The sequence below is a fragment of the Alligator mississippiensis genome, chromosome 7, assembly GCF_030867095.1.
Source record: "Alligator mississippiensis isolate rAllMis1 chromosome 7, rAllMis1, whole genome shotgun sequence".
Classification (NCBI taxonomy): domain Eukaryota; kingdom Metazoa; phylum Chordata; order Crocodylia; family Alligatoridae; genus Alligator; species Alligator mississippiensis.
This window is the reverse complement of record NC_081830.1, coordinates 59,982,414-60,270,771: the sequence shown is the minus strand read 5'-3', so window position 1 is coordinate 60,270,771 and position 288,358 is coordinate 59,982,414. Positions and strand designations below refer to the sequence as shown.

The window sequence follows — 288,358 nt, the reverse complement described above, 5'->3', positions numbered from 1 at the left end:
GGCAGGAATAGAGGAGCTCCGCCTGCCTGATCATTTGCCCTCCCAGGACAGGGACAAGCTTCTTGCAGCACTCTAGGAGTTTGAGATGGTGTTCTCCAACAAAACAGGTAAAACGAACTTGGCGGTACACTCCATAGACACGGGCATCCATCACACTGTCCAATCCAGACTATACGCAGTTAATGCAAAGGTGATTCAAGAAATAAAGTGGGAGCATGAAAAGATGAGAGAGTTAGGGGTAATTCAGCATCCAATGAGTCCCTGGGCCAGCCTGGTAGTACTCATCCAGAAGCAGGATGGGACCATCTGGTTCTGTGTGAACTACAGGAAGCTGAATCCTATTACCACCCCTGACGCTTACCCCATGCCCAGGACAGACTCTTTGCTTGATCACCTGGGCCCAGCCAAGGTCATCTCTACTCTCAATCTGTCCAAAGGATTCTGGAAAATGGCACTGGATTCGAATGCCATAGCCAAGTCTGCATTTACCACACCTGTGGGACTATATGAATTTACAGTGTTACCGTTTGGAATGTGCAATTCTCCTGCATCTTTTCAAAGACTGATTAATAACCTGTTACAATGATTTGAGCAGTTTGTCATGGCTTTTTATTCATGACATCACCATTTTCAGTCAGGACTTTGAATCACACCTGATTCATCTGACCACCGTGTTAGGTAAGATCAAGCAAGCTGGTCTTACCTTAAAAGCCCAAAAGTGCCAGTTGGCACTATCTGAAGTGGTGTATTTGGGACATTGTGTGTGTGTAGGTCAGACTGCTCCCTTGTGAGACAAGTTCAAGGCCATTGGAGACTGGCTACCCCCACAAACCAAGAAGCAAGTTAGAGCCCTCCTTGGTCTGGCTGGATACTACAGTTTGTAGAAAAGTTTGTCCCTGGATTTGGAGAGACGGCAGCTCCCCTACATGAGCTGACCAAGAAGGGAAGCCCTGATCTAGTGGTCTGGAAGCAGGGGTGTCAGGAAGCGTTTGACACCCTAAAGGCTGCCCTGATCAAACAACCAATTCTGAAGGCACTGGTCCATGATAAACCCTTCTACATACCCACTGATGCCTCCAACTCAGGACTAGGAGCTGTACTCTTACAAGAGCACAAAGAGACACAACACCCTGTGATTTACTTAAACTGGAAGTTAACCCCTCCTGTCATTTATTGAGAAGGAGTTTTTGGCAGTTGTCTGGGTGCTGAACAGGCTGAGTCCCTATCTGTGGGGGCAGCAGTTCACCATCCTATTGGACCATGCCCCACTTCAATGGTTGCAAACCATGCAGAATACCAATGCCAAGCTTCAACCATGTGCTTGTCAGCTTCAAGAGTTCAACTTCACCATTGACCATATCATGGGAAGCCAGGCCAACCTGAGAGAGCTCTGGCATGGGAGCTCCCCAATGTATTTTGATCTTCTATGTGTATTGTTGTTATGACCAGTCTTATGTGTTGTATGATCTATCTTGAGGTGCATCTTCCAGACAAAACACACTCATACCCACAGCTCTGTGAAGCCATGTGCCTGAGCTTTTAAGGGGGGGGGGGGGGGGGGAGAAGTGTGGCAGAATGCCATCTCTGTCTCTCCCCAAACTCTGCTATCAGGCAGATGCCTAATCTGACAATTTGGTTATTATAGTCACTGCAGAGGGCAGACACCCCTGGCCCTATCAGCTTCAGGTAACCCTGAGCTATAACCTGAGCTGGATGCATTCCAGGGGAAGGGGGAAGTCTGTTCCCTCTGCCTACATGACTGGCCTCACATGCTTCGGTGGGGGCTTAAACTCCCTATTGTTCTAAGCAATGTCATCATGACTGGGAGGGGGCTCGAGGCCCTGCCAGTCTACCCAGCAACCAGTGATGCGTTTCAAATTGGTTGGCTGGCAGCCAACAGCTGCTGGCTTTCATTAGATCAGGTAAATGAGGTCATAATGTCTATATAAGTAAAGGACTGCCCAGGAAGCAGGGCAGGAGCCATGATGAGAACTTTCAGAGAAGCTGGATCTCCTGAAACTCACTCTCTCTCTCTTGAAACTCATGTTCAATGTACTGCTTGCTTCCAGAGGGAATCTCCATCTGCCTCTGGATGATACTTGTGAGTAAGCTACTTGAGATCTAACTAGATATATAGCTTGCAGTATCTCAGATGCATGATCAAAGGCTACCATGCCACTGTTTGCTCTAAGGTATTTCTCTGATATTGCTCTACCCGGTACCCTATTTCAAACCTACTCCTTGTAACCAATAAAGTTGTCCTCTGTACCTAGCATGGGAGACTTACTGGGAAACAGTCTAGATTATGCCTTGTGGTCCCATTGGTCTGGCTGACTAAGGGAGCCCCCGGCTGACTATTTATGCTTCAGACTGAGGGAAGCACCCCAAGTTCTTGCAGTGGGTCAAGTACCCTCAAGGACTACTAGGCCTGTGTTTCCCAGAGGGCACAGGGCCAGGATCAATCCAGACCCTGGGTGGCAGCGGCATTACCCCCAGGCTTGCAGGTGTGCTCTAGGAAGGGGGTTGGCCAGACATGAGGCACCCCCAGGGAAGCACTTGGAGCCTGGAAGGTGGTCGGGTGCAGTGAGGCGGGTGGCTCAACTCAGGAGCATCCCATACTGGCCCACCACAGACCTAATGAGGTTCCATCAAGCCCTACTTTCCTATTATCCTATGATGAAAGAGATTCTATACAGCAGTCATTTCATAATGATGGTAGTCTTGCCATATCTGCTGAGACCATTATAAGTAAGCAAAATCAAAGATCCAGGATTTCCAAAGAACATCCTAAAACATCCAACAACATCAGATGTAGGGTTGGTGAATCACTTTGGGCTGATTTAATCTTCTCTCTGTCAGAAATAAATCAAAATCTCAACTTGTTTTTAAATGATACTGACCAAAAATAGGCACACATATTGAGGTTGTGAACATTCATGGTTGTTGAAGCTCTCATGATCTCTGTTGCTGTGAAACAGACGTATTTATCACTAAAATCCTGATCCAATTCCAACTTTTGGAAAATTTGCTTTTAACTTATGCCTAATGGCTGACGAGTTGTGTCTTAGTTCCTAGGGGTTACCATGGCTGGCTTCTGATATGATTATATTTCAATCATGGACAAGTTTCATTGGGAGTTGCCTGTGGTTCAGTGTTAGCATCCTTGTCTGCTACGTAGGAGACCTGGGTTTGATTCCCAGACACTTCTACAAATCCAGTTATGGAGGCACCAAATGTCTGAACTCATGCTGGCCTTTGGTTCTGTCTCAGTGGCCTGAGGTGGGAATGGAAGGTCTGGGCAGCCTCTACTCCTCCAAAAGTAATGGCTGCCTAGGTGTGTGCATCAAAGGTCTAGGTAACTTCTCATGCATACACTGTGATCCAGAAGGATCAACAGTTGCCAAACACTTCATTACAGAAACATTTGAGTATGTTTGAAATGAGAGGTGTTCTATACGGATAATATTATTATTGTCACCTGATGAGTAGAAGTCTAAGTTTATATTCTAAAATTATATTTGTAGTTTACCCATTTTTTATCTATACCAATGTAATGTATATCTTCCACATGCCCTATATGATTATCATCTCCTTGTCTTTCCATAAGTAACTCCTTTTAGTGACATAGATAATATTTTATGTTGTGTACTAAAGGGGTTGCGTACTAAAGACAGGAGGTTGTGAACTCTATGCTCATTGTGGACTTGAAATTCAAGATAGAATTGTCACACTAAAAATTTAAAATTAGCTGAAAACCAGTGGATATTTGAAAAATTGTATATGAGCTCTTTCTCTATAGAAAATTGTAGGAAATCCATCCAATTATTTAGATCATTTGGAGTAGTTGTTTTTCAAAGTAAGTAAAATAGATTTTCTACAGAATTATTAAATAGAGTTTATATTTATGCCTCTGAATCACCATAGTTGTCAATCATCTATTAAAGAAAAAATGTTAGGACTTATTCCAAATCTGTTTGCTAAAGATATCAAAAATAAGTTGCAGTTTCTTGTCATTTTGCTGCAAAAAAAATATGAAATTTAAGCAACTTTTACTACATCATGCTTTGAGTTCTGAGATCAGTTTCCAACCCCAAACTCAAAGCAAAGCCCAGGGAATAAATAAAATAAAAACTCATGTTGACCAGAACCGAAGGAAATATTTGCCCAAGCCCCAAAAGCTCTGAGTCTTGCACAGCTCTGATGTCAATGGAGATTTTGAAATGAGGAACTGTCAGAGCTGTAAGAAATAATAATAAATAACAGATCTTGAAAAATAATCTGTGAGGAGCCAAAAGGCCTCTTTGTAATTTATTAAATTTATTGCTAGATTTTGCTAGCAGAAATTTCAAAAATACTTTTCCTCCCACTGAGACTGAAGCTACAGACTCTATATTAGCCCATTCTCTTAGCCATAATCATTATCTTCACAGCTCCAGCAAAACTAAAATTAGCCTAATTGAAGGAGTGACTGGGGTGGCTGTTGTTTTGTTTGCTTTATGAATTTGAAAGGAAATTGATGGAAAAGAAATTGTCCTATTAATTAGCTCTCTTTCATCCAAGAAACTCCAAATTCTTGAGTACAGCTAGGAGTCATGCTTATTGGGCTCCATTTTATTAGATTTTAGTTCCAGATTTTGAATTGCCATTATGTCACCATTTGTTGCTAGTAAATATGTTAGAAGTTATAGGCACTCTGAGCTTACTAGAGCAGCAACATATTAGTTTTTTGATGAAAAATGAAAGGAAGAGAAAAGAAAAAGAAAGCAAGTAAGTAAAATGATTGGTATTTGAACTGAACTACAACTAGATATACTGTGGTATATGTGAAACTGAACTCACCCCTGGCACAAGTATTTGATTTATGGTTAACCAGCTGCATGCAGATCTGGAAAGGGAGGTGTACACAAAATTGGTATATTAAAAGATAAAACAGTTCACTAGCTATAATCCTCCTTCAGAGAAGTATTTTGATATTTAAGCCCAAGTTCTTACAATCACTCCATCTCCATTAGCCACTCTCCACATCATTCCCTTCTGACATACCACATGATGGGACTGGATTGTTTACTAGCCAGAGTCTATTATTCAGGTGTTTCTTTTCCTCCTTGATGGATGGTCCTAGGAAGAGCTGATCCTAATCTGAGAAAGTCCCCATCATCATCACTTACCTTTCATTAGCCCTAAAAGCAGCATTTGGAACAGCCTGGCTCTGGGATGTCAGAGCTCATAGAAAGCTATAGCTAATGAGTTTTTTGCAACAGCAGCCAGCAGTCTCCATCATTTTATACTAACGTCTGAAAGTCTTGGCTAACTTTCCTATAGGGAATTGCTTCTCTGGAGAAATTTGATGGAAAAGTATTTTTCAGAGTCTTGCAAATGTGATTAAATAAGTTCCTAATGAAAACTTTTTTGATCTGGGAAAACAGTGTCATTAAAACAAATTTACTCAGTGTTATTGTAATAGTAATACTCATAAATTCAAATCAGGAGGTTGTATATTTTAATGTTAGACTGTTCTCTTCCATAACAAAGCCTGTAGGATTTTCATAGATTCATAGATTCATAGATGTTAGGGTCGGAAGGGACCTCAATAGGTCATCGAGTCCGACCCCCTGCATAAGCAGGAAAGAGTGCTGGGTCTAGATGACCTCAGCTAGATACTCATCTAACCTCCTCTTGAAGACCCCCAGGGTAGGGGAGAGCACCACCTCCCTTGGGAGCCCGTTCCAGACCTTGGCCACTCGAACTGTGAAGAAGTTCTTCCTAATGTCCAATCTAAATCTGCTCTCTGCTAGCTTGTGGCCATTATTTCTTGTAACCCCCAGGGGCGCCTTGGTGAATAAATACTCACCAATTCCCTTCTGTGCCCCCGTGATAAACTTATAGGCAGCCACAAGGTCGCCTCTCAACCTTCTCTTGCGGAGTCTGAAAAGATCCAGTTTCTCTAGTCTCTCCTCGTAGGGCTTGGTCTGCAGGCCCTTGACCATACGAGTTGCCCTTCTCTGGACCCTCTCCAGGTTATCCGCAAACTTCTTGAAGTGTGGCGCCCAGAATTGCATGCAGTACTCCAACTGCAGTCTGACCAGCGCCCTATAGAGGGGAAGTATCACCTCCTTCGACCTATTCGTCATGCATCTGCTGATGCACGATAAAGTGCCGTTGGCTTTTCTGATGGCTTCGTCACACTGCCGACTCATGTTCATCTTGGAATCCACTAGGACTCCAAGATCCCTTTCCACCTCTGTGCCACCCAGCAGGTCATTCCCTAGGCTGTAGGTGTGCTGGACATTTTTCCTCCCTAGGTGCAGCACTTTGCATTTCTCCTTGTTGAACTGCATCCTGTTGTTTTCTGCCCACTTGTCCAACCTATCCAGGTCTGCCTGCAGCTGTTCCCTGCCCTCTGGCGTGTCCACTTCTCCCCATAGCTTTGTGTCATCTGCAAACTTGGACAGAGTACATTTGACTCCCTTGTCCAAGTCACTGATGAAGACATTAAAGAGTATCGGTCCAAGGACCGAGCCCTGCAGGACCCCACTGCCCACACCCTTCCAGGTTGAGACCGACCCATCCACCACGACTCTTTGGATGCGACCCTCTAGCCAATTCGCCACCCACCGGACTGTGTAGTCATCCACATCACAGCCTCTTAGCTTGTTCACCAGTATGGGGTGGGATACTGTATCGAAGGCCTTCCTGAAGTCTAAGTATACGACATCCACCCCTCCTCCTGTGTCCAAGCGTTTCGTAACCTGGTCATAGAAAGAGACTAGCTTGGTCAGGCACGATCTGCCTGCCACGAACCCGTGCTGGTTTCCCCTCAGCATAATTTGCCCTGCCGGGCTCTCACAAATGTGAGCCTTGATAATTTTTTCAAAGACTTTACCAAGGATGGAGGTGAGACTGACTGGCCTATAGTTGCCCGGGTCCTCCTTCCTCCCCTTTTTGAAAATGGGGACCACGTTAGCCCTTTTCCAGTCCTCCGGGACTTGGCCCGTGCGCCATGAGCGTTCAAATATTCCCACCAGTAGCTCTGCAATGATGTCGGCCAGTGCCTTCAGCACCCTCGGATGGAGCCCATCCGGGCCTGCCGATCTAAAGGCATCCAGTTCTTCCAAATGACTCTGCACCACCTCAGGGTCTACGCATGGAAGTCTGGCGCCTTGCTGCTGCCTCTCTACAACCCCAGTGAGAGACTTGTCGTGCCCCTCGCTTAGGAACACTGAGGCAAAGAACTCGTTGAGGAGTTCAGCCTTGTCCCCCCTGTCTGTCACCAATTGTTTCTGCCCATTTAGCAGCGGTCCTATTCCACCCTGGGCCTTCCTTTTACTCCCTATATATCTAAAAAACAATTTCTTGTTGTCTTTTACTTGGGTTGCCATCTTCAGCTCCATGGTAGCTTTGGCCCGCCTAACTGCCTTCCTACAAGCACGAGCAGAGGAGGTATTTTCATCTTTAGTGATCTCACCTTGTTTCCACTTTTTATGTGCTCCCCTTTTTGTCTCTTAGGCTGCCCTGGATTTCTCTGGTCAGCCATGGAAGCCTCCTGGCCCCTTTCCCTTTTTTGCCTCGCTCAGGGATCGTCTTGCTTTGTGCCCGAAGGATCATTTCCTTAAGGCACAGCCACCCTTCTTGGGCTCCCATCCCTTCAAAACTCATACTCTGCAGTGCTTCTTTGACTAACTGCCTGAGTGCATTGAGATCAGCTTTCCTAAAGTCTAGCACTTTCACCCTACTAGTTACCTTACCCACTCGCCGTCTTATGTTGAATTCTATTATTAGGTGATCACTGTCTCCCAAATGGCTACCGATCTGGAGGTCCCCTATCATGTCATCCCCTGTTGCCAATACCAGATCCAGTATGGCATTCCCCCTAGTGGGACCATGCACCTCCTGTGTCAGGTGGAGGTCCTGTATACAGGTTAGAAACCTGCGTGAGCGATGGGACCTTGCTGTCTGCGTCTCCCAGCAGATGTCCGGGTAGTTTAGGTCCCCCATGACTACCGCCTCTTTAGCTTTTATGGTCTCCGAGAGTTGCCTCAGGAGCCCCGCATCTATTTCTTCCCCTTGGTGTGGGGGTCTGTAGCAGACCCCTACCACCAAATCCCTTTCTCCTTGCCCCCATGTAGCCTAACCCACAATCCTTCTACTTCCTCAACCTTGGATTCTGTCTTGATGAGGGTTGATGTATATTGCTCACTGACATAAAGTGCAACCCCCCCCCCTTTCTTCCCCGACCTGTCCTTTCTATACAATCTATAGCCCTCAATATGTACCACCCAGTCATGGGATGAATCCCACCAGGTCTCTGTTAGCCCCACTAAGTCATAGGTGTTTAGTGCAAGCAGGAGCTCTAATTCATCCTGCTTGTTCCCCTCATCCTGCTTGTTTCATACAGTAAAGCTTGCACAAGCCTTGTGTTGGATGCCTTTGGCTTTCCACTCTTACCATCCTGTCACTGAACAATATTTTAGTGGATGAGATTATTGTTTTCCTTTGCACGTTGGGCCAAACCTGAAGACCTCATTTAGTTTCTATTCATGCCTTAATCCTGCAAAGGATTTAGGCCTATCTGTAATTTTAAGCACATACTAAGTCATATTGAAGTAAGTGAACATCTGTTAAAAATTAACTATGTGCCTCAGTGCTCTACTGAATAGGGATGGACTTAGCTATGTTTAAGTAGTTTATTGAATTAGGTTTCCATCTTTACGCAGGCAAAACTGCCATTGCCTAAACATGTAAGTAAAAGTTCTGAAAGTTCTTTGGAATAGGACTCTTTGTTACAATAGCAATGGTGCTTTTTCATTTGTTCATCCAGGTTTTTTTGGCACAGAAATTGATCAGTGTGTTCCACTGTTTGATAATAACTGTATGGCTTAAAATCATAGGTGGATTAATGAATGGGCCAGCAGGGCACAGGTCCAGGGGCCCCTGCCAGTCAGACCCCCCTCGGGTGCCTGGGTTCCCTTGGGAAATGAGGGGTACCCCCTTGGAAGTGGGCAGCATTCTAGCCTGCAAGGGGTCATGCTTGGGCTTCCAGGAGCGGGACTCAGGGGGCACTGTGCATGGCCTCATGTGGCTGGGAATACAGCCCGGTAGAGTGGAGAGCAGGTAAGTCTAGTGGGGGGAAGGGGCATGGGAGGGCAGTGACGGAGAGAGTGGAACAGTGGCTGGTGCTGGGGGCACTGCTCTGCTAGGATAGTGCATGGGATCTGGGCCTGGGGCAGGAGTGGGACGGAGCCATGATCAGCTCTTCCAAGGCCAGCAGGGGAGCATCTCCCTGCTGCTGTGCACTCCCCCCAGGGAATGCATGGGGGGGGCCATGTGCCCCCCAGATTTGTGCACAGGGTGGATGCGGGCTGCCTGCTGTGGGCTGGGGCTTTCTGCCCTGCTGCTTTTGCCCTGTGGGCCCTGCACCAGCTGCGTGTCCCCTGCCTGCCTGGCAGCTGCAGAACAGTGAGTTGTGCCTCCTGCTGCCAGGCAGGCAGGGGGTGTTCAGCCGGCACAGGACCCTATAGGCAAAGGCATCAGGGCAGAGAGCCCTGAGCCCACAGTGGGCAGCCTGCCTCCACCCTCATCCTGCTTGGCTCTGCCCTGCTCTAGCTGTGGCAGGTAGGAGAGGGCATAGTGAGCAGGGAGGAGAGGCAGGCATGTTCCACCCTATCCCAGTCTGGCTGTGTCCATCTCAGCCCAGCCGTGTCCACTCAGCCTCCCCTGTGGGACACAGAGACCCACCACACCCTTGGCAGTGGCAGCACTGGGAGGGGAAGGGGCTTCTCCACATGCTGGAGTCTATACAGTCATGTTTATAATGGGGTGTGGGGGGCCTTCAGTTTCCTATTTGCCCAGGGCCCTAGTAAATCTTAATCCGCTAATGCTTGAAGTAGCTGATGGTTCAGCTTGCATATGTGTTTTATTTGCAGATTCCACATATCTTGAAAACATAGCTTGTGTCCTTAGCAATTCAGGGTTATTGAATCTTACCGATTGTTTCAGATGGAAAATAATCTCTTATTTTGGCAAACATATATTTAATTCTCACTGCTAGAGCTTACTCCAGTCATAACAATATATCAGCTCAATATTAAGTATGAAATCAGTATTGAATTTTTGCTTTTTTGGTGTTGTGCTCCACAAGGAGATTTTTATGCATGGAAACTGCCTGTAGAAAGAGCTAAAAAAGAGTGAAGTAACTATGATAACTGTTTTTGTCTGTTTTGAAACATTCTTCTTGGAAAAGGTTCATGTACTTACTTTTACATTATTCTTCTGCCAAGAACATTTAAAGGCCAGCTGGGCCAAATTATCAATGCAATTCCAAAGCTGTGTTTTCAAAGATCAATTTTATGTGTAAGTGTGTGTGGGTGTATGTATGTAGAGAAATACTGTGAGTGTTCCTGATAGATACTATTTGAGACCCTTGTTCCACTTGAGTAAGAGGATGACACAAGATATTTGCTTAGGAAAGAGTCTTTGACATCTTCCAGAGAATGTTTTGATAGAATGGCATACATTTGGCTACAATTAGTAAGCCAAACAATTTGCCATTGTTATCTCACTATGTCTGCCCAGACCCTGTAAGGAGCTTTGAAAAACAGCTTTCTCCATATTTTTAGTTAATTGATTGCATGTTCAGTAGGGCTAGAGATTACATTGCTCTGTAAAGCTCCCTATCCTTAAGCTTAGTTTTGTCAAAGAGATTTTACTCTAGGGCCTGTAGTGGAAAGTAAAACAGTAATATTGGTGGGGATAAATATAAAAGGATACTGTAGATGTGGCAAGACTAATATTCCTGTATGTGGGAAAAAGTACTTATCTGGTCCTGCTACTTCCTGGTGCACGGTGTTGCAGCTGAGGGCTGAAAATAATAGCTTAAAGTATATAAATGCCAATGTGAAATACAGATGAATTTTAGCTTAATTTTTGAAATTTTATCCTGCCTGGTTTAGATTTTAAAAAATATATATATTCCTGCTTTACAAGGGAGTATAATTGTTTACCATAAAAATGCACAAATACTTTCCTGCTATGTGACATGTTATTTTGTAATGGTTTTATGTGATATTTTCTGTATAATCTTAGCTCAGAGCCTCTATTATAGTATTCATTTGATTCTTTGTTGCTAAGTGCTTCTCATTATTTTAGAGCTAACATGGAGGGGGACAAGGAGCCTTCCAGTCTTGGTCACTGACTAATTTTTAATCGACCCAAGTTCATTCATAAACACAAGTTTCTTTGTTTGCTAATACATAAGTTGCCTCAGTCAAGTCCCTAGGAAACTCATTCAGTTCCTTTGAATTTTTGAAGGAGAAGTTAATATCGAATCACGTATTTCCTCCCCAAAATATCTTTAAAGGGACCAACCCTAGTAAGAGTGAGAAGGGAGGACAGGCTTTGAAGAGATGCATAAGAAAATAAAGGAAAGATAGGAAACCCCTCCCCAGGCTCAGATACAGAAAGTGCAATGGTTGAAGTAGTCTCAGTAGGCATTTACTTGGTTCTCAGAGAGGTAGGATAGGAAGATTTTTTTCACAGAGCAGTTCCCAGGTCCCTGTCTTTGCCTTGCCCCACCCTACTCCCTTGTTTGCTACTGCACAAGAACCTATGTAGAATGGATATCTGTTTTACAAAAGCAATGTATGCCTAGGCCCCAGCTACTTATAGCTCTGTTGTAATAGTAGAAGTGCAACTTTTATCAGGCCTCTGAGGTGGAAACTGAGGATTGGACCCCAAACCATTACTAAAATAAATGAGTGCAAAAAATACATTTATTTTCATTTTCTCCTCATCGTATCAGTTTATACTCTTTAAAATAGTTTGAATTCAGTGTAGTGGGTGATCAACTTACTTTGTTCATGAGAAGTGGAAGCTGGTAGGAATGTTTGTTCAAGGGGTTAACTTAACCTTGTCTGAAGTTAGAAGAGACACTGGAGGATCAAAAGCTCTTCCAAAATCTCTTATAGAAAAATAATTCCTTAGTTTTACAGGTTTTGGTCAAATTTTTGCCATCTGGTAAGTAATCATTTTATCTCTAATCTTAAATATAATTTATCCATTATTTTACTTCTTTAGATTTATGTAGTAGCCATGTTTGTTAAAGTATTTGACAGCATTGACATCCTTTTCATTGAAATGCTGGACAGTGTGATGAGTCCCAGATGTTAAAACATACGAACAGCCGAGAGAAGGAATAAAATACAAAAGATCCACCATAAAAAGTGGGGAGATAATTCAAGGTGATTTTTTTTTTATTTTAATTTTACAAGATAATCATGTTAATATGTTTAGCAAAGTTTGAAGGAAACAAGTTATGATAATATGATTAATTATGAATATAGTGAAAATGCTTTGTATACTGTATGGAGTGTATTATGCTGTAGACTTTGGTTGAATCACAACTGAAATGTAGATATTCTGTATATTTTTTTCAAATTCTTTTTGTTTATTCATCTTTAAATTTTTGCATGTACAGATTACAACATATGTAGAAAATGTGCACTAATAGCCAAATTTCTCTCTCTGTCTCTGAACTGCCAGGATTTAATGTGTCATTTGGATAATGGTCATGCATGGTTATGTCAGCACATCATGTTTTCTAATGTACTGTAACATGACATGCCAATGTAACCAAGAGTAACACAGTTTCCTAATGACATGTCATGTCTGTGAAATGTAAAAAGGATGTGGCTTGCTGAAAATGAGGATTAAGAATGTAACTTCATTTTTAAGTAAAATCACTCTGAATACAAATTTCTATTTTATCAAAAATTACTTTTAGCAGAGATTATTTTACAGATATTTACAGAAAAAAATTACTAACTCATATCTATACTCAATTTTATATCTTTTTTTATGTGGGATATGTTGATCCTATGACATAAAGCAAGAAACATTCTATCATCTACTTTCAGAAAGATAGGCCTTACTAATCTTTTAATGAAAAGTAAAAGAGAAATATTTCCTCCATTGGCACAGACTAGGAAGTGTTATTGTTAGACTACTAGCTAGACTGAATAGTTGATAGTGTCCAGCATCATAAAAACAGCATCTACCTCTTTAAAAAGAATTGCAGAAAAAACATCCAATTAGGAAATTTCTGGGGCTTTGTAATTCTTGTTCAGGGTCAAAGGAATAGCATAAATTACCCTCCATAGAAGAGAGAGAGGAAATTATTTATTCTCAGCATATTGAGGGTTAAAAAATGAAAGTATCTTATAAATGTACAATATTAGCCTGATTTGCATAAAGTGTATGGATGTGACTTCTGTTACAAATCTTAAATTTTATTCAATGAAGAAAAAATGTAAATGCACCACAATATGACAGTATTTCATGACATTATTTTATTACTATATTCTTTTTACCTTGTTTATCTAGGATGAAGATTTTCAAAAGTACTCAGGATTGGCTTAATTTTGCTCCCTTTGAAGTCATTGGGAGTTTACCACTTGACTTCAATAGCAACAGGAATTAATTAATGTTGTGCATTTTGTAAATCCATTCCAGTACACATGGGAACTTTATAAGGGAGGGAAAAAAGACCAAGATTCCTAGTACCATGGTGCTTAAGTGCTATACATTTTAACTTAAAAAATATATTTAATAGCAACACATATTATTGTAGATTCTCAGGTGTAAAGCTGGCTTCTTTGGTTTACTGCCATCCTTCTGGGTTCTAAGCAACCAGTCAGCTGTATCCCTTTGTCCCATAACATGTTCTATCCATTGTGGATTAGAATGCTTAATCACAGAGTGGGTGAAAAACAAGGCTTAAGAAAAAATAAATCATTTCTATCACTTTTTAAGGCAAAAGTAGGCAAAATCCCAGTTTAGCACAAATCCTAATTTTCCCCTTGTTTACAGGAAGCAAACTTTTGCTTTTATAGAGAAAGGTCACCATTTTCTAAAGAAAACTTGTTCACGGAAAAGGGTGGGAATTTTTCATTTTTCACGGATGAAAGAATGATAATATCATGTCATGGATGTTACTGACAATGACAATTCTACTCCAAAGCTCCACTCAGCATTCTTCATGGGGTAGTTGGATGCAATTTACATACCAAATGATCCAAATATTTAAGGCCAGTTAGTGCTTCCAGCATCACTGTATAGCAGTTTATGCTGCTTGAAGATCTGTCCCCCAACATTTTGCATCATCTTGGGGGATTATTTCCATTCTTCAACTCCTCTCTTATATCTTCATGTATTAGTCAGGATGCCAGAGACTTGCCTGGCTGGCCTGGTAGACTGTGACATCTAACGTCACCACACACATTTTTTGTTAGCTAAAAACAGATTAAAAAATCTCATTGTTTTCCTCAAGGCTTGTAGAATATTTTACACTCTTCTGTTATACCTAAGAAAGGGAAGCTGAAAGTGCAGAAGTGCATGTTTTTCCATGCACGTGGAGAGGTCCATTTCCAGCTGTGTGTCTACCTAGCTTCCATGTGCATCAGCACATTTTGCAAGTATGGTCACGTATGGCACAAGAAATTCAACAGATGCACCTGTACCTTAAATAGTCTAAGAGCTGCACACAACTGAATACCGGACTTATTGTAGTAAGAAGGTGCTACAAACTCTTTCTGTGTGCATGAAGTTTGGCATACTATTTATCTAAGTGTTTGTATAGTGTATTCTATACACCCTAAGTGTTTCATAACAGAAATAACAATATCAAATGTTTATCCCCATTCTTTCCCAGCCAGAAAGAGAAATATGCTAAGTGCAAGTGGAGGGAACTCTTTGAATAAATATTTGTTATTATTTGCTTAAGAAGCAAACTGCAGGGGATGGGGAAAAGAAATTACATTGCCTGATGCTAAGTGACAGAATGTTTTTATTCTGTATATTTGGAAAATGTAATTCCTTTGGTATTGTTTAGGTCAGTGTTGTCAGTGTTATTTGCTGTATTGATTCCAGTTGCTCAAGCCAGTTACAAACTGGAGATCTGAATTTTTCAAATGAAATAATTAGCTTTACTAGTTCATGCTTTTCTTTCCCTCACTTTGCACCTATCTTTCAGTTGGTGTGTCACTTGCTTTTCCTCACTGGAGGCTAGATGAGTCTCCCAAAGTATACTGACAAACTTGAGCTAAAGCATTTTAAAAGTACAGAGATTTTGATTAAATGCATAGTGACTTCTGGCAGGGCATTACATTTAAGTTGAAACTAGGTTCTCAGGTTCTCTTTGTGCAGGGTTTTAGTGGATGGCTTTTCAGTGGTCCCCTTTTGAAGTAAATGGGAAAATGCTTGCCAATAGCCCCACATGTGATGTTGTGCACAGTCTCTGCAGCTGTCTCTGTAATTCTTATGGAGGTGAAAAAGAGATGATTTATCCACTGTACCACCCAGACCTGTAGGTTGTTTTCTTTTGTCTAAGGTCACCTTATATTTGCAGAGCTTTGGAAATTATCATGAATATTTATGATGGCATCAAAAATAGAGCAGCTGCAGTTGTTTTAAACATTTTTAAGAACTAGAAACCAATCCCGACTGTAAAACAAATATATCTGTTACAACTGGGAAAAACTGGAAGAAGCCCTCTGGGCTGCCCCTAACCTGAAAGTAGGAAAACTGTCAGAGACATAATTATGTAATACTAATAATGTACTGTATAGCTAAAAGTTAACACATATGGGAAAAGTCCTAGAGATCATGTAGGAAAATAAATCAGCTTTAATTAAAGTAGAATTTGAAACAGAATGCCATAAAACTTTGTGGATTTTTCCAAAATATATTACTGCAGTGGAGCTGTCTTTTAAAAATTTTATATTCACTTTGATTTGCCTGGAATATCTGTTTTCTGCTTTTAGAAAAAGTAATTTCTTCAGAGCCGAGCAGTTAAAATGTGTGTAATTGAAAAACTGCATGTAAAGATGTGGCTTCAGACTTCTGTAAGATTTTTTTTTTCCAGTAGAATCATGACTTATAATCTGTCGCTTATCAAAGTCTAGCTAGGAAAATACATCAAGAGAAATAAACAGAAGACTGAAATAGCCCACTCAAAATTCGGGTGCTGCTACTGGGCTGATATAAAGGTCTTAATTTGGGGTGCAAAAACATCAAAAAGGTTTGGTGTCATTCAGTCTGAAAAATAATTTTTGTCTCAGATAATGCACGGTACCATGCTAAAGCAAATTGCTTGTGTGAAAGGGAGAACTCTGCATATGGTGGAGATTTGAAAACCATCCAAGTATGGTTATGTAAATACACAAAGATATGGTCTGTTTAGGAGAGTATTGATTCATTTTAGCAATATTTAGTAGCTAGTCCACTGAATTTAGGCCCAGACTCCTGAGAAATTTGTATTTGTTTTGTTTGTTTGTTTTGTTTCTCTGGATCTTCCTAATAATTAGATTAGTATAAGGGAGAGTTACTTACTGGGCATGTCTACACATGCCTTTACACTGACCTATATTTACTGTGCAGTAAGTAGGAATAGGCCTTCATCTACACAAACAGGCATTAAAGTGCATTAACTCTGTGTGTGGACTGACTTGGAACTAAGGTTAATCCCAAGTCAGTCTACACACAGTGTTACTGCACAGTAAGGCATCTACATGTGTTACTGTGTGGTAAGTAATTGGGCATAAATTTGATAGCTGCATGGTGCAGGTATCAAATTTATGCTCAAATTGGCATGTCACCATACTTACTGTGCAGTACGGCATGCACATGTAGACCTGTGCCTGTACTGCGCAGTAATTTCAGTTACTGCACAGTAAATGTGCACATGTAGATGCACCCACACTGTCATTTAACTTACAACAGACATTTTGCTCATGAGATGTATAGGACTTGCATCCTGTAACAAACCACTTCCTTAAGATAGCTCAGAGAGCTAGCTGGTCAGCAGTCTCTTTTCTTCACTGATCAACATTTTTAAGCAGCATATAGTTTGTTGTACTCAATGAGATGAAGAATGAACTAAAATTGTCTTCTGTTGGCCACTATTAGAGGACATGTCACAGATTATCAGTCACTGAGCAGTGTTGGACTGCAATTCAGTAAAGCACCCACACCAGCATGTACGACACCATTGGATGGCATGATGCTAGTTTAAGAGGATAATAACTATGAGTCATTCTTATAATAAGGACCATTTTTAAATGTTAAGGATGATTTGTTTTAATTGAAAGAGAAGAAAAAAACTCCTATGAAGAGCCATAGAGATCCCTCAGGGCTCTCCAAAGTCTTTAGACTATATTTTATAGAAAAGATAGAGAATCAGCAATGAACAGGAGGTTATGGAAACTGTCCTGCTATCAGCTGAGCACGCTATTCTGCTGCAATTAAGGTGCTGACCTCAGTTTAACATAACATGTCCTGATTATCACAGGCAGATTATGGGAGTCTTGTTTTATGGCCTGAAGACTGGCTGGATTTGTATAAACAGAGATTCAGAACAATTACTCTTCCAGCCATTGTTTTTAATCTTCTATACAAGATCCACCCGTTCTGTCAGACAGCAGGATCATACACCACAAATGCAGACAACTGCAGTGACAGCAGCAGGTCTATGGAAGCAGCAACTAATCAAATCAATTGAACTAGAAGTGTGGATCAAATCAAGCCCTCCTGTGTTAGGTCTCCATCACAAAATCTGAAGGAGAAATAAATATTTGATTAAAAAACATCAGTTTAAAATCTTTTAAAAATGTCAGTTGAAGGGAAAAGTTACACTTCAAGAGGCATTCAAAAGAAAAGGATATTTTCAGACTTGATACAGCAGTGGTTTTGTGTCTTCAATGTTTATATAGCAATGCAGCTAGGAATGGTGTTTATCATTGCATTTATTTGAAAAAGCCTGGTGTTTGAATTTGTTAAAGAATTCAAGAGAACTCTTGTCTGTACCATATGACTCTGGGTGATTCTTATTAGGTTTACAGAGAATTGAACTTGAGAAATAGCACCATTAGAGTTCTATACCAAGAGCCAATTCCTGTAGCCTCACTGAGTCCAGCTGCTGATGACTCAGAGAGGAAGTGGCAGAGATTAGGGTGCACAGGGAAAAAATCAGAACAGCACAGAAATAAAGCAAATCAACCAAGCATTACCTTTTGTGCAAAACAGAACAATGACTTTACTATGGCTCAAAATGACCTGCCTTATTCCCCTCATTTGTGCTATTCCTGGTTGGAAAGACCACCAGGAAACATGGGAACCACTGTGGAATACACACTGTAATCCATGGAACATCTCAATTAATATTCCCTCCTGACTACAGCTAGAACAATACATTGCATCAAGCAGTTTAATCTCCGGCAATAATGCCTTTTGTAAGATTGAGAGGTCTTTCCCTTGAATTAGGTTTTAAGCAAGGATTTTGAAAATTAGTTTGGTATTCTATGTATTGTGAAGTGGTGGCACCAGATTTCATAAGCACTAATATATGTCTAGGTAAAATGCCTGGAAACATGCTGGTTGTTATTAGCAGTGTCGCTATCAGTAATTTCTTCCTTGAAAATTTGACCTTGGGTTCCATTTAATACAGACATAATCCTCCAGCATGGTTTGTTAGTAGATATATAACTCAAACTGTACTCAAAGTTTGGAATAATTCAAAAGTTTTAAGTTACAGATACAACAGTAATATATCTTCAACAACAAAAAAGTTAATTTCTAGTTTTTGATTTTAATGGGAAAAATCAACAGGGAAATGTTTTCAATCTCAGTGTAGTTATAAACCAAGTTCTCAATATATATTCTTTTAAATGGTATTTTTAACTAATTGGACTATTGTAAGCTGTTTGGGGCAGGAGACTTGTCCTTTTCTGTGTTTTGAATGTTATGTGTAGTTTGGGTGCTCTGCTGGCTAATAAAACAACACCCAAGAAAATAAGAACATAATTGACTAATTTATACTATTAGTATTATTAGAAAACAAAGTAGCTGTCAAAAAACCTTAACAAATGCTAGCAGCAATATAAGAAATTGTGGGTGCATCTACACATGCCCATATGGCGATGTTGCTACTGTGTCATGCTTTCGTATTTCCTGTTGGAAGTATTAAAGCATGGTGAAGCAGCAGCCTGTACTGCACCATATACCAGGCACATGGTTATTTTTAGCTGCTACTTCGCTGTAGTGGCACGCTATAACAAGGGACTGTACTGCTACAGCAAAATAGCTGCTGGTTCACATGTAGATGCACATGGTCACTATGTCACCATAGTACATTGTTACAGTGAAGTAGTGTCACGTGTAGATGCGTCCTATGTTTAAAATATTTCATTAAATGAACTTCACAAAAGCTTATATAAGCTATATAAGCAATAAGATATCTATCTATCTATCTATCTATCTATCTATCTATCTATCTATCTATCTATCTATCTATCTATCTATCTATCTATCTATTATTTAGTTAGTCTACCAAAGGTGCATATCTACTCTGCCTTCTAAAATATTTGTGTATTATTCCTTTAAAAAGCAATTGATATTTAATTGTTAGCTACAGTCAAGGCGCATTTTTTCCTGTAAATGTTTCCTGTTTAAAATCTGTCATTGATTTTCATTCTAAGAGATGTATTTTACATATATTTGCTTCAGAAATCAATACAAAAGAATTCAGTTAAAGCTCTCCAAATTATTAATTGACTTACTTTCTTCTGATGTTACACTATTGATTGCTATTTGTGGTCAAACAAGTGACTGCAACAATAGTACAAGTATCTTACAGCAGGCTAAGATTTTAAGGGGCCTTAACTGTGCCTCCAATTTCAGGAGGCATTGTCAGTGAGAGAAATAATTCAGCTAGTGATATTTCTACATGGAAAATCACTGATCATTTCAGTTCGATCCCTATGCATCCGTGAATACTGTGGAAATGGAATTTATGCTAACCAATTTAGGGCCAGCTTGAAAAGGCACTTACAGGTGACCTTGGGAATTGCCCTGCGGAGAGATGAGAAATCAGTATTTAGAAGTACCTAAATCTGCAGTATCTTGTGTAACTGTATAAAAATAGAGGGGAACAGGCAATAAACTGAATAAACAGGGGTTGCAGTGAGATCTGTACAACTCTATACCTGGCTTTTTCGGTATGAATTCCATCTCCTGCCATAAAGCCTGTGTATTTAGTAGCACAAGAAATGAAGCAGATAACTCATTCAGAACTCTTTATGTATGTACATTAGTCTCCGATATTTAAATAGGTGCATTTATTCGACCTTATTTACTCTTTTGCATGTATGTGAGAGTGAAAGATGCACAATTTGATTCCTGTCAGAAGTCTTAGAGAAGTATTGTAAAACAAAAATTGCCTTACTCATTCATCAGTGTTCACTGTAAATCACTTATTTCATAGATTTCATAGACATTAGGAGCTGGAAGGGACCTCATGAGATCATCGGGTCCAGGCCCCCCGCCATAGGCAGGAAGTCTGCTGGGATCAAGTGACCCCAGTAAGAAATATATCCACATTATTTTTAAAGAGTCCAGAGTAGGTACTTGCACCACCTCTGCAGGGAGTTTGTTCCAGACCCTGGACACACGCACTGTGAAGAATTATGTTCTTATGTCTAGTCTAAATCATCCTTCCTGGAGTTTATGGCCATCAGACCTTGTTATATGTTGCAGAACTCCTGCTCTCTCCTCCCCATATTAAGATGGTCCAATGTAGAACTGGTTGTCAATACAATAATGCTTAGATAGTTTTAATCTGGACCTTAGAGCACAAGAAAAATACATTAGTACATAAATCTCTACTAATTTACTGGAGATTATGAATCTTTCATCAACATACACATATAATTATGCCATTAATCATGACAATTTCTTTTTACAGCATTCATGTGGATGTAATATGTAATTTGATGGGAATCTTACTGTAATTTAGCATGAATTAATGTCCATTTATTGGAAAGTGCTACCTGCATTGATGTTATTGGGAAAAGAACAAGTGTAGGGCATCTTAAATTACTGTCCTGTTCGCCAGTATAATATTAAGCAACTGCTAAAGAAACTTCATATTTACAAATAAAAGAGCATTATCTTTAAACCAATTCATGGTAGTTCTACTACACCTAAAGCCTATTAAGGAAGGATTTGGGTCATATTCTGTGAATGTGCAAGGTATATGTGCAACAGTACATGGGATGTACTCTTGTACTCTCCTACACAGAGGAAAGGCAGAGAAGGAAGCTAGAATCAACACTGAGACAGCACAAGACACTCTGAAGGACACAGGATGGGTCTAGGCTTAGCTGTAGAATCAAAGCTGGTAACAGATGAGATATATTGTACCTTCCTGTGGAATATAGAAATGGCCAGTTCAATCCTGAAGAACATCATTTTCTAATTGCCTGCAAAGGTAAAACTCATTGCCTCCAGTGATGGAAGAAGCAGTTCCACATACTTGTTTGCTTGCTCACAGTGGCCACTGTCCAGATTACATATTTTGAGGATGCCTGATCTATTGGTTGAAGCATTGGACTGGAACTCAGAGTCCATGACTTCTATTTTCAACTCTGACCCTGATTTGGCACCTCAACTTTCTGTCCCTCCGTTTCTCTATCTATAATATATGAAAGCTTTTTACCTTTTTAAAGGGCTTTGAGATCTATATGTGGAAAGCATGATACAAAAGCTGGAGATTATTTAACATACAGATTTCTTTTCAGGCCATAGAAGAAGTTTCAAAATGGAAGTTTTATCTCTGGCAAACTTGTGCACCATGAATTCACTTCTTACAGACAGACAAAAACTGCTTCGTTACTAAGAAAGTGGGGAAAAAACTTCGGAGTGTAATGAAAGCTTCATTAGGAAAAATGAACTAATCAGTGCTCTCCAAGGAGAAATTCATTCTGTTTAGGAGGCCACAGCCTCTGCTGCTGCACATACTTAATATAATTTATATTATTATTTAAATCACTACATAAATTTTAGACACTTTTAAAAATTGAGTTAATGGACCATACTTTAGTGCTTAGCATCATTTATATCAAGAATTACTGGCTGTTGAGATAATATATTTGAATACAGATGAGCTAACACACACAGGCAAATATCATAACACTTCTTTATGGTGTGGATTTAAAATGCACTCATTGAAATGAACCTTTGGAAAAGTGCTGTTTCACAAATGGATCTCCTTTAAATTGGTTCATCACAAGTGCTTAGAAATGATGTGGATAAATACTGCTGTGTAATGGGTCTGTTCTTTCTACATGCACCTAAAGCCAAAGAGCACAGCAGAATATTGACTCCATCAAGAAAGCTCTCCTTCTCTCAGTTTTGGATGCAAGCTGCATCTGGGCAGGGAGGCTGGACTTGAGGTCTCTTAAAACATTATGAAATGGAAGCATAGAAGCAACAGGAAGCAAAGAATGAGCTGATTCTGGAAGGGAGATGAAGCTAAGGTCTTTTGCTGTTTGTTCAAAGACAGTAGATATATTCTTTTAAATTTTCTTACATGTACTAGGCACTGAGACAGTTCTGCATCATTCCTTCCTTTAGGTTTCTTGTCTTGTGTTCCATTACTGTTGGTGTATGTGAAAGAAATTTTCTAGAAGTCCAGAATATTTCAGAGACCAAGATTCAGGTCAATTTTAGGCTGCAGCTACTGCAAACAAAATGGAACAGAATTTTGGTTAGAGGGAGATAGAGGAGTGATACAGGGTTCAGATTCATATTAACTAAAAGGAGAGGAAAAGGGGATGGTGTCATGTGGTCTGGGGGAGAGGCAATCAGAGACCAATACAACAAGGCACTAGGAGGAAGTGACTTAAGTGTAGGGTAAAGGACATTTAGTTTGTAATTATGCTTCCTTCCATAATATGATAAGTCGGAGAGGAAATGAGTTAAATCCCTGAATGACATGAATTTAGAAGCACAGCTCTGGGATCATTTCTGTATACAGAAATACAGAATAGCACTCTGCAAAGGACCATTGTGAAAAGAGAGAGAATGAAATTCAGACCTGATTAAGTGGGTGCAAGGTCATCGATTTCTCTAAAGTTAAGCTCTCTTATGTCATGGACCATCCCTGAGAGGTTTGTTCACATAAGGGGCCATGCTTTACTTTGGGATGTAGTTAATTGTTCCACAATTGCAAGGAGAGAAGCCCTTCACTTAGATCAACAGTTTATTTTGAAGTGGGTCTTCTTTGAATATACTTATATATAGAAGTAACCAGACATTGGCCTAGGCTGACCATGTCAGTTGTATGGTTTGTATAATAACCAGAAAAAGTGTGTGAGATCCTGACAGGATCCTTTTGGTGTTATCCATGTTATGAATAATAATAAATCAAAATCTCCCTTTGTGGGAAAACTTCACTAAGCAGAGTGTATTTATGATATGGAAGGGATGATGCAAAATTCAGAGGCCCCCCACCCGCCTTTGTACCACCTGCATACACTGGAGGGCTCTCATTTCCCCAGGCAAGGCTGTTGCAAGATCTGGGAAGTTGCATGACCCTCATACTGGACTAAAGCTTTGATGGTACAGTATATATTTATTTTCAGACATGTGCTAATGTTTTACAAATCTCTAGCTTGCTTTAGCACTTGGAATTTCCTAAAGCCATTTCCCTCCTGACATTGGAAGAAAGGATATTCCTTTCAGAACATTTGAAATGAAGTTTGGGTTCAGACATTTGTACTTAACAATAGTTGCCTAAACTGTTACTGTGCCTAGATTGGTAGCTAAAGCCTAAATAATTACCCATGTTGTTAAGCCACCTAGAGGTATTTTATTTTATTTTATTTTTGTATGAGCATCTTTTATTGTCCAGAAAGAGAAATAAATAATATTTGGTTTCAATGAATGCAGAAAATGCTGCCTCAGAAGCTCCTTATACATTACATGTGCATTATTCAGGGTCAGAAACAAAGTGAGCAGATTGCTCACAGCAATCTATTTCCTCCATGTCCTTTATTTTCCAATTCAGAGTGCACCTCCAGATGCCCAGGAGCATGTCCATTATTGAGCATTGTGGTGGAGCCAATAGCACTTTGGCCTCAGTCTTGAAGCAGTAGATTAGAGACAGCAGTAGGCAGACAACTTTTGTCCCAAGGGATTACTAGAAATCTAGAGCTGGAAATAGATGGATTAACTGAAATTTAACCCAATTTCTGATCTATGTTATTGCCTGCTTTCTTTATCTCACAAGGAAAGCTGAGATAAAGAGTGATAGTTACTGATAATGATGGAAGTCCATATTCTACACCAAAGTGATAAACTTCATTCTGGCCCTCATTGTGCCCAGTTGTCTTCAGCTGGATATGAGCTCTAGCCTGCAGCTATTTACACCATGATCAGGCTAGTAATTAGCAAAATGTTTAATATAATATAGAAGCAATTAGGAGGTGATAACATGCAATTAAGATGTGTTTTCAGATTAAAGATTTTATAGTGCTCTCTTTCTTGAAAAGATAAAGTGCCTATCTCAAAATGTCAAACTGCAGTGATTTAATCTGAATTATTTTCAATTAATATGCATGTATTCTTGCGATGTGTTCACCGTTGTTATTGACATTGATAAATTAAGCTCATCCCAGCAGAATTTATCCTTGAGTCGCTCTATATTTCCTGAATGTCAGCTCTTTATTCGTATTTTTTTATGCCTACAAGCTGTGCATGATCTAACTCTTAAGTCCCTTGATTCATCCCTGGGATTACAGTGATGTGTCAGTCTGAGTGGAACAATAATCTGAAAGGGCATTGTTATAAATAGTGTGTTAGAATATAATTGTTTGTCATGTCGTTTCTCCCCTTTAAATCCCTCTGAGTCCTGTTTAAGTAATTTAGACAGCTAGAATGACAAGAGTCTTGAGACTTCACTTATAGAGTTGTCCAACCAGTCTTCAGTCTAGTCTGTCTTTTGAGACTATCTCATCTGCAAAGTAGGAAGTGCAAACAGCAGATGAGTTTCATCTGCACTGTGGATTTGTTATGAGATTTCACACAGGCCATTTATAGAACAATGTAAATGCCACTGAAACTAATTTTGCCCTGACTAGTCAATGAAATTGCCTAGACAATAGGCATTTGGATGATTTTTACCATCAGTAAAAAAAGTGTAAATCCCAAGTCATATTAATGCAGATAGAACAGTTTAATAAAGTATTGCAAATGTTGTAAGGAGAGACACTTTTAAAGATGTTTTGGGTGAATTTTGTAATCACAAAGAGTAAAGATTTGAGGTAAGTAGCAAGTGCTTCTCCCTTTGTAGAACAAGCATGATTGCTTGGGCAGGAAAATTCTTTAACAGAATTATAAATACTAGCAATGCAAAAACAATCTATTGTATCCCTCCTGCCCAACTCCCTGCCAATATAGGATTGTTCCTTCCTATACATTTTCTAATGTTTTGTCCACTTAAGGTTTAAAACTTCCAGGTAATGGGGCATCCCATGGAAGTCTGGTCTACAGTTTAACCACATCCCACATTTCACAAAGATTTTCCTGATATTAAACCAAAAAATTTCCTATCCTAGATATATATCTGTTCATAATTATGCTCCATTTCTTCTAAATTTCTCTTCATCCATGGTGGTAACACTTCAGATATTTGTGTTCATGCCCTATGTCTCTCTTGCTCCTTAGGGCTCTTCTATTTGATTACATTTTATTGTATTTGGGTGCAACTGTGAAAATTCAAGGTAACTGACATGACTGAGCAGTTAATGTCAATCAAGGAAAATTTTATTAGTCATAGTGTTAGCTAACTGTGATTAAAGTATTCTGAGACCAGTGTTTAATCAAGGTGAGCTGACTTAGCTTGTCTTGGTCCACACTTACTAGTCGGTTGTGGTTTCTGTAGTATCAGCTAAGTCTACTCTGCTGTATTATTTGAACACATTTAAGTTTTGTCATGTAGACCAGGGATGTCTAGGATTCAGCCCACTGGCTGGATCTGGCCCACCAAACCCGATCCTTCAGCCCCTGGTGCTGTTCCTGGGTTTGGAGTTGATCCATGTCTTATGTAGCATGCACTGGATTCACCCTGCTCGCAGGACCTGGGATGTGTGCCACACACAGCATCTGCTTTGCCTGGTCTGGGACATACACTGCATGCAGCACCTGCTCCAGCTGGTCCAGGATGCATGCCACAAGTGGCACCTAGTCTGACCAGTCTGGAACCCATACTGCACAGTGTGTTCCCTACCCACAACCTCCCTGGGATGGGCGTCACATGTATCATGGGTCCCGGACTAGCTCTGCAGAGGTGCTGCGTACTGTACAGTCCTGGATCAGCTGGAGCGAGCACCCCATACATTGGATCTGGCTGCAAGGGCTGGGTCTGTAGGCTTAAACCGCTCCATGCTCTACATGGTACTGCTCTGTGTAGTAGCAGGGCTACATTAGTTGCTACCACACAGAAAAGAGATCTAGAAGTCATTGTGGATAGTCTGCTTAAAACATCAGCTTGATGCTCAGCAGCTGTCAAAAAGGCAAACAAAATGTTAGGGATTATTAAGGAGGGAATTATAAGCAAAACTGAAAGTATCACCATGTGCTCCATGGTGTGTCCACACCTTGAATACTGTATCCAGTTGTGGTCCCCACACCTCAAAAAGGATATAAAAGAACTAGAGAAGGTACAGATAAGGGCAACAAAAATCATTAATGGTATGAAAGGGTTTTCAAATGAGGAAAGACTAAAGAGGTTGTTGGGCCTGTTCAGTTTAGAAAAGAGACACTTGAGGAAGGACATGATAAATGTTTACAAAATACTGAAGGGCAAAGAGAAAATAAATAAATTATTATTTTCTCTCTCTCTCAGTACAAGAATTAGGGGTCACAAAGTGAAACTAGTAGGTATTCAGTTTAAGACTAACAAAAGGAAGTTCTTTTTCAGACAATGTGTAATTAAAGTGTTGAACTCATTGCCACCAGATATTGTGGAAGCTGACAGTTTAGCCAGATTCAAAAAAGGATTGGGCAAATTCTTGGAGAAAAGGGAGAGGCATCAGTAGCTATTTTGCATGGGAGTTAGGGATATAATCTGTGAATTAGAACTTCCTATACCTTAAATAAGACTGCAAAGAAGAGAAGAACAGTGGGAAAAAACCCTGGTTGTATCCAGTTCACTGTCCCTTTCAGCATCCACTCTCTGCCCCTGTGTGACACAGGATACTGAGCAAGATAGACCTATGGTCTAACCCAGTAAATGGCAATTTTTATGTTTACAAACCATTTGCCTGGCTCATGGATTGTTCTGAACCACTCATCTTGCCTGTGGGATCAGATGAATTTGACCCCTGATGTAGGCAATCCCTTAGTCATTTCTTAGCCAACCTATACATATTTATTTCAGGCTTTCTTTTTAAATTACTCACCTTGGTCTTCTTTGCTTGTCTCTGAACACTTTCCAATTTTTTGCTATCTTTTTGGGAATGTGGTACTTGGAACTGAATATACCACATTCCAAAAAAGATACTGACAAATTGGAAGGTGTAAGACATAATTGTTATGCCAGCATCAGAAAGAGGTGAACTAATATTTCTCTGTCCAGTGGTGTGACATCATATTTATAGATGATTTAAATAAAGAAAGTAAGTAGAAGGTGATGCCCACTTCCTTTCAAGAGAAGGATTATATATATATTTTTAAAGATTTTGATTAAAAAAATATGCAGAAACGTGTTGATCGCTCATCAGTACTGCAGCCAAATATAAAGTACTGATGAGTGAGCTGCCAAAAGTTTGATGGCTTAGTTTAGCTTGTATCAGCACCAAACGTTTGAATATCATTCTGGCATTATTCAGATGCCTTATGTATCCAGGCTCCTGATTAAGGACCTGATGGTTGCACACAATGAATTCAATACTAATCCTCCCGTTAGCTTCAGTGCCTGCAGAATAGAGCTCTAACTCAGATTGGGGGTGATAAATATAATAATTTTCTTGACACCATTTGGCCCTTTTTAGCCAAGTCTAGGTTCTTAGAGCATTGAAAGACATCTGTGCTCCCATTTGTGGAGTATTTCTAGGTTCCTTGTGCGCTATCAATGTCAATAAGGGTGTATGAGTTGGAGGAACAACTGTGGTGCCTTCAGAGGGTTCAGCAGGAGCAGAAGAAATTATAACATGCAAAGAAAGCTTCCATTACTAATTTCAGTTTTTAATTCCCCATTTTGCATGCTTTTTAAATAAGATATGTGAGTATCTGGACATGCTTACAGAAGTAATGTAACAACTGAGATGGAAAAAATACAGGATGTAGGGGGAAAACAAAGAATAACAGTGCAAGATACAGTCTAATGAATAAATAAACTAGCAATTCAAATGTATTAATGCCACTGGGATGTTAATCAAGAAGGATATTTTTATGCTGGATTTGCTCCTAGCTACAATTATAGGACTATTTGTCCAATATATTAAATATTGTTCTTTACAAACACTTTATCAGTGTCATATACAGTGCTTACTGAATTGTGCCACTCACACATTTAATAACAGATAATCCTTTGAGGAACTATTATGGATTTCTGTGTGATTATGGGAAGGATATCCAGTAGCTACTTTAACTTATATAAACATTCATTTTGCAAAGCTGTGGATTTAATTATATCATTGCCTAGATCTGTTATCAGTTTTAATTTTGCTGTTAATGACTACCCTCTTTTTTTTGACTGAAAATAATGTAAATTACCAAACTTCACTCAAATTGCATGTGTGTGTTTTGTGACTCCTAGATTACCTGCTTCCACCCCTCAATCCCCTGTTAAGAAGTGTTCCATTTAAAATAATGTTATACACTGGGCCAGACTCAGCTGCACTGAGTACAGTGGAAATCAGAATCTGGCCCTATACTTAGTGCATATTCTGTCATAATGGGAAAATGAAACATGTTTCCATATGATCATTAGTGCTAGCTGCTTCAAGAAGACCTGCTAATACTCCTTTTTCTCATGTGTTTGTTTCTTTGTTTCCACATTTATGTAAGGCACATTTAAGAAAAGAGGAAAACAGATTTTTGTAGAGCTACCTTTGAACCCTAGAGTTGCTTTAAAACACTTATTGCATCACTAACAAGCCACAGGTGTATACTACATGAGCGGGTGAAAATGTAATTGAGGGGTATGATGACAGTTAATTGTCCATAATGTATTTATCCCAAGATGCACTTATGCATCTGTTATATATTTAGGTATTTGCTACTAGTAGCTGTGCTGATACTTAAGCAGGGGGGCAACTATATCTAAAAGACAATAAAAAAGGAAAATGCTATCAAGGGGCTCTAAAGTGGTAAGACAAAGAAAGTTAGTCTCTTTCTCTGTCTCTGAAATGAATGGTTCCGTTTATTTCAATGGGTTTTTTTTCCACATACATTAATAGTAAGGTTTGAGTATGAAACGTTTGACTCCTATTTTTAGGGCATGCTGTGGACTGAACTATTTGATTACCTGCTGGTATTTTCATAAATCAGTATTGGGATATTTGCCTTTCTTTAATAGCTTCTCCTCTGTTTTATCTTATAGCAGTTACAAAACAGCTTTGGACAATAGATTAAAGTAGTGTCTGTTTACCAATTGGCACACAGAGAATTTATGTGCAGGAGTAACTCATAATCAGTCTCCCCCTTCCCCCCCACCCCCCAGATGTGCTAAGTAGTCATCTATATTTGTCTGCAATCCAGACATTTAAGATGAAAACAACAAATCATTGTACTCAGATAGAGTTCAATTCAAAATGTAGTGAAACAGCTTGCATGATGAACTGGTGACTAGTCATATTCTGGGCCATTCCTTGTCCTCTGTAAAGGCAATGACATATAGTGCCCATTGCTGTTAGTGATGCAGGACAGGTCCTCTCTAAATAGGATTGCTTCCACTTGAGCTTCTGTAATGATAATAGAAGAGTATTTTTAAATCAAGTTATATAGCTTTACAAGCAGATTTAAACTCTGTTATTAATAGCTGCATTATAGCAGTGGCCAGAATCCTCATTGTACTGTCCAAATATGCTGTCAGATGTAGTACTTGCCTCAAAGGCCTTACAGTTGAAATGGATAAATTGGCAAAGGGGGACAGAAGCGCAGAGACTTAGTCAATATCATAGGGTAGATACAGATGTTACATATATTACACATTAAGTAGACAAAAAGTGTTCTTAAGTTGTAACTGAACAGACATTCACATCTCTGAGAGCACTTTAAATATGGCATATCATGCTGAAAGTTAACCCTCAATGAATGTATACTAACCTAAAGTGCTTTCTGTTAGAGTGCTTTATCAAACATCTGTGCCAGATTCCATTAAGGATTAACTTAGAGCACAATCACTGCTATCCCAGGTGGTATTGTACAGGGCTCCACTCTAGCTTCAGGCAGAACTCATTTGCCCCACCCTTTTGGCTGTCACTAACCCTAGTTAGTTATGGCCTCTGATTCCAGGCCAGTGCACAGCCTTGCTGGGGGGAGAGAGGGGAAGTGGGGTTTCTGTCCTTGTAGCCACCCTGGCCCCACACTGCTCTGCAGTGTGGCTGGTGAGGGCTGTGAGTAAAGAGCTCCAGGGTCTCTCCTGCAGCAGTCCAGGCCAAGCAGGGGTGCACTGCTGCTTGGTGGTGGGGAAGGGAGGGGCTGCAAGATTAGGAGTCTGGGGTCTCTCTTCTCACAGCTGCCCCTGCTGGGCCATGCTGAAGCACAGCCTGGGCAGGAGAGTTATGGGGAAGAAGTCTAGGGTCTCCCTCCCCCCAGCAGCTCCTGATAGTTACCAGCTGGTGAGGAGTGGGTGGGGTTGGGGAGCGGGAACACTTGGGCAGCCTCTTGGAAGGTGTGTAGGAGCACCCCAGCAGCTAGTGCAAGCAGGCCTCAAGCCACCCCCAATGAACAGCGAAAGTCTGTTTGCTTCACTTGCACTCTAACTTATAGCACTTTAAATGAGGTATGATAAAGTGCTTCCAGCAGGGGCTGTATTGTAGCAAACCTGGGAAACCAATCCATATCTTCTGAGTGATGACTCGAATGACATTTAGAGGTTTGCTTTTGGGAACTGGCTTGTAGGTCAAGTAGATATTGCATTAGAATAATAGTCCAGGGGAATGGCATGGGTTAATTGGTTTCAAAAAGCCCGTGTGTAACAAAGTTTCCTTCAAGACCCACTGTGTCTGGAACCAGCAGACACCAGGTCTGAGGCCAATGCAAAAGTGTGCATAAACAAGCTGGGAAACTGAAGACATGTACTACACTGTTCCATAACATGGCCAGATCACAATGCCCAAATGCAGAGTGCTTGCGATTTCCAGTTTTGGTGAACAAACCAAATTAAGACCCCAATAAATGATCAAATTAAGATGTATGCATGTGATGGGTTTGGGAAACAAAGGAACATGCTGACAGAACAGTATATGGACAGTATGATGGCCACAGGGAAACCAATCAATAGTGCCTGGAGATGAAGTCTCATCAGGGGAGAAAAAAGATACAAAAGGAGGGAGATATTTCAGAGCAGCAAAGCGTCCCTAAGTGGGGAACCTGAAGCCACCAGGGACAGATGGGGCACCACCAATCTGTCTCACCCCCTGCACTTGGATGGGTGGGTCTCTGCCCTCAACCTCCAGGCTGCTGACATCTGATGTTCTAGAAAGAAGCACAGGGTAAAGCTTGCATATTGGCCAGATGTACCTTCCCTCTGTGACAGCTCTAGGATTCATAGATATAAAATTGGGGGGAGGGGGGTATTTTGTTTGCCTCGCCTGTATTATTCTTATCTGCTATCACTGTGTATCAATAAAATTTGCCTATTATTGAATGGAGAAGTCGTGGTTGGTCTGAGGGTTTGGGTCTGCCCAGAACAAGTTATCTGAGTCATAAATCCAGTGCCAACACTGAGCGCCAATCCAGGGCCCTATGATGCCACTCACTTGAATGCTGGCTTGTATAATGAACAATTGATTTTACTTACCATAGATCCAGTCCTGCATTGTTGTTTGCATGTGCTGACTAATGTGTCTGTCTGCAAAGAGTCCCTTTAACTTTCATGCTGTTATGCCTGTGTACAGCAGTGCAACCTCATGGATTGTAACACAAGATGAGGGCCTATACAACTGCATTATCTCTAAAGCACACAAATTTATATCAGAAGCTGTTCACTGCATTTGAAATTCGGTAAATATCAGCATCTTAGAAATATCTTAAGTTTTTTAATATTTACATTAACCAGCTACTTGTTTGGAGTGGTCTGATAAAAATGCAGTTGCTGTGGTAATTGTTATATTATGTTCAGAAAGTGCCAAGAATATAATTACTTGCAAAATGACTGCACAGTTCAGCTTTAATCTACATGGCATTGCTGTTTACTAAAAATTAAAAATCCCTGCATAAACAAGAGCCTATTTGGTAGTAGGCTCTTTATTAAACTTTTAACACTATCATTATGTTTATACTATATTAACCAGACACATTTTTTTAATGTCTGCCATTTGTTTAAAAAAAAACCAACCCACCGAAACCTAAAACACCAGAGGATGATTTCCTTAAGAATGTTCTCCCAGGTATGTTCAGAATATTAATTAGGTCCATCTATTTCTGTTGGATAATAACAATGTCCAAGAACTGAATAGAATCTGTGACCTGTGAAAGGACTATTCATATGCTTTAGTCTGCCCTAGCACATTCTTTAACAAGTGAATATAGACTTTTTTCACAGTTATCCTAAATGTTTCAACTGTGTGTTTCATGGTTTGCTTCTTGTGTCTCCAAAACACATGGCCTTTTTTTCTTTTTCTTGTTTTTTTTTTTGGTCTAGTGGGAAGTATTCCATGCTCTTCTCATTTAAATGCTTATGCCTTTATGGTTATTTTTACTACCATACCTATGGGGCTTCTTACTGTATTGCCTGTAACTAAAAAAGATTTTAAAAGAATTATATTTGTTCAGCTTAACTCTTTAGGGCTTACACCGATATCTTAAACAATTAGCAATAATTAAAAAGCATTTATTCAAACTGTATAAAAAATGAATAGATATAATTTAAATACAGTAGTCAGGTTTAAAGATGTACTCATTAGTGTGAGAGGGGATTTTCCCCTTCTCCTTATTTTTATTGAACTTTCAATGTATACTATGAGAACTTGTTTTATATTGCACTATTTTTTAAAATATTTTATTTTGTCAGGTAGCTGCTTGGTGGCTTGTAACTTGTTTGTACTGTCACAGGCAGATTTCTGTGATCATCAGATTCACCAAAACCACCACACAATTGATACAAGTTGGGACCCTAGGTGGTCTGAGCAGAGACTGAAAATTGAATTGACCTGGAGACTTTGCTACCATCTTTGCACGAGATGTGATATCTTCACCCCAGGCACATCAGCAGTACAGAGTGAGAAGTTTGAACAAATACTGACCTTCCCCCACAACAAATACTAGATCTGCAGATGCAAACAAGCAAGGTGAACTAGGATCACACTTGGGCACCTAATAGTTGGCATAGGATCTGTTTGCAAAGTTGTATTTAAATATTCTTAACTCTTGCAGCAGGTATTATGTAGATCCCATTTCGGGGGCGTGGGGGGAGTCACAAGACACTGCATAAGATAGTGTTCTTGAATGTTATGGTATCTGCTGGGGCCACACCTGTGTGGTGTAGCAACTTGTACTACTGAGCAAGGAGCTAAATGGCTGCACACCTTGTACAGTTCCTTCTTACCCACTATGGCAGCAAGGCAGAACTCCACAAGAGTCTTAAGGTGTTAAGACCCATACTCTTGGTCAATGGTAACATTCAGTATCCTTTCTGCCTCAGGGAAAGCTGCATGCAAGATATGTGTTTTCGAGGAATTACAAATCAAGGGATATGGTAACTTAAAACTACAATCATCTATGGTATGGAAGAGATACCCACCTCCAAAGAACCAAAAAAGGTCGTTCTCAGCAAGTATCTGTCTTGGATGATGCTCACCTTGGAGTCCTGCAGCAAATGGAAGGCAAAGACGAAAACATCACTGAATGAAATTCCAGCTACTTTGACACCTATCAACCAACACCATGCCTTTTGTTCTGTATTGTATCACTTTAACACTGCTAGTGTCATGTCAGCAGTTCAGTGTGAGATTCTGTACTTCCCTTAGCACTGATACTTTTGGCATATTAGCATCACAGGCACTGGTGCTCCAAGACAAGGATGAAACCAAAAGACAGTACTAGGTAGATATTGAAATCTGCTCCAAACACCAAGAAGTGCTGCCCATAAGACAGGAGAAGAGACATCATTCCTTTGTGGACAAACTATGTCATTTGTTAAGATAGTGCTATTAAGTCAGCCCAGCTGTCATCAATGAAGACATTGCTGTCAACCACTGCATTGGTAATAGCCTTGAGATGTGCTCAGAGAGCCAGTAAGATCCTCTCTGGCAAGGGATATCATTGAGTTTGGTGTGGTGTACAACATCTGTATGAGAGCCAAACGTTATCATATTGCTTTCCTGCTCCAAGAGTATTTCTCTTCTTCACTGCCACCAGATTTTGACTTCTCTCTAGTATTTCCAATCTACTTCAGCTGATTCTGCTCATTGTTTATTCTGCAAGTTTAACTCCAGAGATTGTGCTTTAGCCAGAACTGTGTTTAAGGCTGGAACATATAGAGTATCCTAGGGAAACATGAGAAAATAGTGGATCATATAAATAGTAAGCACATGTGGATTAAATACTTAGAAATTAGACTGAGGCAAAGATAGTATGACTAATATAAAGAAAAGAAGCACCAAATTAATTTTCTGATGAGACAAGCCATTTTGGATTTAAAAAAAAAAATTGATCTGGCTAAACGGAATCATTTTAGTCTGTTCATTCCACAAGGGGAAATTTTAAGGAGTTTCTCAGGAGATATAACTTTTTGATATCTTGAGTGAATTGTCTTGAAAGAAATCCATTATCATTTCCTGGGTAAAAAGATTCAAGACAAAATTATTCAAATTCTTGGGAACATGATCAAGAAGAAAATTATTTCTGTCTTGAAAGCTGCCTCGTATTGTTCTATTATACTTGACTGCACCCAAGACATTAGTAAAGAAGACCAGATGACAATGATTGTTAGATTTGTTTCTGCAGAAGAAGCAACTGAGGCGAAAGAAGGCAGCATTGAGATCAAAGAATGTTTTGTTGAATTTTTGAACGTGACAGATTCTCTGGGTGATGGAATGACAGAAGCTCTCCTTGAACAGTTTAAAGAAACAGGAATCTCACTCAGTGATTTGAGAGGTCAAAGCTACAACAATGGGGCAGATATGAAAGGCAAACACAGCAGAGGTCAGAAGAGAATTTGGGACTTTAACAAGAGTGATTTTTTTTTTTTGTCCCATGTATTGCACATTCTCTGAATCTTATACTCAGTGATGCCATGACTTGTTGCACTGAGGCTATTGTATTTTTCAATGTGGTTTAAAGGCTTTATACTTTTTTTTGTGGCCATGGCACTGGGATGTGTATGCCAACACGTGACCAGGGAGTTCACAAAACTTTAATGAAGCTAAATGGGGAAGCCAATGTGATGCAATTGCATATTTCAGTACCAAGTTTTAGTAGTCTGTGACACTTTGCTTTAAAGTACCAATGATCACACCTAAAACTAAAATATCTGCAAAAACCAAACTCAAAGTGATGCCAAAATTCTGCCGACAAAATCTGCAATTAATCCTTGTGCAATTGCACTTGGATTTTGGCAAAATATACTCCATAAAGTCAACTTTGCAAGTAAAATGCTTCAAAATGTTGAAGTAAATATTTAAGAAAACTATGCATCAACGTTAGGCTTCAAATGCTTTCCTTATAAACTACCATTCTGATAAGGGATTTAAAATGAAGGAAATGACTGATGAGCTGGAAAATGAAGCTAGTTTACCGGAAGAAAATAACTTAGACTATGAATGAAAAAGAGAATGTTTGATTAAAAGGCCAAAAATGAAGTGTTAAGTAATCCCCACCCCCCAAATTATAACATTATTTTATTCTTATTGTGATTTTGATACCCCGTACAGTAACATGAAGAAAAGTTTTACAACTTGAGGATTGACGTAACCTATTTTTGCCTGATATCTGCAAAACATCAAAGATGCCCTCAAAAATACAATAACCGTACCTTGTTCTAAGCAGTACAAAAAACTAGAACTCTTGGTTCCAAAATGATATCTTTTATTAGACCAACTGGAAAATGGCAAGAAAATTGTCCTTTTCTGCAAGCTTTCAGGAATCAAAGTCCCTTCGTCAGGCTCTGGGAAAAGTGTAGATGGTACAAGATGGTAAAAAGTCCCCATAGGTCAGAAATAAACTTCATTTTTGCACAGAGGGAGCTGAAGATGGAAGTCTGTTCCTCTAGGTCCATGAGAGTGTCTTTGTGAGCTGTGTTGTAGTTGTTATAAGCAGAGCATTAGAAGAAGAACCATCTGGTGAAGAGACATCCTCTGACATAAATACCCTGGATTTTTGCAATGAAAATCAAGCTTTTGGCAGGTGGTTAAAACCTGGAACATACCCAAAAGCTGGGGTTCCATGTAAAAGTAGGCTTTCATCCTTGTTTTCATATATAACTTTTGTACTCAGAATTCTGTTAACCTTGCTTGTAATGTCACAACTGGATGACATAATTTTTCAAATTTATGCTCAAAGAGGCACATGTACACTCTCTCATAATTGCAGTTGGTGAGCCTTGCTTTCATTTCAGTTGAAAGCCTAATTGTAGAGAGTATTGATCTGAAAGATGCTAATCCACCAAATCATGTGTATTAAAGCAAAGAAAGTAAAATTTGCTAATGGTATGAGTTGCTATTCCCAAATGTTTCTAAAAAAGGTTTTAAAGGACTTGTGACATTTAATTTGTGTTCTTCATTTTGTCTCATACTTACATTACTATCACTAAACAAAAGTGGGGAATCTAATTCTCTAAATTTAGAGGAGTTAGGGTAGAGTTAGAGAAGTTAACAGAAGTACTGCAAGTATTCCTGCCTACTGGAGAAGTAGGATAAAACTGGCACAGCACACTTTTGCAAATTGCTTTAGTGTATAAATAATAAATAAAGGCCAGACAAGCAGCTCTGGCAAACTCCAGTCACCATTTAGCTCGTGTATGAACAGGTGTAGAAGCACTATCAGGTGTCTCTGAATAATATTGAGAGCTGTTATTTTTACCCACACCCAGAATCATTGATAGTTGCAGCAAAGCAGAAAAAGTCAAATAGATAAAAAGCATTTCAGGGACAAGGATATCACAAAGTTATGCCTGTCTGGAAGAGCAACTTGCTCGTCCATTTCACTTATATTGTATGTTGGGAACTATTATCTGGTGTTCACCAAGTATGCATTTCTAATATAGAAGATGCTCCCTTCCTATTTTCCTGGCAAAACTATTACAGATTTCTAGGGAAGAATCATAATCACCAAAAATAGCTGTCAGAACACCACAATAGGCACCCACGGACAATTCTGGATCAACTCTGAGACTGATAGTAATACAAAGGGGAGTCCAAGGCACCATGTAAAATTTCTGTTTGAGGGAATAGAGTTTTTCAATTAAAGATGCAATGGATCTATCTACTTCTTAAACGATTCAAGGGCTAACCTGACATCTCTGGGTTTTTATTGTCCTACCTTTAAAGAAAATTCTATACATATATTACCAACAATTGTGATAAGTAAGACTATGCCTGTCATCTGCCTCATCCACTCTTATCCAAGTCTCTCCTCTAGATGGCAGATTTCTTGGGATTATTAAGAATGACACTGGAATTGATCTTTGGAAGTCAGTTTGCCCATCTGCTTTGATCTGATATTAACTTGGAAAAATGTGTCAGACAGTTGATAGTAGCTATCCTATTAATTTGCACACCCTCTCCCTACCACCTTCAGGGACCCTTCTCATGAAAAGGAAGTAGTTTTACTGCTTCATCTAAAGCAGTGATTCTCAACCAGGGTGCCAAACCACCCTTGTTTGCCAGGAGAGCCTTTCAAGGGGGCCACAGGGTGCCACACAATGTTAACACTGTAAGGTCTACAAATATGATTTACAAGATAAACCCAGAGATTCCAAATAGAAATCCACAGTTGTGGTCTTTCTGAGGTTTTTGCAAGAGAAAAACTGCTCTATTATTTTTCTGTAGGCAAAAAGAACAAAAACTAAGAGCTAGGATTTTTCACGGGGTGCCTTGAGTCAAAAAGGTTGAGAAGCACTGATTTAGAGGAATCCCTCAGTAGTACAGGAAAAGAGACCACTACTATTGATATTTCCTTACCCATAGAAAAAAGGGTGTGAGAGAATTTTTGTATTATCTTAGAAGACAGGAGATGTAAGAAATATGCCACATTAAAGTCTACCACTTTAGGCACATGGTTCTCAGGATGCATATTTACATATAACCACCCACTTAATGCACAAAAAGTACTAGTAGCAAATACGTGTTTCTGAGGCAGCACTGTAGAGTAACCCATGTTGAACTGAGCTGCTCGGTAAAGATTCGTGTTGGGGAGACCAGGATTACTGATTACATTTACTATCTTATGCAGCTTCTTCAAATAACCAGTTTGTAGCCTCCTGAGTTCAGTTCTTCAGTCCCTCAACGAATTAGTTAACCCTTCCTGCCCTATTGCATCTCTTTCCATTTTAAACTTCAGCTCCCCACCTAAAAAGCACTTCCTCCTTTGCCAGTTTCCTGTTCCCAAGCTATATCACTACCCTAAGCTTTTCCCACCATGTCCTCAGTGCTGTCTCAGACTTTCATTCTCTTTACCAAGCACATTCCCTCACCATTTCATTCTTTATTCTGCACAAATCCTCTTCCCAGCATTTCATTCTTAACCCTGAGTTAAATACCATATATATAAATACTATACCCCACCACATAATTTAATTGCTAAACTTTCACATGGGATAGTGTGCACAAGCAAGTAATATATGCAGGCCTGAATAGTAGTTATACCGAGTGTGCCAACTATGCTACTGGTTTGTCTTTGTGTTTCCCTTTTTCAAAACTAATCATATAATTATTATATTACTTTATTTTTCCATTTGACATGGAATACACTGTTCCAAGGTATTTTTTAACATTCAAGAGCCATAACTTAATCTTATAGCCAAATAGCCACCCACCTTTCAGCAACTTTATTTTCATTTCGCAGCTATCATAGAAGTTCAGTATTTTGCTAAATAAAGATCCATCTAGCATTCTTAAATCTTCTAATAAAAGACTGTGGACTTTTAAACACCCACTCAGAGTTTCACCGGCTTCTACTGTAGGTGCCAAAGATTGTTCTTCAGTACTTAAACTTAGGTAGTACAAGAGTTTGAAAAAATTAGCTGTGTGTGTGTAAAGTATTAGGCATGCAAATAACTGGTTCAGTGTTCAAAAGTGCTAAGCATCCAATATTTCTTATTGAGTATAAACAGATGATCATAATGAATAACAGATGATCATAAAGAATAACAGCATATTCTCTAGGAAGCTATTCACAGATACCCAGAAGTAGTATACATCTAATACAATTCTTTAATAGGAGGAACGTATCTCCTTTGGTTGTCTATTATATATGCATCAAGTATATAAACATTTGCTTTCACATCATTATTTCCCTTCAAAGAATTCACTTTCATATTTCTCCTGCAACAGATAAGCAGTAGCATGAGACAAGAAAAGATTTTTAGTCTATGGTCAGGTACAGACATTACAGATAAACTGGCTTAAGTGATCAGAAATTGAACCAAACAGAAGTATGGCATACACAGACCAGTCTAAAAATGGCAGAACCCACTCTAACATAGATGTGCACTCATATCTAATTGATTTAGGTTAGATTAGTGAATCAAACTTCTGTACAAGATCCCCTATTGATTCAAGTTAAATCACAGTCCTCTGGCACCCCAGTATCCTTTGTGGCCCCCTGCAATGCTCCCCCCACTTCCAGAGGGAAGTGTGCTAGCACTTGGCCTGCACTCAGCTCCCCTGTCCCCAAAGCTCTCTGAGAGCTGAACCAGCACAGACCCTGCCTCCAGCCCCACCTCCTGCCTCCAGCCATCTGTCAGCTACAAGCAGATAGCAGGGTGGGGGGAAGGGAGGCATCTATGCCCCTTGAACAAGCCCCAGGACCTGGGCATTTGCATCCCTGGGCCTTGCCCCCACATCTGTAGCATAATTGGGATCCTTGCCTGTTACAGCACCCCATCATGAAGCACCCCCAATGCACACACATACCTGACATTAAGCGCAAGAGAACCTCTGCACTTGGGCACAGCCCTATGGAGCTTGGCCCTGGCTCCTGCACACCCAGCTAGGGACCCATATGCCCCTGTGCTTGGGCACAGCCCCATGGAGCCCGACTGTCTCCTGCACACCCAGCCAGGACTCCTGCGCTTAGGTAGTGTACTGTTCACTAGGGCAGTGAGAAGCTTCAGTAGCTGATTCGATTTGGCAGTGATTTAGCCCAATTCGGCAGCTGACTCTCTGAATCTGAATTGAATCTGGAGACCCTTTAATCTCTCTGAATCAAATTGGAATCCTCCAAATTGATTCGGAGAGATTCAGAGAGATTTGATGATTTGGACATAGAAACAGTTTTAAATGTTTTTTTCTACAAACCTCAAGGTACCAGGTGGCTTGTGAAAGCTGAGATGGTGGAGCAGATGGAGCGAGCGCCCAAAGGGAGTGTGTGTGTATATGGGGGGGAGGGGGGTTCCCACCATGTCAGCAGTGGACCTGAAAGTGGACCAGAAGCACTTCCAGTCCACTTCCAGGTCCTCCCAGAGTGGGTGGGGGACCCGTCCCCTGGCTTGGCAACTAGTGTCTCCTGGGTCTGGGGGAGCACCCAGGGTCCCCTGTGGCCGATCGCCAAGCTGGGGAAATCTGGGGGGGCATCCCCCATGTGCTCGGCAGCAGGTCCAAAAGTAGACTGGAAATACTTCCGGTCCACTTCCAGGTTCACCGCCAAGCGCGCAGGGGCCATCCTGCACTCCTGTGGGATGCTCCATCTGCCCTATCATCTTAGCATTCATGAGCCAAGCCTGGTACCTTAAGGTATGTAGAAAAAACATTGAAAGCTGTGTCTAACACCTTTACTGTTCACTACCAATCTAACCTAGGCTGCTTCCAGAAACTATATAACTTAGATCATTTCTGCCTTGGCCTTTCTGAATGTCTATTCTTTGCCATAATCTAATCTGATTTGTTTGTCCAAATTAATTAAATTTTGCGTACTCCCCAATTCTTTCAGAGCTGAAAAGGCAGAAAAAATTGGTGCCAGCTATGAGTTATTTTTAAATAGTTTTAGATCTTTTCTAAAGGCCATGTGCATCAGCCTGGCTCTTCCATTATCTTCATGGATATTATAAAAGCATTATCACTAATTGTAAAAGATTTTTTAAATGAGAATTACAATACAAACAAATAAAAGCTGTGGTTTTAATTGATATTTCTGCCTTATATTTTTAGACACATGATCTTCTTGGAGGCGGTCTTTCTAACCCCACAATCCTCGATAAAAACAGAATTAGGCCCTTGGCCCATACAAACAAAGCCACTTGAGATTTTTAAAGTTGCAAGTTAATATGCATCCAACTGTACTGCTCCTGCCTTGAGCAGGAGGCTGGACTAGATAATCTCATGAGTTCTCTTCCCCCCTCTTCCCCCCATGATCCTATGAGAATGTTATTACAAACTTCTGAATAAAGCAAAAAATTATTTTCATGGCATTGAGCTTTTAAAAATTAATCCCCCCTTTTTAAATAGTACATTCTTTTTTTGGGGGGGGGGGAGGGGGAGGAATTCATATGTATAAACTCTGGAAGCATTCTATTTGCATTTTGCTTGATCCAGACATGGGCTGAGCATAGTTGCTTAAATCCCTGTAATGCTGAAAAAGGCGGCTGTTACTACCTTCTGTTAGACCCAGCAAAACCTGGTTGTTCAGTACCCTTGGGACACAGACAGAAGTACAACTTCCCACTGTAACTCCGAGCACTTTGCAGGAAGTGTTCTGAGTTACAAGGACCCTCCGGACCAAACAAAAATCCACTATTGGTGCAGGGGGAGGGGAACCTAACTGCTGGCTTTGATCTTGTAGCTGGTTTCCCCTAGCAATGGCCCCTCCTCCTTCCCAGCCTGTACTGTTTTCAGAATTAGAGGGGGAAAAGGGAGAAGAGGGATCTTGTTTTAGGGGTTCCCCAGCTGGCATTAGAGGGGGTGGAAGGGAGCCTCCCTGAGGTGGAGGGAGGCTCCTATCCACCCACCCAACCTCCAGTGTAGGCTGAAAAAAACCCATATTGAACTCTCTCTGCTCCCTTTCCCTTTCTCTCTTATTCTGAAAGTGGCAACAGGATGGGAGGCAGAGCAGACAGAAATTGCTAAAGACACTATGTTTTGAAATGTCTTCATCTGAACCCTCATGCAATGAAGGCTCAGATTTTTGTGGAGTCAGGCACTTTTAAAGTGTTTTGCAGCTGTACACTTCTGTTTGGTCACAGCTGTAGAGCTCTTTCAGGGGCCAGATCAGGTGTCACTTCTGTCTGTGCCTGTGTTGAGCTTTATGGACCTGTAGCAGGATGAGGGGATTGGAGAAGTGCCCCACTTGCCCCCTCCTATTGGGGAGTGCCCTGCTTGCACCCTCTCCCTTACCTGCAGTCCAGTGAAAAGCCCTGTTGGCTCACGGCAATGCAAGCAGGCAGAGTACTGAATGCAGCGCCATAAGAAATGCAGCCCAGATGCTGCATGCCAGAAGTCCTGGCCAGGAAACAGCAGCTGCCAGGGAGAGAGGCCTTGGCCAGAAGTGCCTCAGCTGGCACGCTGAGCTCTGGGGAGCCTAGGGCCCTGGATGAAAGGAGTCCCACCCAGAGTCACTTTAGGTAGGCCCTCCTCCCACAGGGGCACATGAGCTGTAGCTGGGAGGTGAGTCCCAATGCTGACTGGCTGGACACACCCTGGGGCAGAGGTAAAAGGATGCCAGAAGTGACAGGAGGGGCCCTTGGATGATGGATGAAGACACACATGCCAGAAGAGGGTGAGAAGCAGCTGGACTAGCCACATTTCTTTATTTTCATATTAGATGGACTGTCAGGAATTCCAGGCATAAGTTCTGGAAGGTAGTGATAAGACACTCCAAGGCTGGTGTGATGATTGAAGGATGACTGATGTGGTGACTGAAGCCTGGGTTCTGTGTGACCAAGAACCATATGGAGGCGTGTGACGGGAGTATAGGGGTGGAGGAGCTCCCAGTCTGGACCCCATAAGGGTCCTGCGAAACAGCATTCCAGAACACAGTGAATCATATAACGCACTGCTCCGACCTGGGTGAGCATCGTCTCTCACTGAGGCAAAATTCTATAACTTCTTCCATCAAGTTATGGTGGGTGAGTGCCTCAGCTGGGAATGGTCCTCCCCAGAAAGGGCAACAGGAGGGACAACAAGGCCAGAGTGCCAGAGATGTTACAAGACCATAGAGTGAAATTCTGGGACAGGGAAGAAGAAGCTTAGTGTTTTATTTTAAAAACTACCTGCATGTTCTAGATCAAATCCTCAGGAGCAACGGTGAAGGGAATTAGCCGTTCAATGCAGCATTGTCAGCAACAGTCCATCAATACTGAATAGGTTATGTATTACATTCTACTCATTGCAATCATTTCTAAATTTTGCCCAAATATACCCCACCTACCATCGGACTCCCATTTTGCATTGTGAATGATATATTTCATGTAAATTGAGGATGGTTAAAAATGACTAGGGTCATGATTCCCACTCAGAAGAAGGATTCAGAAATCCAAATTTCAGGATTGCCTTAGAACAAGGAAGGCTGTAGAGAACACACACATTCAAATGGAAAATTCGATTACAATGATGGGCTGTCTGCTTTGCAGCTTGTGGAAGCCCACCATCAGACACAAAAATGTAAAAACCGGGCAACAGGCAGTGTGGCAGAACAGGGCACTCTGCATTCATTCATAATTAGGTGTTCTATTCTGTTGTCACCAGATGCTGCCACGCACATTACACAACAGAAATGGGATTAGCAGGAATAACAAAACCTGTCAGAGTACAAAACCATGGCCTGGTAGTCCTGACAGCCTTCAAGGCATGCCAGAATATGGAAATCACTCGCCCTTCTTCTCTCTCTCAAAGATAAGCAACAAATTCCTTCTTAAAGTCTTAAAGTCAGGCCACCATGTAGCCAACAGAAAAAGAAGGGGAAGGGGGAGGAAAAGCAAATTTAACATTTTAGGAAGTATAGAATAAAAAAGCCACGCTGGTAATGAACATACTTGTGCCAAGTATTCCATTCTACAAAATACAGAACCATTTGTGCATGCTCAGGGTGTCTGTCTAACCCTATCAAAGTCACTTGGAGTAATAGTAACACTTACCTGGTTATATGATCTTCTGTGGAATAGTATGCATTGGATTTATCTTTATATGTGAGATAAAATGGAGTCTGAATCTCTGAGGAGCTTATGCAATCTGTTTTCACCCTCTTTCTTAGTGTAAATAATCTAAGTTTCATGGTTTTTCATTTCTGAAATGAGTGCTGTCCTTTGAAATGAAGGACACCAGCAAGGTAAACTTCCAGTCGCTTCTTACTCTTTCAACATGGTTTCCTACACTACCTTCATCCCCACTGCTTTTGCTGTAGATGACCAATTCAGCAAAGGTGATAAATGTTACCTTCTTGCATCTCTCTTGACCCTGCAAGTTTTTCAAGATTTCTGCTGGGGATTACATACAGAAGATATATTTCTTCATCTGTGGCACATAAACCATTTTTTTTATTTATTTCAGTCTGCTGAGGAGGCTCATGGAGTAATAGATAAAATGTCAGAAATAATTATGAAAAATACTGATATACACCATGGCAGAGAATTATACCTTTGGTAATGGCTGCTCTCATCATCTACAGTAGGTCCCCTGGTAGATATAAATACAAGCTTTATCACCTTATTTTAGATGATGATGTGTTGAGCCAGTGGTGATGAAAGCTCTGTTTTGAGAACTTCAGTTGGGGGAAAGAAAACATTTATATTAGGAAGCAGAGGTCATAATTTCAAAATAGAGTAAGAAATATAGAAATCTGAAGTCTCTCATAGTTCTAATACAATATCTATTAAATCCCATTCATGAAAATCCTCTCCTTTCTCTTTCAGTCTCAACTTTACTTCTGCTCACTTTTACCTTAAATATCCTTCCTTACTTCACCAGTGCAACTAAACATCTATGTTTAAGATTGCTAATAGCGCAAAAACTGTAGGAGATATTTAACCATATCTTGAATGGCAGCAAGTTGACAATGGCTAAGCTTAACAGATCTGTGTTAACACAGTGTACTCTCTTCACTAATTTGGAGTTACTATTCCAGGGAATTTTGAATGAAACCATGGTAAAACACTGTACGTGCCATAACCACCATGGACTGTTATACATAAAGAAGTCAAAAGGAATTGAGACTCCTGGTGGCTTTTTGATGATGTAGGTAGAAGCTTATGCTTTCCAAGGAAGTTTACCTTTACATCTACTGCTCTAATGGTGATGGAAATTTTGACTGTTCTGATAACATCACTGAAAAACAACCACAAGCTCAAGAAACAAGTAAAAATGCTCACATTTGAATATTTACTTCATCCTCCCTGCCTTAAAGAGCTCAACAAGATGAACAAGTACAAGATTTGATGACAAAAGACAGCAGCTCAGGTAATGTTGGGCGAGGGAATGACTGCCGGTGAACCAGAAGGTAGAAAGGAGTCTTTGACAAGGGTATCTTAAAGGAGAGTTCTGCAAGAGAAAGAGGGCATTGGCAGACAAGAAGACAGGGAGTGGTTCACCCCAGGCCTTGGCATCTGTATAACTGATGGCACTATGGCAAAGGGTAGGAAAGAACATAGAGCAAGAAAGGACGGTAAGAAATAGAACATCTGGCCGAAGACATATTAGGACTGGTCTTATTGGGTACTTGTACTTATTGGGTACTTGCACTACTACCATATAAAGTTACTTAATCATAACATTCCAATGGGGAACTTTTTGAGCTTAATGGTAGAGCAATTTCTGTTCTGAAGAATTGACAATATATGAGGTAGTTTATATTCTGCCTAACACATAGACTGGCTGTACTTACCTTGGTAGGAATGCTTTTGAATCTCTGGCTATTTGATCATTAGGTTTATTTATCTTTGTAAGAGAATCTTTGTTTTAAGTCTTTAAAAATATAATATTTTTTTCTCAAAGAAATGGATTTAAAATAAATTTATAGTTCTAGGAATGCAAAGATCAAAATGAATGACTGCAAGCTCTTTTTACTTTTATTTAATAGGAAAAGATATAAGGGAAGAGGAATTTTATGTATGGCATAAATGCTAAAGTGTTTTTCTCTCTTTCAAAATGCATTAGAAACATGAATAGACTTAGGATGCCAGTTAAAAAGCAGTGATCACTCACTATAAATTATTACTTTTTGTATTTAGGTAGATTTGGAGAACTAGTTAAAGAGGCTGTGGATCAACTTGAACTGTGAGCTGCCTCTCTGCACACTGGAAGATACAAGGAGGCAAGTCTTTACTTATATAAGAATAAGGAGTAAATCACCTCCTACTTTTAAATGATATTTTTATAATATTTTTAACAGCTTCAAGATGTGTTGGACAGCAATGTGATTTAATGATGGTCCCTGATGGTCTAGATCCAAAGATATTAAGATCAGTAGAAAGACTCCCATTAAGTTCAATAAGGTTTGGATCAGGCTAAGTAGGTCATAAAGGCTCATTCTAACTCCTTTTGCAATCTATGAGAGTCTTTTGATGGATGCCAAAACCCTCAGGTTCTTGACGTGAAAATGGGGAAAAATAATGCTTGGTCACCTTTATGAAACTATTCACATCTCAGATAAAAGGCTAGGCAAATCCAAAGCATAATCATAAATATTTTATCCATGACTGTATGGAACTAGAATGTTCATGAACTTCACTTTTCAAAAAGTTATTTAAAAAAAAAGATCTGAACCATGAAAATGCACCCAAATCAATTGTAGTTCAGTCTATGTTCTACTTAACAAAACACCTTTTAATATATGTAAGGGTGGGGAGTTCTGCTCCATCTTGAGAACTGTAGTGTTATTTATATGCAGGCAGAATTGCAGTCCTATCCAGGAGTGTTATGTGTTACATCACCCTCCAATGTACCCCTAAGACAAAATCAAGTTTAAATGAGTTATAATTATAATCCAAAGTTTAAAGAGAATTTCAATGAATACAGCTTTCCAAAATTGTGACCATTATTTCATGAACTTGGATGAATGCTTTCTGCACTATTTTGTTTGGGTTTATTTTTCAACCAACATACTTTTGCTCTTTCATAAAATCTTGTATTAAAAGATGAGAATAATCTAATTTTCTTGTACTTGAATGAAATGTTATTTATCTATTTAGTTTGGCTAAGCAATTGCACAGGGTAGGCTGAATTATTTGTTTATCTGTTAAACTGAGCTATTTTTATGGCATAGCAACAAAACAAAAATCTCTACTACCATGGCTAATTTTATCACCAGTATTCTCAATTAGTAGTACTCCCAATACTTAAAAAATGAATTCCTGTATAATGAATATAAAATGAAACCTATACTGTCCTGATTTAAAGAATGAGTATAAATATAAAAAAATGTTCTACAAATTTTTAAAATACACATTCACTTTATTATTTTATAATAAACTTTGATTCCACTTAACTTTCAGCCTGAGTTCTCATTGGCAATATTTCATTAATAAATCATTAGAGTAACCATTGATCTACTAAGCTATTTAACATAGCACAAATGGCAAGAACTTATTTTAGACTTGAAGCCCCATAATGTCCCTTAATCGTTCAAATATTTTATAATTTCATAATGATATCTTGTTAAACTGTCTCCAACTCCAAAGATGATGTGAAAAGCATTTAGAGGAAAGGCACTGTTGCCTAGTGTTTAAGCACCGAAGCGCTGTTCAGGAAACTTGGGTCTGTTCTTGATTCTGTTTCAATGGCCTGCTGGGTGAGCCAGTCATTCTACCTCTCCAGTTTTTCCACCTGTAAAATGGGGATAATGACACTTACCTTTGGAAAGTGCTTTGTACCATGTAAGAGCTACGGTGGGAGAAGTGTGTGTGTAGGGGTGGGGGGGTGGGGGAGGGATAGTAAATTAGCCATGGCTGATATTTTGGTCTGTACAAATACAGACAGGATATTTTTCCCTGGAAAATATTTGCAGAATGACCGTATTTCTACAATATAAAATCTAGTCATAATAGGAGAGATACAACCTTGTGTACATGGAAAGCATAAGGACCTCTCTGCTACTTAAACCTGAAAGTCTGGCTGCTTTGTGAATCTACATCAGTGATAGCTGCACCCATGAAGCTGAAAATAGGACTAAGACCTAGGCAGACAACAACATCAATGTACAGAGATTATCAGAAAGTGGACCTATCACAGAACATTGCAGAGTGGATAGGGACTTTTAAAGGGCACTTATCATTATTTTTGGAGTTGACACTTTATTATTATTCTCTACTCGCTGGAGAGGCATAGAGGAGGAGTGATTGGAAGCATGGTTCAGCAAAATGTCAGGATGGAATTTCTTTGGTTTTAACCTACTTTTAATTCCCTTGAGGATTATTTCCTAGGCCTTGTCAACCTTAATTCTTCCAGTTTTCTTTGGCAATTTTCCTGTTACTAAGCAGGGATTATCCACATACTTGCTATTTTAGGGGGCCTGTAGACATACTCTTTCACTTTCTAATTAGAATGCTCCAGCATCACCTCATTGTCACGTGTATTAAGCCCCCCAGAAGTTTCAAAATGGCCATGAGGTTGCTTTATCTAAACCTTTTCGAATGAGCTTTAGATAAAGCATCCCGCAGTCATTTTGAAATGCACAGGAGCTTAATACATGTGATGGTGAGCCGTTTTAATTAGAGCAGCTATCTGGGAACTGTTCTAATTAACCCCCACTCCCCACCCACCGATCATGTGTATAGGCAGCCTTAGTTACATATTCCTCTCTTCTCTGTATCTTGGTCACTTTCTTCACCTTGTACTTTTATGCACAGCTCTGCACATATGCTCCTTGTAGGATCTTGTCTATACTGATTGTTGTGTAGCGTTTTGTGTTTTTATAATGGATAACTGTGCTCTCTCATTTCATGTATTAAAAAAAAAACAAACTTAGGCTGTCTCTGCTTTATACAGACCAAAAGAACTAGTAGTATGATTAATTCTTAACAAAAGGTGCATTCAGGTTTTCATGTGATAATTTTTTTTGTAACTGTTGCTAATTGACAGAAATTTAATTTTAGTGACCACCAATCGTAGAAACACTGGGCACATATGAACATGCAATTAACATGACTGAATGAACTCTGGCACAGTTCACTCAAGAGTTATTTCTCCCAGGTGCAGCATTTATACCCATGCCTGGGACCGCAGCACAATGAGCAGGGGTGGTGCAGCCCCTGCTGGCATGGGGGCTGGACATGAGTGTGCTACAGTGTAGGGATCGCTGGCAGCCAGTTCCTGCACTGTAGCACCATTGTGCCCCAGCCTTCCCTACTCTTGTGCGTTGTGATGCTCTAAATAACTCCACCATAGGGTAGTACTTGTGTCAGGCGGTGCTATACTATGATGGAGTTAATTAGTTTACTCTGGCTTAATAGTGCCATAAGTGTAGATGGTGATGCTTTACAACTCCGCAGTAAAGTGCACAAGTAGATGCTCCCACCCTCTCTTAGAAATTAGTTCAAATTTGTTGCTGTGCATTTTTTTAAGAGGATACTTTTATTAAAATTCTAATTTTGCTTCCTGGAGCTGTCCCAATCAATGGACCTGCTTTACTAAGGAGAAGTATACATGTGCATGAATGGTTCCTGGATTGGATTGTAACCTGCTATTAAATTGAGCGGAAAGAAAATAGTAGATCTGGACATACGTTATTCAGATGATCTAATTTTAGTTCAGCCAGCTTGATTTCTTTTAATTTAAGAGTGTTGCTACCCTAATTATGTGTCTTTTTGTTGGTTATTTATTTTTCCTTGTTGGCAATATAATGGATTATGTCCTGGGAAAACATAAATAAATATTTTCTAACAGCAAACAACCATATTTCACTACTTACAGCTTTTCAGATTGTTATCTACAACTATCATTACTGTTCTGTTGCAACCCTCACTTTTTACAGATTGAATGCTTTGCTGTTTGAGCTCTGACCCCAGCAGATATCATATAAAAGGTCCCTGTACTGAAAAGCCTCAGCGCCAGTAGAAGAGTAGAGAATAGTCAATGTTAAACCATGGACAGTTACATACATGATTGTAGTTTCTAAATGATTTAAAGCAAAAAAGATTGTAATTCTTATTACAACACCTATTTAAGGATTAATTAGAATATTTAAGCCAATTTTGTTAAGACAGATGTACTCAATTGCTTAATTGTTTGCAAAATGGAGACCATAGTGACTGAAAAGTTAGACCTGAAATCAGTTATTTTAGAAGTTATGCCTTGCAATTGGATTCTGCATGGGCAGATCTCAGCAAATGTGCAATCTCATCAGCGCCAGTGGATTCTCCAGACAGATCTAATTGTTTCCTTAGAGGTTTAATCTAACTAGATACTCTTAAATAATTCACTTATTTTTAATACAAGAAAAATGTGGGTAATTTAGTCCACATATTTGAACAATGCTTACCATGCAGAACTTCCGTGCAATTACATTTCTTTCTCTTTCCCTCTTGGCATGTGTTACCTACTTATGTATATTTTTTTAGAAACAGTGACCTTGATTTGAAAATATGAGCACAATCAATAAAACACTGAAACTTCAAAGTGCTTTTGTTTATACTTCAATCCTTCCTATCACCTACTGTTTATTGCTCTTATGTCATCAATCCCACTGGAGTTCAAGAAAACTTAGCTGGTTTTCTATAAACTCCCAGAACTATTCTTTTCCCATGTACTCTCATGTCTCTACAACTTCTGATGTAAAACAGATTTTAAATTTGTGTAGATCAGAGGTCAACATGAAAGCCTAAAACAAAACAAAAAAAGATGGCATTCAACTTGTACTTCTGGTTTCTATTACAACTCCCAAACTATCTTACAGTCATATTAAAAATGGTAATGTTATCCTGCACCATATTCTACCTGAAATTAAATAGGTGCTCATTTTAGATAAACTCATATATTGGTGAATTGTACAAAGGAATTGTACCCAATTTTACCTTCATATTAAGAGTCAAACATCTTCTGATGGTACAACCTCTGTATAGATTTTCATTCATTGACTTTGGGGTAAGAACAAAAGCCAGAGTATAGCCCTTTACTTCCATCACTACGCAGTCACTCAATACTCATGCATCTGTTTATTCTTGATAATTGACTTACTGATGTGGTCACCAGTTGGATCAATGGCTTTGTGATCTGGCAGAACTTTCAAAAGTTTCATTATAGTTTCTGCAAGTGTTTTACTGAAGCTAAGCAATATCCTGAAGCATTAATATTTCCATTCCCATTTCTATGATGCAGCAATAAATATAATGGGACAAACTCTGAAATCTTTGCTTAGGTTTAATTCCTCTCTGAAATATGTGGGAGTTGAGTCTTAGCAAGGAACAAGGATTTGGCCCAATATATTGCCCTGTTTTCCAGTATTTAGGTATGTATCAGGCCTACTGCATTTTTAATGCAGAACTGAATCTGTTTAATAAAAGATTAAATTTTCTCTAGTCCTTAGCATTGAAGACTTCTCTCTTCACAGGCAAATGCTTTCATCCTAATCATGTAGAAGTATTTGGCAGAAGAATCACTGAAATTCTACTATGCAAGACGTAAGTCAAATGAGATTTGTGTGCTTTTAAGGGCCCTGCTAATGTGCAGGTAAAGGCGCAATAGGAACTAATGCACAATCCACACCCTCGTGCCTCCTGCCATGCCCCACATTCATGGAAGGAAGCATGATGGTGGGATTGCACATTAGATCCCATCATTACCTATTACTGGTGCGGGGGTGAGAGGAGGGGGAGGGCAGGAACCATGATCCCCAGCTTTCCCTACACTGGCTCTTGTGGCTGCAAACCCCACAGCTGACGGGGCTTGATGGAGCTTGCAGCAGGGGCAGTGTTCTGCCTGCTGCCCCCACTGCAAGCCCTGCAGCCAAAGATGCTGCCCCTTCTGCGAGCCCCCACTGCAAGCCCCACAGCGGGGGAGGCTCACAGAAGGGCAGTGCTCTCCCTGCTGCAAGCCTTGCAGTTGACAAAGCTGCTCAGTTAATGGCGATCTGAGCCACAGGGGAGCACCTGGCCACATGTTCAATTAATAGTGTGATTAGAACAAGTTACAAAATCATTACACCTTTTTTTTGTGGAATGACTTTGTAGCTTATTTTTTTATCACGCCATTAATTGGTTGAACATGTAGCTGGGTCACAACTTAAGGCGTGATTACTTAGTTAATCAGTAGTAGCTGCTAGTTTGTGTGTTTGTGTCCCCATATACACACTTTAGTTGCACTACTGTTTTGGGAATTGTCCATACAGCAGCACACATGGGAACTGGATATGTCAGGGAAGGAGGAAGGTATGTATGGAGAATCTACAGCTTTGTCTCCTGTGACCTCATACCCTGAAGTTTGATATGAGGCCATGGTTTCCCCTGGTTTCCTTATAAGAGACTTGCCTGTGAGAAGGGCTTCAGTTCTTGGACTCTGAGAAGCAGGAAGGAGAGGATAGGTCTGGCATATGAGGTGGATCTGAGGGGTGGAGTGTGCTGGAACAGCCTGATATAAGGATCTCTCTGCAGCCCAATGCCCATGGAAAATCACTTTGGTTTCTATAACTTCATTAGGAATTCTGGTAGTACTTACATGAATACCAAGTACTTTGACAAAGTTTACAAGTTCCCACAAACAGTCCTGCAATCCCCCAGGATTAAAAAAAAGAATGAGTTGGGCCCTGAAAAATCATGAGGCATTTGGCACATTCTGACTCAAATCTAAGGGGACTGTTTCAATTCTGTCTCTGTTTTCTTTCATTAGAGGCATACACCCAAGTGACTGTGTGAAAGCTAGTTATTTTCTGTAGGCCATGACAGAAAATTGCATTCAGTTATTATTTATTTCTTATTTTGCAGAATAATAATACTTTGGATGCTGCTGATTTGCGTTCCCCAAAATCTTTTGGCTTTCTCATTCCTTGCTGCTCTTGATGCTCGGAAGCAACACATCCTGAATATCTGCATAAATCTGCATAAAATCCATTCCATTGCTCACAGTACCAGAAGGTAGCTATCTGCAATTCCTCCACAATGAAACTGTGACGGGAATGTAGACTTTCTGTTCCAGTGTATCTCCACATGGTTGATTATTAGTGGAGGGAATAGCCCTGACAACGCTACACATCTGCAACTTAGACATCAAATCATATGGCAAATTGAGATCAAGCATGAAACTATATTTAGGAGGAGAATAGTCAATAGCAGAGTTTCCAGACCCCCATATCTTTCCTGCAGAGTAGTACAAAGCCATAGGAAGAGCAAAAATTGTTCTCCTCCCCTTATTTCTGTATACAATTATTAGCCTACTTAATATAATATGTAATGATTTGAGCTATGATGAAGAGATCTTGGCTACCATGATTTGGTGCGTCTTTCTAATGACACGTCAACTCCTATATTTAATGAGAAATATCAAAGCAACATGCTCATATAAAGTAATGTTTCTAACCACTGCAATGGCATATTTAGTGAAAGAAATTTCCAAACTCACTCTCTGTCTCTCTCTGTCTCTCTCTAACAAACACACATGGGTTTAGAAACAGTGGATCATAAAGGATCTGTTTCATGTAACTTAGCACAAATTTAATTTTGAAATATTTGTAAATATTCAGTCAATTAGACCACTTGATTGGTTGAAGACAGATTACCCTTTGCTATATAAAGGATTCCATTTCTACTGACCTTTTACCATGAGTAGAAGATATTAATAAATATATAATCACAAAGGCATCTTTAGCCTTCATTAGCTAAATGTCAAGTTTCTTGTAGGGGTGGACAAATTGACTCTCTCCTTTCCATACTGCAAAATAGTTATCCTTATTCCATGCTATCTTGTAAAAAGTATTTTTTTAAATTACCCCATTTCTTAGTGAATTTAACCTAGCTTCTCCATGAATTCCATTTACTACCAGCTGCAGGTCTATTCAAATTTGCAAGATAGAGGCAGAAATCTCTGTTGCCCATAAATAATGTCCTGAAGTACTCCCAAAGTTGTTCTTTTAAAACTTTATCTTTTTAAATACAAGCCCTGCTCATTCAGTTATTAGATTATGCAGCCTTTATACACTATTGTTAACCACAGACATTGCTGTGGCTCTCATACCTGTAGTATGATTGAATTGTTACTAAACCCAGGATTTAAAAATAAACAGAATAATTAAAGTCTGCAGAACTACATATAGGATCTCAAGACTTTTCTGTTTCACTGATCATCACTGCTTTCTTTCTAAAAGGCAAAGTATTTGCTAACTGCAGTTTGCCTGCTGTCCTCAAATAAGTTTCCAGGTTCCCTTTGTCAGAGAAACAGAGAATGCATTGCATGTCTCCACAAAAGTATAGACAGCATGCTCCAAAAGACATAAAATCAAGTCTTGATCCTACAGAGGGATTTGTATGTAGATTTTGTATCCATTCAGCATCCCCAAGCAGGAGTCCTTGGACTTGGATCCTAAGTAGTTTTGATTCCACATTTGGAATTAAAATAATTAATGGTGATCTGTTAAAGAAGCTGCAATCTTGCCAGATAATCACCAGGGCTGGATGCCTTGGTTACTCTCAGGAACATTAAGGTCCACCCATCCCAAATAGATCAATTTGTGGGATGGAGACTGTAATCTCTTCTCATCCAAGCACAGCTGATCTAGTGCTATAGGCTCCAGGTATGCCAGGTAATTCTGACATTTACAGAGAGCTCAGTGGGAAGATGATGAAGGTGGAATTATGAACCAGAATGTAACAATAATATCATCAAAATGTTTGTATATACTACCTGTACATCTAAAATACCTTCGTCTATTGAAAAATTCTATATAGTAGAAAATACTCTATATAAATCTATAGAAGTGAATACATTATGGAAGTCTATGGAAATTTGAAAGCATCCTATAGAATTGTGATCTATAACAGGGATAATATTTTCTATTATATTCTGTTGGATGGTTCAAAAAACTTATTGGGGAAAAAAAACTTATTGGAAAAGTTTTCTAACATATCCCAAAGGACTTTTCCATAAAGACTAATATAGAAGTTGTACATATAAATAGCTCAAATGCAGGATATTAAATCAACTAATAATACTAAACTGAGCCTTTGAAAGAGAGTCCTGAATAAGGAGTGATGCAAAACACTGTGTGTCTCTTCAAAACAGTATGCCCATATGGGGATGCATGGCGCAACCCAGGTGCTATAATTGTGAACATGCTTTTAGAGCGTACAGGTGGTGGAGACTCCTTGTGTCATACCTACATGTGCGCACGAATCCAGAGATCCTCTATGGAGCCTTAGATGTGGGTGAGTCGACTGATATTAGGATGCTCTTAATATTCAGGAAATGCTTGGAAACATTCACATTCAGAAAGATTTGGGTGGCTGTGAGAGCTTCATCTGGATATACGGAATGGCAGCACTACAAAACATCAGTGTCTGAAGGTTGATCCGCTATTGTTCGCTATAGCTGCCAGTGTCCCAAGGAGAGTAAATGCCATCTACCATATTATTCCCTGGATGTCATTTGTCAACACTGCCAGCTGTTTATCAGTAAAAGGAGATATACTGAAAACATGGCTTCCTTCACTAAAAGAGCAAGACATGCTCTTCAGTCAGTAGGCGAGATGATGGTGCCACAGTGAAGGAAAGCAGCAGTAGCAGAGTAAGGGGTACACTGTTAAAAGAGAAGGTCACAGCAGAGATTCGGCTCATTCATTTTTGCAGACAGTGGCTTCAGACTGGTAGCAAATCAGGGCATCCGGTGGTTGGCTGTGCCCTGGGAACAAAGCAAAAAAAATATAGCAAATAAAAGTAATAGTTTATTCTAACTCCTGCTGGAATCAATGGGAATTTTTCCACCGACTTCAGTTACATTCCTATTGAACCCTGAAAGTGTAGATAAAAAAGAAGAGCTGGACAGACTGAAATCTCATCTCCCATAAAACTGTGGTGTTCATTTTGACTAAAAAGAAGAGGCCTGCCTGCTGCAGAGTGGGTTAATGGTCTGTCACTGCATGCAGCATTTTCATAAACACTTAAATGATTTAGCAGCCTAAATCCCATTGAAAGCCAAACATCTGAAGGAAAAATCTGGAAAGGGTAGTGTGAATCAGAGTCTAAATCCAACCACTGATTGAATCTTGGAACAGTCCTTCAAAACCAGATCTGGCATCTGTAGTTCCTAGAAGTTGAATAGTGCCTGACTGATTGTTTAGCAATGTTCAGCTGGCCAAATTTAGTTGCGTTTTGAGATAGTAGCAATTTATATTCAGCCCCCTTTGCTCCTCAGCTACATAACTGGGCATATTAATCCTCTGTGGGAATTTACAGCGCTGATATTATAATGTGCAGTGACTAGCATATGAGATACAAACATGCTATGCAGCATGCACTACATGCAGTTTGCAAGTGGACTGTTAGCACAAAGCATGCAGCATATTAGCTCTCTGATTCAGTAAGGGATGGAGTCCCCCCAAATCTTTTACATGCAAGTCAGGCTTCACATTGCTCACAGGAAAAAATAATTCCTTTATTATAGAGACAAATACCAACATGTTGATGGAAGATAACAGAAATGTACATGCCAGCATAAAAATTAGATATGCAAATATAAAAACGAAGGAAGCTTTTTAAAAAAAAAATGGAACTGATTACACTGTCGCTGATGGAAATTATATGGGCATTTTTCCTTTAGCAGCCCTTTTCAGTATGACAAAAGCAAACTGTCACAAAGGAAAACCACCATCCAGGTACCCAGTGCTTTCCAGTTGCCTTTAGTAGTGGAAGCTTTTTCCAAAACTTTGTAGTTAGCCTAAAAAAGAAGAGGATAGCATTAGAGCATGTTTTCTGTCATGCAGATTTGTGATCCATCCCTCTTCTAGCTGTATCTTCCTCCCTGCTGCAGCATCACCCCCTCTTGTTTCAGTCCCTTCCAGCAGAGAGAATATGTTTATTTTAAACATCTGTTTCTTCATTTTCCAGTGTCAGCTTTAGGTTCAGTTTCCCCCTCAGCCTGTCCTGTGTCCTTTCTAGCTGCACATGCCCATAATTTTGCCAGATATTTAATATAAAAATGATTACCTTGGCTTCCTGCAAGCTCTGCCACTGCTCAGTGCTTGGTTGCTGCTGAAATCAGTGTGCTCAGTGATGATGTTGGCTGTCTCTAAGCTAAAGCATGCAGTTAAAAGCAGCCTCCAGGAGCAGCAGAGAGTGTTAAAGATGCAGACTTCAGCATTATAGATGCATACTACTGGGATCAAAACACTCCTTTTTCTGTTAGTGGGGAGGATCTTCTGTGGTCCTGAGTTGTGTGTTAGAATGAAACAAAGCAAAACAAAAATCCTGTATGTTTCATTAGTCTTCAGAAAATCAAGTTATTAAAATATTCAGCAGCAAATGTACATCTGGAATGTCAGCAGGAATGACACAATTTACCACTTCCTATGCAATGACTATATAGGTATTATTCCCATGCAATTGTAAACTTTTTGGGGCTGGGACTGTCTCTTACAATGTGATTGTGCTGGGGGGGCCCTAGTTTATTACCTCCAGTACAATTAGCCACCATGTCATTGCATTTGCTTGTGCAAATAATTGCTCTTGTAAAGATGACCCTGTGTCCATACAAATCTAACCTTTTTGTGCAAACAGGTGTGAAATGTGTCACCAACTTCCAGATTTACTTGGAGTAAATTGGCTAAAATCCATTTTTTGTGGATGTAATAAACCCAATATGCATGTAGAAAATGAGTGTAAGCCAGACTGCTCATCACTGGCATCTTTTTGTCTGTGGGAGACGGTGGATACTGCAGCCAATGACATAGATGCTTTGCCTTGTCTCTCATGACTGAATAGTCCAATCGAGATTTGCATGATCTATGGCAGTGGTTGCAAATGTATGTGTCAGAGTTGGGTGGTTCGGGAAGTGCTTGCTTCCTACAGACTTTTTTCTCTTCAAGCTGTTGGAGCCAATTCCCATCACGGACTTTAATGTCCTGGTGGAGATGCTGATGCCATTTGTTCTGATCACTAGCCATGGTTTCCCATTGTCCAGGATCAATTCCAAATGCCTTCATATCTCACTTGCATGTGTCTTTGTAGTAAAGCTTAGGGCATCCTGTTCTTGTTTCCTCTGATAGTTCTTCGTATAGCATGTCCTTGGGTATATGTCCATCTTCCAATCTGCTCACAGGCCTTTCCAGTGCAGTCATCTCTGTCCGAGTAGGGCTGTAACACTAGGTAAATTTGCCCTTTGAAGAACCTCTGCATTGGTAACTTTATCTTGCCATCTGATTTTGGGTATGCGGTGTATGAGTGATTATGCACCTCCGTCTTTTGATGGCATTTCCTCCACCAAGGTTTCCACTCCCTTCCTCAGGCACTCATCTGCCAGAAGCCATTGGCACTTCCTGAGGTTGCCAAGTTAATTAACCACTGCCCAGCACCTGGCATTGACCAGTACAGGTGGTACCACTTATGGTCATAGAAGTAGTAGGTTTTCAATCCTGACCTGACAGTATTGTTCAGTGTTATTAAAATGATGGGACTCAAACAAATGATCTTTGCTTTATTCTTTTGATAGTTTATTACTGTAAATATTTCCCCAACAAAGGGAGACTTCACTAATCAGACTTCCAGGATGAAATATATGTCCAAAGAATTCAGACAAGAAATTGGATTTGGTCCTGGCCACGGGTGACGACCTGGTACGGGGTCTGTGGGTACTTGACCACCTGGGCGATAGCGATCATTGTCTGCTGGAATCACCATCCAGCGCAAGGTGGCAAAAGCCTCCAGCAAGGCAGCAGCCCTCGACTTCAGGAGGGCAGACTTTAATGAGGTGAGAAAACTAGTGGGGGACGCACGAGGTCCCAGAGCAGGAGGGAGTTGAGTGTCCAGGAGGAGTGGTCGTTCCTTAAGGAGACGATCCTCCAAGCTCAAAGGGAAATAATCCCTTCATGAATCAAAGGGGGCAAGAAGGCGCAAAGGCCCCCATGGCTCACCAAAAGCATCCGGGAACGTCTCCAAACAAAAAAGGAGGCGTACCCCCATTGGAAGGGAGGGGCCATCACAAGAGAGGGCTATACCTCGGTAGCTCGGGAATGTAGGGGGGTGGTCAGGAAGGCCAAGGCGGAAATGAAGCTGGGACTAGCAACCCAGATCAAGGACAACAAGTCCTTTTTCAAATACATAGGGGGGCAAAAGAAGGTTCCAGGTAATGTGGGGCCTCTGCAGGACACGCTAGGAAATCTGGTCATCTCACCTGACGGTAAAGCTGACATATTCAACAATTTCTTTGCCTCCGTATTTCTGAGGAGGGACCCAGATATCTCCCCCACTGGCACCCCCGAGGGCCCTGTTGGTGGCACACCCAGGCCTAGGGTTAATGAGGACCTTGTCAGGAAACTTCTGGAGGGACTAAATGTATTTAAATCTGCAGATCTTTATGATCTCCACCCCAGAGTGCTGAAGGAACTAGCAGGGATCATTGTGGGACCTCTGGCAGAGCTCTACGAGCAGTCATGGTGCTTGGGCAATGTGCCGGAGGACTGGAAAAGGGCCAATGTGGTCCCCATCTTCAAAAAAGGGAGGAAGGAGGACCCAGGAAACTATAGGCCTGTGAGTCTTACCTCAGTCCTAGGGAAGCTTTTCGAAAGAATTGTCCTGGCACATGTCCAGGAAGGGCCAGCAGGGGAGGTTATGCTCAGGGGCAACCAGCATGGGTTCATTAGGGGCAGGTCTTGTCTAACCAACTTGGTGGCCTTCTATGACCAGGTCACCAAGTCCTTGGATGCAGGTGTCACAGTGGATATAGTCTTTCTGGACTTCAGGAAGGCCTTTGACACGGTCTCTCACCCCATTCTCAGTAAGAAACTAGGAGACAGTGGTGTTGATGCCTACACGGTCAGATGGGTCACTAACTAGCTGGAGGGCTGCACCCAGAGGGTGGTGGTGGATGGGTTTTATTCAACCTGGAAGGATGTGGGCAGTGGGGTTCCCCAGGGCTCGGTCCTTGGGCCTGCACTATTCAACATCTTCATTAGTGACTTGGGCGAGGGGGTAGAAAGCACCCTGTTCAATTTCTCAGATGACACTAAGATGTGGGGTGAAGTGGGTATGCTAGTAGGAAGGAACAGGCTGAAAGCAGATCTAGACAGGTTATAGGGGTGGGCCAACGAGAACAGAATGGGGTTCAACACTGACAAGTGCAGGGTACTGCACCTGGGGAGGAAGAACCAGAGGCACACCTACAGGCTGGGGAACTCCCTTCTCACCAGTGTCAAGACAGAACAGGATCTTGGAGTCATCATTGATGCCACAATGAACATGGGCTGACAAAGTGGAGACGCAGTCAGGAAGGCCAACCATACCTTGTCGTGCATCCACAGATGCATCTCAAGCAGGTCCAAGGAGGTGATCCTCCCCCTCTATGTGACACTGGTCAGGCCGCAGCTGGAGTACTGCATCCAGTTCTGGGTGCCACACTTCAGGAGAGATGTGGCCAATATGGGGAGGGTCCAAAGGAGGGCCACCCACATGATCAGGGGTCAGCAGGGCAGGTCCTACGAGGAGAGGCTGAGGGACCTGAACCTGTTCAGCCTCCAAAAGAGAAGGCTGAGAGGGGATCTAGTTGCAGTCTACAAACTAGTCAAGGTGGACCAGCAGGCATTGGGAGAGTCCCTGTTCCCCTGAGCACTCCCTGGAGTTACAAGAAACAACGGACACAAGCTAGCGGAGGGTAGTTTCAGGCTAGACATTAGGAGGCACTACTTCACTGTCAGGGCGGCTAGGACCTGGAACCAACTTCCAAAAGAAGTGGTGCTGGCTTCTACCCTGGGGGTCTTTAAAAAAAGGCTGGACGAACATCTGGCAGGGGTCGTTTGACCCCAGTACTCTTTCCTGCCACAGCAGGGGTTCGGACTAGATGATCTCTTCAGGTCCCTTCCGACCCTACCAACTATGAAACTGTGAAACTATGATATGGACACTTCTCTGGGAGATGGACTGACATCCTTCCATCAATTCTGGGGAGATATGGAATTGCAGTTCTTGGCAGGCAGCAGGTCTTACTTGAGTTCATCTGGTCCGTGTGCAGGCACCCACTATTTAACTGTATCCACCCAGCTGCTCCAGCTGCACTCCACGTGGGGTTGAATCCCACCCACTCCCTCCAGGGCAGTACGCTTCACTCCCACACCTGCCCCCACACTACCCACACACATCCCCAACACCCCACACAACTCCCCCCACACACCCATACCTTCCACACCCACCCCCACACCCCCTACATATGCCACACCTACCCATCCATACCCAACCACAACTGACATGCTCTCCCACAAACAATATACAAGAGTAAGACTTTATTTTGAGCTATAATACACTTGCCTCTATATACACTGTGCAACCACATGCAAATCAGGACAAAAATATATTTTTAAATACAATTAAAATGTTATAGTAGATGTTTGACTTTTAGTATATGATTTGTTTTTTTTCCAGTTCCAAGATGGCACCCCCCCCCCAATGGAGTGCTTCTGGGAGCAAGGGGAGGGACTTCTGTTGGGATGGCAAAGGTCAGGGGTTAGGATTGGGACTTCTAGTTCCAATATGGCAACCAGAGGTCAGGAGACCTGTCAAGGGACGGAGCTACCCTAGTGGCCCTTGACAGCCCACCAAAACTCATTAAGTGGCCCTCCAGCTAAAATAATTCCCCAGATCTGAGGTAGATGGACTAATTGGGTGATGTCAAATAAACTGTTGGTCATTTTCTCTCTTTTGGTCCCTTGCTCTTCTTGGTAACTCATGCTGTATCTCTCATACGCTTCCCTTCTTCCAGGCCCGTCAGGTAATGGAAGAGTAATCTCTTGCTTCTGTTCTGGCAGCAGCATCTCCTGGTGCAATCCTCCACTCTCCCCAAAGCCAAAATGAGTTCTCATGTTTTCCTGTCATAAAGGCACTGGGTGCAGTGTAATAGAAAGTGTGCGGGCCGGGAGCGGTCTGAGGCCCTCGGGGTTTTTTTTTCGCACGGCAGGCTGTGGCCAGCAGCCTGGACATGCCGGGTCGGGGAAGGCAGGCGGCACGCTAGAATTAGGCACGGAAGCTTGGTGGTTGATTAAAGATTATTTTACTTACACCAAAGATGGTCGCGGTGCAGGCAGGAAAACTTGCTTGAGTTGCAGTTACAGACAGAAAAGAAGAGAGGCGGACTAGAGTTCCTTCCCGTGAACCTTCTAGCCCAATCCAGTTGAAAGCTCTAAACCACGAGCCTGTCGTGTCAACCGAAGAAAGTAACTCGAAGCAAAGAGCTCTGAATACACTCACACAAAGTTTGCTAGGCTCCGTGGAACTTGTGCACAGGGAAGGGTACGTCAAGGGATCAGGCGGCGATGGGGAGAGGCGAGAGGCTGATCAGACCCCTATAGCCTTCTTGAGATACACGCTGGGTCCGATAGGCTCCGCAGCGCTTAGAGATCTTCACGAGATGTGAAGTTCTCCTCCTCCAGATGGTTGTGGAGTCCTCCCTTGCGGGGTTCTCCTCGGAGTTCTCCAACTTGGGCGGAAACCGCTCAAGCCTCTTATATGGCTAGCAGGCCAATCACTAGCCGCCACGTGGGAATAATTTAGAACTGGCCAATAGTGGGACACAAATTTGTATACGAATGGCGGGCACTCCTTGCACCGTGCATTTCTCTTTTGCAACCTAGAAATGCACCCTGCAAAGAAAGCTATGAGTGACGGGAAATAATTTAGCAGTGCCGAAGCACACACAAACAAAAATCACACCCTTGGGTTGTGACAGAAAGAAATAGGATCTCTGCATCCGTGTGTGAAGGCACCAACATTTTCCATTGGTCTATTGTCCAAAATGTTATAGGTAACATTTTTCTTGATCTTTGTAGAGTGTATAAAGAAAGGGTTAAAAAATTCCTCTTTTTTCTATGCCTGGGCAAAGTCCAGAGATTGGAGATGTTCCTGTACTGAGGGAAGGAGAAGGACAGCTGCTTCCATGTATTGTAGCAGGTACCAGTTATCACAGTGGTGTTGGGAGACTGTATCTGGAGCTCTGTTCCACTCCATTCTGCACCCTCCCGCATTGTTGCTACTTGGTGGTGCAGCAAATATATGACTCCAGGATATTGTCGACATTGGAACAGATTGTTTCTCCCAGGGATGGTGCAGCTACAGTGGAAACCTAGTTAGTTTGATCTACTGTGTGTACTGATCTACTGTGTGTACTTCTAGAGTGAATAATCTCGGATGCTTTCATTACTGTACTGTAGATTCAGAATAAACCTGCCTGAAATGTATGGTCAGCGAAGGCACACACAAAAAACAGGAGAATCTTGTTCCAGGTGTATAACATGTTCCTTGTTATCTACTTTCCCAACAAGGAATGGCTTTCAGGAGCTTGGGGATTCTGGAAATAAAGCCTGTACAGAATTAAAATGTAGTGATATAAGTTTGTGCCTCGTACATTAAATAAATAGTCCCTCTGCATCAGAAATACATATATGCATGGTATATGGTAATGCTACAAAGACATATAGACAGGAAGCAGCTTCATGTGTCTCTAGACTCACAAAGCTATTTCAACCATTCCAGAAATGAGATCAGTGATCAAAAATGTTTTCACAGTTGCAAAATAAAATGTGAAGTGTATAGTCCCTGCCTATTTGCAGTTGTTACCCCTTGCCCCCACTGCTGATACTAATGTGTTTGGCTGGAGGGGAAAAAAAGTCTGTTTTACCTTAGTTCTCCAGCTTTAGAAATCTTGGTGGCAAGACCCATGCTATTTTGCACAAGCAAATCAATATTTCACAGGCAACTTATTTGATATTTGACTGTGACTGGCCCACTGCAATCAACCCTTAAAATGTTATGACAAAATATATGTGATGAATTTACTATGTTCCAGAATGACATCCTCAAGCACATTACTCGGTGTTGGGCTGTCTTACCACCTGAACTGGAAGCTGTGTAGCCGTGTCAATGCAACACTATAATTAGGTAATTAGCATATTATGCCTACTTAATTTTACAAATTAGAGGAGTTTCCTATCTGGTATGACTTCCAATATCTGTTATTTTGTCTTTGTGAATTGATTCATACCTGTAATTGACACTGATCTCTCTGCTCCATTCATGACCTGCTCTTAGTGTTAGTATCTGGAAGAATATTTGCCAGGCTAACTTAATATATTATTTGTATTTGTCCCCTATATTGTGGGACTGATGGACACTAGATGCATCTTTCCAAAGCTAGGTGCTTCTTGGGCACAAAGGCTTAGATAAAAAAAAAAATAGTTCCAGGTGGAATTTAAGCTAGGTCCAGCTTATAAGCCTCCCGCTCAACTGTTATCTAACTCTGGACGTGCCTAATGTCACCAGACACTTCCCAAACTTATGCTAAGATTTTTTTCAGGTGTATGAAGTTCTGCCTCTGTACAAGCCTGAAACTGCCCCAGTCTCTGCAATTTAGCACCTGTATCCTGACTAAAGCATTTTGGATCCAAAAATTAGATGTTGCTCTACCTATGTTTCCTGAAAGGCATAATCAGATTTCCATTCTCAGACCATGGTTAATATGCACCGGTCGTTGGGCTCCCTACAAGGTGCAACTGCTCATTTCTTGTAAAACATCATGGTGATTCCCTGCTTTTATATAATAACCTGGGGGTTAGAAGATTTATCCACAAAGTGGAAGACCTGGACTTGCTTCCTTTTTCAAACTGAGGAGTTCAAACTCACATTGCAGCTTCCAGGAGGATGTTCTTTACCACCACATTATAGATTAGTTTGGGTGGTGGCAGCCTCTACCCCTTTTGTTGAAGCTGTGCCACTATGCAGCAAAGAATACAATATTCCTTAGGCCAAAAAGAGGGAGAATGCAAGAGGAACTGTGGTGTTTGACTTCCAGGTTACAGCACTATGGAGGAGTTGGTGCCAGGTTCTGGTCCTTGCTTCCAGGACTGTTTTTGTATATTAAATTCAACAGTCTTTGGATAAAGTACATAATTAATAAATATAGCATTAGGTTACAATCATGCTCCCGCACCAGCTCCATCTTTCTGGCCTCATGAATCCTGCATTCTTTTCTAACAGCGGCACAACTTCAGCTTGATGGCTAGGGGATTCTGCTGGGTACTGCTTGTTGAGGGTTTGTATCTTCTCAAGTTGAGGAGAAAATTGAACCAAGGTTTCCCACTTCTTGGACAAGTTGCCTAACCACTAGCCTGCTGTATGAAAAGTGGGTGGCAGAATCACTAATAGGACTATTATTTCAAAACAAAACAGTGAATCTTGCTTGCTCCTTTTCAAAAGTGGAGGATTGCCTGTTGTGAGGCACCTATGCAATGAGAATGACAGTAGTTTAGAAACACCCTTGAGCTCAGCCATTTCCTTTTGGCTACCTGGAGGCAGTTTTATTCTCCCATCCTATTCCAAGAAGCCTGACTCCCCCCAGACACTGGGTAGGTGCTTAACTCAGGGTCCTGGATTCCATTTCAGGTACTAGGACTTCAAATTTAAATATTTCATCACCTAACCTAACACATCCTTTATCTATCCCAAAGTGTTATCATCTGAGAGTTAAAACTGCACAGGGTCATACACAATCCTGCCTTTTCTGTGTGCTTGAAAAGTCTTTGACACTGTTAGAATGCTTCTAGCAGCCAGGGTACATAAGGATCTGTAAAAAGGATAGGGAAAGAGGGAGGCAAGATGCTTTTACCTCCCACAGAGGCCTGCACAAAGGCCTGAAAGTTTCTGCTCTCAAGGAAGTATAAGGGTTATTGTTCCCTTGTTTCTGCTTCTCATGGCACCTGGTGTTTGGAAGGGTTTGGAATAGTTGCTTGCAGATGACACCAAGCTGGGGGGAGTAGTAGATATACTGGAAGGTAGGGTTAGTATTCAGGGTGACCTTGATAAATTGGAGGATTGGGCGAAAAGAAATCCCATGAGGTTCAACAGGGACAAGTACAAAGTCCTGCATTTAGGACAGAACAATCCCATGCACCAGTACAGGCTGGGGGCTGACTGGCTGGGCAGCAGCTCTGCAGAAAAGGACCTGGGGGTTACAGTGGACAATAAGGTGAATAGGAGCCAACAGTGTGCCCTTGCTGCAAAGAAGGCTAATGGCATACTGGGCTGCATTGGTAGGTGTGTTGCCATCAAGTCAAGGGAAGTGATTATTCCCCTCAATTCAGCACTGTTGAGGCCACATTTGGAGTATTGTGTTCTGTTTTGGGCCCCCGTACTACAGAAAGGATGTGGAGAAATTGGAAAGAATGCAGTGGAGGGCAACAAAAATGGTGAGGGGAATGGGGGACATGATTTATGAGGAAAGACTGAGGTAACTGGGCTTTAGTCTAGAGAAGAGGAGACTGAGAGGGTACTTAATAGTAGGCTTCAACTACCGGGGGGAGGGTTCAAAAAAGAATGGAGCTGGACTGTTTTCAGTAGTGGCAGATGACAAAACAAGGGGCAATGGTCTCAAGTTGCAGCAAGAGAAGTTTAGATTAGATATTAGGAAGAATTTTCTCACTTGGGGGGGAAGTAAAACACTGGAATAGGTTACCCAGAGAGGTGGTGGAAGCTCCATCCTTAGGGGGTTTTAAGACCTGGCTAGACAAAGCTTAGGCTGGGATGATCTAGATGGCATGGTCCTGCTTTGAGCAGGGGGTTGGACTAGATGACCTCCTGGGGTCCCTTCCAACCCTCATTTTCTATGATTCTATGATCTGAGGGGCAAGACTCAATCCTGTATTTATTTCTACCCAGATCTGCAGAATAGGCCAATCATACTGAGGCAAAGCCAGCTGTACTAGGCACACTGATCAGAAAGGATTACCCAGCTGCTGCTACATGGGGCAATATATTTCTGCACCTGCTGTAGTCAGCCCATCCCAGTTTGTAATGATATCATGAATATTAATGAGTTGGGTGTTGAAGCCCTTAGTTGTTTTTTATATCTTCTCAGCCTTTTACCTCAAGTGCAATCTTCAGTGAAGTCTCTTAAGAGTTTTACCTAAGAAAAGACTGAATAGAAAACTGGTAGGGTCTTTTGCATGTAGTCCACTAATTAGGGATAAGACTATAGGAAGACAGCCAGATAGAAGTTGCCTGCAGCATAATGCTTGTCGCCCATCTCTCTCCTGCAGTCATACCTACCAGATACCCCAGCTATACGAAGATGTGGAATATATTTTCCCCTCATAGCATGGGCGATTGGTGCCATGTGAGTCAGGGGGTGTATGTGCCCCCAGTGATCAGTCAGTGACTGGGGGGCCCTCCCATGGCCAATCTCACCGACCAGGGGTGGGAGTCCCCCCATGGCCGATCACACTCACCTGAAAGCAGCTGTGGAGCACCCAGAAGTGGCCACAGCCACTTCTGGGAGCACTGCAGCCACTTCATCCAGTGCTTTATTCCGGCCAGCGATTGCAGGGGATGCACTGGCACTCCCGCTTGCCCCCCCCCATCCATCGCCTAAGCAGGGAATGTGGCCTGACAGGGGGTGCACCAGCACTCTCAGGAGGTGCACGTGAACCCCCATGCACCCTCTACACATCGCCACTGCCTCATAGGCTGCATCTAAATGTGTGTGACTGTGCCACATACCATATGTTCAGCTGTTCTCTGCATTGCAAGGAAGCAGCACGGGAGGCGGGGGGGGGGGGTAGGGTTGACCCCTGGGTATCCAGGGGTCAAAAACACCCATGCAAAAAAAAGAAAAAAAAAGGCGAGAAGCACACATGGGGTACAGCGCGTGGTGCTCAAAACCAGAGCCTGGCTGGCCAGAAATGCACTGTGGCTGCTGGCCAGGCTCTGAACAGCAGGATTGCTGCTGCTGCAGCCCTGGGAGGCCCCCAGGATCCCAGTTAAGGCTGCTGCGGCCAGCCAGTGCTGGCCCCAGCCTCCCCTATCCCACCAGAGGTAATCTGCCATGTGCTAGAGCACATGTGGCACAGGCGTTCCCTGGGGACAACTAGTGGCGGCACAAGATGCACCACTGCTAGTTGTCCCTGGGGAACCAAACATCCACGTGCATCTGGATGCGGCCATAGGTGTTATGTTATTCCTGAATAGTTACAGAATGATTTAAATCCTTAAACATGAGGCTTTCCAGGTTCCCAGATCTTTGCTAATTATTGTAATACTGGGCATTCATATACCTAAAATCCAGCCCCTTTTTTGAATCTTGCTAAACTCTTTGCCTCAGTGAGATCCCGTGGCACTGAGTTCCACAGTCTAAACACCTGATGTGAAAAGAAGCATTTCCTCTTTCCTGCTATTAGCTTTGAATTTGTTACTTTTGAATGGCATTGGAAGTCTCTGTCTTTGGGTTGTGAAACAGGGAGAACAGAAGCTCCTGATCTAATTTTTAAAAACCATTTATGGTTTGTTATACTTTTGTCATTTTCCAGGTGTGGCCATGTTGCCAATACTAGCACGACACTTTAAATAGATATATGAAATGCAGTTTCTTCTGACATCATAATTTACTAGAACATTAGAGGAAACCTTGAACCTACCCACTGGGGCTCTTTGGATCAAGCAAGTCAGTTCAGACCTATTAATCACGCTGGGCTAGGTTCCGAGTGGGACCCCCTGGGCTTGCCTACACATTCTGCGCATTTAGTTTAGTACTTACTTAATGAAGTACTAAACTAAATGCACAGTAACTGCAGTTACTGTGCAGTAGTGCTGGTGCAGTTTTTTTTGTGTGAAGGTTACTGTGCAGTATCTAATTAGCACTATTTTTGATCAGCACGCTACTGCACAGTGTTATTAGGCTACTGTGCAGTAAGCATCTTGTGTAGATGTGCTCCCTGACTACAAAAGCAAGTTATAAAGTTTTATTATGTAAAAGTCAGCTACTGCTACCATTGTGCCCACTCAGTGAGTGAGCCTAAAGGAGGTAATTTATTTTCTGTTAATACAATAAGTAATATGAATGTTTTCCACAAGAACTTCCTGTGGTTATAAGAGATCTTTTTCTGCAGCCCACATTTTTTAATGTTTTTGAGTAAATTGTTCACCTGATACCATTCAAGCCCCAAATACTATAATTCTGGCACTTACTTTTATAAGAAACCCTTTTTTGTTATTATAATACAAAACATATTGCTGGCTGGCTTCCACGTAAAAAGCAGGGGAGCACATAACTTGAGTTACTCGAGCATAAGGTATTTTTATTCAATTGAGCCCTTTAGTTCAGATTAAGATCATGGCTTTTTTAGAGTCTACAAGTTACTTTGAGTTCTTAGTTCAGTGTTGAAAAACTAACATTTCTAGACATGCCTGACAAGTTCAAATAAAAAGTCATTAGTCTCTTCTGAGTTTAAATCTCACTGGAAAGCTGGATATATGTAAACACCTGTCTTCAGAGTATTTACAAGCTTCCAGGAAAATAATACTGCAAATTCATGCAATATAGTAAAAGTATCGTTTATTTTTTGCTCCTTAAAACCTATAAGTTAAATAAACATAATTGTAATGGATTCTGAAGAAGTAGCACATTCCTAATGAAATAAGAATCAGTGGGATAAGGAAAGACTGTACTCATCTTGAAGTTATATGCATATCTTTTTTATTTTATATCCCTTAGCAATAGGGGATGATCGTGTTAATATTGCATGGACTTCTAGTGTTTTGGAAGGCTTTATTTTTTTTTAATGTATGATCACAGTGGGGTTTTACCGGGAAGGAGAAATATTTTATGAAAGTAAATGTATATCTTTACCTTCCATTGTATATAATAACAGTTAATAATAACTAGCACTTATACTTTTCATTTATAGATCCAAAATGGCTTTAAAAGAGGGGTCAGTGTCATTATAAGCAGAGAACTGAAAACTGACCAGGAAGCTCATGAGCTCTAAAATTAATAAACCTTCAAGAGTCTATAATTATTTCCTTCTCTATGACTTTCAATATTTCACCATACTGAAAGTTAATAAGGATAAATATAACATGTTCTGGGGAGTAAGAATCTGTGGAAGGAAATAAACAGACCTGGGATATACTGCATCTAAGTAAACACAAAGGTTGCAAAACCTTCAAACTCAAATATCAAGAGCGCTGCAAATTAATGCTGCACACAATAGACCCTTTGGAAGCTAACTTAATCCACCCCCATGTATCTACATGAGGGCCATGCATAACAATGCATGAGCTGGATTTCCATTAGAGTTTCCTCTGCAGGCTGTCAGTTGTTTGAAGAAATAACAATTTCCTAGGCATGAAAGCTTTTTCAGAATGTTCTCACTGATGTGTAATAAAAGTGACTTTACTTTGTTTTTCCTTTTTCTTTTTTCCCTCCCCCCTGAGATGTGACTTTGGGGAAGAAGGGGATGGACTTAGGCCATAGGCCCCCTACTAGTTTACCTTGCCTGGATTATCAGTGCAGGTGTTAATATAATTGAAGGTGTGGTAGCAGATACAACCCCCTAATAGCTTTTCCTATATGGAGATTACCTAGGTAGAGAATGCCAGAGTACCTGAAGAATAGGCATGTGAGTACCTTATTAACATATCACCATTCAGCGGCAGCTGCATATCTGGAAAAAAAACCCTTTAAAGAGCCTATTCATCTATGTTAATGGGCCCATTGCACAGTACATTGTGTGGGAAATTAAGTCTCTGGCTGTGAACTTCCTGTGCTGTGCAAGCTGCCTTGACTCTTTTTTATTGCTTCAGTGTTATTATCTCCTCCTGGAAATAAAAACAATCATGTTCTCACATTTGAGAAGCCAAAACATTCCAAGATAACAAACTGGTTGAAAGTTTCTTTTGTTTCCCTTATTAAGTGAAAAAATATGTTTTGAAATTAAAGCAAACCCTAAATTAACATCAAAGCCCATCAAATTAGCTGAGCTGTCACAGGCATGACAATGTTGGGGTTTTTTTCCTTCCCCTGTAAAATACACAATTTAAATTGCTTTCCTATTTATTGTTCCTTCCTTGGAATTAATTTTTGCCACAAAATATGTTAATTTATTCAAATGAGACATGATTTTTGAATGTGTAACTGGCAAAAGAACTGCTTTCCTTCTGAAAGACTGAGGTAGAGAATGGCACAGTTTTTTAATAGATATTTACCAAAAGTCTACACTTTTCTTTTCATTGTAGAGTGGTATTAGTTGATGCTCTAAAAGGGTAAATGGCAAAGGTATGAATGGCAAAGAAACCTTGAGTATTGAGAACAGTTGCAGGCTTTATCATGAATATTTACTTCCCACAAGAAAGAAAGCATTATCATCAAATATTGGGGGAAAATTCATCTTTTCTTTATGATCCAAAAGCTGCACATTGCATCATCATCATTAGCATCATTATCTTCATCATGCTGATAAAAGAAAGGACTAATGATCAATACTAACTGATTACAACTCAATTAAGAGGGTTCCTTTCAGTGTAATTTTTTTATCATGCTTCTGACAGTCCTTAAGCATTTTCAAGTTAACTTAATACGTTCCACTATTTAACATGTTTAATGAGCATGCAAGAATATAAGTAAAATTATCATTTAGTGGGTTGTGGGGCTTCCCACATGTTCTCCTTCACTTGGTCAATACTTATATGCACAGAGCAAAAAGAATCTTCTCCACTCTGCTCTCACATCTAGAAAATGATAGTCCTTGAAGTTATTGAGGGGAAAATGTAGTTCTTATGACAAGCAATTATGTTTACCTAAGAAAATACTGTGAAATTAGAAAGTATGATGTATGACATGTCAACGTCAGGCCCATTATCAACCCATAGAAAATGGAAGGAAATCATGAACCTGATTTCATGCTTACAAACTTTCATGTTGTTCATTATCCTTTTATGTCACTTACTTTACATCTGACCCTCTGTTTACCTGCAAGATTTAGACTGTAAACTCTTTGGATCAGGGACTATTTGATATTTTAGGTTCATACAGTGCCTAGCATTAGGGTGTATAGTTGGCAGTGTTGCCATAATACCTATTATTATTAAATATTTAATTGAGATATGACCAATGATAAGGAAAGAGTCAATATTAAATAATGCTTTCAGCAACTAATGAAGCATTTCAATAATTAACTAAAATCAATGTAGATCATTTGAAAGCCTACATTTTGTACAGTTCAGTCTCCATTATGGATGTGCGGGACCTTTGAAATTACAGCTTGCTGAGATTAAATATTGTATATTTTAAGAAAAGTACTTAAAATGAAATTCTTTTCAGTAGCATCAGATCTTTATTTCACAATGTAGGCCTGACTGGAAGCATATACTGGTTTATATTCTGGAGAACTTATTAACATCCTGCATATTTTAAAAAGTCAGAGAAAATTAGAATACAATATGAACAACATGTGACATACTCATTCTTCATTAAACTAATAAGGTTGATGTTGGTAGCATGACTATTAGGGCATAAACAGTACTTTCCTCCACTGCCTTGTTTTTTCTTTCTGCTTTAAATATTTGCCAGTGTACTGCGTGTATCTATCTAGCACGTGGGAAACAATATATTAGATTTATATTTTTTTAAAACAGTGTGCATCTTTTTCTGACTTTGTTAGGCTGGCATTTTGCAAGATTTACAGCACTTTGTTGAGAGTTTATAAATATACAATGAAGGGCCAAACTAAACATCCATGTTTAGTCATTTTTATATAGCAAGTGGGCTGTTGGCATTTCAGGAATCACACAAAGGCCAGTAATTTGGAGGAAAGCAAGGTTTTTTTAAACAGTTCCTGTAAAGATAATTCAGATTAATGGGCCATTTACAGTACTGCTAACATAGTAACTGGCAATGTGCTCTAGGTAATCAGGGTGACATTACTGCCGGCACAAAAATGACATCTCGTCATCAGAAATTTTCTTCATTGGCACCGAAAATGCCAGCCACATCACCTCTGACTGTGGCCACCACATCTATTAACCTTATTGATTTGGAGCCATGCTGTGCCACACTGGAAAGCGGCTCCCTGCTGGAAAGACTCAAGTGGATCAATCTTGAACCATAAAGAAAAAAACTCAATAAAACAACATAGTAAGGACCCCTTACCATTAAGTATTCCTCAAAGTAAAATCACATTGAAACCATCACCATGATGAACTTGTGTTAGTATTCTATGATATCTCAGTATCCAACCTAAAGAAAAACAGCAAAACATGGAGGGGAATGCCTGTTTATCATCAAAGTAATTTGTAATTATTCTTAGGTATTGTTGTCAGTATACATACTAATTTGGTGTTTTTACTATAGTGCATTTATGAAATATGCAAACGAATAAACTATTCCTTAATCCTTAAAAATCCAGTCTCTGTGACTTTTAATTTTGATTGAATGTCTCTGCTATGTCATCTAAGGACAGATGACCTGGCAAAAAAGTTTTCTTTTCTTTGTGAACCATTCAACAATTTCATGTATTTATCAGGCTTTTTTTTTTTTGGGGGGGGGGGGGGGGAGGCTAGGCCCATTGTGATGGTTTTTGAAATTGAAAGAAGCCATCTAACTCCTCTCAGCCCTATACAGTTAACAAATAAACCAACAAAGGCAGCTCCAGAGCTTCATATTTCATGACAAAAGATAGAGCTGATCTACATATACAACAGGACTTCAGCAAAGCCCATTCATATTTAAATGTAACTGGCTCTGGAATGAAAAGTCTATCGTTCATGTTACCATTTCCATTCTGTTTTGTTGGTGTTTGCTTGCAGTCCAATCTGTGTACCAAACATTAGCACGATTACTCATTTCAGTCTACAGAACCTCTGCTTCTGGAGATTTCTTTTGAAAGATACCAGTTAGTCAACCAGGCTTTTGACACAGGAGTTGTACACAATTGCATCTTCATGGTTCCAGAAACTGATTTCACACAAGGAAACTATGGATACATCCAAATGCTTATGTAAGTAATTATTATTTTGTTGAGTAAATCCCATGAAAGCTAATGGGGCTGCTTTTCCTCAGTAAAGATTACTCATATGTGTAGGGATTGTAAATTGATCATTTCTGTTGCTCTATGTGGGCATGTCCAGACAAGCATGGCCGTGTGGTATGCAGCACTGCAAACACATCTGTAGCGCTACATACTGCACAGTCAGGTGTTCTCTGTGCTGTAAGGGCATACTGCCCATGTGTGCGCTGCTCCATTTTTTTTCTGTGGGTTTTTTTGACCCCTAGATATCCAGGGATAAAAAAAATATGTGAAAAAACCCAAAACAACGGAGCAGCACATGCATGAGCAGAGCATGCCACTGAAAAGTGGAGCTGGACCACTTGGAGCCACACTGCAGCTGCCAGCCAGGCTCTGCCTGGTAGGATCACCATTGGTGCAGCCTTGGGAGGCCCCAAGGACCCCGGTAAGGCTGCTGGGGCCAGCACAGTGCCCCGCCCCTGGGATAACTTGCTGCACACCAAAGCATGCGTGGCACAGGCATTCCCCTGGACCAGGTAGGTGTGGTACAAGGTGTGCTGCTGCTACTTGCCCCCCAGGAAACTAAACATCTATGCTCATTTGGACTTGGCTTATGAGGTCAATAGCACTTTTGCCCAAGAGGCTGATCTTAAAACTTTGAGCGCCAAACCTGTGGACAGAAGGTTTAATTTGAATTACTGTTTTGATGTTAATGAACAAAGCAAAGTTCATTAAATACTTCTTGTGCTGTATTCAATTATGCCTAATATATGTATATTTTAGCTAAAGTAATTACTTTGTGAAGTTAGATTTTAAGGAAAGTTTTGGATAAAGCACACAAGGAAAAAAAGCTTTTAGTAACACTGCATTAGAAATATCCAGTGTAACTTGGATAAAGAATAACTTCTCAAAGCCATGTAAAAGTCTGCAAAGTACAATTTTTATTCCTTAGGAAATAACCCTGGGTTTCTAATTAATGTCATGAAATTAAGGCCATTTATCTGAAATACTGAAAAAAGATCTATATATGCTCCAAAGTTCAGTATTTGTCCCTAAGCTCTAACTTGAGATATACTGTATGTGAGTTTAACATGGGACGCACCATATATCAGCTCTATTTAGAGCCCCCAGGCAGGAAGTATGGATAAAAAAAAGAAATCAAAATTACTGTTTTTCTTTACTGAAAGCCCTCCAAGGAATTCATTGGAATGAGTTCTGTCTGCCCATCTAATTGATAATTATTTAATTAGCAATTTATAATGATAATGGGATTTTACCCCCCACCAGTCCATCTTGTCTGTAAGGAAAATATAAGTAGACAACCTTATGTATTACTTTACCACTTTTGGCAGTTGGCACAAGATATTGTGTGCCAGCATTGTAAATCCCTACAGTTAAACCATTAAAGCAATGTATTCATATATTTCCTTTGCCCACAGTGTTTCCTTTTCTCATTACTGTAGGTGACTGGCATTCTAACAATGTGTGTGGGTGCACAATCTTGTTGTGTCACCATGGACAGTTCTAACAGCAGCTTCATTAGTTCTTTATACAACAAAAGCTAGGTTTTTTTCCCTGCCTTCTCTTTCTTTTCCTTAGTTGGCATGCGGGTTGAATTTTTCTTGGACCCCCTGCTTGACTTTTTTTTAGAACTCCTTTTGAACAGTGCAGCAGTGTGAACACTAAGAATTGTAACTGATAGACTGTTTGCAGGAGAACTCATGAAAGTTCTCTTTGTTCACTTCACATCAACCAGGTTTATGCAGACCCTCCCCCACCTCAACCAAACAGGGAAAAGGAAATCCACTTTTAATTATACATTGATGGGAATCACTGTATAGTGAAGCTGCATCAAGTGGAGAATGCCCAGTTTATATTCTTTTATCTTCTTTTATCAGCAATCAAAAGAGGTATTGGTTAAAAAAAATGCATGTGCCAGAACTCCCAAAATATAGATAGGCCTGCCTAATTTAAAGCAATTTAACAACTCTATTTCTATCCCTGATAAACATTTTCAGCAGAGCTGGTGAGGTATTATGTTAGCTTGTACTTGAGGGCTAGATCCCGCAAACCATTATTTATTTGAGTTGAACCATAAAAGATAATGTGTTAGTTAAAAGTGACTCATGTGAGAAGGGCATGGAAAATCAGAAATATTATTTTATAGGAAACCAAAGTGAGATAACCATATAGATCAGTTCTATGAATAAAACAAGGAGATCTGTTGGCATATTAAGAAAAGCGTAAGAAATGTTTGTTACATTGGTTTTTTGCTGTTGCCCAATAAATGAGTGGAAGAATTTTGAGTACATGAAAGACATCTGAACTTATGAATTAAGTCTCTTTTTTCAAATTTTGATTTTTTTTAATATTGAAATTTTCAGAATAACAGTGCTTGATACTGAAGATTTATAGTTGTGCTTTTTAGCACGGGAGAAAAAAGATATATTTTTTGGCTGAGTCCACAATTGATACATAACAAGAAAGATTTTCATCCAGCCTTCCACTACCTGAATTGAACTAACACAATGGACATGTCTACACGTGCATTTAGGCACGCCTAAATTTAATGTGCGTTAGCTTAATGCGCATTAAGGCGATTTAGGCTTGTGTCTACTCGTGCATACATTAATGCCATGTGTGCAGACTGACCACATTAGTCCATACACAGCATTAATATGCCTTAATGTGTCTACATGTGCATTAATGTGCTTTAGCTATTTGTGCCTAAATTTGATACCTGCTTTTGCAGGTATCAAATTTATATGTGAATAGTCTAAAATTGCCATTTTTAAGGTGCATTAAGGGCACACACGTGTAGATACACACCCTTAATGTGCCTTAAATTGGGCTAAAGCACCGTAAATCGGTATGTGTAGATGCACCCAGTATGTGCTAAAACTTGATTCCTTCCTTCACTTCCAACCTTACAAAATACCTGAAGTTTATCCAGTAAAACTCTGAGGAGGCTATAATTGTACCTGAAGATATAGGAAACCAAGTTTTTGTCAGTTCTGGGGGCCCTGAATTTCATGGATGAATACAGAAACATTGAATCCATATTTGTAAGATCATAGGACCTTACCCTGTTCAGCCACATCCTGAGTCAATGGGTCTTTTGAAAAATGCATAAGAAACAACAGTGAATGGAAAGTGCATAAACTGAGAACCCTAACAAACCCCTTTTAAAACAATCATAAGTTTTATGGGAATAACAAGGAAATGAAGAAACTCTATAGCTGAAAACTGACAAAACCTGCATGTTTGCTAGGGAAAATGTTGAAATACCATTTCTAAAATGAAGAAGTTTTATGAAAATAGGTCCTAAATGGAGATTTATAGTGTTCAGAAATTCCAAGAAAAAAATGTTTTAAATCCACTTGCATCCCAGGACAAAGGCTAAAATTACCCAGGATGCATCTGAAAGTATTTCAGTGGAACAGGATTTCAAATGCTCCCCATGAGATGATAGCACAACCGTGGAAACTGAAGCTGTAGCAGTCCACAGGGTAATAATAAAATAGATCTCATGAGATCATCTACTCCAGCTCCCTGTTCAGTGCAGGATCATCCCTAATTTATACCATCCCAGTCTAACCTGCTCCTGAACATTTTCAGGAACCCATTGTCAGAGTCAGAAAATTCTTCCTGATCTCCAATTTAAATTTCCTCTGTTGCAGTTTGAGGCCATTGCTCCTAGTCTGGTCCCTTACAGCAACAGAGAACACGCTATCTCAGGGGCATGCAAAATAGAGCCTGTGGATCAGAAGTGGCTCACCAGGCCATTCTATCTGGTTTAAAAAACTTATTACCAGCCTACAGCTGTCCCTCTGAAAGGGCAATGTGCTGGCATCGAAAGCTTCACATGGGATGTGCAGCACCAAGGACTCAGTTGGAGCCACATGCCACTGCGGGGGCTCTGCCTGAAGTGATCATGAGTGCCCTGAGGGCCTGCTACTGCTGCTGCCAGTGGCAGGGCCAGTGTGGAAGGGTGGGGGTTGTGGCGTGGGGGTCCACACCGACCCACAAACCACACCCCGCAAAAAACCTCTCACATTCCCATATCCACCTCTCCCCCTCACAAACCTCATACCTCCTAAATCTGTCCCCAAGTCCCAGACACAAATCCACACACCCACAACTTCACAACCCGCTGCTACACCCCAACCACACCTCAAACCCCACCCCACACAATATACAAGTGTAGGACTTTATTTTGAATTATTATGGAATCACCTCTATATATACTATGCAAACACACAAAAATCAGGAAAAAAATATTTTTGAAAATGAAATTAAATATGTATAGTAGATGTTTGATTTTTAGTATATGATTTGGTTTTTTTTCCAGTTCCAAGATGACAGTCCCCTTCCCACTTCTGTGGGGAAAAGGGAGGGATGCCTGGTGACAAAGCTCAGGGGTTAGGGAGTGGGATTTCTGGTCCCAAGGAGGTGGGGCACTTGTCAAGAGGTGGGGCTACCCATGTGGCCCTCGACAACTCATGAAAAGTCATTAAGTGACCCTCCAACTGAAATAATTGCCCACCCCTGGTCTAGCTCCTTCCTTTTTATAATTGCCTTTCAGGTATTTGAAGACTGTTATAACATCCCTCTCCCTCTACTTCCCTCCAAGTCTTCACTTCTTCATACTAAATAATCCTAGTTTTTTCAGCATTTCCTCATAAGCCTTTCTTTCCAGGCCCAGGCTCCTAATCATTTTGTCATTCTGAATTGGAGTCTTTCCAATCTATCCACATCTTTCTCGAAGTGTGGGGCCAAAAACTGGACATAGTGCTCAAGGTGAGGCCTCATCAATGCTGAATATAGCAGAAGAAACACTTTCCTTGATTTCAAGAGAGAATCCTGTTAATACACCCCAGTATGTTGTGTTTTTTTTTTTTTCAAGAATGCACTGCTGGCTCATATTCAGCATATGGTTCACTATAACCCATGGTCCTTCTCTGCAGTATTGCAACTTAGCCAATCATTCCCCGGTGTGCATTTGTGCATGCAGTTATTCCATCTGAAGTGCAGGACTTCAAACTTTTTCTTGCTGAATTTCATCTGATTGGTTTTTGGACCATTTCTTCAGTTTATTCAGGTCGTTTTGTAACCTAACCCAACCCCAGTATCTGCAACTCCACCCAACTTTGTGTTATCTACTGATTAGCTAAGAGTCCCACCATGCAACTCATTAATGTTTTGGACAATTGATGGTTATGACAGGAATGAGTGTTATTTTAAAGCTGAGTCACTCAGAAGAGCCTTCAAGTACCACAGATAAGCAATTGATGCATTCCAGGAATTTGGTAAAGGTCCTTTTCACTTGCTGGGAAGAAATAACTCATGGAGAAGATGATGGGAATGGTAAAACAGGGGATTTCTGAGAATGGGAGAAATAGCTTACACATATATAAAGAACTAAGGCCTAATATTGCCTGTTGTATTTCCTTTTCTTTCTTGTTGGGAGGTGTATCCATACTGGATGGCATATCAAAAGCATTTAACACTACTTTCAGGTCTGCTGAAGAACATAAGCCATGAAGGAGGGTGATTTTGTGGTCAAAGTAGCAAAGATGGAATCTAGGGTCATTTTACTGAGTGAAGTGGTAATTTGAGGATTCCTTTACTTAAATGCTTGCAAACACAGTGGGCTGGATTCAGTGACCCATGGGCTGCTTTAAACAATGCCAGTTTCAATTAGTCCCCAAGGGCACTTTTACATGTGCTCCAGCAATGGGGGGAGGGGACAGTGTTTTAATTAGAGTGGCTCCAAGAGCCCATCCCTAAAATCATCAAGCCGTCTGACTACTACACACTGGTTGTGGTCCATGTGAGTACAAATGATGCATCCAAGGGCAAGTTGGATAACATCATGGAGGACTACAGGGCCTTGGGACACCAACTGAAGAAGACAGGAGCCCAGGTGGTATTTTTCTCCATTCTCCCGGTAAGTGGATGGGGTAGGTGTCACGAGGCCTGCACTGATGTGGTTAACCAGTGGCTCCAGAGCCATGAGGCAGGCTTCGTGTTTTTTGACAACGACCCATGTTTTTGTATGGAGAGCATGCTGGGGTATGGGATGGGCTTCACTTCTCCCCTAAGGGCAGACGTATCTTTTCCTCTAGATTGGCTGATCTCATACGGCAGGCTTTAAACTAGCTTCGCCGGGGGAAGGGGACCGCTTCGAGTGGAGAGGATGCTTCACCAGCACACAGGGTGACAAGAGGAAGGGAAGCCTAGGTAAGCATAAACGTCCTGGGAGTACAGGGCCACAACTGTCCTGAGAGTGGGAGGAAGGAACGTGCACCCTCAGGAGTCCTGGGAGTAGGGGGCCACAACTGTCCTGGGAGTGGGAGGGAGGCACGTGCACCCTCAGGAGGCCTCAAATGCCTCTACACTAATGCTCGTATGGGGAGTCAGCAGGAGGAACTGTGCCTCCTGATTGTGAGTAAGAACCCAGACTTAGTAGAGCTCACAGAAACCTGGTGGGACCCTACCTATGACTGGGCGGTGGGCATTTGGGGATACGCCCTATATAGAAGAGACAGAACAGAGAGGAAAGGTGTGGGGGGGGGGGTTGCGCTCTATGTCAAAGAGCACCTCACACATCAAGGATTAGCTTCGGGGTAGAGGAGGGTTGGGCAGAGACACTATGGGTCAAACTACAAAGGGGGCATGGTGAAAGGGACCTTACAGTGGGTGTCTACTACAGACCACCCAACCAGGGGGAAGAGCTGGACCAGGACTTCTCCAGTTAGCTTATGGAGGTGGTTAGGTCAAGGAATGTTATTGTCATGGGTGACCTAAACTACCCAGACATTTGCTAGGAGGAGCAGACAGTCAGGTTTGACTGCTTGCGTAGGTTCCTGGCTGTATTACAGGACCTTCACCTTATCCAGGAAGTGCACAGCCCCACTAGGGGTAACACCTTGTTGGACCTGGTCCTGGCCACGGGGGATGACCTGGTGAGGGGACTGCAGGTCCTTGACCACTTGGGCCATAGCGATCATCACCTGCTGGATTTAACTATCCAACGCAGGGTGTCAAGGGCTTACACCAAAGCTAATGCCCTTGATTTTAGAAGGACCAACTTCAATGAGCTTAGGAGACTAGTGGGGGAGGCACTGAGGGCTCAGAAGGTAGAGACAATGGGAGTCCATTAGGGATGGTCGTACCTTAAATAGGCAATCCTCCAGGCCCAAAGGATAACAATCCCTGAGAGAAGCAAGGTGGGTAAGAGTGCTCAGCAACCCCCTTGGCTCAGCAAGGGCATTCAGCAATGCCTGAGGACTAAAAGGGGGGCATACAACCAGTGGAAGGGAGGAGCTATCACCAAGAAGGAGTACTCCTCCTCAGCCCGGGAGTGTAGGAGGGCTATTAGGAAGGCCAAGGTAGAGATGGAACTCAGGCTAGTGTCTAGGTTTAAGGACAATAAAAAGTCCTTTTTCAAGTACATTGGGAGCAAGAAGAGGGCACCAGGCAATGTAGGGCCCCTGCAAGATGCAAACGGTAAACTTGTGGCTTCGCCAGACAAGAAAGCTGATATTTTTAACAGTTTCTTTGCCTGTTTTCTTGAACAGGGACCAGGACATCCCACCTACCAGAGGTAGGGACAATCTCGGGGATAGCTCTAACAGGCCTTCAGTCAGTGCAGATGTAGTTAGGGATCTTCTGGAAGGGCTAGACATTTTTAAATCTTCAGGTCCAGATGCCCTCCACCCAAGGGTGTTGAGGGAGCTGGCAGGGGTCATTGCGGAGCCCGTGGCCCGGCTGTATGAGCATTCATGGTCATTTGGCCAGGTGCCGGGGGATTGGAAACTGGCTAATGTGGTCCCAATTTTCAAGAAAGGGAGGAGGGAGGACCCAGGTAACTATAGGCTTGTAAGCCTCACCTCAGTGCTTGGGAAGATCTTGGAGAGGATCATCAAGGAGCACATCTGTGGGGGGCCAGCAGGGGATATCATGCTCAGGGGCAATCAGCATGGGTTCATCAAAGGCAGGTCCTGCCTGACCAACCTGGTTGCCTTTTATGACCAGGTGACTAAACCCTTGGATGATGGTGTCACTGTGGATGTAGTCTTTCTAGACTTTAAGAAGCCTTTGACACTGTCTTTCACCCCATCCTCATCAATAAATTTAGTGATTGCGGCATTGATGCCTACACACTTGGATGGGTAAAAAATTGGCTGATGGGGCGCACCCAGAGAGTAGTGGTGGACGGGTTGTACTCAACCTGGCAAGATGAGCAGTGGGGTACCCCAGGGCTCAGTCCTTGGGCCCGCACTGTTTAATATCTTCATCAGCGACTTGGACGAGGGGGTGGAAAGCACGCTGTCCAAGTTTGCTGAGGACACTAAGATGTGGGACAAGGTGGACACACTTGAAGGGAGAGAGAGGCTGCAATTAGATTTAGACAGACTACAAAAGTAGATAGACTACAAAAGTGGGCAGACGAGAATAGGACAGGGTTCAACATAGACAAATGCAGGGTGCTGCACTTTGGGAGAAGGAATCCACAGCATACATACAGGCTGGGGAATTCCCCTCTTGATAGCACAGAGGCATTATTGACTCTAAGATGAACATGAGCCGCCAATGCCAGACCGCAGCCAGCAAGGCCAGCCATACCTTGTCATGCATCCAAAGGTGCATCTCAAGCCGGTCCAGAGAGGTGATACTCCCCCTTTATGAGACTTTGGTCAGGTTGCAGTTGGAGTACTGCGTCCAGTTTTGGGCGCTGCACTTCAAAAGGGATGTGGCCAGCCTGGAGAGGGTTCAGAGGAGGGCCACCCACTTGGTGAGAGGGCAGTAGGACAGGCCCTGTAAGGAGAGACTGAAGGACCTGAACTTGTTCAGCCTCAGCAAGAGGAGGCTGAGGGGGGACCTGGTGGCTGCCTACAAACTCATCAGGGGAGATCAACAGCAAATAGGCAGAGCCCTTTTCTTCCCAGCACCACCTGGGGTGATGAGGAACAATGGTAATAAGCTGATGGAGAATAGGTTTAGGTTAGAGATCAGAAGGCAATATTTTACAGTTAGGGTGATCAAAATCTGGAACCAACTTCCCAGGGAAGTGGTGCTCACCCCTACCTTGGGCAAATTCAAGAGGAGGTTGGACGATCACCTGTCTGGGGTCTTGTGAACCCAGCATTCATTCCTGCCTGTGGCAGGGGGTCAGGCTAGATGATCTGTTCAGGTCCCCCCTGACCCTAGCTACTGTGAAACTATGAAACTATAAAGTGCTGCAGTGTTTCGTGTATCAGCATCCCTGTTCTTAAAAATGGCAGTGGGGGCACTTGAAGTAAAACTTGTTCAATGAGCTTTAGTTCAAGTGCCCTGCCCCTATTTTTAAGTGCAGAGATGCTGATACATGAGACATGGGAGGCTGCTAGAGCACAGTAATTGCCACACTCCAGCAGACTCAACTAATTGAGTCTGCTCTGACACAGCAGCCTCCTCACTTGTGTACAGACACCCCAAGAATCACTGCAGTAGGGAGGTCCTAGCCATGTCCTCCTTCCTTAGTGCCATGCTTCCTACCTGGTGACTGGACAGGTAACTCCATACCACTACAATATCCATCAAGCCAAAATTCCACATCTGGATTTTCCTGGGTAAATTGTCTTTATGGCGGGACTGGCATAGCAAATGCAAAGCACATTTCACAAACATGATAATTGAATCCATTATATTTCCAGGAACCTTGAATACAAAAGCATGCCAATCCAAATAATAAAATGTTATTTTTATTAAATAAGGGGCAGTTTTGTGACCCTTATGCATGCTGTTGAGATCTTACTTATGCATGTAATCAAACATGAGTTATGTTTTCATAATTGGACTCTACACCAAAAATGTTGGAGGTTTAAAGTTCCTTTGATAGTAGGGCTATGCAAAGCTTTGGTTCCTAATTTGATTTGGCAGAGATTTGGTGGCTGAATCTCCAAATCAGAATCAAATCAGGAGACCCTTTAATCTCTCTGAATTGAATTGCAACCCTCTGAATCAATTCAGAAAGATTTGGAAAGATTTGGAGATTCGGACATAGACACGGCTTTTCATGTTTTTTTATGCATACCTCAAGGTAGCAGGCAGCTCATCAGTGCTGCAATGCTGGGGTGGATGGAGCATTCCACAGGGGCATGGGGGGGGGGAGGGGCGGTCCCCAGTGTGCTCTGCAGAAGACTCAGAAGTGGACCAGAAGTACTTCCAGTCCACTTCTGGATTTACCGCCAAGCACGTGAGGGGCAGGGGGGCAGTGCTCCTGTGGGATGCTTCATCTGCCCCAGCATTGCAGCATTCATGTGTGTGCTCCTGGTACCTCAAGGTATGTAGAAAAAACATTTAAAGCTGTCTGTGGCCGAATCACTAATTCTCTGTATCAGCATCGAATCTTCAGATTCGGATTCGGCCAAATTGAATCAGGGACAGTGATCCAAATCTATGAATCAAATCACTATCCCCAAATCAGGCCGAATCTGAATCCAAATCCAAATTGAATACAGCCCATTTCACTGACCTGTATTTGATAGCCATGAGATCTTGAACAGGTGTCTTGAAATTTTACAGCCTTGATCCTGCCCAGGAGATTTCATTGGGGTTCTCCAAATCTATGCAGATGTAAATAAAATCAGAATTTGTTCCATTATAGTTATTTGTTGGACTCTTACTCTGGCTGGCTACAATAAACAGGACGAGAAACATAAATTTATAAAGCCTTTTGACAATGGTATATATGTCTCTTTTCTCAGGTAATCAGATATTAGACACAGTTCAGCAGAACGTCAGGTGTAATTTTCATTATATATTTTCCTTTTCTCCTTACATCAATGAGCAATCTCTTTTTGTTAGTTATGTCAGGCAAACTAATAATTACTGATCTCACAGAACTAGAGCCCTTGCTAAACTTTCAGTTCAGAATTTAGAATACTTGCTTTAACAATGATGTCATTATGTTATCTATTCTTCCAAAAAAACCTCAGAAACCAATATTGGGAATCAGATCCTCAAAAAAAAAAAGTTGGTGGGGAGAGGGCAGGGGAAAGAATCTTTCGTCTTTTCCCTCAGGTATTATAAAAACAACTGATTATGAATGCTAATTTGACTTCCTAGCTTTTAGTAGCACTGCTAAGGTTCTTTTTTCATGGTAAAAAGTCTTTCTTTCTTTCTTTCTGATTTTCTTTCTTTCTTTCGGATCTGATTCCAAAGATTTTATTCACAGTAGTTAACAGGTGTGAATTGGTGTTTGCTAGCATAAATGTCCTGCTGGGTAGCACTTTGTTCATTTCATGCTGCTTCCCTGCTCTATTATGGCAAAACTTACTTTAATATATTTTTTAATGTTTTGTATAGTATATATTTTTAAAGCATACCATGAAATAAAAATGAATATCTACCAGAACAATGCATTCCTATGAACCTGTAACAATTGGACAGATCACTTGATTTCAATGGACTACTTACAGAATAAGGTCCTCACACAACTGACGAAAGGGTGTTAAAATCTAGCCCTCAGTAGGCACATTTTTGTTTCCATCAGCATGTGCCAATTAAAATGATTCTACTTGAATTAAAGAATCAGATACAGATAAAAGATCCATACTAGACTAATCAATACTGAAGAATTCAACTGCTTTTTTTGAACAAATACAGCAGTGACATCCACTCTCCAAAGTATCACAGGGCAATGTTAGCTTGAATTTGATGGCAGTTATTGGTGTGGGTTTTTTCAGCTAAGATGGAATCAACATAATAGCATTCAAAGGCAAGGTTGAGCGTGTGGCAAGCAGATCTGAAGACATTAGAGATATGAAAGAAGTTATAAGAACAGGAGTATCAAAAATGATACTATTTTTCAGAAAGTTGGTATTAAGAGGGAAGGTAAGAGAGGTGAAATTGTGTTTGAAAATGCCCAGGGGTATAACAAAGCTTTTGAGTAGCTTTTCTCCTATTGCTATATGGAAAATAAAAGAGAAAATTAAGAATTTATTTTAAATATTTGTTTAAAGAAATGTTTTAATAATTTAACAACTGGTAATCCCTTTTCTTAAACAAATGCTTCCTGTGTGCCTTACCACATTAACAACTGTAGAGGTTACTCTTCGTTCACTTATACCTGTTGCACACCGTTGTCACCTGTTAGCGTCAGTGGAATTATTAATGATATATACTGAAGTGAGTAGAAGATGAGGCCCTGTGTTTCCAATCCACAATACTTAAATAAATTTTTTATTAAAGAAATCATACAGATGAAAACATTTATGTGGATAGCCAGTATTTTTCTATGTTTCTTTTGCTGGAATTGATGGTGTTTGAATTAACATCATCATTGAGTAATGATTGCTCTTGCCTAAGCTTTGGACAGTTACAATTCAATTCAAGTAACTGTAATAGTAATTGTGATGTAATTTCAACTCTATTTTAAGTATTGTGTAATTTTGAAGATATTGCCATTTAAATTGCAACATTCACATCACAGCCTTTCCCTCTGTTTTCCTGGATTAGAATTGTAATTCTAGTTTTATATTTCCAGACACTGCTGTTTTGTGAATGGCTGTGATGTCATAAATTCAATCATGTGACTTCAGTACAACTGTTCAAAGGCAAGCTTTTGTTCTTCCCAAATGGCCTTTCAAGGTAGCAAACCTAGTAAGAAAACCAAAAAAAAAAGTTATATAGTTACTTAAAGTCTGACCTATTTGAAAGTCTCTGTCAGTAGGTAAGTTTTCCTTTAAGGTATGTAGAAAAAGAAGATGCTGAATAATCTGTGTTGATTTTCATAAGGATTCATTATCGTTGCATTGTGTCATGTGTTTGAGGCTGCATCTTTCATAAGTAACTGGAGCTTTGAAAAGCATTAAAATTGAACCACACAGCCATTCAGATTTGGAGGAGAGCCGATATTGGAGAGTGTGGCTGAGGCTTATGCATAATTTATGAACATGCATACTCCCCACAGTTGCTTCAACCCTCCCCCAAATTTTTACTCCCTTCCTGAAGGAACCCACAGGGCTCTCACTATCCCATAAATTATTGTAAAATTTCTTATAAGTGACCTGGGGTTGGCTGTAGGGGGAGACTGTTAGAAGGGAGATGTTCCCTTTGGAAGTTGGAGTTTATCAAATCTGAACCTCTAGCTAAATCTGCAAAGATTGATCCATTGCCAATTCCTGAGAAGCTAATCTAGAGTTCATGTTACAAGCTCAGGCTTCTCACAGAATTAGAAATAAGGCATATGCTTTGAGCTGGTGATAGCTAAAGTTCAAAGATCTCTATTGATAGAAACTAGATAGATAAGATGTACAGCAGATGGAAATAGAGGAACACTATAGGAAAGTGTTTGCGGAAAGGTTCAGAATATTTTTAACAAAATGTTGTTGTTTTTTATTTTTTTATTGAGGCCTAAATATTTCACATAGAATTCCTGAGTTCACTAAAGGTTTTCAAATTTGAAAGTGAATTCTCCCATCAATGAGAGAGGGAGAAAGGCACTCTTATTGAACACCTGACATTTAAATCTGAGAGGGAACATTTTGAAACCACTCATTTCTCAAAATGAGTCACAACATTTTGTTTTCATTCCCAGTACAAAACAAATCCAACCTGGAAAACTTTGAAAGTTGTTGCAAAATAGATTTGTTTTCCAACCTGCTCTACACACCGTATTGTTTAACTGCAATGTATTTCAATGATTACCAGCATTATAATCTCAATTTTTTTCTCTGTTAAATCAAGCGCACACATTTTCAATTTATTAGTACTGGATAAGTGTCCAACTATGTCTAGAAGCTTTGTAATGTGTAAATTATGTTAGCAAGTTGTAAGAAGAGATATGTGTCCATGAAAGTGAATTACTCACAGATCATAAAGAAACCACCTTTTCAAAATTATTTCGAATTGTCTAATTATCTGCAAAAATGTGGGACTGGTTTTATGCTGTTGAAATTTGTTAATATCTACCAAAAATGCTTTTGGCATTTTTGTATGCACAGCAGGAAAATCAGTATGGAACTGGGATTTGTTGTTAATAAAACTTGAAAAGAATAGCTTAAGGTCTTTGCTGAACTATAAATGGTTTATGCCACTCAATTTTACGTACTGTCCTAGAATAAGAGCATATGGAAAAGACAGAAGGAAAAGCAATTACAGAAAAATTTTAGTTTGGGGTATTGATATTATTAATTAGACATGTGCCATGCTGATTAGAAACCTGAAATACTTCCAAAAAGCAAAAGAAAGCACCCACTAACAATGCAGAAATTTATGTTACCTGTCCAAGGAAATATTTTTCTCTTTTCCCTTAATTGAACAGCATGGCACATTTCAATTAGGTATTACAGCCAGGCACTAGAAACTCAATTCCAACTTCTTCAGATCAGTCGGCTATTTAATACCTATGCAGGTCAGTAAGTGATATACCAGTCTTAAGACATACTTCTGTCTATTTTTGCTTGTGATTACATCTACATGATTGACAGGTAATTAATGACACACTTTTGTTTCTTCTGAAGATTAGAAATATATAGATGTTTTTCTTTTGTTAATTTATAACACAGGTGGATGGGTTACTTGCATTAAACAGTCAACCAATAGATACTACTTTTATATTTATATATTTAGAAGACTACTTCAGGACTTTGTGGCAGACAAAACACTTAGGTAGAAAAATGCCACTGGCCAATACTGAAATCTACCTCATATTATTCATGGGTTGATTTTTTATAACTAGTTTTTCATTCATTATCCAAGTAGATATTTTTATTTAGTTATATCTAGGAATCATAGGGGGTGTCTACATGTCACCCTATGGTGACATAGTGATGTGCTATGTCGCCTTACAGCACACTGTGGTGATAAAGCAATCATGTGTGTCTACATGTGATTGCCAGCTACATTGCCATAGCAGCACACTCCTGGGTATAGTGCACCACTGTAGCAATGTAGTGCTGAAATGTACCCATGTGCCACACAGACAGTGCAGTAACTGCCCATCCTGTACTTCCGCAAGGAAGTACTAAAGCACTGTGCCATAGCAATGGCGACGTATGGCAACATGTAGATGTGCCCATAAGGTAGTTTTATCTGGGGATGGCAAAGAACTAAGAGGTGTGTAGATTTGTTGAGGAACTAATATAAGATAAGAGCCTGATCTGTGTATCTTCAGAACCAGTAGAGAAGAGACAACTTGTCTTCAGAAATTCTTGAGAGAAATTCTCCCACTTCTCAAGCGTTTCCATAAAAGAACATCAATGCACTGGCTGTTGTACACTTTTAAAAATGTGGAACATTGCAGTCTGTCTCTATGCTGGTCTAGCTGATGTAAAAGAGGTCTTTGAGTCATGCCAACACTTACAGTTCGTCTACTTCTCATCTACTTCCAGGCACTTGGCACATGTGGGGACCTAGGTGGAAACAAGATCTGTGCAGACTCTGTGCAAAGTCAAAAGGGAAGGAGAACTACTTAAGCTTCTGCCTATCTTTCATACATACCTTCTTGTAACCTGGCCAGTATGTGGGCCTTGGATCATTGGAGAAAGGGATTGTATGCCAGGTTCTGGTTGACTTATGGAGTAGTACTGATTTTACCTAAGGAAATGGCCTTATAATTCCTCTAACTCCCAGCAAGAAACATGCCTCTCAAAATGATAGTCACCAAGAAAATTGGGTGAAGTAAAGGAACCGCCTAGAGAAAGGCTACTCAAGTAGACTGAAATCTCCAAATAGTTCAGCTTTTGGTTTGTTTTGACAGACAAACTTATGGTAAATGACAAAATTTTTCCACAAAAATGGTTGAGACTTCAACTTTTTTCTTGTTCCACATTAAGACAAGATGAAAAATCAGAGAGATTATCACCTCCACTTGGGTTGCTGGCAAGGGCTCTCTTCTCATCAGTTTAAATACATCTTTGAACTTGGATCTTTCACATTCCAGGGAGCTGCCCTAACCACCAGGCCTGGCTATTCTGGAGTCAGTCTCTCTCTCCCTTTTCATCCAGATTCTGTATCCTGGATTTGCCAAATCTTCCCACTGATTTTTTTTAATTAAAAGTTGTCAGCAGGAATATATCAATGGATTTCTAGGCAGCTCTAGCATTAATCCCAGGTCAGCAGTAGCTAAGGGGTTTCTGAGTCCATGGGTCCTTCAGGAGAAATAATCAGGATCTAATCATTAGCAGTTTGCTCTTTGTCAGGGGAGCTGAGGGAACCCAGAAGCAGGACAGACAGGCCTTTATCTTGATGTCTTGCAGTTTGTACCAAGATGATAAAGATTTAGGGCCTGATTCTGATCCAATACACTTGTGAAGCAGTTGGAGCCCCAGTGGTTTTACACAGTGGAAAATTTGTATAAACAAATTCAGACTGCAGCTTCTAGTCAGGAGGATGTGTGACTAGGTAGTTGCTTAGATCTTTCTAAGAAACAGTAGGCAACGAAACATTTTTCCAGTTATATCTTTTTTTTTCTTAGGGGATGGTTCTTATGGCAGACCAGGGGTGGCCAGCCTGAGGCACACGTGCCACATGCAGCATGGCATGTGGAGCCTCTATGTGTGGCACATGGCAGATTGTAGAGGGAGTATGGAGCATAGCAACACATAAGGCAGGGAACAGAAAACAGAGCAACAGATTGGGTAGGGGAAGAGGATTGGAGTAGCACTTTGGGAGGGTGAGGGGCTTGCATTGTGGTACACTTGCTAAAAAGGTTGGTGCCCACTATGGTAGACAAAACAGTACAGAATGCAAGCAATTTGAGCCTGATAGTTGATGATGTACATATGTCTACCCAGTGCTGATTAGATCAAAAAAAGTTTATGTTTATTTATGTTAATGTCATGCTTTACTTGTAACACATTCAAGGAACCTGCTGAAACCTGAAACATTGTGTCATTCCTTCTATATAACTGTAAGTCAAAAACACCCTGCCTAAGGACAGAAATTACACATAAGCTGGTATAAATGATCAGAAACCAGTTCAAATATGTAACACAACAGAAGTTCAGAGCACATAAACTGCTTTCAAAGTGGCTGAAACCAGTATAAGATAAACCTGTATGGATGTAGCATTAGACTCAACTGCTTTAGGTTAGATCGGTTTATTAAACTTCTGTCCCAGCTTCCCTCCAGATTCAAGGTAACTCACAGTCCCCCAGCATCTCAGGATGTATTGTACTTCCCCACAAGCCATCTCTTGCATGGTGCTCCACCCAACCAGGCAGTGTGCTCCAGTGCCCCCTGGCTTCTGGCCTGGGCCACTGCAGGTATGTGGATGCATTTCCAGAATCAAAAGTGGATGTCTGTTCACTTCTGATTTGTTAAGTTTGTGAAGCTTAGACTAACCTGCAAAGATTGAATCAATTCAGCCTCAGGCTTTTTGACTATCTGTACTTGGCACCTAACCTAAGCACACAAAAATTGGAAGCAAGTAGAGTAGCTGCTTAGAAAGTGAAACAATCAGCTAACAGGTGCACAAATATTTTTAGTTCCTGATACTTTGTTGTACAGCCTTTCATCTGAAAATATTAAAGCACTCAGCAGTCCTTACTGACTGATTTCTACTAGCTATAGAGAGAAACTATCAGTCATAATGGAATTACAGCAGCCTCTGGAAGGCATCAGCTTATAAACAGCATAAAGCAACACTATGATAGCTCAGTATGGCCAATTAAAAATATCTTTACCTAAATGAAACTACAGGGAAAGTAGATGTGCAGAATGAAATTGAACAATTAGACATTAGTTGGAATGAGGAGGGTAACACCATGACTCATGCAAAATGTGGCCTACGATTTTAATGGCAACAATTAAAAGGTCTAATTTTATCTTTTATCCTAAGTGGCACCCAGAGCCTAGCCAGGCACACTGTACTCAGGCATTGCATTAGTCTACCTGAGAGACCCTTTGCAGCCTGTACCATCAAACTGAAGAGAGTAAAAAACTTGTTCCCATGCTCTGTAGATTGGCAAAGACAGATTCACTGTCTTCCAGTACATCTGAGAATGCAGTGGGGAAAGTGTCTATGGGACTAGTGTCACTGGGAGCATCTACATGTGATAGTACATTGCTGTAGGGGCTAAAAATAAGCATGCGCTGCCAGCACAGTGCAGTATGGACTGTTGTTTCAGCTCAGTAAGAACAGCGCCATAGGGGCACACGTAGACATCAGAGCAGGTCACTGCAACATGTAGGAACCTTTTCAAATCAAATCAAATAAGAACATTTTATGAAAAAGCATTTTTCTCTCAATTGACAATTAGTAGTTTTCTGTTATCTACTACTGCTGTCACCTTAACCGTGCAGGTTAATGTCCTGAGAGTTGGAAGACAAAGTGGCATCTACCATCATCACTTACAGCAGCCACTTGGCCTTTCCTATTCAATACTCACCAGGTCCAGCAAAGCTTAACATATAAAGACTGCAAGATCTCAACTTGAGGTGGTCTGGCTAGTAAAGATTTATAGCCAAATCCTAATGTCATCCATAAGCAAACAAGTGAAAGGACAAACTAGGCTAATAATATCCGTTATGGCTGTTTCCTAGGGCCATCTAGATTCATTTCCACTGTAGAGTCTGTTAATCTGCTTATTAATATAATGTCAGTAAAAGTGTTTTAAATTTGCAGTCAATTTCTTTATGCAGGGGCTAAGCTGGGGAAATCAAGAGCTGAAAGTACTGATGCACTTGTAATTGTACTTGGATCCCCACAGCAATAAAGCGGGGTCTTGTTCCTAATGAGTGCTTTGACTGCACAGTGGGAGATAGTAAATTTTGCCACTGAAACCACTGCCATTTTTGCATCAACCGTTCCTGCTCACAAGCCCATTGCCACTTTTGCATTTACTTGCTCATAGGTTGCCAGGTGACAGTTCCTTATGAGAGGCAGGACTACCTGAAAAGGTGGGGAGATAGCACTGCACCTCAGTGACATGGGCCAGGTATAGACATTACACTTTTACCCATATAAGTGATTGGAAACCAGTGTATACCTGTAACAGAAGAGACATTCAGAACACAAAGCTGGTCTGTAACCATAATAGAAAAGAGGTTTGGCACACACAGACTGGCTTAAAAGTGGTGGAACCCGATCTAAAATTTGCACCTCACCCCGACAAAGGGCAAATGTGTGACCTGTTTGCTTGCTACCGATCTAAACTATGCTGCTTACAGAAAACTGCATAACTTAGATTGATTCCACGTCAGGCTTTCTGAATGTCTATACCTAGCCATGATAAACTGTGAAGTGGTAGCATAGACAATGCAGAATTGGTTTAGATCATATCGCTTTGGGGAAAGAGATTCTTCTGAGCTTGGGTTGGAATGGTTTTGAAGAAATCTTTGAAAACTCTTACGTAAATACACCAGGAATGTTGTAATTCTGTCATTATAGCTTTTCAGATATACATTGGAGAAAAGTGGTTATGAATAATGGCAGGATCCAAAGTTATTTCTGGGTCTGATAGCCAATAGATTTCTTCACTAATTAATCAGTGAGCAAGAGGTGATGCTGTTTTTAAACTTGGATGTGATAAACAGTGAAAACAAGGTTAAAAAAAATCCTGATCAATGAAAAAACCTTAGATCAAGCTGATTTAATATAATTATGGAAGGATAAGCAAAAACAAATCAGTAAGTAAGATTTCTTTGATTTCAAGGGTCATACATTGAGAAATTGAGCAAGCTAGTTAGTAGGGCTGTGTGAAGCTTCGGTCCCTGAAGCAATTTGGTGGAGATTCAGCCTGATTCAGTGGCCAGATCTCTGAATCTGAATTGAATCTGAGGACCCTTTAATCTCTCTGAATCAAATTGGAATCCTCTGAATCAATTCAGAGAGATTTGGAAAGATTTGGCAGAAGTGGACCAGAAGCAGGGGGGTCCACTTCTGGGTTCACTGGGGAGTGCTCAGGGCCCCCCCTCCCATGTCTCCCCCAGCTCAGCTACTGGTGCCTCCTGGGTCTGGGGGGGCACCCAGGGTCTCCCTGTGGCTGATCACTGAGCAGGGGGTGCATGGGGGGACCCCCCAGCACACTCTCTGGCAGACTTCTGGTCCACTTCTGGGTTTGCCGCTGAGCATGTGGGTTTCCTCCACTCTCCTGCGGAATGCTGCATCTGCCCCAGCATCACAGATTCATGAGCTGTGCCTGATACCTTGAGGTATGTAGAAAAAACATTTAAAGCTGTGTTTATGTCTGAATCATAGATTCATATATGTTAGGGTCAGAAGGGACCTCAATAGATCATCGAGTCCGACCCCCTGCATAGGCAGGAAAGAGTGCTGGGTCAAGATGACCCCAGCTGGATGCCTATCTAACCTTCTCTTGAAGACCCCCAGGTTAGGGGAGAGCACCACCGCCCTTGGGAGCCCATTCCAGATTTTGGCCACTCTAACTGTGAAGAAGTTCCTCCTAATGCCCAGTCTAAATCTGCTCTCTGCTAGCTTATGGCCATTATTTCTTGTGACCCCCAGGGGTGCCTTGGTGAGTAGAGCCTCACCAATTCCCCTCTGCGCCCCCATGATGAATTTATAGGCAGCCACAAGGTTGCCTCTCAACCTTCTCTTGCGGAGGCTGAAGAGGTCCAGGTGCCCCAGTCTCTCCTCGTAGGGCTTGATCTGCAAGCCCTTAACCATACGTGTGGCCCTTCTCTGGACCCTCTCCGGGTTATCCACATCCCTCTTGAAGTGCGGTGCCCAAAACTGCACGCAGTATTCCAACTGCGGTCTGACCAGTGCCCGATAGAGGGGCAGTATCACCTCCATGGCTCTGTTTGCCATGCATCTGCTGATGCACGATAAAGTGCAGTTAGCTTTTCTGATGACCTCATCACACTGATGACTCATGTTCATCTTGGAGTCCACTAGGACTCCAAGATCCCTTTCTGCTTCTATGCTACCAAGCAAGTCATTTCCTAGGCAGTAGGTGTGCTGGACATTTTTCCTCCCTAGGTGCAGCACTTTGCATTTCTCCTTGTTAAATTGCATTCTATTGTTTTCTGCCCATTTGTCCAACCTGTCTAGGTCTGCCTGTAGTTGTTCCCTGCCCTTCGGTGCATCCACTTCTCCCCACAGTTCTGTATCATCCACAAACTTGGACAGAGTACACTTCACTCCCTTGTCCAAGTCACTGATGCAGACATTGAAGAGGACTGAGCCCTGCGGGACCCCACTGCCCATGTCCTTCCAGGTTGATACCGACCCATCCACCACCACTCTCTGGGTACGACCCTCTAGCCAATTTGCCAACCACTGGACTGTGTAATCATCCAAGTCACAGACTCTTAACTTGTTCACCAATATGAGGTGGGATACCGTATCGAAGGCCTTCCTGAAGTCTAAGTAAACGATGTCAACCCCTACTCCTGCGTCCAGGTGTTTTGTAACCTGGTCATAAAAAGAGACTAGATTAGCCAGACATGATCTACCTGCTACGAACCCATGCTGGTTTCCCTTCAGCATAATTTTTCCTGCCGGGCTCTCGCATATATGAGCCTTAATAATCTTTTCAAAGACTTTGCCAAGGATGGAGGTGAGACTGACTGGCCTATAGTTGCCTGGATCCTCCTTCCTCCCCTTCTTGAAAATGGGCACAACATTGGCCCTTTTCCAGTCCTCTGGGACCTGACCCATGCGCCACGAGTGTTCAAATATTCTTGCCAGTGGTTATGCAATGACATCAGCCAGTGCCTTCAGCACCCTCAGATGGAGCTCATCCGGGCCTGCCGACTTAAATGCATCCAGTTCTTTCAAGTGACTCTGCAACATCTCAGGGTCAACGCTTGCTGTTGTCTCTCTACAATCCCATTGTGAGACTTGTCTTGCCCTTCATTTATGAATCACTGATTCTCTGAATCACCATTGAATCTTCAAATTCGGATTCAGCTGAATCAAATCAGGGACAGTGATCCAAACCAACTAATCAAATCACTGTCCCTGATTCAGATGGAATCTGAATCCAAAACAAATAGGACCCACTTTGCCCACCCCTACTAGTTAGTGAGGGTAGTTGAACTGAAGAGCTCAAAGATTTAAATCTGGATGAGACTTAGAATACATTTAAGTCAAAGGTAAAAAAACTATCTGGAATATTCACCCCAAGGCAGGAAAGAAAGCCTGTAGGAAAACCTCCAGATATTACTGCTTGAATAACCACCTCTACAAAGATAGTAGAAGTAAGTGGAGAGATACAAAAATAGAAAACAGTGCTTGGTAGCAAAGTCAGTTACACCTTGGAGGTCAGGATCTGTAGGGTTAAAGTGAGAATGTCCAAAAATCAGGCTGAATGACAACTTGCAAAGGAAATTAAAATAGATGCTAAGTGATTTGTCAGCCATATAAATCAAAGAAGAATAAGAAAAGAAGAAACAGGGCATGGCACTGAGGATAACTTAAGTAAGCCCAAATCTAGATATGGTCCAAAGACTTTTCCTCTGTTTTCATTAGATAGAATAAATCTGTTTTCAGATAATATAGAACAGAGGACCAAATACAGAATGGATAATGAGGATGAGCATATAGAACTAGAAATTATCCTAGTTGGAAACAAAAGAGCTGCACACATACAAGTCAGGGTGCAGATAATCCCTTTCCCAGGATACTTAAAAAACAGGCACATAGGTTTGATAGCAAGGACTTTTAATCATTCTATTAAATTGCAGTGCTCCAGTATGACTGGAGGACAGCAAATATTGTTTACAGGACAAGAAAATAAATGTGATCTGAGCAATTACTGATCTATTTTTCTGACCACAATAACATACAGTGCTTTAGAACAAAGTTTGATGGAAAGATTGGTAAAGATGTGGAAAATGTAATAAAATCCATCATGGTTTTACCAAATGTTGATCATGCCAGATTAACACAATATCTTTACTAATACAACTAATTTTCTAGATAATGTAAATGCAGTAGATCTAATCTAGATGATCTCCAGTGAACCATTTGGTATGGTACCACATGGGGGAATTATTGGTTAAACTGGAAATGATGACGGCTAGTTCAAGAACTGCAAAGTACATGTGGAGTTGGCTAAAGGAGAGACAACAATGGGTTTGCTAAAAAGACAACTATCTCCTGGGACTCATCTTATTTAATATTTTCATTAATAACCTTAGCACAAAAAGTAGGAGTGTATTAAATTTTCTGGTGACAAAATTGGGAGAGATTGTCATTACAGAGGAGGATTGGCCTATTATACTTCAGGAATTGGATGACTTTGAGGACTAACGTATTAGAAATGGGATGATCAAAGGTCTGGTACACTGGGAGTAGTGGGAGCAAAAAACCTAATCAATGGAGTTAGATAGGTGTATGTAACTAATATGTATGATGTGATGACAGATGATGGGACACAACTCAGGAAGTGCCTTTCTATTACCATCTCTGTGTTCAGGTTAGTGGACCTTTCTTTCTCTTTACTTTGTGTATTATGCTGTAAAGCAAGGGTGTCAAAGATATGGCCTGCAGAGCCCTATCATCCAGCTCACAGTATTGCCTGTGGGTCTTAGACTGGCCCAACATGCATGCAGCATGCACTGGCTCTGGCCAGTGTGCAGGGCCAATCTGGCATGGGTATTACACAGTGTGGGAGCTGGATCTAGCATGTGTGTTGCAACATGTGGAGCCAGTCCAGGGCATCTGCTGTATGTGGTGCCTGCACCAGACCAGCCTCACACACAGATTCTGAGTCTGGTCTGGATCAGGCTTACAGACTGTCCGCTTGTATTGGATCCAGTAAGTACTGCTGGTCTAGTGCAGGTGTCGCATGAAGTGTGCAGCCCAGAGCTTCCCCACACACTGCTGTGGTGCTGAGGCCAGTGTGTGCTGCCTGTGATGGGCAGGGCTAGAGCCAGTGAATACACTTCAAGCAGTATGTAGGATCAGTACAGGGCATGTGCTATATGCAATGCTTGCACTGGATTGCTCCAAGCCCTGGATCTGGCATGTGGAACCAGCCCGTAAGCCCAACCTGACACATTGACCAGCCTCTCATGTGACTGGGTGAGTTTGACATGCAAGATGTTGTAAAAAAAATAAACTCTACCTGTAGCCAGACTTAATACATCACTACATTTTCCTATTATTCTAACTCACTTTTTTTTCTGAGCAGCAAATATCTTACTGACATATTCCTCCTCTTCTCTTAACTACCGGAAGAACAACACCACTTTATTTCTTCAAGTTTGCTAAAGTGTGAACTGTTGGTTGCAAAAAGGCAAAGTACCTACAATTAGGAAAATGCAGATTTAGGGTGAGATTCAACTTTGTATAATTAAAACTAGTTGCACTAAAATAATGGATTCTGATATTGTCTTTTCTTCCTCTTTTATGGAAATCTGTTTGCATTTTTTTCTCATTTTGGAAGCTATACAAGCCATTTCTGCTTCTCAAAATTTTGCCCACAAATACTTGCAAACTACTAGTAGTCACAAACAATTAGGATTACAATTTAATGTTCTATGCTTCCTTCTTATTGTTTTTTGGATTTGGTACTGCAAATGTAATGAAACTGTGACAAACCAATGCTAAAGGGTGCTGCCTCCATTTTGGAAAATAGGACTAGAAACGTCACACAGATTTTTTGTGGAATTTAACTATCTATTTATAATCCTGTGAGAGGCTAGAAGTGCAAAATGAAAAATGACAGTACAAAAAAACCTGAATTTGTATTTTTATTTTTTGCAAATGTTCAGCTGTTTTGAGGTTTGAGCAAAAGTTTTAGAGGGAATTCTTATTTTATGTCCATCTGTTCATGTAGTTTCTGTTCAGGCAAGAATATCTCTTGAAGTGCTGTTGGTTTAGTCAGAATGAAGACTGTAGAATCAGGTGGCCCTTTTTATGAATATTGTGCCAGCAATTAAATGGGAATAAAAGGAGCTGCTTTATCATAACAGGATAATCATTACGAATTGAAATTCTACTTTCTTAGTTTCATGGCAAAGACTGTTATCAAGAAAAATAACAGGCAAAGAAAAAAGTCTTTTGCATGGTGTGACACAACTTAATCACAGGGAATGGGAAATGCTCCAAGGATAGATACTGTATTTGTACTGAAAATCAAAATTGTCAGCTTTTGCCCTTGATGGTGTCTCAAATGGATACTCTCATTACTCTACTCTGAGAACTGCTCTCCACTAGTTCATCTCAAATCTCTTTCTAATCATTATAAATTAGCAACAGAGAGGTAGAAAATCCTCGGCAGCATACTCTGATACCAAGTAAATAATGACAAAACTCATGTTTCTTCAGCGGAGGGACCTTTCTTGACTGTGTGCCAGTAATTAAACAGGATTCACATTACCTGATTGAACAGTCATAATGAGAGAGATTTTGTCATTATTTGCAATGACTACTGAACCTAACCAATATTAAATTATGGTACTAAGTTCATGTCACCAGCAGCTCATTCAGTTGTGTCATGTGCTGTTGTGTTGTGTTTCATCAACTTCAGAGACAAGGATGCAAAGTAATGCAATGTGACACCATGAAACACAATAAGATGTGACATAACACATTAGAAATTTAAAGAATGAAAAGTTTCAGTCAATTCAAGAAATAGGAACTCTATTCAAATTTATTGTGACAAGTTGAAACACTGCAAACACTAAACATTGTTTTCAAACCAGAGGGCACCATTGTGTTTTGACCACCCAAATTGCTTGCAGATACTTCCGTCATCTTTATTTTTAGTTTAGTATGCAGAGGGGTTTTTTTTTTTTCTTCTCTCTCTCTCTCCCTCCCTCTCTCTGTCTCTCTCTCTGGTCTGGCATTAGTATTTAAATATCTAAATTGGCATCTGAATGACTGGAGTGATTGCTGGCAACTTTCATTCCAAACAAAACCATTCCTTGACATTTCAAAAAGATGCATTGCTAACATGCTTCCAAGGATTTTGTAAAAATCCAAGTCTGTGAACACAGGCTTGAAACGGGTGAACAAAAAGCATTTGTGTTAACAGAAAAGAAGTATTTTAGTTCATATCTAGGGTATGCTAATTGAAAATCTAGAATCAGCCTGCTTTCCTGTAGAGTACTAAAATGGATTGGAATATGAAACAAGTCTCTTCAATCTGACTACTCCATACTTTTCTTCCTCACATTTCCACTGTCATCTATTCATATCTGTCTGGTGATATTTAGGTCTGCATTAATGGATTAAAGTCCACATTGATCTCAGTTGGAAAATATGAATCGCTGTTGCTGATCACCCTATGCTATTGCCAAAGCCTTCTCCTTTGCTAGTAAAGTCAGATTCTATTGAAGTCTATCCCAAATAGTCATCTGTATAAACAATGATATGTGATTCTAAACTTCAAGCACATTTTCTGACCAGCTGTACTAACCATTTTTATGTACTTTTTTTTAAGGGCAGTACTACCATGCCGTGAAGTCAGACAATGAAGGGATTAAAATAAGTTCTAAAACCATTTGGGGGGTGGGATGGCTCATTTGATCGGACACTGGCCTTTCATCGCAGAGAAAGTCAGTTCATATCCAGCATCTACTGTTGTGTTCAAAAGTATTTTTTATAGGATGCTTATAAAATGTTTATAGTGAAATAAGTTTGGGATTCTCAATTAACTTAGTTCAGTGAAGATGTATGGGCTCTGTCAGCTAGTGATATTGTATACTTACAAGAGAATTAAGTCCTCTAAAGGAACATTAAAAAAGTATACAGCTTGTATAAGAACATAATAGAATAACTGATTTGTCACTGTTTCTAGCAGTTCCATTTCTATTTCAAACACTAAATTGCAGAGTATAATCCTTTTAAATCAATGAGTGTTTAGAAATCTCTGCAGAGATTTATCTTTTTGTGCACTAAGGAATAAAATCCAATATTCATTGAAATAGCTAAAGAAATAAGCCAATTAAATGGATACATCTTACGTACCAAAAAAGAAGGGGGGAGGGGGGGAGTAGGGAGAACAAAGGAAAATTATGATTCTGGGTCTTTTCCTCAGCTGGGTGTAAATATGCTGTACTCCACTGCCAGATTTCTTGGTGTACAAGATGATGATATATTTTTTTTTTATTGTCCAAATTTGCCTTTGGTGACATCAATGGATTTTATCCACTTACTTTGTTGAACAGGTGGTTACAAAACATAAATGATTTAGCTTTGTAGGCAGCAACTAAGCAAAGTACTTACATCCATGCTTAATATTAAGTCTATGGGTTTTGAATTGGGGTTTAAATACATATAGCAATAACTATTATAAAATGCTTACGTGAAAAATACTCCCTTAAATGTTATGTGACTGTTAAACAACTTTTTACTACATTATCAGCAATAAGGTAATTATTCAGCTAACAGATTATAAATTAGTATTGATTAGACTTGGAACCAAATTATTAAAGGTATCTAAGTGATTCCTGGTTTAAAAATATGTACCTTTTGCTGTGTCATTGCCTCCAAAAGGCATTACTCACAAGCATAAAATCACATGATGCTGAATTTTTAATATAGCCAAAACAACAATTCACAGGAAACCAGCCCTCCCAATTTCTACAGTTATATCTGTGTAGCCAAGTGGCAATTAAATTGGTGTTTGGTGGATTCTGGTACAATTAATCAAAGGGGTTGTTTTTACCAGGATCCTTGTAATTAGGGCTGTGCAAAACAGCACTGTTTCATTTTAACTTTCATTTTGCCATTTCAACAGGACAGTGTTTCGTTTCAAGTTGTGTTTAGTTTCAAAACTGCTGTTCCGTTTCGTTTCATTGAAACTGTTTTGTTGTTTCGACACTGTTTCAACGTTTCACCCATAGACTATAATGGGGAAGCATGAAACTGCCTATAACTTTCATTTTCTGGCAGATTTGGATGAAAAGAGTACAGATGGTAGACCCTTCTGATGGCATGAAGCCTGCTGAGTTTCAAGAAGATAGGTGCAGGGGTTTCTAGGAAACTGTACCACAAAGTCTTGAAAGCAAAACTCATGTAACTTGTAAGTGTGAAGGCACAGGGAGGTGAAAACAGTAGTAATGGTAGTCCCTACTAAGGCCACAAAGCCTGCCAAGTTTCAAGGAGATAGGTGTAGGACAGGCTTGTCCAACATATGACCCGTGGGCCGTCATGCGGCCCGCCAAGCCATTTTCTGAGGCCTGAGGTCCCTCACTCGGGACAGGCAGGTGGGGGAGGGGAAGGGAGCTGCTCACCCCCATGAGGCTGGGCTTGTCATATGAGCTGGATCCCACCACCGCTGCCCCGAAGGCTGCGTGGTGCGGGGCTGCCCCAACCACGCCTGATGGGATGAGCTGGGGACAGCACCTGCTTTTACTTTTCTCCTGCTTGGCCCCTTGCCCTCGGCATCCCGCTCACCTCCGGGGACCTGCTGGGCTCAGCAGCCATGAAGCGAGAATGGGGCACGGCGCCTGGCACAGGCAGTAGACAGGGCAGCCCCGGGGGGGCCTTGGCAGACGGGGTCTTGGTGTGACCTGTGCGGGGTGAGGCGGTGGGGCTGGTGTCTGCCAGACTGCGTGCTCTGGGCTCGCAGCACTGAGGCTGCTGGGGCTACGTGCATGGGTGGTCAGGCACCATGGTGAGTGGGGCCATGTGGGTGGGTGGGTGAGGGGCTGCGGTGCAGTGGCCGCCTCTCTCTGCCCCCCCCTCAGACAGCACCAGCTTGTGGGGCTGCGCTGCTCAGGGGACAGAGATGTGGAGCTATTTATTTCTCCCCTTCAGTCTCTGGGGCAGTAGCTGGGTGGATGCAGAATGGGTCCCTCCTGCCCCTGCCCACTAGCAGCTACCATGAACCTCGCAGTAACAGGCAGGTGCAGTAGGGCTGCACAGGCAGGGTCTCTCTGGCCCAGGACAGAGGGTGTTTGAATATGGCTCACCAGCCCACTGGGTGATAAACAGTTCATGATCTGGCCCCACATTCAAAAAGGTTGGACACCCCTGGTGTAGGGGTTTCTGGGAAACTGCACCTCAAGCTTCTGACTAGCAAAAACTCATGTCACGTGTGTTTGTTAAGACACAGCAGGGTGAAAACTGCAGGCACGGTAGCCCCTGCTGAGACCATGAAGTCTTCCAAGTTTCAAGGAGATAGGTCCAGGGGTTTCAGGGAAACTGCACCTCAAGCTGCTGAAAAACAAAACTCGTGACATGTGTGACTGTGTGTGTGTGTGTGTGTGTTAAGGCTCACCCTCACTGGTGCTGGGGCCGCTGCATGGTAGTGTGCCCCAGTGAGGCCTCATCCTCTCCTACAGCCTCAGTTTGGTCCACCACTTTAAATGACAACAGGCAATAACTAGAGCTGTGCGAAGCTTCAGTCCCTGATTCGATCCAGTGGAGATTCGGCCCGATTCGGTGGCTGAATTTCCAAATCTGAATTGAATCAGAGGACCCTTGACTCTCTCTGAATCAATTTGGAGAGATTTGGAAAGACTCAGAGATTCAGACATAGACACAGCTTTAAATGTTCTTTCTACATACCTCTAGGTACCAGGCAGCTTGTGAACACTGAGATGCTGGGGCGCATGGAGCATCCCACAGGAGCATGGAGGGCTCCACAGCACACTATGCAGCAGTCCCAGAAGTGGACCAGAAACACTTCTGTTCCACTTCTGGATTTGCCAGGGAGTATACTGGAAAGCCCCCCCCACTCCCGACGCACCCCCAGCTGGGCGACTGGTGCCTTCCAGACCACTTTCAGGTTTGCTGCCGAGCACGTGGAGATCCCCCCTGCACTCCTGTGGGACGCTTCATGCACCTCAGCAGCACAGCATTCACCAGCCATGCTGGTACCTCAAGGTATATAGAAGAAACATTTAAAGCTGTGTCTATGTCCGAGTTGCTCATTCTCTGAATCAGCATCAAAGCTTCAGATTCGGATTTGGCTGAATCGAATCAGGGACAGTGATCCGAATCAATGAATCAAATCACTGTCCCTGATTTGGGCCGAATCCAAATCAGAATTGAATAGGGCCCGCTTCCTACACCCCAGTAATAATTTAATAAGCAGCAGACTAGCACCAGCAGCATCTCAGGCAGCCAAACTGTCACAGTCAGTATCAGAGCAGCTCTTCCTCCCTCTTCTCCCTCCCTCTCCTTACTTTCTGTTTCCCTGCAGGCAAGCCCAGCTTCAGCTTCAAAACTTGAAACATTTCAAAACTTTTGAAATATTTTGACTGCCCTCATTTCATTTCAAGGCTGTTTCAAAGCTCTTTGTTTCATTTTGATTTCGCTGTTTTGAAATTTTGCGCAGCCCTACTTGTAATGTTATGAAACATCATAAAATAGTGAATTACTGAAAGCACATCAAAATTGATAGATATTTCATGAACTGATTAAAAGTTGGCATATTAAGAGTATCAAGATCATCATGATAAATAATGATCAATAAGCTTGATCTTGAGATATAATGGGACCTCTAAGATTTTGCCATTCCCAAATTATTGCCTGCCAGTCAGATACACCTACTGTATTCCAAAAGGGAAGAAGACATTTGTTAGACAAACACTTGAGTGGGATGGTTCAATCAGGGATGTTCCTGCCTTGAGCAAGACGGTGGACTAGAGGACCTCATGAGGTTCCTTTTGGCCCCACTTTTTAATGATTCTATGATTTCCTATCAATAAGTCAAAAAAGTAGTCAGTGGAGCATCATGAATCAAATTCAGTTCAGCAGTGAACATAAGATGTCACTATACATATCTGTTACTGAAAGGTTTTAAACTCACCTAGGGCTTTGTAACTGGCTTTTAAAAAGACTCCTTAGCCACTTAGCACAAGAATTTTCCTAGTTCTCACAAGAGTGTGCAAGAGGAGAGATGAAGTTGCTTTCCCCTTATAGTCTGCTGAAAGGCTACACACAATCCATGGTCTAAAGAGAACCCAATGAGAACTGGTTAGGAACGAGGCAAAGCCACGATTCCTTCCCACATGTAGTGGCCTGTAGACCTGGTTGCTGGCACTTTTGGGGGTGATGTGATGGAAAAGGCTAAGTAGGCTGAGTTCAAGCCTGTGGTTCTTGTTGGGAACACTTCAGGGGGAGAGGGAGAGAAAGTGTGAGCAGGTTTTGCTGTAATAATTCTTGTGGATAGTTTGAAAAGCAAGATGCTTATAGGCCCTTTTCACCACATGTCTGTTCTAGCTCATATCCCTCCTCCTGATCTTTGGCATAAGCAGACTTCTTTAAAGGTCTACAAAAACCTGCTTACATTCAATTCACTACCCATTTTTGAGGAACTTAATGATCTCCCCCCTCCCCGCCCCCCCAGCCAAGGCTTAAGTTTAGAAGGCTATTCTGGAGTGTGGGAAAAGAGCTGAATGATGAAAACTTTGACATCAAGGAAAAGTGGATCCAGCAATGGACCACAGTTCAGATTAATACATTTCTTATCATGGACCAACATCTAAACCTCCTTGCTTTGCTAGGTGGAGCTGGATGGTGAACAGGGTTCATACTGAACAAGATAGATGTAACCACCTACTACTTAAATGGAATTTCATTAAAGACCCCAAGTGTGAGTGTGGCAAAATCCAAACTATAGTACACATCATAGAGGAATGTCCTATTTATCCCTTTAATGGTTGTATTGAAGACCTGCACTAGGCTACATACTATGCCTTGCAATAGACATCAAATCTAAAGCTGTCAGTCTAGCCGTATCCCTTAATACTATTATTTATAGGTTGTGTATAGCATGTTCTGTCATGTGGCTGCTGTATTCCATATAAATAAATACATAACTAACTAAATAAATAATTAAATAAATAACTGCAGGGGGATGTTGAAGTCTGGGTGGTATAATAAGGATTGTTTGTTTTGAAGCAGTCTTATGTGCTATTTGGGACATTGGCATTCTGACTTCTTCTCATAGAAAAAGAAAACACACACCACTTTCTGGGAACTGACCAATTTTTTTTTTTTTTAATCTTGGGGTGCTGCAGATCACTGGGAAAGTCAGAGAGAGAGAAAGGCAGGTCTCAAAGCCAGAGGCTTGCCGTTTGTGAAGCCACATCAAGGCTAGCTTCAAGAGGTCCTCTCAGGAGAGGAAGACTGAATAAGGCTGCTTCTTGGGGAGTCCCAAGGCAGAGCTTCATCCTTCCCCCAGCCCAAAGGGGCATTGTTCCCATTATACATATTATAGAATCATAGAAAATTAGGGTTAAAAGGGACCTCAGGAGGTGATCTAGTCAAACCCCCTGCTCAAAGCAGGACCATTCCCAACTAGGTCATACTGACCAAGGCTTTGTCTAGCTGGGTCTTAAAAAGCTCCAAAGATGGAGATTGCACAACCTCTCTGGGTAACCTGTTCCAATGCTTTACTACCCTCCTAATGAGAAAAGTTTTCATAATATCTAATCTAAACTTCCCTTGCTGAAACTTGAGGCCATTGCTCCTTGTTCTGTCATCTGCCACTACTGAGAACAGTTTAAATCCATTCTCTTTGGACCCAGCCTTCAGGTAGTTGAAGGCTGCTATGAAATCCTCTCAGTCTTCTCCAGACTAAAAGCCCAGTTCCTCAGTCTCTCCTTATAAGTCATGTGTCCCAGCCCCCTAACCATTCTCTTTGCCTTCTGCTGGACTCCTTAATTTGCCCACATCCTATCTGTAGTGGGGGGCCCAAAACTGGACACAGTACTCCACATATGGCCTCACCAGTGCCAATAGAAGGGAATAATTACGACCCTTAATCTGCTGGCAACACTCCTACTAATGCAGGCCAGCACCTCTTTAGCCTTCTTGGCAACAAGGGCCCACTGTTGGCTCATATTTGGCTCACATTTAGCTTATTGTCTACTGTAACCTTCAGGTACTTTTTTTTTGCTTAACTGCTGCCTAGCCAGTTGGTACCCAGACTGTGCTGCTATATGAGATTGTTTCATCGTAAGTGCATGGCTTTGCACTTGTCCTTATTGAACCTCATGTGATTTTCATCTGGTCCAATCCTTCAATTTGCCTAGGTCTCTCTGAATCTTAACCTTACCTTCCAGCATGTCTACTACTCCCCCCCAGCTTGGTATCATTTGCACCAAGATGTAATCTTGATGTCATTCTAAATACTTCTACGCTGCACTGAAGAGTTCTTTGAGGCATTATCTTATGCAGAATGCTTCCTTGTACTTCATCTGGGGTGACTTCTCAGTGCCCCTTTCCTATTTGCCATTTGCATCTGGTTAGCCTACCACTTATACTGTAATTAGCAAACTTAGTAGCAAGTAAAACTGTCTGATTTCCATTGCTGAGGTAGTGCATGTTCCCCCATCCATTTAGGTGAAATGAAATGGGAAGTATAGTTCTGCCTTTATGTTCATTTATGTCTTGGCCCTTGGGCCAAGAAGAGTGGAAATTATTATTCCACAGTCCTTCACAGTCATGGATGATTGTCTTTCATGATTGTCTTATCTGTGGATCTGAAGATGGGTGACAAGACCAATTCAGGATTGACAGACTGTGCCACAACTTGGGCACATTCTTCCTTGAGGGTGGGTAGCTCCAGATTCTTGATTTGGCCTGTAATACACTGTTTCTGCCACTCCTGTTTTTCTATCTCCTGCTGTTGTCATTAGATTTCAAAGTACTGAAATCTTGCAGTAGACTCTTTCTCCATTTGGGGCAGTCCTGGGTGATAGTCTCCTAAGAGTTGATGTTGATGTTGCATTTTTTCAAGTTGGCTTTGATGAAGTCCTTGAAATGCTTTCTCTGCCCTTCTTTTGAGTATACATCTTGACTGAGCTGGTAGAATAAAATTTGCTTTGGGAGTCTGGAGTCGGACATCCAGATGATATGCCTGGCCCAGTGAATTTGATGTTGGGTGATCACCGCCTCTCTGCTTGTGGTGTTTGCTTGCAACAAGACACTAATGTTGGTGCATCTATCTTCCCACTTCTGCAGGCAACATTGATGGTACTTCTCTTTGAGGTGTCTCCTGTATGTTGTCCATGTCTCAGCTCTGTACAGTAAGATGGGAATCATATCTTCATGATAAACCATGAGCTTGGTTTCAGATCTGATGTCACGATCTTTGCTTTCCTCAGGCGTCCAAAGGCTGCACTTGCACATTTGAGGTGATGTTGTATTTCTTTATTGATGTCAGCCTTCTACAAGACATGGCTTTTGAAGTATGGGAAATACTCAGTGTTTTCCAGAGTCTTACCATGTATCTGAATTACTGGAGCTGGGGACTGCTCATTAAGAGCTTGTCGGTGGGGGACCTTAGTTTTCTGAATGTTAGGCATCAGTTCCATTCTCTTGTAAGCCTCAGTAAAGACAATGAAAATTTCCTGAATGTTTGCTTCTGAGTGAGCACAGATTACAGTATCATCAATGTACTGGAGCTCAAAAAGATTGAGGTCAGGGTGGTCTTGAGTATCAATTGAGAAGGTCTTCAAAATGCTCCCTCCAATGGATACTGAAGGCCTTTCCTTGATCATGTCTCCTCCATCTTTAGGTGTCAAGAGGGTTGGTCCCTGAGTTCTCAGACCATAGATGGTTTTGGTGATATTATAATTATAATGGTATACTTTATGATGTGGATACCTGTCCACTAAATATAGATAAAGACCATCAACATGTGCCATATGTGTCACCATCAGGATGGTAATGACTTTCAGCCACCAAGGACTTGTCCATAGTTGAACCATTGACCTAGAAGTGAAAGGTTTTGTATATCTCAGTATTCCCCTGAGTCATCCAGTATCTATTAGTTGAGGTTTTGATGAATTGAGTCAGAAAAGAACAAAAAACACTCTGCAGTGACTTAGTCTTGAAACAATCCAGCCTTTATGAATCAAGTATTTGATTCAGATTTTTTTGCAGCATGTTTTCTGAAGCATTAATCCTACCAGCAGTATTTTTTAAATGCAAGTTCATGTATATAGTTGACATAAGAACTATATACCATATCTCTGAGCTGTTGCCAGAGAAGCATTTTTTAAGAATGTGTTTTTTCCTCTAGCTCAATTCCAGGAAGAACTGTCTTTGAATGTCTAAATATAATTTAGCACAAATAAAGCTATTTTTTACATTATGTAGTGAACATTAAACATTTTCCTAGGATTAGCAGCAGATCAAAATTCTGATATTCTGACGCGGTATTCTGAACAAGCTTCTGGAATGTTTGGTAATTCCTGGGCCAGGATAAATACAGAGTAATTCATATAGAATCAGTAGAGCTGCTGGGCTAATAGAAGAATTTAACCCACCATTTTGAATTATACATGCATTATCCCTACACATTTTGCAGTTCTTGACATATAATTGGTTTAAAATAAGTTGCGGGCAGTTTAAGCAATGCTAACATTTCTTGATATGATTTAAGTTGAAAATCAACGGAATGAGGTGAGCCTTTTAGAGGCCTGTGATGAATAAAAACTTCCAAACATGAAATCAGATCTGAAAATGGGAACTCCTTTCCTCCCAGATTTCACAGCTACTAAGTCTTAGAAAACAATGTTAAACTAAGAGTGCTGTTCAAAGGATCTCTTTAATATGTAGCTTTAGGTCTTGCAAGCAACCTTTTGACCTCACACTTATATTAATGCAATCAGGTTATGTGATACTAAATCTACAATTGTCATATTGCAGATTAGATTGTTTTGAAATCACTGCTGTGCATACATTCAAAGTATGTGTAACAGCAGATTATTATCCCCAAAGTTCTAAAGTTATTAAAAAAATGTTTTTACCAACTATACAATTGGTCCAATAAAAGCTATCACCCACAAGAATCCCTCATGGTTACATCTCCCCAGCATTACTAAAAAAAAAAGTTATCATTTTGAAAATCTCAGTTGAGATTTCACATTGTGAATTTAAAGCCTGCAGAAATAATTATAACCACATACATAAAGTTTTCTCTTTAACACGTCAGTAAATGGCATGGGAATGTTGTTTAAATCATTAAACTTTTTGCATTATCATGTTGACTATTGTTCCATAATAAAGAAACAAAGGGAAAAAGAGAATCATGTAATAACTAATCTTTGTCACAGTGTCTAGATTAGAACCATGTTCTCTGCAGAAGTGATAGGCACGTAAGCGTTTCGTATCAGGAGATCTGTCTGGCACTCATCAGGCAGTGTTACTTGATCACAGCTGGATAAAAATGCACACCCAGGGCAAATCTGTAAACACCAGCTTAATCTGCATGGGAAGAGTTACTGTCATCTCCTCCGACAGAAAAAGCCTCCAGGACACATTCCAGCAGTAACAGTCACTTCAGTTTGTTACAAATATTGTCAGATTTCAATGCAGAACCATTATAGATGTCAAAAAGCTACAATTGAAAAAACAAATGTATTTTTTTTAGTATTTTAAGAAAAAGTAGAAAAGCCAGTAGTTTTATCAATGTGACCAAAAAAACCCCTCAAACATTTCTCTATTGCATACAAGTAGCTAACAGGCCATACTTCACAGGGTAATTCACAATCCTTTAGTTATGCCTCTTTTTCAAATGATGACAACTTAAAGCATTGTGATGCATGGAGAAGGCTGTAATTTTCTCAATATTTTGTATGAACTATGTTTCTCTTTCTATAGATTTAAAAACTGTAATTAGGATACTCTGAAATCTGCATTTGCCTTAATATACCCATATTAATTGTTGCATGTTGCAATTACAAGATGTAATTTTTGAGTTATGAGCCTGTTCTCACAGTTTTCCAAAAATGGAAAATAATTTGGATCTTTTCGTCATCATGAAAGTTGTAAACTCAAGGAGACAATAGGCATCAACCCAATCTAGAACATTTGTAAAAAAGTATAGTAATGCAGTTTTAGAAACATATCCGACGTGTATTTTTTTCATGTAAGTAGCACCATTTGTCTTGGAGATGCATAGAGACTTTACATAGGAGTAAAGGAAGGACTTGATTTAGCTACTAAGTGATAGCAATGGGATAGTGTCCTCTGAATGTAATGTGAGCTGGAACAGACCATGTATCCCCAAGCCGAAAGTGAAAATTCTGGTGTAACAGAATCCTTTCCAACCTCACACATCCACACATTCAAAAAAGACCTTCAGTGTTACTAGTTTTCTGTAGTGTATTAAATTGGGAGTTGGGGGAGGAAATATCCCAAGAAAACTAAGTATTGGGGGTTTTCTTTAAAGATTAATGCCAGGACATTTTTCTTAACATTAGTGTCAGTGCTTGCTAGGAAAAATCATCCCATTAAGCAGGTCCTCATAAATAATGCATGAGGTCCAATTTAATGTTAATACCAGGGTAAGACATAAACAGGTGATAGAATTTGTAGGCTGGTGAGATTATTTGTTAATTTTTTAAATAATTTTTTCCTTTAACGTTGAATTGAGAATCTATATGATCTTGTATTTCTAAGTCATTAGCAATGATCTATTTCCTTTTAAGTTCATTAAAGTATAAAGCATCATAGATGCACCAGTAATTTAGGACCTGTACTTGGTAACAGGATTCTTCACTTTCTTGTTGTTCTCTTAGTCCATTGTGAGTATCCAGGAATAATTGTTGAATGTGACAATTAACGTTTTTTTTCCCTTCAAATTAAAAGTTCCATCTTTACAATAATTGCAGTGGTTGAATAATTTATGTCCATTTAAAGGAAATAACAGTTAGCATTGATGTTTATTGAAAAGCTTTCTTTATTCATTACAAAAGGGATGAAAGGATAATGAAAACTGTGTTGGGATTTTGGGTGGGGACGAAGGTGGCTTGTCACTGTGGAACTGTTACTGGGCACGTGGCAATTGTCAGACTTCAAATCACAGCTGAGACTTTAAATTATATTATTACCAGGTGTATTTCAGCAGAGCTAAGAGGCATTGAATAAGTTAGTCAATACTTGGTAACACAGCAAGCCCTAGTACAGCTGGTATAAGAACACTGTTACTGAGAGTCTTCAGACCAGGTCTTTGAAAAACGGATTAGCAGGATTGAGGCTGGCCTGAGCCAACATCCACAGAGCATGTGGACAGGGCATGTGGCAAGAGTTCCCCATCACTTGCCTAAGTACAGGCACAGGTTACAGTTAAAACTCTTGTGTTCCCTAGTTATTGTCATTTCAAAAACCACATGTGGTTAAGAGACAGTGACATGGCCATGTATTCCTCACTGCCTTCTTTTCACACCAGCCAACTACAGAAGACTATGTAATCTGTCAGGGGTGGATCCAGAAGTATTCAGTGTCATGGTTGTACCCCTTTTCTGACCACACTATGGGAGTAGCACCCAGGGATTTGCTTAAGTCCTAAATCAGGTAAGAATTCACACCCGCTGCCCACCTTTCCTTGTCCTCTGTGCTCATTGGTAGCTCCCATACCCTACTTCCCCACCAGCAGCTGCTGCTGTCCCCGCTATCCCCAGCTGACTCAGGAGGAGGAGGAGGAGGTCCAAAGCCATTCCTGCCCTGCTCAAGCTGAGCTACTTGGAGAGTAGGACTCATCTGGCAACAACAACAGTGGCAGGTTGCAAGCAGATGCATTCTCCCTGCCAGCCCAACTCTCTCACCACTGCTGTCCCTGGCTGAGCTCAACTCCCCATACAGCCATTCACTGAAGCCCAGGCTGGAGTTGGGCAGAAGTGGCCAGGTCAGCAACTGCAGGTGTCCCTCCCTGTGCCCAGAGACATAAGAAAAAAGGCTAAGGGTGGAATGGGGGGTGGGACATACTGCTGAGCATGGAGGGCAGGGGGAGGGGTGCCAAGAGAGCGGGGGAAGATTCTTATCTGATTTAGGGACTTAAAAAAGTCCTTGGCTGCTGCTTCCATGGTGTGGTCTGTCTGCCCCAGTTAAGGGAAGTTGGGAGTGGGGTGCAGTCTCCCATGCAGCACTGGTTGCTATACCTACACCCCTTTAAAAATCCTGGATCTGCCTATTTACCTCATACCCAGCAAATGAGTGGCATAGCATCTACTCTTCTCAGATCCTTTGGAAAACATTTGGTCTCACCAAGACAAGAGTATTCTGGTCATTGAAACTGAACCATCATGACAAAGGACTGTCTTTAATGGCAGAATGCTGTCCGAAGAAAATAATGGAAAGATAAATGAAATTATTTTATTGAGGGAGTGGAGCAGAACAGTTTCCTTTTCCTACCTGCTGGAAAAATTGGAGGTTTATTTAGGATTTGCTGACTACCATTAGTTCAGTATTATTATTTAATAATTTTATTAGATACTTAAAAGTCACAGTAGATACCATTCACTTGTATTCACCAATAGTCAGGAGATTTGCCAAGTCATAGTCAAAATAGAATTTTAAATACCTGTGATCTTTGCATCTGTGAAATAAGAGGTAAACTTGTTATGAACATATTTGCTGGAATTGATATTATGGCAGTATCCTTACACAATTTCTTATATTTCTGCAGACTGATGCTTATCTGACTTAAACTAATTTAATACTGGCATCATTTCGTTCTTATTTCTGATTTACAGTGATGTAATGGAGATCAGCATCCATCCTCTAGCACTTATTCTGATACAGGTTTGTAGAAGATTGAATTGTACCAAAATGCCAGTAGGATTTTATTGCTAAAAGAAAATGATGTCATTGGACTTGTGGCCTCTATAGCCAAGATCTGCGAGCTGTCAATCCCAGATGCTCATTCCCATGCAGAAGCTACAGTCTGCATGGTTGAGCTGGTCTAATCCAAAAACCAGAATGTTTCCACCAGTGAGTGATTGGCCTAGAGGCATAAAGTGACAGGATAGTACTTTCAAAATTAATTTACTTAAGTGATGTTGCTGGTCTTTCTAGAGTGGTCACCTCTGTGGGACATTGGTTTTGTAAACTAAATGCACATTTCTCAGTGTATAATAATCACTATCCCCTAAAGCCCCATAGGGTGACATAAATCCACTTTAAAGCAATGCTGCAGTGGAGTGTCTTGGCATATGATAGGTCAGGTTTTTGTGGTAAAGACATTGTCACTACTCCAAGTTTCTTTCTTGGAAACAATACAAGTATATCCAGACTGAAATAAAAAATTGGCTTTTTAAGGAGATCTGTCACAACTACTTGATATCTAGGTTTCTCTGTTAAGCTAGTAAGTAGTAAAGATTTCTACTACTAGCACTTTGTGTGATCATTTAGACCCATGCAAAAAGGGCAAAAACTGACTGTGAAATGCAGCTGATTCAGACACAGCTGAATAAAAACAGAGGGCATGTTTAAAAAGGTAGGCTGAACTTGTGTTCATTTTTTTTTAACAAAGCCCCTCCTGAGCAGTGCATAGAGTCCAGTGGGACAAGGAATGGCTTCAGGCCAATACTAGTGACCCAGGAGAAATCCACAGTATGCCTGGCCTTCAAAAGTTATATGCAGTACCAGCTGGCTGCTGAGAGGGAATGACAGTAGAGACATGGGATTCCTATCTTCAGATTGATCCAGTGCCCCTTGGCTTGGGTTTATCTTACCATCTGAATGCCATCGTTATTACATCTCACTGAAGTCATCTACCTGTCACTTAACACTAGCCAAAAGTTATGACAACGACAGCATCCGCTGCAGCTTCCACTGAACCTCCCAGTGTTCTGAAACACTTGAAAACACCACTGTTTCAGTCAATGTTGTGCTTCCTCTGTTATCTGAACAACAACCTGCTGGGAGCTATAGCATTTCTACACATGTAATGTTCCATACCTCTCACTCACAAACCCTCCAAGAAAAGAGAACACTGGTGGGTGTTTGGGGAGCCCAAAAATTGTTCCCCAGCCAGTGGCAATACAGCAATGAGGGAGGAAACTGGATGACTGGAAAGCTTGTTATCTCCTTCAAATCCATAAATGATGTGTGATGGGGAAGCAATTTTTTTTATTTCCATCCAGACCCCTTTTACTTTTTTATGGACATTTTAGACCTTGAAGAAAGAAGTGAAGAAAGCCTGTTTTAAATAAGATGGGACCATATACCTTCCCTATGATCAACAAAAGGCCTCATGAATGCTTTCCCCCTGTTTCTCTAAGAAAACCCCACCCCTTACCAGGGAAGGATAGCATTCTGATTTTGCACTAATTTCCCGCCTTATAGAAGATCAGCTATGCAGTGCAAATGTTCAAAAGTTGACATGAAAAGATTCACTTGCACATTATTCTACATTTCACACATAGGCAAAACACATATCTATGCATGTGCTCAATTCATGACTTTCCTAAATATCAGATTTCAGGAATGTGTGCCTTTGGAAACAGAGGCATATCTGTATTTTTTACTACATTTTTCTGAGATATTATTCAATACAGATGCCATTCCACCATAAAACTACATGTACTTTGGATTTTTGTGTGGCACCACTTTACATTGTAATGTTACTGACAGTGCCACTTAATTTACCTAGTTGCCTATGGTCTAAGTGTAGGTAATTTACAAACCTTTAACAGTGTTCAGCTTTGCTAAATGGTAGAGAGAACTGCAATTACACTTAAAATGCACTGGTGCTCTGTATGTCAGCAAAAAGCACCTACAAAGACATAATTACAATGTAATTGCCCAGAAGTTCATGAAGTAAACATACATTATTAGAAGGCACTCATCTATTCAATTTCAGTGACATTGCAGCTAACATACTGCATAAAGAGGAAGCCATTTTGTGACTAGTTACTGTAATAAAAGGAGTTAAAATTAAAATGTAGTATAGATAGATATTCTTGACAACATATCAAATCTGACATCAAATATAGAATAGATTACAAGATGCTCCATTTCTAGTGTTAAACATTTTGGTATATCTGAAGATGTACACCAATAAAAAGATCACATTACATTCTGTGCAAAAATGATTCATGCAAATCTTTACTTCATCTTTCCTATTCAAGGAAAATTTCAGGGGCTTGAATTGGTTGTAGATATCAGGTTAAATTTTCAAAAAATAACCTTTGACCTAAGAAAACCTTTATCTCACACCAAATGTAGTTTCTGTTTGATTTCTGACAACCATACTGTAATATAAGAAAAGTGGCATTAACATGATCTGCACACCCACCCCTCATGCATACTATTCTAGGGACAGAAGTAGTGAGTAAAGAACTATGGCATCTGAGACCAAGTATTGCTCATGTCACCAATCCTCTGATCCAAACCCCATTCACACATAAGATAACTCTTCTTCTTATTGCAATGCAGCTTGAGTCACATATATTTAGCAAGAGGCCCCACCAAGTCACCAAGGATATTTAGCATGTGAAATCTGTGGGTTTAGATGGCAAAAGTTATTCCTTGCTTCACCAGTTTAAGCACCTGTGTATTTTACCTGTATATTTAAAAACATGTAATTACTGAATATGCAGAACACTGTACTTTATTTGAATCTGGACACTTGAAGTAATAAATCTCTGTGGAATCAAGTCTTTCTGGACCTGTCTACCTGTCTGTGTATTTATGACACAAGGCAGGGTTTTCATAGACTTGATCCAAGCACCAAGCTCTTTGTCAGGGGATCTTGAGAAAGTTTTCTTATATGGTATTGCAAACCCTTCAAAGTAATACATTCAGAAAAACCTGCTTTTTCCTCTTTGTTTTGTGCCTCATAGACTAGGGACACAACCTATACATTAACCGGTTTAAACCAGTTTCAAAATGGCTGAAACTGGTTTAAGATAAACCTGGTTGAATGTAGTATCAGACTTAACTGATTCAAACCAGTTTATGAAACTTCTGTCCCAGACCCCTTCCTGGTTCAAGTTAAATCAGAGTCCCCCAGCATCCCAGCATGCTTTCCAGCCCTGGGCTGGGCTGTTCTGTCTGCTCCAGCAGAACAGGCTTGAAGGAGAGAGGGAAGGAAGGGACTGCTCCCCCCCCGCCACCAGAGGCACACCCTAGCTGGGATCTGGGGCTAGGGAGGGAGGTTAAACCCCACTTTCCCCAAGTACAGAGCTGCCCTGCTAAATTTACTGTTGGCTGTGACTGGGACTACAAATCCCAGAGGCACCTGGAAGCAGGAAGAAGAAGTGATGAGTAAACCTGAGGATTCCTGCTGCTGTGATTCTGAACTGCAAATCCCAGAGCCCTTGGGGGGCAGCAGGAAAAAGAAGCAAATACACAGCCCATGCCCTCCCCACCCTTCCCTCCCCCACCCCCCAGCCTCTGACCAGACCCACTACAGGCATGTGGCTGCATTCCCTGAATCAAAAGTAAAAGTCTGTTTGCTTCTTTCTCAGTTTGATCTCTGCAGCTTAGATTCATTTGCAAAGACTGAATTGATTCAGCCTTGGGCTTTTTGACTGTCTGTATTTAGCCATGAAGACACACATCTTCCAATCACTGGCCCCAATTTAAAGATTCAAACTATTGCCCTAATACTGTAAAGTTATACAGGTTTCCCTCTATTTATGTGGGTTCTTTATATGCAAATTTACTCTTACGTGATGATCCTTTTTATACCCCAAGTTTGTTATATGCAAGATAAATTCACTTTTATGTGATCGGCATAGTCACGCTCCCCTCTCCCCCAAGTAGGTAATTCAGTGAGTCTGAGAGGGAGGGGAAAGGGCCATGGGGAAGGAGAGGGGTGAGGGGAGGGGAAAGGGCTGTGAGGCTGAGCCCCACATACCCCATCCCCTGCTGCAGCTGCTGTGAGAGTGGCCAATGCCAGCTGCCTGCCGCCATTGGGCTGCACCGTGCTCCAAACCCCCTGAGGCTCCGCTTCTGTGAGATAAATTCACTTTATACGAGGTAAGTCTGTAGGGGAAGGGGTGCAGCACAACCCATGGGCCACTTCCCAGGCTGCAGCAGGGAGCAAAATGTGGGGAACTTTCAGTGGGTGGGGGGACCATGGCTCTTGGTGCTATGTACACCCTGGGAGGGCTGTGGGCTGGGGGGTTGTACCAGGCTTTGTATGGAGAACAAGTGCAGGCTGCCACTAGCAGCACTAGGTTCTTCCTGGTGCTTGGGACTGGCAGCAGCCTGCTCTCATCCCACTGTAGGCTGGGGCTGGCAGCCACTGCAGGCTAGGGCCGGCAGCAACACTGGGCTCTTCCCAGTGTTCAGAGTGGCCACAGTGATGAGGGGGACTGCTGCCACCCCAACATTCGCCATAGCCCCCCCAACCCCAACCTGCTCTCCCACTGCTGCCACGGAGCACCAGGAAGAGTCCAGTACCACCACTGGCCCCAGCCTGCTCTCATCCTACTGCAGGGTTATAATTACATTTATACATTACATTTATATGTATAATTTATATCATAATTACATTATAAACTAGGTCCCCTTTATGAGAATTAGATGTATGTACAGTTTTCTGGCAAAGCATCTACTGCATAAATTGAGGGAAACCTGTATGTACAGAAGGGTATTTGCCACAGTGCACAAGTCTACTGAGGTAAATGGGTGAGCATCTGTACTATTACCCAAAATAACAGAGGGAGTTGCATTTTGAGTTTAGCATTATATTTTAATGCCCTAATTTGAGCAGAACCTATTACTTGGACAGACAGTATTTTTTTCATTCTATTACTTTTGTTATGTTCTGTGCCTTTCTGATCAAAATCAGACTTCAGTTTGAAAGTGAAACAAATCTCTTATGATTCTTGGTAGCAATTCTTTAATGTTTTATTTTTGCTGTGTGACCTTATAAGCAATCTGACATTGTAGGTGCAGAATGGATTATTTGCTTTTAATGTGCTCATAATAATTTTCATTGCCAACTTTTGCAAACAACTTAAAGTCATAGAGTTTTACTTGGGATTCCACTCTGTTGAATATGGTGCTGTGTTTATCTCCAATTCTAGACAAACAAAATTGTGGATTACAAACTTGTTAAGAATTTCCTTTCAGGAAATACTGTTTGATACTGTCTGAGGTACTAGGGTTCAGTCTAAATGGGTTTAATTCCTTGTACCTGCTGTGTAGTTAGATGAGATCAACTAGACAGACTGTTCTCATTGGTTAAAGGTCAGGTCTAGCCTGAAGACACATTGTTTACAGCACATCATGTTCAGAAATACATTTTTCATAGAAGGTATAACCAATTTTCATTAGCCATGATAAACAGTGTACATGCATTTGCTGATATAATTATGTAGGATTATGTTTAATTTCAACAGCCCATATTTTGTGTGTGTGTCTGTGTATATGTATACACAGACACACACACACATATATTTATCTATATATGTATATATATAGATAGATATGAAAATATTGTTATTGGTATAATTTTATCATAATTTTAATAATAAATTAATCATAATTTTACATTGCTTAAATTGATTAAATGCCATTTGTGGACAGCACAGTATTTTTCTTCAGAATTTGCATTCTTGGTCTATAGAGAAATTTAACCCCCACCTCCATCACTTCAAAATGAAAAATGGTCAGGTTTTGTTCTCATTTACATTGCTGTAAATATGGAGAAACTCTACTGGCTTCCTGCACTATATATAATTAGAAGAAATGCCCAAATGGATGAAATGAAAATACTGATGTTATAATTATATGAAGATTGTATGATTCCCAGTTTTAATTATTGTAGGTGCCCAGGATTTAAACTAATCTGTTTAAACATTTATTGGACTATTTTCTGGTTTGCAAAAAAACACTTCATTTTTTAAAATAGGTTTCAGGATGTTCCCTGAAACTGTAGATTTTGTTTTATGTAATTAGGAAGGTTTCATAAAATCTCTATCAATGTCTCTGGGTTCTCCTATGCTGGATTTCTTTATATTTATTAATTTATAATCCCTTTTCTCTCCATCAGGGATGTTTCTGAAAACCCAAGAATGTTAGGCATATTCTTAGAAGAGCGTGATATTCTTATAGGGCCAGGTATGGAAGCTATAACTTAGAGAAAAATACAGTTAAGGAACCCTGGCCCCAGTCTGCAACTGGTGTAAGTTGGTGTAACTCCACTGGAGGATTTTTTTGTTTTCATTTGTTTTTGTAAAGACAGCCAATCAAATTTGATACTGATTTATGGTAGTGTTAGGGTAGTGATATAGCCATGATTCATAGATGCTAGGGTCGGAAGGGACCTCAACAGATCATCGAGTCCAACCCCCTGCATAGGCAGGAAAGAGTGCTGGGTCTAGATGACCCCAGCTAGATGCCTATCTAACCTCCTCTTGAAGACCCCCAGGGTAGGGGAGAGCACCACCTCCCTTGGGAGCCCGTTCCAGACCTTGGCCACTCGAACTGTGAAGAAGTTCTTCCTAATGTCCAATCTAAATCTGCTCTCTGCTAGCTTGTGGCCATTATTTCTTGTAACCCCCAGGGGCGCCTTGGTGAATAAAACCTCACCAATTCCCTTCTGTGCCCCCGTGATGAATTTATAGGCAGCCACAAGGTCGCCCCTCAATCTTCTCTTGCGGAGGCTGAAAAAGTCCAGTTTCTCTAGTCTCTCCTCATAGGGCTTGGTCTGCAGGCCCTTTACCATACAAGTGGCCCTTCTCTGGACCCTCTCCAGGTTATCCGCATCCCTCTTGAAGTGCTGCGCCCAGAATTGCACGCAGTACTCCAACTGTGGTCTGACCAGTGCCCGATAGAGGGGAAGTATCACCTCCTTGGATCTATTCATCATGCATCTGCTGATGCACGATAAAGTGCCATTGGCTTTTCTGATGGCTTCGTCACACTGCCGGCTCATGTTCATCTTGGAGTCCACTAGGACTCCAAGATCCCTTTCCACTTCCGTGTCACCCAGCAGGTCATTTCCTAGGCTGTAGGTGTGCTGGACATTTTTCCTCCCTAGGTGCAGCACTTTGCATTTCTCCTTGTTGAATTGCATTCTGTTGTTTTCTGCCCACTTGTCCAACGTGTCCAGGTCTGCTTGCAGCTGTTTCCTGCCCTCCGGCATGTCCACTTCTCCCCATAGCTTTGTGTCATCTGCAAACTTGGACAGAGTACATTTCACTCCCTTGTCCAAGTCGCTGATGAAGACATTAAAGAGTATCGGTCCAAGGACCGAGCACTGCCGGACCCCACTGCCCACACCCTTCCAGGTCAAAACCGACCCATGATGGTCCAGACTGGTTTATATTATTTGAAGACTGGGGAAATTGTCTTTAAGGATATGTAAAAGCATTACATTTAGATCAGCTTAAACAAGGTTAGATCAATCTAAATGCCCAGTTGTGCAGGCATTTCCAGGGCTTAAATTACCTAAGAAATGGCATGCTGAAGCTAAGTTAGTTTACCTCAGGGGGTATATACATAGACAGCACAGCTCTGGGACTGGGAAAGCCCAGCCACTTGCCTCAGCCCTGGGGCTGTGTTGTTCCTACCCCTATGACCAGCTATTTTTATCCTTCTGACAACCCACTCCTCAGCCTCGGCAGACCCACCAGGTCCCCTTTTCCCGAAACTGCCAATCCCATTCACTGGACCTGCCAGCCCTCTCCCCCAAAGACCCACCATCCCCTGCCCCCACCCTGAGTTACTTATTTTGGATTACCATACAGCTCCGAGCAGCAGCAAACCCCTGCACATGCCATTCCCAGGTTAGGTTTAGGCAGCTTAAAGTAAGGCACCTAAACCAGGTGTGGCAAACACTTGTATGTACCCTAGAAAAGGTAGACGTCTTTATTTATGGATGTATCACATGATTTAGTTCAGTGATTTATACATTGTGAGTGTTTTATAGATTTCTGCACGATATTTTTGCTATGATGGATACTGTACAGAACCACAGATTATATGATTTTCTGTTTAAAATGAGTTTAATATTTGGGGTAAATCTTTTTTCTTTCAGAAGTTGGATATTCAGTGCTTCCAAAATAATTTGTTAATTCTTGTTGAATTTATTAAATTATTTGGACTAAAGCATAAAAGCTGAGAGCCTGACATCCACATCAAATGCTAAACAACTACTCACTTTTGTAATAGCTATCATAGTATTTGTTAATAGGACTGAACACTGGCCTGAGGTATAGGACTAGCTGTCCTTGTTCATAGCTGTAGCAGACCATCTCCTGAAAGGGCATGTGTCATTGTACTGAATATGTCCGTGAAAGTCTGACTGGTAAGCTACCTTAACCATTGTCTTTCCAAATCATAACGAATGTATTAAATGGTACATGAGGATAAGAATATAGTTCTCACTGCATAGCAAGGAACAGACCTCTTTTATTAATATTTACATATTACCTGTCACCATCTGACATTTCACTTGGTGAGAAAAGTGGTCTGTATATTTATCTTCATATGCCATTATTATATATAAGCCCCCAAGCCAAAGTACAAGATTCCATCCTATCACTGTGCCTAGTGATTATCTGCTAGCTATGATGTAAGGTAGATATTATTTGTGTTCTAGGTGTAAATTAATGAAGTTTCATACACTTAAGTAGTAGAAATGGGTTTACTTCCAGTCCTTTGGACTCTCCTCTTACTTCATGTGTCATACCTGTCTCTGCTGCCCATTATGAGGCCTCTGTTCCTGGGAAAGAAGAGGAAGAAAAGCTTGTAGATACCTACAAAGATACTATATAGAGGATCAAAACAGTGATTATAAGGGACACTGGAAATCAGGTTGCAAGCCGAAGAAATAGGATTATAACTCTGACAGAAGCTGCCTCTTATGAAAAGATCTCATATAGGCTTCAAATAATGGTAAGAGATTCTGAACATTTGAGATCTGTTCTTAACAGTTATTAAAATTTAATCCTTTTCCCCCCCTTTTTTTTGTTTCCTAAGCTTTTCTTTTCCATTCTTCTATTTGTGGCATTTTTCTATAATGAGTTGGCCACCTGAAATAAAATCATAGGGCTAGAAGGGACCTTGAAGGTTATCCATTCCACTCCCTGCACAAATACCACTAGTTCACTATTTTGAAACCATCGTCAGATTGGTGCCTAACCAATGTCTTGCTGAAAACCTCCAATGAAGGAGATTACACAGCTTCCCCAGACAGCTTGTTTCTACAGGTCTTACACTTAGGAATATTTTCCTGAGATGTATTCTACTTCTGCTTTGCTGCAGTTTAAACCCATTGCCACATGGCAGAGGAGTAGCTTCTTTATGGTAGCTTTACAAATATTTGAAAACATTTTATGCCTCTGCAATCTCCTTATTCTTTTTAGTATTCTATCATTTAATTTTACTAATAAATAAAAAACATATATGTGTGTATGACCAATTTTTCATTAGCTGAGTGGATCCATGAGAAGAGAGTGAATGTACAAGGATTTTCTCTGTCCGTATCGTGTGCAACACACCTTTGCATTCCTTCTGTTCAAGATTGCTCTGGGAGTGTTCCTTTTATGTCATAGCCTCAAAAGGATCAGGGAGAGTTGTAGGATATATCAGGCCTATTGAAATTGGGTGCAAGTTGGTACGGTTGCTAAGTGACTGGACTTCCTGGAACTACAATCCTTTTCTAAGTATTTTGGTCTAATTCCTTCCTGCCTCAGACATTTGTCAATTTGGTCTATAATGTGTCACAAATATCAGATGCTTATTCCACTTGGTCATGTGTACTGATCAGGGCTATACTTGTGACACCTTTTTTGTTTTGGTTATCAGTGCTTTTCAGAGCTTGAGTAAATGGGTTTCCAGTTATGTTACTCAAATGAGTGCTTATAAAATATCTCTCCAGGGTAAGAATTACCAGTTTTGACCCTAATGTTTCTAGCAAGTGGTGTCATAGGCACAAATGAAGTTATGTTTAGAAGGTCTGAAGGAGATGAAGGTTATTTGAAATATGTTTTAAATTTTGTAGATATTTGTTATATGATAGACAACTGTGGACCCATACAGACATATTAATATCCAAATCCTTCTCATCTTGTGAGGGGTGTTACTAACCAATAGGTTTGCTCATGTGAGGAAGACACGTGGAATTTGGGTGTACATTTCCAAAAATACTATAGGACCATATGGCAGCTGCCACAGTCACACATACAAATCACTGCATGTGAAGGAAATAATATTTAACTATGGCTCTTTTACAGAGTCTGGCAACTTTTAAATATCAAACTAGGGAAAAACTGACAGATTTAAGGGTTGCTTATTCAAATACAATTCAGAAAGAAAAAAGGATTATGCTGATGATGAGTGAGTTATGGATGTTTTGATGATATAATAGATTTGATAGATTTTCTGCTCTTTTATTATGCACAATTCCATGGAGTTTCCAGATGTTTTAAAAGACAATGCAGACCATGGCCCTGAATGATCATTATTTGATTTTTGAGAATGAACTCAAAAAGTATATTTAAGGGGATGACTCAACTGGAACCGCTTCCTGTCAGATGAGGTCACAGGACTCTTGCTTTTTTTTTATTCCCAGCACTATTTATTGCTCTTTGACTAATTATTTCCTGATTTTGCAATGAGTTAATTTGGACTCATAACTACATGTATTGTGAGACAATGTAAGATCAAATACTTGGTAATACTAAAGGACATACAGTATCATTACCAATACACCATATACCAACATCTTGGTCCTTAATTATTCTTGGATCACCTTAAAAAATGTATGTTTCACATCTTTACCAAAATGTAATTTAAATAGCAGGTATCTGTCACTGTCCAAATAAATTAATACTGAGACTTGGATGTTCAACAAGTGGAGACTGTGTCTGATATGGGCAGAAGAGTCCATGTTTGTAGTCTATAGATGTTATTTCTAATGACAAGGAATGGTAAGTTAGTAATTAAGTAAATATTGTAATAAGTATGGCTCTGACATCCACTTAAAGCTTATCACTCCCCAGGGAACAGATGCTTAATTTGGGGCCATGATAATAACAGCCTAATGAACTTCACATCTTGCTGGATGCTTTATAAACTTCAAAGAAAACAAAACAAGAATCTATGAGTAAAAGTACATCCTTAGCTTTTCATTAAACAAAATGAGCATGAGTCAAGGCCCAGCATGGCTTCCAAAGTTAAAGCTACCAGCTACAAAGCAAATGTATGCAGAGAAATGTACAACAAAAGACATAGCTTTTAAACCTCCAGTTGAGTTTCCATAAATGTTACTTACAAAAGCTACCATTCTCTGTGTTAACAAAAAGTTGTGGATATGTTCTTCACTAAATCCTCTTTTCTTGTATAATCCACCTTGTGCACTTTATCTCAAGTGTGTTTTATCTGATCTAATCCTGGGCTCATTCATTCTTAGATAGAAGCAACAGGATTATTTCACACTTAAACTAGGCCCAGCCTTTCTGTGGGTCCGTAAGAGGACACCTGGGTAATGAGAAATTATCTGTGAAACAAAAGGTTAACCAGGTGCTTGGGGAAAATAATGCTTTCAAATGCAACAGCATTTTATGATGCAGATAAAGCATTTTTAATTAAACAAAAGTTCACAGAAGGCATTACATTTTGAAGGACATTACATTTTGAAAGACATATGATGACATACAAGTAAGCTAAGTTAAAGACAATGGACCAAATTCTGTTCTCTGTCATGCTGAAGCAGTGTTGATTTCCTAGAAGCAATTCCAGATTTTAAAGGGTGTAAATTGGTTCAGTATAGTCAAAATAACCTGGTAAAAGAGACCAGTTTATGTTCATTCATCCCTCTTGTATGCATCCCTAGTTTAGTAATTTTTGAAAGAGGGAGAAGAGGCTTTGTTGCTTAGTAAATTAGTTGCAGATTTTGTGTTATTTTATTCTATGTAGTTGTGGGCAAGACAGATCAATAATAATTTTTAAAAATCTAAGCCCCCCTTCCCCTCCCCCCTGAAGCTGTGGGACATGGATTATAGCATGAAGTGAGCTGAGTTTCGCTGGCTTGGCTCAGCAGGAATATTAAATTAAAATATATACTGTATTTACTCAAATAAAAGATGTCCCTGATTGCAAGATGATCCTTCAATAATTAGATTCTATATATGGACAATTTAAATATTTGTTATAATTTTCCAGGTATTGAATCTAAGTATTGGAAGTTTGCCTTGAATTTGTTGTGTCGTTCCCCACTGCTACAGCAAGGAAAATAAATCTGGGGAGTCAGAGAGTCAAGTAGCCCCTTCACTCTCTGCTTCCCCCCATCATTTTCCCCTCTCCGTCCCTTCCCCCTTACTGTCAGACCCTGCTGTCCCAGAGCACATGGAAGTAAAGAGCAATTTGAGAACAATAACCTAGAAATTAAACCTTTCAGAGGAGATGACAAAGGGATTTTGGGACCCTGTCTGGTGATGGTTGCCAGGAATTTAAGGCTGGTGAAGAAACAGAAATCACTGGAAATCATCAGAAAGAAAGGCACAGGTCAGCTGTGGGAATGAAGAGGAAGTAAAAATTTATGCAATGTAGTGCATCAAATATAGCAATCAAATGTAGCAATTTTGGCACTAAGGGGAGGGTGTCAGGCTGGCTCTGGCCCTCCTGATGCTGGTCTGGTACTGCAGTACCTCCAGGCCCAGTATCAGTTCCTCCTTGAGAGAATACCTGCCATTTTTTTAAGGGATGAAAAAAGGAAAAAGGTTCCCATTAGCATTTTTGGCACCAGGGGAGGGTGTTGGAGGTATTGCATTACCTCCAGGCTTAGTGCTCATTCCCTCCTGGGGGAACCATTGCTCATTTTTTAAGGGCCACATACACAAAAAAACCTGGTTCCCATCCACATGTTTGCTCCATATGGGCAATAGATTTTATAGTCATGGCCAGGGTTGACTGTATTTAATCAGCTTCATAGTCAGTTTCCACTGATGAACCCATGTTGCTTTTGGCAGCAGCTTAATGATAGAAAATGTATTTAATGATACTTCCTTATATGCGATTATAGAATGAGGGGCTTTTCCCCCCTTGCCAATTGGGTGAAAAAAACCTCATCTTGAGTTCGAGTAAATACAGTATATAGCCTTTGGCTTTTAGATGCTTAGCTTAGCATTACTAATGTATTGAGGATTCAGGATCACTTCAAATACAATCTCCCTTCTGCTTCCAGTGTCTGCTAGTGCCTTAATACTGAATGTGAGAGCTAAGCTAGCCAAAGCAATGAACCTTTCTGCCTGCTGTGAAGTCTTCCCCTTTTTCTTCATAGAACTGAGAGAGAACAAGTACAGCAGGCACATGCCTATGGGAAAAATTGACACTTTGCATGAGATAGGCTTTCTTTGTAGATCTCCATGTCTGTGCTCATTTGGATTAGTAGGCTACCACTTCACACAGCCAGAAAATGCCATTTGACATGACTTGATAATAGGTCTTCAGACCATTAAGTGCATGTACGATTGCATCTGACTGTGGAAGGGAGCTTCACTGCCTACCTCTTCCTTTTTCATGACCACCAAATGCCAAGAAAAAAGCCATGCAGTTGTTTCTTGGTGTGTACCCAGTGCTGCTTTAATGGTTACTGCATGACTTTTTCATCTTGCATCCTGCATCTAGAATACAAGGGAGTGGCAAGGGTATGTTTTCATGGCCCTGTTTCCTAGCATGATTTGACTTGGTGTGGATGTGTCCCATACAATCTGAGCTGGGAATACAAGACCAATAAGATAAGTTTTGTAAAACAGAGGGCCAGTTCCTTAGCAGACTACTCTCCTTGTCTTTCCTCCTCAGAATCAGTGGGCACGTCTATACAAGATGCTTTACTGTGCAGCAGACTAATTTGCTGCACAGTAAAGCATCACTGTCCACATGTGTGTAGCAATTAGGGTACAGTAGACTAATTTACTATGCTGCTGAATAGTCCCATCAGATACAAATGGTATCCAGCAGCACAGTAAATTATTGTGCTTAAACACACATGAAGACAGTGATGTCAGGATTATTTTACTCTGGCTCAAACTGAGTCAAAGTAAATTCAGTCACATTATTTGCATGTGTAGATACACCCATTATGGACCAATTCTCAGCAGCTGAGGACTTGCCCTATAATGTTGCAGATAATGTTGCTGATGTAGAAAGATCAGAGGACTCTGTTAATCATAGGCTACTCTGTCCATCACCTGGAAGATGGATTTTTTTATTGTTAAATGATTTGTTAATTTTTCAGCTTTCAATTGATAGACATTCTGTCAGTCATTTCAGAGTATCCAAAGTCAAGTTTGGGGGTTGCAAGACAGTAAGAGGTAATAAAGAAGTATTTATTTTTGTAACAGTCAAAGAGGTTCCGTTGAACTTACACTCTAGCAAAATCTTAATGAGAGTCAGCAAAGCTCATACATCAACTCAAACAATTCACTAGAAAAGAAATGAACATTAGCTGGGACACTCCAATGAATACCTCATTGTACAGCATCTGTCAAAAATGTTTGCATTTAGAGGGTAGAAAAATAATATTTAAAAATTACAGTTCTATTGCATAAAGATAAGGTATAGTCTTACCTGGAATACCATGTTCAATTATGGTCCTCCCATCTCAAAAAGCTATATCAGAACTTGAAGGGTGAGGACAGTGATGAGTAACAACAAAAAAAGCATTCAAAGCCTTCTGCATAAGGAAACACATGGGACCTAGAAATAACAGGACACATGACAGAATTAAATACAAAAATGAACAAGACAGGGAAGAAAAATATTGGTCCTGCTGGCCCTCTTTCATAATGCAAGAATAAGAAGACTGAAAGTTGAAACTGATTAGAAAATACCAATTAAACTGAAAGGGAACCAGGATAAAACTAATAATAAACCTGGGGAACTCAATGGCACAAGCTACTGTAAATGTTTAAGACTTAGTAGGATTCTGAAAATGATTATATCATTCATGGATAATCAGACATAGCTACATTGGGTGTTATACAAACCCTGAAGCTTCAAGCACAAGCCAAACAACCATTAAAATTCTTGGAATTAAGAAGAAATGTCTCTTCTTGGTATTACATAACATGTCCTATATAGGTTTTGTTGCAGCAGTTGCTCGGCACTGTTAGAGATAAGATATAAGTTATAAACAAATTATTTGTCTGTTTGAGTATTGAATTCTTGTGGTTCTTTGTATAGGGTAATTACTGTATAGAGATGTATGTGGACTCTGTGCTGGGTTGACTTTTGCTCTTAGAAATAAGGCCCTTATACAGAGCCCTCAACTTCAGCTGATTTCAACAGGAACTGAGTACTCAGCACCTGAGGATGATTAGCATGGGATACACATGTACCTGCACAATGATAAAAAAGAAAGGCTAATGGAGTTGGAAGTGTACTTTGTTTCTATATTTGACAAAAGTACTTTAGCTTTAATATTACAAAATGTACTGCAAAATGCAATGCATGTTTTGTAAAAAAAATAGGGTCCTGGCAATATAAGACTTCACTATGGGATTTCATTGTTGAAGGTAAAACGTTCAGGTACTTCAGAGCACAAGGTTTACATTCTGTTCAATTTTCTTTTAAATTTTATCTAGTGTGACCACAGCTTTTATCAAGACTTCTAAGTTACTTTTGAAAATAGAACTGGAGCTGTACAAATAACATTTCAGGCAAGGAAGGTTAGAGAAGAGACTGGGAAGTGCCTGGAAGGACATTTACTTAGAGCGCTTGGCTGGGATGCAGGAGATGCAGACCAAACCTCCCTCCATGCAAGGTGGACCTAGACCCCAGGTCTCCTGCTCTCTGTGCAAATATCATAGCCACTAAGTTATTGGGGTAAAAGTTACGAGGTCACTACCTTTCCCCTTCCAACAACTTACAGTTGTGGTTTTTCTGTTTATAAAATTTCAGGATTTACCTTCCCTTACCATGCTCAGTGGGCATGCACTGACTTGCATGCAGAGCTGAATTGCAAGCTATAGGCAAGTGCCAAAATCTGCAGTTGTGTGGCTGCTTATGGGCCATTTGGCCACATAAAGAGAAATAAAATTTAGCCCATTCTCTTTAGCACATATGGATTACACCACATGCAGAGTATCCACAGTCTCTACCAGGAGACAATTTAATCAGCTAAATTCCATCTTCAGATGCTTCTGGCCCAGGATCCTGTGGTTAAGTGGAAAGCAATTATATTAATGTGGGAAGGCAGAATTAGACCCTTATATATTCACATTTTCATATTTGTTGAATTCTAACATTAAAATTATCAAATTATCCATAAGGACATTTAGCATTGTGGGACCCTCCTCTGCCTTCTCCCCTGTACCTTTCTACCCACTTTTAATAGAGCAAACTTTGTTCACCATGCTGGTTTTCACATATTTTCCTAGATGTATTGATATCCCAACACATAGCCCAATAAAGGATGATGGATGGGATTAGGGAACAAAATATACTATACATAATGTATATTAAGAACATTAGAGTTCAGTAAACTGTGATTTATAGTGTTCTTAAACACGATTGAACAAAGAGGTGAAAAATGCTCCCTTACCCTCTAGTGATTCCTCTGACTCAAGGTCAATGCATGTTGATTAAGCTATTTAGCGTTCATTGGACCTCAACCAAAAATTTATCAGTGTGCATGTGTGTAGAGAAAAGGTTATATAACACAGTGCAAAGGTTTTCATTTGTTATGCCATCAGCAATTAGTAGAAATGTGAATAACTAATGACATGGGCTTGGTGGGGGAATTAAATTTTAAATTCTTTCATATGTGCTATTTCACTTTCATTTCAAAATATATAACAGTACAATGTTACTAGAAAATTGAATGTTATTAGACTTCAAAGACATCAATTTTTAAAATATATTTAAAAGCCATATTTTTGTTCTTTATAAAAGCTCAGTGTAAAACACAGCAGGTCAATATCTTTTCTTAATGTCAGGGATCAATCCCATAATCTCTAATCATCTGAGTGGATTCATTTACTTAAATTGGACTAGTCACTTAGGTAGAACTACACTCTTAAGAATTAATACCACTTAATTTAGGCATATACAAAATATGTACCCATACAATTATTTATAATTACTTGAACAAGATTTAGGTTCTATTCAGAAATCAGAAATCAATATTTTGCCTGCAGACAGTCTGGCATAGTTATTCAATAAAGATCTTAGCTGAGGTAATATTTCCACACAGAAATGAAAAACTTACTTTCTGTCTAAAAATTTCAAAAATATCTTCACTGAAGGAAGAATTATCCATATTTGTTATCCAATAAAGTCAACAGAAAATATACATATGTTGGCCAAGGGGAAAATATGGCTCTCAATTACTTTCTTTTAATTATTAGACTACCTAAGGCAACTTCTAACATTACTTCTACATTTTAAAATCACTTTTTGTTAGTTGAGTGTAAGATATTGAATATTTTCCTCAGATTTGTGCTTCCATTTTGGAGTTCCTAAAGGGTTCATTTACAGAAGCATCATAGCTAAAGATACAATACTGATATTTTTGACTGACAATACATTTTTGACTGACAGTAAATAAATTGTTATTCATACAGTGCATTTTTTACATATGACACTTATAACTGCCTGGCTTTGAGATTCATGGAATAAAAATTATACGTAAATTCCAAGTGACATATAAATACATATATGATGAATGTATACATAGATATCTCCATTTGCTACATAAATATATGCTGGCCACATACAAGCATACAGTTTCTTATTCTGGCCAGTGGATAGTGGTAAAGTAATTATCTGTGTATATGTACATGTATGAGAGAGTGAGAACAGATGTCCATGATTATATAAGTTATGGTAATTAACAGTACATAAATGAAACAAGTTTGTTTTTGTTGATGTGTCACTTGCACACTGTTCCTCTTGAGCATTGAGATACATCCTGTACATGATAGCCTTATTGTTTACTGTCATAAAAATTCCAGTTTTGTTTTTGAGCAGCCACAGAATGGGATTTGCCAGCTGTCATGGAAAATGTATTCAGTTTCATTTCCACTTAATTTATCTAATCTTAATTCTATTATTATTTTATTATAATTATTTAGCTGCTTGGGGCAACAATCTAAAGTAGAAAAAATAAGCAGTAAGAGTGCCAGATAATTCATAAGTGATCTGAAAGGTTCAACAGAAACAATATCATTATTACACTTTTATTTTTTGAAAGGTTTAATATTGTAGGAGCTCTGTAGCTGCCATAACAGTTAGCAGTACCAGGCTTTTTCCTGAGATTCCTAAGCTATATATATTCACTCTAAATGCAAACAAAGTTCTGAAATATTGTCCAAGTTTAGACAAACTTGTAAAATAAAGGCCTGAGAGATTTCCCTCACTTATGCTGGTATATGGCTGAAATTTGGGAAAGCATTTTAGAACATGCTTAAATCCATCTCTATTCAGCTCACCACCTAATTACTTAAGCTTAATTCTCATTGACTTCAAGTACATGATTAAAGATAAGCATATGGTGAAGTGAATAGCTCTGGACTGGGGAATTGGAGCCTGAGGATATGAACCTTCAAGATGCTGATCACTGGTCATTATCCAAGTAGTGAGTAGTTGTGTAAGTAGTTGTATTAAAATCACAGAACAGTAATGGTTTTACTTTCTCACAGTCAGGAAGCTTGAACATGTCAGTTTCACCCTCCATTACTGCCAGGAGCTTCCTGTTACTCTGAATCCAATGTGAAGGAAAAATTACTTTGGCTGCTTTGCTCCGTCGTCCCATCTATCCACTGTCATAGATACTATCTCCTCTTTGCCACTTATTCTACTCCTCTAGGCTAGGGACACACATTCAAAAAGCCTGAGCCTGAATTTATTCAAACTTTGCAGCTTAGTCTAACCTACCTGGGATGCTGGGGGGACTCTGGTTTAACTTAAACCAGGAAGGGGTCTAGGACAGACATTGCATAAACTGGTTTGACCCAATCAATTAAGTCTGATACTACATTCAACCAGGTTTATCTTAAAACAGTTTCAGAAATTTTGAAACTGGTTTATGTGCACTGAACTTATGTTCTGTTACAGGTTTAAACCAGTTTCCGATTACTTAAACTGGTTTATGTGTAACGTCTGTCCCTAGCCTATTTCTTTTTCCTCTCACTTTTATCCTCCACACTTGAATACTTGGTGACTCCAACTCAGAGGTATAGCTGGATAGTCCTCCACTGTGGGTAGCAGTGGCACATGGGGCAGTAGCAGTGACTGTGTTACTGCTCACGGCAGCATGTTTAGGCTGGCAGTGGTGGTAGCTGCTATTTTTGTGCCCACCCTCAAGTTGGCCCCCAGGGCTAGTGTTCCAGTTGCCCCCCTTAAGTTGCACCACTGACCCGGGGTCTCTTTCTTTTGACCCAGTGACTTCTCTTTCAACTTCCACTCTTGGTTTAAGATCTCTTTTCTCTTTTTCCTTTTTCACTTCCAGTCTTTTATAACAGCATGCTACAAACAGAAATAAAAGCTGTTCAGAACAGGTATTTGGTTAAACCACTGCAAGAGCTACAATCATAATCCACAAAGGGAATAATCAAACCCCACAAACTCAAGATCATTCACTATTAAGAAATAAAACTAATGTACAATTATAATGCTATTGCAGAGGCTTCAGAAAAGAGAAAACATAAAAGCCATATGAGGTTATTAAGTTCAAGTATTCTATTGATCACACAGTCTTGAAAGTTCACCAGGTGTGTAATAATAAATTCTGTAAGGGACCTCAGTGGGCCATCTAGTTTGACCCCCTGTCCCTGGCAGGCAAGAAAAGGGTCACCAAACCTGGGGTCATGTGATCCCAGCCAGGTGCCTGTCCAGTCTCCTCTTGAAGACCCCCAAGGATGGGATGAGCACCACCTCCCTTGGAAGCCCATTCCAGATCCTGGCAAACCTGACCGTGAAGAACTTTTTTGTAATGTCCAGTCTAAACCTACTCTCCAGTAGCTTATGGCCATAGTTCCTTGTTGTATCAGGGGGTGCCTTCTGGGCCAGATCCAGCTCCCAATGAAACCACTGTGAGACTTTGCATTTTGGTCAGTATGTTCTGGAATCTGAATTAACACCTAGCATTTGTCTGGAAAATTAACATTTTTAGGCCACACTTTGAGGAACTGAGGAGAATGTTATGGGGAGAAATGTGCAAGCTGGAGACCCAGCAGAAAGTACAGTGTTACGCAGAAGAGGGCTGGGGAACACTCTAAAGCCAGAGAATCCAGAACTCTGTATTAATTCCAGTGCTTACCATGTGGATCAGCCTTGCCAAGGATGAAAGGAGTATAAGTTTCTCAGTACATATAAGACATCTTATTGAGCAGCTATATGCTTGCTGAAACCTAATTATATGCTGTTATCTATCCTTTCAAATCCTCAGATTTTTTTGTTTTGCAATGTGAACTCAATTTAAATAGAAATAAATATACCTGTATTATTTTATAGAATTATCTATATAAATATTATAAATGTAAAAAATATAATTGAAGTGCATGATCCCACCATAAATTTATAAAATGTATACTTAATGTCTGTAATTTGACTAAATTAGTTTGGTACCCTTCACATCAATTAAATTGAGCATCATATTTATAGTATTTCTAAATATAGGTCAAAGGAATGCAGTAAACAACATGTATATTTCAGCTTGAAATGCATATTTAATTATAAAATAGCATTTGCTATGTACGTTATTATTTTTCATTAGAACAAAATAGGTTGCTCTCCTACTCTGTAACTAAGTTTCCAAAGAGATATATTTATAGCCAGGCTCAGGTGCAAACTCAGGGTTTGCCCACTTCTTTCTGACAGCATACAAGCAGAGTGTGCAAACAGTTGCATGCCCACATATATTTACTTACAGTAAGATACTTAGGTCCAGCATTGGATATGAGTGGTGTTTGAAGTCAATAGGGCTACCATGTGCTTAGGATTATGTACATATTCAAGTGATTTTTCTGTGGGGGATCAGGCTCTAATGGACAATCAGGCCAAGAATCTCTACCTCCCTAGAGGTATGATTTTGAATTTTCTAACTGGTTTCCTGGATGCTAGCTTTGTAGGGAGATAACAGTTGCAAACTGCAAATTAATCATCAGTTTAATTGCATGTCATCCTTTCCTAAATCAGATTAGTTACAAATGATTATCAAATGCTACCTTAAATCCTTAGTTATCGTAAAATACACTAGAGTTTTTATAAACCTTATCTCTGAGGTCCAATAAAAACATAAATCTGCCTGATTATAATGTCCATCAACTCCTCCAGAGTATTATTGGTGAACAGAAAAGATCTTTTCACTGCAAAGGCATCAGCAGGCTTGGAGTTGTACTAGCTTAAAACAGCCACTCTGTGTTTTAGGTTGGGTTTTTAAATATTGTTATTATTATTTTGTTCATTATTAACTTACCATGTAATAGCTTGAGATTTTTTAGATATTTGTGTGCTGAATATTAAACTTAAAAGTATATAACTTTGGTTTTGTACATGTAAGAAGAAATCCTGCTTTTCACCAGCAGCAACTGTAAATCTATCAGACCAGTTACATCCCACATAGACTATGTACAGCTGTTGCAAAAGTTACTGGACTCTTCAAGTTCACCAATGCTCCTCTATAAGCTCTCCATGAGCTAAAGGAGAGAGTTAGTCTAGGAGAGCAATGTGCCCAGGGCCCTGCATACAAGGACCATAGTTTGGCCCTGAGATAGTACATTTAATTTTACTATGAAGCTAGCAGGCAGAAACTCAGTCTGCTAGGATCTCAGCAACTCTTAAGAGTTATTTGGGGTATTGACTCGGTGATTTTTGTTTAGTACAGTAAGCATTTTTATCACTTAAAGATTATACCTCTAAAGAAATATTTATTAGGAATTGAATGACATAAAGCCATGTCAGTTGGGCCCCAGCTTATTTTTTTTAGTCCTTGGGTCTCTGCTACCACAATTAATCTCCTATTCCATAACCATATTAATCTCCTATTCCATAATTACTGAAGCAGACCTCTCCATTTCCTTCTCAATAGCCCATTTCTTGTTTTGAAACCTACAGTAATGGGTGCTTCAGTCATAATGCATATTCTTTCCCCTGAGGGGAAAAATGCCTTAACCCAAAAGCATAAATAAGGTTGCTTATACTTGCCTCAAGTGCCAGAACTTAACCTACCATTATACTGCAGTTATCCAGCTGGCATTTTTTATTTATTAGATTTTTAGTACAGTAAGTGGCAGTATAATCAATGTATTATTGACAAAAGCATTTGGATCACATGCCATTTATTTAATTTACAATGTTGCCTTTTACTTATTCTAGTTCATGCATATACAATGCTACCCTGGGTGCATAAGATATATTATTCAGCAACAAGCATGTAGATTATACAACAAAATACTATAATGTTAAAGTTATGCAACAAGCATGTCTGTAAACTGGTGATCATTAACCTAGCCTCCACTGTAAACTTAACTTAATGCACATGTGTTAGACAGCTATTTGTTAGGTTTGACCATAGCTATATAGACTTTTTAATGGCTTCTAAAGTCATAACACAGGAAGCATTTTATTATAACCTGCAGCGATCATAAATACTAAACCTACAACATTTTTATAACCAGTTATATCAAAGGCAATCTGATTGTCACTCTTTTGTGCATAGGATTCTCCCATTAGTAAGCAGTCTTATATTACAGGCATAAAACACTGTTAAGCATTTTAGCTCTGCCAGACTAGCTGCAGCTGTGTCACATTTGTGTTTCCTTATTTTAATGTGTGCCAGTTATCTAGATTAAAGTTGGAATAGCATAGTACTCCACTAGATGACAGGCTTGGTTTAAAGCCAGATCACTTAGTGATGCTTATCAAACAATTTTCAGCTACATACAGTAGCATTTCAAAAACCTGGGATGAGTCTAAGTTATCTGACATACCATGAGACACCACTTGTTTTTTGGATATTAAGCAGAACATTGGAACACTCAACTCACAGATACATGATGGCTCCTAATTCAGAAGTATGAACAATTTCACTTTTTCTACTTAGTGTAAACTTTGGTGGATTTACACATTTACATTCTTAAGCAATTCTCCCCTTCTAATCATGTGAAGCCTACCATGAATCCCAAGGAGGGTAATGGCCATTGAACTTTTGTGAGCTCTGCTTTGAAAATACATTTTTCTAACCAGAGAGGCAATTAGCCAGGTTAGTCTGAAGTCAGCCAGAAGGTAGGGTGGGGTAGTATCCTGGGTTAAGTACAGATGTTCAGAAAGCCCTTGGCACAAAGTGCTCTAACTATTGCACTTTACTTTAAGTGCTACAAGTTTCAGCATGTTCCAATCAAACAGACATGTGTTGTTCAGTGGTGGAGATGGGGGGGGAGCAGGGGAGAGGCGGGCCTGGTGCCTGCCCACACTGACCAAGGCCAGCAGGCAGGGGGGACTCTTGCTGGAGCAGCTCCCACCAGCCTTGATTGCTGCCAGCTGGAGACTGTCAGCAGTGGCTGAGGAGAGAGAGGGGAAAGAGAGCCTCCCCTGCTGTGTGGACCTAGCCTAGCCTCCCCCTCAGACCCCAGCCAGCAAGCTGTGGGGAGGCCCTCATGGTGTGGCAGGGGCTCCCTTCCTCAAGCTGCAGCCAGTAGCAACAGCATGAGTTCCCTGTGCTGCTTTTTACTGCATCTGGAAGTCTGGCAGTGGGGGGCCAGGGGGGAAGGAGCCCCCACTGCTGGGTGGGCCCCACCAGCCTCCCAGCTTGGGTCTTGGTGGGGGCAGAGCTGGGCCCATGCTGCAGGGGGGACTTCTTTTCCATCCCCCACCACCCGGGTTCCCAGCATAGTTAAAAATGGCACAGGTAACTTGTGCTGCCACTGCTGACTGCAGCTGGGGGAAGGAAGCCTGTGTACCATGTGAACTCAAGCTGACCCCCCCAGCCCCTAAGTCAGCGAGCTGGTGGGGGGCTTGTGGCAGGGGGGCTTCCTTCCCCACCTCTGGCCGCAGTTCCTAGTGCAGTGAAACTCTGCAGCAGCCCTGCTATGTAGCTTCTGGCTGCAGCTACCAGGTTGCTCAGGCTGAGAGGTGGGTGAATGGAGCCACCCTGACATGTGGACCCTACCTGTCTTTCCCATCCCCAAGCCAATAAGCTGGGGGGGGTTCCCATGTGGTGGGGACCCTTTCCATCTTACCCCCCAGCTGCTGCTGACAGTTGACTGGGGAGAGGGGCTGCTTCAGCAGTGGCTGCCAGGAGAGAGACCTGGGTCTCCTTCTACAGCACCATCCCCCCCCGTTAGCCACAGCTTACCACAGGGCTGGGGCAGCTGTAGGGACAAAAAACACCCTTCTTCCAACCCCCCTCCCCACAGCCAGGCTGCTCATGAGACTGAGATCAGAGGCTGTCACTAACTTGGGCCAGTGACAGCTGAGGGACCAGAGCCAGACCGGCATTTGGGAAGAGCAAACAAGCTCTACCTGAAGCTGGAGCAGCCCTGTGCAATGCCACCTAGGATGGTAGTTATATATAATGCTCAGTGGGATCTGGAACAGATAGTCAATAAAGTGTGGTAACAGAAAGCACTTTAGATTAGTACACATCCATCCAGGATTAATTTAGAGTGGGATCCACCATTTTTAAAGTGCTTTATGTGATATAAATATCTGTTCTGTTAAGGCTGTAAAATACTTTCTGCATGCTTAAAGTGCATTAAGTCTTAATGTCTGTACTTAGCTTTAAAAACTAACTGGTTCAGAGAGACATGAGCTTTCATGAAATGCCACAACCTACTTGGTCAAATGGTTTGGTTGGTGGGTCTTTGTCTTGCCTCTTCCTTGCCTTTTTTGAGTTCACAGAACTTCTCTGGGTTCATAGAAAGAGTGATGCTGGTACTCTGTTGAGTGCATAGACTACAGTTGTTCATCACTGTGTACCACACGAGAAAAACTACATGCATCAGCCCTTTCCTACTGTGAACATCCACACATTGCCTGGAGACCATTTGGCCCCAGGCACCTGTTTTAAGCAAGATTATTTTGTGAAATGGAAAATTAAATGAACTAATATTATGGGATGTTAACTTGTAGTAGGGTATGCTGGGAAAATTCAGATCACAAGATTTGTTCTGTTGGTGTTGTTGAAAAGGAATCCAATTACTGGCTGTCATCAGCCATCACACAGTTATTCTGCAAAGAGAAATGAGCCATCCACTGTCTTCAGTACATACCAGTATCACTTGGGTGTCAGCCACGGTTGTTTGCAGTGATCATCTTCTGCCTCTCTCCACTTTAACTAATGCCTGATTCTGTGCTTATGGAGAACAGTGGAAATATTTGTACTGATTTAATGTGCAGGATTAGGCCCATGGGCTGGATTGACTGAAACAAGAGGAAAGAGAGATTTTCTGACTTGAACCCTTAATTATCTGTTTTATGTGTGAATATAGCACCACCTCCCTCTTCACTTTTGTTTATTGAGAGTTAATTTATATAGTTTAGTAGTATTGGTGTTACCCACAATATTAAACCATAATGCCTTTATATCTATTATCATAAAGTATATTTTTCCTGATATAAAGACTGTTTAACTCTGTTCACAAATACATATGAGAAAAATATCCTTTTACATGAAAGGAGAAATAGTCCATGATGAATTTTGATAAACCATAAATAAACAAAACAGCAGGGGACAAAAATGACAACCTGCTCATGGTGCTTCCTGTGAGTAGCTGTAAAGTTAAATTAAAAGTCACTAACAAGGTAATTGGACTTCTGATTTTTCCAATTTTGATCCACTATACTTTCCAATGTTTATATACTAACCAATGGATGAGCCACAGCAACCTCTCCTATTTATGAGGGGAAATCTTGACTGTTCTTCGACTTCATGTTGAAGGCTATACCTCACTCAAGCAATCAGTGCTGGAATGCATCACAAGGAAAATACCACATGCAGTCCTTCTACAAGAAACACATATACAGCAGCTGCAGAAGTTGACGTTCTCAGGCTACAGTCTTGTAGACTCTGTAGCCAACAGGATACATGACCCTGCAACCTTCAGCAGAAACAGCCAAGGGACATAACACTGTCCAGAATGCAACAGACTGGAGCGCTGTCCAGGTCAATAACCATCATCAATATGTATAAGCCACCCTCTGCCATGTTGTTAGTCCTGCCTATTTACAACCAAACAACCCTATACACAGGTGATTTCAACTGTCAGCATCAAGATTGGGGATACTCCATTAACAGTAGCAACGGAACAGTCTTTGTCTCTGGGCAAGCCTGAATGATATAACCCGCATATATGTTCTGTAGGAGACATGCACCTTCCACTCTGGCATTTGAACATTTAGACAAACCCAGATCTTGCTAATGGAAGGGCAACTTCAGTAAAAGACTGATAAGAAAAGTACTTGACAAGTTCCCATCATCTCAGTACAGACCCTCACTCATCAAAATTAACAATACGATTTTTCAGCCCAAACCATCCAGACCAGCTCTAAGATGGAACATTCAGAACTTCCTAATTGAAATAGCCAAAATCTGTGTACCTAGAGTCTATAGAAGCCAATATGGGCCATGCTGGGACAAGCAGTGTGAACAGTTCTTTAATATTATCAAGAATTCAATGACCCTGTAACTGTAAAAAGAACTAGAGAACAGTTGGCTACTACGCTGAACAATATAAAAAGGAGAGCTGGTTTATTACCATAGAAGGATTAGATATGATCCACTTGAGCAGACAAGCATGGTGCATCATTAACTGCCTTACAGGCAAAAGCACCAAAAAATGACATTGCCCTGTGTCAGCAAACTCCATTGTGAAAATACTGTGCAACAACAGCAAGTACAGTAACCCAAGCAAGCAATGCACAGAAGTGATTAGACACCTGACTTGTGAACAACTTAACTCACCCAACATCAACCTTAATTTAAGTGTTCCCATCTTTGACAGAGAGTTTGACACAGCTGTTAAAGTGATCAAGACTGGCAAGGCTGCTGAACCAGATAAGATATTTCCAGAATTTGTTACCAAGCTCAGAATCACAATGAAAAGATGAATTCAGAGATTCATATATAAATGTCTAGAAAGTAACTTCCAAAAATCTGGAGAAAAGTTGATGTCATTGCTATCTGGAAACCCAATAAACCACCAGAGGATCCAAAGAGCTACTGACCCATGTCACTACTCTGTGTTACATACAAACTCATGGAGCACATAATTCTGAGTAGAATACAGAACATCATAGATCCACAGCACCCAAAAGAACAAGCTGACTTTCAGAAAAAGTGGTGTAGGAGTGACCAAGTTACATTACTTACATCTGATACAAAAAATGGATTTGAAATGAGGCAGGAATAAGTGTGTTCTTTATCAACTTTACAGCTGCCTGTGATACTATATGACAGCAAAGCCTCAAATATAAACTGGGCTTTATGATACCTGACTGCAAGCTATGTGCTTTCATCATGTACATGATCTTCAGCAAATCATTCAAACTCACTACTAGCCAAAAAGCAGAGTATGAACTCTGAAGAATGGAGTCCCCCCAAGGGTCAGTGCTAGCACCAATATTTTTCAGTGGATGTATGTCAGACTTCCTGCCTACAACATCTGAGTTCTGATATGGAACTTATCACTGACTGTCTCTACAAGTGGCACTTTAATCAATAAATCAGTATAATCACTCTTTCAACTGGACAGTCATTGAGACAAAAGCACACTGAATATCAGAGTAGACAACCACATCCTTCCACATGAGCGTACCCTAACCTACCTAGGAGTCACATTAGCTTGTTCCCTCACCTGTAAACATCACATTCAGAAGGTCAGCTGCACAGGTCTCTGCACAGGTAGCTATCTTAAGATGTTAAGCCAGTACAACATGGGGTGCCATCTTCAAAGTGTTCAGAACCACCACACTTGCAATGGTATATGCCCCTGCAGAATATTGTGCTCCTGTATGGTCCAGAAGTTGTCACACTAAAAAGCTTGACACTCTACTTAACAATGCACTGAGACTCATAACAGGTTGCACAGCTTACACAGATGTACTCCCTGTACCATAGGGCATTAAACCAAGTGATATAAGAAGACAGACCCTTACATCATTACTGGCAAATAGATGATAAAAATCAAGAGATGATGAAAATCACCTGCTCCATCAACTGTTAACTGAAGACCTGAATAAATGAAGGCTTAAGAGGCTTAAGAGTCATAAACCATTTACAAGAGAAGCCCAAAAGCTCCTAAAAGAGACTTGGAATGTTGAACCAAACCTATGGGCAACAAGAGTGGGTCGACCACTGGGGAAAGTCAGACCTATTGGTACAGAGTTTTATACCAATTCCAAACAAGTCCCCAGTTGGGCACTACTTTAACAGAGAAGCATGGGTCAAGCTGAGTAGACTAAGATTTGGATACAGGTGCTTCAAAACAACATTTCACAAGATGAACATCTTGGACAGTCCCCTGTGTGAATGCAGCATCCAACAAACAGTGCAGCACTTAATCAAAAACTGCAATCTTTACAAATGCTCAAATGGGGCAGATGGAATCTGCACATTGAATGATAATACCAGACAGTGGCTCATAGATTTCAAAGTTAATATCTGATGCCATATGAAAGAGAGAGAAACAGAAACAAAGAGGTAAAAAAACCAAAACATAATTTCATAGATTTCATAGACATTAAGGGTTGGAAGGGACCTTGTGAAATCGAGTCCAGCCCTCCCTGCCAGAGGCAGGAAGTCTGCAGGGATCAGATGATCCCAGCAAGATAAACATCCAAATGCCTTTTGAATGAGTCCAGAATAGGTGCTCGCACCACCTCTGGGGGGAGTCTGTTCCAGACCTTGGACACTGGGTCTGTAAAGAAGTTTTTGCCTTATATCGAGTCTGAATTGGCCTTCTAGGAGTTTGTGGCCATTGGACCTAGTTGTCCCTTGGGGAGCCCTGGTAAACAGCTGTTGTCCCAGATCCAGATGCACCCCACTTATATACTTATAGGCAACCACCAAGTCCCCCCTGAGCCTTCTTTTCACCAGGCTGAAGATTCCCATATCCCTCAGCCTCTCCTCATAAGGATCATAAGGGTGGCTCTCCTCTGGACTCTCTCAAGCTTATCCACATCCCTCCTGAAGTGGGGGGGCCCAAAACTGGATGCAGTACTCCAGCTGCAGCCTCACTAAGGTCGAGTAAAGTGGGAGGATGACATCCCTGGTTTTGTTCAAAATGCATCTGTAGATGCATGCCAGAATTTGGTTTGCTCTGCCAGCCACGGCATTGCATTGGGGGCTCATGTTCAGCTTGTGGTCAATCAAGACCCCCAAGTTCATTTTGGTCACAGTGGTAGCGAGCGTAGCACCACCAAGCCTATACATACGAGTATATAAGTATGATGCTGGTTTTTTCTCCCAAGGTGGAATGCCCTGCATTTCTCTATGTTGAAAGCCATCAGGTTTTGATCTGCCAACTTTGCAAACATTTCTAGGTCAACCTGTATCCCCAGCCTGTCCTCCAGCGTGACCACCTTCCCCCATAGTTTAGTGTCATCTGCGAACTTTGCCAGTCCACATCGGATGCCCGAGTCCAGGTCATTAATGAAGATATTAAAGAGTACCAGCCTGAGCACTGAGCAGCAGGGGACTCCAATGGTAACCTTGTGCCACGTTGATTTGTTCCCATGAACTAGTATCTTTTGGGTCTGACCCCAGAGCCAGTTCTCCAGCCATCAGGCCATGAGATGGTTGAGGCTAACTGCAGTAAGGCTAACCGCACCTTGTCATGCATCCGCAGATGCATCACGAGCAGCTCCAAGGAGGTGATCCTCCCCCTCTATGCAACATTGGTCAGGCCGCAGTCGGAGTACTGTGTCCAGTTCTAGGCATTGCACTTCATGAGGGATGTGGGCAGCATTGAGAGGGTCCAGAGGAGGGCTACTCATATGGTCAGGGGGAAGCAGGGCAGGCCCTACGAGGAGAAGCTATGGGACCTGAACCTGTTCAGCCTCCACAAGAGAAGGCTGAGGGGGGATCTGGTGGCTGTCTATAAACTTATATGGGGGGACCAGCGAGGAACAGGAGAGTCCCTGTTCCCCCAAGCACTACCAGGAGTAACTAGGAATAACAGCCACAAGTTGACTGAGAGTAGGTTCAGGCTAGATATCAGGAAGCACCACTTCACAGTCAGGGTGGCTAGGATCTGGAACCAAATTCCAAGGGAAGTGGTGCTGACTCCTACCCTGGGGGTCTTCAAAAGGAGGCTAGATAATCAGGTGATCATTTGACCGGGGTCATTTGACTCCAGCATTCATGGCAGGGGGTCGAACTTGATGATCTGCCGACCCTACCAACTATGAAACTACGAGGCCACAGTTTCCCAGCTTGGTCATGAGGACATCATGGAAGACCAAGTCAAAGGCCTTTTTGAAGTCCAGATAAATTACATCAACCTCATCTCCCTTGTCCAGGCAATGCATCACCTGGTCATAGAAGGAGATGAGTTTGGTCAGGCAAGACCTTTCAGTAATAAAACCTTGTTGGCTGGCATTCAGTAGGTTGCCTTCTGTTAGCCAGTTGCAGATGGATCCCTCAATAATTTTCTCCAAGATCTTTCCAGGGTTGGATGTCAGACTGATAAGTCTGTAATTCCCTGGATCTTCTTTCTTCCCTTTCTTGAAGATTGGAACCACATTGGCTCTTTTCCAATCTTCTGGTACATCACCGAAGCACCACAAGATTTCAAATATCTTGGCCATAGGGCATGCTATAATGTCTGCCAGCTCTTTTAAGACTCTGGGCTATAATTCATCCAGGCCCATGACCTTATGGATGTCAAGCCTCTCGAGGTGTTCTCTCACTTGATCTATGTCAACTGTGGGCCCATCTCCTGAGCCTGGTTGCTTTGCATCCTGCCTGACAGTGTGACTCCCTTGGGTGGGTAGAAAACTGACACAAAGTAATCATTTAGGAAATCGGCCTTTTCTTGGGTGTCAGATGTGAGTTGAACCATTTGATCTTGCAGGGAACCAATGTTGTTTTTGTTCTTCCTCTGACTTCCCACATATCTGAAGAACAACTTTTTGTTATCCTTGATTCTGGTGGCTAGCCTGAGTTCAGTTGCTTCCTTGGCTTTTCTGGACCTCTCTCTACAGGTAGCTAGTGCTGAGTAGTCCTCCCTGGTGTTGATTCCAGTTTTACGTCTGGTGTAGGCTTCTCTTTTTTGTTTCAGGAGACCCAGAAGTTCCCTGTTGGGCCGAGGGGGCTTCCCTGCCCTCTGACTGCATTTCCTGTGCTTCTCCCCTAGTTGGCCCATAGACCTCTTGCATTATGTAGAGGTTATTAATGCAGGTGAAGAAGTTGCGAGGAAGTTACAATTTAGACTTGTCTTTTGTGAAGGCCATGAATAATAAAATACTTGATAACAAGCAATGATCATTATAATTCCATATTAATAAAAATAAAGGGAAAAACTATGAAGGCAAAAATAGTGGTTAAATACTACACAGATACAAACATCTGCATAGTTAGAAAACCCTACTAGGTATGATTCTTTCATTCTTTAGCTCCCTCTTTAAAAACCAAGAGAACATGCTACGTTGTTTCTTATAATGGCATTTAGTGAATTTGTACATGTAATTGAATAAGGAAAATCTCCAGCACTTGTATTTCTTTTAATAATATTTGTCAGTGGTTTAAAATCTCAGGCCCTGATCCTACACCCACTGGAGTCAGCAGAAGTTCTGCTGTAGACTTCAATGGGAGCAGAATTGGGCCACTAATTTTTAGAGAATTGAAACCATCCTTAGAACAGCATATGCTGTGCTTTTCCACTTGCTTTGATGACTTCTAACATTCTTTTGATGTGGACTCCCAAAAAGACGTTTTCATCTTTAGATATGTGTGTTTTAAAAGATTAAAAACTCTGAGTAGCAGAGCAGGAACATTTTGTGTTTCAGACCAGAATCTGACTGAAACTGAAACTCACTAATAACTGGTAGATAAAAGAAGTGAACATTTAGCAAAACAAATATCAGGCAAACAAAATGAATGATGATTTAGAAGATACTCTTTGAATTGGCTCAGAAAAGGCTTATTCCCCATTGTTCTGGACCTTAGGCATATATACACGACCTATGCTTGTTAGGCACATTATATATGCCTACAGTGTCTGTCTATGATTATAAGCAGGATATTCAAACACCCAAAGTACTACAGAAAAAAGGAGCCTTCTCAATGTGAATATCCTGCTTACATAGAAGAACAAAGAAGCAAGGAACAACGGGAAGAAGTGGAAATGTCAGTTAATAATGGAGAAGCTTAGTGCATGTGGTGGAAGGCAGAGGTGTTATCGTCTTAGGTACCCACAGGAGTATAATGGTGAAGTACACTATTGCTGAAATCTTCATTAACAAATCATTTCATTGGTTAGGGATTTGATGTTGCAGCCTGCAGAATGCCAAGAATTTCCACTGGCTATTGCTGGGGATTGATGAAATGCAGTCCTTTGCATAACAGCCCACAGGATGCAGTGTAAGGATTATCTTAATTTAAGGGGATGATAAAACTTGAGATCACCCACTATTGATTAAAATATTTTCCAAACCAAGAAGTGCAAGATCATACTTTTAAGTCACAGGCCTTTGCCTTATAAGATGAGGGGGGTGCCATAGAGATGAACTTTTCTATGCAACAGGATACTGTATTTTGTCATATGCTATCCCCATAGATTGCTCACTTTAGGCAATTCCAAATCATGCACAATATTTGATGTAAAATAGTAATGTTGTTTTATGTACCACTAGAAACCTTCACATTCTATAGGGGTGAGTATGACATAAGAAACTGAAAAAAATAGAAGTCCCACACAAAGAATGAAGGTTCATCCTCAGCTTCAAATATGAATTGATTTGAGTTTCTTTGCTTCTGTTGATGTTAATCACAATGATTAGCTACTTTCAAATATTCTTTTAAGACTTCTGTTAAATTTAAATTATTACTTCTTCCATATTGAAATCAAGGTCATTCTACATGGTGCTTTTTACTTCATGTAACCACTTTTATCTGCAGTTTGCAAGTCAAAGTGTATGCAAAGCCTATGGCTACTAAGGGCTCAATTGCACCGCATAGATTTCATGCTAGTTAGAGTAAAGTGAATTGCTCCACCCCAAGTGGAGCTCTGGGAGGACTTCCACTTTTGATAAACAAAGCTTCCAATGCATTTCCACCATGTAAGTGGAATATATGTTCTGTGCACTACTTGTCTTGATGTTGCTCACCATTACTGTGGACTCATTCTCTTCCCAATACTTTCTCACCTTTGCTACAGGTAGCACCCAGGACCATTTAGAACATATAGTTCTGTGTGTTCCTGGCTACTTACTTTGTGCAAAAAGGCATCGTTTGGTGTGTTCCCCCCCGCCCATTTCCTCATATACCCATGTAGGGGTAGGGCACAATTTGACTCTAACCAATGATGAACATAAATCTCAAATTTTCTTTCTCAAGATGCAGTTTTCTTTATTTAAAGGCAGATCTTTAAAAATCTGATAGGTGTGCATGTCACTTCATGTAACACGATGACTTCTTATGCTTCTTCCTAAGTGAACCTTCCGTAAGGCCCAGTTTTTGTACCTAAATATTCAGGGGTGGATTTTGTTCTCCCTCTCACCAGTTTTACATAGGTGTAACTGAGTCCAGTAGAATGGTCCTGCTTCGCACTACTGTAAATTAGATCAGACCTTTGTTTTAAAACTTGGACAGTGTCTAGAAGACACATTTCAAGCTCTATGTTCATAATGATTGTGCTTAATTTAATGTACATTTAGGGATTTTTCAAAGCCATATTATTCACTGGATTAAATGTGTGTTTTGCAAATATAGTATTGTTATTGTACCTCCAATAGATCTGTTTCAGCCCAGGGTGATTTTTTATGACCAAATAATAGATCAGTGAAAACAGAAATGCCAAGACACCCTTATTTATAATATAATAGTACAGATTGCTTCTATAATAAATACACTCCAGTTATCAAATCATTAGTCTTTTATGGCAACATTGATAAATGATGCCATAGGCAGTATGATATCACTAATGAAATGTATTAACTTTCCATTTCAAATGAGCTATTGGAGCTGGAACAACTGTACTTTATATGTTACAGCTCAAGTAGAGCTTGAGTCCAGTAATTTACATATCTGTATAAGAAATGTGAATAGCCATAGGGCTCTATTTTGCCCTTTTGAAGAACCACATATGAAACATTAAAATACAAGTATCGCTCAGTGTGTGATTAAGGCAGCAGATCACCAGATTCCACCCTTTGATAGATGAAGACTTCGAAGTGTGGATCTGACTATGAAAAGGATGTCAGATATAGATTTATCTCTGCTTAACTCTTTCTAAGGTGCCTGTTGCTACAGGATCAATGTATGAATGCCTAAGTGCTGCTTATGTTCTATATTTTCCTGTGTTGAAAAAGTAAATAGGACTCTTAGATATTTTTTCACTCAGCATAACAGAAATAAATCCCTAATCTGGTAACAGAATTAACTGTAGTGAAGTTTTGTTTTGATATTTCTTGTTGTGGGGGTAGACCTTATTCAGATTTTGTTGCAGTACGAGCTACGATGATTTACTGTCTTTATGGTTCACCCTCAAATTTGTAAATCTGCATTGCATATAGTATAGAAGTAGACAAATGATATTTTAAATCATTAAAATGCACCATTGTAGGTTTGGGAACACAACAAAATGTTGATTTGAATTGTTTTCTCGTAATGTACAGAGAGAAGACAATAATTGGCTGAATACAGTAGAGCAATTACCATACAAACTTGGTCATGTGCTTACAATCTGCACTAGTAAAAACCTAGCCTGCAAATGACAGCATTCATTATTGTTGAATAAAGTTTTCCATGTCCAAATATTGTATCTAGTTTCCAAAATGTATATCCAGAATTCTTCAGTTTTACTGGTACAACCATTTGTGGACCATGATTTTTAAATATGTGTGTATGATCATTTGCATTATATGGGTGTGTCCAGATGTGCGTAGACGTTTGGTTCCCTGGGGACAAGTACCAGCAGCGCACCTTGTGCCACAGCTTCCTGTCCATAGGGAATGCCCGTGCCATGCATGCTTTGGTGTGTGACAAGTTGCCCCAAGTGGGGTAGAGGAGGTTGGGGTCAGTACTTTGCTGGCCCCAGTAGCCTTACCTGGAGTCCTCGGTGCCTCCCAGAGCTGCTGTCATTACAATGCTGCCAGAGAGAGTCTGGCCGACAGTCGCAGTGAGGCTCTGAGCAGCCACTTTTTAGCAGCACATGCTGCCTAAGCATGCTCTGCTTCACGGTTTTTTTTTAAGTTTTTTTTGACCCCTGGATAGAAAATGTTTGCAGCACCATATACCACATTACCAAGCTTGCCTGGACGTGCCTTATGTGTTCATACACTCATACAGTCAAGGAACAGAAAAGGCATCATATGAATTATCTGACCAGTAACATAAAACATAGTCGAACACTACGTTCCCACAGAGAACAGTTAGTAATCAATCCCCAGTTAAAAAAATAAATTAATTAAAGCATGTTGACTTTTAAATGTTGTCTGTCATAATTAGTTCCAAGAGAACTTTGTGTAGTTATTTAAAAAGCAACTAAAATATGGGAAATTTTAAAAAAACAGCAACAATTTAAGTGAAACCAAGACATGGGTGGTTCGTTTTCTAACCACCATATATATTTCAGAAAATTTGCTTTCCATTACCATAGAAGAAATAACATTTAATTATGTATATTTGATCTGTAAAAAGTGCAGAACTAAGATCTGCCTGGAGAGATTCTCAGTTTTTATAAAATAAGCAAGCAGGATTATGAAAATGTTATAAAAGTAAGCTTTCCTAGAAGTATTTATTTGAACAGTTAGATTGGCAAGCATAAAAAAGAAGAAATATATACTTGGCATCCTTAATATACCTTTCAATGGCTTAGATTTGTTGTACTTGGCATATAGATAGATAGATAGATAGATAGATAGATAGATAGATAGATAGATAGATAGATAGATCTATATGTGCTTCACCCTCAGAATTGTCCAGCTTTTCCAATTTAGAAAAAAAGTATAATTGCAAATGTGCTCTTTGTTAAAGTGAGAATAAATTATCATCAAATATACTTAATTTCATTTATGTTAAAAAGTCACCAGTGCTTTATTCACTAATCTTAGCTGCTGCTTATAATACATAAAAGATTAGCTAGAAGTATTTGAAAATACTTTTTTTGGGTCTCCTTGGTAAGTCTGAGTAATATTCATTCTGAGTAATATTCATTCCATTTAAGAAGAATTAAATGTTGCACTGCATTATGACCTTCTGAAAAGCAATTAAGTATTATCATTGATGGTGCCAAAGGCCAAAGTAAATTTAAAAGAAAGCCAAATAGTTCATAGGATCAATTGGAATGAATATTGCCTGGGGATGGGTGTGGCATAGATTTTCCATTTCTTTTTTCCATGATAAAGCCATGATAAAGCCTTCCATGATAAGCTAGATATCTTCTGTCAACATGTACACACTACAGAATGGAAGGTAGCCACCAGAGAAAAAAATCATGGCTTCCTTAATCTTAAACTCTTCTGGTTCTCACTTTGATCTTGGTCTTGATGGTTAGTGCAGACTTAAAGCTGGTCAATGCCACGTAAAAATTGGTCTTTCAGGGACTGAATGGAGTGAACCTACACTGAGTGAACCCACACTGGGCTTGAGTGAACACACACTGGGTAAGCATCTACACATGCAAGCATTTGAGAGCAAATTTGCACGATGGCTGCTCCATCCCCAGACCCTGGGAATGATGTCCAGTGCCTTGGACTCCTGCTGGCCACCCTGCTTACTGTGCTTCACCACTGCAGTGACCACTGCCTGGCCCTGGTCAGTCTTGGCCCGGGATGCTCCCCTATGTGGTGCAGCCATATGGCCAGGCTCATTGCAGTGTCTCAGGCCCCCAGCCACCACACTGCTGCTGCCCAGAGGGACGTGGACAATGCACACCTGGACATGACTACCGGTGCTATCCATGAGCTCCTGGGGCTCCAGCCCTGCTGCCTGTGGGTCCAACCAGTCAGGCCAGACTGCCAGCTGCTGCACATTATCCAGCACACTTGGTAAATGAGTCCTTTTGCATGACCCGGGCCACTTTCCAGGAGCTCCTCAAGTGCTGGTCATAGGCAGCTTGCCTTCCCTGTCCCCTTCCCAGGCTAGAACTCCTGGAAGCACCTGCTGCCACAGCTCCAGAACCACTCTCTTCCCTTAACCTCCTGCAGGCCAGGCTGTCTCCACCACTACCATCAGGCTCACGGCACCCCGGCTTGGGGGTCTTGGGTCTCCTGGCTGACTGGGATATGGAGGTAGTGATACCCTTGCCCCCCACCCCTGCGGGTCTCTCCAGAGAAGTGCTCCAGGGCTGCTCCCCCCATGTCTTCCCTGCATGTATGTGGGGGTGGACTCTGGCGGCTAGGGAGAGTGCTGCCATGCTGGATGGAAAGGAGGGGCAGAGGCGCGGGCAGGGGTGGGGAGGGCCCTCTCTGCAGTGTGAGGCTTACCATATGGGTGTGGCAGGTGTGCCCAAGTCTGTCCCTGTGGACAGCAATGACTCTTGGCTCCCAATGGTGTCCTGGGGTACAGGGGCACAGTGCCTGGCTGCCCAGGTAGAGGCCCCCTCTGGGGAGCAGCTGGCTGGTGGTTTCATGGCTAGGCTGGTGTCCTAGGCATGGCTATGCACCCAGGGCTGGCGGGGCATGTGTTCATGGCTCAAGCAGGCTGCCCATGCTGGAGTTCATGGCACAGCATTTTAAGGGCCAGAAGCTCCAAGCTCCAAGCCCCATGGCCCAGCCTGAGGGTAGCCCCCTGGTGGTGGGGCTGACCGGGAGCAAATTTGCTCCCAGTTGGCATTTACACATGCACTACTGCGCAGTAACTACTCTGCGTTTAATTTGCTACCTGTGCTACCAAATTTGCTACACTGGAGCACAGTGTAGACCAATTGACTGCACAGTACGCATCTGCCCATGTAGACAGCAATGCTTTTCTGCTCAGTAAATTAGTCTACTGCACAATAAAGCATTTCGTGTAGATGCATTCCATATTTGGAATGTTTTTATGGCTGATTTACCATTTTATGGAGCCTTAAATTGGGTGCATGTGTAGCACAGCTGCCATTTATGCTGTGATTAATACATTAATTGTGGCATAAATGTGATGTGCAGGGGAGGTCTAAGATCTTTACATAAATAGTGTTTGAATATCAAGACAGATATATTTGCAGTATGGTACTTTAGTATTTGACTTGCAGCATGTGTGTGTGTGCGCACGCGCGTGTGTGTGTGTATGTGTGTGTGTGTGAGCGTGAGATTACATGGCTATTTTACAAAGCTATTCTACTGTGTTTATTCTAAGTAACTACCTATCACAGTAACTATGCCTCAATTATTGTGATATAATCTTTGTTCAGGTAGTTTTGCTGCCCTTCCTCTCTCCAAAAATCTACAAACTATATAGCTCCATACTGTATGTACTTCTGGGTATTTTTGTCAAATACATGCTGTCAAGATGTCAAGGCTAGTTTTTAGCCAGTTTTGTCCAGTTTCTGCCCCTGCAGGGCCAAATGAAAGCATTAAGTGTATAAACTGGACTTCATAGATGTGCCTAGGTAACCATCGGATTATTTGGGTGACTGTGATAGATTTAAATGTTCACACTACAAATACCAATTGCATTAATTAATTATGTAGTATAGTACTGGAAAAGCTAGTAACCGGGGTGCATATTACATTTTCCTTTTATTTTGCTCTTATATGTGTTAATATGTACTAATAGTATTATCACCCATTCCATCACATGGATATATACAACTTGAGCTGTAATAAAATATGCTATATAAACAGATCTTTTTTATAGGAACCAGTTACAAAGTTATCAGTCAATTTATTTTCTAGAATTTTTTCTTGAGTAATATGTCCAGAGAGATTCAGATAAGATCGGAAATACACAGAAAAAACAACAATGATATCAATGATTTGGAAACAAGCTGGCTACTACCTGGCTTTCTGTTTCCTTTGCAAATGATAGAGAAATTAAGAGGCTATCATTCAATATTCTCTTTTTCTGCTTACATTAGAATTCATAGTTTTCATCTGGCACTTTCCAATTACCACTGGGCTAAGTGTTTATACATTTTTGAAGTGGGTGGCCTCATAATTCTCTGACAGTTAAATCCTATGCATGTCTATTTGTTAATAGTTTCTCTTTAAAAAATTACAAGTAGAAAAAGGCCTGGTGTCAGTAATAATGTTATAGCACTTGAAGGTTCCAAATGGGATCCAGACCGCTGTGCCAGGTGCCCTCTTGAGTGCCTGTCCCAAAAGATTTACAATTCAATGGCCAGGATACTGAGCATATTTACACTGGTGTGAACTTCTTTTACATCAGTGCAAATAAAACAGGCCCACGGACCATCTCCCCCATGCCGAATCCAGCACTTGAGGCACTCACTCTGGCTGGTCCAGGACATGAGCCACACGTGGAGCCCACTCCAGCTAGTCTGGAGAGGATGCCACATGCAGCATGGGTCTCAGACCAGCTGGAATGGGCACTACATATGGTGCAACCCTGGATCCAGCATGTTGGAGAGAGGGGAGCCCCAAACTGGGGACAGCACTGGGGGCTGGATGATGTGGCTCTGCAGGCAGAAAACAGTCCTGGGTCCTATCTCTGACAACCCTGTCGTAAGTGATTAGAATCTAGTATAGAATTACCCTATAAAAAGACACATCACAAGTACTGTGTATCTAGAGCCAGCCATTTGCTCACTGCAATCCGGCTGTTACCTGTTCCCCACCACTTAATACTGAGGCAACGTAAGAGTGGTTATTGTGGCAGCTGCTCCTGGATAACTGATCATCTGTCTGCTCTAGAGCCCAGTATAATGTGAAAAACTGATATAAATTACACCAAGTTAGTAGGTCTGGGTCTTGCTTAGAAAATATAGGCCAGGGGTCAGCAAGCTTTTACCAATGGACACAGCTCATCCCTAAGAAGAAATTATACTTGTGACCTAGCTACTACTTCCTGATTCACCCCTACCCTACTGAAAACTGCAAATTGTTTTCCATCAGTTGTTGTGGTTGGCAGGATCAAACCTTGGGCCAGATCAAATCTCTTCCCAAACATATTAACACATTTATCCAAGCTTACAAGGCAGGTTAATACCAGAACTGGGAATTGAATCTTGGTTACCTCACCTCATAGTTAAGTAACTTAATTACCTAACTTGGTCACCACGCCACTTTGCTGCTCAGTACTTCAACACATGTTCAGAGCATACAGAACTATCTATTGCTGTCATTCTTCAACATAAATTCAAAGCATAAAAATCTATTTCATATTGTAATTTTTCTTTGTAAAAATTAGCTAACATTTTGAGATGCTGTCTCATCTTGAATTTATAGTCATGCTTTTATAAAATAATTATACTTACTCACATAAACCAAAGGACTTTTCTTATAAAATAGATTAGATTAATGTATGCATGTGTAACAGAAGAGAAAAATAATTTTCCTGTATTTCCCTGAGATGCACAGAATTGCTTGTTCTTAACATCAAAAGCAAATGGAAAAATAATCATGTTACTTTATAACTTGTGACAAAAAACATACCTGCTCCTGTATCTCCTGACTTCTATTACCCTGCACCTGATGGCATCCAGTAGAGTTTTAGGTAAGAATGTTACTGACCACTGGGCTACAGAAATTACCATGGAGATGTCACTTCTCTTGTTGACTTGTGAGAGGTAGTCATTATACTACAGTTTATAGGTTTAATTATGTTGCTTAATACATTATTGGAAGGGCTCTGTATAATGCTGAATGCAGTGTTAGAATCTACGCAAAAGACAATATTTAAATTGGGTTGGATTTTGGACATGCATGTTTTATACACTGTTTAATCTGTACTGACTCCATTGGACTTTTCTTGTTTCCAGATATCAGCAACTGTCCCTTCTATCCATTAATCTGTCAGTATATTTCTCTGTGCAGAAGGGAATATAATCTCTTGATTTCAGGTAATCATCGTATTTATTTACTGGTTGACCGTACTTTATGCTGATGAGGTCATCTTTATTCGAAATTTTAGCAAGCCAGGTGAGTTGTATTGAAAAAAAAATAATCATGAATAGGTGCTGTTTTCTCTTAATTGCTTTCTTGCTTGGTTTGTGGATGACTGCCAGTCATTGACTTAGACACATCCATTCATCTCTTTTGAAACTTCAGTATACCATATTTTCAGCTTAGAAGATGTGGTCCCCTTCCCCACTCCCCACCCCCATCAAAACTAACATGAATCTAATTTACCAAACCTACAAAATGGAAAATAATTTAAATCAGTCACTGGTAATTTGAAGACACCTCCTCAATATTTTCCAGGTTGTCAGCCCTCCAGTGCTCTACTAAAGCCTAGAAATGATGATCAGAGTCTGTAGGTTTGGTGGGAAAAGTTAGGAAAAAGGAATTGCTTGGCAGTATCAGTCTCCACATATTGTGTAGCCCCATCACATACTGGATATAGCATGCAAAGGTTTCCCCTGTGACCTGAGATATCACCACATTGGATATGAAGTTTTTGCACAATATTATACTTTTTTTGGAGGGAGTGCATCTTCTACATAGATCTAGCTGCTATAGTGGACAATATGGTAACATTGCCCAAGGAAGCAGCACAATGGCCATTTTGCTGCTTCTTGGAGAACAGACCAAGGAGAATTCCCACCAATGAGCACCTAAATACACAATAACCAAACATTCAGTAATGTATTTATTTTAGGTTGGTCCACCACCCATCTGCAGTAAAAGCACCAAGCATCTGGGCTGTATGGAATAGAGTTGGTGAGCTACAATTTCACCCTCCTGCATAGCATTTTCTACATTCCATTATGTGGGCATTATAAAAAGTCACAAGGACTTTCTCAGTACTCAACCTGTACAGCAGACACGTTTGATGCTGAAGGAATAGTGCATGATGTACATAGTACATGAGATGACTGACGACACTGTGGGACCCCTTTTTAGGAAACTGGATATTCTTATTTTAGGGTTTGGAGTAATTTTGAGTGAAGGCCGAGTGAGACACATCCATGGTAGCTCTTAGAGGAGGACTCTCTTGATAGCCAATTTAGATCTCAGGTGGCATAATCAAAATTGTATAGACAGATAGCTGTCATTGAGACAGTCTAGTAGAATAAAGAAATCACCCACGTCATTTCCATTCCAGCACATCCCAGTGTTCCATTTTCTGGATCTTATTAATAGAATAATGAAAGACCTACTCAAAGCCAAAAGAATTTTAATTTCGCTTTATACTAAAGCTATCTCAAGCTATCTCCTTATGAGTAAGGTGTACAGAGCAGGTGGGATCACCTTAATATGTGATACTGCAGCTGGTAAGAAGAATTCATCCATGGGCTTATTCAAATTGAGCTACACATGAAAGTGTATCAGAAAGCATAAAATAAATTCTGGAAAGAATGTAGGTATTAGTAGTATTTAGGTCTGAGGATCTTATTAGAAACCTCAATCGATGTCGATTTAGAGAGAGAAATTATTGTAGACAGAAAAATAATGTGGCATTATTCCTTGAGGTATCAGTATTGCTGAGATTAGAAAAAATAAATAGTTAAATAAATAAATAGAACTACAGCTCATACAAGCTTAAAGATAAACAAGTGCTTGCCTTGCTATTCCACCTACTGCTAAATATTTCAGAAGAAAATCAAACTTGTTCACTTGTTTATATAGCTAATTGGGTTTTGGTTATACTATGTCATTTTAGAAACCAGTAAGAAAAAAGCTACACATGCACACATACACTCACAAAGAACAAAAAACCAAGATGTCCCTCATGTTTAAAAATTTCCCTGGAAGATATTGGATTCCGAGTTCTAATTCATTTCATAACAACCTTGGTGAACATCAAAAACTTCAGCACAGAACATGCTGAGTCCAAATTACACACCTCAAAATTAAATGTTACCTCAATGGAATGTTCTCTGAAATTATATCTGAAATAAAGGCCAAAATGTCCAAATGTTTTCTGACAAATGCAAATCTTTTCTTTATTTATAATGATTACCTAATTAAAAAAGATTTAGTCCCTAATGAAAATAGAGCACTGCAGTGGAAATTTGCTTCAGAAATATCATGGAGAATACATGGACCTTGTGCCTCTTTGATACATATTAGTGAAAGGAAAGTCAAATGATTTATTTCATTTTTTAAAATTGTTTTTAACAAGCCATCTTCAGATACAGTGACTCCCTTCTGCTCATTGCTCGTGGTTTAAAGGGGAGATAGGGAGACTCAGTACAGATAATTGGCATGTGTTGAACTCCAAGAAGCTTCAGAGTTGTTTTATTAAGAAAGAACTCTCTAAAAGCTGTGTAAACATTTATAGTTAAGTAAACATTCTAAGAAATATCTATTTCACATTTTTTAGTGAAAGACTCACAGTAACAATTGTCTTTGGTTTTTTTTGGTTGTTATCCAACCCACAGATTTCTCTGATAACTTAAACAGACACAGCAAAAGAAATAAGTGCGGTGGCTGTAAAAGGAATTCAAATAATTACTGAATAAAGACATACACATAATGAGCAAGTTTTTACATGATCTTTAATTTCCACAGTATGGTCTTGCTAATCCTTGAACCATGTACTCACACAGACATTTCTGCCACATATACTTGCTCTCTGCATGTAACAGATATACTAGGTAAATGGGAATATTGCAATATCTTTATAGCAATCAGCACACACTAGATTATTAAAATGTAAGAATATATGCAATAACATATTGCTATTCAATATGTGGTAATAGCCATAGATAAAATGTACCAGCTAATTACAGTAGTTACCAACAAACAAGGTTTTTCCATCCCCTAAATTATGAAGTATATATTTTTTTGGGTTGCCTAGTTCTGCATCTCAAATTAAACATTATTCTGTTTTTGGAAAGACCGAAACAAAAAAAAGAGCTTTCCTGGAGGACTGAACAACCCAAGAGACTGGCAATAAAACATTGAACTTCTCATCTCTAGGTTCTAGGTTTGATTCTAATCTAAGTAAATAGTGACTGCAAGTTGTTGAATGTGGGAAAGGAGTTTCAAAAGAATAACCAGGACATGTGCAAAGGAGATAAAATGGTGTCTAATTTCACAAAGTATCATAATGAAAATAAAAATTTCATGACAGCATATAAAATAGAAATTGAACATTCCTGACTCTTTTGTTTAATTTTATTTCCCTTCCTCAGTATTTATTCTAAAACACATTTTATACTGCTTTTCACTATTCTCTAATTCTGTTCATTACTTTTCTACTATACACATTCTTTTGATTTCCATAGGATTTCTTATTTCTTTCCCTTTTTCGCCCAAACACTAATGTTTTTCTGCATTTGAGTCTTTTTACTTTAGTGTTTATAATTTGTGTTCCTTTCTCTGTAGTCCAACTTGTATTCCTTTACAACAGCCTAATTCAATATTTCCCCTATGGAGGGACCAGGGGTAGATTAGTGAATAACTGAAGGTTTAGAATTTATATTTGGTTTCAAACTGAAAACAAGTCAGTAACTGTAAATATGCTGATCTTAAAGTGTTCAATCATTCATGAAGGCATGTGCAGTTCTTTTTCATGAGAGCACATGAGAAATGTCTTTTGATGAGAACTGCCACATTAACATCTATTCCTACTGGACCAAATTGGAGAAAGTTACCTGCCCCTGAACCCACTTGTGGTAACTGGCATCTACCTCTTCGGTACTCTCTGCATGTGGAGACAGAAAGAAATAGATAGAGAAAGTAGTAGCCTAGAAGGAAGGAACAAGATACCAACTCAGCAGTAGCCATGCACCCTCAGAGGGCAAGTCCACACATGCAAGCACGTGCGCTTGCAGCAGCTCAAATAGAAGCAGTGAAAATTTGAGCCAGGGCTTTTTGCTTCAGCACACGTGCTTGGACATGCACTTTGTTGTGGAGCAAATTGTGCCACTTGGGTCAAAATAACCCTGCCTGGCTCCTCCCGAATCTTCAGCCAGGGGGAGCTAGATCCCGGGGCCAGCACCTGTGCTGTCCCCAACAGTATAAAAAGCTGCCCTGTCCTGGCCCCAGCAGTATAAAAAGCTGCCCTGGCAAGTAGCTCAGGGCTACTAGCTCTCAGGAGCTTCTGGGGCCCAGCCAATTGGTACCTGGAGACACTACTCCTTGTGCCAGCTGGACTGCTGAAGCAGCCCTGAGTTCCCTGCACCCTCTACCACTGCAGCAGTCTGGCGGTAGGGGCTGCTACCTGGCTGTGACCTGCTGCACACCTGCCAGACTCGGATGGGGACTGCATAGCCAGTAGAGGCATCTGCCCCTCTGAGCCAGCTGCCAGTGGACTGTGGTTGCAGGGTTGGCATTTGTGTGGCACTACTGACATTTGTGCCCCCTGCCTGGCCATCTGAGCAGCTATCACCCAGAAGATGATCCTGATGTGGTGGCCTGCTTTGAACTGTCAAAGCATGTCCTCCTGGCCCCATTTGGCCAGGAGCTCAGCCACAGCCAGCTGGGTCCAAGGTGCCAGCTCTGAGTAGGCAGGGTCCTACCACTGGCCTCCTTAGCAGGAATTCAGGTGTTCCCTATTGGAAAACTGAAAAATCCCTGATAAAAAAAATCCCAAAGTCACTCTCTAAAATACCCCCAAATCCATGTTCCTCCACAAGTAAAACAAAAGACCACTATAAAGAGAGAGAGAGAGAGAGTGAGACAGAGACAGCGACAGCAGTTGGACCATGTTTTATTGATATATCTACAGTGTTATAGCAAGTCTCTTATCATAATAATAAAGTGAACTGTAAATACAGGTTTCATGAATTTATGAATACATATTTTGCTGCCCTCCCACAGGGCAATGGCCCTCACACAAGGGGTTCATCCCCCACACAAGGGCTACAGCCCCCCAACAGGGGGCTCAGCCCCTACACAAGGGGTTTGTCCCCCCCACAAGGGGTTCATCCCCCCAACAAGGGAATCAGCCCCTACACAAGGCTTATGGCCCCAACACAAGGGGTTCAGCCTCCCCAACAGGGGGTTCAGCCCCCAAACAAAGGGTTCAGCCCCCCAACAGGGGGTTCTGCCCCCCAACAGGGGTCAAATGGCCCCTGCAGGGACTACCATCCCCCCTGCAAGGCCCACATGCCCCACCCCAGCTCCCCGATTGCTGCCCCACCTGGCTCCATCCCCCACCAGCTGCTGCAGCCCCCATAATGGCTGCCCAACCCAGCCCCACCCCCCGCTCCCCCACACCCCCCGATGGGTGCCCCACCCCATAACTTGCACCCCCAGGCCTCCAAGACTACCCCCACAACCCCAGGCACCATCATTAAAAAAACCCAAAAAACAGAAAAAGAACAGAAAAAAATGGAAAAAAAAAAAGCCTCTGCTTATCTTAGAAGCAGGGGTGGGGGGGCTCCAGGGACTCCTGGCAGAGCCCCCCAGGCAGCACAGGACAGCGGGGGGGGGAAGCAGGGCCCAGGCTGGGGACACTGGGGCTATCCCTCTGCCCGGCACTGTGTGGGTGGGGCCCCAGGCAGCCAGACAGCAGTTGGTAAGTGCTGGGGGTTTTTTTTGTTTGTTTCTTTAAATAAAGGGGAGGGGGGGCAGGGATGGTGGGGATTGGGGGGATGGAGCCAGCCAGGGTAGGGGTTGGGGGGAGGGGGGCTGGCAGGGGGAGGGGCAGGCCACAGCAGGGGTTGGGGGCTTTGGGGGGGCTGGCGGGGGGAGGGGCAGGCTGGGGCAGGGGTCAGGGGCTTGGGGGGAGCTGGTGGGGGGAGGGGCCAGCCAGGACAGGGGTTGGGTGGGCTGGGGGAGTGGGCGGGGCTGTCGGGGATCCTCCCCATAGTCCCTTCCCCCCTCCTCTAGCCCCGCGACCCCTGACTCACCAGCACTGGAGCCCTGGTGCTGAAACATGCGGTCTGGCCTGCCACGTGTTTCAGCACCAGGGTGAGGGGCCAACCATAGAGACGCTCTGGCAGCCAAAGCATCTCTGTGGAGGACCCAGCCTCCACTTACCTCAGGGTACGGTCCAGGACCATGCTCTGCGCCACTTTTTTAAGCTTTGATTTTTTTAGACCCCTGGATATCCAGGGGTCTAATTTTCTCTCCTGGGAACATCTTTTCCTTCCTGTACGTGCTTGTTGCCCCACCTCAAAGGGGTTTGAGGCCGGGCAAGAGGCATGTGCGTGCTCATCTGGATGCGCCCAGAGAGGGAGGGAGGCCCATAGCATGGGCCAGCAGTAGCACCGATATTGAAGTAGAGATGACACTCGCAGGAAATGGCAGAGCTTCATAATGAATGGATCTCTTCTGTGTATGCTTTACTCAGCTCTGAAATAGTTACCACATCTGACATTTGTCTTTGTTGTCATTAAGCTTTGAAGTTAACACCTCATTTGGATAAATGGAAGAATCTTTTACTTTCCTCAGAAGTACTGTTTCAGCCTATCCTCAGTTTTGAAAAGATGACACCGCATGAGTTCCATCTGGTTCATGTTTTTACTTTGCTTCGCTAGCTTATAAGCTAGTGTATTTCTATCCTTACTTCAGTTCTTATAAAAATATTTTCTGTGTGTGATGCCTTAAGAACTACCATAGTTTTATAGGGAATCATTGGTCCCAATTTGTTAGAATGCTGCAGTAACTTGCTTATTTCAAAGTTGCACCGAAAAGGAACTTCTATACTGAAATTGTGTTGCTCAGAATAATGTGTTATTTAGCATCAAACAGATGATCTTGTCGCTGATGCCTAAAAGATATGAGCATTATTACTATTACCAATTTAAAGAATTTCTCTTTTAGCTAGAGTGGACAGGAACTACTTTTAGATCTAAGGTTGCCAGGTTTATATCCCAGCTGGGCAAATTTGCTATGAACTAAAATGCACTCAGCTTATTCAAAGAACTGTATTGATGCTACTTTATGACTCACTAGCATTCTAAAAGAGGATTCACAAAATACTTCCTTAAAATCTTCTTGTCCATTGCAAATGCTTTTCTGCATTGTGAACCAACACCTGCAAGACCAATTGAATGATACTGTCTCAATAATGGGACTGGCTCCTGTGTTTCAAGGAATATGCAAAATATTTTCATACGGTAAATCCTACAGATATCTTCCTGTAAATCCTACGGATATCTTCTCACAAACGTTCTCAGCTGTGAAAGGTTCTGTATATATGTTAACTCTCTGCAAGCCTGGAAAAGGGGGCATGCACGTACACAAACATGCACATCCAGAGTGCTGAAGTGATTCCTATAGAAGAGATGGAGTTTCTCTGGATTTATACCACTGTAGCAGCTAACTTCATATATCTGATATTTTCTGGTAGCAGTGATTTGATTTGATTTTTTTTATTTTTGGTATTACCTTTTCTTGGACCAGTTGAATAGCAGATAGAGATGGTAGATGAGCTTTTGGGCACAAGGCAGTCTTCCTCAGGCCTAAGAAAAATCTCTCTCCCACTGTTCAGGTCTGGTAAAAGGGATCACCAAACTACTTGTGCTTCTTTCATATTTCCTGAAACATTATGCTTATAACAACATTTCAGTACATTTTTGGTAAAAAAAGATTAGTGTGTGGAAATGAACTGTTTAGCATTATGCATTGACAAGACCTTTCCAGTGCTAAAACTGGGATCACCATGTGGCCTAACCTCTTTCCTTAGCAGAATATACGGTGTCATCAAATAACCAAACCTATACAGAGAAACCATCTAATGAAGTTGAACAACAAATGTTCAACTTCTCACTTCTGTTTTATGGGTTGTGTAAGATTTCATATTTCAGAAAACAAACTGGTTTGCAGCATTGCTTTACCCAGGAAAAGTAAGACCATTAAAATGTACATACTTTTAAAAGCTGACACTGATGTTGAAAAAAATATCCTTTTAGAAGATGAAAATCTGGATTTGGTTCTATTTATTCAATGTACATCTTCAACCTGGGAGCACTGGCATGTATAGAAAGCCAGACACATTAAGCCCAGCAACAGGGTCTAGCAGCTGAGGCTAGGAACAGTTTAAATATAGGGGAGGCATATGTGTATGTCAATGAAGAGGTGTGAGGAGAATGGAGGGGCAGGGTTGAGTTATCCTGTTCTAGAAAGGACTAGATATGCCAACATTTGACATTAAACTTGCAAAGTTTAATTTATTTCAGTCAAAATGTTTAAGTGGGCTGGGGATTTGGCAAAGTAGATTTTCTCATTCCTAGTGGACAGATTTGATAAACAAGTATGTGAAAACATAATATATGTTCTTTGTATTAATATACAGTATTACCAAATAGCTCCAGAGCTCAGGACACAAATGGGGCTTTAGATTAGCTGTCAACAATGTCATATCCATGTTAATAATGCCCTCTACATGCCTGGGGCTGACAGTTTTTCTTATTTTTATTCACACATTCCATTTAATAACAACAATAAGTCACTCCAGACAGTGCATTTCTAAGGGATTTTTGCACTTCTCAGGTGGTTAAAGTCACTTGACCTTCGGCCTCATGCCTTAAAAACTCCCTAAGAGATGTGCTAAATTGCCCAGAAATACATTGCCTGTCATGTCTTGTTGCTTAATTAAGGGCCAGCCTAGATGGTCTATAAGGACTGCCCTTAAGTAATTACTAATTGATCTTCTACTCAAGAAAAATGAATAAATTCCACAGCAGCCACACTGTCATATAGCATTTACTCAAATTCATATTCTTCCAATAGTGAAGGAAGAACACAGGACAGCTTGCTAACACAGGGTGTAAACATCTTCAGAGCAGCTAAAGATCACTCCAATATTTGTTACACAATTTAGGCAGTAGCCAGGGCTGCAAAATATCTGATATCATGAAAGGTTAAAAATCTTCTTTAGTGTGTTTGAATTTTGTGGATGCTAAGAAGTATTCAGAACTCCCCAAGTTTCTGTTGGCTTTGCCTTCTTTGAACAATGCCTTGAAAATACTCTGATGTTTGTTGCAAATGTGACCAGGCCAGCTCAAAGCCATGACAATATATTATCTAATTATAAAAGAAATGATAACTATAGGTTGCAAAAATCTAGTAAAAAGAAGTACAGTTTTGCATCACTTTGAGATATCTTATTTCCAAATTATACCGAGTCAATTTTCCAGTTAGTGTACAAACTATCAGATTAATTAAGAAAAACTTGACTGAACTTGTTCCATTTTCCATATAGAAGCCATATAAGCCACAGAGGCAGTAAAGATAATATCAAATAATTCCAGGCAGTTTTGCCTTCTGGTTTTGGAAGCCAATACAGATAGATCCCTTTGGCCTGCATCACAAAACATTCCCATGAAGAATGATTTTCAATTCTTAATATCATGAGATAATGAAAACAAAGAAATATAATGGATATATATTGATAATCACCTAACTCTGGACAAAATAATTTTATATCAATCAGCTATGAATAAATAGTTCTCAGCCTACTTCTAAGTTAGTGGCCACATACTATCTTGAATTATTTGGTGAAAAAAAACCTACCCCAACATACTTTCAGATGGAGAAATACAATAAAGAAATACACTGAAATCTTGGCCTGTTGGGGCACATCCCAATGAGTGTGCACATGCAGTTTGCAGCATTGCAAACTGCATGCAGCATATGTGCACCTGTTTGCTGTGCTGCTAATTTGCATCACGGTGGGCTTTTTTGACACTGGAATCTACGGTGATCCCAGTGTAAAAAAACCCTGATACTAAAAAAAGTGGTGCAGTGCACACAGAAGCAGCGTGCACCATCAGAAAGGGAACCTGGCTGTCCAGAGCCATGCTCTGGCTGCCAACCAAGCTCTGAGCAGCTGGCTCAGTGCTGCTGCTGCCCTAGGAGGCCCCCAGGAGCCCAGTTAAGCCTTCTGGGGCTAGCACAGATGCTGGCCTCAGCCTCCCCTACCCCACCTAGGTTACTTTGCTGTGCACCAGGTCACATGTGCAGGGGTGTGCCTGGGGACAAATATCAGTGGCACAGACATATGGGAAATGCTCAACCCTGTATATGTGCACTCATTGGGATGCACCCTTGGAACCCATGATAGTTCTGCCTTTGACTTCAATGGGCCAGGCTTTTACTTCTAATTACTAGTAATGATTTAAATCTATGGGAAATCAAGGAACCTGTTGCATATAAGGTAGTCTTGTACATGTGAATAAGCCATGTCTAATGATATATTGTATAGGCTGAGTAGCCTTAATACTCCAAATAGTCAATCAGTCAAAACTGAAACATTCTTCAGAACTGAAAGTCTTTGCTTTTTATTGTTTCTTTGCAGTGAGTTATGTGCAGAGGAAGTCCATGTTGAAGGAAGGCTAATTTCTTATAGTGAGGATTAGGCAGTTGGAAGTCTAAGGTCACTTTCTGAATGCTGCTGTCCACTGGTGACCATATACATTACATAACTGTGTACCTCAGTATCATACAGTGGGAGACATTATGATATGATGATATCATATAGACACATAGTATCTATAATTTTACATATTTAAAGGGACCCTATCTTAATCCTGTTTTTCCACTATTAATGTTATATCCAACCATTATGTTTTTCATTTTTAAAATAGGAATTTACCATCTTAGCCTTGTTAAAGTGGGATTGCAAACTTCTAAGTAAATACAAATTATTAACATCATTCAAAAGGAATATGCTTTGATGTGACGTTATTATATGCACGCTTGTTCTTATTTGCCTGGAATTTGTAAAGTGTTAAGTGCATGGTTGCACAAAAAGCCACAGATGGTGAGCTGCAAGGGGTCTGCCTGGCTCTTCCCAAGATAAAAGCTGGTCATTTAAAAGTATTTCTGAAATGTTTTCCACTTTTTGTTTATTTTAAGCAAAACTTCATCTCATTTCTGTGATGATAAATCAGAAAAAGCTGCTTAGTGAAACTGGTAATAGATAATATGTGTAACTGTTGTGTAAGAGAAGGTAACTTGTCATGATACAGCATTTTTACAGTTACTCATGGGGAACATTACAATAAATTTACTAATGAAACTTTTTTTTCAGAACAATCAAACTTTTTGTTATTTTATTTACAAATGTATCATGTTAACATTATTGGATTTTTTTTGGAAGTATATTCCTTTAAAAATAAGGAGTCCACTATATTGATATTTTTGATTTCTAGATGTAACTGGCTTCTTCCAGCTGAAAATTCAGTTGCTGTCATCATGTTCCACAATGGTTTTAGTGTTTTTATATAACATTTTTTCTCCCTACACATGTGGGTTTTATATCCTCTTCATTTATTGGGAATTTAGAGGATCTGAACTAAATGTAGCTAAAAGGAACTTTTTGGATGAACTGTCTGGGATTTGTTCAGATCTGTTAAAGTAATGGGGAAAAGCACAAAAGGATAAAGAAAAGAAAGGCCTTAATCTTTGTTCCATGAGTGATAAAGCAGCATCACATGGGTGAAAATTGGCCTGACCTTCACCCACATGATGTTGCTTCTGCCTCAGTCACTCTTTCTTTGCTCTGATTAAGTGAAGATAGCCCCTTTCTCTGCAAGAAAAAGTCAAAGAACAAAAAGAAAAAAACCCTGTCTTAACTATAAAAGGTTTATTTTTTTAATCACAGTTGGGCTCATACAAGCCAGTTTCTAATCTTGTTTTTTAAGCTAAAAAGTGCCTTTTTAGAAGTTCTGTGTCTCACTTTCTTTCACCCTCTGCTCCCCCCCCCCCCCCCGTGCCCCCCTCCAAACCTCAGGGTCTAGATCTTAACTTGCTTCCCTTGGATGTGCTTTGTTGCTCATCCTTACTTTTACATGATAGCTGTTTCACTTAAATGGGTTGTTCGCTAAAGGATTGCCCCTTGGGGAATGGAAAAACTGGAGGGAGGGAGAGACAAGGCACTACTCAGCTGGCTTAAAGGGCATACATAGTACATCTATTGGCAGGATATTGCCAATGCTCTGAGGAAACTTTTAGTGCTGTTACATCTCAGCTTTTACCACTGGATGCCATACACCAACTGATACATGGTATTAAATATCAGGTTATCCATGTTCATATAGCCAAGGGAACTGTACTGTGACATTACTGTCAAACAACCCCCTGTGACTAATATTTTTAACAGCATGATATTTAAAATTTGACAAGGATATAATAATTCATTCTTCAGATAGTCAACATACTATGAGAGCAAGTAATGTCTTCAAAGTATGTTTCAAAGGGTCTATTAAAATTAGGTTCCTTTTTTCCATGTGCATTATAATTATATGTACTATAATTTAATTTGTAACTATTCCAACTATATTCAAATAAGTAATTTTGAAAGGATGGTGACCTACTCGAGTTTAGAATTAAAACAAATAATGGTATAAAAAAAACTTAGCTGTTTTGAAGAAAAACAAGAAATCTGGCTGAGCTCCAATGAATTATTGACTAAGTCCACTGGCTAGCTTGAATTTCCACTGGTCATTTTTTCCCCTAGACTTCAGGAGCTAAGAATATATGATGGTGAACAACATAATGGAATGTTAGTGTAATGTCTGTTGTTGTATTACATGTCTAGGCCAGAAAATAAGAAAAGACTATCCCAACTTCCTAAAACTTGTTGACTTCAGATATCTCAAGTTAGAAACCCAGAAACATTAAAGCTGTCAAATGAATTAATATTAGTTTCAGCATTTGAAATCAAAAGCTAAGCTACCAGTGATTACTGTGAAGATCCCGTGCTATTAAAGCTAATGAATTGTTAGACATGGCAGTGATGGTTTCACCACGTTTTAATAGTTGTACAACCGCTATACTATATGGGAACACCACTATGGAATTTACTTCACAGAATAGTGTGTCTTACCTGGAATATATGAGCATATTGAAAACAACCACCTCTCTTGCTCTTTGGGAGTGGTACACATCTCGAGAAAAATTAACATGCATTTTTTCTGGTCTGTCAGAAACATTTTCAGTGTGTACAGTAGATTAGTGTTTAGAGTAGATTCAAACAGTGTTTAGAGTAGATTTAAACAGGGAGGAAAACTTCTAAAGGTGAACTAAATTAGGATAAAAGCAGTGCCAAGTGTCTTCCTACATTCTGGATGCATCTACACATGATGCTATGTCACTGTAGCAAAATGCTATGGCTATGTAGCATCCATAAGTAAAAACCATGACGCCTCAGCTACGTCACCGTAGTGTTATGCTCCCTCAGTATAGTATGTTGCTATGGTACAATTACTCTAGAGTAATTTAATCAAGATTTTACTCTGCTGTAATTTTACTCTGTGTTAAAGAATGGGTCCACAATCAGCTCTCCCAAGCTAGCAATACACAGTGGGTGCATCTATACGAGACCATAGCGATGAGCTATGGTGATGTAATTCATTGCTACTGTGATGTAGCATCAGCAGGCAGTAACCATGATGCCACTGTTACTGTATAGTAGCAATGAGCTATGCAGTAGGGTCGGAAACAACTCATGTGCTACCAGGACTGCACAGTACCGGCGTGTACTGCACAGTGGGGCATACATGTAGACGTGTTTTGTAGGTACCATTGCAATGCCTAGCCATTAGGTGTGAGAAAGCAGATTTGCGCTGAGCAAATTACTACCCCTGGAAGAATTGACTGGAAGAGTGGATGCACAAAACATTGCATGTAGTAAATTTTCCACATAGTAAACTTACTACACATTTTTCCAAAGAGTAGTTCTTCCATAGATTTGAGTGATGTACTATGTAGCAGGTCTGGTCTCACACATCTATTCCATTTTTACTATCCAGTAAAATAATTTACTATGAAGTAAGTTTGTTGCACGCGCATGACCTAAGTCATGGAAATCCGGTGGATCAGTCACTCCCACAACTTTCCACCAGAGGCAGGGTCTGGAATACAGCTCTCACTTAGTACTCTCGCTGATTTTGCTATTGTAAATATTTGCAGTGGCAGCTACAATTTGGAGCCTCATCCAAAGCCTACTACATGCAATAAACACTCTCATTGACTTGAGTGAGATTTGACTAAAGCACTTGATCCTTCATTTAGAATTGCTAATTTAATAGTGTAATAGTCAGATTCAAGGAGCTTTTGGTAATAAATTCTTCTTGTTTGTTTGTGATATTACTAAGGGTAAAAATATTACATAGTTCCATGACAAAGTGAATATGCTCTCTACTTGCTTCTGACTATTAATTTGCTCAATATGTAGATCAATATGTATATATAATATGTGTGCCTGGGTATATGTATAATTCATAGAAATAAGCTTTTAATTATTATGGTCAAAAGTATCTAAGAGAGTATTATCATTGGGCCAAATTCTTTTCCCTGCTGTACTCACTTGTTTTTAACTGCAGTATTTAACAACCACATGTTTTTAATTTCATGGCTTGAATCATTATTTCATTAACGAGAATACAGCATATAAAATACTGACATAATGGGCTCTGTCACACATCATGATGTTGATAATGTGTCAAAGCCGTGAAATTTAAAAAAATGGAACATGCTGAAAACCACATTACAAAAACCTGTTTTGATTTAAACTGCTATAAATATTTTTAAAACGTTTTGACTGAATTGTCTGTTATTTTCAAAAATGCCTAATGCTCTCTGTTGCCCCATAACCCTGTAAAAGCTCTCGTTGGACAAAGCAGTATCATCCCTGATGGCAGGTATCAGGCAAACTCACTACATCTGTTGGTTGGCAGGGGCAGCCATTTCTAATTTGGAATTACCCAGTTATGTGGACTAGTGTCTTTGTTTGTTTTAAAATGTTTTAAATGGCCATTATATTGTATTGATAATACACTTTTTCTGTACATTAAGTTTACTCAATGTGTATTTCATATGGATTTTCAGTACATGGCAGCTGCATTAACACTAGCTTAAAAGAATCTATTATGGTCTACCAGGTCAAGAATTGACTTTTTTTAAGTGCCTAAGTACTTAGTTACAGTGAATTGGTAATACAATCTCCATGCCATAATATGCATATTGTGTATCACAAAAAGGCGAATAATTTATAATCCCCATTTAAAATAAAAGCATAAATACATCCTATGCTCAGCAGATCCTAAATGTGGTACCAGTTCATATTTAAAGACTTAAAATGTTCATGAGAAAGGCCAGAATGGCTTGAGATTTGGTTACATATCTCATATAACTAATGCATGATTTATAACTTTACTTGGATTTGTTGTTGTTATTACTTTTTTATCATTATTATTTTTTAATTTCCACTGAAATGTGATTTGGGAAATTCATGAGAAATTCTGTGCCCAAACATCAATAGAAGTCCAAAAAAACCCCAAAAAAATCAAAATAAGGTCAACACATATCTTTTTTCTTTAATATATCATAAGATAAATACGGAGAATCACTTCAACCTCCATATGCAGTCAGTTTCCAGCATTCTTTATTCATCACAATTGTCCCTTGAGCAGACCCATTGAAGTCAATAAAGGATTATTTAAGGAGTCAAGTAAGGATGTCAGAAACGACCTTCTGATCATTTTCATGCTGTATTGTCTTGTTTCACAAATGTAATGCCATTCAGGTATTACTTTTGGTCTATAAATGTATTCTTACATTCTTCCATTGTCCTTGATATTCATGCTCCTTTCACAATGGAAAACAATCCTAGATAATGGCTGGGCTTTTGTATAGGGAAGGAAGAATGTGTGATGTCACCAATAGACTTAAGTGGTTCTTGCTGCTATGTACCACACTATATACATCTTGTCTGTCCTCCTGAGAATTCTCTGTGGTAGCCACTGCTTCACATGAGTTTTAGTTTTTTTGCTGATATCATTATACTGGAGGGATGTAAAATCATCTTGTTTTTGAGTCTTCTGCTTGGTGTTTCACATACTTGAGTTTCATCTTAAAATAATGTTCATTATATTTTATATGCCAAAATGGATCTGAATTATTCCCAGAAGGGTATGTGTTTAAACTAGCAAAAAAGAATGATTGACATCAAGCATAAGTACTTTTGTCAATGCTTTGGCTTGCTATTAATTGGAAAAGCTATTCTAATGAACATTGTCCACACTTACCAGATGTGCTATCAAGGACAAAGGCCAGTTATTTACAAAACTCTGCCTGACTCCTAATGCCACTTACTTCAGATGTTAACAGATTAAGTCACAAATTCTATTCCAAAAATATGATTGGGGAAAAAAAGGTTGAGCTTAAAGGTTCAAACACCAGCAATAATTGCTCTTGGCTATTTGCAGGAAAAGTGGACTGTTCAAGCAAATTGAGTTTGGACACCAAGCAGCCTTATATATTTATGCTGTCCCAGAGAGCAGAATTTAGAGGCATTCATATTAAATTAAGGTTCTGTCTTAATATTAAACGTATAATAACTACAGTGATAGAAATCCCATCCCATTTCTTCTTTGTCTCTGAGTGCATTATCTTGCTTATCAAAAGCAATAAGGTCATTAGCAACTTCAGTAGGGACAAGAAGACCAAGACTGAGTCAAAAAATAACATGGTATTGTATGTGTTTATAAGCAAATTGAAACAGTTGGAGGTTGCAGCTTGATGTTTGGGAATGTCTGTCTCCTGAACATTAAGGCATATGGACAGGTGGTTATGTGGAATTGCAAAGGCAAAATATATAATTTAAACATAATTGACAGCTCCATGTCTAAACAAATTGTTAAATGATTAAGAGATATGTAGTGAAGTTGGGCAAGACAACACTTTCTCCACGTATTGCACAGCCAGTTTTATGTTGCAGAGCTTTGGCCAAAATTGCTGGTTCACACTGGCCACTTGACTCAGATTTATGACTGATATAACACAAAGCATGCTGGTAAATCTGACCAAGGTGTCTTGTTTCCTTTTATGGCTTTCCCACCTGACTACATCTGGGCTCTTCCTACCTTAGGCACATATAAAAAAACACTTTTTTTTATGGTTCAGAATATCAAAATCAAGCTAGAATTTTCTTATTTGGGGATGAATTCTTCTCTTGGATGTGCTCCTACTGGGACAGATGTGTATGCATTCAACAGTAGAATAGAGAATATGATCCTTAATTGTATGTGGTTATTTGTCTCCTGACTTACCCATGGAGCAAATAATGCATGCTTGCAAAATAGACCAAGCTCTGGTAAGAGCTGTCATATAAATATTTAGAATTCTTCTCTGGAAACAGAAAAATAAAGCTCAGAGAAGTGTAACTTAATTATTAACAATTTTCTGGTATGTTTCTTATTCTTCAGTTCATTAGTCAGGTCAGATACACTGGAGTAAAGTACTGGATGATTTCATCTTGTGATATTTATTTGTTTATTGCTTCCACAAACTGTCAACCAATATGGCCTGTTTCAGCAGCTCCCCAATTGTCCTGTTTGCAAAAACAAATTCACAGGTGGGAAATTTGGCACTCCCCATTGACATAGCTATACATGTCTAGAAGTTTTATATAAGATTCATACAGTATTGTCTACCTGATAAATTGAGCACTGAGGATTTGGAAGAGGCTCCCCCCAGAGGTGGTACATTTATCTACCCTGGCAATCTTCAAAAAGCATCCTGACGCCCAGTTTGCTGGGGTCATCTGATCCCAGCAGTCTTTCCAGCCCAAGTGCAGGGGGGCTGGACTCGATGATCTGTAAGGTCCCTTCCAGCCCCTAACTGCACTGGTCCAGTCCTGCAGGGAGCAAACCAGGAAAGCCAAGGCTGCAACTGAACTCCAACTAGCTTTGAGAATCAAGGACAATAAAAAGTCCTTTTTCAGGTATGTGGGGAGCTGGAGGAAAAGCAAGGGCAACATTGAACCTCTGCTAAACCAGATGGGACATCTGACAACTGACACCCAGGAAAAAAACAACTTATTAAATGGATACTTTGCGTCGGTCTTTCATCAGTCCCATGGGACGCCCATATCCACTACAGGACAGGGAGGTCCAGGTGAGGGAGATCCCCTGCCCTCCATCAATGCTGACCTTGTGAAGGAACACCTTGAGAGGCTGGATACTTTCAAGTCAGCTGGCCCTGACAATCTACACCCCAGGGTACTCAAGGAGCTGGCGAGCATCATTGCCCAGCCCCTGGCACGGATCTTTGAGAACTCTGGTATAGTGTCCAAAGACTGGATGAAGGCCAATGTGGTGCTTATCGTCAAGAAAGGGAGGAAAGTGGATCCAGCAAACTACAGGCCCATCAGCCTCACCTCTATCCCGGGGAAGGTCTTAGAAATGTTTATTAAAGAGGCCATCCTTAATGGACTGGCCGACGCCAACATCCTGAGGGATAGCCAGCACGGGTTTGTTGCGGGTAGGTCTTGCTTGACCAATCTCATTTCCTTTTACGACCAGGTGACCTATCACTTGGACAGGGGAGAAGAGATTGATGTCATATATCTTGACTTCAAAAAAGCCTTTGATCTGGTATCCCATGATCACCTCTTGGTGAAACTGGCCAACTGTGGCCTTGGGTCTACCATGATCCACTGGCTGGGAAATTGGCTCTGTGGTTGGACCCAGAGGGTGGTGGTTGATGGAAGTCAATGGTCAGGTGCCCTGTGACCAGTGGGGTCCCCCAAGGTTCTGTCCTTGGACCCATATTGTTCAACATCTTCATTAATGATGTGGACATTGGAGTCAGAAGTGGACTGGCCAAGTTCGCCGATGACACCAAACTCTGGGGCAAAGCATCCACACCTGAAGACAGGAGGGTGATCCAGACTGACCTGGACAGGCTCAGCAAATGGGCAGACGAGAACCTGCTGGTGTTTAACACTGAAAAATGGGAGAAAAAACCTGAGAGGGAAAACCACCTTGGGAGGAAAAACCTGCAGCATCCTTATAGGCTTGGCAGTACTATGCTGGCTAGCACTACGGAAGAAAGAGACTTGGGGGTCATCATTGACCATAAGATGAACATGAGCCTTCACTGTGATGCTGCAGCTAGTAAAGCGAGCAAAATGCTGGCTTGCATTCATAGATGCTTCTCAAGCAAATCACAAGGTGTCATTCTCCCCTTGTACTCGGCCTTGGTGAGGCCACAGCTAGAGTACTGCATCCAGTTTTGGGCCCCACAATTCAAAAAGGATGTGGAGAAGCTTGAAAGAGTCCAGAGAAGAGCCATTCACATGATCAGAGGTCAGAAAAACAGACCTTCTGACGACAGGCTGAGCGCCATGGGGCTCTTTAGCCTGGAAAAGTGCAGGCTCAGGGGTGATCTGATGGCCACCTATAAGCTTATCAGGGGTGACCACCAGTATCTGGGGGAGCGTTTATTCACCAGAGCGCCCCAAGGGATGATGAGGTCAAACAATTATAAACTACTGCAAGGCCGTTTCAGGCTGGACATGAGAAAGAATTTCTCTACTCTCTGAGCCCCCAAGGTCTGGAATAGCCTGCCATTGGAGCTGTTTGAAGCACCTACATTGAACATCTTCAATAGAAATTTGGATGCTTATCTTGCTGGGATCCTATGACCCTAGCTGGCTTCCTGTCCCTGGGGCAGAGGGCTGGACTCGATCTTCCAAGGTCCCTTCCAGCCCTAATGTGTATGAAATCTATGAAATCTATGAAACTATGAAACTAGTGGAAAGACTTACTGAGTGAGCAATGGCCAGACTATTTTCTCAGGGACAAATTCTTGCCTATTACCTGAGTAGAATGGCATAAGATTTTCTCTCAGCTAGTCCTACTCTAACCGAATCTCAATCTGAATTGAATCAGAGGACCCTTTAATCTCTCCAAATCGAATCAGAACCCTCCAAATTGATTCAGAGAGATTCAGAAAGATTAAGAGATTTGGACATAGAGACAGCTTTAAATGTTTTTTCTACATACTTCTAGGTAACAGGGGCTCATGAGTGCTGAGATGCTGGGGAACATGGAGCGTCCCACAGAAGCACAGGCAGCTCCACAGTGTGCTTGGCAGCAGACCTGGATGTGGACTAGAAGCACTTGTGCCTTCCCGGCTTGGTGACTGGTTCCTCCTGGGTCTGGGGGGTCCATTTCCGGGTTTACTGCCAAGCATGTGAAGGGCCCCCCCGCACTCCTATGGGATGCTCCATGCACCCCAGCATTGCAGCCATCACAAGTCATGCCTGCTACCGCAAGGTATGTAAAAAATTTTTTTAAACCTGTGTCTATCTCTGAATCAGCATTGAATCTTCAGATTCAGATTCAGTCAAATTGAATCAGGGACAGTGATCCAAATCAATTAATTGAATCTCTGTCCCTGATTTGGGCTGAATCTGAATCAAATAGGGTCCACTTTGCACCCACCCCCCAATAGCCAGGACACCTGGGCTGCCCACGTGTAGGTGGTTTGGCAAGTAAATCCATAACTCTGTGGAGGCATTAGCCATGACTTTCATGTGACCTAGCCACTGTTTCTGCATAGGGTCTGCATCAGCTAATCACCCCTTCACAGCAGGACCACTCTGCATAGGGCCTTAAATGTTCATGGAACAATTGGATTTTGCTTTCTTCCATGACTCCTTTCACTGAGTTACACTTCATGTACTTTCTAGATTATACAGTTACATTTTTAGAGTGGAATAAAATTAATCATATCTGAGTTTATTGTAACATATGCCAATATTATCAAAATAGAAGTATCTAGTTATCCATTAACTTAATTTACACAAGGAAATTTGCATTATTTTATTAGTATTCTCTGGAAATAAGATTAAATTATTTTAGTTTGACAGTTGATGTCTTTGCATGTTTTGCTTGTTTTAAGATATATTTCTATTCATTTGTTTTATCAATAATATAAAACATCAATGGAGCTCTTATTAAGGCTAAACACACCTCAAAGAAGCCATCATCATTTAGCTTCTGTTTTATTATTATTACTGTAATTGCTGACAGAGTTGTATTGTTAGCACTGGCAGAATAATAAAAACTCCATTTTGCCTGGCAGGAGGTTCCAGGTTGTTCTTCTGTTCCTGCTTTCAAGCAGCATTGCAGCTAGACGTATGTATTCCTTCTAGAATCAGAACTAGAAGTGTCTAGTCTCTCTCAAAGTTAAACTATTCCTTTTGCAGGGGACCACATCTATGTGGATGATTCCAGAGCTACGTCTCTTTAAAGCAAGCATAGCTCAGGGCAAGCTCAGTCTCTTTCTCAGCTTCCTGAATGTGTTAATCGATAAACAGAGGTTTATAGTCTTTCTTTGTTTAATAAGGTTTAGAGACACTTCCTTGGAAAAGGAATAATAGGAGATCCTTTCACAGCTGTATCAACAATATCCTTTCTATTAAAAAAAAAAATCCAGCAGCTGACATGGCATGTCAAGCACTACATATTTGGCCAAGAAAACAAAGTATAAGAGATACTGGCCAATAGCACTAACTTGGAACAATGCCATGGCTCTGTAAGCTGATGCTACCTTATTTCTTAGATTCTTTGGAATCTTTCTGGGACTCAATAGCACTCCAGTACTACCACATTCCTCCTAGATATTTCTTTTCTTGATACATGAGATCCATGCATGAACTAAAAGGAGCAAATGAACATCAGGTTTACATCACCACTGATATGTGGATGATTGATCATCCATTAAATCATATACAGTGCTAGAAACAGCATACTGGATAATGTTAAAGTTGCTTTATTTTTCTACTGTATTTAAACATAGGCTACTTGGCAAACTGCAATATACATTTTTGCCAGTTATGGACCCCAGAGGGGTGGGAAATGTTATACCACCTTTAAACCCCTGTCCTTGTCCAGTGAGGCCTACTTCAGCCATTGGTACAACTTAGAGTTGCTTCAGGGCTCCTCTAAATTACACCAGTTGGCAATTGTTCTCATGGGGCTAGCATGCATCCAGAGGTTGCTGGAGTGTAAAGTACTCTGGCTATGCCAGCAGTCCACCATTTTCATGATGAGGCTAGGAGCAGGTGGTACAGAGCTCTGAGGGAATCCCTAGATGGTGGTTTAAAACAGCTTTCCAACCCCTTTTTAATTGACAGGTCAGTATAAATGGGTCAGAATAAGGGCCAGGCTCTAGGCTCATATGTTTTTTATTTAAATAGCTTTAGCGTTGTTGAGAGACTTGGAGATTGACATGTCTATATAACACAAAACCAGATACAAACCTTCTCTACAGGGATTGGGCCTGATTCCTGATTCTTTGCTTAATTACTTTGGGTCTCTGCTGGTGTAACTCCATTGTCTACAGAGGAATTACTTCTGATTTACATATTTGTAAATGAAAGGAGGATTCCCCCCCCCCCACTCCTTCAGTAGGATTTAGTAATTCAGGCACCCTTTCTGTCCTTCATTGTCTTGTGCAGAGGCCAAGGACAACAAAATCAGGACTCATTTTAGAAGGTCTCCTATAAGCATCTATGGCTTGCCTAGTTTAGACAGAACCTTCAGGTGTAAGTGCAAAACAGGTAATGTCATGCCAAATTGTTGTATACAATACACACTGTGCTAACACATTCTTCAGAAGCAATGAAGGAAAGCAGCTATAAAAGTAGGCCTTAATGTCAACTTTGATGCTGTTTTGATGTGTCACTTGCCCAGTAGGAGCTGGATGGAGATGATCAAAAATTTCAAAGATAACCGGGACAGTCCAAAATTAAATTAATGATCTATCAGTTCTCTGAGCTAAGCAGTTCCCCATTCTAGTGTTATTAAAAGTGGTATGAAATACAGTATAAAAATTGGAGTGTAGTAGAAATTTGGTGCGGTGTCACATGTAAGTGTTTCATCTATGCTATCTTATTCAATAAACTGATGTATGATTTCATGGTAAAAAAATCACTAGTGTCTACTGTGGTGGGAGATTTTTTTCTCCTCTATCTCTTTCCAGTCCACTTTAAGAAAGATTGGTAGTTCAGGAAAGAAAATTATACTGTTGTGAACTTGGATTTGTGCATGTATGTGTATGTGTGTGTATATCAAATTGTCCCAAGTGAATTAGGACTTTAATGTTTGGAAATATGGGATGGAGCCTAGGGAATGACCATGGGTTTTTGTTTTCATATCTCTTTTCAGAGTTTCTTTGTCATGCTGCCAACTGTTTTTCTTTCTGGCTGTTCTTCTAGGTTTTCCTCAGAAGTATATGAGAACATCACATTGAACCCTGAGGTTCAGTGCATTCCATGAACGTTGACAGAGGACATCTGCACAGATACAGTATTTGGAGACTGTAAAAGAAAATTGAAGATCCAAGAAAGAACTGCAGAGCCTCAGGAGAACAGAGAAGGACTTTGAAAAAACAGTAGGTAGGTCCTAGTAATTGCAAAGAGTACATGGAGGGTAACGAGGGACGTAGGTTGTAGCCATGTTGGTCTAAGGACTTAGGCAGACAAGGTTGTTTGGATAAATCCAGTATATTTTATTAGACCAACTCAAATAGCTGGAAAATTTTTTGTTAGCAAGCTTTTGGGCACAAACACCCTTTGTCAGACTGGGGAAACATCTGCAGATAGTCTGTCTTTCTGGATGGAGTGGTAAAGCAGCCAGAAGCCAATACATATGCAAGAAAGCTAGTCAGTGAAAATATAAATTGAGGTGGTCAGTAGGTGAGAGACAGGTGGGAGGAGGTGGGAATGAATGTAGCTGTAGTCAAAGGATGAGACAGGAAGGTGGGGGGAATGATTGATTCCACAGAATGTGAACACTTAAGATATGGATCAGTGTCTTCAATCCAGACAAAGTAGAGTCAGTGTGCATCAGTGTCCACCCGGGGGTAGGACAGGGAGTAAGTTTTGGTTCTCTTGCTCCACAGAAAAAACTAGGTACACTATCCCTTTCTTTAGTGATGCTTCTTTGCTCCTCTGGGCCAGTTCATTAGTATAAGCCAGCACTTCAAGGAAAGAGGATGAAGCTAAGGTTCCACCCACTGATTTTCCCTATAACTACTCCTATATCCACTTGTGCAGGAAGAAAAGAGGAAGAGAAGACTGTCTGTGGTCTTGTAATGTAAGCAAACCTATCTAGAACCCATCAAATGCTTATGGACAGGCTCATAGTTGAGTCTTCAGTGAACCTGAACAGATCAGTTCATTTTTATACCCTGCAAACTAAACTTGATTGATGAAAACCAATGTGAACCAAATCCTGCAAAACATTCCCAGGTCTTGCTGTGTTGTCATCTCCCCTGGTCTTTCCCTGTAATCAGCTGTATATAGAGAAGGAAATGATTTCTATCATTTCAGTCCTTCAGTCCTTAAAAGCTAAATTTGGTTCACAGTGGGCACATCTACATGCGATGTAGACCAGCTGGGCAGTAGCCTAATAATACTGCATGGTAGCATGTCACAGCACAAACAATACTAATATGCTACTGCACAGTAGTGTCACTAAAAAGGCATTTGGTAGTGCTACTGCGCAGTAACTGGTTACTATGCATTTATTTAGTGCTTGATTATACAAGTATTAAATTAAACCACTGCACGTTAATGAATGTGTAGATGCACCCAATATTTATATCTTGAGGAGGAAGAACTGTTTTTACTGTATTGTAAAACAAAGGATTTTATGTCCTCCTGTGTATTTTTCCTCTAAAAGAGACTGCATTTCTAAATGCCTAATTATTTAAGAGGGTTAAAATGGGGACTGTAATGAACAAATGCAATTATTTATTCACCATGGCTCTTGGGGAAGCTGGCATAGAGGTGCAGGAAATCAGTTAAACTGATGCACTTTGCTTAGCATGGGAGTTCACACAGTGCAAAAAGCTTAATGTGTGCAGCTGAGCTGCTGGTCTAATGGGCATCTCTTTTTTCCTGAGGAAATAAAGTCTCTTACAGCAGGGGTCCTGTAAACATTGGCGTTGGCTGGTGAGGATTTTGGTACATGAGTGCCTTTTTATATGTAACTTTTCCTAATTGATTTATTGAACTTTCTTTCAAAAGGGGAGATCACCCACATGACACTGCCTACCCCACATTTCATAGTACAATTTCAACAGTAACTTTGGGTGCTGGCAGACATGAAGCTTCCCCACTCTAAATTATGGCACTTCACAGAAAGCGCAATGAGTTACAGCGACACCCACTCTGACCCAACAGATGTTTGGTTGGGGGAGGAAATCAAGCTCCACTTTGGAGCCGATCAGTGGATCCTGCCTGCAGCCTCTCTCCTCTAGCCCTGAACTCCCTCCAAGCTCTGATGCTGTCTGTGGGATGAGAGGGGAGAGGAGAGAGCTCTGGGTTGGGGTTTGCCCAGTCTGAGCTGGAGGGGGAGGGGGCTAGGGAGGGGCCCATGAAGCAGGGGGGCTCCAATCTACCTGCTTCCCTCCAGCTCAGGCTGGGCAAACCCCAACCCAGAGCTCCCTAACTTCCCTCCTCCCAACTCACATCCTGCAAATAGCACTGCGGGGCACAGCCCCAATTGCGCATAGGGACTAACAGAAGTTAATGATGGTGCTCCACTTTGGAGTGCCTTCCTCTGAACCCTCATTAGATAGGGTTAATTTGTCATGCAATCAAGCACTTCTAAAGCACTCTGCAGCCATGCACTTCTGTCAGAGCATGGCTGTAGAGTGTTTTCAGGGGGTCTGATAGTATAACAAATGTCACTTCTGTCAGCACCTTTTGTCAGGGGAGCTACACACCTGAAAAACTAGAGTAGCTAGATGCATCAAAGTGTTATAATCTGTGCTGTCTGTTTGAAGAGACCCAGACACTCAAACAACACAGCTATTTACATAGTACTTTTTTCTCAGGCAGCATTTAGTTGATAAAATAATCCTAGGTTAGAATTGGAACATGGAAAAGATATTGAGAACAGTTTTAACCTCTGCCAAAAGTCCTGATAGAAGGGTAGTGAAGCAGACTCTATGAAAAATTATGCAGACTATTTCTATGTAAATTTGTTTTTGGGAGGTACCTCCTAACCCCCAGAGTTGAGCTAATTCTACATGTTGGTTTATGAGGAGGAAGAATTAGAGCTGTGCTCCCGCTTCCTCCTTGCTCCCCAGTAGAATAATACAGAATGGGACCAAATCTCAGGAGCTGTAGTTGGCCAAACCTGGTGTGGGTTTTGAAAGAAGAGAAAGGTTTCTTATGCTTTCCATTCCACTGCACGTAAGGGCCTGACAGAATCTGGCTTTACCTGTACAGCCCAAGGAGGCAGTCATGCAACTGGAATTTGACTCTTGAAGTGAGTGTTCTGCTATGAAAGCAATGGCTCAAGTATAACAAAACCTGTAACATTTTATCCGTACTTCCTAAGGAAATATAGCACTATAGCAAGAAAATCTGTATCTGATGCTCTGTAAGTGGATTCAGGTCAGTGGATGTGGCTCATTAATTATGTGTCCGTATAACTCCTGTAACAAGTGAAATCTATGAGTACCTATGGAGTAACTAAGTATTAAAGTTCACTCAACAATAACTTATTGCCTGCTATTGCTGTTCTCTGACCATTTGTGAAGGTCACACGCTGATTATGTTTATATAAAAAGTCAGGGGCCCCAGCAAGATGTTAAATAAATCCAAGCCTAATTGAAAGGTTACCAGCTTTGCTTGATAAAATCCACTGGTATAATACAAGAAAGGAATGTTTCTATAAGGTTTAACTACTTATACCTGGAAATCATGGTAATTACACACCTGACAAATGGTACATGGGAGTCCTTGCTCTTAAGCAGGATGTTCAGAAGAGAGTCAGACAGCTCCTTTAGTTAAGGATTTTTTTTTATGTTAAATGTGTTTTGAGTGATTATGGAGGGAAGAAGGACGGAAGGAAGAAAGGACTTTGACTTTTTAACTACTTTATTCAGGGGTTCGGGGTACAAAATTTGGCCCCTATAGGGTCCAGGTCCAATATACAAAGCAAAGACAAACAAATTACCATCAAACCAAGAGCACCATGTCATTACATTCATAACATCACACCATGACAGACACCTTTGCTGTATTACACGTCGTGCCTAACATGCCATAATGCAGTCGGTACACCAGCCACACGGTTGTATAGACCAAAGCCCTCTATAAACAAATGATTCATACCCTGCTCTATCCAATCATACACATGACAACACCTTCATCTTCCCACACAAAGCAAAAAGTAGCCTGGTGAGGGCCCAGGGCATGGCATGAGCTGGGAGTTGCAGTCCGATACCGAGCCTGTCCGGTCAACCAAACCGGTCATGACATCAGAGCATGTATTGAAGATGGCCATCCTCCAGGTGGCACAGTGCTCCCTCAGGGGCCCAGCGTGCTTCAAAGGCAGGCACCATCTGCTGAAGCACAGCATGCTCGAACTTCAGTGAGAGGTGCACCCGCACCAGGAGGTTCCAGCAAGCCAGTTGTGGTGGCTCTTAAGGATGGCCACCTTGGCCTGACCCAGTAGAAAATTGGCCAGGCAGATGGTGCCCTGCTCGGCTGCCCACTAGGAGTATACATAGGTGGTCTCCAAGAGGCTACTGCCCAGCGCCTGCAGTGGGAGCTCAAGGGTAACAAACTGTGGCCACAGGTGGGGACAGTCAAGAAAAGCATGAAAGAGGTTCTCAATGCCCCTGGGGCAGAAGGGGCAGGCCGTTGAGGTGACTGGGTCAAAGTGGGATGCAAATGTGCCACTGGCTAGGATGCTGTGAAGCAACCACCAGTGATCACCAGTCTTCTTGGCAGTTGATGGCTTATACAATGTGCACCAAGCTGGGTGGGCCGGTGGGGAATCTGGCAGCCCCAGGCACCATCACCACGGTGTATTGGGGTGGCCTACCAGCACCTGGGCATGGCAGACATGAACCACCCAGTCATATAAGCTTCTATGTGACAGAAAAGCAAAGGAGAAACCTGTATCACTGCCAGGAAGCACAGGGAGTGTCAGAAGGGTGCCAGGCACGCTGGCCAGCTCACTAGCTATGGCTGGGGTGACTGGCAGTGTAGGAAAAGCCTCACTTGGGGCATCTGCAGTGCGGGGGACCTGGTGTGCCCGGAGATGGTCATCCAGGGTGGCTGCTACCTCCGGTGGGAGGGCAGCCTGGATATCATGCAGGAGACAGCCCATGCTTCAGATGGAGCACATGCCTAGCCAGGTAGTCAGGGCCTCAGGCAAGAGCCAGGCCAATTGAGTGGGGTCAAGGAAATGGCTCAAGAGGAGGACATATGCCTGGATGAGAGCAGCCATGAGGCTGACGGAGGTTAGGCTCAGCATGGGCCTCCTCAAGGCTGGGTTGTACACCAGGGGCTCCCTCAGCAGATATGGGAACTGCAGTGACCCGGGGCTGGAGGCAGAAGGTGGCCTGCCAGGCTCATTCCATGCCACGGTAGAAAGCCGGAAGCACTGCCCAGTTCAGGAGAGTGAGGTCCAGCAGGAAGAGTTCACGGTCAAAGCCGAGGGCCCCCACCCTCTGCAGGAACCAGCACGGGCTGAGGAGGCTCATTTATAGGCTCACAGGAAGTCTTTCAGGGCCCACAGATCTTCCTGGGTATTAAGGAAGATGGTCATGTCATCTGCATATGCTGATAGCCAGAGCAGAGGGCCAATGGACAGGGTGGAGGTGTCTTGATACAAGACCCGGAAGGCCCCAATGAAGAGGGGCCCAAAGCCAAAGGCCTCCAGGGTCTGGAAGAGGTAGGCATGGCCCACCCAATTGAAAGCCTTCTCCTGGTCCAGAGAAATGAGGCTGATGTCTAGGCCAAAGAGTTCACTGGCTATGAGTAAGTCGCGCAGCCTGAACAGGTTGTTTTGGATGGTCCTGCCTTGGCATGCAGTAGCTCTGCTCAGGCCCAGTGACAGGGGTCATGATGGTGCAGAGGTGGGTCACCAGTGCTTTGTCCAGAATCTTGTAGTCTGTGCACAGCAGGGAGACCAGACACCAGTTCTTAATGCAGCCAAGGTCTCCCTTCTTGGGTAGCAGCATAAGCACCGCTCAGCTGGTCAGCAGGACCTTGTTGGCAAGGCTCTCCTGGAAAATGTGCAGGAGGCAGGGGCTGAGGAGAGACCAGAAGGTCTTGTAGAACCTGGCAGGTAACCCATCAAGGCCTGAGGCTTTTCTAGAGGTGAGGCCAGCCACAGTGGCTGCTAGCTTCTCTAGAGACAATTTCAGATTAAGCTCACTGGACTCCAGGGCACAGAGATGTGGCAGGCCCTTGTGGAGTTCCCACAGGGCCTCGGAGCATGATGTCTCAGCTGCAAACAGGTCATGATAGAAGGCAATGGCGTGTTCTCTTTTTTTTTGCCTGGGTCCATAATTACCTGGCCCTTGGTGCTCTTGAGGTGATCTAAGACTTTGCTCACTGCCTGCTGCCACTCCAGGTTGAAGAAGTAGTGGGTTGAGGTGTCGGTTTCTGCCAGCTCTTGGCAGCAGGTGTGGCTCCTCACTCCATGGGCCATGCTCTCTGCCAAGTCATGCAGGCATTTCCTGTGGAATTGGAGGCTCTCTTACAGCACCACATCACTGCTGGCTGCCAGCAGGGCGGCCTTGAGCTCTGCCACATCTTCCTCCAGATCTCAGATATGGTGGAGCAGTTCATTTGTGGCCAGCTGGGTGTACTTCTGGCAAAAGGCCCAGATCTGTACCTTGCCCACATCCCACCATAGCTTCCAGGAGGAGTAGCTCAGTCTTGCAGCCTCCCAGCCCCACCAAAAGTGGGCAAAGCAGTCCTGGAAATAGGAATCTTGAAGCAGGCTGACATTGAAGCACCAATAGGGTGCACATGCACAGGTTCTCCCTGCAGGCTCAGTTCACAGCAGGCCAGGCCATGATCTGACAGGTGCTGTGCAGAAGTGGCAGATGGTGCCTGGTGATGTAAAGGTAAGGCGGGCCATGGTGAGACCACTGGCACTCATCCTGGCCCAGATGTACTGGTGTGCATCAGGATGCAGGGATTGCCAGATGTCAATGAGGCCTGCAGTCTCTGCAGGGTAGACTGCAGTTTGCGGGCTCGGGGCAAGGGAGGCTCAGGCCCCGTGTGGTCTATCTAAGAGTCAATGATGCAGTTAAAGGCAGTTAAAGAACCTGCCTATGAGGAGCAGGTCATCATTCTCACTAGCATCATGCAGGAGGACAGCCAAGGTCTCAAAGAGAGTGACCCTCTCCTGGCCATCAGTGGGTGCATAGACATTGACAAGTAGCAGGTGGTGTTTTGCTAGGGTGATATGGACAATCAGCAGGCAGCCAGGGACAACCTCCAGCACCACCACCATATCATGCTGTAGTTGTGGCAATAGGAGAGTCACAACCCCGGCACTAAGGTTGGCATTATGGCTCAAGAACAATTGGCCTTGCCAGACAGCATGCCAAGCCACCTGGTTGACCCCGTCAGAATGTGTCTTCTGGAGGAAGGTGACGGCCAGCCACTTCTGGTGCAGGAGCTCGAGGACAGCCTCCTGTTTCACTGAAACTCAACAGCCATTGATGTTAAAAGTGCCAATGGTCATGGCTGCCATAGGTGTGGGTATGGGAGAGGTAAGGTGCAGGTGGAAATGCAAGCACCCAAGAGCAGAGCAAAAAAGCAGAGACAGATTGGGGAAGGCCTATCATGCCTTACTCTACCCCAGGCTCCACTCGTCTCTCACCTGCTGTGCGAGCTTCTCCAGATGGTAAGCTATTTGCTGAGTGCCTAGATCCTGTTGCATAAGTTTGACCGCAGCTCTGGCAGTCTTGACAAAGAGTTTAGGATCTGTGCACCACTGGGTGTTGCACCCTGATACATTCTTCTGTCCTTTGGCCTGTTTCAAAAAGGCCAGGAGACCCCCATAGTTGGGGCCAACCCAAGGGGGGTCTGCCAACATGGGTTGGACATTTCTGACAGAAGCACAGTGACGCTGTACCCCAGGTAGGAGCTCACCCACAAACACAGTGTCTACACCCTCAATGTCTAGACACATCAGCTTCCTCTCATCATCCAGGTAGAGGATTGGCTCCAAGAGAGCAATCCCTGCCTTCTTAGGGGGAGAGAGGCCATCCTGCTCTCGAGGTCGCTTGCGACACTCAGAAAGCTGGATCTCCATCTCACTAGCTTCCTCATATAATTCGGTAGGTTGGGACATGACCAAGAGGTTAGCAGACTCCTCTGCTGTCCCTTGGGTCAGGCCTCCAGAAGACAGGCATTCTGCATAATTTTTACTGCCACCTGACTCCAGAAGCTGGGAGACAGGCAAGAGGTTGGTGAACCCTGCCATTGCCTCCCCCGCCTCCAAGTCATCCCCGTTCACAGTCACATGCAACGGGGTCACCGGCATAACAGCCAAAATAGGGTCAGGCTCCCCAACAGCCCCCCCCCCCCAGTGGGGATACAGTGTCCTGAGAGGCCCCCTTCACCTTCCTCTCTTTGTTCTTCTTCTTCCTAGTAGCAGCCGACCCACCCTTCATAGACTGCTCTCAGCCCACCTCCCCTAGCCAGCCATCTCAGATAAGGCCACAGTGGAGGGCGGCCCGGAGGAGGCCCAATCCCCATTGTCTGACAGGGCCTTGGTACCACAGTCACTGGCCACCCCACCTTGGCTGGGGCAGTCAGGGAAGGCAGGGGGCAAGTGGAGGCATCAGCCCCTCCACCTGGTGGGGCCTCTGCACTCAGGTTGAATGGGTGGGGGAGTAGTCCCAGCCCCTCCGCTGGATGGTGCTCTCACGCTGGAAACCTCAGCCCCCTCAGATGGAACAGGGGTGAAAGGAGGTTGGGAAGAGCTCCTAGCCTCACTGGGTGGGGCCTGCATCCCAGAAGTAGATGCACTATCCATCAGTGCCGCTGTAGTCACCGATGTTCCAGCCACTCTCCCCTGCAGGCACTGGCTGCCAGGTGGGAAGACCACATTGGAAGCATGTGGTCTCCCCTAAGGAAAAAAAAATCACAAACCTCTGCCTGTCGTGCATGAGGTTCAAGGAGTGAGGCAGAGACTGTGGGCCCTCCCTGAGGAGCATGAAAACCTGCCTTCAAAAAGACAGGACATGCTTCAACGTTGGGTCCTTGCTTCTGATCATCAGTTGGCAAAAGGGACTCATAGGAACCCCATAGGGCTTGAGTTCCTTGGCCAGCTCCTGCTCAGTCACATGTTGGGGCATGTTAGAAATCACCACCCTCACTGCCTGGGTGTCTAGAGGCATGACAAGATAGTGTATGCCTGTGATATCCAGACCTTCCGTGCACACCCTGTTGACCAGGGTAGAGGCGCTCAAGTAAATCACTGGGACCATGTTAACATGACCCGCATAACGTATGTTACATTGTCCTAGGGGACCAGTTAGGGCACCTGTGCAGACCCCGACATAGGGAGGGGTGTAAACCTTGAAGCCATGGTTAATTTGCTGTGAAAAAATGTGGAAAAACATGGATTTTTTTTCACTTAAAGGAGAAAAACATGGGTTTTCTCCTTTAAGGAGAAAAATGTGGATTTTCCTCTATAAAGCAGAGAACCACGGGAAAGCACAGGTTTTCCCTTACAGGCTGGCAGCTTGCTAGCCTGCAAGGAGCTGCTTGGGGTTGGGGGAAGTGGTGGGAAAGATGATTGGAGGCAGGGAGCACTACATGGACACACACATGCATATGCATCTGGCCAGTATACAGCCAGGCAGTGTGATAGGAGAAGCCCCAGCAGCTGGATATCGGCAAGTCTGGGGGTGGGGCTTGGAGGGCCAGGGCTTGAGGACTGCCTGAGGGACTGTGGGGCAGTGTGTATGTGTGTGTGTGGCAGGGATGTATAGAGGGGACAGGTGTGTGCAGGTGCATGCCAGTGCTGGAGGAAGATGTCTGGGCACTGAGGCTGTGGCAGGGCTGGGGGGAGGAGGGAAGGCACCTACTCTTCCAGCTGGGAAAGGGGGATATGGGACCCTTTGGGGCTAGTGGGGAGATGCGTGCCCAGATGTATGTTTTGTCGTCAGGGTTTATAATGAACCTTGATGAAGTTTTAAAACAGATTGTTATATGCTTGTATCACTGGAATTTAAAGAGGGAATGCTTCAGGGTAAAATGAAATACTAAACAAGACTGAGCCAAGAAAACAATATGGACTTTGTTCATTTTCCCAGGAGCCCTGCAGAAGGCTACTTTAGAAGAGCAGTGATTTTTTGACAAATTGTGTAAGTCCTATAGGTGGCTCTATTCTTGTCAGGGCATTTTTCTATTCCTGCCTCATATGCAGCTTTACAACTCCTCCTATTTTAACAATTCTAACAATAAAAAATCATCAGATATGCCTTTGGTATTTTAAATGGCTATTGTTCTACTGTGTTTAATCATTAAGAAACCAGAAGGGACGCATTTTGTTGAAAAATGTTCATTTGACCCTCGGTAAACAGCAAATTGAAGCATTTTAACAGGCTCTCCAAACTGTTTGGACAGAAATAAAACAGCAGCTGTTTGGAACACACTTTCATATTGTATTGTTTATGTTTATAGCCTAAGTTCTTTGCGGTGTATTGTTATTTATGACAATTGAGTGTATAATATTTTTGATTCAACAGAGTGCTTTAGTTCTGCAGCATGGGAATGAAGCAATCAAAACTGAGGTGACTTGATTGATTTAATTTAGGAGGTGAATTCCAACAGTCCTATTAGTGTGAAAATAGAAGAGAGGAGTAGGAAGGGTAAAGAATGGCTGGAACAGGTAACTATGGGTTACAAATCAAAAATGTATAAGAGATCTGGGAAGGAATTTTGTTGATGGCACAGGATTGTATAAGAAATTTCCAGACGACACTGAAGTCATGGGAAGAAACTCCAGGAATCTGACCAAACAAAAAGGAAAGAATTTTGCATGGAGACAGTTTTTACTGTTGAACTTAAAGTGGAAAATTCACACCACAAGCTTTGTGTTTCCTAAGCCAATGACAATTTTAAAGTGTTGGTATGTTTGAAACATTTTCAATCATATGATTTTCTACATTGTTTGTAAAACACAAAAAATGCAAATTCTTCCTGGTGTAAACCCACAGCAACTCAACAGCAATGTGACAAGGAATGGACTAGGAATTTATTTTTTTTAAATACATGTGTTCTTATGAAATGTAACACTTGAATGTAAACATTTCAGATTAGAAGAGGTCCCCAGATTGACACAAAGGGCAGTGCCAGTGGCAGTGATATCATTATAAGGATGAGGAAGTTCTGAGGCAGGCTGAACTCAGCTAGATTGTGCCTAATTATCAGGTAAAGCAAAGCATTGTGCAATATCTGGTAATATAGCATGGCTGCTTGGGAAAAGTCCTGACGTGAATTGAGTGCTCTTCCAGACTGAAATTTATTGTTTATGAAAGAAAATGATTTGCTCTCAAGCCAAAAGCCACTGTAGAAGAATTAGCTGGGTTTCTGGAGAAGGTGAAGTTCTAAATAGTTCAGTGAAACCTATAAAAAGGGAGTGTATAAACAATAGATGTATCCAAGGAAGTTGAGGAAGGTGAGCATAGTTACACTTCTGATTTTTGCATTTGTTTTATTGAATCTTCTGTCTCCACTATGTGTAGCTAGTTATAGTACAGTAAAAGCTCTGTTATCCAGCATCCCCCCGGGAACAGGGGATGCTGGATAACAAAATATGCTGGTTAATTGAGCGGCCCTGGCTACTGCTTCTCCTACTGCATCTGGGGCGTACCTCTGCCCATCCTGTGGCATTGCCGCCCCTCCCATGGGCCCTGCAGGACAGGGCGGCAGACCCTACACAGCCCTGCACAGCCTGTTATGCCTCCAGGCCACGGGGGCTCAGCAGTGCAGGCTGCTTTGCCCCGGGCCATGGGGGCTCAGAGAAAGCAGAAATGCCACAGTGAGCACTTCCAGTTTCACTTTATCTTACAAGCTGGCATGCCGGTTAGTAGAACATGCTGGCTTGTAAGATGCTGGTTAACAGAACTTTTACTGTACTTTGTCCTGATTCAGAATTCTGCTCCATATAAATATAACATCTACCTGTGTAGGGACCTAAGGACTGCAGAGGGACTTCTCATGAATCATATTGAAGGACTGAGTCCTAAATACCCAAAGTCAATGACTAATTTAATTGGAAAGCAAACTGGCCCCTAATGACTCTAATGATGGTCATTGATTGTAACTCAGTTCTGTGCTATATAGATTTATTTAAAGCTTCTTACAGCCTTCTTATCCTTTGTATTTAAAAGGATATGGCAGACACCAGGGCTGGCCCACAATTTTTTGGGGCACCTTGAAAGATATAGTTTTGGGGCCCCCGATCCATCAGCAGAGATGACTGCAGCAGGGTGCAGGGCCCAGGGCAAATCAGCCGGTGTGGGGTCCCCTTTCCCATCCCCCAGCACACTTACACAGGTAAATGAATATCCCAGCATACCGGACATGGGGGGAGAGCTGGCGGCCGGAGTTTCTGATTAGAACAGTTAAACAAACATCCAATGCACCAGGTGGGTGGGCGGGTTACCCCGCAAATGCAACAGCCACTGCCAAACATAGGAGGGCCCATGGCCTTTCCACCGGGCTTTGTGGGACCGTTGGCTGTGGGGCCCCCTGTGGCCACAGGTTCCACAGAATAGGATGGGCCGGCCCTGGCAGACATGGCAATATAATAAAATAGTGTTGTGCCTCCTGTTATAAAACTATTACATATCGACACTACACTATCCCATGCCATCAACAAAACTATAAAACTTACATATATCTGCACTGTCCACCTGTGATTGTAGGCAGCTTTTTCAGTTAGAGAGCATTAGATACTATGTGCTCACCTTCGCTTTTTTCCCCCTCAAGAATTCATTCTCTGGTATTTAGTTCCTCTCAGGCTGTTTTCCTTTCCTTATTAGTAGGTAGGTCATTAGCTGATGCCACCTACTGTGGGCATCTAAAAGTTTTTCCTTTTTTCTTTTAACTTTCCTAAAACTTGAACCAGTTACCGCTTTCTACACAAAAGATACACAATGTTGATTAAAATACCTTTGATAAGAAACACCCTGCTGCACCTTGTCTTAAAGACAAACATAAATTAAATTAGTTACTCATTCAAACATCTTAAATTGAGGAGTGCCTAAAAATCCAAATATTTAACAGATAAATAATCTAATATTAGTTTGTAAAAATCTACAACTCTTGATTTACATTCTTTTTGTCTCAGACCAACATGGCTACCAAATACCTGCCTCATAATAGTCTCCCATTTTTAGCGATCTTTTAATTTAAGAACATTTGCTGTTTCCCATGCTTTGAAATCTCCACAAGCTGTAGAAAGATGGATCTTGGCTCTTCTGTTGAAGACTCAAGTACAAATTATTTGCCTGCAGAATATTTAATTAAAAAAACTCCTAAAGTTCAGAGTTCAGAAGATTCTGTTGTATTTACGAATGGAACTTGGCCATAGAGAGGTAAGAGTGTTTTTTGTGTGTACTACACGTGAATATCTTATTTAAGGATGAAAGAACTGCTTTGCACAAATATTAATATTTTCACACACATTCCTTTCACTACTTCTAAAGCTGGCCTGGAGCATACCTCTTCTGAGCTTCCCTCCATCCTCCTAATTTATAGCTAAGATATAACATTAAACTGCTCCCTCATCCTGCCATCCTTTTCTCTAAACCTCTCCTCCTTTCCATCAGCTTCTTCCTTTTCATTCTAACACTGGTTTTGAAATGTCCCTACAAATGCTCTCTCTCTCATTCCATTTAAACCCTGTTCCCTACAAGCTCCTGACCTCTTTCTCCCCTTCTCAGTTCTAATTCCAATCCTTCCGTCTCAAATGGCTTTTGCCTTTGCCCTCAGGCACACTACAGCATACTCTCTCTGTTCTTCATAGTTTCTCTGCTGATTCCTGCTTTGTTAAGCATGGGCTTTCACTCCTCTCCTCCTTTTTGCATCATAGTTCCTTGACTAATTCTTTATTACCAGTGGAAACTCTCTCACACCTTCTTGGATTTATGGTACCTGAATTCTACCCATTATACTTACCAAAGCAGCTCTCTGTTGGTTGACTCCCAACCTTTTTCTCCATTATCCCCATTTTTATTCAGTCATTGTCCTACTAACATCTTTCTGCTTGAGTTCCTTGCTGTCTATTGTAGTTTTCTATGCAGAATACTCCCTCTTACACCATCAGTTTTGGAGAAAAAACAAACAAACAACAATTAGTAACTTTTGCAATTGCCTTGGCAATTATTCTTTGCAAAAAAAAAAAAAATCATATGGTTATACATTTAACAACATGAGTATTTTTTACAAATGTTCTTGTCCTCAGGATAAGATATAATAATGTACATGCACACCGTAACAAACATTAAAGACCATTAATTGGTAAAAGCCCATTTGGAGCTTATACCTTGATTTTAGCAAGGCTTTTGCTACAGTCTCCCACAACATTCTTGCAGGCAAGCCAAGGAAGTACAGGCTGAATGAATGGACTGTAAGGCAGATAGAAACCTGGCTGGAACATCAGGGTTAGAGGGTATTAATCAATGGCTCAATGTCTAGTTGGCAGTTGGTATCAGGTGGAGTGCCCCAGAGGTCAGTCCTGAGGCCAGTTTTGTTCAATATCTTCATCAATGACCTGGAAGATGGCATAGAGTGCACCCACAGCAAGTTTGCAGATGACACAAATCGGGGGGGAGTAAAGATATGCTGGAGGGTAGAGCTAGGATTCAAAATGACCTAGACAAATTGGAGGATTGGGCCAAAAGAAATCTCATACAGTTCAACAAGGACAAGTACAAAGTCCTGCACTTAGGATGGAACAACCCCATGCACCAGTACAGGCTGGGGGCTGACTGGCTGCGCAGCAGCTCTGCAGAAAAGGACCTGGGTGTTACAGCGGACAATAAGTTGAATAGGAGCCAACAGTGTGCCCTTGTTGCCAAGAAGGCTAATGGCATACTGGGCCTCATTGGTAGGAGTGTTGCCAGCAGGTCAATGGAAGTGATTATACCTCTCTATTCAGTACTGGTGAGGCCACATCTGAAGTACTGTGTTCAGTTTTGGGAGCCCCAATACAAAAAGGATGTGAACAAATTGGAGAGAGTCCAGCAGAGGGCAACAAAAATGCGGGAGCTGGGACACATGACTTATGAGGAGAGGCTGAGGTAACTGGGCTTATTTAGTCTAGAGAAGAGAAGACTGAGAGGGGATTTAATAGCATCCTTCAGCTACCTGAAAAGGTGTTCAAAACAGGATGGATCTAAACTGTTCTCACTGGTGACAGATGACAGATTAAGGAGCAACAGTCTCAAGATGCAGCAAGGGAAGTTTAGGTTAGATATTAGGAAGAATTTTCTTGCTAGGAGGATAACAAAACACTGAAACAGGTTACCCAGAGTGGTTGTGAACTCTTCATCCTTGAAGCTTTTTAAGACCCAGATAGACAAACCTTTGGCTGGGATGATCTAGTTGGTGACGGTCATGCTTTGTGGAGGGCTTTAGACTAGATGACCTCCCGAGGTCCCTTCCAACCCTCATTTTCTATGATTCTATACTTGTTCTGTCCTTTCATGACATGCTCTCAGGTCTGCAGTTAGAGATGAGGGAAGTTGTATGTTGGGGCTGCACTCCTTCTACTTTTGACAAGCTTTTGAACCCTTGTTCAGTATTCAGTTTATATTTGCCTAATTTTCCCCCCAGGTAAGTAAGGTGGTTCCATTCTGCTGTAGGACAAACTTGGTACAGCTGTCACAGTAGTTTCCCAGGCTCCTCTATTCATTGATTTGTTTCTCAGCCATCAGGCATTTTGCAGAGATATATGGAATTCTTTCAGTGCCTCTTCCAGTCTGATACTTTTAGTAGATTAACATCCTACAAGGATTTCCTAGCATCAAAAATGTGTCAGAACCAATAATGATAACAAGGCCCTTGATAGGTTTCTAGCCTCTGCTGAAGCTAGACCCCAATTTTAAATGTACATATAATTTTTACAACAACGACAATGTTACTGGGAATAGGACAGCAGAAAATGAATAGAAATTAATTCCCCAAATAATAAAAGTTCCAAACTGTGGACCTTTTGGAACCAGAGGCTCCTGTTACTCTAAGGAGAGAGTGCAGAAGGCTGGCTTGCTGTGGGGATCTAGCTGCACTAAATAACCAGACAAGGGGAAAACATCCAGACAGCTCAGGAGTAAAGATTGCAAGAAGCTGGGCTAAGATGCAGCAGAGGAGAGCAGTCTGGCCCTGCAGCCTGCAAGGAGAGGAACTCCTGAGGAAGATGGCTGGAGGAGATGGACTGGCAGGCACCCGAGCTGTCCCATAGTGGAAGGAGAGAGATAAGGGATTGGAGGCCATGCAGGGGGTGCCTGGGAGGCACTCTGGGTTCTGAGTCCAGAGAGAGCAAGGCCAGGGCAGACTGAAGTCATGAGGGCCAGTGCCCAAAGGGTGTGACACAGGTGGGATGAGGGCTAAGGGGGCCAGAGCCCACGCCTTAAGCAGAGAGTGAGGCACAGCTGAGAAAAGGCTGGGACTGAGAACCCAGGCCAGAGCAAATGGGCAGTGGTTTAGGAGTCCACAGCTAAAGCAACGAGTGGGCCAAAGCCAAGAGGATTGAAGCCTGTACAGGCCGGTGCTTGAACCAAGAGTAATACCTGTGAGGCACAGGCATTGCTATAGGGGAGGATGAAGGCAATGGTTCGGTGACCATCGAAGTACCTCAAGAATAGAGGACAATTGCATTTAGTGCAACTGTCCCTACCACCATGAATGTTGCATGGCTCCCAAGACTGGAGGGGCACGGCGAGCTCCTGCAGGTGTCGTCGACGGTGTCGGGGGGGGGCAGTGTTGGTGAGTGGGGAGCTCCCATAGGCAGCCGAGGCGGCTTTGGCAATGGGGGCAGGCTGAGCAGGGAGTTCCCACAAACAGCTGTGGCAGTATCAGCAGTGGGGGTTGCGGGGGGAGGGGGAGGTGCCGAGAACTGAAAAATAGAGGGCATAAAAGCATTCAGTTTCATACCAATAGAGGAGAGAGGATCAGAAAACAAGATGGTCCTCTATAAAACTGGATGAATGGCCATCCTAGGCAATGGATACAGTTCACTAGGTGCCTGGTGCCCTGAGGTACTAATAGGACCAAGAGGGCCACAGTTTGGGGCAAGGGGCAAGGCTGAGGTGAACTGGAGCTTACTCTGGGGCCCTGCAGCAGCCTCCCTGAACACTAAAAGTTCCATCTAGGTGTGGCAGGAGAAGAAAAAAAGGAAGGGGACCCCTGAGGAGAGTGGGGTAGGAAGAGGAGATGTGTGACCACCAGGGTGTATCATGGCTGCCCATGACATGGCCTTGTCTTTCTGAAGGAAAGAGCACTTTTTTTAATTTCCTCATAAAATATAAGCTGTTTGATTCTATTGCATCTACAGCAACACTCCTGTAGATGACATTTGAGAACAGGACCCTACTTCAGCAGAGAGACAAGACTGGAGCTGACTGGCAGCATGGCCCACAAGAGTGATGTCCATATGGAGAGCAAAGAAGAAGTGGGACGTTTCGTAAGGGGAGAGACTTCTCAACACACTCTTTATAGGGTATGGACACATGAGTATTTGTGCTTACTTCCTTTATAACATCATTGCACTGATGACTCCTGTTGAGTTTGAGAGGCACAAACCTCGGGCCCTTCTCAGCAGTGCTGCTGCTAAACCGATTATGCTCCATTCTGTACTTGTACATTCAGTTTTCTTCCTGATGGATGGAATTCTATTTCCTTTGCATAAGTGCACCATTTGTGTTCCTATTTTCCCCTATAGTGTGGCTGCATAAACATGTGCAGCAGGCTACACACTGGTCAGGCATCTACATAAACTATTCTGGGCTTGTACTTGTGTCTAATTTATACAACTGTAGCTGGCCAGAAACCCATGACTAGTAGCTGTTAGATGCAAGAGAACAATCCTCCCAGGTTTCAGCCCAATAGCTGAATAGGAAGGAGACTTGATAAAAAAGTTAGGGATCTGGGACCCCCTCACCCAAAGGAGATTTGAACCTATGTCTCTCTGACTTCCTAGAATAGCACTCTAACAGCCAGGTACAGGTTAGGCATTACATAGTCCCCACTCTCCACCTTTCCTTTTGAAGCTGAGCACCTGAGCAGCTAAAAGTGAAAGACACATAGGGTCAGAAAGAAAAGAACAAGTTAGTGTCAGCAAGATGGATACTAGGCTAGAAAAAAGTACGCTCTGAGTTCTAGTTTAGGCTTCTGCTCCTAATGAGGTAGAAACTTCCCCATTATGTGACTCTCCGTCTATTTTATCCTGTGACTAGTAAATGCAAGGAGCTGTGGCTCAGCTTCAAAGGAAGCACTGGAGATTGGTCTGGAAAATGCCTGACCTGTCGTGTGTCAGGTAGAGCACCATACTGGGAATGTAGGTTCAAACGCCTTCTGGCTGAAGGGAGAGAGGCTTGGAATCTGCCCTAACCACTTAGCTATGTCCTAACCACTTAGCTATTGTGGCTACCGCATTGTTTCTCCAGTGTTCTGGTATGTACATATGTGGCTGGGTAGGTACCTCACCGGTAAATAGCCTACTGCGCATGCTCAGTCTATGGGCATGTGCTATGCATCCACGTTGCAGTGGCAACAGAACTGCAACATGTGCATTAGTGTAAAAAATGCCACTTAAATGGCAGGGAAACTGCAGATACACAAAGGGCGCATCTACCTGTTACCCTATGGCAATGTAGCAACATGCTATGTCAGCATATGGCATGCTACAGTGACATAGTGATCACATGGGTCTACATGTGATTCCCAGCTATGTCTCCGTAGCACTGTGATCCCCCAGTATAGTGTGCCGCTACGGCGGCATAGCAGCAAAATCTAGCTGTGCGCCATGTGCACAGCACAGTAACCACCCATACTGTGCTGTGTTTTAGTAGTTCCAAAAGGAAGTACTAAAGGAAGGCATTGTAGCAATGTTGCCATATGGCAACATGTAGACACGCCCAAAGGGAAATAAAATTCTGCCCTCTGTGTATTGCTTTATTTTTCTTTTAGTTTGTGCGGGCTGGGAGCAATCTGAGGCCCATTTTTCGCGCGGCAGGCTGTGGCCAGCAGCCTGGACACGCCGGGTCGGGGAAGGCAGGCAGCACGTTAGAATTAGGCACGGACACTTAATGGTTGTTTAAGATTGTTTGCTTACACTGTAGATGGTCACGGTGCAGGCTGGAAAGCTTCCAGGAATACTTCGCTTAAATCCTAGTTTTAGGACTCGGACAGAGCTCTGGATTCACTCACAATTCACTCACACGAAGTTTGCTAGGCTCCGTGGAACTTTGTGCACAGGGAAGGGTACGTTGAGGGATCGCTCAGCGACGGGGAGAGGCGAGAGGCTGATCAGACCCCTGTTGCCTTCTTGATATTCACGCTGGGTCCAATAGGCTCCGCAGCGCTTAGAGATCTTCATGAGACGTGAAGTCTCCTCCTCCTGATGTTCGTGGAGTCCTCCAACTTGGGCGGAAACCACTCAAGCCTTTTATACGGCTAGCAAACCAATCGCTAGCCGCCACGTAGGAATAATTTAGAACTGACCAATAGCGGGGCACAAATTTAAATACAAATGGCGGGAACTCCTTGCAACGTGCATTTCTGTGCTGCAACGAAGAAATGCACTCTGCAAAGAAAGCTACAAACGGCGGGAAAATAATTTAGCAGTGCCGAAGCGCACACAAACAAAAGTCACACCCTTGGGTTGTGACATAGTTGAATTTCATTTTACCTGTTGTTCTGATCTCCAATTTATCCAGAGCCCTATGAATTTCAATCCTATCTTTCATATTGTAAGCACTCTCTGTTTTGTCATCTGTATGTTTGATCAGTATGCTCTCAATCCATGCCACCAAGTCATTAATAAAAAGCAGCACAAGTACTAGTTCAACTCTCACATTCACCACTAGCTCCAGGATGCTTGTAGCCAGACCAATGCCTGCAGAACATCCAGAGGGAGTATAGGCACTGAGATGCAACAATGTGCAATGCAAGCGAGGGGTGGACTTTAAACACCTGCCTCCATAACCAATGAAACTCACCCCTGATGCCAGAAAGAATGTTTTATTTTATGTTACTTTAACTGTTCTGCACTGCTTTTCAATGCTTTTTTCACATTTTAATTTACACTGTGGCATTTCAATTCACTTGGTACAATGAGTAATGCGCTTCTTAAGTCATAAATATGCTTTCTCTTTGTTCTTTGGGTTTTGCTAATATCTTGACCTGGTTATTGGTAAGAGATGCTGGGAATAAAAGGAAGACTCAAGAAGTTGTTTCACTGGTATTTAATAAAAATCAAAATACTATAATCACAGGGAAGCTGGCAGTGCTCAATTGGAGCTATAAAACACAACAGCAAAAGTGGTAAGTTGTACCCATGAAGCAGTACAAAACATTCTTACGAGTTCCACAAGTGAGTGACAGTTCCACATCACCTCATGTTGCTGGACTGTGAATACAAGGCATCCCTTGCGTCTCTTTGCACATGTACCAACTCCAGATACAATAGGTGCTCATTCTGAGTTGCCTGTACTGGGCCTACAAATTGACAGTCTTTGAAGACCACATGTACAAATTATTCACTGTAAGTCTCAGAGCTGCTGTGCAGAATGTTACAGTCATGAGAATGGCAGGTCACACTTGCCTCTAGTTAGTTCCACAGACAATGCCATCTTCCCTGCAGCATGCAAATGCACTGCCATTGCACAAGTGCTAAGCTTGTAGTTAAGCTCTTTTTTATTAAACTGTCTGAGGTCATGGAAAGGTTTCATGAGTAGTAGAAAGAAAATATAAATAGGATCTCTTTAAACAACAATTAATGTTAGTATCTATGTCATTTAAAGAGAATAAAATATCTGCTTGTTCTGAGAAGGAATATTCTCAGCATTCTGGCTTCTCTGTATTAACAGTACACCCCATATTATTGGAATTTATTTACTTTCCTCTGTGGTCTATGTATAAATAACAAAATAAGAGTGCTCCTAGTGGCTAACATATTTACCTGCCCAACACAGCTTGGAACGATCATTCCCTGAAACCCAGCTATTATTTCAAACAGATGTTTAATGTTCATCACGTTCTGAGTAAGCCACAGTCATAATCACCTGACAGACTTCTACTGTTTCCCACAAACTTCCATAACACCAATATTTGACTTATCAATACTAAAGTTATTTGCAACAGACCTGTGTCAGTGAGATGCATGCTATCCCAATGGGGCAGAAAATAACCCACCACTGTCTGTCCAATGAATATTAAATGCTAGATACAGAAAAGCCATTGGCGGTCTAAGGTACCCATCTTTTGCCTATGGTGCACCCTGCCCTGCCTTCTACCTGCCTTTGGACTAATACAACTATCTAGCTCTCCATGCCCAGGATAAAGACAGGATAGATCTTCCTCTTCTCTCTTCTTTGTCCCATTTTCCCTCTTGGCTGCCCAATGGACTAGCTTGAAGAAGATGTGCTAAACAATGTCCAGTGCATGGCTCAGTGGTTAGAACACTTTGATAGGAAGTAGGAGATGCAGCCCTTTGGGTGAATGGGGCCTGGAATCTGGGTTTCCTACTCCACATCTGCTGGGAGGAACAGGCAGCCAGGTCTCTTCACATAAGTTTCTAACCTGCCTACAGGACCTTCACCTATCACAGGAGGTAAACATTCCCACTAGGGGAAATACCTTACTAGACTTGTTGCTGGCCACGGGACAACTGGTTGGGGGATTTGCAGGTACAAGGTACCTAGGGGATAGTGACCACTTATTGATAGAGATCTATCTGATGAAAGGTGGGGAAGATAACTAGTAGGGATGAAGTGTTAGACCTCAGGAAGGCCAACTTCAACAAGCTCAGGAGATTAGTTAGGGAGGGCATGATGGGGAAAAGCATCAGAGAGAAGGGAGTCCAGGAAGGGTGGGAGTTTCTCAAGGGACTAGTCCTGCAGGCACAGAAAGGGACCATTCCAGTACACATAAAGGGGGACAAAAAAGCAAAGAAACAGTCTTGGTTGAGCAGGGAAATCCAGGAGAGCCTGGAGGGGAAAAGAGAGGCCTACAGGCTGTGCAGGCAGGGGACAGCCACCAAGGAGGAGTATACCTGCTTGGCTCAAGCTTGCAAGGAAGCAGTGAGGAGAGCCAAAGTGGAAATGGAGCTTAGGCTGGCAGCACAAGTTAAGGATAACAAAAAGGAATTCTTTAAAAACATAGGAAGCAAAAAGAAAGTGCAGGGTATCTTAGGGCCCCTTCAAGATAGACTAGGGCAACTGGTAACAGATAGGATGGCCAAAGCAGAGCCTCTAAATTATTTCTTTTTATCTGTGTCCCTGGACATGAATACAAATATGCATTAGGGCTGTGTGAAACAGCACCGTTCTGTTTCGCCTTGAGTTTTGACAGTTCAACGGAACAGTGTTTTATATCGACTTCATTTTGAGTCAAAACAGCTGTTCCATTCTGTAACAGCAAAACAGAAAGGCTGTTTCGACACTGTTTCAAGTTTTGCTGGGGATGGGGAGCTGAGATGTAGCTCAGGGGACTGGGAGCAGCCCAGCTGGGCTGCCTCCTGCCCCCAGTGCAATCTAGGGCAGGTGATGGGAAAGCAGTCCAGCTGGGCTGCCTCCCGCCCCCTGCCAGCTCTTGCACTGGGGATGGGAAGTCAGCCCAGCTGGACTGACTTCCCATCCCCAGCCTATGGTTGAAACATTTGGGACTTTAGGTAAGCGCAAGATAGATACCAACCCACCAACTGTTAGTGCTGACCTAGTAAGGGGGCACCTAGAGGGGTTGAATGTATTTAAGTCAACAGGCCCTGATGATCTTCATCCTAGGGTACTTAGGGAATTAGCTGGAGTCATAGCAGATCCACTGATGCAACGGTTTGAACACTCATGGCGCTCAGGACAGGTCCTGGAGGATTGGAAAATGGCCAATGTGATCCCTATTCTCAAGAAGGGGAAGAAGGAGGAACCAGGTAACTATAGGCCAGGTAGCCTCACCTCTATCCTTGGCAAGGCCTTTGAGAAAATTGTTAAGGATCACATTTGTGGGGGACCAGTGGGTAAAATAATATTAAAGGGCAATGGGCATGGGTTCATAGCAGGCAGATCCTGCCTCACTAACCTGGTTTCTTTTTTATGACTGGGTCACAAAATGCTTGGATGAAGGGATAGAGGTTGATGTTATTTGCTTAGATTTTTAAAAGGCCTTTGACACAGTGTGGCACCCAATTCTTATAAATAAACTAAACAGTTGCAATGTAGATTATTACACAGTCTGGTGGGTGGAAAATTGGCTTATGGGACACACCCAGAGAGTGGTGGTGGATGGGTCGGTTTCTACTTAGAGAAATGTGGGCAGCGGAGTCCCCCAAGGCTCTGTCCTGGGACCAGTACTGTTCAATATCTTCATTAGTGACCTGTATGAGGAAGTAGAAAGCACCCTATCCAAGCTTGCAGACAACACCAAACTATGGAGGGAGGTAAACAAACTAGATGGCAAGGAACAAATCCAGGCGGATTTGGACAGGCTGGGGAAGTGGGCAGAACAGAATAGGATGCAGTTTAAGAAAAATAAGTGTCATGTGTTACACTTAGGGAGGAAGAATCATCAACACTCCTACAGCCTGGGAGGTACCACTCTAAGTAGCACAACTGTGGAAAGGGATCTCAGAGTTGTAGTTGACTCCAAAATGAACATGAGTCACCAATGTAATGAAGTAATAAGTAGAACTAACTCCACTCTTTCTTGCATAAGTAGGTGCATCACAAACAGGTCTAGGGAGGTGATACTTCCCCTCTATTTGGCATTGGTCAGGCTGCAGCTGGAGTACGGCATCCAGTTTTAGGTGCCACACTTCAGGTGGGATGTAGGTAACCTGGAAAGGGTTCAGAGGAGGGCCACCCATCTGGTTAAAGGCCTACAGAAAAAACCGTACGAGGACCAACTGAGGGACCTGAATCTCTTCAGCCTCCACAAGAGAAGGCTGACAGGTGATCTTGTGGCTGTCTACAAACTTGTCACCAGGGGACAGCAGGAAATAGGGGATATGATGTTTACCAGGGCACCCATCTGGGTAACTAGAATGGACACAAGCTGAAGGAGAGAAAATTTAGACTGGACATCAAGAAAAAATTCTTTACAGTGAGGGTTGTCAAAATATGGAATATGCTTCCAAGGGAGGAGGTGCTGTCCCCTTCCTTGGAGGTATTTAACAGGAGACTAGACAAACACTTGGATGGGGGTCATCTGACCCCAGCACTCTTTCCTGCCCAGAGTGGCAGGAAAGATGAGCTAATATGTCCCTTCGAATGACTCGATCTAATATGTCCCTTCCAACCCTAATAACTATGAAATCTATGAATCTACAGGCAAGTATCCTAACCACTAAGCCAACATATTAAGAGATTGAAATAGCTGACTCCCCACCACATGCCCCCCAGCCCTTGAGGTGCTCCTCACTTCTCCCCACAGCCCTCTGGCCCTGCTGGTGCCCCTCACTCCCCACCAACCCCCCCCACCCCTGCTAGTGCCCCTCACTTCCTCCCACATTCCTCTGGCCCTGCTGGTGCCCCTCGGCCCCCACCCACAGTCCCATCCCCCCCAACCCTGCCAGACAGGGCCCCCCAGCTGCTTGGGTTACAGGGCCAGGAACCCAAGTCTGCAGCCCCCTGCACCCCACAGCAGTGCCCAAACCTCCTGGGCCCTGCTGGTGCCCCTCACTCTGTACCACAGCCCCCCCAATTCCTGCTGGTGCCTCTCACTCTCCCCCTACAGTCCCCCACAGCCCTGCTGATGCCCCTCACCCCCCCTCCCACAGCCCCCTGTCCCCCAGCCCTACTACTGGGCCAGGGACAAGGGTCTGCCACCCCCTGTCCCCTGCAGCAGTGCCTGCCACCTGTGGAAGGCAGAGGCTACTACAGTGGAGCAAAGCGTGAAGCACAAAACCTCACAAACTGCCTGGCTGGGCAGTGGCTCCAGCCCCAACCCCAGCCACAGCCTGGCCCAACTCCCTCCCAAAGCGGGCATCAGTCCCCTTCCCCACCTCTACTAGACTTAACTGAGGGAGCTGCTCTCCAGGCTGTCTGGAGGCCATGTGCATATACATGCAAATGGCACCCCCTGCCTGACTGCGCTCCTCCCACTCCCCACTAGCCTGCAGAGAGCTCTTTGCAAAAGTGCAAAATCCATGTGTTTCTCTGTTAAAACAAAACATCCATGTTCTTCTCGGGTAAAAGGAGAGATTTGCATTTTTTTTCCATTTTACCATGGGAAACAGAAAACCCAGATCCCTGATGATAACCTTGGGCTGAGCATGCTCAGTGGTATTTGCTATGCAGACAGAAAGACACAGAATACTATTTTTGCCAAGATAAAAGGAACTGTGAAAGTTGTGTAGTTGATACATAGTGAAGGGAACAACTTAAAAGTAATTTTAAGCTGGAAGTGTGTACTTTTCTGTTGGCTCATTAGTACAAACACTGCAGAATACTACACTGCTCCAATCAGTACAGCTGGAAGTTAGACAGTAGCTGTTTGGGTTTCTTGGAATTGGAACCTTGACAGCTGTTCCAGTCAGAGACTGTCTTCTTACATTACCTTAGACACTGGGAAAAAAACCAACCACCACCCCAGCATATTTAATGTTACTGTCTTGTAAACATACGGGAGAAAAAAAAACACTTGAAATTATATCTGGATTTTCATTAATAATTTTAATAATTTCCTAAGTCTTTGGCTAAGCACTGAAGGATTATAAGATTTAGATGTTAATGAGAATGGGTTGTTTTGGTATTTCTCATTCTGTCACAATCCATTGTCAAAACAAGTGCACTAAAATTTCTGTGCTGAGAGTCACCAAACCAAAGTCTTGTATTTGTATTACTCATAGGGTATAATTCTTTTGAATTTTATTAGTCAGATGTACAGAGTTACATTTGAATGTTTGATTTTGTTGGTTATTGTTTTACTTCCTTCCTTGCTTTATAGGCAACACAGATTTTTAGGAAGGAATGCCATGGCCAGCTTCCCAAAATAAAGAATAATGAAAAGACCAAAGTACTACAGTGCTAATGTATGGTACAAACTGTTTCAGGCATTAACATTTTTGATACCTTATTCTCATGACAGAAAATATAACAGGAATAGAAAGTGGCATAACATCAATCTATCTTTGTCACAAATACTAATAAAAGGGGGAATTGGTACAATTGAATCTATTTTCATTACAATCTCAAGATAGGTTTCTTCAGACACTGTAATGAAAGGACCTTTGAAAAGCTAGTGTGTTCTTCTGTTAACCACAAAGGTACTGTATGCAGTAGTTTCTTGTCTTATGAGATGGTTGTGTTGTTAGACCAACAGGAACCGATCATGAGGGTACTACTATTGCTGAGATGGGGTCATGTAGAGTGGAAATATGAGCTCCGTAACCCTTGACCCTCTTCCCTCTTTATTTCGATTCCTTTAACAATGCATGGTTGGCAGACAAAAACAATGCAAAGTTTCAGTCTCCTTTGTTTGGCTTGGGAAAAACTCAAGCCAGTTCAGTTTTGTTTTACCTAAAAATATGCCTGGATTTCAATTAAAAGGAGCTACTTTAAATTTGCTAGTCTGTGAAATTGCATTTGAAAAAAAGCCATTTTTGTGCATCTATGATCTCAGCAATGATATGTAATAAAAAATCTTAGTGTCTCATAATAACATTTTTAATTTTAGTAGAGGGCCAGCTAGTTAGCCAGATTTTTGTTAAATGTCCAGTATTTCACACCTACTTATTATACTATTACTTTAAAAACTGACATACAATAGAAGTCAGGTCTCATGCAATTGATCGCACAAAAAAGAATCACAGAATTCAGTGATAGCCATCTGTGAAAACTTAGCTATTTAGCGGTGCTGATGCATCCCTTGGCATCCTTTAAGGAGGCATTAATGCTTCACTGTAATGGAAAGATGAATTACTTGCAAGAGTAAAAGTAGTTCATTCAGGAGTCCTAAAGTAAAAAAAAAAAAGGAATTTAAATTTATAAATTAAGATGAGCAGAAATTTTTGTAACCTGTCTATATTTTACATACAACTGGGCTTGAAAGGATATCACATATTTGAGTATTCTTTACTGTGTAGGACAGGGGTTTTCAGAATCTGATTCTAGTTCTGGATTTGAATGTCATAATTCATCCCTATCTCAAATGTAGTGTTTTATAAAATATAGATAACTGTGGAATTGACTTCAATGCACCAATCTAAAGAGGCTCAAGATCTGCCCTGTAATATAGATTGTTCTTAAACTTTTCATTTCACATGGATTCTTACAAAGATTTTCTTCAGCTTTGATTGCTTGGGTGTTGCATCCTTGTCAGACCTCAACTTCAAGACTTTGGTCTAGACATAACCTTAAATAACATATCAAAACTAAGCCGAGGATAGTTTCAAATTATTGTATGTTTGAATCAGGAAAATCATAAACTGTGCATCATTTGGAAAAAAATTATTAATGGTAGCAGATTCAGGATCTGTGTTTGTTTAAAATTACATCTCTGTTATCACATACATTATTATTATGATCTTTTTAGCACAGATAAGCACTGCATGCATTACAGAGCAGAAGACATGGATGAAATCCCCCCCTGGCCCCCGAAATTCCTGTTGATATCTTTAGGGTGTCAATATCATCTTAGCCTGATGCAGAAGTTTACAAACTTGGGTGAGACCTCAGAGGTATCACGCATTTGAGCAGTCCCCGGAAGACATACAACGTCTCCCTAACCACTAGGGCACCTTGTAAGAGTCTGCTCACATGAATATTTCAAGAGAGCTACCTGGCAATTGATGGAAAAATGTGAGGTTATCAATTGCTAGAGAAGGTATTGAGTGAGTGGGCATGTCTACATGTGACACTAAATGCGCAATAGCCTAATAATGCTGTGTAGCAGTATGTCATGGCAGAAACAGTGCAAATATGAAACTGCACACTATTATTAAGCTACCGCGCAGTAGCTTCACTAAAAAGGTATGTGCTGGCGCTACTACACAGTAATGCTGGTTATTGAGCACTGATTTAGTACTTGGTTATAAAAGTACTAAACTTAATACACAGTAACTACAGCACATTAATGAATGTGTCAATGTGCCCAATAGGGATAAAGTTTTGATACAGTTATTTAAGTCCTCAGCCTATCTTGATGGCCAATTAATACTTTCAGTAATCCTAATTTCAATTTTACTTTTGTAAGAAACTCCAAAACCAAGGTTTCAGTGTAACAGTTAAGTATAATTGTAAATCACAATTTAGCTATAAAGAAAGACTGGACTCCAAATTTTAAAGTATAACCAGTATTTAAAATGGTATGCCTGGGAGAAAATATACTTTTGTCTGATTATCTTCATTTAACCCTAAAATGATTAGTCCTTATTACATTTGATGAGCTCTTATAGTTCAAGGGTTCTTTACATTTTGGTTCTAAGAACCCAATTTACTTGCCCTGGGTACACTGCTATGAAGATAAAATTGTATTCGTAATAGGCACTTTGATGAACAAGTCACATAACAGGAATGCTTTAGACTGAATTATGAACTCCTGTTCTTTTATCTTTTTTATTCTTTCTTTTAAAAAAAGAAGGACATTGCAACCAGATAAATCATCAGATTGGGAGCCCTAATATACAAGTATTAAGTTATAAATAAATATTTATACGTATAGTCCTACCATAGTGCCATAAACAATTGCCAGAGGATCAAAGCCACCCTGTTGTTGCTAGATTCAGGCTAAATGAGAAGGATGTCTGGATCTTTCCAGTACAGAAACATTTGAGAACCCATTGTTTATTGCCAAAAGCAAATTGTCACTGTGTAGAATGTTGCTAAATTCTGGCTCATCCCAAACTAGTAATAGGCATGTTTAGTGGAAAGAAGCTGGGGCGGGGCTAAATTCCACTGTAAGAAGAAATGTCTTCCCCATTCTTGAAGACTACTGTGGTGAAGAAATGAGTCCAGAAGAGATGTAATTAAATGAAGTGGTTGAAGTGTCTGTTTTCTCTGGAGAAAATGGAGAGAAACAGTCTTTTTATTCGTAAGACAACCTAGGAAAAGAAAAAGGGAGTGCTGGGGCAAGGCAGTAGATTGGTGGAGGCAGTAAGGCTGAAGGTACAGGCTTAAAACATGTAAAAATGTCCCTTATAATTGAGTGGTGAAACTTGTAGTAGTGTTGCTACACCAGGTTATGTTTAGGGACAAAACCATTCACCTGTCTGCACTGGGGGCAGTATTTCTCATTTTTCTGTCTTTATTTTTGAAGGGTGATTTTAAAAGATTATGAGCTCCATTTTGCCATTGGATGTGTATACCAGCTGCCAGTGACTTCAGTGGAAACTACATGTTAACATCTGAATTTAGCCTGATGTATGGTGTTGATTCACTTTCTCTTTCTTTAGTGTTCAAAAATCCTGAAGATTATTTTGATATAATACATGAAAGGGAAAACAATATCTGGAAAAGGACAGAGAACAATTATTCTCTGTTTCAAGAGTGAACTGCCTTAAGTGAGCAGAAATCAGTCACAGGAGGCTGCTTGCTTCACTTATTTTTCTAACTGCTCTAGGCAAATAAAAGATTAAGTCATTCTTTTGTCAGGCAGGCCCTTTCCCCAGTATAAAGATATAATCAATCTAAACCAAAGGCAACTAAGGGATATATAAGCGGGTTTTGTCAGGTTCTGCTAATATACAGAAATATTTGGGGTTAATTTTGGTTTGGATTTAATTCTGATTTATTCAACAAAAATGCAGGTCAAAGTTGAACGCCTGAAACAAGCTAAACATTTTAATAATAATTTGTGGAACAGTTGATAAAAGATTGCAGTGTATCTTTTGTATAAATTATGAATTTGTAAAAAGCACATTGGGAGTAATAAAATATTAGTTTTACAGTACAGGGTCAATCTGTTTACTCAATGGAAGATCAAAATAATGATGGATAAAAGTAATTTATTTCTCATTAAACAATTTCAACCCTTAACCACACTTAATCCTTTATCCTGTTTTGTTTTAAGAAAATGGAGTTAGGTTATGGTTCACATATGAAATTAAAAAGGTCAGGTATTCTTAGTTGCTGTAGTGTTTAATACAAATAAACCATTATCCTAATGCAACACTTTTCTATGCAAACACACACTGAACTTTGGTAGTTGATAAAATGAAATGAATCTCATTTTTTTCTCTCTTGGAAAACCCAAAGTGGGTTGATAAGATATTGCTAAACCCAACTTAAAATTATATCTGCCAAAATTTGCCTGTAATAGAGGGGATAAAATAGCATCTTTTTCCTTTGAATTCAGTTTCTCTTGGTCTTTAATTACTGGAATAAAAAAGAATATAAACTCAAACTACTTATGGTCCAAGTTTTACAAAAGCAAAACTTTCCATTTTTTCCCTCCCAAGCTCTTTCTGTGGTTTTTAAAGTGTTCCTGGAACTTATTCATGTACATTTTGAAAAAATGGGGAAAAGAACCAAGAATGGTCCTGGTTTCTAACAGGGATTTGTTTGAAATTAATATATATATATAATATGTGTGCGTGCGTGTGTGTATTTACAATATCGGCTGAACTAATTCCCCCTTAAACCAAGGTCTACTACCAAAACAGATACTCAAAGCACAGTAACCACTAAAATAGTCAGAGAAGCAAAGCAGTGTCAATACTTTCAACTTTTATACTCACAGGAAGGCACAACATTGCCTTTGTGCTTTCCAACTTTTCAAATTTTTCCCAGGCCTTTGATGATGGTGCTGACTCAATTGAGAAGTCAATGGCAATAAGGACTAAGTAAAACTGGACAGAGTTGGGAGTACCAGCTTCCTTCATGGCAGAATTCTCTTTTGTCTTTTCAGCCTCATGTACACAATGGCTTTACAATGAAAAAAGAGATAGGTTGAGGTGAGAAATGTATATATTGATCTATACTGTCTCCATGAAAATTCTCCCCAGAAACATAATGTAACGTTGGATTGGGTTTTCTTGTGCCAATACTGGAATGGGAACCTCCAATTTAAAAGATTAGTGTGACTTAGGAACTATTTCCAGGCTTCTAACTAGGTAAGTCATGCTGCCATGAAGCAGGGGAACAATGGCTTCACTGCCCATCTTGCTTCTTCTTTTCTCAGTACTTCACAGCTCATTCTTATTTTACACTGAAACAAATATCACAAATACTCTTTTTCAGTTTTCATCATGATCAAATTAAACTGCTTGCTCTATATTATAGCATCTGAAATAAGGAACAGGATCTCGAAGACTGACATTTTGAATATAATCCCTTCATTGTATATTTACACTTTGTTTGGTTACAATATTGTACTCAGCCATATCCTGTTGAACATCTAAAATATTGAACTATTCTTGTCTGAAGTAAATATTATTGTTGAATCCATAATTGGAATACTGCCTTTAATACTTTCTGTGTTTAATGCCTTCCCTGCAGCGAGGATAGTATTCTCTTTTGTGGAAAATACTGTGAATTTATGTATTCCATAACAACAAAACCCCCAAAAAACAACCAAACAAAAAAAAACAATGAATGGAAACCGTGCTCTGGGTAAGCTAATTTTTTCTTTGAAAAAGACTAGCATTCAGCAGCCTGTATTTGTTAGCATGCCATTTTCTGCAATCAATTACTGCATTTCATTCACACAGCAGATGAAGATGGTAAATTAGTTCAATTGCAGATGAGAACTATGAGCCCACTGGAAGCTGATTTGTTTGTCAGCATCCAGGAACTTGCAGCATGAGGCACATCTGCCCTAACCATACTCTGTCACTGAGCAGACAACAGCGGTAAATGTTGTGTGTCAATCTGCCAGTCTGAAAAATGCCCTTTCCCTCAGAATATTTCCTGCTTTACCTGCCTGGATCTTCTACAATTACTTCAAATTTAAAACATTTAAAGATAAACTGCTGATGCACAAAGCTGCAACTTTCCAAAGACAACGCTTATTGATGAGGGATTTTGAAAAGACTTGTTATATATGCTTCAAAAGTCTAGGAGAAAAGGAACTTGGTGAAAGAGGATATACCCTTAGGATGAAAACAACTGGCAGGTGTATTGGGCAGATCTGAGCTATCTTTCTACTTCATCACTGACTCTATTTCCACCTAATTATGGGAAGAAGAGGGGAACATTTCTGGGGGAATTATAATTTTAAGCAGGAAGAAACTACTGGAATCCTAGTATCAGGGAGAGCAGGAATGTGCTTCTTACTGCCTAATGCCTGGATGAATGTGAGGAAAAGAGTCACTGATGAAGAAATGAAAAACCCAAAAGGTAACTAAAATAGAGGGTATAATTTTGGAAATGAAAAGGTAACTGTAGAAACCCTGAGAGCTGGCAGTCTTTTACACCTTTAATATTAGATTTTTTTTATTTTATCTTTGTAGCTTGTATTCAACCTGACAAGTCATGTAGCGATTAAAAATTGGAATGCTGCAACAACAGTGTTAGAATTAGGATCAGTGACTGGTTTAACTCTCCCTGACAAGGAAAGCCTGGCAAATGACTCGGTTCCAGCCAGTAGGGAATCTTCAGCCTGACTGCGCTCTACCAATGAATACTGACAAGTCTCATCAAGGCAGCAAACCTGGGTCTAGCAAATGCACTTCGAAAAGTTTCCACTTCTTGCCTCTTTTGGTCCTAGGCAGTTTGTTGTTGGACTACAGAATAAACTGGATTTTGAAGCTTTGGGATACATGTTACAAGAAACTACTAGAGGACTCAAAAGAGTAACTTAAATAAAGCCTAATCTGGAAAAAAAAATCATGGGATTCCTACACAGCCTTTCCCCTGCAAAACCTTTTAGTAAAAAGTTTGTAAATGAATCAAAAGATGGTGAATTCAGATCACAGTTATTCTACAGGTGTACTTATCTACATATGACTACTTAAAAGAGTTGCTATGCTATAACTGCAGGCTCAGCGAGAACTGAAATATCCATTATAATGCATTGTCTCCGCCATAAGTAATGCAGCATTTAAATAGTCTTAGAAATAAGTTTGAAAAATGATTTGGGGTTTTTTGGCATATTTTTCTCTAATATCAATCTACAGTACACCTGCAGCACAGGTGTCTTTGATGCATTTGAAATGTATGTGGCTTAATATCTAATGACTGTTTTTCAGTAGCCTTAGAGAGCTCTCTACACTCTTAAGATATTTTTAAAAAGCAACTTTTGAAATAAACAGGGTCTACAAATAGTAGAATTAGCACTCAGATCTGTCATCTTATGTACAATGCAGAGCCTCAGAACACCTTCCATTAAAGGATTTACAGGCTAAAAGATTTGAGTTTGTCATGAAGAAACTGAAAAAGAAAAACTTGTCCCCCCCTATTTGGGCATGGAGGTTTCCAGAAGATGTGGGGTTAATGCTGTTTCACTGTGGAAGCATGACTAAAAATTGATTTGGGGCAAACATTACAAAAGCTTTATACTCTGCAAAATAGAGATGGATTTTATGATGGCTCATTGTTAATCATTATGCACTGGTGTTTTTGGAGGGTGAGCTAGATAATTCACTGCTGCATAAAACGTTTAGTACTTTTTTCATCTCATGGTTGGATTGTTGAGTTAGGTCCAGACTTTTGGCTCCTACAGTAGCCTTTGAGCAGGTTCATTGCTGTTGTGGACCACTGCAGATCTCTTCCTTCCAGCCCAGCTGCATGCGCTGTTGGATGAGCAGTAAGACTTCAACCTAACTCAGGCCCAGGAAAATGATTCTACTGATAATGGAACAGTTTAGAAAATGTGAATATGAAAAATGATATCTTGGCAAGAAAGCAACCAAGCAAGAAAATCTTGTTAAGAATTCAAGAATTTTCTGAGTCCCATTCTCAGTTTCATAAGAAAGAAAAACATTAGAAATTTGAAGTAGAAATTCCATATCAAAACCCAGCCAGTTCCTGGTTAACTCATCTACAGACTTTAAAAGTGAAGGCACAGATATTAGGGCTGTGTGAAACAGCACCGTTCCATTTTGCCTTGAGTTTCGAGGTTCCAATGGAACAGTGTTCTGTTTCAAATTTCATTTTGATTTGAAACAGCTGTTCCGTTTTGCTTCATCGAAACAGTGGGACTGTTCTGATGCTTCAGTAGATTGGGCTGAGGGCGGGATGTCAGCTCAACTGGGCTGACTTCCTGTCTGCTGCCTGATATAGCACTGGGGATGGGAACTGAGCAACCGGGCTCAGTTCCTTTCCCCAGCCTGATTGCAGTGCTGGGGAGGGGAACTGAGGCCGGACTGTTATCAGCTTCCTGCAGCCTGGCAGTGGGAGATGGAGAGAGCCAGGGCTGTGCTCTTGGCTACTGCTGGGAGCGCAGTGCTGGTTCTCCCCTGTCTCCACCACCGCGCTGCTGGCTGCTTCAAAACTCAAAACATTTCAAAAGTTTTGAAACATTTTGACTACCTTCATTTTCTTTTGAGGCTGTTTTGAAGCCCTTCATTTCAATTCGATTTCACTGTTTCAAGCTCAAAATGAGTCGAAACTGTTGAATTGAAACAGCTGGCAAAATTTTGCACAGCCCTAACAGATATGATACCAATCTGGCTTAATTAATAGTAATTTAATTCATACATATATGTTTGTGTATGTATACATATACACATTCAAACATATTTTTTTTTATAATCTGAGTACAGAAATCATATGACACATCTTGATAAATTGGATAAATATTGTTATAGGCAATCTCTCACATTCAGAGATGGTGAAAGGCCAGAAGCTTTATTTTCAAATTTACCCTAGAGAATTAAGGAAACCTGAGTTGATAGCCTCTTGTGATATCACCCACTTTGGGTGAATGTTTTCTAATTAAAATGGAAATTTGATCAATTATCAAAAAGCACTGGCTGATAGAGATGTGCCATTCATCTTTTGTTCACACTTGCATGTGTCTTGGAAGCAAGAGAAGTGTTTGCAGTAATTTAGATATTAAAAAAATATGATTATCATATTATTAAATGCATTTCTAAATTGGCCATCATTATAGTATCTAAGCTAGGAGCTGAAACAACCATCAAGAAACAACCACTAAAAGCAGACCAAAATTTGTTATTTGGTTCAATATAAATAGCTGACATCAAAATACAAATTCTATACTCAAATGATGGCAATAGCAGAAGGCTACATGCAGAATAAAGTGCTACCCTGGGCCTTGATCCAAAGCTCATTGAAGTCAATGTAAAAATTTCCACTAACTTCAGCCACAATGGGAATCAGGGTGGTAGCATCTGTCCCCTAATAATCTACAGATGATAGCCATTTGTTTCCTTTTGAAGCAAAAGGACAGCGTGTAAACTCTTCCTGACTTAGTGAGCAAGTTATTCCCATTGAGTTCAGTGGAATGCCAAATATAAGTAACAGAACAGCAAGCAGAGTAAAGGGTTCACCCACTGTGACTCCTTGTCAAAATACACAACCTGCAAAACACTAAAGACTTAAAGCTGAGTAAAAAAAAAAAAAAAAAAAAAAAAAAAATCATAGGGCACATCTACACAAGATGTTTAATGTGCAGTAGACTAATTCTACTGTGCATTTATGCATCACAGTAAAAGCCATGCTAATGCACAGTAGAATTAGTCTATTGTGTATTAAGCGTCATGAAAAGACCGTGTGCCAGTGCTACTATGTAGTCGTGCCAGTTACTGCACATTTAGTTAGTACTTCATATTTGAGGTGCTAAACTTAATGCACAGTAACAACAGTGCATTACTGCATGTTTAGACATGCCCATACAGAACTAAAATGCTTAATGAAAAATGTGGAGTGATTGGAAATGTAGACTGATTGAAAATTAGAAAGATTCCAGCTCAGACCAAAGAAAATAGAAAACAGAACTTATGAGGAAAGGCTGGCTAAAACTAAGCTTAAATACTCTGGAGAAGAGGGGGGATTTCATAACAGTTTTCAAACACCTGAAGAGCAATTTTATAGAGGATGGAGATAGCCCTTCCTTTGCAGGCACAGGGGACAGGACTAGGAGCAATGGCCTCAAGCTGCAGCAGAGGAAATTTAGGTTGCAGATTAGGAGGAAATTTCTGATGATGAGGCTGGTCAAGCATCGGAATGGGCGTGGGTTAGATGGTTTAGTCACAATGATCCTACCTTGAACGGGGGGATGGACTAGATGACCTTGTGAGGTCCCTTCCAACCCTACTTTCCTATGATCCTGTGATCAGAAACTCAAGTGGCAGAGGCCAGTCTTAATGCATTAAGAAAGCAGGAGGGAAGCCATTCATAATTTGCCACCTCATGAGACAGAAGCTTGCAGGCTCCTACGAGCTAATATTCTGAGCCTCCAGCTTATGAGAAAGGATTTAACTGAAGCAAAAGGCACATGTATTTTAAGTGCTGAGAAACCAGGAAATGACATTAAAAGCAGGAGGGCTGGACTGAATCATATATCTACACACAACATGAACTCTGGGGTTCATAGAACTACTACACAATCCTTCTCTTTGAACTACCCCCCCCCTTACTCTTATCTACAAAAATTTTGTTATTAGCTAAAACTAGCAAAAATTGTGAGAGCTGGTTCTGAGTTGATGCATAGTCAGAGGTACAGTAAATGCACTTCCGAGATCCTAAATGCTGGAGGCTGCAAGTAGGAGAGAAAAAGTGGAAAAAAGCCTGGTCATACCCCGTTCACGCTTCCTATCAGCCTCCAATCAGTCACTGTGTCATAGAGGATACTACGGTCTGACCCAGTAAATGGCAGTTCTTATGTGCTTTATGTAGAGGTCAAGATTCTGGTAGCTTTACTCTGACTGAGCAGTACCTTACTTTGAGCACAGTCTGGGTGAAGCAACAGGTCCCTGCAGAGTAACAACATTCAGGAATGGTAAGAGGGACTGGATCTGGTCCATAGTTCCAAAATAAAAAGAAGCAACCAAATAACATATTCCATATTATTCTGCATGTTGCCCTTTCTTTGGCCACTACTACATTACATATATGATGCAATCAACTAGTTAATTGCACAATAAATTTAGACTTGCCACAAGTGCAAAGTAATTAGCACATGATAAAAATAACTATCCAGTTAGAAAGAGACAACCAGCATAAAGTTAGTGCTTGAAAATGGATAACAACTCTACATCTGGTTTTTATCCAACTTTAATTTGGACGTGTAGCAGGGCCCTTTGGTTCATTTTCTGCTTAGAAATTTAAATCATAGTTGACACAATTCTGCTTTAGGAGTCTTAGTATTCTAATCATTTAGGGCATTGACAGATGTGGGGGGGAAAAGTGCTTTACCAGAAGAGGCAGCGCATTAGTTTGACCTGGTTCCACAGAGTCTGTGTAGATTGTGTGCTTCATCAGGACTTTTTGGCACTTTAATCTACTAGCTGATTGAATCAGATATTAGATAAAAGTGCCAAAAAGCCCCGCGTAAGTCCCCAGTCTATACAGACATTGGGCAATCCGGGTCCAACTAACATGATGCCTCTTTTGGGCATGCGCTGGGCTTGGCACGGGGGCATGCAGAGTTTTAAGTGCCATTTTTTTTGTAAGCAGCCTTAGATTTAAGAAAACATTATCTATCCATCAGTCCATCCCTTTAAGAATGAAAGTAGTAGTATGAAAGCTACATTTTAATAAGACCAGTCCATACCTGTATCATAACTGGACTTTGGGGAAAAATTCTTCATTTGTTTCAGAGTTCAGGGTTTTAAATTACCATGGGTAAAATCCAGGCTATATTGATGTCAGTAGCAAAAGCTCTGTTGAGTTGAACAGAGCTAAGGATTTCACCAATATATTTAGCTATGGAAGAAGAATTAAGAGAGCCTTTTAGTAAATAAGTTGGGAAGGGATTTTAAATTGCAGGTATCAGCTGAAATCTTCCTAATGAATGGAATAAAAGAAACCACATCACTCATTTTTGGACACTGATTTTTTTTTCCCTGGCATTAACCAATAAAGATAGATTTTTTTTCAAAGTCGAACAGTTCCAAACAGAACTTTGGAAGGTATATTAGTCATAAGAGTAATCTCTTTATATATCAATGGGTCAATAGTTCAGTAAAAGATGGAACTATAACTTGAGTAGACACTAATTAAAAGAATCAATTCTTATCCTACTACATATGTCCAGTCATATTAACACATTTCTAGATTTCTTACTCAGTGAACTAGTCAAGATTAAAGGATTTGCTAATATGGATGAACTGAGTATGCTTCCAAACTGACTGAGCAGATTTGTGAACAAATTAGTTCATTTAAAATTGACAGTGAAAGATTGATTTTGCACAGAGTGAGTTACCTAAGGTATTCATCATTTCCTTTGCTTCCATGCACAAGACAGAGATCTGCTTCTTTTTCTTTCTGATTGTAATAGGACTGCTTACTGAGCACCTTTATTTTACAGCCATGATTGCAGCCTGTCATTCTTTTAATTTAGATATATTTTAGCCTCCATAGACCTTCAGAAATAACTTCCCTAAAAGCCTCAGTCTAATGACTCATTACATGAGTTGTTCAATTCAACCACAGTACTTTAAATTATAATGCAAGGAAAAAAATTGCTAATTACACAGAAAAAGATCCAATTACTCCTGAGACCATTTGATTCATTATTCAGATTGTTTGGGGGGGAGGGTGTCTCCAAACATGGGGTTATGCATCAACTGATAGTAGTTACCACTTACATGTTGACATATATATCCAATATATCAGGATTTTCACATACAGATTAAATTGTGATCCATGGATATTTACTAGTGGTCCATAGTCCATTTTCAGGTATTAAGTTACATTAAAGCAGACTTAAAACCACACCAGATTCTTTCTTTACATTAAGTTCCCTTGTAAGCAATGCCTTTAATTGCCATAGGGATGTTATGTGATCACAAATGGGAAAGTAAATTCTCTACACAGTCATAAATGGCTGGAGTGGGACTCTACAGAGGACTTTTCCATTACTAAATGGTGATCCATGTTTGAAAAATCTGAAATAAGCCTTGAGCCAGGAACATGCTATTTTGCTTTTGATTTTGGGATCTTCCACACTTGGATGTATTGTTGAGTTTACAGTTTTGCAGCATAAAAAACAAAACTCAAAGTGAATGTCAAAAAGCACTAAATCCAGCTAGGTGTTGAGTTGTAACTATGTCAAATTGCTCAGATTCACCTACTTCAAATTGTTAGCATAAATGTTTTTTGGGCCTTATGAAGATTGTGAAGATCCGTTAAAAACTCAGTCCATCTTCATATAAAACTCAGCCTTGACTGAATCCAATATTTCACTTAACTTAGCCTAAGATATTTCACATTATAATGTAATGACACCCAAATCTGATAAATTTCACCTAGATTCAGTTTTCATTCAGACATTTCTTACAGTCAATCACTCAGGAAGTCTTCCACAGAAGAGAGAATTGTATACTTGTATAATTTTTCTAGGTGTAAAATAAATCATATCCTGGTTGAAAGAACAAAACTTTAATTTCATTGCTGGAGAATTCTATGCTAAAAATTAACAACAAGCCAAAAAGAAAATGTAGTGTGGAAAAACTGGTAATGCTAGTAACAGACTACAGTTAATAGATCTACTGACAGTCAAAGTGAAATAATTTTAAGAATTCCCAATGATAATCTTTTTTTTGTATTTCCTGCATGCTTCTCTAGGGCCACATTTTCCAAGGGCTTTGTTAACTACTGCTGCAGCATGTGTGAGCGTGTACTTTGCACTAAATTTACCTCAATATGAATTCATTTAAGTTGAGTGATTGCACATTTGTAGCCACTTGCTTCCTATTTGTTTGTGAAGTTACTCTGTTATTCCACTCAAACTCCTCTCTGTTCATGCATTTTTGAGCATGAGGATGGTGGTGCCTACAATACCTCAGGTATCATGAAAGAAGCTTTTTAAAAATAGCTGTGAGGTTAAACACTAAAATCAAGATCCTGGGGCAGGCACTCATGTTTTCATGTTCAGGACGAGATCAGCAGCTGAAAATGTTCTGCAATATTTGCTTATTAACTACTGTTACTCAGAACACTTCCACAGTAAGCACAGTTGCTAGATTTTCTGTGGCAAACAAACACAATGTAGCCATATTCAAAGCCAATTCACATTAACAGTCAACTAAATAGTTACGGTCTTTTTGTATCATTCATCTAATTGTACCTGTTTAAATCTGTGTATATTTATCAGTGCCTCCTCATCATTTTATGTATTGCTTTGCTAACAATTACTTTTGCAGTCAGTGCCATACCAGTCATCATTAGAGGCATCTTGCCCATTCTACACTGGATGTCACTTTCTGCACCTCCATACTTTCCTTTACATGAATTATCTAGTCTACTGCATCACTTGGCTACTTCTAAGTTTTGATTATCTTTTTTTCCCTTTATACATATGTACAATACATTACTGTACCATTTCTAATTGCATCACAGCTTCTCCATTTGGCTCTGTGAAGTATTGTTTTTTCATGCTACAGAACTTCTCACTGTTAGCCCTGTTGTGCTATTTTATATGAATTGCATAACAGCAAATGAAATATAAATACACTAGATTGAGTGGCATGAGCCCCACACAGCTGTTATTAAACTTCTAAAATGACTCAAAACTGTGGCATATGTAATGGATGATAATCATCAACATACATTTTTTTAATATAGTAGAGAGAAGGAACAAGAATTATTTGGGCTTTGCTCTTTAGCTGCATGTGAAAACAAGACACAGTGAAGACATTCTCTCCATTTACCTTCAGTGTTTTCTTTCACAGTTCAGTTCTACCATTTCACAAGCCTGTTGGCTCTAGGGTTATGTGCCCTAGAAAACTGTTGTCTGACACCTGTTAATGTATTTCCTCACTTATCTGATTGACAAATTCCCTGCCTTGATCATTGATTTGTATGGATATACATGAATATCTGATGAATTCAATCACAAGCCTTCAACACTTTCAGTTAGTTTATCCTGTAGGGGTTTTATCTTTAGTCCATTTTGAGAAGTAATCTATAGCTGTTACCAAATATTTGTGTGTGTCAGGGCCAGTGGTGAGAAAACAAATACCACCATTAATTTGTGCTTTATGCAGTTACTCAGCAAGGTTAGTTTTATAAATGTACTTGACTGCACTCTCTCAGGTTAAGTACAGGCATTCAAGAAGCCAGCAGTAGAAGTGCTCTAACCATGTCCCCAAGTAGGTTGGCAGGAAGCAGAACACACATTAGCCCTTGTGGGTTGCACAGCCTGAACACAGCAGGTGGGGGGCGCTCTCACATACCATCCAGCATGCCCTGTGGGTTCCCCAGGCTTCTGAATACTCCCAAGTGGAGCTGAACAGCTGAGCTGCCCCGATTGGCTGGCAGGGATATCACAGCCACCCACCTAGACCTGATGTGACAGCAGCTCATTATGGCCATAAGCCATCAGCTGGCCATTCCACGCATCCTGTGCCTGTACCCTGTGCCTGCCAAGTGTGTATGTGTGCACCAGATGCCTGAGGTTTGCGTGTGCGTGTGTGTGTGTGTGTGCGCGCACATTTGTCCCAGATACCTGGTTTGTGTGTGTGTGTCCTGGACGCCTTGTGTGTGTATGCATAACTATACTCGCACCATATCTCCTGTTCTGGGACTCCCCCATACCCCAGCATCTCCCAGTCAATGTACAGTGTGGAGCAACCCCCCACAGTTGCCATTGAAGCCTCCACACCCTCTGGGACTCTCAGGCAGGGCTTTCTATGGCAATGGGGGGAAAGGGAGGGGCTGGGTGGCAGCTTACCCCACAGCTCCAACCTGAGAGTGCAATGTTCTCCCCACGGGAGGCAGTGCTGATGCCACCCACAGGTGTTGTAGCTGGATCCTAACTGGTCTTTATCCTGAGCATAAACTCTTTATCCCGCTTCCTTTACACCCCAGCAAATTACTATGTTCCTGTAACCCAGGACCCAGAAGTTACCACACTAAAAAACTTGACAATGTACTTAACAGTGCACAGAGATTCATAACAGTGTGCATTACTTGCACAAATGCAGATGCATTTCCTACACAATCAGACCATGTGACATAAGACAGGCTGTAACCACTCCCCTGCTGTCTGGTTTCTAGGCCTTTGGAGGGCCTGGCATGCTGGCTACTGTAGCCTTGTGTGTTGCATTAAATTTAGGTAAGGGGTGGGGTGAATGGAATTTAAATGATCACTCAAAGTAATTTAGTCTGAAATCTATTCCTATAGCATTTTATACCAACGCCAAATGAGTCCCCCATTGGGCACAACCTTGACAGAGAAGCACGGGTCAAACTGAATGGACTGAGATCTGGATAGGAATTCTTCAAACAATATTATACAAGATGAACACCTTGGACAGCCCCCTGTGTGAATGCTGTGTCCACTATCAGCACAGCACTTAATCAACAGCTGCAATCTTTACAAATGCCTAGATGGGGTAGATGGAATCCACACAATGAGCGGTAATACCAGACAGTGGCTCAAAGCTGGCCAGAGGAAACAAGGGCACGGGGGTTGGAAACAAGGGCTTTGCTGCCTCGGGTTACTGAGAACCTGGGGGCAGGGCTAGCCCAGCACTCGGGCAGACCATAGGAGTGCTGGCCAAGCCTAGAGTGCTGCCCTGGGATGGGGGATGAGTGGGGTGCTGCAAGGCTTCATGGGATGTCAGTAGAACTTGACCTACCATGAGTCAGGATGGTACAGATATTCATTATAGCACTCTAACCTATGGCACTGAAGTCTGAAACCACATCCATCCAGGGTCATCTTAGAGCAGGATCTCCCATTTTTACAATGCTCTATGTGCCCTGACTCTGTTTGGTTATGGCTGTAGAGCACTTTCTGTGTACTTACTGCTCAATAAGTATAACTTCTGTACCTGGTCTAGATCACTTAGGTTTCACACCCTGTATTTCAACTAAGAATACCACCAAATCCTGCAGTCCTTCCTCAGGCAGAATTGCCATTTTAATCTATTGTCAGATTCAGTAGTACTCAATCCACAGAATCTACAAAAGCTGCATGCAGAATGCAGTCACAGAGGAAGTGAAGCCTGAGTGAAAGAGGCAAATTTTTGTGCAGGCAATAATGCAATTATCAAATTTCTATGCCTTTGCAGAGGGAATGTGACAGTGTGCAGAAGCTGGATTCAGCAGACAACAGCTGGACATTGGGAAATGATGTTGGGGAGGCCATGAGCATGAACATTGTCTCCCTGGTTGTCTAAAGGGGAACGTTTCCTTCATGTCTGACAAATAGCAGATAGTCTGACAGGAACTAAGCACTCTCAGACCTTCACCTCTGAAATGAAGGACACCAGCAGAGACAGATGATGGTTTCTTATGGTGAAGAACCCCATTTTCTTGTCCACCCAGAGTTTTGTGGTACCAGTGAGTAGGCCCTTCAAGACTGACTCCTAGATTCCTTATTGAACAGAGCTTTAAACTTCCATCCACATGACTGCCTACTCTAATTTATCATTATTAGGAACTGTTCTGTTTTTCTTGCCAGAGAGAGTGCAAGAGGGGGAATTAAGTCAAGCTTTACAACAAATGGTGAGAGCCAATTTTCTGGCATGGTCACAGCCATGAAAAAAACACAATGTCATTTGCTTGCTTGTTAGTTTGTTTGTTTGGTTGGAGTGTTATTTATATTTGGTGCTTATGAACATGAAAGACTAATAGCAAGAACACTAACTGAAGCCAAGCATAGTGAGAGAGCAGATGCTTTCCAAGCTTGCTTGTACAACCGTGCCAATGCTTCTCAGTGCTGATCTGGATTACCATGGTTCTTTCAGTCCTGGGCCTGTCTACAGCAAAGACTGCTAGTCACAAGAAACTGCATGGTGGCTTTGTGAGTTGACAAAGTGGCCACTAGTGTAACTATCAAATGTATTCTCATTGGCAGTTTGGAAAAGTGTGAGATCTAAAAAATAAAAATGTACATAGATGAAAAATTTTGGATTATTTGGAATTTGCTACAAGAGCAACATTTAAGAAATCTCCTAACTCTCATAACCAAATTCAAGCTAAACAATTGAAAATATATACTTAAAATATATTTAAGTGGCACATAAAACCTATGGATGAAATGTTCCTTTTGTATATATCAGAATATCTATTTCTAATTCCAAGAAGAACACTTGCTGAAACATCAGCTCAACCTGGAACTTCCAGCTCACTGAAAGTCCACATATCAATCACTTTAAAAGACTTGCAATAAGAAATAGTCATAAGTAATTGGAAAGGCAAATATTATATTTACTACTACAGACAAAAGGAATCAGAACTCATGGTAGAGGCGATACCTTTTTTTAGACCAACTAGTTTTTTGCAAAAAAAGTCTTTATTTGCAAGTTTTTGGGCACAAGTACCCTTCTTCAGGCATAGGAGAAAAGATTGTAGAAGTTCTCCTACGTACTCATTTCTACCTAGGAGAACTTTTACAGTCTTTTCTCCTATGCCTGAAGAAGGGTGCTTGTGCCCAAAAACTTGCAAATAAAGACTTTTTTTGCAAAAAACTAGTTGGTCTAAAAAAAGGTATCACCTCTACCATGAGTTCTGATTCCTTTTGCCTCTAGACCAATATGGCTACAACCTGGATACCTACTATGGACAGACATTTTTGGAAAGACTAGTTGACATTATCATACCATTTGAGATGGGTTCAATGGGAAAAAATCAGCAAATAAATTTCTGGCATGAATGTTCAGTTTTCTTCTGTTTTATTTGCAAAAAATATCAAAGCATAAGTCCATGCCCCCCCCCCCAAAAACTGGTTATGTGATATCATAAAACGGTTATATGCAAGTGTTGGCTACAAAGCACCAACTCACAGGATCATTATAAAATTTTAGTTATTGGATGGATGCAAAAGTCAGACCATAAACCTTGGTGCTGATCCCCTTAAACGCACACACATTCACGCACACACATTCACAGTAGCTAGCTCTGAACACTAAGCACTGGTGTCAAGATACACCTATCCCCAAGTGCTGGAGTCCACTGTCGATGGCCAGTCGAGGCTTCTTTCAGCGCAATGTTGCTGCAGAAGTGGGTCGCCAGCTTGTCCTTTTGGCTGGACAGGCAAGGTGCTGGTCAGGTCAAAGAGGGTGCCATTGGGGGTCATTCTTCACTGCCTTTTATCCCTCTTGGGCAGACTTTAGTGACTCCCTAATTCTCGGGCTACCCAATCCAGGGGTCGTTGACCTCGAGGGACGCCCCTCCTCGTAGCTGCTGGATGGCAGCTGCCAGCCCCGGGGTTCATGTCCGCATGTACGTGCAGTCTCAGGAGTCCATTGATGAATTTTGATTGATTCACTGCTGTGATGAATAGAGCTCTGGAAGTGGTTGATCAGGGTTATTTCAGCCCCAAGGGTCTGTTTCCAGCGTTGATTAGTTCAAACGGGGGCTTCCGTACCTTTAACAATGAAGTTTCTGGGAATTCCTGGCTCTTTATTGATTCTTTCTTCTCCTTGGTCTCTAATTTTGTAGGTGTTAATTGCCGCTCATTAACATACTTATCTAGACTAGCTACTGTGTTACACAATCAACCATGATTCATTCAGGGACCTGCTCCATACAGAGATTCCTGCTCTTGCTAACATTGTTACATGGTACAGCTTACTTTTAAACTTAAAGTACATTTGTAAAAGCATCTACATGCTCTCTTTTCACTACAAATACACCTTATATAAAAATAATAATGATATGATATAAGAAAAAGAGAGAGGAAGAAAAGGTAGAAAAGAGAAAGCATCCCCAAGAGGGGGCAATAAAAGAGGGGCTTTTGCCACATGGAGGAGCTTCACATTGCTACACCAGAAAGTATGAGATCATTAGAAGAGAGTGAGCTTTCCTTCTATTATCAAACCTCATGGAAAACAAATTGGCTTCATTCTTCATTTCATAAAGCCAGTGCTATTAAAATGAGGCTCCATTATGCAGCCTTACTTTTTACTGGTGGTCTTTGGCTAGCTAGGAATTCTTTGTATTGGTTTTAGGGGGAAAAAAATCTTAATTGTACTTTAAACATAACTTGAGTACAGTATTTTATTTTCCCCTTTCATATATTTTACCCTGTTGGCCAGCTCCTCAGGTAGCATAAATCACAATCATAGAACCATAGAAAATGAGGGTTGGAAGGGACCTCAGGAGGTCATCCAACCCCTGCTCAAAGCAGGACAATCCCCAAGTAGATCATTCTATCCAGGGCTTTATCAAGCTGGTCCTTAACCTCCAAGGATGGAGATTCTACCACCTGTCTAGGAAACCTGTTCCAGTGCTTCACCACCCTCCTAGTGAGAAACTTTTTCCTAATATCCAACTTAAACCTCCCTTGGGGCAACATGAGACCATTGCTCTTTGTGCTATCATCTGTCACTGAGAACAGTCTAGCTGCATCCTCTTTGGAACCCCCTTCAGGTAGTTAAAGGCTGCTATCAAATCCCCTCAGTATCTTCTGCAGACTAAATAAACCCAGTTACCTAAGCCTTTCCTCATAAGTCATGTGCCCCAGCCAACGAACCATTTTCATCACCCTCTGCTGGACTTCCTACAACTTGTCCACATCCTTTCTCTAGTGGGGGGGGGAGGGCGGGACAACTGGACACCATAGTCTAGATGTGGCCTCACCAGTGCAGAATAGAGCAGAATAATTACTTCCCTCAATCTGCTGGCAATGCTCCTATAATGCAGTCGAGTATGCTGTTAGCCTTCTTGGCAACAAGGGCACACTGCTGACTCATATCCATCTTACTGTCCACCCCAAGATCCTTTTCTGCAGAGCTGCTGCTTAGCCAGTCAGTCCCCAGGCTCTAGCAGTGCATTGGATTTGTTCCTGAGCCCTCAGTAAGGTTTCTTTAAAATACAGCCAGCTTTCCTTGACTCTTTTTCCTCTCAGACTGGCCTCTCAGGAGATCCTGCCCATCAGTTCCTTGAGGGAGTCAAAATCTGCTTTTCTGAAGCCCAGAATTCATACTCTGTTGCTTTCCTTTCTTTCTTTTGCCAGGATCCAGAACTCAATCATCCTGTGGCCACTGCTGCCCAACTTGCCATCCACTTCTACATCCCCCACCAATCCTTCCCTGTTTGTGAGCAGTAGGACAAGAAGAGCATGGCCCCTATTTCATCTCTCTAACACTTGCATCAGGAAGTTGTCTCCAGTGTTCTCCAAAAACTTCCTGAATTTCCTATGCACTGCTATATTGCCCCCCCAGGAGATGCCAGGGTTATTGAAATCCCCCATGAGAACCAGGGCCTGTAATTTGGAAACTTCTGCTTGTTGGCTGAAGAAGGCCTTGTTTACCTCATCCTTCTGGTCTGGTGTTCTATAGCAGACATCTACCACAACATCACCCTTATTGCTCTTCCCTTTAACCATAACCCAGAGACTTTCAACAGGCCTGTCTCCAGTTTCATCCTAGAGCTCTGAGCAATCATACAGCTCTTCTACATACAGTACAACTCCTGCTCCTCTTCTCCCCTTCCTGAACAGTTTATACCCATCTGTGAAGTGCTCCAGTCACGAAAGCTATCCCACCAAGTCTCTTTTATGCCAATCAAATGATAGTTCCTTGAAAGTGCAAGGTTTTCCAATTCTTCCTGCTTGTTTCCCAGGCTCTATGCATTCATGTACGGATACCTGAGGTGACTAGCTGATTACCTTAGGAGTAATCCCATACTTTTATATTCAGTTTATATAAAAAAAATAAATAAAACACAATAACAAATTATACTGTTGTCCATTTACTATAAATTGCAATGTCCAAAACATCTAAGCTTTGAAGCAAGAATAAAACTTTGATATGGACTTAGTAAACCTAAGTGACAATTTATTTGAATAAAAATATACAACACATTGATTATTTCATTCATGATTTCATTCTGCGAAGCCTTTCTACATCTTAAGCCGTCTCATTGCATCAAAATTTGTTTGAGCCCAATCCTTTAAAATTCCACTAACACTCACATATGAACACTGCCATACTTCCCATTTATCACTCTGTTTAGAATGGTTTTTGCACAATAGAAGAATTATTACTGATGACATAAGTAACCCTGTTATCTACATGACTAAGGAAGATGATACAGTGAATCTTTCTGAAATGCATAACCTTAGTGTACAATGCATTTCTTTATCAAGTTTACTACTTTGTCACATACTCATTTGAGAGGGTCCCATAACACATATAGTCTGGCCAATGAAATGCTCCACCTCTAGTATATCCTTGTGATACATGTTTATTTAGCTGGTAGGACAAGCATTACCATTTGGCATTGATTTTTATACATCTCATAGCTTCATTCTCTTATATTAATTGGATTACATTTCAGACAGTTTACATATAGGATTTGAATATTTGGGAGCAGAGGTTTCAACATGCAAATACATTTAGCAAATATTTACTTAAATTCCCTCTGTTGCCATTTACCACACTGCTCAGGAGTATCAGCAATAACTGTCTTGTTCTGTGCAACCAGAACCAGTTATCAGGAAAGGATACTATTTGACTATATTATAAGATAATGTATTATAAAGGCACTTACCTGGAAGTCTTATACTTGGATGGTAAAACTTAGCAATAATTTAGCAAAACAGTTACCTGTGAGTTGACATGGTAACAGTTTAACAGTAAAAGACAAAAGATTGTTGCCTATGAATTGAAACCATGAAGCAGCTATCTTGTTTGATTATCTATTGGCATGTGTCACATGTATTTATGGCTAATCCAGCCACGGATTTTTTTCATAGTTCCATTCCTTATCATTTTTAAGCTATATTAGTATACATAGATATGTTGATAAATTCCACCTTTCACTACACTTATTCAATTCTACTGACTTTTGTTCATAATTAACATCTGAAATGGCCTTGTGTTTTCCCTTTGCATGTCCTATAGCTGACTATCACTGTTAGGATATTAAAAAAACCCAACAAATAGATTTCTGTTGAGTTGTTTCTTTTTTATATCATGTCTTCTATCAGGGTCTTTAGTATACTGTTTTCTTCTTGTTACAGTTATGCAGGTATTTATTTGTATGAAAACTGAATAATATTTTAATGGAAAAATAAGACAGAAATTCAATTGCCAGAAAAAAATATTATGATCTATGACCGAAATATTCAACTCACATAGCTACCCTTAGGAATTACATACCCATTATAACAAATAACTTGATAAATGCTATTTTAAAAAAATGTTAACTCATAAATAAAATATTATCTGGATGAGTTTTAAAATATCAATTTTATCCAGCCTGACACATTGTAGGTCAGGTTTTAGCCAAGAATAAAGTGTTTTTCCAGCATGGTATACCGACAAAAATAAAAGACTTAATTCATTTCATTGGTGTTACATGATTGTAACTAAGGACAGAATTTGACCCCAGATGTCGAGGAAGGATTAGGTCTTCATGGCTCTGGTTTTGATTAAAATAATCATTATTCAGCTGTACAATGCATTTATGAAGGAAAAAAACATGAAAGAAAGAAAATGCATTCTGAACATTAAGAAATCGAGGCAAATAGAAAGGTTAAAGAAAACTATTTCATAAAAAGGCACATAAGCATGTGGAATATGTTACCAAAGACAAGAGAGGTAACTTAGAACATATGTTTATGAATCAGTATGTTCAAAAGAGAACAAGATGAGTTTCTAGACAAAGAGAGAATAGAGTGTGAGGAATGCAGGAAATTAGAGATGGAAAAAAGCAGAAAGGTCAGCTTTATGAAGATTAGTAGCTTTTAGCAGAGCAGGGCTTTGAGCAGGTGGAGTCTGCACCCTGCTCCGAACACAACCAGTATACTCCAGAGTGGCCCCTCCCTAGGGTTTGGCTTTACTGACAGTTTAAACACTAATAATATACTGCAAACTCCAAATTAAGATTTATTTATTGTTCCCACAATGTTTCTGTAGATATGTTTGTCTCAGACCCCAGTTTTTTCTGTCTAGAGGGATACTCTCAACCCCCATATATCTTGGTGGAATTAACTCCTTAGACTCTAGGTTCCTCATTTCTCAGTCCTGGAGAATACCCCCAGGAAAGGTATTCCTTTAGCATCTTCCTCCAAGCCTTTCACATCCTTTGATTATTTTCTCCATAATACCTTTTCTGTCTCATTGCCTATTCATTTCAAATACAACTGTGCCCACTGTGCTGTTGCTGGGAACTCCACATACAAGCATTCTTGCTCCGTGTACATCCTAGATCATTGTTGGCCAGTTCTAAGCCCTCTTGCATGGGAAAGATTCCTGTTAAAATGAACTTATTCTTACCTATGTATGTTAATTCAATGATGTAGGGTTTACATGCCTACATTTTGGAAAAAACAAACAAAAAACCTAGAACACAAAGATAATTTTCCTATCCAGAGAAGCTGATCCTTTGTTTTAAAAACATTATTTCAAATTTCAAAGATAAAAATTCTTGAAAATTTATGGGTTTGCCCAAATTGGGATTTAGGGCTGTTTGCACTATAAGAAGCTTTATTTTTTAGAACTACAGATGGCAACATTTCACCCTGAATAAAATTCACAAATGCTGAATAAAATGTCACTTTTCACACACTAACATTCATTACAAAGCTACATGCACCTTTAGAGTGTCTGCACTGTATTCAGCTACTAGCATGCATTTATTCCATTAACGGCATGCATTTTTTCAGTTAGTGATGCAACATTTCATATTAATACATGCATTCAGTGACAGAAACTCTGAAGTATCAGTGAATGTGTGGCACTGAGCATGAAAAATTCCCTGGGGTTGAGAGGGAATGACATTGTGAAAAGGAGTTGGTCTGCCCACTCTGAAGCTAGACTTATCCTCTTCCCACAGGCCATGTTTACACAGCATGCTGACTGCACAGTTGTTACTGCCAGTTATTTAGTATTTGTATAAACAAGAATTAAATGACTGTGCAAAGTGTACAGTAATCCGCATTACTGAGCAGTAGCACCAATGAATGGCTTTTTTGTGATGCTGACTATGCAGTAGTCCAACACTATTGCACAGTAGCATCGTGTCACGGTTTCTGCCATGCAGTGCTACTGTGAAGGAGTCTTGAGCTACTGTACAGTAGTCTCAGGCTACTGTGTAATCAGCATCTCATGTAGATGTGGCCACAGAGGGTCTAATCCCTGCAGAGAAGCTGCTACACAGGTGGATGGTAAGCATGACAGAACCCATACTCCCCCGCTCTATGATCCCAAAACTTCCTTACTGCCTGTCTCCTTCCCTACATTCACGGAAACAGAGGGAAGCACTAAGCCACAGAATAATGTCCTCATTATTGTAGTCATTTAGCAATTTACAGGCAGCGATGTTCAAGGAGATGTATACTTGATAAGCTTACCTGCAATGCTTGCTTTAATGGTGTATTGTACCACATATATTAACAGTTCCTTTATGCCTCTGCTTTACTTCAGGAGGTAAGATGTAGTAGGAGTAGGATGTTTTGGTTCAGTGATGGTTTCCTGTGTTGTTAAGTGACAGCAGATGGTCTCCCTGCAGTGAGATGAGCCCTGGCCATGGTCCTACTGGCAGAAGCAAGAACACTCAGCTGTCCCTTGAAACAGAACTGCTTCTGTGTGGAGAACCTGCCTAAAAAGATAAGGAATCAGATTTCACAAAAGCAGCCATACCAACTCCCCCCAGCATCTGTCAGAACCCACTGGCTGCCCAGTACTACCACCTTCTGACAGCTCCAAACAACTAGGGACTCTGGACTATTAAATGCCTGCTCTTATGTCTCAGCTTTCTTTGCATTACATTACACTACTGCAAGTGTACAGTTGCCATCCTGGGACCTTATTTTGTTCTGTGCAGATCTTCACTGCTGGTTACCAATGCAAGTTCCTTTCTCTCATCTGTGAGGTGGTGTTTTGGAGCTGTGAATATGTTATTGACTATTTTATGACTTACTGAAATGTGTTCCTATTTTGCTCCATATTTTATAATGTGTGTATTTTATATTTTTGGTCTTCCATGGTCCTATTATGTTTAAGTCAATGTTTATTTCTGATTTTCCACTACATATTACAAACCTTCATTCCCTGTCCTGTATCCATTTTGTATAACAAACACTTATCTTAGAAGTTTTCCTCTATTACTTGTACTCAGTTTCTAGCATCCTCATCTGTGGCACTGTGTTGACTCAACAAGTGCATTCCATCTACAATCATCTTGATAATCCTGGACTAAGAGTTCAGTCTCTAAGATCTAAAAAGATATTTGTCACATATTTCCCCAAGATTTCTGATCTTGTGCTTTGCTTGTTAAAGTGCTATACTGACTGGCTTTCCAGACTCAGATAGCTACAAAATCATCAACACAAATCGGTATTGCAAAATAAACAATTAGAGTGACCGGTGGCTAAATGGATCACACTAGTGATGCCTCCAGCTGTTATCTGAGCTGATTTTATCACAACCATTCCTAGTATAGCAGTGATTTGATCACTGACCATTAAGTATGACTATGCTTCTGGATGCAGCAGATAATAAATTAACACAATGCTTTCTCAAAATTTCTTTTTCTAAGAATGGACATTAATCCTTCAGACAAAACCTGTGTTGTTTAATGTGATTGGTCAGCTTAGTTGCCTGATCTTGATTCTCTTCTCTGATTGGATGACGTTCCATCCATGTCCACTGATACCACAAAAACCCCTAAGTGTTTTCGGACAAGTCTAATGCCTTATGAACACACTTGTGTTTACAAATTGAAACAATATTTTTGGTTAATATTTTTACATACATCATTTAAATTTGCTTCCTGAAAACTATTTGTGGCAGTGAAAATCAAACATTTGATTCTTAACTTAAAGTATAAGCAAAAGGGCAGGCAAGCATGACTGAAGGAAATTCATTTAAAATGTTGAACAAATATTTGTGGGAAATGTTTTTCATTATTCACATAGGTCTTCTCCACCTGGTTCCATGATCTATGGAACATAGTGTCTGCTTCCAACTGTGGATGGGCAACAATTCAGATGAAAAAAAATTAAGTGAACAAGTTTTTGCCTATTGCTCAAACTGAACTTATTTTTTCAGGTTCAAAAATTATAGTGAGTTTTTATGTTTTGTTTGTACGCTTAAATGGTATGTTTATTTTGGTATGGGGCTATTTGTTGGTATATCCTTACTTTCAGATGCCTTTGGAAACAGAAAGGTTGAAATTATTTAAGAAAAGCTCTTTTTGAAATATTCCTGTCCAAGTGCAACCATGAAGTGCTTGAAAACATATTCTAAAAGTGTTCTAATGTTACTTCAAGCATCATTTCAACCTGAGTTTACTCTACAGTTTGTCACTGAGGGGAAGGCAGATTAGTGGTTGTTCTTGGAATTGGGTTATTAAAATTTTTCTCTAGCTTGAGGCTTGGCTAATTAATTACCTACAAGGCCTAGAGAAGGAATTATTGTTTCACCAGGTAGGTAGGAATTGAAAATAATGAAGAGGAAGATTGGAATCTGTCAAAGCATTTCCAAAGCAAATGTTTGGTGAGTTAGTCAGTAACAGATACTGTAGTAAAAATATTTAAACCGCTAAAAATACCATTGTGACTTGAAGAGGAGAAAAAAAGCTATCTCTATCCCTAATCAGTGAAAATGGTGATGCAAATCTTGAGTGAGTTGTTTGTGCTCCACGTAATCGCTCTTGATTTGCTGAGCATTACTCAATACTGAAAGAAGAACTTGGCCTTCTGTCTCATAACATTATTTTTCCAGCCATATTAATAAAGAGTTAACATCATTGTTTTCCCATTAGACACACATAAAAATACAACTGCACTGCTTCAGTAAAGTTCAACATTACAAACAACAAAACTTTTCATTATGATGAAAAACACATCTCTAATTAGACATGATAGGTGTTTGCCACAATGCTTAAATGTACTTCTGGAAGGTGCTCAAATGCTAAAATAGTGAAGGTGGTACACACCCAAGTAGAATGAAATAAAATAGGTCACATCTGCACTAAACATATTCTCTAAATTCTAACAGAATTTATTTTGCACACATGTAGAGCAAAGGATCTTTTTTATTTTAGCAAACAGAAGCAAAAAGCAAGGAGGGGCAGAGAAGCTGGCGGAGATCAAGGGCATATATTTGTAAATGTGTGGATTTTAGTCAATCAGCTGTCTCTGTGTCCTCAGCAACTGCAAGGTCTGATTTTTCTCAATTTAGGGGGAAAAAAATCATTGTCAATTTATTTTGTTTCTTGTGCTCAGCAGGACAAAAATTCCAAGTCCTAGCCTCTGTCAAGCTGAAATAAGGACAAGGATATTGTAGAGACAGAGGAAGGAAGTGGAGGGGGTACTTATCCTGTAAAATTTCACTGAAGAATCAAGCTTAAGACACAAAAGCCAGAAACAAAGACTGGATGAAAATACTGTTAAAAATATAAAAGCTGAATAAAAAAATACCAAACAAGCCTCTACTAAATCTCTTTCTTAATGCCCATCCAATGGCAGGTTCAGTTTTCAGTTTGTTTTATTTTAAGACACTTCTGTTTTTCTCTAAAAGTCAGTGGCAAGACTGAACTATCAAATTTAAATCTGGATCTAAACTGCCACATGTGTTGGATACTTGGTTCTATGAATGGTGTGGGGAAATTTTGATCAGAAATAGAACTAAGCCTGGAACTAAGAAACATTTCTTGAGAATAATTGTTGTTGAAACCGGTACATTCCTACAGAAAGCTTCCATTCTGGTGAATTTTGTCATTATTTGATGAAAAACCATTAAAAAAAAATCCCAGCCAGCACTACTTTACATGATGCTGATGAGGCCTGTAGTTAGGAGTAAAGAAAATTCCATCATGCCAACAAGGCCAAATAGAGGGCCAAACAACACAGTGCTAAATCATAGCAGAAAAATCCCTCATCCTGAACTGCCAAAAGCAATATCAAGCTCTTTGAAACTGGACCATCATTCTGTTGTCTCTTTGTAGAGCTCCAAGTGGAGTGAGGCCCTGGTCCAGGACAAAAGCCATAGGAACTTTGGTAATAGCACTGATTGCAAGCAGCAACACTTCTGTTAATTGACAGAATAAGAATTTAACCAACAAGATAAAGATCTTATTTTTTTTATTATCTGAATCTATCAATTCTCCCTCCTAAAAAGGCTTTTGTGTGCTATTTTGGCCAGTATGATGAGCCTTACCACATACCTGGTGTCCTCTACACAGTACAAACAAGTTGTGTGAAAACCTGGATGAACCATGCACAGTGGCTAAGAAGACTTAATGATATTTCCTTTGGAAGGTTTATATGTATGAAGTATATTATGTGGTGATGGAGAGAGGCACAGTTGGGCTTGCATGCTAGGAGGGAAGGAGCCCTTCTAGCTGCACACTGGACTCTTTACATTGCCATAGCTCTGTGTTAGTGGAGCCCAGGATATCAGGCATGAGCACCATTACATCACATCAACCCATTACATATGATCAGTTAAAACCCCAATGTGAAGAGCAATATCCAATTTTTCCTTCAGGGGATTCTACTGACTACCAAATATTCCAGGAATCAGACTACCATGTTCCCTATAACCAGAGGGTAGCGGACTTGCCTGTTATTGAGACATACTTTATTATACAACAAACTGGCTTTCAAAAGGTTTTTTCACAGCACAGTACGCCATGATGTTTCATCCCAAGACAGAAAATATCTACTCGGCATTTTCTATTTATGGCAGTTTATTAATTACAAGCAGGACATTACCTTAAGAAAGAGGAGCAGTTGTCCTAAATATTAGCCAATTCTGTATGGGACTATAAGATGATGCACAGTATATGATATACCATAATGATAACATGATGTCATACTAGTACATAGAAGAGCAGCCAAACAACAATAGAGAGGGGTTTCTTATTTCTTATCTACCACTCCCATCCCCATTGTTAGGCAGAATCACCACCATTGATAAAACTTCCGAAAATTGCTAGTGCTGCCAATACTGTATTTTTCTTCATTCACACATTGGGAAGCTCTGAAATAACTTGGAATTACTGTCTAGAGCTTGGATCACTCCAAAATGTATTTCAGTCAACTTCTTTACATCAGACTGTGGTAACAGCATAACAGGAGCTTTGCATTTACTTTATTTGAACTTAACTTGACTGAACTTAACTTTGAACATAAAGGAGAGGTGATGACCATGTAAGTAAAGGTTGTAGACACTTTCATAGATTTCATAGACATTCGGGCTAGAAGGGACTCCACAGGATCATCGAGTCCAGCCCCCTGCCCCATGGGCAGGAAGTCAGCAGGTATCATAGGATCCCAGCAAGATAAGCATCTAAATGTGTCTTGAAGGTGTTCAAAGTGGGTGCTTGAACTTTCTCTGGTGGCAGTCTATTCCAAACCTTGGGGGCTCGGACAGTAAAGAAGTTCTTCCTTATGTCCAGGCTGAATCAGTCGTGGAGGAGTTTATGACCATTTGATCTTATCATTCCTTGGTGCGTTCTGGTGAACAGAAGTTCCCCCAGATCCTGGTGAGCACCCCTGATAAACTTATAGGTGGCCACCAGCTCACCCCTGAGCCTGCGCTTGTCTAAGCTGAAGAGTCCCATGCCTCTCAGCCTCTCATTGTAAGGTCTGTTCTCCTGACCTCTGATCATGCATGTGGCTCTCCTCTACACTCTCTCAAGCTTCTCTACATCCTTTTTGAATTGTGGAGCCCAAAACTGGATTCAGTACTTCAGCTGCGGCCTCACCAAGGCTGGGTACAATGGGAGAATGATGTCCTGGGATTTGCTTGAGAAGCATCTATGGATGTAAGCCAGCATTTTGCTTGCTTTATTAGCCACAGCATCACACTGAAGACTCATATTCATCTTGTGGTCAATCATGACCCACAAGCCCCTTTCATCTGTAGCGCTAACCAGCGTAGCACTGCCGAGCCTATAAGGATGCTGCAGGTTTTTCCTCCCAAGGTGGAGAATGTTGCATTTTTTTGGTGTTGAACACCAGCAGGTTCTCATCTGCCCATTTCATGAACCTGTCAAGATCTGCCTGGATCACACTCCTGTCCTCAGGTGTGGATGCTTTACCCGAGAGTTTGGTGTCACTGGCAAACTTGGCCAGCCCGCTTCTGACACCAATGTCCACATCATTGATGAAGATGTTAAACAGTATGGGCCGTAGGACAGAGCCTTGAGGGACCCCACTGGTGACTGTGCACCAAGATGATTAACTTCCATCAACCACCACCCTCTGGGTCCTACCGTGGAGCCAATTCTCCAACCAGCAGACCTTGGTCAGGTTGAGGCTGCAGTTAGCCAGTTTTGCTAAGAGGTGATCATGGGATACCAGATTGAAGGCTTTTTTGAAGTCAAGATATATGACATCAATCTCTTCCCCCTTGTCCAGGTGATAGGTCACCTGGTCATAAAAGGAAATGAGACTGGTCAAGCAAGATCTACCAGCAACAAACCCAGGGTGGGTATCCCTCAGGTTATTGCTGTCAGCTAGTCTGTTAAGTATGGCCTCTTTGATAATCTTTTCCAAGACCTTCCCTAAGATAGAGGTCAGGTTGATGGGCCTGTAGTTTGCCAGATCTTCTTTCATAGATTCATAGATTTCCTCCCTTTCTTGACGATAGGCATGACATTGGCCTTCTTCCAATCTTTGAGCACTTCACCAAAGCGCCAGGAGTTCTCAAAGATCCGTGCCAGGGCCTGAGCAATGATGCTTGCCAACTCCTTGAGTACCCTTGGGTGTAAACCATCAGGGCCAGCTGACTTGAAGGTGTCCAGCCTGTCCAGGTATTCCTTCATGAGGTCAGCTTCAATGGAGGGCAAGGAATCTCCCTCACCTGGGCCTCCCTGACCCACAGTGGGCAGGGGCGTCCCATGGGACTGGTGAAAAACTGACACAAAGTACCCATTAAGCAAGTTTGCTTTTTCCTGGGCATCAGTTGTCAGTTGCCCCATCTGGTTTAGCAGGGGTCCAACATTGCCCTTGCTTTTCCTCCGGCTCCCCACATATCTAAAAAAAGATTTTTTATTATTCTTGAAATTTGTAGCTAGCTGGAGTTCAGTCACAGCCTTGGCTTCCCTGGTTTGCTCTCTGTAGGCCTGGACCAGAGCAGAGTATTCCTCCTTGGTGGTGGTTCCAGTCTTCCATCCTTTGTACGACTTCCTTTTAAGATGCAGGAGGTCCGCCAGTTCCCTGGAAAGCCAAGGGGGCTGCTGTGTCCTTTTGCTGCCTTTCCTCTGAGATGGGATGGACTTTGCTTGTGCATCCAGGATTGCTTCCTTGAGGAGTTTGATAAAAAAAAAAAACACTTGACAAAATGGTGTGACTTTTTTTAGCCAACTTCAGATTTTTTTCCAATAGCCACCAAGAAAGTACTTCAGTAAAAGCATTTTCAGGCCATAATTAGCTGGAAAAATAAACTGGAGAAAGGACAGAGAACAGACAAGCCAGCAAGGTCTATTTTAGTAACCTGCCTTGTTTTCTGACAAATTACAAAAGGATGGTAGAAATAGAGAAAATGAATGGCTTATTGTTAGCCAGTACAGAAGGGATATAGTAAAGAGTCTAGAATAAGGTATAAATTACACTAGACCATCCTTCCTTGGCCTCACCTTTGCAAAACGGGTGAGGCTTTGTTGTATCACAGAACCTAAATTTGAGGGGAAAATGTTGGACTCAGAGACAGAAAGAATGTCAAGACTGTTTTAACTGAGGCTTCCAGAAAGAGAGAAACACAGAATACCAAAAAGTAGAAAAGGTGAAAGTCCAATGCTCTTCTTCCTGAAAGATGGCTTGCTCCCTCCCATCTCCCACAAAACCACATACAGCCTGAAAAAACCCACCCATTTAAGATAATATTTGACACAGGAAATGCCTCACACTTCAACCCACCAAATATAAGGCAACTGGTCATTTCTTCTGAAGAGCAACAGGTCTGAGAAATCTGGTAAGACATTTCAGTTTGGGTCAATGTTTCATCAGCCAATTACTTGCTAATTGCATAGAAATGTATACTAACTGAAAAACTGATAACCCTGCACCTCAATGTAAATATGCTGCAGTAATTACAGCTCCAATAGCATCCCATTAACCAGAGGATTTCCTAGATTAATTGAATCACACAATGATGCCAGCATAGCTCGTGCATTAGAAAGAGTGGTGTCTGTGACCTTTAACAAAAGTTGGAACACTTGAATGCTTTGAGCAATGTGCAACTTGCCTGTCACTGACACTGACTTAATATAATATTATGATAGTGGGTTGCTTCCTACTTCCACTCTTGCAGACAATATGAATGGAAAAATGTTTTTTATCAACAAAAGAAAAGCAACCCAGTCACCTCATCACTTTAAGTCAGTGAATGAGGAAACAACTTGTATTTTCTTTTCTTCTTTCACCAGGTTTATGTGGTTTCCCATCCCCTAATCTGATGGGTTTTATAAATAATTTTGATATTTACCATTATTGCAATCAAGGCACTGTAGCTTACACACATTCATAATCATATGGGTTTGCCCTACAAATATGTCAAATTTTGCTGGTACCCATAACCTTACATTGTTTCTATTTTAGTATATCTGTATTAGAAACCTGCAGTGGGTGTCTTCCAACCTTTGATCTTTCCTTTGGAGTTTTGCTGAATTAATTTCAAGTGCAGTCATTGTAGTATGGAAGGAGTGCACATCTCTTTAATCAATATAAAGATTGAACTGTTTTCCTCAGCAGTCTGTCTTTTGCATTTGGGCAGAAAAATGTGGACATGCTCTTCCTAAACAATACCTACGCATGCCATGCTGGGGTGCTGACAGATGGACATTCTGTATTTACCAACTCCCCCCCATGGTTTCTTTGCTGTTGGATGTGACATTCTTCAGATGTCTGTTTTATGAATGTCAAAGACCACATGGCTATTTTGCAAAGAGCGGAATTGTTAAAACAAAGTCTTGGCCTGACTCCCTACTCTACTCTTCATTTACTAAGTCCTGTTAGTGGGACTAGAGTAGAGCTTCCTAAAAATGAACATTCCCTGTCAATACAATACCTTTTAATTCCAATAATAAATAAGCCAAAGTAGTTTACCTTCTGCTCTGTTCCATACTTAATGTTATCACCTGACCGAGTTTCCAGCATTACTGCCACAACATCTTTAACAGTATAGGATTGTACTTGATTTATCATAGTAATGAGTTAGTTTTATTGTAAGTGATTAAATGTGTTTTACTTTTTAAAGCACAGGAACTGAAAAGAAAAGCATTGTTACAATCTGAAAATAACTAGAAAGATAAGTTCATTAACTTGCCTACACTTGTGCATCATAAAAACCTTGTTAAAAATTATTCCCTAGCCTGTTGTATTAGCTTCTTTATGAGGTAATTTCTCCATACAGTAATAAGATTTTTCTTTTACTCTCCAGTGCATATTAAACCCACTAATCTTCTTTTATAAACTATAGTTTCAGCCACTTTCTCAATTTACTCACTTTAAAGATACCCTCCTATTAATATTAAAGGTAGCAAATGCAGATATGAACTTTGCAAAACATTCTTTCAGATTTATGACACAATCTTTTAACTGTGCTTTGCAATAGCACAAAAGGGACAAAGTAGTAAATGTCAAGTATGTCTCATGACAAACCAAACAATGTTAGTCCCCATAGAATTATTCTCTCATCCCATTCATTACGTGAATGAACTGTGAGCATATTTTTTCCTCTCAGAACATAAATACAGACTCCAAACATTCAGTTCATTTGGAGATAAACTAAGATCTATACAGCTGGTAGAGATGTGAATCAGATACAGATTAAGAGCCTATTTCACCCCATGTTACTCCCATTTTGCACCAGTGTAACTGAAAGGATCATAATCCAGTAAAACTGAAGCAGTGAAGGGGTGAAACTAGTCTTCAAGGCTCTATTTCCATGAAAGTCAATGGTAAAATTCCTATGGATTTTAACGGGAGCAAAATCATCATGAAAGGAAGGATGTGCTGAGGAAAGAATACCTGACCAACAGCTTTACCTCTGTGGGCATGTCTACATGAAAAGCTAAGTCACCATAACGATGAGTTAGAGCAATGTAGCTCATTGCTATGGCAACACAGCATCAGTGAGCACTGACTGTGATGCCGCCACTACTGTACAGTAGCAACAAGCTATTGTGCAGTAGCTCATTGTTACTGCACAGTAGAGTCAGAAACAACCTTTTTGCTGCTGGGACTGAGCAGTACCAGCAGACACTGAGTGGTCATTAAGTACTTGCCTTAGCAAATACCAACTGTGCAGTACCACCGGTGGGTACTGCATAGTCATTTAGTACTTGCCTTAGCAAGTACCCACTGCGCAGTGAGGTACACATGTAGATTCACCCTATGATTATAAATTACCCTTCTGTTTTATTTCACCTGTAAAATTATACTGGCCACAACAATCCAACAAATAGTCTTTCCACAGGGGGAAGGCTGTTGTTCTTAATGTTGTTATTTCTACAGTGGCAATGCCTGTGGCTCCATTTATGGATCGGGACATAGTTATGGGAAGCAAACAAAAACCAAAATGTTTTTCTGCCTCCCCTCCATCCCAAATAGGACTGTGAAGTTAACATTAAGACAAACTCTGGGTTACTAACTGACTAAAACTGGCTTGGTACCTGGCTTTCTTAACATTTCTAGACAATTAGGACTCATAGTAGAGATTGTATCTTTCATTAGCCCAATAAGATTTTTGAAAAAAAAATTCTTTAAAATTAAAAATAAAATAATCTTAAAAAAATAAAAGATATAGACCAATACAGTTATAACCTGGATACCTTAACATTTCTAGTGCTTTGGCAGGGAATTTTTGGTCTCAAGTTCTGCCCTTCCTAAGAAGTAGTTTTAAGAAAAATATTGTGCCATAAAGGAAAGCCATAGCACTTTTCTGCAGCTATTTCTTGGGCAGCGTTCTTGGGCCATATTTACTTATAAATGACCTAACCACAATAGAGGCACTCAGAAAACAGGAGGATGTTTACTATTGCGGAGAGAAAGTTGTGGGTACAGATAACTACTGGAAATATGTTGTCATGCTGTATTTCAATCTCTTGTTTTTTATACATACTTTAGTAATCTATTCATGGAGTCAGTATTGTCTCATTATAGAAAAATACACATGTAAAAAACTGAAAGGAATCTAGTGCAATTTGATATGTTACAGCTGAAAAATTGTAAAATAATACATATATGAAGTGGTTTGTTGAAAACAATTGTGCAAGGATGTTAAGTTCCCAGGAAAGTGTGTTGAGGGGGGAAGGGGAGAGAAGGGAGCACAGCTTGTTAAATGTATGTTCAAGTGTTTTCAAAAAATTCACCACATGTTTTCGCTATTTGATATTTTATGGTTAATTATTGTTCCAGTTTAATTTCCAAGATTGTCATTTCATTTTACAAACTGGACACAGCCAGTACTGGTTATATGGCCTATGCAATTTAAAATCACCCTGCTGGACACAACCAGATATTAGTAGTTATAAAGTATTTGGCATATCTCTAGTTTCTAGAGATTAGCCTGCATGGGAACATTTAAGCTTCAGAAAATCTTAAGAACTTTGTTCATGTTATTTGTTACCCGTTCAGTTCCAATCCACCCTTACTTTTAGAAATAAATATTTCTTTTGTGGTATATGAAACTGAAATGATCCAGGCACAAAGAATGCATACTGTCAAGAGATATTCCCAAATACCTTTGATTATGGTCCATATTGGGCAAACTAAAAGTCTGTACTTTTTTAACACTCCTAAGAACACTATTTAAGCCACAGTAATGGTATTATCTATCCTCAGCAATACCATTACTGGGAGTTAAATGGTTTGGAAATTAAAAGTCAAAATTAAAGTGTAATTTTTCAATAGATAGGAATATACTCACTCATCTCAAATGTTTGCAAGTACTTTAAGATTTCCAAATGAGTTTGAGTCATTTAATACAGTGTTTACTTGAGTAAAAATGTACATGCAAATTGTGAATACATTTCAAAGGATAAGAAAAGAGTAGGAGCAAAGGAAACCTAACCTGGGGCACATGACTGGCTCAGCTGAGTGTGCTGAGGGAAAGATGAGGATAGCATACCATAAAGAGCTTTTGAGTTAGTTTTTGGAATGTGCTTAAGGGCCAAGGCCAGAACTGATCTCATAGGCACCTAGAAACCCAGGTTTCTCCCAAGGATAATCCAGAGCACCGATGTGCTGAATAGGGAGTGCTTATAGCTAGCCAATGAGACTGCACTGTAAGGGTATATCTTGCTTCTTCTAAGAGCTTAGGGGTCTAATTCAGGCCTGCAATGAAAACAGTTCCACATCTGACAGCAGCATAAATCTCATGTATAAAGAATAGCATCCCTCATTTGAGACTGATGATGGCCAGCAGCAGAAACACCTCCTAATCTAATGGTTGGAGCACTTTTCCAGGAAGTGGGACACCTGGATTGGAGTCTGTCTCTAGCAGGATGAGACTCAACCTTGCATCCACCCCTTCATAGAAGAGTGCCCTAACTACTAGAGTATAGATTAGGCTAGGCAGGACAATTGACCCACTGGACAGCCAAGTATCCTTGGGGTCAGAAGGACAGCAAGGGATATGACAATTGCCCAGTGGTAGTGAATTCACCTGGAAAAGAAGAGTCCTGAGTTCCAGGATTATTTCTGTTTTCTAACCAATAACTGTTTGAGGTTTAATGAATAAGCAAGTCCTGGGAGCAGGGACTGGATATCTCCTAAATGTGAGTTAGATTAAGGTATTACAGGAACAATTTGCTTTATTTATGCTTTATTGATGTCACACCAAAAGTACTGATTCTATGAAATTGTTACACTTGGTGCATCTACCAATTCTTTCATTCCATCCAGGAAGAGCACACACCAACTGCTGCAGCTTCCTTAGCCTGACGAAGGGTTTTTGAACCCGAAAACTTGCTTAATAACTATTCTCCAACCATTTGGGTTGGTCTAATAAAAGATATCAAATTCACCCAAGGAACCTTGTCTGCCTATATCCTTAGACCAACACGGCTACAACCTAAACCCGTGCATCTACCCACGCACTTAATGTAATGTGATAAATTCTGGAGCTGTTTGTGCTGGAGCCAACTGTTCCTGGGTGCAGCATTCACACATGCATCCAGGACAGCAGCAGTTTGAGCTGGGGTGAAGCAGCCCTGGGCTTGGGCGGGTCAGCCCTGGGCCCCAGGTGGTGGCATCAAGTGGCAGAGGGGCTGTACTAAAGTGTGGCACCATGCAGCAGGCAGCCCCCACACTATAGCACCCTTGTGCACCAGCTAGCCCCTGTCACCATCTACATGTGTGTTTCAGTGAAATAACTGTGCTGTAAGATAGCACTGTCCCCAACAGTACTATCTTACAGTGGAGTTAGTTAATTTACTGTGCCCTAATACCAGCACACATGTAAACAGTGATGTTTTACTATGGAGCTAATTAGTTAACTCTACAGTAAAGCACATGTGTAGATGCACCCATCTTTTGGTCTTCAGATGTGAGCAAATGTTACAGGAAGTGTTTGACTGATATTATGGATTAAAATTCAGCATCATAGAAAAAAGAATGAGATAATATCTTTAATATGGATCTAGCCTATTCAGACGTTCAGAGCCTGATGTTCCAAAGTCACTGTTGTCTTGTACAGGTTTTTATGAATCTGCAAACTGAATGTAAATTGCTACCTTTCTACTTTGGTTGTGCATGTGGATGAATATTCAATATTTGCTGGTGCGAGTGAAAGAATTGTTTGAAAATTTGGACCTTTATAGAATGGGTTTTAAATTTTTGGCCTTCTTGTTGGAATGTTTATTATACTCTTTTACCAAAGCCTGCAGATAAAGGCCAGAAACTTGTCTCAGAGGACCAGATGTGGAGGATGTAAAAACAGTGTATATAACATGTATGATACCTAGGAATGCTGCAAGTAGTTGGTATCCTCCAGGGAAAGCACTACTATAAGTACTGAAGAAGAAAGTTTAAATTACATTCAACCTCATTAACATTTTGTTGTTTATCTGCCCATCTGACAACACAGAATTCTCCCAGATTAACCTAACAGCCTAGCTATGACCTCCGTATTCTGTAAGAAGTTAGCTGACTTACATTAATAGGTAATGATCCTTCTTGACCTAAAACACAGATGTTACCCTTTTGCATACATTTAATGTCCTATGTGGACTTTTTTTAGGACCAAACAGAATATTTGTGCTAAACCTTTTAAAGTTCATTCACATCTATTTTCTTTTATATTTTTTTCACCCTTAAAGGTCATTTCACAAAAAAGATCAAAAGACAGCTCTTCCAGGCCCCCTCTGCAGGTGGTCTGAAGCAGATTAACTACTAACAGAACCCTTAATGGATAAATCTGGATGACTTATTTGTTTTACACAGTCTGATAACACAATGTTGCTGTCATGCATCAGGTTACATAAATTACATAATATTAAGTGAGCCCCCAAACCAGTTTCCCAAATGGATTCAGCAAAATACTTTGCAATAAGTTACTTGTAGCAAGAATTGACTTTGTATTTCAACATGTGCAAAAAGATTCTGGGCTACTTTCAGTGTCTTACCATATTCAAGAAACAGGATCTGTGCTGATGAGTTCCAATAAGTGCAGAACACGTGCCCAGATCTTGCTGCCATTTGTTCCATGCAGATGTTTGTGCATTTAGCTCCTTTAATACTTTGTCCAAGTTGCATTGTGGTCAGCTTTTATGACAGTCAAATTTGCTGTCCATGTGTTCTTGAAACAAATTCTCTGTAAGAAGTAAAGCCTTTTTTAATTGTCTCAGGCTAATCTGAAACTTAAAACAATGTTGCTACTCCACATGAAACACACTGAGGGCTTTTTTCCTGGTGAAAATATGCTTTGCTGTTCCAGTTATGCTGCAATTCAATTAATGAATTTTAAGAATCCCTCTTGTGAAATTTTGCAACAGTTTTCATAATGCCTGTAGTCTTCACCAAGACTGAATAACATTAATCACATTGTCCATTAGCAGAGGAAATTCTGACTCTCCTTACTTGTGGTGACCTATTTCTTTTAAGGTACATACCACAGTAAATAGTTAGGGCTCCCCTTGGTAAAAAAAAAAAAAAAAGGAATGTTTGAGAAAGATCCTGTGAAGAAATCAGTTGTCGCACAACCATTTAGCTTCAAAGCTGTAAAAATAGGGTATTCTGTTTCTGACCCACGTATGTAGGGCAGAAATATACCAGAGACTTTTTCCACAGTAAAAGGATGGATAATAAACAGGCTAGCAGTCATACAAAGCAAAGACTGATTATCAGAACTTAGAACGTTCCATGTTTTAATCTGCCTGAAGTCTATCAAATGGAAACTTGGGTCTCTTCCTGCTCTAGACATTTTAAATTTGATCTTCTTATCATGCTATCTTCCCAGTTATACAGTACTGGAGGTGAATCTACAATACATCAACTAAAACATATCTCAAACCAAGAGTACTGAATATTTAAATAGTTCCCCATTAGGGAGACTTTCTAACTTTATAATACTACAGTTTCAATTAAGAGTGCACCCATCAATTCACAGTATACCTATCCTGATTTTTCAGCTTTGATGTAGGTTCTTTTTGGAAAACCTTTCTACCATTCAATAAATGTTTGTAAATGATAAAAAAGAGTCTAATACCTCTTATTTCAGAATCCTTTCTTTTTTGTGCACTTGGGATAAGGTATTTAGCAGAATTTGCAGATTTGATGGGGCTGTGCTGTGAGCACTTCTGCTATGGCCTTGAACTTGCAGCCTCTACCATAGCCCCCTTAAAGAATTTGGCCTGCAGGCCAGAGGCTGAGCACGATTGACAGAGAACAGTTAGAAAGTGGTGGCATTTTGCAAGGAGATTCTAACCCCAGCCAAAACTAATTTACTACGACTGAAATGTCTCTTTTGGAAATACTGTCCTTTCTTTTGCACAAATGTTAACGCATGTTTGGCTCAAACCTGATTGTTTTATATACAGCAAATACCTCATCAACTTTACTAGTTTCCAAACCTGTCTTCAGGTATTTGGTGAAACTGTATGTTTTAGTTTTTTCACATTGACTCATGCCTTACAATCATGGGCCCTCAGTTCAACTAGTTTCTAATGGCATTATTGAGAGTACTAAGTCTACTGGGAGTAAAATCTGCACCAAGAGGCAGTTCTTTTGGGGACCCTGTGGCCAGACAACATCATAGACTCATACCCTTGATGTAAAGAAGTTCTTTCTTACATTCAACCTGAAACCATCCTCTAATAGTTTATGGCCATTGCTCCTTGTCCTCCCTTAGGGTGCCCTAGTGAACAGTTTTTCTCCCAGCTCCTGACATTCACCCCTTATATACTTATAGATGGCCACCAAGACCTCCCTCAGTTTTCTCTTCCCCAAAATTTGTGCAATGCTGAATGGACAGAGGACACGGCTGAGGACTCTGAGGTTGCACTGATTAAGTGAATCCTCGGAGCAGGCCCACCAGTGGGAGTTCTGAGTATCACCACACTTCTGAGATTTAATTCTCTTCTGTTTCAGAACAGTCCCCAAACCATTTTGATGAGTTCAATTCATAAAATATATCTTCACTCCCTATCTATATTGCAATCAAATCTCTCATTACCTGATGTTTAAATCCAGAGGCACAATTACATCTTTCTCCATTGAAAATTATATAAATTTGGGGCAGAAAATACTTGACATTATCAAGGAGATTATAGGACTGAATTCACAGCATTCCCCTAAACCTCTGTATATTAAATGACACTGCCAAGATACCTGGTGCCTCCTGTGCAAATAACACTTGGATTAAAGTAGAGTTAATAACAGCTAAAAATACCACTTTAAGACAGTGGAAAAATGAGACAAATCCCTCTATTGCAGAATGGACAATATTCTTATCCAATTCGGCAGCATTGAAGGAAGTGCTATATCCTACAAGGGATGGACTATTTTGAGGAAATATGGGCTCACTCAGGAAGAGATAATGCATGAGTATAAGTGTAAGAGGTTTAGGCTAATTAGGTGAAATAATTTAAGATGACAAATATGGAATTAATGTAGTTTTGTATTTTAATTTTTGGAGGTTTGTACACACATGCACACTATCACATCGATTCATGCCTTACAATCATGTGCTTTCAGTTAAAGTATCATATATGGAATTAGATACGTGAAATCATAAGTGTTCCTGCAGCTTAATATATATTTACACAAACACACACACACGTGCACACACACATGCACACTCATACACAAATATGCATAAAGAAGTATTATAATACAGAAGGTACAATTTTTAGAATAGCGAGGTTCTGAAAGAGCCATTTAGGCCACAATCTCCCCATTGTATTTCACATAAAGGCTAGCCAGAATTTGGCCCTTGTGGAAGTTCAGATTAGTTATTATATTTACTTTCAATTTTATGTCTCAGGAATCTTTTTTTTGGGTAGGATAGCTTCCAGCTGATGGTTACTAAATAAATGGGTCTAGCCAGCTGTATAGCTCCCAATTTAGAACCAAAACTGAAAAGGTGTTAAGTACCCTGAATAAGGTACCTTTGGAGGAGATATCTTGCAAGACTGCTCTCTCAGGGACTAAGCTGTCAGCCCTACATTACTGCAGCAGACAACACCATAGGTAACACAGCTCTCTAAAAATTGCAGACTGTGTGGTCCCTATGTTAAGTAGCACATAAATGAGTAGTCTAATCAATATTACTATGACTACTTCTGAAACTACCATAGTATTGTCATTCAGTAATCACGAGTCAGACCCCCACAATCATAAGATTTATAAAATAATCAATTTTTTTTTAACCAAAGGTAAAATTTGGCTTTTTTTTATTTGCCTTAAGGTCATGAGCTTTAGAGTTCCTATTTTTAAGCTTTTATCCCAAACCACAAGGACTAGAAACATACTTCTTAATTTTTTATCAGTGATTACGGACTTTCATTTAGCTCCCGGAACTGGGACTTTGAGGAAAAACACCAATCACCATTAGACTTTGCAATAAAATCACAGGAATTGGCATCACTGGCACTATTCAACATGAAGAGTTTGCAGACTCTGGTCATACTACAGTTAGTGTTATGTTAAGTTTAGCCAAGCTAGAAGCCATTCTTTACTTACCTAGGGGGTTAAATACCGAAGATGATCCCCTACTTATTGTTAATTGTTAGAGTTAGCAAATCAAGAGTATACCTACTGGCAATGATAAACATTGACATAGGTAAGTCAAAAGGATCTTGTACTTGGCCAACCAGGTACGTACATATATGATGCACTGGCAGGAGAAGAATCTGCCTCATTTTGCATCAAAGACAAACTGGCAGATAATATGGGTTAAATTATTCTTCTTGTTGTGTTTGCAATAAAATCACAGGAATTGGCATCACTGGCACTGTCACTTATTGCTGTGTAGATGCCTTACTACACAGTAAGGCATCTGCACATGCATTACTGTGCATTAACTAACTGGGTGTAAATTTGATATCTCCATGATACAGGTATAAAATTTATGCTCAAGTTAGCATAAGTCGACATATTTACTGTGCAGTAATTTTGGTTACTGCGCGGTAAATGCACAAGTGTAGAAGCGCCCAGTATCAGCTATATTTAAGGGTGATGCAGCCTTTTGGCAATGTGCTCTGATCAGTAAAACAATTTTGTTAAAACTCTGTTACAATTAACTGTACTGTACAAAGTTTAATTATATGCCATTAAAAGAATTCTTGAAATCCTTTAAGGATATACTGTGTAACTTCTGAAAACTAATAAAATAGATCAAATAGTTTGGTTTTATATTAATTGTTAAGTTATTTTTATATAAATATGTCCACTATTCAAACAACTCTGTAGAGGTTTGAAAAGTCTCCAAATAAATTATTTTGATTTCACTGCAAACAATTCAAAGTATTTTATTCACAGATAACTTTTACCGCTATTTGAACTCATTATCTTTCTACCTGCAATATCTAGTACCTATAATTAGGTCTAGATTATGAAATACTTCAGATTCCATTGAACACCAATTTAAAAAAATTTTAAATGGTTTTGTCATCATCAGCTGCCACTAATTATTGTAATCAGTAACTTATATTTCAATGAAACCAGTAACAGGGCAAACTGAGCATCATGGAAGAGTTATTTTTAAATACTTGAATATAAATTGGCAAATAATGAAGAATTAATTTCTCATACAACTTTACAGAAGAAAAATCCATCTATATTTGTGAATATTTTCATGATACAAGCAGTTATCAGGAAATCATAAATCACATATAAAATGTCATCATGAAACACAGCAACCCAAACTCAGCATCAATATGTTCATGAATCAAGTTTTACTATTTGACAAGTTCTGGTGGTGGGGGAGGGCAGGGAAGCTGGGGGGAGTTGTTTGTTTACTTTGTTTTATTTTATTGGGAGGGGTTGTTTGCAGTTCCCAGAAACGGGCAAGGGAAAGGAAACTTTAAACACTACAACAGGAAAAAGAAAGGGCAAAATGCTCCCAAAATATTTGAACCAGACCCTCAGCGGGTTTAAACTGACCTAGCTGTATTAAACATAATAATGTTTCCGTTGACTTCATGAAAGCAACAGCAGTTTATACCAGTTGAAACTCTGGCCTCTAGCTTTCTAAAGGTCTGCTTTCAAAATGTTGAACTTTGATTTAGAACCATCAGACAGATACTCTCCATTCTTGCACAAGATCCAAAGGAATTCAAGAGTCAAGGGGAAAAATACTGTTTTCATGAACATCTTTACTGCAGATCACATCAAACTATATCCTCAGCTGATAGCAAACTGACCTAGTTCTAGTAAGGTTGACAGAGCTACACTGATTTGCAGCAGGCAAGGATATGGCACACAAAAATGTTTATGCTGTATCTATATTGATCAACTGTGGACCATTTTGTAATGTTTGAACGGCTGGAAACAATAGCTACTCAGTCACTAGAAAGAAGTTCATCCTTAGAGATTTGCAACAGATTTTATTCCTCTGTGTGGAAATGCCATTGAGCCTAAAAGGAGAAAAAGAACAGTGGGAGTAAAGTATGTTGGACATGCCAATAAATTAATGATAAATTATTAAAGCATGATTGGAAATATTGCCATTTTTCACAGCTGTCAGTTTAAGTATAAAAGCATCAGCACATTAAACTAGTTACTGCTTTTTCATAATTGAGACTTTAGCTTCTAGCTGTGCCCTGCAGCTTTTCATTAATCACTAGGACTGAAGTTCAAGCACAATGACAGCTTAGAAGGCATTAAATGGGCAAAGTATTTTCCAGGTACAGCTAGTAAAGGCCTTTTAGTCCTATAATCCTCCTCTAATTGTTTTTCAAAGTCTCTAAATAAAATCTGCTCATGGCGTCTCCTAGTGACAGAATTAGCAGCAGACTGGTTTTCTTTTTATCTTCACATGCTTTCTCTTCTTAAAATCTATTGAATGCCTATTTGTTAGCTCCCTATAACAGGTGCAAGAGGATTGTGATATGTAAAACTGTAACTGATACTTAACCAAGGAAACATTGATTAGATTGCCTGGGAAACAATACTTCCTGAATACTTACTCTAATCATACCGTTTCATTTGTCATAAAAGGAACAAGAAGGTGTAGAAGATTTTTGAACAAAGTTTCCATTTTTTTTACTAGAGAAGGAAATGGAATAATTGTAAATTAAATGGAATTTACATATTCACTCCCCCACAGTAAATGCCCATTTCTACACTCATAACTGAGTTTTAAGGTTTCCATCTTAGGTCCCTACTCTTCCTTGTTCAGCTTCTTGCTTTGCAAAGTGTTCTACATCAGGATTTAATGGATGTGCCAAAACATTCTTTCTTTTGTATAACAAATTATCAACTGCATTGAGATTCATTAATTATGTCATCTAATTGGATTGAGGCAGGTGCAAAATACCTCAGATGAAGTGGTCACTGGCAGGAAGGCCTAAGCGCAAGTTTTTCTATTAGAAACCAGCATGTCTCCAGACTCCTGGAATTACTTTGTACTTATTGATTAATGGCCATAATTTATTACAGTGCAGAAGATCTTGCATTGAGTTAAATGTGTGATTAATCAATTTTCCATCAAATTATGAACAGCAGAACAGTTGCCAGAAAGAAAATACCAAGTGAATTTTTCCCATGGTGTAGGAATATAAGGTACGAAGGATGTCTGCTTGAGGAGAACTAATAACTGTCTATCACTTGTTTAATATTTCCTGCCACACTGATAAATGCCATCCGCACAAATAGGCCACAGGTAGCAATGATTGAAAGACCACCAAATAGCTTTAATAGCTGCCTTTCTTATATAATGAAATATTCCTTAAACCCATCTCAAAACAATTTATTAATGCAAAATGCATTTCTGCCTTCAGCCTGAAATATATCATTGTTAAGTCAACAATATTATATTAAACTGATAACTGACATTACGGGAGAAAAATCCCTAGGCAACACAGAGATGAATTTGAGATTTTTGTGTACAGGAGCTCATTTTTATTTTCCATCAAAAACACAGACATGTGACTAATTGATGTCACTTCTAATCAGCTACTAATGCACATTACATGTATAGCATGGGGACATTTGGGGCCCAACTGAAATAAAAAGGATCCCATGGCACTGTCATATCCTTTACTCCAAACAAAAAATTACAAGCTTACTTTCTGTACACAACCAATGCATGCTGTAATGTGTATATAATCCCTTGCCTCCTATTGGCCATTCCGCTCACTTTCACAATGAAGGGATGGATTTCCCTAGAGCTTGGATAGTAACATACAAAAGACCCAGCAACAAGACTTAACTTGAACAGTATAAAAACAGCAGAGAAGAGAAAAAAGCAAATAATGACAGAGTAGCAAAAAGGAGTACAAAAGAGTTAGTGACAGTCTGTCCAGTGGTAGTCTTTTTTTGTCATCAAGACACAGAGGCAAATTAATGAATGGTGACACTTTCACAGAATATTTCCTAGGGTACAGGTTTTCCTTCTTTTCTACAGTGATGGTATCCAGAATGTTCCATCAAATCACCCAGATGCTTTATTGAGGCCAAAATTTTCAGAAATGACTTGTGCTTTTGAGTGTTTTAAGTTTGTATGTGCCAACCTAAACAGGGACACTTTCAGGGAGCCCAGTTTTCTGAGTGTGTGTACTGAACATATTAGAGCCTTTGAAGTACCTTCAGTTTGTCCAGCTCTCACCTAGACTAACTACAAATAGGTAGTGGAAGAGTGACATTTAGTCACTACCATCTGATGGCTCTTCCACCACCTATTTGAAGTTAATCTAGGCCTTAGTTCTTGAACAGGTTTTTACAACACAGAAGCCAACTACACTTGATATCAACTGTCAATACCAGTAGAAAGACTCACAACAGTTTGTTGTTTCAATGCAAGAGGGCTAATTTTATTGGAAGAAAAGCAGACTGGGAAATTATGTGTGAGAAAAGATGTTCAAGGGTAAACTAAAGAAAATGGCAACAACTTTGAGTTTGGTCAATGTGTCATTAACTGCTGCACTTGGTTCATGCATGGGGAATCTGATTAAGGATTTGAGGAAATGTTTAGATCTCCTGACTCATACTTCTAAAGCCTACCTTAATTGATAAGGAGACATTTGGGGTGCAGACAAAAGTGACAATTTGCATCCAATCTGTCCACAAAAAGCATTCTATTGCTGTGACCAAACACAAGTGCACAGCTGCAGACCATTTAAAAAATGGCTGACTGGGTGAAAATCTGAACCTTCATTATATGAGGGGTCAGATAAAGACACTTCAAAACATAGCATCTTGTGTAACTTCTGTACTGCCTCCCAGCCTTGAGCTGTTTTCAGAATGGGAGCGGGGAAGAGAGCAGGGGGTGTTCAGTCTGGGGTTTCTTCAGCCCCTGCTGAAGGGTGGGGAGGATGTATTGGAGCCCCCAGCCTGAGTTGGGGGTGCTCCAATTGACCCATCCCATCCTCCAGCCCTGGCTGCACAACCCTTAGAATTTGTATCTGCTGCTCACTTTCCCCCTTCCCATTCTGAAACAGGGGCAGGCTGGGAGAGGAGAGAGGCCATTACTAGGGGAGAATATTGGCCAGCAGCTAGGATTACCCTCCTCCATGGAACCAACAGTGAACTTCTGCTTGTTTTGAGGGATCGCTGTGACACAGCACGCCTCCTGCAAAATGTTCTCAGTTACAGCGGGGAGCTGCACTTCTGTCTGCACCCTTGGCTGCAAAAGAGGAATACAGTTAGGTGCTAAATAGTCAAGCATAGCTTCATGATGTATAATGTACATATTAATCAAAAGGCTTTGAACAAGTTATAAAAAAAACAGGAATACATATTACTGCTGTCCTGGAAAAGTTGAAAATTGCATTGCTGTCCACTTGAGTGAAAAATTGCTTAGGCATACAGTAGGGTAGTACCAACAACTTGGCTGTGAAATCAAACTGTACACCCACCACACACACATATTTCTCTACTGGGGGTGATATTTGTAGGTTTTTTAGTCACATGTTCACTCCACAAAAGAAGAAAGCGGATTACAATAACTGGAAGACATATATTAAAAATGCTTAATCTTTATTTTATTTTAAACCAGGATTAATAGCAGCAGCATTGGTGCAGTAATTAGTCATTTTTCCTCCCTAACATCTTAAAAAATGTCTGAATAAATGCCTAAATAAACCAAATCTTGTCCTCTTCTGCAGGCACACATAGGCACTCTCCTTTACTGCACTGACTTAGCAGCATAAACTAACATCTTGTACTAGCAGGGATCAAAAAAACCCTAAATGAACAACTAGCTTAACTGCAGATAATGCAAAATGTAGAAAGGCATCTGGATTCTGAATTAAACCCAGCTGCCCAAAAAAGCCTAAGAATTATTCAGAGCTGCAGGTTTGACTTAAACTGTTACAAAGAAATATTCCCTGCTTCAGAATTCAGATTTGAATCTAGATTACAAGCTTCCCCAAAGTTTCTGGTGATCCAGGATTTTGCTTTATAACAATCTTATGATTGTGCATCAAAGGAAGGCTAGGATAATCGCTTCTTATGTTTTACCTCAGGCACACTCTATTCATGGGCAACTGCTGTATTGTATTTATAGTATGACCAGCTCTGTCATATACTGTATGTATTTAGCACATTTAGAGATTCAAATGCATTTCTAGACTGCTATACTAATTTGGGCCCAAATCAGAAATCCTTATCAACTGCAGTGAGTCATATAAATGAATTCCCCCAGAGTACTTTGCCTAAGGAAGTCCTAGCCAAGGTAAGAATTGCATAATCAGGCCCTTTAATTAGGAAAATATGTTCAGCCTTTTGCACATTACACATTCAGAAAGACAGCAAAGGGAGAGCTGTAATGTCCTCCAATAAAATTATGTTCATTTGGTAGCACTGGTGCACATAACAAGTCTCAGGAGGCTTTGCATATCTGTCAGGATTGGCATTTGGTCACTATTATAAATAGACAGGTATTCTTTTTTCAGATGTATTTACTTGCTTATAATTTAAAAAGTCTCTTACAATCCTTCTGAAAAGTTTTGGAAAGACCATTTAAAGATCATGTCCAGAAGAAGGGCATTTTGTGTTAGCAAGTTGGTCTAATAGCTCTCTCAACTATGTGTTTGGTTCAATAAAAGATATTGCCAAACAAATCCTACTTCCTTTAAAAATGATGGCAGCTAAATAAGCTAGAGGAACTGACTTGTTGATATTTGTGATTGAAATGCAATCAATACTGATATGCTTATGACACATTTGTGTCCATAATTTTTCCCCCAACAAGGCCAGGTTGTGTGCAAGGATTCAGGAGAAGACAAGGAACCTTCTATACCTTGTATACCTACACACCAAACAGAAATAGCATGTCAAAGGATGAATTCAACAACAGCAACTCTAAATTTAAAAATATAACATAGCACCAACCAAAAAATATTAAACAGGAGTCCATTCTATCTTTCAAGTCATTAGATTTCCCTATCTATATACTGATAGAAGGCAACAACAGTGCAATGATGTCAAGTTGCAATGTTGTACCTACTGGGAGCAAGACACATTCTGAGTTCTTGTGTTTAGAAACAGCAAAGGCCTCAAGGCTAGGCACTACAGTGGTGCTAGACCCTCCTCCGCATCAGAAATCCTGTAACTATTAGCTTCAGTCACCTTATGAAGCATTTGGTACTCCCTAGGATTTGGCCCTAAATGGTGTGTGCCTGAGATATACCGCTATAGCTCTACTTTCCCTTGTTCTTACAGACTGAATCCAAAATATGGTAGATGCGTTAAACCTCAAACCCATTAAAAATAGAGCAAATTCTTATATAACTGAAGTGAGACAGACAGGCCACCTGACATTATAGATTGTTGCCTTCAGAATCATCAATGCTTATCCAAGGCTAGGTATAGACATTCAAAAGCCCAAGGCAGATTCAAACTAACGTATGTGGGTTTCTCTAGCTTAGTAGGGAGTGAACAGAACAGAAGTTTGCCCTGTCATGGGAAAGTAGGGGAAAGGGGGAAGCAAAAACAGCTACCTGCACTGGCTGAGGCCAGATGTTTGGGGGCATGCCAGAGACTGCCAAGGGCAGCTGAATGCAGCTGAGCAGTGGACCACCCCCTGACTGGCTGCCAGGCACACACCCCCAGACCCCTTCCAGGACAGACCCAGAGGGGGTCACCAGAACATGCCCCCTACTGCTGCTGCTGGCCAGGCTGCCCAGTGTGCCATGATGATCCACTCTGAGCCTTTCCTGTAAGGAGGTTGGGGGTGTTTGTCTGACAGCCTGACAGGTGGGGGCATTTGCCTGACAGAGGGGTGGCCCAGCCTCTTTGTAGAAGGAAGGATAGGGCCCCTTGGAGCTCTGGTGATCATCAGGAGTCTGGCAATAGGAGCCCACCAGTATTGCAAGAATCATGATTGTAGGAATCATGCTGGGCAGCTGCTGCTCCTATCTGCAGTTTGCTGGAGCTCTGAGGAGCCCGACCCTTCTGCAGAGTACCCCCTTCCTCCTCTTGGGGACTGTGAGAGCAGAAGGCAGGGCCCCAAGACACTTGGGGATAGGGACCCCAAGAAAACCCCCTCCACTTATCAGGAGAAAGCAAAAACACCTGGTAAGGGCTGGAGACTCACCTGGCATCCCTGCAGGGATGGTGGCAGCAGCAGTGGAGCGGCCAAGATCATGCGCACAGCCCCGCTATGTAAATTTGGGGGTGCTGCTCTCTGCAGACTGAGGATACCAGGGAGCCACCGGTAAAACCAGGCTTCCAGTGGGGCCAGCAGGAGAGGTGAGAGAGATGTCTGCACGGAGCAGGGAGCAGCTCAGGGGTGGTAAGCTGGAGGCTGGTGGTGAAGCTGGTAACAGAGGAGTCTTCAAGAGCCAGATACTCGGAGGGGCAGCTGGTATGAGGTATCATAATCCTGGGAGTGGAGGATGGGAGTGGTAGACCTTGGAAACTTCAGCCAGGATGGGCTCAGAGATAAGGGATCTCTCACCTTACACTGACCCCTGAGGCAACTGATGGAAGCTATGTGAGGGTGATGGTGCTGGTGCAGAGTGAGACTCAGATGTCATAGTTTGCTAGTACAAAGGAACCAGATTCATAAAGGGAGATACCTGATGAATTAATGGTGAGATAAGCTGATTTGATTGTGGTGGCATGATCACCAAAGATAATCAATTGACTGAATGGGACTGAGATTGGACAAGTATTTCAGGAAATTAATTCTGTTTATTATGACACATTAAGTTTCTCCAAATCACTGTGAAGCTTGAGTCCTAATTGGTCTGGAGGGGTGCCTCCAGGAGATTAAGTTTGATCTATATGTAGTTAATTAAGTTAATGAACTGACTGAGGGGGTGAATCAAGTTGTAATTTGAATGAAGGCACTGACCCCTATGAATATATTGCTAATGGAAAGCACAACTGGGAGATTACAGGTGCTTTCATTCAGAGCCAAAGAGATGACAACACCTTTACATCCAGTTGGTGTGTGGACAGGGTAAAAGGGGAGGTGGAGCCCTGAGGGGACCACACCCACGGGGCTTACATATGGAACACTTTTAACAGCAAGGAACCTCTCTCCTACTAAACATGATCAACTTGTGGTAGGCGAGATGTGGAAGGTAGCTCCTGAGTAGGGGATGTGATAGTACTCAAACTGTTGATCCTAAAGACCTGGTATTCCAGGGGCCTAGGGTCTCTAGCAGTCTGGCATAAGAATTATTTGAGGCACCGTTCACAGGGACATTGTATAAAGATAGAAAAAGACTGAGATACAGATGCTCCCTTCTTGCTTTGACCCTCCCCCCGCCCCCTGCAGCTGACAGCTCCCCACAGATAACAGTCAGGGCTGGGGAGATAGAAGCTTTGCTGGCTGGCTCTGTGAAAGCCTGGGGGTAGGGTCACTGTGCACTTGGCTAGAGTAGCCAAGCCCAGTGGAGTTCCAGCAATGGGGGGCTAGCAGGGGCCCACAAAGAAAACTGGAATGTCAGTGGACAGTGACCACTGTGACAGTGACAGTAACATGAATCAATCAGGGATCAGGTACAGAGTTCAATATACCAGCCTAACCTAAACCTATTAAATCTGATACTTCATTGCTCCAGGTCTATCTTAGACGAGGTTCTTCCATTTTTAAACTAGCCTATGTACACCAAACTTTTTCTCTATTACAGGTATAACTGGTTTATGTGTAATGTCTGTACCTAAGCCAAATCTGCTCTTAGTCTTTAACATAAATTCAACATATTGGAAAGGTTAACTAATTTAATTTTATGAGAAGTAACAAAATGGCTGGAAACATTCACCTTTTTATGGACAAGCTGAAAAGAAAAGGTTTGGGGTTCCATTTCTTTTTAAAGTGGAATTTTCAGCTTTAAAGGAAAAGTTTTATCCAGCCTTATTGTTAATTTATGGAGGTAAAATATGAGATACAACATTATGCCTTAATATAAGCTTCTATCACTACTCGTATATATTTCAAGTTTTGGAATGGATCCATCCTCTAAACTGCTACTTCTGTTTGGTGATTCCCACAAATCTTTTTGTTTGCATCTGTAAACTATTCAGACTGCAGTCATTATATTTTAGATACCATTGTATGTCTAAGCCATTGTTTGCATATTAAAACATACTGTAAATAAGTTCTAATGTGAATAAAGGCCTTTATTGTGTTCTCCACTTCAATGTGGAGAACTAGAAGAATTCTTCCGATGCCTGCGCCTCAAAGAATATTTCCACGACCACACTGAACCCACTCCCAACAACAACTCATCCTCTGACAACATTCAAGAAAAGATCAATGCCAAAAAACATCAGATTGGACACCTCGCAGTGGACGAAACCCTAACCTTGACCGCTACATTGACTACTTCAGGGAAAGAATGAACAATGAAATAATCAGCAACACGTGCCACCACAACAACCTCTCTCTACCAGAGAAAAAGGCCATAGAATCTCTAAGATCTAACCACCAAATAGTAATAAAACCAGCAGATAAAGGAGGAGCCATAGTCATCCGAAACCGTGAGAAGTACATAAAGGAAGCCAACAGACAGCTCTCTGACACCACCTACTACAAAGAACTACAAGAAGATCCTACTCCCCTTTTCACCAAAAAACTCAACAATACCATCAAATCATTTCCACCAAGATTACAAGAAAAACTACAGACCTTGATCCCCCCGCTACCTAACCCGGGGACTTTTTACATGCTCCCTAAAATCCACAAATAAGGGAACCCTGGCAGACCTATCATATCCAACCATGGGACCCTAACTGAGGAAATATCAGGTTTTGTTGAATCCATCCTAAAACCGCTTGTCACCCACAGAGCAAGGTTTGTCCAAGACACCACAGACTTGCTACGGAAACTTAAAAACATAGACCACCTTCCCAGCAACACACTCCTAGCCACCATGGACGTTACCAGCCTATACACCAACATCCCACACCAGGATGGCATCCATGCCTGTCTTACATATCTACAGGAACAAGATTACAACCCAGAATACAGACCCAAAGATATCACTGAGTTTATACACTTCGTCCTCACACACAACAATTTCACTTTTAATAATCAACACTTCCTCCAGATGATGGGAACAGCTATGGGCACTAAAATGGCCCCACAGTATGCCAACCTTTTTATGAGCCACCTGGAAGAAGACTTCCTCAAGAACTGCACCATCAAACCCTTGCTGTACTTACGATATATTGATGACATCTTCGTCATTTGGAGTGAGAACCGGGAATCTCTAATTGAGTTCTACCAGAAATTCAACAGTCACCATCCCTCCATCCGACTTTCCCTAGAATACTCCAACACCAACATCCCCTTTTTAGACACAATGATCAGTATCCAGAAGGGTAAAATACAGACCACAGTATACAAGAAACCCACAGACCAACATACATATCTGCACAGAACCAGCAATCACCCGAAACACACCAAAAAAGCTGTGATATACAGCCAAGACTTCAGATACCACCGCATTTGTACTGAAGAGAACACCCGGGATTGCCACCTCACCAATCTTAAAAAGGCTTTCACCCAGCAAGGACACTCCTCCAGAGAGGTAGATCGCACGTTTGAAAGAGCCACCTAGATACCACATGAAGAACTGCTGCAGTACAGAAGAAAAACACCCACAAATCGCACACCGCTGGTTATGACGTATCACCCATCCCTTGAACCTGTATGGAAAATCCTCAAAAAATTGCAACCCATATTAGAAAAAGACCCTATTCTTAAAAAGATCTTCCCAGAGCTACCCATCCTAGCCTTCAGACAAGCACCGAACCTCGCCAACCTCATCACCAGAAGCAAACTTCCTCAACCCCAGAACACACCAAAAGGATCCAGACCGTGCCAGGACAAGAAATGCAAAACCTGCCCCCACATCTCCACCACCTCCACTATTACTACACCCCACAACAGAGCCATCAGCATCCCAGGATCTTACAGCTGCACCTCTAGGAATGTAGTATACCTCATCCAATGCACCAAATGCCCTGATGGAAGATATGTAGGAGAGACCAGACAACAACTGCGCACCAGAATGAACGCACACCGGAAATCCATCAAAGACAGAAACACCCAATTACCGGTGGGGGCACATTTCTCACAGGAGGGCCACTCTCCCTCCAATCTCTCAGTCCTGATCCTCAAGGGAAATTTACACAGCACATCCCAGAGACGAACCTATGAGCTCCATTTCATCAACCTGCTGGATACTAGAGATCAGGGACTAAACATAGACATTGGATTTTTGATACATTACAATCTGCCTGGCAACTGACTCCCCAGCCCAGCCCCTGGCTTCTTTACTTTTCATTCCATCTAGGAAGAGCATGCAGCAACTGCTGCAGCTTCCTTAGCCTGACGAAGGGTTTTTGAACCTGAAAGCTTGCTTAATAACTATTCTCCAACCATTTGGGTTGGTCTAATAAAAGATATCAAATTCACCCAAGGAACCTTGTCTGCCTACATCCTTAGACCAACACGGCTACAACCTAAACCCCTGCAAAGTTTAGATGTGCACTTTACTAAAGACCAATTTTTAAGTAATGCTATCAAAAACTAGCAACTGTTCTATATAAAGGAGAAGAGGGACCTTTACAAAATATTACTGCATGGCCAATGCCATTTTCTGGTGGACAACTGAGTTGTTTCATGCTAATCTACTAAATGGTGTACAACACAGAGACTGAATCTTTGTAAGAAACAGATGCTTTTCTATTCCCATATCCAATTTTTTTCTTTGCACAGGTGTGTGCCTCACAAAAAATGCTTACACATTGGAAATATTTATATACATCATGCTTTCACCTTTTTAACAGAAATCAGGCTCATGCCTCTCAAAATTTAAAGATAAATGTCCAGTCCCAAGCAACTCTTCTGTTTGTAACTTGCATTCTTGCAATTCTAAAAAATGTGATATTTATATTAAGTATATAAAGGGAAAAATCTAATTTATTCTTAGAATAGAGTGTCCAGGCTCTATTCAGTTGCCAGATTCTAATGCAAACAGAATCATATGATATAATCTCCTGTTTACACATGTAGGTAGTGATCCTTCATACAAGAAGTCATTGAGAGTTTTGGGAGCTAGGGCAATTCTTTAGTGAGTAAAAGTGCACATGCAAGGATGTGTGTATTGCAAACTGCAAATACAAAAATGGGAAGCCGAGATCTGAAACCAGGCCCAACCTCTAAATTATATCCACATGAGCAACAGAGTGTGGTTTATACTCTTATGTGCTTGCTGGAATGAGAGGCACCAAAAGCACTAGTTTGAACACACAAGAAGTTGATAGTGATATGACCATCAACTTCCCTAGGGATTCCACTGGGTGAAAGACACCTGTAAAATCCAGTTGAGGCTCCATAGGACCACTGTCCATAGAGGCTGTCCAGAAGTGCTGTCAACCACTTTCCTGCCCTCTTGCCTGCTCCTATTTCTAGCCTTGCCTCACTCACTTTTGGAACTGTATTGCCTGGCTCCAGGCCCCTGGCAGAGTGTGGTGTGCAGGTGGCTATTGCAACCGTGACCTTGCTCTGAGCAAATTTATCACCAGGGGCCTGCAGCCAAGGAATTAATCTCACCCCACAAATGTCACCCCTTCCTCCAATGTTCAGTGGAACACCTTGCAATATTACAGATTTTAAAAACTCTAGAGGAATCAAATATTTATATTTTTGTTCATGTGAATTTGCATGCCACTTGAAACTCTGACAACACCCCTAAAAATCTATATACTAACTCAGCCAACTGAACTCCATCCTACTGCTGTTTCTTAGATAACCATACATAGCCACATAAACACACTGCAGAATTGGAGGGAACAAAAATGTCTGCAATTTTGGAGTGCTTTTGAATTGCTACAAGTATTATAGAGATGCTCATAATGAAAAATATGGTAGGAAAAAATTGTACATGACAGGAGAGATCTGCAAGCTACAGAAATATAAACATACAAACAGATAATTTATATACAGTAAAAGTTCTGTTAACAGCCTGGTATGCTCAATTAATTGGCATGCCAGCTTGTAAGATAAAGTGAAACTGAAAGTGCCCACTGTGGCACTTCGGGTTTCTCCGAGCCCCCACGGCCTGGGGCAAAGCAGCTTGCACTGCCAAGCCCCCACAGCCCCAGGGGCATAACAGGCTGTGCAGGATTGTGCGGGGCCCGTGGGAGGGGTGGTGATGCGGTGGGAGGGGTGGCAATGTCACGGGAGGGACAGAGGGACACCCCAGACACAGCAGGAAAAGTGGCAACCCAGGTCACTCAATTAACCAGCATATTTTGTTATCCAGCACCCCACATTTTGGGAGATGCCAGATAACAGAGCTTTTACTGTAATACATTTAATGGATGGAGAGTAAATGTTTCTCTAATTTCCAAATTTGTTTTACTCACTGCACATAAAAACAGAACATGGCATACTGTTAATGAGTTTGTGTATGTCCTGGGGTCCTGACAACAACTGAAAATCCTTTGTTCACTATAAAGTCATCAGAATCCTACGGTCCAGAATTATTTCAGTTATGTGTGCCATTCTTATATCTGTTGGGCTCTACCATGAATAGATGACCCCTGCATATGTCCTGAAACAAACTGCTTGAGCAGCCTACAAACCCACTGAAGTCAATAGGGGTCTTTTCATTGTCTTCCGTGGGCTTTGGATCAGGCACCTGTTGAGAAAGTAGGCTACCCAGTACATGTCTGCCTACTCCATACGCTACAATGTATTGCATAGGGTTTGCCCATCATGAGTCCAGCCCCATATGGGGTGAAGCAGGGAGGAGCAAGGACATATGCAGAGGCCTACCTGCAACTTTTTGTCCCATGTGTAAGTTAGAAAAAATGCAGACCAGGCATACAGGGAATCTTGTAAATTGTTTTTTGATTGTCCTTTAGCCTATAGTAGCATTTAGGGAATGTTGATTTTTCTCCCTGCAATCCAGGAGTTGTTCATTAGGCCTATGCAAAGCAGCTAGTATTTGCTTTGGATTCAGCCGATTCAGGGAGCAATGATTCGATTCGGTGATTCGAATCACTGTCCAGAAATGATTTGGCTGAATCTGATTCAGAGATTCAGCCACTGCCAAATTATCCGAATCTCTGATTCAGACAGGCCCCACCCCTTGCCTGCTCTCCCAGCCCCGTCAGTGGCTGCCCTGCCTGGTCCCAAATCCCTGCTCTTAAAAAAAAAAAAAAAAAGCCCCAGATCCACTGGCTCCTGTCAAGTGGGGGTGTGATCCCCGCTGCCCTTCACTGCCCTGCACTGTGTGGGGGTCTCTGCCATGAGCCCACAGAAGCCCCAAGGCGGCTGCAGCAGTGGGTGAGACTGGGGCTTTTCTTTTTTTTAAAGAGCCGAGCCGGGAGCTGGGGCCAGGTGGGGCAGCCAAGTGGGTGGGTGGGAGAGCGGGCAGGGGCCGGGGGTACTCAGGGGGGCTGGGGGAGCAGGCAGGGGATGGGGCCTGGCAGGGGTTCCCCCATGGCCCCCTCTCCCCTCCTCTAGCCCCCCCCCTCAACCCCATACTTGGTTCAGCTCCCTGAGGTGACGAGCGAGGACTGCCCAAATCTCCGAAGGTCTCCAAATTTTTTCTGAATCAATTCGGAGAGCTTCAAATTGATTCAGACCTTTTTATTGGTCTCCTGATTAGATTCAGATTCAGAGATTTGGCCACCAAATCAGGCCCAATCTCCTCCAAAATGAATCAGCACCTGAAACTTCGCACAGCCCTATTGTTCATTGTAGCAAACAGTAGGAACAGAGGATCTGACAGGGGATCTGACAAAAAAAACAATATAAGGCCCTTTAAAGTTTGGACAGCAATCTGAAAAGAAAAATGTGTGTGGGTGTAGCTGTAGTTAAGTCTGTAAGTTTTTTTCATATACTGAATATCAGTCAAGCGTGGCTGAGATTCTAGCATGCTAGTTTCATGTTATTTTTATGCCAAATATCCTCCTGAAAGTAAGTTAACTGCTCTATAGTCCCCAAACTAAAACTAAATTTTAGGAAAAGATTTTTTTAGGTGTGTATTGTTTTAAATCAGCTATGCTAAATATTATTCCTGGCATGATGCGTCACCACAAGTAACAGAATTAATCTTCCCTTTACAAAAACTACTAATTAAATAAATAAAATATAAATACTGAATGCTCTTTCTCACTTAAATAGCACAATAGTTAGATGAGGAATAAAAAGCTCTGGAAAAATAGCTATTATAAAAGACCTCTCTGTTAATTACCCTGGAGCTAAATCTATCCCCTTCTATGAAAAAAATCATGAAGTAGGACTTGGAGAGAATGTGCAAGAAGGCTTTTACAGTGTCATTCCAACACAAGATGGTGGGGGGACAAGGATAATGGGGGGTATTTGCTTCCTCATCAGAGGCAATCAGACCCACTTTAAGAACCTATCAAATCTCAGGAGGCTCCCTAACAGTACTGATAACTTGACGCTTTTTTCATGGACTCTCTCCCTACCCATAGCTGCCTCTGCAATATCAAGAAAAGACAACTGAAGGCTGGGAGTGCATTATCTACTGAATTTTTTCCATGTAGCCAGAGAGCAAGAATTGTATATCTACCCCTTCAGACATATACCCAGTCCTTCCCACATACCTTACCGACTGCCTGCTCAGCCTTTAACTCCTCCCAAGTATACACCTCAATCCACATGTTCTGGACTGAGAACTGTATCATATTAGAAGTGAGAGAAGTGTGCAAAGAAGATTCTGTCTATCCCATGTTATGTTATTAAGAACAATTATAGAAAGGTTAATTTTTTACTAAACCTGATATACAAAGATTCAGTCTAGACATAATCTCATAGATTTAATTGTATTTTTAAAATTGCCATTCAGCAATTTTATCTCCAGTCCCTTCAGTTTAACAATTGCCTGCAAATCATATTTTATCCCTCCTGTATCAAATATTTGTGATTATTCTTCAGGCCAGATCTAAGTGCAGTTATTAATCATTAGCCAAATAAAATTGTCAGCCTTCTCTATCCTTTATCCTTTTCAATAAAGATCAGCTGCAATACATAAAAAATGCCAATCATTTTAAATGATTTGGAAAGAAAAGCAAATGAAAGAACAGTAAATTTGTTGCTGCTATTTACTGTTTATTTTGTAATTTGCTTTATAGAAGGAAAAATAATCTGTGCTAAAGAAACCAGGATGTATTTTACTTACTGAGTTAAAGCAACATCACTGCACAGAAAAATGATAGACTCTGCCTTAAACTAATATCCATAATTGAATAATCTGACTTTTAGGTACTAGATCTACCTCTATTCATTAATGTATTTTTAAAATGAAATGATGTAAAGTCGAGATGGTACAACATGTGCTATCTTGCAGGACAGTATAAGAATAATCTATTTATGTTATTAATTTATTCCACAGTAACTAGTCTATGGTTCTATCTCATGTTATTAAAATACTGTCTTAGTAGAACATGGCCAGTGATGAACATTTTACATTGCTGTCACTCTTTCTTGTAAATTCTCTTTTCTGTTATTTCCCTTTACAATGTAGTTACTCATACAGTTCTATGTTAGGACTGAGTCTCTCTCCCACATGAAAATAGATCCCACGCTGAGCAGGTACTAGCCTTTTATTGTGTTTGTACAGAGTTTTGGTGCTGTGGATAAATAAATAAAAAATAATTGATTAAGAAATAAATGTATTTCTTATCCAAGGATGAATTCTATCTTGTCTTGAATAGGGAGAGGAAAAGAGGACTTTGTTTTATTCACTGCAAGAGACTCATGCTGAAGCCAAACAGATGGTTGACCAGGTAAATTGGAAGGGCCTGACTAATGAACCTACTGATATTTCTTGGGCCCAAAGTGTCTCAGTGACATGGCCAAGAGCCCCAATAAACACCGGCTGCCAGCTGGCACTCAGAAGCACACTCTTGAGGGAGTACATGCTGTTCTTACTTTGGGACTGCCATAAGGTATGTTCTTGAGGGAGCTTAAAGCAACCTCACCCCTCCCCTTAGCTATTAGTCTCCATCTACCTGAACAAGCAGCATGTCTCATGAGCCTCCACTTGACTACTGCATTTCACTCTCCCCTCAGAGTAACTATGATAATGAAAGGCAGAATTTAACTCCAGCTTTAACCACACAATTTTTTTCTGAAAGCAAGTATGTTTTTCATCATATTTCTGTGGGCACAAAAATACCATGAAAATGTATTAAAGTGACTTAAACCCAGAAATAGGCACAGAATAAATATTCATAAGATCATTATTATTTGGTTTTGATTGGTGTTCTCATGAGGCCATAACGACCTAACCTGGCTTAAGCTTTCCATTGATGGAACTGTATGTTTGTTCTGTTTTATACTGTCAGTGATGTATAATCAATTGCTGCTGCTTGATTTGTACTGCCTATGACACTAGGGAAAATTAAAATTAGCATAAATTATAGCATTTAACCTTCCAGTATTATCATGATATATAGGTGATAAAAAGACAAAAATGAAGAGTAAAGAAATAATTTTCACAATATACCTTTTGATGAACAAAAAAGCCAATGCAAGTCAAATAAAAAAAATTCACTGTACTCCTACTTAACATGATAACATTTCAATAGAGCCTTCACACTAATGTTTTTAGAGTGATCCTAAAAACAAGATTATTAATTATGCAAAATGTAAACAGAGAAAATATTACACATCTCTTTCCTGCTACATAAAGAATTTTCCAGGCAGTTGCCATACATGTGGGATTGCCTCCCATGAAGAAGCAACTTCAAAGGAGTTAAGGAGTAACGTCCTTTTCTGCTGCTCATTAGTCCTCATATTTAAAGCAAATGTTGGGACAGTGGGCCCCAATCAATAATAAATGTGTTTTGCTGATGCTTCCTGAGGTATCCATGGAAGATTTGGATGAAACAGTTGTGCTTCTTTGTCAGGAAAGCACCTAGCTTTTTCAGGGAAACAGTTCATCATGTTCTTTTGAAGGCAGTTTTTCCATTTAAATCACAGTTTTAGTAAACGAATTCATATCCTCACATACTTAATGGTGGAAACAATGAAGTTAAACGTCCTGTTTCCCAAAAGCAACCAAAAAAGAAGGAATGAAAAACAAAAATAAGACAATAAATACAGACTATATTCAGATTTTCATGTTGTCTCATTCCTTTCATCATTGTATGAAGTGGAGAAAATATACAGCAAGAGAGAGAATTCCCATTTACCTCCAAAACCTATACACAATAGCAATAAACCTAGAGAGAGGGAGGAGGAGGAGATCTTGATATATACACAGGAAAACATTTTCAAGGTTTCTGGTGAGAGAAAGTCCTTACAACAGATGTATTTTTTAATTTGGGTTTTTCTCTGCAAGCTTAGATCATTCATAATTATACCCTTAGACAAGGAGGGGGGTATAAATAAGCTTTAATGGAAAGGAAACAGTCTGTAAAATAAGCATTTTCTTTGAATCATAACAACCCTTTGAATTTAAAAAGGAAGCTTTTTTGAGGGATTGGGTGAAAAGCATTTAAAACATGGCAATCCTTCGCACTTTCTCCTGTGTTTAAGCAGATGGCTGGTGGCCAGCAAAGGCTGAATCTGAAAAATACTAATTTGTCAGGCAGATTCTGGCCCTCAAACCTAAAACAAATGACCAAAACAGGAATAGCAACAGAGAGAGGGAGGCAGAAAGGAGGACTGACATGACTGGGTCGCAGAGATCTGATGCTACTAATGAAGTGAAAAAAATAAAGAAAAGAAAAGAAAATCATCAAGAACTAAAAGACAGAAAACATGTTAGAAAATAGCTCAGGGGAAGCACTACAAGGGTCCCACTACTCCAACTCTTGTCAGCTACAGGCACCAGACCTTTCTCTGAGCTGTTTAGAACATCTATAAGCCTTAACAGAGGAAAAACGGGCTCCTGGATTCAGGCCTCTTTGCTTAAGGCCTTGATATCCAGAGACAAAAGTCAATAGTGAATTCCAGTGCAACAGCAGTGATGTTTCCATCTGGGGACCAGAAAACATATGAATGAGAGAAATGATCCAACAATCAATAGCTTTCTTCAAGACATCACAAGAAGCCTTTGAACAATATCACAAGAAGGAAAGAAGGAGAAAAGCTGTTCTAAGCTGAAGGGAAAACTGACTCACAAAAAGATGAAATCCACACACAGCACAGTGTTATAACAATAAAGGTAAAAAAGCAGAATAGTCCTGGATGCATAAGCTTCCATACATAGGAAATATAGGTGAAACTAGCTTTAGCTAACTTGTTTGTAGTAGAATTCTACTTACGGTGAAGAAAATAGAGGGGAAATAGTAAAATTGCTTCAATTCATTAAAGTGACTTCCATTCCTCTAATAGTGAGGCTTCACTGCTTATTACAGCATTTTCCTATACTAAAAGGGGGCTTGAGCTTGCAGGTAAGTTTCAGTGTTCAATGTTGTATTCAGGGGCAGGGGGGCACCTTGATCAGATGAGGAAGTTAAAAGGGGAAGATGCTTGCACTCTTTAAGAGGGGGATACAAGGATCTCAAGTTCCTAGTTTTGCTGTTGTTTCTGTCCCCATAGGGACAGAAGGAAATCCCAATCAACTTTTTATCTCTGCTCCTTATCAGGAATAAAGTTATATCATGGTCTTCCAGAGTCTTCAAACACAGAGGGTAAAAAAAAAAGGGGGGGGGGGCGGGGGAGGGAGGATCTTGAGCTCAGACCTTTCTGTTATATGAAAATGTTATTTATGGTGAAGTTGTAAATTAAAAGAAAAAAACAAACAAACAATTTCTTAGTCTAACAAAGGCTCCTCAGTACTCTTACTCCAGTATCCAGCAACATGAGTTGAATTCAGGTAGGATCATAGAAGATGAGCAAAGTTTCTTTATAATATTCAAGTAGCTCAATTATATTTGTACAGTTAAAGAATGTCCTTTTTTGCCTGGTTCCCAAAAAGGCAAAAAAGACATCAATGAACACAAAACAGCATATACAATTAACTTTGACCATCAGATCTGCACTAAGGACCTATGGAAGCAGCCTATATATTTACTAGGGCTATGTGGTAGCACTAGGGGAGTCTTCAGGTAAGAACAACCCTTTCATCCCCCAAGATTTACACATAGAATTTGAATAGGATGTATCCAGGATTACTGGCCCTCAGATTGACTAGTAGTTCCAGTGACAATATATGACCAACAGGGAACAACGGACCAGGATCAAAAAGGCAGCCATTGAAAAAACTACAGCTTCCAAAGCTAGCACAAACCAGCTAAATGCAAACCCCATAATCTGATTTTAAAAATCTATAGAAAAGTTATCACTATTAAATTTCATAGGAGCTTTCTATAACACTTTCTTTATATACTATGATAGACCATGATCCAGTATTATCAGGTCACATGTATTATACAGGCAACCCCCGCTTAGCACTTTTAACTGAGTGTAAAGCAGAACAGCGTTAAGTGAAACCCATTTTCCCATAGGAATTAATGTAAATAAATATAATTCATTACCAGGGCACTCAGCAGCAGCGACATGAGCACCTGGTAGCTCAGGGCCAGTTTGGCCAGTGCCATGCCATTGCCTCCCACCCAGGCCTGGGCCACAGAGGTGGTGCTTGTTGGTCCCCCACCATGCCAGGCAGGGGTGGAGGGGAGGAGGGAATCATGGCCACAGTTGTGGTCACTCTGGGTGGCAGGAGCAGGGTGCAGCATCCAGGGCTCTCCCAGTGTGTGTCATAGCGGGAGTTGTAGCCCTACCATGCCTGGTCTGGGTGCAGGCAGGCTAAATTGCACAAAGAGGCTATGTGCTGCTGATGCTTTAGTGCACTAGAGTACACTCCCTGCTCAGTGTCCATGAGTGTTATAACAAAACTTGCTGGGCGCTAAGTGGAATCAGGTATGCATTTAAAATGAGCGCTACAGCACAATAGTGCTAAGTGAAACAGTGTTAAGCGGGGGTTACCTGTACATTCACAGAATTTTACTGCCATGGCCTTATACTTCAAAAACTCAGGTTTCCTTTTTTAAAAAAAAATGTATTTCTTGATGTTATGGTTGCAGAAAAAAATCTTTAAAATAGAACAAAGTGAACTAGTGATTTTGTTTGAGCCTGAGAGGTGCGGCTTCCCCATTCATCTTAATCAGGGTCCTGTGGACTCTGAAGTTTCTAGTTGCATAATGAAGTATTTTCCTACAGTGCCAAGGAACTTACTATTTTGCTGCAGCTGGGCACCTGATGTTTTGCTTACTTTCTCCCTGCCATGTGACACCCACTCCTCACTACCTCTTGCTCTGCAGGTCTCAGCGTGTGGAGGGGTTAATTGGATTACACTTCTTCACAATCCTTCAACTGTTCCTTGGAGTCAGGCAATAGTGTGTCAGAGCAACAGTGAAGTCCAGCTTCTAGCAAGCAGAGCTGAATTCAGGGAATGAGAGAAAATATAGATGGGTCAGGAGAATTCTCTTAGAGGACATTATAGTACCTGAGGCATCAGTGGCAATAAGCTCCTGTAGCCAGATGGGTCACCTGGATTTCATCACTGGAGCCAAAGATAGAAGGAAGCTGGGTTGCCTGGAAAGCATACCAAAAATATCCTTGAAAGAATTACATTTGAGTTTAATCACTAAAAAATGTTATGTCAATGGGTATTTTCAACTAAGAGCCAAGCTATGTCTGTTTTTTATGGCAGACAGGAATGACTTGTAGTACTAGAATAAATTAATATTGTAATGGAATGTTAGGTTTATGCTGCAGAACATAGACAGCAATGTGACGAAACTTGGTCCCTTTGCATCATGGAGTATGCAGGCCCTGATTATTGCACAGAACCTTTCACTCAGACTCTATTCCAAAAATATTTTATAGAATTAAGTAATAGAAAACATGGTCACACGAAATTAACTTCACTCAGCAAGTGAAGTCTGAAATGAGCCTCTTTCTTTATCTTAAGATTCACCTGAATTATACCACCTTCTAACATCTTCAAACTTGCAATAAGAGACCATAATGAAGTGGCTAATTTTATTTTAAAATGAAAGTAATTAGACAATGCTGAATTTCATTTTGGTGGATGCTACAATTTTTTCAGAACAGATCAATTTTTGACTGTACAAACTGTTCCTATTAAAGCTATAATTCATACTCATAAGACTTCTTAGATGGCTAATCAATAATGTTCTGTGTAAATGTGTTTTTAGAGTCTATGAGCCATGACCCCTCAAAAGCTCTAAGTTTGTGGTAGGAATTTTGTTCTCTTCATGTGGAAACTCAGTGTCTATTGACAACTCTCTGTTTACTTGCTATTTAAATCATGGTGTATTTCATTAGATCTTAAAATGGATTACAATGCTTCATTAATTTTGTAGTTATGCGTGTGAAAGATCTACTTGTTATTCCATGGGTCATATACAGACCTCAGTCTGTTAAGGATATTTTCATTGACATCAGTGTAAATTCTGCACATGGACTGAAGGCATGACATGAACCATTATTCTCAATTTTTGATAATACAATCTCTAAGAGAACATATCACAATAGAAATTGCCTATCTAGAACGCACCAATAAATATATTCCAAGTCTTTAATGGTTAATGTTTCTTTCCCCTCAGCATTCAAGAAATTCAAATATATTCTCTTATCCATGTTTCTATATTTGTTTTGGGAAGGTGTTATCTTCATCTGTCAGGTTCCTTTAAGTTCACCAAATATAAAATCTCTCTCTCAAAGAGAATGTGCTGGCCAATGAATAAGTAATTTATTTTTTCCAGAAGGGGAAGTCAGCAAAGGATTGGAGCCAACTCCAATTGGGAGTTCTGTCACTGATTCCAGACTGAGCCATAAATTATTGCACTAATGTCATTTCTTTTTCTGTTTCACAACAGCAAGGAAAGATTAAGACTCTGAATATGTATGGCTTGGCAGAAAGAATGCTAGCAGAAACTATAGTGAGACGGGTATATACATTCAAGCAGGAAAGGATCGTATTGATGTAGGATGTAGTAGAAGTGTAGTATAACTACATATTATAGTCTGAAATTAAGCAAAGGAAAATTTGAAGTAGACATTGAGAAAAAAATTCTAATAGTGAGTTCTATTAAATGGTGGATTAGATTAATAAAGGAAATAAATATTACCACAAAAATGGTGATGTTTGCTTGTACGTTATAGATATTGTTAATGTATGGTTAAGGATCATGTGTCCATTAGGGCTGTGCAAAGCTTTGCACCCTGATTTGATTCAGTGTCCAAATCTTCAAATCTGAATTCAATCAGGAGACCCTTTAATCTCTCCAAATCTAACTGGAACCCTCCAAATTGATTCGGAGAGATTCAGAAAGATTTGGCGATTTGGATATAGACACAGCTTTAAATGTTTTTTCTACATACCTTGAGGTACCAGGTATGGCTCATGAATTCTGTGATGCTGGGGCAGATGGAGCATCCCACAGGAGCATGGGGGGCTCCCCAGCATGCTCAGCAGCAGACCCAGAAGTGCACTTCCAGCACTTCCAGTCCACTTCCAGATCCACTGGGAAGCGTGCAGGAGGGGCCCACCCGTGCCCCACCGACTCGATGACAGGTGCCTCCTGGGTTTGGGGGGGCACCTGGGGTCCCCCTGTGGCTGATTGCCAAGCTGGGGGAGTGCAGAGGGGCCTCACATGCTCAGCAGCAGATCTGGAAGTGGACTGGAAGTATTTTCAGTTCACTTCCAGGTTCACTGCTGAGCACATGAGGGGGCCCCCGGTGCTCCTGTGGGATGCTCCATCTGCCCTTGCATCACAGAATTCATGAGCCATGCCTGGTACCTCTAGGTATGTAGAAAAAACATTTAAAGCTGTGTCTATGGCCAAATCACTGATTCTCCAAATCAGCATCAAATCTTCAGATTTGGATTCAGCCAAATCAAATCGGGGACAGTCATCCAAATCAATGAATTGAATTGCTGTCCCCAATTCAGGCTGAATCTGAATCAAATACAGCCCATTTCACACACCCCTAATGTCCATGTCATTTGCTATGAAAGGAATCAAAGCACTTTAAGCATTTTGGGTTTAGTCTTCACTGGAGGTATGTTAATTTTCTTCCCAAAAAACCCCAAAGAAGAAAGGGTTGCACCCTGCTGCTGTGCCCTCTTCCACCCAAATTGTCCAATGCCTGCACAATTTATGAACCTATTGTACTATCATATTTGCCCTGGCACTCTGAAACTCAAGAAACCTTGCAGCCCAGTTCCCCAAACTGCCCTTATGATCCTAAGCCTTCTTGTGATCCTTATGATCCCTGCCTCCTCATGAACCTGAGCCATTACCTAGATCTGAAATTAACCCCAGGAAGGTATCAGGAGCACCAGTGCCTCATACAGCTTTCCATAGGGCTTTTCTGCTGTGAAGTCTGTATGTAGTGCTACCAAATGGTGGTTGAATACATGATAAAACTCAAGAGCAAGTATGGCAGCCAGCAGTGCAGATCACCCAGCAGTGAAACCTGATTGCTTAGGGCAATGCTCTTTTGTTAGGAGTAGCTGAAGCTGAGCAAGTAAGATGTTCAAAAAAGAATTTTCATAGAAGACAAAGGACAGCTATAGGTCTATAACTGCTACTCCTAGTGTGTGAGCCTTTGCCTTTGTAGAGCCCCAGCAGTCCAGATCTGAACAAGAATTTGGTGTAATGCTACCCTTGTGGTTCAGTAGTACACAAGGGAAGTTCAGGAGTTATATAATCAGATTCAGAACCAGGCATTGCATCTGCTGCCTAGTGCATCCAGGTATGAGGATGCTGTTGCTTCAGGCTGGTTGAGTGTGTTCATTCCACCTCTTTTGGATTTCTGCTTGAGATGAACATTTGACTCAATTCAAAGCAAATTATACAGAATCTAAGCAGTAAGCTTCAGGCTAGATTGGAGCTTTAAACTATAGTAAACAAATGTGTGCAACTCCAGAAAGCCTTCCTCCAGAGAGCCAGGAGAGCACATACAGTAACAGACCAAACTGCAATCATTTTACAGGGTCCACACTGTACAGTGGACAGAAGCACAATGAAGTGGAAGTTCCGGTGTCCCTTTTTTCCCTCCCACAATCTACAAAAGCAGGGCACAATTCTAACCAAAGGTAATATTTGACTAGAATCAAACAGGAGCAGTATCAAATGCCTGGGAGAAGAGAGCTAACAACTTTTTTTTTTTTCAAAGAATCTGGTAAATCAGTACAATTTACTGGGGTCTTCTGTTGATAAGGTCACTGGTATTAAAAGTCCTTGACCAAAAGTTGATTTTTATTTCAAATCCATCTGTTAGAGATTTCTCTAACAAGCACTGCAGTACCACCACTGTTTCTGAAGACAAAAATGGTTCATACTTTTTTGCATATTAGGGATAACTAGGAACCTACTAAATTCATGGCAGAAGTTGGGTATACTGTGGCTCCTTTAATCTTGTGGATTCCCCTGCGTTTCCCTCCCCCCCAGTTCATGGAGGGGTCCTGCTTGCAGCTCACTCCTTATCAGCAGGGAGGTGAAAACTGTAGTTCTAAATATGGCGCTGTTTTTGTCTCCCACCACTGATTGGCTAAGGGCCCTGCACAGTCCTGCTGTCTGCCACTGGCTGGCAGGGAGGCAGAAACATTTAAAGCTACAGTTTTAGCTTCCCTGCTGATCAGAAAGGGGCAGCGGGGTTCTCCACTAATCAGCAGCAGAGGGCTGTGGGGAGCAAGGGGTGAGGTGCACGCAGGGGAACATGCAAGAGTAAAAGAGCTGCCATGCACTCTACTTCTGCAGTAAATTCAGTAGGTCCCTAGGGATAACAAAAAGAAGTTGGTGTCAATGGGGAATGGAATACCTGCCAACTGTACTTTGGACTCCATGAACTCCATTTCCAAATATCAGAGACCATTGCAAATGGGCACATAACTAGGCATTATATTGATATTCAAATTAGGAGACAAGCTGAAGGCAAAAGTTGCAGTAGGTCTGATTCATTAAAGGATTGGGAAAGTGTGCAGTTGTATCAAATGTACAATTATTTAAGGATGACAGAATAAATGGACAATTTCACTGATCTGGGTTATAGTTCATTTGTCCACTTGGTATTTTTTTAGTTAAGTTAGTACACTTAAATTTTCATTTAATGTTAGAATTTGATGTTACAAATGTTAGCATTGTCTGGTCCAAAACAGCAAACTTTCACCCTATATGCATGATTCAACGTATTATTTTAAAACATTGAATGAAGATTTCTGGTGGACCAGCCACTAGTCCCATACAAGGACTAGCAATCACCCTAACAACTGACTCTTTTGGGTAAACAAACTATTGAAAGTAACAGTTCCAAGAGCCTTAAATAGCTGTAATGACTGACTCAGGAATTTCTCTCAGCCTCATGTAATTAGTCCCACTACCACAATTAAATTCATTTGGAAAGTGGAGATCTTGAATGCAGCCAGTGAACTATGCTATCAGAACAACAGTACCGATTTTAAATCAGTTTAATGATCTAAGCTCCTTATTTTGCAAAGCATATATTGAGTGTTGCACATAAAGTTGCAAAATATGAAATAATGGGCAGAACAGGAAGTGCAAATAAACCTGAGCCTGCAATAAAAGAAGTTACTGGGTAACTACTAGGCCAGTGTGAAGTGGCAAGTATTCACTTTGGACTCGGATTCAGCTGATTCAGAGGATGATGATTCGATTCGATTCGACCAAATCAGATCTGAAAGATTTGGCACTGCTTCAGAGATTCAGCCATTGACTAAACAGGCAACTGAAACAGTTGCCTTCAGCTGTTAAGTCTGTTGGGGTTGGGGGGGTGTTACTCGGGGAGAGGAGCGGGGATTCTGCACTGCCGCCACTCGCCAGCCAGTGCAGAAGGGCACGGGGGGTGGGGGGGAGGTGCAGGAAAGCAGGTGCAGCAGTGCTGGGAGTGGGGGCTATGCCCTGCTGCCACTTGCCCCCTTCTGCCCAGAGTAAGCTGAGCCTGGATCCCACCTCTCACCACCCTGGCTGGGCAAGTGGCAGCAGGGCATAGCCCCCAGTCTGAGCACTGCCACACCCGCATCCTGCGCCCCCTCTACCCCCCTCTCTGAATCCCACACCCCTCGCCCCAGCTGGGAAGCTTGTCCGAGCCCCAGCCCCAATCCCTCTCTCCCCCCTGCCCCTTTCCTCCCCCCTCCCGCAACCCCAACAGACTTACCAGCTGGAGGCAGCTGTGTCAGCTGCCCGTTTTGTCTATGGCTGAATTGCCGAATCTTTTCCAAATCTTTTTCCAAATCAATTTGGATGCTTTGAATCAATTTGGAGCTTTCAATTGGTCTCCCGATTTGATTTGGATTCGGAGATTCCATCCCTGAATTGGAACAAATTGCCTCTGAATTGAATTGGCTACTGAAGCCTCGCACAGCCCTAGTAACTACCAGGTTATTTCCTCCTTGTACCAAGTGAGGCCAAAGACAGGGATGCAAAGTAGACCCCCTCATCTATATAAATTTTGAGGGTCAGAATTAAGACTATATCTTCTCAAAGCCAACAACTCTCTCTTCAAAGTCCAGCCCTTTTCCCAACCTGCTTTATTAAAAGTGACGGAAGGTACCCTAACAATTAATTCTTCTTAGTGAAGAGAGTTCCACCTTCTAGTTATTTTTTTTCAATTTTAATTCTCTTCTGTGCACAAATATATATCACTGTTCTCTTTGACAGAAAAGATCTACTGACCTGACTGAAAAAAATCAGCCTAGGTTGTACATCCAGCCTGCATGGTTAAGACATGCCAACATGACATGAGAGGGGGCAATATGATTATCTTCATGCCTAACCACTTTTGATTTCTCCAGCCCAAAAAACAAACTACCCATTTATAGCTGGGTCAACTGGACATGGCATGTGGCATTCATGTGAAATAAGGCTCAAACTCACAGCTGCAGCTTTGTAGTGAGACATTTCATAACTGATCTATTGCCACATCCCTGCTCTGCTGACCTATTAATAGTGGAGAGGAAAAAATAGTTAGGAGAGTAAGCAGAGGAAGGACCTAGTTCTTCTTCTGCTTAGGCCAATGGCTAATTCCCATTGACGTAAATAATGGCAGAATGAGTGTCGTATCTTCTGTTGTCATTAGTCTGATAGTGTCAGATACATTTCTGTTGCAATGGCAGTTACTGATATAAGGGTAAATCACACCAGAGTTTATTGCTCCTAGATGCATGTTTATATGTACATCTGGGATCACAGCACACTGAGTTGGGTCAGAGCAGCCCTGGATGAAAGGGGTCCCTGGGGGTCAGTCTGCTGGCCCAGGGATACTCCTCCCAGCAAAATATGTTGTAGAAGGGCTGGCTGGGGCACAAGAGTGCTTCAGTGCAGGACTAGCCAGCAGGCAGCCCCCACAATAAAGCACACTCATTCCCCAGCCACCTGGGCCAGCTTCTACATGTGCATTGCTGTGGAGTTTTTCACTCATAGCTAACTAGTACTTGTATTTGCAAGTACTATCCTGCTGCAGAGTAAATATATTTACTCCAGCCTAATAGGGGTGCAAGTATAGATGCACAATGTTTACTGCACAGCTAATTGGTTTACATTTACAGTAAATGTCTTGTGTAGACACACCTAGTGTATCTGTACTTAATGTGCAAATCTTTCCTCCGTTTGGAAGCACAGACAGTTTGTGCATTCCACCTAAACAGAACTAAGTTCCACTCTCTAGGGATTCCATGTACAGCAGCATGCAAGTGGCAAGGATGGAGCATAGCCCAGTTCAAGTTTGCAATGGAAGATCTGTTTCTAAGCAGCCTTTTCCACTTTCTTTCTCCTTTCTTCTTCAAATGAAACAAGTCAGGGCCATAAGAGCTGGTGCAGCCTTTACAGACCCTTCAGGCCTAGGGATGGAAACCTTTCCCTTCTCTGTTATGCTGCATCCCATTTCAACTGGGTACTTGGGTACAAAGGCTAGACAATGGGGTACACAGAATATAGATTTGAGAGGTTAAGAAAAAAGGGGAAAGTACAAGAACCTGCCAGAATTACCAAACTGCAGTGATTGTACAGTATTTTGCAGTCATTCCATTAGCTGGAGTTTGCCAGGGGAAAGACTTCAGTGTCAGGTTAATAAGAGCGTCTTTACCCAATTGCATACATGTATATTTCGCAAGAACAATAACAGAAGTTGTGTGTTGAACCTCCCAGAAGAAAAGACCCATACATGCAGTGTCCTTTGTGAGTAACCATAGCAGATAATGCTTGGACGATGATAGCCATAAATTTGATGGGAGTGTTTTGATTTTTATAAGGAAAGATTGCTAACTTTCATAAAATGAGCCACTGATTGCTACATTTATCACTGAGTTTTCAAGCTAAAAATAAAACATTACCTCTTACCTTTCAAAAAAAAATGGGGCAGTTAGTAGTTTGGTCACTTTGCATGTTTGATCAAATATCTGTAATTACTAATGAACAATCATCTGTATTTTTGTTTTTTGATGAAGAATTTGTTTTGTAAAAGTTGTTCAAATGGCTATTGTTATTAACTCCACACACTGCTTTCTGTAAAGCAGAGTAATTAAATTCTATTATAGTGATGAAACTAGAATTAATTTAAATAGCTGTTTTATTTAAAAAAACCCACAAAAAACAAAAATACCTGCACACTAAAGGGGCATTATTTCTGTATTTTTTCTATGGACAAGTCATGTTCTGCATTCAACAACCAGTTCTGAGATTTAAGTTTCAGATTTTTATAGTGGGTTTTATTTAAATACTTTGTTCAAGGAATAAATACACAAGCATATGGAAAGCCTGCCCTTTGTAGCACAGAATTAAAGTGGCCACAAACTGAAATTCAGACAGATTCTTATTGCAATAAATTATTAGTAATATTTTATCCACTACCTCTGCTGCAGTCAAACAAGAACAACATAGAAGCAGGGTAGAAAACTGTTATATAATTTTAAAATAGCCCTTTGCCTTCCACACATAACACAGCATCCGTTCTTGGTCAAATATAAACTTTCATCTTTTGGAATCTAAATAAAATACAGATATTAAGCTGCAATTCTCTATATGACTTCAAAATAATACATCCCTGCATTTGTGTCCAATTAATAGATTGCACTATGCTCCACAGGATGTGAAAACATTGTTTTGATCAACAAATTAATGTGGATATACATCTACACAATATTTCTGATCAATAAATATCAGCATTGCTAATAAAGAGCTGCTTCCATTTTGTTCTTTTGATTCAAACTTTCTTTTTATAAAAAGAATAATATTTCTTCCTTGGAAAAATACTCCAGGAAGTAGAGAGAGATATTTTTTTTTAACATTTATTTTATAACTGGCATAAGTTTTCTAAAGAGCATTAGTTTAAGAAGGAATGAGTGGGGCTGAGCTGTGTAGCTAAATTAAATTAGCATTGTGCACAGATTGGAACATTTCTTAGAATCCCAAATAGTGTCATGCTTCTATCTTGGCTTGAACACTTACAATAGGGGGTTTTTAAAAATATTTTTTCTATATGACTTCAATTAAAATGTGCATGTGTTCAATAAAGAATCATCAGGTAAAAAATACCTTCAGCACTTTTGCCTGAAAATACTTTTTCTACTAAAGTTAAAGTAATATGCAAGATTATCATAATAAAAAGAAAATCATAATAAAAAGAAACTAAGAAAAAAATCTGTTCAACTTGTTTACATTGTACATTAACAGAACTTTTTGGGTTGTCAGAGTTACTGTTCTCTTCACAACCAGCTTCCCTTGGTTTATGTGAGTGTCTGAGACTTCCAGAGAGGAGAGAAAAACATTTTTTTAAAGCAAGATATATATGATTATAAAACTACAAACACTGACAGAGAACCAGGTGCAGAGGCTGCAACTGTAACCACTTTTAACTAATTTTTTAATAACTTGACCATAAGTTCCTGGTCACACTTTAAATCTCTAATGGAGATTTAAAAAAATGAAAAGCCTACAAAATATTTATTCTCCAGCTTCCTTCTTAAAGTAACCTTCTCCCACCACTTCCTACCTCCTCACCCAACAACAACAAAAAAAAAACGCCCCCCCCCCCCCCCAAAAAAAAAAAAATTGGCCACAAAGCAAATTCTGCACTCAGAAAAATCCGTAGCAATACCTTGGGTACAAAGCCATAGAGCCCTGAACAGAATCTGGCCCTGTGACAGTTATCATTTTTAATAGCCCATGGAAGTAACTCAATGGGCCTAAATGAGACATGAAATTTATGAGAAGATAAATTCTTTAGATTTTTTTAAAATGTACCTTAATCAATCCACACTGCTAGGTTCTTGCACTTGAACTATTTTGCATTCTTTATGTGAAGAAAATTCCTTTCAAATTAAGGAATAGGGGCTGAGGATACGAGATATTTTCCATTTAACTTACAATAGTTTAAGAGGACTTATTTAAGATTCAGAGAGTTTGATTTCAATTCTCACCCACACCAATTTTATAATGATGTTGACTTCCATGCACTTACTCCAGATTTACACTGTGGTGTAATCAAGATCCCACTCAGTCCCTATGAGGTTCATTTAGGACACTTGTATTACATTTTATTAAATAAGTTTGTTTTTTTTAATGATTTTGCTGAGAGCTTCAGGTTATCTCATGGATGTGCAAGTCTATTTTTTGCATCTTCATTAAGTTTTATTTTCATACTTGCTTCACATTTGTCACAACTTTTAAAATATAATCTCAAAAATAAAATAATATACTTTACCCTAAGAAAACCCTTTGCATTAATACAAATACAGCCATTTAACCACTCTTCTGGGGGTTTATAGCTGTTAATATCACTTGTCTCAAGTTTTTGCATCATTCTTTAAAATGAAGGAAAAAAATCAACTTGCAATTTAGACAGTTACCAAATTACCAAAACTAGTGCAGCAACTCTTAATGAGCAAAACCATTAACAATTTTCTGACTGCAGCTCCTGTTCAAATACCTTGGACACCTTGTTAGCACAGAATGAGGTGTTCAATCAAGAGACTGGGAATTGGAAGGACCAGGGCACAGTTTTGAGTGGTGATTACAAGGGCATGAGTGTGAGTGCCAAAGTAACAGTCTTCTACACTGCAGGAAGCTGAGAACCTTCAAGTCTACATTTGTAAATCAGCCTGGATGATTACAGCAGTCACAAGCAAAGAACATATGAAACAATTATTTGCACCATTCTTTCACTCTTTTAATTTGCTCTTAAAATGAACACATTGATACTAAGAGCCATTAATGCTTTGTCTTTGAAAATTTAGTACATGGCTTCATATTTTTCCAAGTGGCAACTTTAATTGCACAGAGCTAGAAATATAACAAAGAACTATTGTTTTCTGATTGTTAAACCCCTTTCATGCCAATAATCTAAGCATATATTAATATTCAGCCTAGATTTTGAACTCTTTTTAAAATGTATTTGGTACATTTGCAGAACTGTCATGATTTTAGATGTATCTGGCTGTCCTAAGTTGTTTAGCCAGAGAGAGGTTTTCGTTTTTAAGTTAGGAAATTTAAAATGTAGTATTTTGTCGTATTAATATAACATCCTAAGCACTAAGATCTTTCCACTCCATTTAACACAAGAAAAGCACAGTTTGATATGAAATTTACAACTTTAATTTTATAAAAACACTTTGTTGCAATATAGCTTTTAGATGAATTTCCTACTACAGAGAATGGATGCAATGTAAAAAAAACCTTGAATGCTTTTTAAACCTTACTATGTACATTACCTATTAGAATTTAACTGCATATTGAAACCCAAGAATTATTTAATTAATCACAATATTATATGGTAATGAAAGAAATTATATCCAACAAGGCTAAAAAACTAAAAAGACATGATTGTTTTTAAATTAACTATTTCCAATTATTTTAAATTAACTATTTGTCCCCCCCACCGTATTCATATACTGCACTATTAATAAAATTCACTCTGCAGCCAGCATAAAGAAAAAAATGTTTCACTTTGAAATGATCAAAAACAGCTACATTAAAAATAAGAAAATAATAACAGATGTTCCCTGATTTGTTAGGTAGATCACCTCATACCTTTTTTACATGTATCAACTTCAAATATTACAAAATTAATCAGCAGCTTATTTATACTAATTGCCTAGACAGAGCAAAAAACACATAATAGTTTTTTCCATTTTAAACCCATTAAGAAATACCATGAAAGAACTTGCCACATAGAAAGGATAAATGTTTTTCTTTGTCCATTATTTAGAAAATGATAACATTTTTTTTCAAATGAAAAAATGTTCAGTATTATTTACCTCCCTGGATAATTTCACCCTGAGCTCAATATAAATATCACAATTTACTCCTAAATTTAATTTCACTTGTGTTTAACAATTCATGAAGTATTTTTTTAGATTAGTCAATGGCTATATTTCATATACTGGGAACATCATCAGAATGAATCTAACAACTAAAAGAAACTAATGCTTACATTTCCGAACAAAATGTGTTTAACAATGGAAGAATTAACATTGAAAGAAAAAAGTTCAAATTTTTTTAAAGCAGAACTACGCTATGGGATACATTCACTGCAGACTTACACAGTGGGTCTAACTGTTTTTGGGAACTGAAAAGTGCAACACATTTTCTTTTATCTGCAGTATCAACTGCAGATAAATATTTTTTAATTATTAAAGTAATTTTTGCAACTTTCAATAATATATGTAATTTTATAATACTGAATCTCTAACTGAATCTCACCAGAAATCCTTAATCCCCCAAAACAGCTGCAAACAACTGAGAACAATTGAAATTAAGTTTCCTTTTTTTTCAAGTACTAAAATCTGTTTTTAATCATGATAAGGTTTCCAAATGTAGAGGGCGCTGTTGTTCATGTATTTTTCAAGCATTTCCTGATGAAGGAAAAAACATTTGTTTAATAGCTTGATGTTTATATTTTAAAAGTTTCCCTTAAATATCAAAGGTATTGTTGACACATAAATTCTACATGCCATTTTATGTGATGAGCTTATTGAAATAAATCCTTTACATGAGAGATTATAAGAGGGGTGCCAGCTATCGTCACCAAAGTTAAATGTTTTTCACTGTTTCCATTATAAATACCATTTGCCAAAGCTTCCTAACTCTGTCACCAGGTTTATTCCATCCTAGAACTACCATATGGAAATCTTATTATAAATTAATAAGAAAAGATTTTAAGAACCTTTTTCTTTATTGCAACGATGAAACAAATGCAAATATACAACTTTGGTGATCTTTTTTCTTGTCTCTAAAATAATTCAGCTTTTATAGACAAACATTACAGCTATTTTGTCCACAATATTGACCAGATACATAAACAAACACTCAGAACAGAAAAGATCACTGATATTTCCATCTTAAAATCACTTAATATACAATACTTTTACTTTTCTTTAGCATTTAATATATGCATATCTTAACACTGCATCTTCACACTGCTGAGTTACAAGAAAATATAACCAGGTTTCAAGGAGCCAGTACTTCAAGTCAATAATGTCTTAGATGTCCACCGCAGAATAATGTGCCACATCTTATCTGATGTATTTACATAAAAATGTGTTTTCTTTTTTTTCCACAGTAAGAAGAACAACTACGAGTCCCCAGAGCAGAAAGAAACCAAGTTGATTAAACCATATCAATACTGATTTAAACCCAGAAAAAAAAGAAAATAAACTGAAAACTTACACTTCAGGCTGAAACTCTGTATTTAACTAAGAAGTTCAGCTGGGAGGAAAGGGTAGGCATCCTGCAGTTCTTCTCTGAAGTCACTGGGATTTCTGCCTGAGTAAAAATTACAGGATCGGGCTTGGGACATCTAACTAACCATTGCAAAAGAGTTCCTTGCTCTAACTTAGCACTACAGGGTGTTTTAAAGCTAAAGTAACAGGCTTAACTCCAACTGTATTTGCAGGTTTAAACCACTCTAAATATTGCTTTAACAAACTTTTTTGTGATTTAAATCCTATTTACCCATATACTAGGACTTTGCCAACAAATTACCTGAAAGTAAGGAAAATATTCTGTAAGTACTATTTACTTTCCCCTTTTTTGTCCAGTCTTAACAATTTGACTCTAAAGCATCTGCAAAGGAATGCAAAGCAACATATGTAGCACATTAAAACAAGACTACTAAATTAAAATGTAATTATTAAGACAAATACATATATCATCTCCCACTACTTCCATGAGAAATGCATTTTAAAATAAAACTACATTGAAGCAACAAAACAATCTATAGGCATAAACAACTTGTCAAAACTATTTGTAACTTCCTTTTTGCATTTTATATAACCAAAACTTTACCTAGTTAAAACTACATGCAATAGCTAATAAAAATGGCCATTGTCAGCTTTTGGTTTGCAATCTATACTCATTCAAAAGTTTTCCACCTGAAAAAGGCTTAAACATAACCGAATAACAGTTGCATTTTATGATTGGCAAGTTCTTTGGGACCAAGATACCCCCCAGCCTGATGGACTAGGACGCTGAGATGCATTTTGGCCCTGTCTTTATGTCAAATCACTGCCATCAAAACAATGGCTCATATTACATGAAAATCTTGTGCAAATGAGCCATAATGGGAGTGAATGACAATCTCGTAAGACCATGCAGCAGGATTCTCCTTTGATCTGAAATACTGTTAATCTTTCTCAAACGTAACACTAAGTATACTTGGCAAATCCTATATGAGAAAGTCCCCATAGTGCAGGTCTGAAGATAGATAGCAATAAGTGAATTGCACACCATCAGAAAGTTTCACATTAGCTGGAAATTTCTTTACACTTATAGGCATCTTTGCAAACAAGTTAAACAATATGTTTAATTAATAAAGGATATTTGCTGCTGGATCACAGCCTTATTTAATTAAGAAGCTGCAGTATTTAAGATATTAAAACAGTGTTTTGAAAAGGGTTTGCTTTTAAAAACATCGTCCTTATTTATTCAGGCTTTAGGAATCAGTCTCACTCTAAATTATAGTTTTAATATGATGTTGCAAGAGGGAAAAAAGCCAAGCCACATAAGGCAAGATTCTTCATTGGTAACAAAAGTATGATATAGGAGTTTATACTTTACTAATGATGCTTAAAGCAAAGATCTGGAACGGTATGCCTCAGATGAGGTCATATATCAACTTTAGGATAGTAAAAATCTCTCCTTAGACTGTTATAGCCAACTCACACCTTTTTGTTGTGCAGCCAAATATGCAAGACGTAAGTAGACGAATGCAAACAGAGTAAATCATGTTGATTCAATGCTAGTAGGAAATATGCCTCTTCAGTTGTATGCTGCTTTTGATGTATTGCCTAAAAATCAGTCTTGGGCTTCAAAGAGAGGGGATTATAGCCTTTATCCAGCAATTAATATGGCTGAAACTCAGAATGTCAGCACCTGACGACTATACAGGCTGGACAGTAGCCTAGTGGGGGTCCAGTCCCCCTCAAGAATTGGAATTTACAATAAAAATTAGTGCATAAATAGGCCAAAATATTTGGGGAAAGGGCATAAAATTTTAACTTCTAACGACCTGTCTATATTTTGACATGCAGGAGGGAAAAATTGTGGTGTCCCTTGACCTTTAACCTGCCTTATCCACCTAGATCATTTTAATCTCCCACCAACTGTTAAGCAGAAAAGAGTGCTATTAAAGAGAAAGCTACTCCTTTTGCCTTCTTACACAGATCAGATGACAACCTCTCCAAGTCCCTCCTCTGTCAGAGTTCAAGGGTTCAAAAATGGTCAGAATATCAAGCAACAGAAAGCCAGCAGGACTACTGCAAAAAGAGTTTATATTATGCAGAGTGGCTTTAAAAAATTGGGTTATTTTGAAGTTGTACTCCCCAGTTTATTTTCTTAAATGGTTACTTTGATAGCAAGAGATCATAGAGCATCTAACTGAAGGAAAAACACTTCCATTTGTTATATGCAAAATTCTTAAATGATTCTGAAATGCACCCAAACTCTTAGTTATGTAACAGCCTTTTCAAATGTGACTCTAAGTAAAGAGGTCCTAGAGATTAAATCACATGACTGTGTATTTACTTACACATTTATAAAGCATGCATACTTAATGACCCAACTATGGTACTTCTAATCTAGGTTGCTGGAAACAAAATTGTGTATGCTGTCTTTTCTCGTACATAATATTTGAGATAGCAAGTGCTTCAGACCCATATTCAGCACCCAATAGTTCTGAGAACCTCTAACATTTCTACTACTACTATTTTTTAAGCATGTACAATTGTTATAACATGTTTCTTCTCAGAATTTCCACTGCATTTGAAGGAAACATCCCCAGAGTATCCATGCTTAATGTACTTATGGAACAGTAACGGTATAGAATGACAAGCTAAACAATGTGTTTCTTTAATAAAGAATGTTTGATATTAGCTGCAGAGTTAATATTTCAAAATAGCAAAAATTGGTCTGAGTAAGGGAATATAACTGCACAGCATAATATAAATGAAATAGTCATAAACTAAATATAATCTATAGCAGATCCTCTAAATATTAATATCAAGTGTGTACAGAGTTACTATAAAATCAGAATTTAGAACACTACATTAGATAGTGATTTTTATATTAGGCTTTTCATTCTCCATGTATCCTAAAATGCTTGACAGTATTTCCATTGTATTTAACTAAATACAATAATGGTAGCACAGTAACAGCCATTAAGAATAACACAATAGCTTGTTCTCTGGCTTGGACATTAGAATCAGTCTTACTGAGACAGGGAATTTTGGCTGAGAAGGTTTATCCTTACTCTTTTCACAAAAGAGCCATGGAGATACTGCTTAGACAGGCAGCAGGGACAAGCAAAAGGGATTTTGGATTAACATCTCATCTCATGAAGGACAGAACCTCAAACAGTTCAACACCTCTCTGGTGTTGCTGTGCCATGTCAGCATTAAGAATCAGCCTCAGTCCTGGTGTGAGACTTAAACCCATGACCTTCTAACCAAGAGGTAAGAGCACTGCCAACTGAGTTATACTGTCATTATTGAGATGTGTTTGCATATACTGACATCAACATTGACTACAGTTTCACCTCAAAGTGGAAAATTGTTGCCCCACAGATTTTAAAAGTATCCAATATTCTGCAGAGCTTTGTCATTTTTCTCAACTGGATGCTATAGCTTTTACCAAAGTATTGCAGTTTTCAGTGTAAACCTAATCTCTGAACACCAATATCATAAACACCTTAAAAGAATTTAGATATCTTTCAAAACTGCTTAGATTCAGCATGTTTAATTATACTCTTGTAAATTAGATTAGAACACACACTTAGAACAAGTTTTTCTTTCATATGAACACTATAATCTTTACAAAATTTTTCATTAGAAACACAATTACACATTATATAGGACTCAGAAGTGTAGTTGGCACCATACAAATATGTAAGGCAGACACTTGTCCCAGTTAGTATGAAATATCAGTAGCTAAAATGCAGAAGATAAGAGGTGTGCTGAACAGTAGTATGAGTGTGACATGCACAACAAAGGAAATCTGATTGGGGAATATTTCCACAAGACTACAATATACATTTTCTCAGTTCTGATTCAATGTGGGAGATATTATCATGGTCTTGATCCTATTCATACTGAGGTAGTATTACTGAATTAGACATTTGATGAGCACAGATTTGGACCCAATGACCCTGAATACGCATTCATAACTGACAGTGATGATAACTGTATTTAGCAGATGTTAAAATCTCAGTATCTGAGGACCATCTTGCTTTAAAAAGAGGTGGGCTGAAAAGTGATAGCAAGAACTGGACCCATATTAAGATTACTGACTGCAGTCTGATTACAGAGGAAAGCCTTGGGTAAGATTAAAATCTACCTAATTATTTATTTGCACTCTATTATTTCTGTTTTAAGGACAATTTACAAAGGTGCTTATCCCATGTTTTAGGCAATGGGACAGTCATTTTAAAATACAAATTATAGCAGGTAAACAAATTCTACAATAACCACACTAACTGGTTCATGGAGATAAAAGAATAACCAACTCTCCACAAGACCCCAAGAGACTCCTGGGTTCCCAAAAACTAGAATTAAAAAGATAAAATAACTAGTTTAAAAGATCTGATGGTATAGAAATCCTGCAGTTTCCTTTAATAAAATGTTGGCCTCATATGCTAGAAATCTTGCAACATCCATTGGGCTAGGACATAGGGTACATCCAAATGAGTGCGCATGTGCCTTTTGCCCCGTCTCAACCCACTTTGAGATGGGACAAGAGCCATGTGCAGGAATGAAAAAATGTTCCCCGCACTGCAAACAGAGCATGGGGAAAAAATTAGACCCCTGGATATCTAGGGGTCTAAAAAAAATGGACTATGCCCTGAGGCAACCAGAGGCTGGGTCTTCCACAGAGATGCTCTGGCTGCCAAAGCATCTCTGTAGTTGGCCCCTCACCCTGGTGCTGAACCATGCAGCCTGCCATGCAGCATGCTGCAGCACTAGGAATCCAGTGCTGGTAAGTAAGAGGTCAGAGGGGCTGGAGGAGGGGGGAGGGGACCATGGGGGGACCCCTATTGGCCCCACCCACTCCCCCAGCCCCCCTAGCCCTGCCCTGCCTGGCCCCACCTCCCACCTGCCCCCCAAGCCTCCCCAGCCCCCCCAATCTCTGCTCTGCCTGGCCCCACCCCACACCTGCCCCCCAGACACCCCAATCCCTGTTCTTCCTGGCTCCGTACCCTACCAGGCACCCAAAGGTCCCCAGTCCCTGCCCCCGCAGTATCCCCATAGGAAGAACCAAAAAAACCCCAGCACTTACTGGGAGTCCAGCTGCTGTCTGTATCACTGGGGCCCCGCCTACACAGCACACAGCAGAGGGACAGCCCCAGTGGCCCCAGCCTGGGCCCTCCTGCCCCCCGCTGCCCTGTGCTCCCCAGGGGGGGCTCTGCTAAGAGGCCCAGGACCACCCCCCCAACACCTGCTTCTAGGTTAAGTAGAGGCTTTTTTTTCCTTTTTTTTTTAAAGTGATGGTGCCTGGGGTTTGGGGGGCAACCATGGGAGCCTGGGGGGTGCAAGTGAGGGATGGGACTGGGCAGGGCAGCCACTGGGGGGCTGGGGGAGCAGGGGGACTGGGCAGGGCTGCCACTGGGGAGGCTGCAGCAGCTGGAAGGGGATGGGACCAGGTGAGACAGCAATTGGGGGGCTGGGATGGTAGCCCCTGCAGAAGCCATTTGGTCCCTGTTGGGAGTCCCTAGTCCTTGTGTCGGGGCCATAGCCCCTGTTGGAGGACCATAACCCCTGTTGGGGGGAGGGGATTGTAGCACTTGTGTGGGGGCCATAGCTCCTGTGGGAGGGCAGCAAAATATATATTAATGTATTCATGAATTCATGAAACATGTATTTAGAGTTCACTCTATTATTCTGATAGAGACACTGGTAGGCTTCCACTTTACTTTAATACTAGATATATCAATAAAACATTGCCCAACTGATTGCTGTCTCTGTCTCACTCTCTCTCTCTCTCTCTCTCTTTATAGTGGTCTTTTGTTTTAATTGTGAAGGAATGTGGATTTTGGGGTATTTTACAGAGTGACTTTGGAATTTTTTTATCAGGGATTTTCCAGTTTTCCAATAGGGAACACCAGAATTCCTGCGAGGGAGGCCAGTGGCAGGACCCTGTCTGCTCAAAGCTGGCGCCTGGGAGCCAGCTGGCTGTGGCTGACTTCCTGGCCAAATGGGGCCAGGATGACATGTTTCAATAGTTCAAAGCAGGCCACCACACCTGGAATATCTTCCATGCAATAACTGCCCAGATGTCCAGGCAGG

At 40.8% G+C, this 288,358-nt stretch overlaps 1 long non-coding RNA gene across 1 annotated transcript; it reads right to left on the bottom strand.

Moving 5' to 3' along the window:
* Nucleotides 1–48,139: 48,139 nt before the first annotated feature.
* LOC109284175 (uncharacterized) lies at nucleotides 48,140–57,405 on the bottom strand. The gene is made up of 3 exons (XR_002091527.2): nucleotides 57,266–57,405; nucleotides 56,840–56,996; nucleotides 48,140–55,961 (listed from the first exon to the last, which is right to left on the bottom strand). It is a non-coding gene; the product is annotated as an uncharacterized LOC109284175 (long non-coding RNA).
* Nucleotides 57,406–288,358: the final 230,953 nt, after the last annotated feature.